At 47.7% G+C, this 281,704-nt stretch overlaps 21 protein-coding genes across 25 annotated transcripts in view; 13 read left to right on the forward strand and 8 right to left on the reverse strand.

Moving 5' to 3' along the window:
* CTF1 (cardiotrophin 1) overlaps positions 1–5,666 on the reverse strand; it is an 18,625-nt gene extending 12,959 nt beyond the window's left edge. Inside the window, exon 1 of the mRNA XM_048517039.1 lies at positions 5,555–5,666. Within this exon, the coding sequence (XP_048372996.1) occupies positions 5,555–5,570 (16 nt within the window). The 5' untranslated portion in view covers positions 5,571–5,666. The remainder of the gene's footprint in view (positions 1–5,554) is intronic.
* Positions 5,667–22,573: 16,907 nt separating this feature from the next.
* Positions 22,574–29,194, forward strand: BCL7C (BAF chromatin remodeling complex subunit BCL7C). The gene is made up of 6 exons (XM_048517038.1): positions 22,574–23,151; positions 25,417–25,495; positions 25,598–25,706; positions 26,401–26,562; positions 26,675–26,760; positions 28,722–29,194. Exons 1-6 carry the CDS (start codon positions 23,060–23,062, stop codon positions 28,857–28,859), a joined length of 666 nt encoding a protein of 221 aa, XP_048372995.1. The 5' UTR covers positions 22,574–23,059; the 3' UTR covers positions 28,860–29,194.
* Positions 29,195–41,425: 12,231 nt separating this feature from the next.
* LOC125444325 lies at positions 41,426–83,832 on the forward strand. The gene is made up of 18 exons (XM_048516752.1): positions 41,426–41,565; positions 42,743–42,842; positions 45,846–47,130; positions 50,048–50,174; positions 53,200–53,319; positions 54,644–56,178; positions 56,697–56,881; positions 63,153–63,376; positions 64,674–64,780; positions 66,024–66,137; positions 67,814–67,907; positions 68,615–68,912; positions 69,219–69,538; positions 69,719–69,989; positions 70,074–70,363; positions 70,464–71,882; positions 81,656–83,477; positions 83,529–83,832. Exons 3-18 carry the CDS (start codon positions 45,979–45,981, stop codon positions 83,830–83,832), a joined length of 8,382 nt encoding a protein of 2,793 aa, XP_048372709.1. The 5' UTR covers positions 41,426–41,565; positions 42,743–42,842; positions 45,846–45,978.
* A 6,953-nt stretch (positions 83,833–90,785) lies between these two features.
* On the forward strand, positions 90,786–102,709 carry MAPK7 (mitogen-activated protein kinase 7). Its single transcript, XM_048518119.1, has 5 exons — positions 90,786–90,846; positions 92,278–93,416; positions 95,748–96,664; positions 99,673–99,800; positions 101,818–102,709. Exons 2-5 carry the CDS (start codon positions 92,297–92,299, stop codon positions 101,969–101,971), a joined length of 2,319 nt encoding a protein of 772 aa, XP_048374076.1. The 5' UTR covers positions 90,786–90,846; positions 92,278–92,296; the 3' UTR covers positions 101,972–102,709.
* Positions 102,710–107,351: 4,642 nt separating this feature from the next.
* Positions 107,352–116,060, forward strand: LOC125445259 (zinc-binding protein A33-like). Its single transcript, XM_048518222.1, has 6 exons — positions 107,352–108,285; positions 111,201–111,296; positions 112,425–112,661; positions 113,403–113,425; positions 114,470–114,594; positions 115,118–116,060. The coding sequence occupies exons 1-6, from the start codon at positions 107,857–107,859 to the stop codon at positions 115,663–115,665; spliced, it is 1,458 nt and encodes a 485-aa protein (XP_048374179.1). The 5' UTR covers positions 107,352–107,856; the 3' UTR covers positions 115,666–116,060.
* A 1,165-nt stretch (positions 116,061–117,225) lies between these two features.
* LOC125445260 (olfactory receptor 5V1-like) lies at positions 117,226–118,486 on the reverse strand. Its single transcript, XM_048518223.1, has one exon. The coding sequence runs from the start codon at positions 118,457–118,459 to the stop codon at positions 117,500–117,502; it is 960 nt and encodes a 319-aa protein (XP_048374180.1). The 5' UTR covers positions 118,460–118,486; the 3' UTR covers positions 117,226–117,499.
* Positions 118,487–125,617: 7,131 nt separating this feature from the next.
* Positions 125,618–126,589, forward strand: LOC125444326 (olfactory receptor 5V1-like). The gene has a single exon (XM_048516753.1). It carries the CDS (start codon positions 125,624–125,626, stop codon positions 126,587–126,589), a length of 966 nt encoding a protein of 321 aa, XP_048372710.1. The 5' UTR covers positions 125,618–125,623.
* Positions 126,590–130,861: 4,272 nt separating this feature from the next.
* On the forward strand, positions 130,862–134,534 carry LOC125445342 (olfactory receptor 5V1-like). Its single transcript, XM_048518387.1, has 2 exons — positions 130,862–131,016; positions 133,444–134,534. Exon 2 carries the CDS (start codon positions 133,463–133,465, stop codon positions 134,420–134,422), a length of 960 nt encoding a protein of 319 aa, XP_048374344.1. The 5' UTR covers positions 130,862–131,016; positions 133,444–133,462; the 3' UTR covers positions 134,423–134,534.
* Positions 134,535–139,685: 5,151 nt separating this feature from the next.
* LOC125444327 (olfactory receptor 10P1-like) lies at positions 139,686–140,630 on the reverse strand. Its single transcript, XM_048516754.1, has one exon. The coding sequence runs from the start codon at positions 140,628–140,630 to the stop codon at positions 139,686–139,688; it is 945 nt and encodes a 314-aa protein (XP_048372711.1).
* An 8,026-nt stretch (positions 140,631–148,656) lies between these two features.
* SLC39A2 (solute carrier family 39 member 2) lies at positions 148,657–152,307 on the reverse strand. Its single transcript, XM_048518052.1, has 3 exons — positions 152,181–152,307; positions 151,037–151,087; positions 148,657–149,548 (listed from the first exon to the last, which is right to left on the reverse strand). The coding sequence occupies exons 1-3, from the start codon at positions 152,241–152,243 to the stop codon at positions 148,952–148,954; spliced, it is 711 nt and encodes a 236-aa protein (XP_048374009.1). The 5' UTR covers positions 152,244–152,307; the 3' UTR covers positions 148,657–148,951.
* Positions 152,308–168,048: 15,741 nt separating this feature from the next.
* LOC125445014 (ribonuclease-like) lies at positions 168,049–170,601 on the reverse strand. The gene is made up of 2 exons (XM_048517824.1): positions 170,364–170,601; positions 168,049–168,604 (listed from the first exon to the last, which is right to left on the reverse strand). Exon 2 carries the CDS (start codon positions 168,593–168,595, stop codon positions 168,155–168,157), a length of 441 nt encoding a protein of 146 aa, XP_048373781.1. The 5' UTR covers positions 168,596–168,604; positions 170,364–170,601; the 3' UTR covers positions 168,049–168,154.
* Positions 170,602–187,430: 16,829 nt separating this feature from the next.
* LOC125445192 (angiogenin-1-like) lies at positions 187,431–190,306 on the reverse strand. The gene is made up of 2 exons (XM_048518108.1): positions 190,084–190,306; positions 187,431–188,437 (listed from the first exon to the last, which is right to left on the reverse strand). The coding sequence occupies exon 2, from the start codon at positions 188,415–188,417 to the stop codon at positions 187,878–187,880; it is 540 nt and encodes a 179-aa protein (XP_048374065.1). The 5' UTR covers positions 188,418–188,437; positions 190,084–190,306; the 3' UTR covers positions 187,431–187,877.
* A 19,317-nt stretch (positions 190,307–209,623) lies between these two features.
* On the reverse strand, positions 209,624–210,379 carry LOC125445257 (ribonuclease-like). The gene has a single exon (XM_048518217.1). It carries the CDS (start codon positions 210,352–210,354, stop codon positions 209,923–209,925), a length of 432 nt encoding a protein of 143 aa, XP_048374174.1. The 5' UTR covers positions 210,355–210,379; the 3' UTR covers positions 209,624–209,922.
* A 5,768-nt stretch (positions 210,380–216,147) lies between these two features.
* On the forward strand, positions 216,148–219,717 carry LOC125445046 (angiogenin-like). Of its 2 annotated transcripts, none has more exons than XM_048517867.1 (2): positions 216,148–216,220; positions 218,889–219,717. In XM_048517867.1, the coding sequence occupies exon 2, from the start codon at positions 218,900–218,902 to the stop codon at positions 219,344–219,346; it is 447 nt and encodes a 148-aa protein (XP_048373824.1). In that variant the 5' UTR covers positions 216,148–216,220; positions 218,889–218,899; the 3' UTR covers positions 219,347–219,717. The 2 variants fall into 2 exon arrangements, with proteins under 2 accessions (XP_048373824.1, XP_048373825.1); XM_048517868.1 differs by having other exon boundaries at positions 216,170–216,220; positions 218,892–219,717.
* Positions 219,718–224,597: 4,880 nt separating this feature from the next.
* On the forward strand, positions 224,598–229,628 carry LOC125444966 (ribonuclease-like). Of its 2 annotated transcripts, XR_007246257.1 has the most exons (3): positions 224,598–224,673; positions 227,619–228,433; positions 228,580–229,628. XR_007246257.1 is itself a non-coding variant. In XM_048517757.1 (2 exons), exon 2 carries the CDS (start codon positions 227,630–227,632, stop codon positions 228,044–228,046), a length of 417 nt encoding a protein of 138 aa, XP_048373714.1. In that variant the 5' UTR covers positions 224,598–224,673; positions 227,619–227,629; the 3' UTR covers positions 228,047–228,446. The 2 variants fall into 2 exon arrangements, 1 of the variants encoding a protein (XP_048373714.1); XM_048517757.1 differs by lacking the exon at positions 228,580–229,628 and having other exon boundaries at positions 227,619–228,446.
* A 5,703-nt stretch (positions 229,629–235,331) lies between these two features.
* LOC125445348 (ribonuclease-like) lies at positions 235,332–238,798 on the reverse strand. The gene is made up of 2 exons (XM_048518396.1): positions 238,750–238,798; positions 235,332–236,042 (listed from the first exon to the last, which is right to left on the reverse strand). The coding sequence occupies exon 2, from the start codon at positions 236,029–236,031 to the stop codon at positions 235,594–235,596; it is 438 nt and encodes a 145-aa protein (XP_048374353.1). The 5' UTR covers positions 236,032–236,042; positions 238,750–238,798; the 3' UTR covers positions 235,332–235,593.
* Positions 238,799–241,181: 2,383 nt separating this feature from the next.
* Positions 241,182–244,248, forward strand: LOC125444329 (ribonuclease-like). Its single transcript, XM_048516756.1, has 2 exons — positions 241,182–241,218; positions 243,812–244,248. Exon 2 carries the CDS (start codon positions 243,823–243,825, stop codon positions 244,246–244,248), a length of 426 nt encoding a protein of 141 aa, XP_048372713.1. The 5' UTR covers positions 241,182–241,218; positions 243,812–243,822.
* Positions 244,249–247,688: 3,440 nt separating this feature from the next.
* Positions 247,689–249,753, forward strand: LOC125445337 (ribonuclease pancreatic-like). The gene is made up of 2 exons (XM_048518377.1): positions 247,689–247,790; positions 249,187–249,753. The coding sequence occupies exon 2, from the start codon at positions 249,198–249,200 to the stop codon at positions 249,621–249,623; it is 426 nt and encodes a 141-aa protein (XP_048374334.1). The 5' UTR covers positions 247,689–247,790; positions 249,187–249,197; the 3' UTR covers positions 249,624–249,753.
* Positions 249,754–254,972: 5,219 nt separating this feature from the next.
* LOC125445336 (ribonuclease pancreatic-like) lies at positions 254,973–262,789 on the forward strand. 3 transcript variants are annotated; one of them, XM_048518374.1, is made up of 3 exons: positions 254,973–255,074; positions 256,062–256,626; positions 256,867–257,174. In XM_048518374.1, the coding sequence occupies exon 2, from the start codon at positions 256,073–256,075 to the stop codon at positions 256,505–256,507; it is 435 nt and encodes a 144-aa protein (XP_048374331.1). In that variant the 5' UTR covers positions 254,973–255,074; positions 256,062–256,072; the 3' UTR covers positions 256,508–256,626; positions 256,867–257,174. The 3 variants fall into 3 exon arrangements, with proteins under 3 accessions (XP_048374331.1, XP_048374333.1, XP_048374332.1); XM_048518376.1 differs by lacking the exons at positions 256,062–256,626; positions 256,867–257,174 and adding an exon at positions 262,307–262,789 and having other exon boundaries at positions 255,040–255,074; XM_048518375.1 differs by lacking the exons at positions 256,062–256,626; positions 256,867–257,174 and adding an exon at positions 262,299–262,789 and having other exon boundaries at positions 255,052–255,074.
* Positions 262,790–266,407: 3,618 nt separating this feature from the next.
* Positions 266,408–269,656, forward strand: LOC125445335 (ribonuclease pancreatic-like). Its single transcript, XM_048518372.1, has 2 exons — positions 266,408–266,519; positions 268,900–269,656. The coding sequence occupies exon 2, from the start codon at positions 268,919–268,921 to the stop codon at positions 269,357–269,359; it is 441 nt and encodes a 146-aa protein (XP_048374329.1). The 5' UTR covers positions 266,408–266,519; positions 268,900–268,918; the 3' UTR covers positions 269,360–269,656.
* Positions 269,657–277,672: 8,016 nt separating this feature from the next.
* LOC125445177 (ribonuclease pancreatic-like) overlaps positions 277,673–281,704 on the forward strand; it is a 5,873-nt gene continuing 1,841 nt past the window's right edge. Inside the window, exon 1 of the mRNA XM_048518081.1 lies at positions 277,673–277,807. The gene's annotated coding sequence lies outside the window, so the exon portion shown is untranslated. The remainder of the gene's footprint in view (positions 277,808–281,704) is intronic.

The following is a 281,704-nucleotide window of genomic DNA, read 5'->3' on the forward strand; positions in this document are numbered from 1 at the left end:
ACCAGACCACGGCCACACAGCCTGGAAAGCCCAGAACAACCAACTGAGCCCGGTCGTGAAAGCCTTCGACGATACATTATTACATACTTGTTTGGTATCGACACTCAAGTATATGACTCAAGTGTTTCTCTTAATATTTGACAACGTTGTTGCATGGATTTACGTTACGTTGTGAAGCACCGTAAAGTCTAGTAAATATACGCCACGCAGTTGAGAGACGGAGCAGAAAAACATCCCTTGGGCCCAGCAGCTGGAATCACCTGGCATGAGGTTCCACCTTATCTCTGCATCTAGAAAGCCAGAGTATCAATGGCGCTATTCACAACCCATCCCCCAGTATCAGTTTACTGAGTCATGCCTCCAACTGCCTTTCTTATCGGACACACACCACCCATGGAGACCAAAGCGGCACTACATAATTTCCTCCAACCTCAACCCCCTAAACCTTCTGAGAATTTTCTCATCCACACCCTCTTCTGCTCATGAATAGTGATCATCTTCACGTACGCATTCTCCTCCCCACCCCCCCAATACAGCAATCCGTTTCAGAAAGGCTAAAGAGTCAGCGTGGTGTAGTGGTTAAAGGCAGCTGGGTTCTAAACGGGTTCGATTCCCCACTCCTCCACTTGAGCAGCGGAGGCTTATCTGGTGAACCAGATGTGTTTCCGCACTCCTCCATGCCAGCTGGGTGACCTTGGGCTAGTCACAGTTCTCTCCGGACTCTCTCAGCCCCACCTGCCTCACAAGGTGTCTGTTGTGGGGAAAGGAAGGGAAAGGAGCTTGTAAGACACTTTGAGCCTCCTTACAGGAGAGAAAGGTGGGGTATAAACCCAGACTCTTCTCCTTCTCTTCCAAAGGTGATAAGAGACCAGGCAAAAGGATCCAAGGATCTCAGGAGGGACTCCATATGCCTGCAAACTCTGCACGCACCTGTTCTCTGGCTGGCATGGTCACTGGATAGGTAGGTTGCGGTTGAGGGTACCCTTTCCTTCTGAAGAAGAGAAGAAGAGTTTGGATTTTTATCCCCCCTTTCTCTCCTGTAGGAGACTCAAAGGGGCTGACAATCTCCTTACCCTTCCCCCCTCACAACAAACACCCTGTGAGGTAGGTGGGGCTGAGAGAGCTCCGAGAAGCTGTGACTAGCCCAAGGTCACCCAGCTGGCATGTGTGGGTGAATTCTGAATTCCCCAGATAAGCCTCCACAGCTCAAGCGGCAGAGCTGGGAATCAAACCCGGTTCCTCCAGATCAGAGTGCACCTGCTCTTAGCCGCTACGCCACTCCTGCCCCTCCATAGGGGTGCAATTTTGAAGGAGGGCACGATTTTGTAGGGGAGGGTGCAATCTCAGTGCTTGCTCCGGGCATCATTTTCTGCAGGCGCCCCACTGGTTGCTAGGTCAGACCAGCCCCCCCTCGGTCACTGGGAACCTTGAGTGCAAAAATCCAGGAGCCACACTTGACTGCTCTCCCGGCAGGGAGCCGAATCCCCAAGAAGGGAGAGCGGTCCTTTTGATGGTGCCTTCTGAATCAATGATTAACTCAGGGCCCTGCAGGGAGGCAGCAGCGAAGACAATTTAGTAGTCATTGCCCTCCAGGAAAACACACACACACTAAAGGCTGCTGCAGAAACGCAGCCAGGTAAGAGGTGGGGAAGGAAATGGAATGGGTAGAACGCTCTTAACTCTTTGCTTCCAAGGTTGGAAGTGGAGGCACGGATTAGTCTAGAGCAGTGATGGCGAACCTTTTCGAGACCGAGTGCCCAAATTGCAACCCAAAACCCACTTATTTACCGCAGAGTGCCAACACGGCAATTTAACCGGAATACTGAGGTTTTAGTTCAGAAAAAACAGTTGGCTCTGAGGCGTGCGTTACTCAGGAGTAAGCTTGGTGGTAGTCGGTGGCTTTGCTTTGAAGCAACCATGCAACTCTTCGAGCGGGTGATTCACGACCCTAGGAGGGTTTACTCAGAAGCAAGCCCCATTGGCAGCAACTGAGCTTACTCCCAGGTAAAGGATTGCGCTTTAGTTCTTCGCATGAAAATCAGTGGGGTTTAACAGCGCTTAACAGGGTTACCTACACTGCTTCCCCAAAACTAGGTCTCAGGTTTAATGCTAATAATCGAGCCCAGCGGCCCAGGCCAGCCTAGATGTGTGGGGGGGGGGGGCGATTTCCCCCAACATGATGAACTCTGCTTGCATGTGCCCACAGAGAGGGCTCTGAGTGCCACCTCTGGCACCCGTGCCATAGGTTCGCCACCACTGGTCTAGAGAGGCGGTAAGAAAACAGAGCTCACCCTGGCGGGCAAAGAACGACTGGCTTGATCGCCTATGGCGAGTAAGGATCTTTGCCAGCCGATCCACCCCAGTGGTGGGATTCGGCTGGTTTGCACCACTTTGGCAGAACCAGCTGTTAAAATGGTGCTTTTAAACAACCTGTTGTTACATTATTGGAATCCCATCACTGTGCTACCCCCAAACTGTGCTATTTGTACTGGAAGCCTCCTATGCAGCTGCCTGACACTGAATCAAACGAAGGGTCCGTAATGGTCAGTATTGTCAAAGGCTTTCACAGCCGGAATCACTGGGGTGCTGTGTGGTTTCCGGGCTGTATGGCCATGTTCTAGCAGCATTCTCTCCTGACGTTTCGCCTGCATCTGTGGCTGGCATCTTCAGAGGATCCTCTGAAGATGCCAGCCACAGATGCAGGCGAAACGTCAGGAGAGAATGTTGCTAGAACGTGGCCATACAGCCCGGAAACCACACAGCACCCCAATGGTCACTATTATCTACTGCAGTGATGGCGAACCTCTGACACTCCACGATATTTTGGGTGATAGGCCAACATTTGCCAACCCCCAACAACCACTATACTCCCCGCCTGAGTCATTTCTGTATTTGATGTCTCTTTATAGAATACATAATGCCATAAGTTATTGGACTGTATTTTTTAAAAAAATAAATGAATATGTAAAGAACTGTTACTCTTTCGTTCAGGGGTTGACACACCAGAAAAGCCAAGTTGGACATTTTCTGAATTTTTGACATGCTGAGCCCAAAAGGTTTGCCATCTCTGGCCTACTCAGACAGACAAGTAACTCTTTCATATCACTAGATCAGCCATTCTCAACCAGGGTTCCGTGGTACCCTAGGGTGCCGTGAGCATGTCCCAGGGGTACTGCGGCAACACTACCGCCCCCCCCCCTCATTTTTGTGGTGTCTCCCACCACAAAAGGACATGGAGCTGGCCCATGGGGCAGGGCCTGCCACAAGGTCAGCAGCCACCACAACCCAGTGCTTCCCTTCACCTGGGAGGGGAAGGTGGGAGTATTAATGGCAAGCAGGGGCAATGGGAGGGGAAGGTGGAGGGTGGCGGCAGGGGTACCGTGAGATATGAAGAGTGAGGTCAAGAGTACCCTGACCTCGAAAAGGTTGGGAAACACTGCACTAGATCCTTTTTTAAACTGGAGACACCAGGATCCGAACCCAGGGCCCTTCTGCAGATGCTCTACCACTGAGCATCTCCTCTTGTATTTAACAAAGGGGAAGTCACTCCAAAGAACAGGACCCAGGTAGAGCCAGAATGAAAAACACTGATTTTTTAAAAAGACTGAGTATAGTTTTCAGTATGTTTCAAAGTCTTCAAGGCAACTAGAAGATAAGAAAAAGTTACTGGCAAAACACAGAGGCAGCTGAAGTTTTACATGTCATGGAAATAAATAACGTCCCATTAAGACTGTGTTAAAGGGGAGGTCTTTTTTCCCCACAGGTAGTTCGCAATCTATGCATACCAGGGCTAATTTTCTCCAGGGATACCTCTGGTGCCCTTAACGGTGACATTCCGGATTTAGATGTAGCTTCATAACCCCGCCCCCCAAATGCAAGGGAATATTTCACCTGTTCAGTTTCTGCTTGTCATGAAGAAGAAGAAGAGGAGGAGGAGGAGGAGGAAGAGGAGGAAGAGGAAGAGTTTGGATTTATATCCCCCCTTTCTCTCCTGCAGGAGACTCAAAGGGGCTTACAATCTCCTTGCCCTTCCCCCCTCACAACAAGCACCCTGTGAGGTGGGTGGGGCTAGAGAGAGGCTCGAGGAAGCTGTGTGACTAGCCCAAGGTCACCCAGCTGGCGTGTGTGGGAGTGCACAGGCTAATCTGAATTCTCCAGATAAGCCTCCACAGCTCAGGCGGCAGAGCGGAGAACTTTTGGACTATTAGGAGCAAGGGACACCAGCCTGCAGGTGGGATCTGGGGATACAGATCAATCCCAGACTTCAGAGATCAGTTATCCAGGAGAAAACGAATGCTTCCAAAGTAGACTTCATGGTATTTGCCATGTACTCCCAGCCCGGCTCTACCCCCAAATCCCCAGGAATTTTCCAATCTGGATCTGGCAACCTGACTGCCCTACCAGCAGGCCCTACAGCCAAAGTGGTACAAAAGGGGGCTGGGCCCCACTACTCATTTGTCAGGTCCCTCCAGTCAGCAGTAGGGTTGACGTGAAACACCCCCCCCCCCCAAGAGCCTTTCAAGTGAAAGTATGAATCCTATCCTAAAACTTCCAAATGCAAATTCTCTATGCAACCGGCTAGAACGGAATAAGCAGCTAGGAGGGTGGAAGTGTCCTAATTTTGAAAGTGTGTGGTGGTGGTGGTGGTGGGGAGTTCACAGACGTCTGAAACTTTTTTTTGCACTTCCTTAACTTTTGCAACCCTCGATCTATCGCGTTGCTTGTCAGATCCCGCTCACGCCACTCAGGCTCCTTCCGCACATGCAGAAGAATGCACTTTTCAAACTGCTTTCAGTGCTCTTTGAAGCTGTGCGGAATGGCAAAATCCACTTGCAAACAGTTGCGAAAGTGGTTTGGAAAAGCGCATTATTGTGCGTGTGCGGAAGGGGCCTCGGTTATGTTGCTTTAAACACAGTGGTTCTCAAGCTGTGGGTCGGGACCCCTTTGGGGGGTCGAACGACCCTTTCACAGGGGTCGCTCTCTGCATCAGCGTTCTCCATCTGTAAAACGGATAAATGTCAGGGTTGGGGGTCCCCACAACATGAGGAACCGTATTAAAGGGTGGCGGCATTAGGAAGGTTGAGAACCACTAGCTTTAAACCTTGCATTCGCCTCGAGTCTCCAGCACAAAACTGGTCAATAAATAATAAGGGCCAGATAAATAAATAATAAAGGCTGCTGGCCACCGCTGCACACATTGCACCCCCGCAACGAAAATGCCTCTGGCTAGTGGAGGCCAGAAGACAGCTGGCGGGAGCCCTGCCTGCAAGGTGCTGGCCCCCATTGGGCACCCGCCGCGCAGCAAAGTCCTCGACTCCGGGGGGCACCTCCGCAGCCCCTGGCAAGACCCCCCAACTCTGACCCCCGACCCCCGACAAAAAATCCCAGCTGCTCACCCACCAAACCGACATGCCCCAACATGCTGCGGAGGAGCAAAAGCTCGGCAAGGCGCTGGGCTCCCTAATTGCTTTGAGCCGGCGCTCGGCACGCTCCGCTTGCAGAGCCCGCCCCCCCCTAGCCCCCCTAGCCCCCCTAGTCTGGCAACTGCCCCTACCTGGCAGCACCTCCATTCTGCGCCCTCCCGCAGCTCGCCTCCACTTGTTGCGCGCACCTTGGCGCCGGCCCGGGTGCTTTATGGAGGGCCGCCGGTCCCCTCCCCCCGCCGAGGCCCGGCCCCCTCCCTCTCCTCCCTCCCCCCTCCCCTGTCCCGGGACCGTCGTGACCCGCGGATTCCAGCAGGCTGAGATCACCGGCCCAGCAGCCGCCTCCGTTCCGGGAACCAGGGCTTTCATCCCCTCCTCCTCCTCCTCCTCCTCCTCCGCGTAACTTGCGCCCTGATCCAAAGAGCCAAGACCGGCGGGGGGAGAGACCCCATCTTGAGGATGGGAGGGAGCCAGGGATTATTCCCCCCAATTGAGGCCCCCACTAAGGACCTCCTGCAGCTCCCAGAGGCCACGGTCCCCCCGCCCCTTACTAACTTTGCTATAGTCCAACTTTGTGGTTTTTTTTTTTTAAAGAAAAGATTTTATTCCCTTCTAATACTTGTGCATTTGTCCTCTTGTGCTATGCTTCCCTACTTTTTTTTTGGGGGGGGGGGTGTTTCCAGTTTCTTGGTGCTAGTCCATTCTTTTAGACATATACAAATAAGACATCCCCTGAGAATGAGAGGTAATAGAGATTTTGCTGAAGGGCTAAATATAAAGCATCCCCCGAAAGTAAGAGGTCGCAAAGTTTTTGTTTGGAAGCATGCCGTCGAACAGAGACACCAGAGCATGCAGCTGCATTGGAGAGAGGCTGAGGAAAAAGAAGACATCCCCCTGAAAATAAGACACAGCGCATCTTTGGGAGCAAAAGTTAATATGAGACGCAGTCGGTATTGATAATTTTAAAACGTTTTATCCTTTCATTTGTATTTGATGCATCATTTGTATTTGATGCACATGCAGAATAATGCCACTTATCAAGGCACTGCTTTCAGAAGGGGTGCTTTCATTTGACAGCTGGTCAGGCGGAATGGCTTAAAATCACACTTGCAGCAACAGTTGTGAAAGTGGTTTTGAAAACGCATTATTTTCTTAAAGCGTGTCACGGAAGAACTTCACTAGTGATAAAGATTGTTTGTTGGACTGAGGTGACGTCAAATTAAGGTGGCCAACTCTGGGTAGGGCAGATCCCACACCCTACGCGGCGGCCGCTTCCCAACCAGGAGGTAATTCCGGGGTGCCGAGAAAGGCTCCTGTTGCAGTCGAAGCCCGGACACCACCAAAAGCCCCTGATTCGGGTCGAAGCACGTCACGGCCGCACTTTCTCCAGTCGATGGAGCCCCTCCAAGCAGCTCAACAAATTTCCTCTGAAGGGATTGTGTAAATCTTATGTAAGGGCTCTCCAAAGGTCTTCGTCAGAAGTTCTTAAGTGACAAGATAACATCGCACCACTCCCTGTGTGTCCATGTTATGGCCTTCCCCAATAGCCTTCCATTCATTATCCTGACGGCTGTTTATTTTTGCTGCAAGCTTGCCGAGCCCAAACCAGTTTCCCTTCCAGAAACTCTTTTTCCTCAGAAGTAAGTAGAGTTCAGTGACCCTTCCCTGCCACGTAAATGATACGCATACAGTTACACTCTTGAGATCTTATCTATTTGGCAAAAAACAACCACCACCAACCAACCCCAACAGAGGGAAAATTTTAGTCACCGAGAGTCAAGAAGTTGGCATTAAAGTTGCCAGCCGCCTGGCGGGGGAAAAATGCTTTCTCTCTATAATAGAAGAAGAAGAAGAAGAAGAAGAAGAAGAAGAAGAAGAAGAAGAAGAAGAAGAAGAAGAAGAAGAAGAAGAAGAAGAAGAAGAAGAAGAAGAAGAAGAAGAAGAAGAAGAAGAAGAAGAAGAAGAGTTTGGATTTATATCCCCCCTTTCTCTCCTGCAGGAGACTCAAAGGGGCTGATAAACTCCTTGCCCTTCCCCCCTCACAACAAACACCCTGTGAGGTGGGTGGGACTGAGAGAGCTCCGAGAAGCTGTGACTAGCCCAAGGTCACCCAGCTGGTGTGTGTGGGAGTGCACAGGCTAATCTGAATTCCCCAGATAAGCCTCCACAGCTCAGGCGGTAGAGCTGGGATTCAAACCGGGTTCCTCCAGATTAGATACATGAGCTCTTCACCTCCTACGCCACTGCTGCTCCTAATAGAGGCTAAATGGAATATTATTTACCAGGTGGTGCTATTTACATCTATGCCACGAGAAAGCTGCAACTGCCGATTTCCACACATGGTTCAGAACACTGTACCCCTCCAGGTCTGTTGGCAACCCCAGAAAGATGTTTGCACTCCCAGCCCCTACAAAAGGCACCCGTGTTGAATTGTTGGGGATATGCAATTGATTGCATAATTGTATGTGCAATTGTATATGCGATGGATATTGCATAATTGATGGCATAAAAAGAAAGGTGATTTCAGTCAACGTTCTTCAACTGGCTTGCAGCCGTGGGTTATAATAAAGTCACCTTGGACTCAATTAAAGGCTGGAATGACTACAAAGGCTATTTAGACCACCGTCTGTCACTAAAAGCCATTCCTGACTGATGAGCAATCCTGTATAAGACAAAAGCTCAGCTATTCTTACACCAAGAAGAGAAAAAGCTGGATTAGACTAAAGGAAACACGTCTTCACTTAATTAACATGTGGGATTCATTACCAGAATGTTTTTATTAGTTTTTTTTATCCTATTGTTTGTTCACAGAGCGCAATGCCGACGATTCTTCCCTAGTCTTTTCATCCTCACGACAACCCTGTGAGATTATTTGTTTATCTTTTATGCATTTGGTTACTCCCTTTCCACCATTGCTTTCAGGGTGGTTTTCAATTCAAAGGAGATGCCTAAATATCTGATATGAGGAAAGACAACTGGGAAGAAAGCAAGCAATGTTAAGAAGAAGAGTAGAAGAATTTGGATTTATATCCCTCCTTTCTCTCCTGCAGGGGACTCAAAGGGGTTTACAATCTCCTTCCCCTCCCCACCCCCAACAACAAACACTCTGTGAGGTAGATGGGGCTGAGAGCTCCAAAGAACTGTGACTAGCCCAAGGTCACCCAGCTGACACATGTTGAAATACACAAGCTAATCTGGTTCACCTGATAAGCCTCCACAGCTCAGGCGGCAGAGCGGGGAATCAAACCCGGTTCCTCCAGATTAGATACACGAGCTGTTAACCTCCAGTTATAAAGTTATAACTTTATAACTGTTCCTCAGGCACCATCTCACAACGGATGGTTCTAAGAGGGGAAAAACAAAATGGCTGCCAAACCTAAGCCAACTAATTTACTCAGTCTCTTTTTATCCCGCCATTCCTTCAAGAACCTAAGGATGCTGCATCATTTCCCGCCCCTGCCATTTTATCCTCACAACGATGCATGTGACATTAAGAGGCGCTCAATAAATCAAGCAGTATGGTTGCTTTTATTTTAAATAGGACTGCAGTGAACTCATACATACGACCAGTGGTGGGATCCAAAAATTTTAGTAACAGGTTCCCATGATGGTGGGATTCAGGAGAATTAAAGCGTGAAGTGCGCCGAGTAGGGGCCAAATTCAGGGCATGGCGGAGGCGTGGCCAAACATTCAAGGCCCCAGGAGCATTAATAGACTCTCAACGTTACTGTAAAAAACTCTTACTGTAAAAAAAAAGTTCCTAATTTCCAGCTGGTATCTTTCTGTCCATAATTTAAACTCATTATAGCAAGTCCTATCGTCTCCTGCCAACAGAGACTTCTCCTCTAATTGACTGCCTGTCAAATACTTAATACTTTCAAATACTTAATTTTGTTTCTAGAAATCAAAAGAAGGACACTTTCCTTAAACAAGGAACTTGACCATATTTCTAAAACATGTTTTTAAAACAGCCCAACAGGGAGAATTATCCCGTTTTCTACCTTCGCTAACCAGCCACATAGGAAACAACCGGACTTGATGATTTTCGGACCTAATGGAATTTCTAACAGAAAAGCAGACCCAATTAGTAACCCCCTCTCGGCACACACAAATAATTACCGGTAGTAACCCACTCTCGGGAACTGGTGAGAACCTGCTGGATCCCACCTCTGCATGCGGCCAACAGTATGGAAATGGTATGGCAAATATGGTACAATTTTTAAAAAACTAATGGATGTGTGGGGCTTGGGAAACCTCTCTCTCTCTCTCTCTCTCTCTCTCTCTCACTCTCTTATCACGATGGTCCTGGAAACCTCTGGGTTATTTGACCTTGAAAGCACTGGGGGAGAGAAGGAGGTTCTCTTTATAGCATACTTGAAGAGGAGAAACCAAACAAGTGTGAGGGGTCACCCTGTTCAAAGATGCTGGCCTTCTATGTTGTGCATCAAACGGTGGCTGGCGGCTGCCTGTTTCTGTCAACATCTAGTTTTCTTTCACTTGTGGGGTTTTTTTAGTCCCTCAAGGCCAGTATTTGTCTACTCAGATTAGCAGTGACTCTCCAGACCGAGGCAGAGATTTTTGGCATCATCGGATGCCAGATACTTTTAACTGGAAATGCCACGGAACATGGCTCCTTCCACATGCCGTGGGTGCTTTCTGCATCGGGGTTTTCCATCCCCCAGCCAATTCCCAGCAAGCTTCCATGATTGGGGGGGGGAATGTATTTATTTATTTGTTTGTTTATATTTCTAGGCTACCATCCCAGCTGAAGCCGGGCTCACAAGGATTAAAACAGAAACATTAAAATTCAATAGCAAATACCATAATTCTAAAAACACATACCGTATATACTTGTGTATAAGTCGACCCGCGTATAAGTCGAGGCACCTAATTTTACCACAAAAAACTGGGAAAACTTATTGACTTGCGTATAAGTTGGGGGTGGGAAATGCAGCAGCTGCTGGTAAATTTCAAAAATAAAAAATAGATACCAATAAAATTACATTAATTGAGGCATCAGTAGGTTAAATGTTTTTGAATATTTATTTCAAAGAAAAACAGTAAACTGGCTCTGTAAGTGGAAAAGAGGGTCAACAAGAACAATATGGTCTCAACAATAACTTTAAAAGTACCTTAGCTTAATCATCAGCAACCAAGCTAAAACACAAGAGTTAAAATCCTTCAAAACTGGATTCCTTCTGATCATCTGTATGCCCAAATGTAATCCAACTTAGATTTTAAGAGGGATATTATCAGAAATGGAAAATTTACTATTAGCTTCCATTGTAAACAGTGGGGGATGGGGCACCCCCTTTGGGGGTCAACAATTTTGGATCCTCTGACCCAAACTTCACCAAACCTGACTGGTATCATAAAGAGACTCTCCTGATGATACCAGGCAGGTTTGGTGAAGTTTGGTTCAGAGGGTCCAAAGTTATGGACCCTCAAAAGAGTAGCCCCATCTACTATTAGCTCCCAATGAAAACAATGGGGAATGGGGGCACCTTTTTGGGGGGTCCATAACTTTGGACCCCCTAAACCAAACTTTACCAAACTTGGCTGGTATCATCAGGAGTGTCCTCTGAGGGTACCCTGAAATTTTGGTGCTGCTAGCATAAAAACCTCGCCCCCCTGCTGGCCGGCAAAGTAAAAACACACAATTTTTTAAAATGGCCTGCATATAAGTCGAGGGGAGCTTTTTCAGCATTAAAAATGTGCTGAAAAATTCGACTTATACATGAATATATACGGTATACGTCCCAAGATGGCTGTTTCAAGAGTCCCAGGTCCGAAGCCCAATAGTTTATACCATCCCATGCCCTGGTTTAATTCCCTTTACTATCATTTTTTTAGGGGGGAGGGCGTAGGAAAGATTCAAACCTGGATCTTCCAAATCCTCGTAGAACATTCTAGCTGCTGCACCCCCCTGGATTTCCATAATGAGGCCAACCAAGACAGTCACCTGGGATGGTAGATTTTGGGGGGTAGCAGAAAAGAGATCTATCAGTGGATCTGCAAAGTCGAATGGAGCACCCATGATTAGAAGCAGTGCTCTTCTGCCAGCAGTACGCTTATTAACTTCCCAAGGCAGACGGGTTGGCCATTATTGGAGAAAGAATACTAGTTTAGTAAGACTGTTGTGTATGTTGATTCAACGATCAGTTACTTGGCCAAGAGTTCTGTGTAACAGGGAAGTTTGCACACGCTGACATTCATGGATGTTATTGCAACATAGTGGGCTGAGTCAAGCCGTCTTTTTCATTCAAGATGGTGAATGAGAAAAAAAGAGCCATAAAACAATAAAATTCCTACGACAATCGATATATAACTGACTAATGTAAACATTTACAGTAAATCAGTTTGCTAAAAGGAAGTGCTTCTATCAAACAATACAGAAAGCGTCCTTGGGAAAAAATGCTGTTCATTTTTTTTAAAAAAGATAGATGCCTGAATTGGGCTGTCATGTTTGGTATCTGAGAAATCTTGTGGAGGTCCACCGAGTGTTGTGTATGTGTCTAACATACCTATGGTGTAATTCATGACATGGAGAGCACAGACTTTCCCCTCTCTCCCTCTTTGACGTAGTAGGGTTTATGAGATTGAGCATCGGGGCGTATTTACATGTAGATACATAGTCAAATCCACCCCTGCTGTATAAGGACAGAACAAAGTAAACCTCTGTTGAAAAACCTCCAAAGGAGACTCCACCACACTCCGAGGCAGTATTGAATAGCCCTTTACTGTCAGGAAGTTCTTCCTAATGTTTAGACGGAATCTCTTTTTCTGTACTTTGAATCCATTACTCTGTTCCCTGGTCTCTGAGGCAGCAGAAAACAAGCTTGCTCCCTCTTCAACATGAAATCCTTTCGAATATTTAAATATGGCTTTCATAACCTTCTTTTCTCCAGCTCCCTAAGTCTCTTCCCGTAGGGCATGGATTCCAGACCTTTGACCATTTTGCTCGCCTTCCTGTGGACCCGTTCCAGCTTGTCAATATCCTTCTTGAATTGCGGTGGCCAGAACTGGACCCAATATTCCAGGTGTGGTCTGAGCAATGCAGAATAGAATAGCCGTAGCGCGATTACTTCCCTCAATCTAGTCACTGTACTCCTAACGCAGCGCAGAATCGCTTTGACACAGCCTCATATGGCTCGTGGGCCTTGAATTCAAGGTGTTAGCTGCTTTGGAGGAACCGGGTTTGATTCCCCGCTCTGCCGCCTGAGCTGTGGAGGCTTATCTGGGGAATTCAGAGTAGCCTGTGCACTCCCACACACACCAGCTGGGTGACCTTGGGCTAGTCACAGCTTCTCGGAGCTCTCTCAGCCCCACCTACCTCACAGGGTGTTTGTTGTGAGGGGGGAAGGGCAAGGAGATTGTAAGCCCCTTTGAGTCTCCTACAGGAGAGAAAGGGGGGATATAAATCCAAACTCCTCCTCCTCCTCCTCCTTCTTCATCTTCCTTTTCCTTTTTCTTCTTTTTCTTCTTCTTCTTCTCCTTCTCCTTCTTCATTTTCCTCCTCCTCCTCCTCCTCCTCCTCCTCCTCCTCCTCCTTAATGAACTACGAGAATCCCCAGTGTCCTTGTCACATTTTACATTTATAAAACAGGTGTGGATTATCAGAGACTCTTGGCCCATGAAAGCGCAACAAATCTAAATTATACATTCCTGAGTATTTGCAGTCTTGCACAATCACATGAAGGGAACAGGTAGAAAAGAATTGTGGAACAGATGGACCCAGGAGTTTCTCATCCAATGTTGAAGAAGAAGAAGAGTTTGGATTTATACCCCACCTTTCTCTCCTGTAAGGAGACTCAAGCTCCTTTCTCTTCCTCTCCCCACACCTTGTGAGGTAGGAGGGGCTGAGAGAGTTCGGAGGGAACTGTGACTGGCCCAAGGTCACCCAGCAGGAATGTAGGAGTGTGGAAACACATCTGGTTCACCAGGTAAGCAGTGGTGGGATCCAAAAATTTTAGTAACAGGTCCCCATGCTGGTGGGAATCAAGCTTTGTAGTAAGCGCCAATGAGGCTAGGCAGGAGCTGCTTGAGAGTGTGGCTTGGGGCATTCAGTGGGGCATTCCTGGGTGGGGGGCTGTGGCTTGGACGGAGCCTTAGCCATCGCCTTGATCATAGGCGAGGAAAGCAGTGCTGCAGAGCACAGGCTGCCCCGCCACACTTGGGTGCACCTCCTGCTAGACTGCTTCAAGTTCTGCGTGCTACTGCTGAGAGGAGGGGCGTAACTAGGGCAAAAATCACGTGGCAAAATCCCCAATTAGTAACCCCCTCTCGGCACACACAAATAATTAGTAACCTACACTCGGGAACCTGTGAGAGCCTGCTGGATCCCACCTCTGCAGATAAGCCTCTGCCACTCAGCTAGAGGAGTGGGGGAATCAAACCTGGTTCTCTAGATTGGAATCCACCTGCTCTTTACCACTATGCCACGCTGGCTCACTGTCATAGGATGAGGTATGACGACAGTGACACCCCTCACCTTTTTCACTGCAGGGACGAGTCGTGATTAGGGAATTCATGGTCCCCAGCATCCTTCAGTGGTTTCTGCACAGCCCATATCAACAGGCACTTAAGGCAGATAAGATGCCAGAAACAGAAGAATTCAAGTCAGGCTGCTCGGAGATGCTGGGTTCTCAGAGTACAAAGAGGCAGCATTCCTTTCTAGTGCTCAAGATACTTCAGAGTTCAGATAACTGTCTCAGGAATCTTTAAGCAAGCTTGCAAGATGGTGGTGGGAAGCACTCCAAAGACACACCCAACTTACGGCATCCCCAAAGGGTTTTTTTTAAAGGCAGGAGATGTTCAGGAATGATTTACCATTGCTGGCCTCTGCATAGCAACCGCGGGCTTGGTTGGTGGTCTTCCATCCAAGAGCTAACTATGGCTGACCCTGCTGAGCTTCCCAGATCTGCTGGCCGAGGCTCACACAGGCCAGGCCAAGCTTGGAAAATCTCTTGGCAATATTTGGCTTTGCTGTTTTAATGACGGAAACAGAGGGCTGAGAAAGACTATGCTCAGTTGCAATTTCCTGGCTGAAATTAAGTGCTTGCACTGCCACTCACACGGTCAGGAGTTCGAGCCCCCTGTGGGTCAGATATCCTGGCAGCTGGCTCATGGTCAACTCGGCCATCCAGCCATCCATTCCTTGGTCGGTAAATGAGTACCTAGCACATAGCTAGGGGGTAAAGAATAGCCAAGGAAAGCAGAATATATAATATGAAATGGTTTACAAAATTATATTACAATAAGTTAATCTGCAAGAAAGTTGTATTACAAAATAAATTGTATACCTTTATTAAGGGAGAAATAAACATGGATTCAGTTACTTAACAGGGGAAGTCCAAAGCAATAAGTATTGGGCAGTTCCATCACAATAAAAGGGATAAAATCATGATTATGGGATATTGAAAGGGCCTAGATAAGAAAAGAAATTTATTTAAATTAAAATATGAAGGACATATAGCATTATGAAATACAAGGTATATTTGTAGGTTAAATATTAAAAATATGGAATGAAAAATAAGGTAGTATAGTATAGATATTTAAGTTTATTAAAGCTAAAGAATAAATTACCAAAGAATAGTGAAGGAACTGATTTGATTTAGATGTATTGAATTATGTGTTATTGTTATGGGTAGTTGGGGTAGGATAGATTATGTTTGGGTAACTGTAAATGTGGGTCATTTGTTACATGTTAATATTTGTTGATGTCTTATGTGTTTCAATGGTTTCATGTATGTTTTATGTTCAATGTGTTTTTTAAAGAAGGAAAATAATATTATGGGGGGAAAAAAGAATAGCCAAGGAAAGCAATGGCAAACTACCCCACAAGGCTTGCCTATGAAATCACTGCTGGCAGGGGTACCCCAGGGTCGAACACGACTGAAGGGGAAACGTTACTTTTACAATTGCAATTTCCTGACTGAAATTAAAAAAAACACCTGGAACCTGTGTATCTCACACTGTAGTCTAACTAACCATTATACAACACTGTCCATACTGAGGGCCAGTAAGTCAATCACTTTGGTTGGCACATTTGGGGGGACAGAGAAAACGATATCCATACATGGCCATGCATGTCAATTTCGGTATGGAACTTCTGCCAAACCTCAATCACTGTCAGTTTCCCTGATTGTAAACAGTACCCTTTATCCCAGGTGCTTAATCCCCTTGGATACTTAAGAGCTAGGGTGGTGTAGTGGTTAAGAGCAGGTAGATTCTAATCTGGAGAACTGGGTATGATTCCCCATTCCTCCACCTGAGTGGCAGAGGCTTATCTGGTGAACCAGATGTGTTTCCGCACTCCTATTGTGGGGTGACTTGGGGTTAGTCACAGTTCTTTAGAACTCTCTCAGCCCCACCTACTTCACCAGGTGTGGGGAGAGGAAGGTAAAGGCACTTGTAAGCCACCTTGAGTCACCTTGCAGGAGAGAAAGGTGGGATGTAAATCCAAACTCCTCCTCCTCCTCCTCCTCCTCCTTCTTTTTCTTCATCTCCTATGTCTCCTTCTCTTCTTCTTCTACTTCTTCTTTTTCTTCTTCTTCTTCGTCTCCTCCTCCCCCTCCTTCGTCTCCTTCGTCGCCTCCTCCTCCTCCTCCTCCTCCTCCTCCTCCTCCTCCTCCTCCTCCTTCTTCAAGTCCAAACATTTCTGGATAATAGTGTTTTTCTGGATCTGTTTCTAAAATGGTGGTGCTAAGCTACCTGTTCCCTGACCGAAATTACCCAGGTTAGCGCAATTTTGTTGGACCTTGGTTGCTAAGCAAGGCCTGTCCTGGCTAGTACTTGGATGGGAGACCATTGTGGAAGTTCAAGATCCCTACGCAAATCACCTCTGAACATCTCTTGAGAGGGTCATCATAAATTCGCTGCGATTTGAGGGTACTTTTCACACACAAACACCACATTCCTTTTCTTCCCAGTAGCTCAGCTGGGATGGGGGAGAGACGGCAGAGCATAGAGGGCCACGTAATTGTTGCCATTTTGGCCTCTATTTCAAGATTGGCTGCAGGTGAAGTTTCCACAGAGATGGTCTGCCCACATTCACTTCGTATTTCTCCTTTGAGTTTCATTAAAGTCCCCCTCCCCCAGTGGTGGGATTCAAATAATTTAACAACTGGTTGTTTACAAGCACCATTTTAAGAAGAAGAGTTTGGATTTATATCCCCCCTTTCTCTCCTGCAGGAGACTCAAAGGGGCTGACAATCTCCTTGCCCTTCCCCCCTCACAACAAACACCCTGCGAGGTAGGTGGGGCTGAGAGAGCTCCGAGAAGCTGTGACTAGCCCAAGGTCACCCAGCTGGCGTGTGTGGGAGTGCACAGGCTAACCTGAATTCCCCAGATAAGCCTCCACAGCTCAGGCGGCAGAGCTGGGAATCAAACCCGGTTCCTCCAGATTAGAGTACACGAGCTCTTAACCTCCTACGCCACTCCGGTTCTGCCGGAGTGCTGCGAAGCGGCTGAATCCCACCACTGCCCTCCCCCCAACAAAGTTACACAGCTCGCGCAAGTTGAGAAAAACATGGGGGCTGTGGGTCACATGGGGCCGAATCTCCTGTGGAAGCGGCCTTGGGCAAGAGTCTCTGGAAGCACGGGGGTGGTATCCACGGAATTGCCCTAAAAGGCCACGTTTGCGATGAGGGGTTGCCGCATTGCTTTGGTTCTTCAAATGCCCGCCATTTCTTTCATCGACTCCGATTACTGGGCCAGCTGCATCCCTTCTCGGAAAGAGAGGCCTCGGTCACACGGTGTAATCCATGCGCTGGTGAGGTCCGGGCGAGATTACTGTGTGGCGCACTGTAAGCATCCAGAAACTTCAAATGCTTCAAAACACACCCGCCGTCTTGCTAAGGGATGCCGACCGCCACAAACATTTACCACCCCGCTGTTAAAAGATCTCCTCTGCCTTCTTCCAATGTGTTTTCAGCTTCAAGGCAAAGTGATAAGGCAAGCAGTGAGCGGTCCCAGGGGGTAGCGCAAACCTGGCTTGGTTCTCTTTGAGGCGAGAGCACTGGTGACTTGGGGTGTGTACAGTGGTGGGATCCAAAAATTTTAGGAACAGGTAGTTCCATGATGTAGGTGGATTCCTCAAACAGGGGCGTGAGTTCAACGGGATAGCTGGGCGATGTAGTGATGCGGCTAATGGCCACTCATTCCCATGGGCATTTTAATAATTTCTCTGTGACTGTAAAAAACTCTTACTGTAAAAAAAAAGTTCCTAATTTCCAGCTGGTATCTTTCTGTCCATAATTTAAACTCATTATAGCAAGTCCTATCGTCTCCTGCCAACAGAAAGAACAAATCTCACTTCTTCCCTCTAAATTGGACTGCCTGTCAAATACTTCATACTTTCAAATACTTAATTTTGTTTCTAGAAATCAAAAGAAGGATACTTTCCTTAAACAAGGAACTTGACCATATTTCTAAAACGTGTTTTTAAAACAGCCCAACAGGGAGAATTATTCCGTTTTCTACCTTCGCTAACATAGGAAACAACAGGACTTTCTGATTTTTGGACCTAATGGGATTTCTAATGGAAAAGCAGACCCAATTAGTAACCCCCTCTCGGCACACACAAATAATTAGTAACCCACTCTCGGGAACTGATGAGAACCTGCTGGATCCCACCTCTGGGTGTGTAATATTTGCTGTGTTTACAAACATACAGTAAGGAACGCAGCAATATACAACAAACACCATGTGACATATATGGACTATAACAAGCTCTATTGTTGTATACAGAAAGGCAAAGCATATATTGTGATATAACTTTCAAAAAATTCTGTAATATAAGAAATTATGCTTATCAAACATGGAATGTCAAAGCGCTACATCCAACTAAGGAAGCTAAAAAAACAGATTCATAAATGTAATTACTCGTGAGAAGCACTGGTGGAAATCACTATTTACAGCGCTTCTCATGAGTAATTACATTTATGAAATCTGTTTTTTTCTTCCTTAGTTGGAAGTAGCACTTTGACATTCCATGTTTGATAAGCATAATTTCTTATTTGATGATGAGTGTAATTTGTTATTTTGTGGTATATATTGGAATAGATACCATATTTACTATTATGTATTTTTATTTCCGCAGTACAACAACCCTGCGAGGTTGACTTTTATAGTTGCTTCTAAGAACATAAATGACAGAATTTTTTGAAAGTTACATCACAATATATGCTTTGCCTTTCTATATACCACAATAGGGTTTACAAATATACAGCCAGACCAGCGCGGAAATCACAGACTCCTATAGTGGAACACACCCACCAACAGATGTCCAGAGAGGGATCGAGATTCCCCCCCACCCCAAAAGAAGCTTCAGCCAATTCATAACAGCCTCTGTCCCGTTCTTGGCTCTGGAATGTAAACTGTGGCATCCTCCCGCTCACGCAAGAGGCGTCACCAAGCTGTGAAGAGAGCTTAGACAGAGCTACTTCTCAACAATTAAAGACCCAATCAGGAAACGTGACTCTTCTTTCCTGTGGCCAGGGGTCCCGCAGACACCTTTGGCATTCTGACAACGGGTGGCTGACGCAACTGTAAAATGGCCAGCACAGGGAGAAGGAGAAGAAGAAGAGTCTGGATTTATACCCCACCTTTCTCTCCTGTAAGGAGACTCAAGGTGGCTTGCAAGCTCCTTTCCCTTCCTCTCCCCACAACAGACACCTTGTGAGGCAGCAGAATACTGAAGGGTGACCCAAAGGAGGAGGAGCCGACAGGTCCGGCTGAACGCATTCCACCCTGCTTAGATACGGTGGCTTGATACAGCTTGCCGCTCTGCTGGTTATTTTCCTTAAGGAAGCTGGCAGTCCGCTGGGGGTTTCCCCTTCCTGCAGTTGGTAAAAGACAATGAACAAAGGAGAGGGATTAGGAAAAAAACATCTTGGCTCCAGTGGGGAGGGGAAGGGGGACTTTGGGGTGGCTGCCAGAACGTCCCAGGAGCCAGGATTCTCACACGGCCTCTGATTAACTGCAGTGCTCTGGGCAAAGAAGCGAGGAAGAAGAAGAAGAAGAAGAAGAAGAAGAAGGAGAAGAAGGAGAAGAAGGAGAAGGAGAGGAAGAGGAAGAGGAAGAAGAGGAAGGAGAAGGAGGAGAAGGAGAAGAAGGAGGAGAAGGAGAAGGAGAAGAAGAAGGAGAAAAAGGAGAAGGAGAAGGAGAAGAAGGAGAAGGAGAAGGAGAAGGAGGAGAAGAAGAAGAAGGAGAAGAAGAAGGAGAAGAAGAAGGAGCAGAAGGAGAAGAAGAGGAGGAAGAAGGAGAAGAAGGAGAAGGAGAAGGAGAAGAAGAAGAAGGAGAAGGAGAAGGAGAAGAAGAAGAAGGAGAAGAAGGAGAAGAAGAGGAGGAGGAGGAGGAGGAGGAGGAGGAGTTTGGATTTATACCCCACCTTTCTCTCCTGTAAGGAGACTCAAGCAGTGGTGGGATCCAAAAATTTTAGTAACAGGTTCCCATGGTGGTGGGATTCAAACAGTGGCGCAGCGCCAATGGAGCTGGGCGGGGCACAACAGGGGCGTGGCCGGGCATTCCGGGGGCGGGGCATTGCTGGGCGGGGCTGTGGCAAGGACGCAGCCGCTGCGCCGGTCCTTGGGCGGGAAACCAACGCACGCAGGCTCAGGCTGCCACGAATGGCGGTGCACCTCCTGCTAGACTGCTTCAAGTTCTGCGCGCTACTGTTGAGGAGCGGAGGAGGAGCGTAACTAAGGCAAAAATCACGTGGCAAAATCACCCATTAGTCACCCCCTCTCGGCACACACCAATAATTAGTAACCTACTCTCGGGAACCTGTGAGAACCTGCTGGATCCCACCTCTGGACTCAAGGTGGCCTACAAGCTCCTTTCCCTTCCTGTCCTCACAACAGACACCTTGTGCGGTGGTGGGGCTGAGAGAGTTCTGAGAGAACTGCGAATGGCCCGAGGTTACCCAGCAGGGATGCAGGAGTGCAGAAACACCTCAGCCACTCAGGTGGAGGAGTGGGGAATCAAACCCGGTTCTCCAGATTAGAGGCCACCTGCTCTTAACCACTACACCACGCTGGTTTAGTGGCATAGAACAGCATTGAAGGGGGCTAACAGCCCCCTGACCCACTTTCTGTGCCTTCCGCATACTTTCCCCACCACCCAGTTTCACCATAAGAGCCCAATGAAGTTCCACTCGACAATCGAAGACACTCCCACAAGTAGGTGGAGCCTGACGTCAGGTCTGCCAGATTCTGGGTGCGACCCAAAAATTACAGTCCAACCTCTGAGATCAGACAGAGATCAGGTCCCTGAAGCCCCTGTCCTCCACTTCCAGATCTCCGAGAGCTTCCCAACGTGGATCTAGCAACCCTCGCCTCCTGTCACCTACAGGTGGCCAAGGGGAACCTAGTGGTAACCCCACCCGGATGCACAGGAGTCAACCAGGAAATCACAAGAGCTTCCTTACAAGATTTGTGTGCCCGTCATACACCTGCCACCTGTTCCTGGGATGGGCAAGCTGTAATCACAACAGCCTCTGGTCCCATCAGGTCATGGGCCCAGGACATTCCCAGGGCTTTCTGGTGCCCCCAAAAGCCTCTCTTACTCAAGCTGGTAAGTCCTGACTCATGCATGACGCCCCCAAGCCCCTCTGGCCAACTGAAGCAATGCTGACCCGAACAAATGACTCTGACTCACCCCGATGAACTGGAGCGCAGCGTGGGAACACGGCGGAGCTTTTCAGCTTCAATCCCCGCAAAGCTGCTTTTGACGCTTAATTGGGTCTGCCTCGTAAGCCTGAAAAAGGGGGCATTTGCAGAGAGGGGTGCATGGGAAAATGAAAGCTGCGGTTAAAACAAGCACTTGATTGTAAAATAGACAATTGCGTGTGTGTGCGGGGGGGTGGGTTCTGTCTTCCCTTGCTAACTTACTCTGCGGGTACCAGGTGAAGGGAGAGCTAGCGTGGTGCAGCGGTGAAGTGCATCAGACAAGGGACACCCCGGTTCAAATCCCCCACTGTGCCATGAATGAAGCTCGCTGGGCAACCTCGGGCCAGTCAGCCTCTCAGCCTAGCCTACTTCACAGGGCTGTTGTGAAGACACAATGGAGGACAGAGGAAGGGAGAGGCAGGGTACAAACGAGGTGAAAATAAATAAATAAATAAATAAAGGGGAAAGGGGTTTGCTCAGCCAGTCCCAGCTGACGCCTGAAAAAACATAGGTACAGAGGCGTCCCTCCCATTGGGCAAAGTGGGCAGTTGCCCAGGGCGCCGCCTTGTGGGGAGGCGCAAAAACTGCAGGTTCGTTTGTGGGATTTTTTATATAATGTGATGGTGACTTTGAAACGACCTGGTGGAAAAACCAATGTTCACGGTGGGGGAGGGTGGCTGCCCATTGGGGGGGGGGGGATCAAACTCAGGTTTCGCCCAGGGCTCCAGTTTGCCTAGGTACGCCACTGCATAGGTAGACTGTGATTCCTGAGATATACACCCTATCTGTCTGTCTGTCTGTCCACCAACTCTTTCTATCTGTCATCTATCATCTGTCTGTCTGTCCACCAACCATATCTGTCTGTCTGTCCACCAACCATATCTATCTATCTATCTATCTATCTATCTATCTATCTATCTATCTATCTATCTATCTATCTATTTTATTTATTTATTTCTCTTTCTTTCACTTCTTTCCTTCCTTCCTTCCGTCTATCTATCCCAACCAGACATTTCTTTCTTTCTTTCTTTCTTTCTTTCTTTCTTTCTTTCTTTCTTTCTTTCTTTCTTTCTTTCTTTCTTTCTTTCTTTCTCTCTCTCTCTCTTTCCTTCCTTCCTTCCTTCCTTCCTTCCTTCCTTCCTTCCTTCCTTCCTCTATCTATCTATCTATCTATCTATCTATCTATCTATCTATCTGTCTGTCTGTCTGCCTGCCTGCCTGCCTGCCTGCCTGCCTGCCTGCCTGCCTGCCTGCCTGTCTGTCTGTCTGTCTGTCTGTCTGTCTGTCTGTCTGTCTATCTATCTATCTATCTATCTATCTATCTATCTATCTACTCCCGTTCTTCTTTGACTCCATATTTCCCCCTCCGCCCCCTCCTGCATTTCCACCTGCCGACCGGCCCGCAGTCCAGTCCAGCCCCGGCCCTTTCCGCCGGCGGGTTCGATCCTGCGCTCGCCGCTTTCCGAGCTCTCCTGCGGGGCCAGCAGAGGGCGCTCCCGCAGCTCCAGATCTCAGAGAGAGAGAGGAAAAAAATGCAACAGCAGAGAAAGAACTATATTATTTTCTTCCGACTGTGAACCGCCTGGTCGTCGCTCCCCCCTTTTTGGCAAACGGAGGACAGGAAAAGCAGACAAAGAAGGAGGAAGCGCAGAAGAGGCGAAGGGAGGCGGCAGCCCGGGGCGCCGTCGGGGAGATCCGCAGCGCTCTTGAGCCGCAGCAGCAGCAGCAGCAGCGGGGACGGACTGATGGAGAGGCCGGCGGGGCCAGCTGGAGGAGCAGTGACCAGCCCTGCATCCCAGTAGGGTCGGGCCGGGCGAGGCGGGCAGGCCGGAGGACGAGGAGGAAGAGGCGATGGGCTAAAGGGGCGGCCGCCCCCGGGCCACAAGGCAGCTGAGCCGGAGCCGCCGCCGCGCGCGCCTCCTTCCAGCCGCGCTCCTCTCTCTCTCCCCCCAAAGTTGGTCCCAGATGTCGGGCCGGGCGGTGCGGGCCGAGACACGCAGCCGGGCCAAGGATGACATCAAGAAAGTGATGGCCGCCATCGAGCACGTCCGCAGATGGTGAGGCCCACCAGGGGCTCCGGGTAGTAGTCAAGCCGGCCTCCGGGAGCATTGCGCACCACGGGGATCCGGCGCGGTGCTGGTGGTGCTTGGGGGGGGGGGGGGGCACACGTGTGGTTCTGGGGAAGGAAGCGTCTTTTTTTTAGAGGGGTGAAGCCCAGACTTGCCAACCTCCCGGTGGGCCCTGGAGGTGCCCCCAATTGCAGGTGGTCTCCACACGGCAGAGGCCGCTTTGGAGGGAGGGGCACTGGAGGGGCTCGCCGCTCGGGTCCCTCCCCTCTCCAAACTCCGCCCTCCCCAGGCCCCACCCCCAAACATCCAGGAATTTCCCAGTCGTAGTTGGCAACGGTGCGTAGGCCAGAGGGCCCTGAATTGTCACCATTTCATCCTGGGAAGATTCTGACTCGAGCCACTGTGGATTTATGATTTCTCCCTCTCTTTCTTTTTGTGAAGTGTCATTTGGAAATGGAAAAATGGAATTAGAACTGGGAAAATTTGAGTCGCAGTTTTACCTGTCCGGTGACCCCCCCCTCCCCGGGGGGATTTGATGACCCTGGAACTTGTCCCTGGTTTCCTTTCCAGGGAGTGGCCTTCCAAACGCAGGGCTGCCTTCCTCTTCCTCTTTTAGGGCAGCCCCATTCAGGACTGTGGCTCAGTTGGGCAGAACGTCGGTTTTTTGCATGCGGCAGGTTCTCATTTATATATTTCTCATTTTAATGGGAACAATTTCATGGTCGGGTCTGCCTCAAATGGGAAACACTCAGGCAGTCATTTAAGTGCTAAGAGGTAGGTTCTGAAGCCCGGCTGTCTGGTCGACAAACCCAGTAGAGCCACTAGGGAGCACAGGCTATGATGCGTCTGTGTGTGGGTCGTAGGGGCATGCTGGAACCAGTCACAACCGGCGTGGTGCAGTGGTTAAGAGCAGTGGGCTCTTAACCAGGTTTGATTCCCCACTGTTCCACACGGATAGTTCAGTTCTGGGCGCCGCAATTCAACAAGGATATTGAAAAGCTGGAACGGGTCCAGAGGAGGGCAACCAAAATGTTGAAAGGTCTGGAAAACCATGCCCTACGAGGAGAGACTCAGGGAGCTGGGGATGTTTAATTTGGTGAAGAGAAGGTTAAAGGATGACATGATAGCCCTGTTCAGATATTTGAAGGGATGTCATGTTGGTGAGGGAGCAAACTTGTTTTCTGCTGCTCCAGAGACTAGGACAGTGGTGGCGAACCTATGGCACGGGTGCCAGAGGTGGCACTCAGAGCCCTCTCTGTGGGCACACACAAATAGAGTTCATCATGTGACAGGAGGAATCGCCCGCTCCCCCCCCCCCATCTAGGCTGGCCTGGGCCACTGAGCTTGATTATTTGCATTAAACCTAAGACCTAGTTTTGGGGAAGCAGTGTAGGTAACCCTGTTAAGTGCTGTTAAACCCCACTGATTTTCATGCGAAGGACTAAAGTGTGATCCTTTACCTGGGAGTAAGCTCGGTTGCTGACAATGTGGCTTGCTTCTGAGTAAACCCTCCTAGGGTCGTGATTCACCCGTTCGAAGAGTTACATGGTTGCTTCAAAGCAAAGCCACCGACTACCACCAAGCTTACTCCCAAGTAATGCACGCCTCAGAGCCAACCATTTTTTCTAAACTAAAACCTCAGTATTCAGGTTAAATTGCCGTGTTGGCACTTTACGATAAATAAGTGGGTTTTGGGTTGCAGTTTGGGCACTCGGTCTCGAAAAGGTTTGCCATCATTGGACTAGGACATGGGTTCAAGGGGAAGGAAAAGAGATTCCAGGAAAAACTTCCTGACCATCAAGGCTGTTCGACAGTGGAACGCACGACCTTGCAGTGTGGTGGAGTCTCCTTCTTGGGAGGTTTTTAAAGAGAGGCTGGATGGCCATCTGACAGGAGTGCTTTGATCGTGTGTTCCTGCATTGCAGGGGGTTGGACTTGATAGCCCTTGGGGTCTCTGCCAACTGTATGATTCTACGAGTGGCAGACTCTAACCTACAGAACCTGGCTTGATTTCACTCTCCTGCACTCCAAATGAAGCCTGCTGGGTGACCTTGGGCAAGTCCCAGTTCTCTCAGAACTCTCTCAGCTTGGTAACTGATGACATTTAAGAACGGGGAATCACGTACACTACCCTGAGGTCTAAAAATGGAACAGATCAATGCGTAATAGAAAGGTTCTCCGAGATGAAACAGGTTGGGAGGTTTGCGAAGAAAACCCCATTTCGTACGCTTTTCACTCTTCTCTTCCTCCTAGGGAAAAACGATGGGTTACTGTTGGAGACACTTCCTTGCGGATTTACAAGTGGGTACCAATCGTGGATCCCCGGGATGAGGTAAGGGGCGAAGCCTGTGGGCTCTTCTAAGCCCCCCCCCCCGCCCAGTGACCCCCTGTCCCATTTCTCTGCTCTTTCTCTTTCTGTCCACTCCCTTTACAGGAGAAAAGACGTCTGGCAAGCAATAGTGAGCAGCAGAGGACCAAAGAGAGGCGGAGCCGGTTCCCCAGTCCGCGGACCAACCCTGCCCTTCTCATGTTGGACCTCAATGGTATGTCTTGGAAGGGGCGGGACAGGAAGAGGAGGTGGGATTGGGAAGAAGGAGGAGAGAAAAAGAGTTTGGATTTATATCCCCCCCTTTCTGTCCTGCAAGGAGGCTCAAAGGGGCTGACAATCTCCTTTCCCTTCCCCCCTCCCCCACAACAGAAACCTTGTGAGGTAAGTGGGGCTGAGAGAGCTCCGAAGAACTGTGACTAGCCCAAGATCACCCAGCTGGCGCGTGTCGGAGTGCACAAGCTAGTCTAGTTCACCAGATAAGTCTCTACATCTCAAGTTGGCAGAGCAGGGAATCAAACCCGGTTCTCCAAATTAGAGTGCACCTGCTCTTAACCACACCACGCTGGCTCCTTGAGGTAGAGTTTGGATTTATACACCCCCTTTCTCTCCTGTAAGGAGTCTCAAAGGGGCTTGCAATCTCTTTTCCCTTCCCCCCCACAGCAAACACCCTGTGAGGTAGGTGGGGCTGAGAGAGCTCTGAAGAGCTGTGACTAGCCCAAGGTCACCCCAGCTGGTATGTGTTGGAGTGCACAAGCTAATCTAGTTCCCCAGATAAGCCTCCACAGCTCAAGTGGCAGAACGGGGAATCAAACCCGGTTCTCCAGATTAGAGTGCACCTGCTCTTAGCCACTACACCACTGCTGCTCCTCATCCACCGTGATGCTTATTTCCCTTCCTTGTTTCCCCAGATGAGAACAGCAACCAGAGCTCGCTTTCCGAGACCTCCATCGTGAAAGGGGGAGACAACAGCCCCAGCCCCACTCTGGACCGCAGCCGGACAGTCACTCCCACCCCTCTGGGAGAACTGAAGGCGGAAGACTCCCAGCCCCCCTTGCTGGGTCAGGAAGGAGGTAGGCGCAGTCGGAGGGGAGCAGGAGGGCAGCGGTGGCTAGTGGTATGGGCCCTAAGATTGTTCAAAAATGCCCGTCTACTTCAATACTCCCATTCCTGTCTTGGGCACAGATTCTGGGGTGCTGCTTTTGGAGGGAACAGATGAGCCCCCCATGCTTACGAAAGAAGGGACGGATGCCAAGATATCGGACACTCTGGTGAGTACATGGGATGGGGAGAAACACCGGAATAATCCTCATTTTACTGATTGGTAGACTTGTCTTAGGGTGACTGCATGGCAAACTTGGAGTTAGAGCCATATTTGTGGCTAATGGTTGAGGCCCATTTCCTGGGAGGCAGTCCTGTGTCACTGTGGTACCCAAAGGGATATGAGAACCCATTGGTTGGGGTCCCCCCACCCCCCAAAAGACTGCAGAACAGGGGCATAATGCCCATTGGGCAAGGTGGGCCGCTGCCCAGGGCATCACCTTGTGGGGGGCATCAAAATGCAGGGTTCGTTTTTGGGGAACCAAAATGCAGGGGTCGTTTTTGGGGAACCAAACTGCACCAAACTTGGGGGGGGGGGTCCCATCAGGACAGTTTCCAGATGATACCCTGAAATGTTGGTGCCGATACATCCAAAAATGCGCCCCCTGCAGGAACATCCCAGAAATTTGCCCAAGAATCTTTGTTCTGCATTGAGTTTTCTGTATTGCTGTCAATGGGGGTTGCAGGCTGGGGGGGCATATTTCTGAAGGCACAGTCTCAAAACTTTCAGGGTCTCATCAAGAGACTGCCCTGATGAGACCCCCCAGGTTTGGTGCAGTTTGGTTCAAGGGGGCCAAAGTTATGGACCTTCAAAACTGTAGCCCCCATCTCCTATTAGCTCCCATTGGAAACAATGGGGGACGGGGCACCCCCTTTGGGAGTCCATAACTTTGGACTCCTTGAACCAAACCTCACCAAACCTGGGGGGTAGCATAAGGGCAGTCTCCTGATGATATGCTGAAATTGTGGTGCTGATATGTCTAAAAATGCACCCCCTGCAGGCACCAATGTCCTGGTGCAAAAAAAAATTGGTCGTGGTGGAGTCCAACTCAGGTTTTGCCCGGGGCTACAGTTTGCCTCGTTACGCCCCTGCTGCAGAAATAACCAGCTCTTCACTTGGCATGGCAATTAACAGACATGAATTTATTATTATTATTTGCAAGCATGGTATTTAGTAGGGTTGAACCAGCAGGAAGGCAACGGCAAACCAGCTTGCTTTGTCTGAAGCCTTAAAAACTGCACGCTTAGGTGTCGAACTCAGGCCCTCCAGATATTCATGAACTACAATTCCCAGCAGCCCCTGCTAGCAGGGCCAATTGGTCCGGCTGGCATGGGCTGATGGGAATCGTAGTCCATGAACACCTGGAGGGCCCGAGTTTGACAGGTTTCCCACAAGTTGGCTGTTCACTTGACCACACACAGGGCTGAATTGAACGAAAAGTGCACGTAATTAAAAAAAACAAATTGGATTGGAATTTTACTAACGTTTTGGATTTGGGGCTGCTCCCAGCATTGGCTCCCGGTTGAATTCCGAATCATCTTCAAGGTGTGGGTGTTGACCTTTAAGGCCTCGTGCGGCCTGGGACCCTCGTACCTTCGGGACCGCATTGGCCTCCCATATATCCCTAAATCCTCGACCTTCTAAAGCCAGCAGAGGCCAATTTACTGGAGGTCCCCGGCCCCTCAATGATGCGGCTGGCCTCCACTCGAGCCAGGGCCTTCATGGCGCTGGCCCCTGCCTGGTGGAACACTCTCCCTCCAGCTGTCCGGGCCCTGCGGGACCTTGGGGATTTCCGCAGGGCCTGTAAGACTGAGTTGTTCCACCGGGCCTTTGGAGAGACCGGCCTCTGAGGGTGCCCCTGCCCCCTCCTCTTTACCCCCATGGGCCCTAATACCATCAGGACCCATTATTTCATTAGGAGGGTTTCGTAAGGGTGCGGGCGATGCTTTAAGATATGACTGTGGTTTTAATTATATGTATGTTTTTAGCTGATGTTTTATCTGATCACCGCCCTGAGCCCTTCGGGGATAGGGCGGTATACTAAATTTAATAAATAATAAAATAATAATAATAATAATAATTTGCGAAGGCTGGAATGGTGCCGCGTTTGATTCTTTCTTCACCTTCCAGAAGAAAGATGCAGAAGATGACTTTGGACCCACAACAGCCCCCGAGAAGCGGACGTCTGAGGCCGAAGAGGGGCCGTCGCTGAAACGCATCCGTGTCGAGCCCCCGGAGCCAGAGTCCGGCCATTCCTCTGAGGCCTGAACGCAGCCCTGCTCCAACCCTTTCCCATCTCCCTGGACAGTATGTGTATATGTGTGGAGGACGTTTTGGAAAAGAATGTGTTAAGTCGACATTAGTTGCCACTTGTGAACCATTACATTTCCCCTGTGCCCCGGTGCTCCCGGGTGGATGCTTATGACGGTTATAGCTAAAGAAACATGGCGGCGCCCACGGACACTCCAAGACAGCATGTTTGCTTGTGAATGGAAGCCATGTTTTTTTAAAAAAACACTGGCCATGCATGATTTAAAACACATGTGTCAAACTCGTGGCCCTCCAGTTGTTCATGAACCACAATTCCCATCAGCCCTTGCTAGTATGGCTAATGCTCATGTTGGGAGGGATTGATGGGAATTGTAGTTCATGAACATCTGGAGGGCCACGAGTTTGACACCTTTGATTTAAAAGGAAATGTGCAGATGGAAACAAAACAATGGCAGAAACTGTGTAGGGCCAATGTGGATGTGAGGAGAAGAAGAATTCCCTCCTGAGAATAGTGATCTTCCTTACTAGAGAGCCAGCGTGGTGTAGTGGTTAAGAGCAGGTGCACTCTAATCTGGAGAGCCGGGTTTGATTCCCCTCTCTGCCACTTGAGCTGTGGAGGCTTATCTGGTGAACCAGGTTAGCTTGTGCACTCCAACACAGGCCAGCTGGGTGACCTTGGGCTAGTCACAGCTCTTCGGAGCTCTCTCAGCCCCACCCACCTCACAGGGTGTTTGTTGTGGGGAGAGGAAGGGAAAGGAGATTGTCAGCCCCTTTGAGTCTCCTTACAGGAGGGAAAGGGAGGATATATAAATCCAAATTCTTCTTCTCTTATCCCTCTCGGCTGTCTTTAGAGCAGTGGTTCCCAAACTTATTTGGCCTACCGCCCCCTTTCCAGAAAAAATATTACTTAGCGCCCCCTGGAAATTAATTTTTTAAAATTTTTAATAGCAATTAAACAGAAAGATATATGTATTAATGTTTCTACCTGTGGCCATCATCGCCCCCCTGGATCGCTGCAGCACCCACTAGGGGGCAGTGGCGCCCACTTTGGGAATCACTGCTTTAGAGGAACCAAGAATTACACCGTGCTGGCGGGGTAGAATTGATAAGCACACGTGCCAAGAGGCAAAGCGCCACCAGGATGATTTAAAAAAAAATGTTTTAGGAAAATTACAGGGAATTAAAAGTGGAGGGGCATCCTGTCCTTGAAAGCAAAGCGGATCTTTCATACACCTCAATCCACACTTTACAAAATACGCCGATTGTATTTGTTTACATTTGCTTGCTTTTGTATAATATTATGGCTTCTGCGATTCGGAGGAAGAGAGGTTCGGACAATTTGGTTCAGAACCGTGAGAACCTTGAACTTGGTACTGCTTTTTTTTTTAATGTGCATTCACAGGACCACAACCCTCACACCTGTAGGCACACTAAGCAGGAAATGTGGTTTTTAATTGCTCAGGTGATGCAACTTTAATTTCAAGGCTACCTGCAAGTTACGCATCCTGTCTTCGGTTCGCTCCAGACGAACGGGGCTTCTTTTCAGCTAACTAAGCAACGAGCCCCTGTTTATATTCTCAAAAGTCGTCTCTGTGTTGTTGTCATGATTTTCAGGGCTGGACTGCATTTAAGTCAGGTTTCAAACGGGCTGGGATGGGAGAAGGAAGATCTGGGATTCCATTTCTGGCACAAGACTCGTTCATTGGAGTTGAGAGGCGGAGTTGAAGCTCGAGGGAAAGAATGGAGGGTGTGGTGGGCGAAGGGAATCCAGGGAGTCAGAGCTCGTGTAGCAAATGCGGGGTGCCGACAGCATTTGGGGAGCAGGGCCCGTTCCCCGTGACTTGTGGGGCCCAAGCTGGGCAGAGTCTGAGTCCTGTGTGTTGTAAATTCCATGGTGTGTACATACATATATTTTTCATTATAGAGTTTGCTACTAACGTGCTCGCCGAGTGTGTGTTTGTGTTTCACAGCTCCACACCGTACCCAAAATACGATCGGTTGCTCCCTGCAGGCATTTGGGAGTGGTTTTTATATTCTGTGCTGTTTCTTCCTTTAATAATAGGGAGATGGGGTACTTTCAGAACACAGCGTTCTCCTCGCTACTCTTAGATGCCACGAGTGATAATCGGAATGGATGTTGGCACCGAGAGAGACCGGTGCGGGCCCAGCGAACACACAACTTTGAACGTCTAATATGGGGCCAGTTTGTGCAGCTTCAAGGATGAGAGTTGGATTGATGGCTTGGGGCGGTTTCAGTCCGGGGTGTGTCTCCTAATTGGGATGGTTAATGGTGTATCTGAGCATTGAAGTTCTACAACAGGAAGAAAGGGAATCTTCCCAAATGGTTAGATTCCCAGGGACTGCGGACATGAGCAGGAAGAAGAAGAAAAGAAGAAGAAAAAGAAGAAGAATTTGGATTTATATCCCCTCTTTCTCTCCTGTAAGGAGACTCAAAGGGGCTGACAATCTCCTTTCCCTTCCCACCCCACACAATAAACACAGAGGTGGGATCCAGCAGGTTCTCACAGGTTCCCGAGTGTAGGTTGCTAATTATTTGTGTGTGCCGAGAGGGGGTTACTAATTGGTGATTTTGCCACGTGATTTTTGCCTTAGTTACGCCCCTCCTCTCAGCAGTAGCGCGCAGAACTTGAAGCAGTCTAGCAGGAGGTGCACCGGCGTGCGTGGCAGCCTGCGCCTGCGTGCATTCGTTTCCCGCCCAAGGACCGGCGCAGTGGCTGCGTCCTTGCCACAACCCCGCCCAGGAATGCCCCGCACCCGGAATGCCTGGCCACGCCCACGTCGTGCCCCGCCCCATTGGCGCTATGCCATAGTTTGAATCCCACCACCACGGGAACCTGTTACTAAAATTTTTGGATCCCATCACTGAATAAACACCCCGTGAGGTGGGCTGAGAGAGCTCTGAAGAATGGTGACTAGCCCAAAGTCACCCAGTTGGCGTGTGTTGAAGTGCACAAGCTAATCTGGTTCACCGGATAAGCCTCCACAGCTCAAGTGGAACTGTACCACAGCCGCCAGCGGTCGCATGCAGACAAGAAACTGGCTGTCGAGTCCATCCTTTTGCCTACTCTGATTGGTAGCTGCTCTCCTTTCGCATCACCCATTCGCTTTCAACTGGAAATGCTGGCAGTCGGCAGTGGGACTTCTGGTGGGCAAACTTAATGAGCTACCCCTATGCCACGCTCCCTTCCAAGAAGAATACCACAGCAAGGGAAGATCAGCACGGCACGCATGTGCCGTCAAGTCGCAGCTGACTTACGATGACCCTGCAGGACATCGATGTCAAACTCGCGGCCCTCCAGATGTTATGGACTACAGTTCCCATCATCCCCTGCTAGCATCACGCTGGCAGGGGATGATGGGAACTATGATCCATAATAGCTATCGGGAGAACGCGGGGTCTTATGCTGTAGAGATGTTCAGAGATGGTTTGCCATTGCCCGCCTCTGCTGGGCTGAGAGAGTTCTGAGAGAACTGCGACTGGCCGAGATTGCCCAAGCTCCGCGTGGAGGAGCGGGGAATCAAACCCGCTCGAGATTAGAGCCTGCTGTTTTGAAGCATTACGCTGCGCTGGCTCTTGCTGGCATGGCCCCAGAGAGTGAGAATTAAAAGGAACCTGATCCCACCCCCCCACCAGAAAGAACTCTTCTCTAACTGCCAGTTCCAACTGCAAGCAAAAGCGATGTTGTTGCCCTGCCAATGGCCAAAGGGATCAAGGCTGCTGGGTAGTTCTCCCACCTCCGTGCCGAGAAGATTTTCAGCAAGGCAAGGTAATTCAGGGGATGTATGTGCCTGTTAATATCTGACCACTTCCTGCTGCTGCCGCCGCCAAGTTTGCTCTCCCTCTTCCTCCTTCTCCTGCTTTCCCGTTCCTTTCTGCCCTGACGCGTCTTACATTCGAGCTCGCAGTCTTGGGTTTGGTTTCATTGTTCCTTCCAACCCTGGCCTTGATGTTTATGGGGCCGGCCCGAACAGCGGGGAGCAGAACGGGCCCACGTATAAACACGGGAGACGGTGGCAGCAGTCGGGAACTCTCCCAAGTGTTTAGAAAACACAAAAACAAGGTCAGGATCGGAATCGGTGATTTTAATTGAATGATTGGCTTGATGATCTATATATATGTAAACGCGAAATCCCACTCACTGACCGACTCATCAACAGAACTCAAAAACCACCGAAGCCACACACGGTGGCACACCGTTCATACCGTGCTCAGGTGCTCACTAAGAAAGTATTTCCCAAAAAATTCACTTCCATTCGATTTATTACGGTTACTGTTTTTAAGCTGCTCATCTTTGGCCATCTCTTAGCAAACATTCTAAAAAGACAAACAGCAGCTCAGTCCACAGACATGCTGCACAAACATTCTAAGGATGACAGTTAAACACTACCAGCTTCATGTCCTTCACCGTGGTGCGCCAACTGCACTCTAACACCACCCTCCACAACGCATGCGAACCTATCCCTTCTGCTGAAACTGGTACAGGGAGAAGAGATTAAGCATGAAAGTGCTACACACTGCATTAGAAAAGACAACTACAGGAAGCTGCTGCAACATGTCGCATAAAACCAACCCCTCAGTCCACAGACAGGCTGTGAGGAAACATGCTGCATGTCACCCCGAGTTCCACACAGGCTGCAAAAGAAGTATGCTGAATGTCACCCGAAGTTAACAGACAGGCTGAAAAGTACTCCTCCACCCATCCCTCCGTTAACAACGCTACAGCCAAATACTATCAAGGAAATAGATTGCAAACCACACTATCACAGCGGACTACTAAACTTGTTTGTGGGATTTTGCATATGGACAGCAGATTGATTGCTGTAGGACAAGTTTATTGCTCTTGGCCTCCGATCACCTGTGCTTGGTGTCATGCTCTGGAAGTGGCGGGATGAGTCCTCAGGAATGTGCTGCAGTGGTACAGTCAGCTCCTGCCCTTCAACCCTACCCTGAACCTCTTCACAGCCTTCTCACTCATCAGCATCAATGGCAGAACACTTCCTTTCTGCATCCGAAAATACAGCGGCTGCTTCAAATGGCGTCTTTTTTGGAGCCCACCAGGTGAAAAGCAATAACACACTGCATTAGAAAAAGACAACTACAGGAAGCTGCTGCAAGGAAATAATAAAAGAAACAAATCCATCAGTCTAGACAGGCTGTGAAATATGCTGCATGTCACCCCAAAGTTCTAAACAGGCTGTAAAAGTATGCTGAATGTCACCTCGAAATTCATAGAAGAGCCTGGGATGGGAAGTATCGTAAGCGTACAGTGCCTATAGTTATTTAATACCAGTATCTAGAGGGGAAATGTGGCCGGTGCAAAATCGATTTTCTGCTTTACCCCATATGGGTGGCTGCCTTCCCCCACCAAGACCAAACAATGTGTGTGTGTGGGGGGTTTGCACCAGGTTTTGGAAGTCAGTGTATGGATGGGGGGAGAAGGAGGAGTGGAAGGGGGGGAATGTTCCGCCCCCCCACATGACTAAATGGCCACAGCCCGGGGACATTTGACCCCGTATGTCCCCCTGGATGGTACGGTGCTGATTGATACCCTGAAGGAAAATGTGTGGGGAAGGAGAAGATGGAAGTGATGAAAAACCCACCTGTCACTCTTGGAAGAAGGGTGGGATAAAAATGTGGTTTAGTAGGAGTGGTGTCCTCCGCTCCTTCATGTGTCAAAAAGATGGACAGGCTGTACAGGATACCTGGATACCTTCCAGGATACCAAGGGTTGCCAACTCCCATTGGTGAAACTCCTGGATATTTGGGGTGACATCTGGAGACGACGGAGTGTGCCAAAGAATGTGATGGCATCAAGGTGGTCTCTAGTCTGGAAACCTAGATTGCCCCCAACTTGTCCTGCTCTGCCGCTGAAGCGCCAGAGAACCTTGGCTGCCGATCAAGGTGGAGAACTGGCATCTTCGTTGACCACGATTTCTCAGCAGCGGAGGGCCACACCCACCCAGGACATGCACCCTGACTGTTAGCAGCTTTCCAGGGTCTCGGGCAGAGGTCTGTCACATGACCTGATCCTTAGCTGGAAATGCCCGGGAGGGAATCTGGAACCTACCTGTTGACCTATGCCCTGTCGACATATGCCCAGAGCTGGGATCCAGCAGGTTCTCACCAGTTCCCGAGAGTGGGTTACTAATTATTTGTGTGTGCCGAGAGGGGGTTACTAATTGGGTCTGCTTTTCCGTTAGAAATTCCATTAGGTTCGAAAATCATAAAGTCCTGTTGTTTCCTATGTGGCTGGTTAGCGAAGGTAGAAAACGGGATAATTCTCCCTGTTGGGCTGTTTTAAAAACATGTTTTAGCAATACGGTAAAGTTCCTTGTTTAAGGAAAGTATCCTTCTTTTGATTTCTAGAAACAAAATATGAAGTATTTGAAAGTATTAAGTATTTGACAGGCAGTCAATTAGAGGAGAAGTAGTTGTTTCTGTTGGCAGTAGACGATAGGACTTGCTATAATGAGTTTAAATTATGGACAGAAAGATACCAGCTGTGAATTAGGAACTTTTTTTTTACAGTAAGAGTTTTTTACAGTAACAGAGAAATTATTAAAACCCCGCCCCCGGAATGCCCGGCCACGCCCCCGTCGTGCCCCGCCCAGCCCCATTGGCGCTACACCACTGTTTGAATCCTACCACCATGGGAACCTGTTACTAAAAATTTTGGATCCCACCACTGCATGTGCCCAATAACCTTCCTGTCGACCTATGCGCCTTTCGACCTATGCCCAAGAACCAGACTCAGGGTTACTGAAAACAGTTTATTGCATCAGGCAGGTACACTCCAGATCGAACATTCCAAGATTGAAACCAACAATCTGTGTGGAGTGGAGGCTAAGTATCTATCAGAATACATTAAGTATCTATCAGAATGTTTATGCTTACTGATGGTTGCCTGTTGTAGTCATATATGATGTAAGGCTGATTTTAGCCTCTGTTATACACACTGATTACAAGTTAGTAAATACTATTACCACATTCTTGCTAATACAAGCACTATGTAGAATACTTGTTTCGTTGTGTACGGTTGCTTACAGCTGGTGTATATTTCTGACATGTCTGATGTTTGCCTATCGTCTACATATTGAATATCAGCTGGTATATACTGTTAACGATATTTTGTTGCTCATATAAGCACTGTATAGAATATTTGTTAAAAGCACATTGTGCTAGTAAAAAACATTTTGATGTGATGTGAAATTAAATGTTTATGCAAACATAAACATTCATGCATACCCTGTTTCCCCCGAAAATAAGACATCCCCTGAAAATAAGACGCAGTAGAGGTTTTGCTGAAGTGCTAAATATAAAGCATCCCCCGAAAGTAAGATGTAGCAAAGTTTTTTTGTTTGGAAGCATGCCGATCCGAACAGAACACCAGAGCATGCAGCTGTGTTGGAAAAATAAGACATCCTGAAAATAAGACCTGGCAAATCTTTGGGAGCAAAAATTAATATAAGACACTGTCTTATTTTCGGGGAAACACGGTGTTGGATTCTAATAGACACTTAGACTTGACACAGATTTTTGTTTTGGAGCTGACATTCCTATATTAGGCAGCAGTCTGTATCTCCTGCTATGCACTCCCTTTCCCTAACGGTTTTTTCCCCCCCAAAATGAAAGTGTTTACACAGGCCTTGCAGCTCCTTCAAGGCCAGAACTGCGATAAGGACCAGGTGCTGTCCGGCTGGGGAGGAAAATCATTATTACAAGCTAAGCCTCCCTCACAAGCAGGGATTATTTGGGGCCATGTCTCTTGGACTCTGCTGGGTGAGCATGGAAGACCTTTGGGATAGGGTCTTGACGCAGGCAGATTCTCTGCCGCTGAGCCGGTTTTCAGCCTCCTCCAGAGGTGAGATCCAGCAGGTTCTCACCAGTTCCCGAGAGTGGGTTACTAATTATTTGTGTGTGCGAAGAGGGTGATAGTGGGTCTGCTTTTCCGTTAAATTCCATTAGGTCCAAAAAATCATAAAGTCCTGTTGTTTTCCTGTGGCTGGTTAGCGAAGGTAGAAAGCAGGATATGTAATTCTCCCTGTTGGGCTGTTTAAAAAAACATGTTTTAGAAATATGGTCCAAGTTCATGTTTAAGGAAAGTATCCTTCTTTTGATTTCTAGAAACAAAATTAAGTACTTGAAAATTATTAAGTATTTGACAGGCGATCAATTAGAATGGATTGTTCTGTTGGCAGTAGACGATAGGACTTGCTATAATGAGTTTAAATTGCGGACAGAAAGATACCAGCTGGAAATTAGGAACTTTTTTTTTACAGTAAGAGTTTTTTACAGTAACAGAGAAATTATTAATGCCCGCCCGGAATGCCCGGCCACGCCCCGTGTGCCCCGCCCCATTGGTGCTACGCCACTGTTTGAATCCCACCACCATGGGAACCTGTTACTAAAATTTTTGGATCCCACCACTGGCCTCCTCCATTATACCGACACAATGCAATTCCCTCTTTCCTTTGCCTTCTTCAGTACACCAATAGATATTCGCATACTCTAAGCACAACAACCCCGTGAGGTGGGCGAGACTAAGAGAAAACGTCCAACACAAGATTGGCCTATCTATCCGCATTGTGTGTGAGTGCAGATATGAACCGAGCTCTCCGCCCAGCACCCTAAACCCTACACCACACTAGAGTCCTTGTACACTACCCACTTCTCAGGGCAAGTCAGCAATCTTCCCAGTGGACTGCTACCTGGGTTTCGTTTTCTTGGGATGAGATTATTTGCACATACGCAAGCCGCACACAAGCAGAGGCCGCACGTGCAGAATAATGCACTTCCGATCCACTTTGCTAGCTGTGCGGAATAGCAAAATCCACTTGGAAACAATTGTGGAAGTATTTTGAAAGCGTGTTAATCTGCACGTGCGGAAGGGGCCGAAGAGGCACACCAGAGAATTGTGGTGTTCCCAGAGAATGCCTCTGTAGGACTTTCACCTGTGGCCAATCCCCCCCTCTCTGTGCTTCCCACCAAACTCCCAAGGGCCTTTGCTGCTGACTTCCAGCCCCCCTCCCTTGAGCTAGCAAGAGTCCACAATGAATAATAATGACGGCCATCAAACTGCAACTAACAGCAGACTCGGAGCCACGGGGTGGGTTTTTAAGGCCAGAGATTAACAGAGGTGGTTTGCCATCGTTTTCCTTGGCACAGCAATCCCAGACCTCTGGTGGTCTCTCATCCAAGTACTACCCAGAGCCGACCCTGCTTCGCCTCCAGGCCCTGATGGGTTCATCTTGTCCTAGGCTGGGCTATCAGCAGCAGTGGCGTAGGAGGTTAAGAGCTCGTGTATCTAATCTGGAGGAACCGGGTTTGATTCCCCGCTCTGCCGCCTGAGCTGTGGAGGCTTATCTGGGGAATTCAGATTAGCCTGTGCACTCCCACACACACCAGCTGGGTGACCTTGGGCTAGTCACAGCTTCTCGGAGCTCTCAGCCCCACCTACCTCACAGGGTGTTTGTTGTGAGGGGGGAAGGGCAAGGAGATTGCAAGCCCCTTGGAGTCTCCTGCAGGAGAGAAAGGGGGGATATAAATCCAAACTCTTCTTCTTCTTCTTCTGGTTCACAGATACTTCATTCAAAGACACAAGGAGAGCCATTAGAGCTCACTGTCCGAAACCCTACCCAGTCAGTTTGCCTAACAAAGGCATGATCAGCCAGAATCACTCACCCTCTTTGGCGCAAAGAGTTTCAGGACAGGGCCCTGGACTCTGCAAACAAGATTTCACACCTTGCACAATAGTGCAACTGGTTTTGTTATGCATAAACTCAAACCGGGAGCCCCTGCCGATTAATCCGGCCTGCGGGTTTACCTGGCAGTTCCATTCACACCTGACCTTTTTGCATAGTCCTCAAAGAAATGTCAAAGTGGGAACAGCCCAGTTTGGCCTGGGCTGGTCGGACTTTTGGAAAAACGCCCCCGTTCCCCCATTAGTGCTTGGAAAGGAAGCTACCAAAGATGACTAGGGCTGCCATGCCAGGGTGGTGTAGTGGTTAAGAGAAGGTGCGCTCTAATCTGGAGAACCAGGTTTGATTCCCCGCTCTGCCACTTAAGGTGTGGAGTGGAGGCTTATCTGGGGAACCAGATTGGCTTGTGCACTCCAACACATGCCAGCTGGGTGACCTTGGGCTAGTCACAGTTCTTCGGAGCTCTCTCCGCCCCACCCACCTCAGAGGGTGTTTGTTGGGAGGGGAGGGGAGGAGATTGTAAGCTCCTTTGAGTCTCCTTACAGGAGAGAAAGGGGGATATAAATCCAAAAACTCCTCCTCCTCCTCACTCTCCTCCTCACTCTCCTTGTCTCTTGTCTGCCCTGCAGGGTCACTGTAAGCCAGTTACAAATTGATGGCCCTTTTCTTCTTCTTCTTCTTCTTCTTCTTCTTCTTCTTCTTCTTCTTCTTCTTCTTCTTCTTCTTCTTCTTCTTCTTCTTCTTCTTCTTCTTCTTCTTCTTCTTCTTCTTCTTCTTCTTCTTCTTCTTCTTCTTCTTCTTCTTCTTCTTCTTCTTCTTCTTCTTCTTCTTCGACGCACCTTGTAAAGAAAAACAATAATGCATAACCCTATTTGGCCGTCTCCGCAAAATTGAACCGAAATTCAGCGACACCTAACAGACAGGCAACATTTATTTCAGCATTAAGAAGAGTTTGGATTTATATCCCCCTTTCTCTCCTGTAGGAGACTCAAAGGGGCTGACAATCTCCTTGCCCTTCCCCCCTCACAACAAACACCCTGTGAAGTGGGTGGGGCTGAGAGAGCTCCAAAGAACTGTGACTAGCCCAGGGGTCTGCAACCTGCGTCTCTCCAGATGTTCATGGACTACAATTCCCATCAGTCCCTGCCAGCAAGGCCAATAGGCCATGCTGGCAGGGGCTAGTGAGTCCATAACATCTGGAAGATACGAGTTAAGGCTGAACTAACAAATCATCGGCGCTGGTGTGTGTGGGAGTGCACAGGCTATCCTGAATTCCCCAGATAAGCCTCCACAGCTCAGTCGTTCTCGTGACCCACAAAACCTCTGCTAAAACAAATTATTAGTCTGTAAATTGTCACCAGGTTTGTGTTTGATTCATCAGAAAAATAATTACGCTGCTAATTCCTGTATTGTATTGTATTAATGCTTACCCCCTAGGAGGTGGAGCTGGGATGGATTTTTAGTTTGCTTTGATTGGAATTTTTTTTCATCCGTTTTATTATGATTTTGTGCAGATTTTGGCTTCTGGATGAACGAGAAGCATTGCTATTTTGAACAAAGTGCAAAACGGGAACAAAACACTTTCGTTATGAACCCAAACAGAAGCGGGCTAAAAACCACCCGACTGCACAGTTCGTTCAGGGCTCTGGATTTTAATGAACCAGTTCATTAAGGGGAACGATCCTGAGTTGGTCTACCCAGAAGCAAGACCCATCAGCCAACCATTCCTAGGAAAGGGTCTTTAAGGATTGCAGGTTAGGAGAGCAATCCTAAACAGGTCGATTCTGAACCCTTCCCGAGGCCACACAGCGGAGCTGATACTCACCCAAGAAAGTGAGCCAATTGCAGCGCAATAAACCAGGAAAGCGAGTGAGGTGCACTGTATTAAATCAATACAGGTGTACAGGAGCAATCCAGTGATATGTATTGTCGAAGGCTTTCACGGCCGGAATCACTGGGGTGCTGTGTGGTTTCCGGGCTGTATGGCCGTGTTCTAGCAGTGACGTTTCGCCTGCATCTGTGGCTGGCATCTTCAGAGGATCCTCTGAAGATGCCAGCCAGGCAAGCCTTTGTATCAGGAAAACAACTAGAACACGGCCATACAGCCCGGAAACCACACAGCTGCCCAATCCAGTGATAGTTCGGAAGGGTGGGAAACCCCATTCTTCCTTTACAGTGGGTCAACGGGGGTGCCCCAAACACCAGGGCCCAGGGAATGCTTCTCCCTAGGAAAACCTCTATCCAACGTGGAGGCTTCAAAGGGGTTTCCGCACATGCAGAATTAAAGCGCTTTCAATCCACTTCGCGGCTGGACTTTACTGTGCGGGACAGCAAAATCCACTTTCAAAATATTGTGAAAGTGGACTGAACGCGCATTATTCCGCATGTGCGGAAGGGGCTGTAATTGTCAATACTTGGATAAGTAATTATTAACAGTTAAAGGGGAGAAAAAGGAGGAACCCCCCCCCCCCCAAAAAAAAAATAATAATCTGTTGCCTAGTTAATCGGAGTGGGCACATTTTTAAATGAGCAATTTTTTGCTTCTTCTTTTTTTTTAATTGTCTAAAGGTTAAATATTTAAACCATTCCTCTAGGCGCTCTTACTTGGGAGCAAGCGCTATCGGGCTGGGCGGGACTTACTTCTGAGTAAGCGCCGCGCGTCCCCTCCCCCTTTTGCAAGCAGGCCGGGAAGGGAGGGGTTAATTCCTGTTTCTCTCTCTCTCTCTCTCTCTCTCCACCCCCCCCCCCCCATGTGCCAAGAGACGGAAGGGGAGGGCAAGCCAGTGGTTGGTCGGGAGGGGCTGGCAGCAGCGCGGGCTGTGCGCTCATTTCCGAGGGGGGGGGGCACACCAGATCTCCCATCCCCCGACCTGTGCGTGGAGGAGGGGGCGTGGGAAAGAGGGGAGCGCCCGCCACCGGGGCGGGGGTCGCAGCCAGGGACTCTGCCCAGCTTCCCTACAGAGACCACCACGCCGCCCGGCAGGTAGCAATACCGAGATCGCACCGGGGGCGGCTGGGGGGGTGGGGGAGGGGCAAAAGGCTCAAAGCAGTCGCAGGGAAGGAGGGAGGGTCGGCGGGGGTGCATGGGGGGCGAGGACCAAGAATGCCCCCCGCCCCATTTCCGTGCACGGAGACTGCTGGCTGGGGGAGGGGAGGGGGCAGGGACAAGAACTTGCTCCTTTTTTTGGGGGGGGGGGATGCTTTCTCCCCCTTCCTCCGAGAGAAGCGTGGGAAGAGCCCGGCGCCCCCCCCCCTCCCCTTTTGCAACGCCCCCTGGAAGGAGACCCCCCCCCCCGCGCATGCTGGACGGCGACGTCTTTGCAACGGGGAGTGGGACCCCCGGGGGTCCCGCCTTTGCCTTTCAGCCTGCCTCGACCCCCAGCGTCGCCGCCCCCTTTCCCCCCAGGATCAGCAACGGGAAACACCCACCGGCTCGGCCCCCTTTTTGAATTGGGAGGGGGGGATGCAAACCCAGGAGTCCTGCTGCTTAACGCCCCCTCCCCCCCCCCCAATACTCTGCTTTTCTCCCCAGCTGGAGAGGAATTTGGATTGCCATGTCCCTTCACCCCACCCGCCCACCCACCCAGCCCTCCCTCATTCCAGAGTGACTCCGATCTCTCTTGGAGTTGCAAGTCTCTTTATTCCCCCCCCCCCCAATTCAAGAGTGACTCCAATTCCCAGGCCCCTTCCGCACATGCAGAGTAATGCACCTTCAATCCACTTCCACAATTGTTTGCATGTGTATGTTGCTGTTCTGCACAGTCAAATCCAGCTTCAAAGTGCACTGAAGGTGGACCGAAGGAATAAATCATCTTCTTTACAGACCAGGTTGGCCCCCAAAGCAACTCCTGGTATGTGGGGCGGGCAGTGCCCTTCTTCCAGCCCTGGCAGCTGAGGACCTAGAGACCAGAGGCAGAAGAAACAACAGATGGTCGTGGGAACGGGCTGAGGGCGCACAGCACTCCCCCACGCTTTATTTTCCCACAGCAGAGGCAAGCATTTCTGGCTCCCTCCTTTTGTTTGACGGGGCCAATGGATTTATTCATACTCCTTATACGCTTGCCCTTATAATTTGATATTTGTTAAAAACCGTGTGTCGTTTTGCGGGTCGGTTGCCGTCAGTACGCAGGTGATGCACAGCTCTGTATATTCTTATCCAGGTCTTCTGGCGATGCCGTAGAGGCCCTCGATAGCCGGCCGGCTCCTGTGTGAACAGGCTAAAAGTGAACAGATTTGAAATGGAACGCGGAGGAGACGGAGGTAATGCCGATTGGGAAGGCGGGGATCTTAGGGCAGTGATGGCGAACCGTTTCGAGACCGAGTGCCCAAATTGCAACCCAAAACCCACTTATTTGTCGCAAAGGGCCCACACGGCAATTTAACCCGAATACTGAGGTTTCAGTTTAGAAAAAACGGTTGGCTCCGAGGCGTGCGTTACTCGGGAGTAAGCTTGGTGGTCGTCGGTGGCTTTGCTTTGAAGCAACCGTGCAATGTGAATCACGACCCTAGGAGGGTTTACTCAGAAGCAAGCCCCATTGCCAGCAACTGAGTTTACTTCCAGGTAAAGGATCGCGCTTTAGTTCTTTGCATGAAAATCGGTGGGGTTTAACAGCGCTTAACAGGGTTACCTACACTGCTTCCCCAAAACTAGGTCTTAGGTTTGATGATAATAATCGAGCCCAGGCCAGCCAAGATGTGTGTGTGGGGGGGGACTCTGTTTGCGTGTGCCCACAGAGAGGGCTCTGAGTGCCACCTCTGGCACCTGTGCCATAGGTTCGCCATCCCTGTCTTAGGGGATGTTTCGCTGCACTTTTTTTTGGGGAGGGGGGGGAGTTTAATTGACCCTTCCTGGCTCAGTTAAGAGCCTTGAAGTTACACTGTTAGATAAAAACGTAATAAATAAATAAAAAATACTGGAGCTAGCCTTAGGGCCAAAGAAGCAGAAGAAGAGTTTGGTTTTATGCCCCGCCTTTCTCTCCCGTAAGGTGACTCAGAGAAGGTTACAAACTCCTTTCCCCTTCCTCTCTCCACAACAGACACCTTGTGAGGTAGGTGGGGCTGAGAGAGTTCTGAAGAGAATTTCGCCGCAGCCAGGGTTTTCAAAGCCGATGGCTTTCTGCCCACGCCAACCTGCAAATGGGCAAGATCAATAGCAGCCTGTAGACATACTTTATTTATTTTATTAGATTTAATATGCCGCCCCTTCCCTTTCGGGCTCGGGGTGGCTTACAACCTGGCTTCCCACAAACTATGCAAAACTGAATTATTTTAAGAGGGTCTTTCTGCAGGGAAAACAGGGTTGCCCTGTACGAAATTGGTTTACAAACTTGCTTGGATAAATGGTTGGGACTTGTGGCCTGTATTGTGGTGTGTGGCTTACTGCGGGCAGGAACCTATTGTGTACTTTTGCGTGGCATAATGTGTCGTGTGAGTACTTAACGCTGTGCTTCAGTTCTTTCTGGTTCGTTCTAAGTGTCTGCAATCCTAAAGCATTGTTTACTGACTGTGGCCCCTTCTGCACACGCAAAATAATGTGTTTTCAAACCACTTTCACAACTGTTTGCAAGTGGATTTTGCTATTCCGCACAGCTTCAAAGAGCACTGAAAGCAGCTTGAAAGTGCATTATTCTGCATGTGCGGAATGAGCCTGTGCCATTTTGTTGATTTGTACTGACTCAAGAGGTATAACCTTCCTTGAGTCCTTCTGAGAAAGGTGGCTGATGAAATAAATAAATAAAGTGAAACAATCCATGTATACACCTGCCTTTTCCCAAGCATCCTAGGTTCTAGGGCAGGTGGTGACCCTATAAAAACAATTTAAACATTCTAATAAAACAAAATGTTGAAACAACTCATTTGAAACCAACGGCTAGAGTGTTGGGCTCTGGGAGTGTTTTCAGGTACGCCTTCCCATATGAAACTGATGTTCTACAGTCCTCCCCAGTGTGAGGATTTTGCCAGTTTTGCAGGTACGAACTGGCCCATAGTAAAAGGCCACAGGTGGTAGCTCTAAAGACGGAGAACAACTCTTAATAACTCAAAAGCCAGAATTTCTGGTAAAAACTGATAGCTGCTGTTGGCCTTGGTTCTATGTGGGGGCAGACCTGCAGTCTAGGATTTGGCTTCTCTACGGGGAAAATCATGAGCTGTGAAAGTTAGGAAAATCACTTGTTCAGACTGGTAGTGTCTATAAGGATGGTGGCAAATTGGTTTCTATGTCTGTGATGGCAGGAGAGCCAATGTGGTGTAGAGTTTAAAAGCAGTGGATTCAGTGGTGGGATCCAAACATTTTAGTAACAGGTTCCCATGGTGGTGGGATTCAAGCTGTGGCGTAGCGCCAATGGGGCTAGGCGAGGCATGATGGGGTGTGGCTGGGCATTCCGGGGTCAGGGCATTCCTGGGCGGGGCTGTGGCAAGGATGCAGCCGCTGCGCCAGTCCTTGGGCGGGAAACAAATGCACGCAGGCGCAGGCTGCTACACACGCCGGTGCACCTCTTGCTAGACTGCTTCAAGTTCTGCACGCTACTGTTGAGAGGAGGGGCGTAACTAAGGCAAAAATCATGTGGCAAAATCACCAATTAGTCACCCCCTCTGCACACACAAATAATTAGTAACCTACTCTCGGGAACCTGTGAGAACCTGCTGGATCCCACCTTTGAGTGGATTCTAATCTGGCAAACCAGGTTTGACTTCCAGTTCCTCCATATGAAGCCTGCTGGGTGATCTTGGGCTAGTTACAGTTCTTTCAGAACTCTCTCAATCCCACCTACATCACAGGGTGTCTGTTGTGGGGAGAGAAGAAGAAGATTTGGATTTATATATAGCCCACCTTTCCCTCCTGTAAGGAGACTCAAGGTGGCTTACAAGCTCCTTTCCCTTCCTCTGCACAACAGACACCTTGTGAGGCAGGTGGGGCTGAGAGAGCCCTGAAGAACTGTTGACTAGCCCAAGGTCACCTAGCTGGCCCGTAGGAGTGCGGAAACACATCTGGTTCACCAGATAAGCCTCCGCCACGCAGGTGGAGGAGTGGGGAATCAAACCCGGTTCTCCGGATTAGAATCCACCTGCTCTTAACCATTGCATCTCGCTGGAGGGATTTTATATGCCTCTTGAGACTCCTTATGGTTGAGATGAATGGTATAAATCCAAACTCTTCTTCTTTTCCCCCCACCAGGGTTTCCTTGCCTTTGGGTCTGTGAACATATTATCTGTATGTCAACGTGAAAAATAAAATAGATATCCTTTCTTTCATTCTTTCCTTAGTTTTCTGAGTCCAAAGGAACTACCGCTGTATTCGGTGCCCTCAGAAGACATTTATTCATGGGCCAAATGTACAGTGGACAGATGCTAACATAGGAGGAGATCCCTTCCTTTCTCTCTGGAAGGCAAACTTACCATGAGCACCAAACCTGAAGGGGCATCCACTTGGGTTCTCCGATTCCCTTCACCGTTGGAACCAGGGGTGCAAATCAGCGTCGCGATGGAGGAGAATTCCCCTCCCGTCGGGACCATCAAGGAAATCCTGAAGCGCTCCCGGTCTCGGAAGGACCGCATGGACCCGAACGAAATGGGCGTGAAGCCCCAGTGCTGGGAAGTCCGCCAGCAGGTGATCCTGCCCACTCCGGAGGAGCAGGAGCTGAGCGCCGCGGCAGAAGAAGACATCGCGGCGGAAGAAGACATCGAGACTTGCGTGGTCTCTTTTGAAAGCGAGCCCGAGCCCAAAGAAGAGAGAGGGACAAAGACGGAGGTGATGGTGGGGCCGAATTGTGTGATTACGATTGAGGAGGAAGAGGTTAACCTCGAAGAAGAGCTGGCCGCTACCCAGGTGGCCGGGCTGCAAGATGGCGTGGAGGCGTGTGTGATCTCCCCGCAAGGAGCGGCTGATAATGAGGGCAAAGAAGTCCAGACTGAGGTGATAGATGGGGGCAGTATCGAGGAGGAGGAGGTTACAAAGTCCCTTGAGAACCCCAAAGAAGAAAAAGCCATCCAGACAGACGACACACCGGAGGACAACCGTCAGTTCTGTAAAGCCTGTAAAAGGAAAACAGACGACTCTAGTGCAGAAGAGTCAATGCAGCCTGAGGTGATTTCGGAGAAGGGCAATGAGGCCAGTGTGGCTTCAACACACAAAGCGGTGAACTCTGAAGGAGAAGGAGTGACCCGGTGTGATGGAGAAACTCAAGAACCCTGCGAGAATCCAGAAGCCGAGGATGACAACGGGAAAGCTCAGGCGGCCATTTTGGGGGACGGCGGCATCGCCATGGAGACGGCACGGCAGGGCTTCCGGTGGTTCCGCTTACAAGAAGCCGAGGGGCCGCGGCAGGCTTACGGGCAGCTCCTGGACCTTTGTCGGCTCTGGCTGAAGCCGGAGAGCCGCTCCAAGGAGCAGATCTTGGAGCTGCTGGTCCTCGAACAGTTCTTGGCCATTTTGCCCCAAGAGATACAGACGTGGGTGTGGCAGCAGCACCCGGAATCCTGTGCCCAGGCCGTCGATCTGGTGGAGAACTTCCAGACGGGACTATCGCTGCTGGAGAGACATGGGAAAACGGTGAGATCCCATTGAGGGGGTGGGGGGCGGGGGTGGGCTAGCCACACGGCAGCACTGCAGGGTGGAAGTCAGTGTGACTTGTCATTACGCAGGAAGTTTTAGTGGGACTTGAGAAAATGGGTTAAAACGGGTCTGCAACCTGCGGCTCTCCAGATGTTCATGGACTACAAATCCCATCAGCCCCGGCCAGCGTGGCCAATTGGATTTGTAGTCTGTGAACATCTGGAGAGCCGCAGGTTGCAGACCCCTGGGTTAGAAGGAGCAGCAGTGGCGTAGGAGGTTAAGAGATCATGTATCTAATCTGGAGGAACCGGGTTTGATTCCCCGCTCTGCCGCCTGAGCTGTGGAGGCTTATCTGGGGAATTCAGATTAGCCTGTGCACTCCCACACACGCCAGCTGGGTGACCTTGGGCTAGTCACAGTTCTTCGGAGCTCTCTCAGCCCCACCTACCTCACAGAGTGTTTGTTGTGAGGGGGGAAGGGCAAGGAGATTGTAAGCCCCTTTGAGTCTCCTGCAGGAGAGAAAGGGGGAATATAAATCCAAACTCTTCTGAGGAGCAGCTCAAGGGTGAGAGTGAAGAGTCCAGAAGATACGAGCAGTTACCTGAGGAGAAGGTGTGGTGTATTGAGTCCCGTAGATCACCTGAGTTCTCAATAGCACCGAATTGTCTTCACGTTGTCATTTGTTGTTAACAAATAACAATATATGTTGAAGGCTTTCCAGGCTGGAATCTCTAGGATGTTGTGGGTTTTCCAGGTTGTATGGCCGTGTTCCAGTAGTATTTTCTCCCGACGTTTTGCCTGCATCTGTGGCTGGCATCTTCAGAGGAGCCCCTTAAGATGCCGTCAGAGAGAAAGGGGGCTAGTGTCAATTCCCCCGTTCCCCCTCTTGTGTCTTGCCACGTGCACCCAGGGGAATCCAGGAGGCTGTGACGCCAAAATTTCAGTGCCTGTGCTTGCTTTGATCAGAGGTAGTTCGTAATGGGTTCATTCCCAGGCAGACAGCACCTGCCCCTTATCGGGGCTCTGACCTTGGAGAAGCCTGGGAATGCGTTCGCTTTTGGGGAGGACCGTTAGAGGGAGGACCGTTAGAGGGAGGGGCTGCCTAGCGGGGGATATGAACCAGTGGTGGGATTCAAATAATTTAACAACCGGTTCCGGTGGTGGGATTAAGATAATTTAACAACTGGTTGTTTACAAGCACCATTTTAACAACTGGTTCTGCCAAAGTGGTGCGAACCGGCTGAATCCCACCACTGATATGAACTACTGCTTTGTGTGCAGTGGTCAGATCCGGCAAAAAATAAAAGCCTGTTCGTTTACTGTGATGCAATATAATATTTAGTCAATCCACTCTGATTATTTTTGTTTGTCTGCCATGACAGTGATCAATGAAGTAAATTGGTCCAGTAGGCTTAGCTACTGGGTTCATAGCACCCCTAGTGGTAAGGAACTGTCACTGCAGGATGGGGATTCCTTACAGGAGAGAAAGGCGTGGTATAAATCCAAACTCCTCTTCTTCTTCACAACCAATAAACCCACAACCAACTCAGGGTGATCCCAGGATCATAAAGTTTTCGACGGAAGAGAGGAACAGAGGTGGTTTGTGATTTCTTGCCTCTGAACCGGACTCCCATACTAGCACTATGGCTAAGTTAGCTTCCTTAGCGCTAACCATCTCACCTTAAGCTGAGCCGATCGATTAAAGAAGCCAGGATCCATAAAACAACTAGAAGCCAGAGTAGACATTCAGTCAAAAAATCTGAGGGTGCAGAAAGACTTTAATTAGGCACTGAAATTCTAGTAGGGTGGGTGCCAGGTGGACTTTAGCCCATACTAGGGTACAATCCTGCAGTATTCCAGTTGATAATGTCTCATTTTTCTTTAAAAAATTTTTTTTAATTGTATCATTTGAATATTCCATATATTTTCCCCTTTTCCCCCTCCCCCCTGTATTTTCTTCATAGTTTTATCAAACAGCAGTAAGTTCATTCTTTGTAATCTCTTCTCCCATATCTCCTCATTGACTCCAGCTTCTTTCATCCAGTCCGCATATATTGTCCATATCTTCAAAATTTCGCTGTTTATCTCGCCACAGTTTATTTTTTGTTAACGTCTCATTTTTCTCTGTCCGACCCTGCCCTGATGTAGCGACCCTCTGTAAGGTGGCCCAGGTTGGTCTGCAGTAGAAGAGCAAGATTTGAACCGAGTAAACATCTTCAGAGACCAAGAAGATTTTCGGGGTATAAACTTTTGAGAATCAGGACTCCTTTGCGACAACAGGAGTTTTTAACTCTTGAAAGCTCATGCCCTGAATATCTGTTTGGTCTTCAATGCCACAGGACTCTAACCTAGCTCTTTAGGGAACAGATGACTTCAAGGGAAGTAATTGAAAGTTGCCTTTTAAGCAGAGGTGGGATCCAGCAGGTTCTCACAGGTTCCCGAGAGTAGGTTACTAATTATTTGTGTGTGCCGAGAGGGGGTGACTAATTGGTGATTTTGCCACGTGGTTTTTGCCTTAGTTACGCCCCTCCTCTCAGCAGTAGCGTGCAGAACTTGAACAGTGTAGCAGGAGGTGCACCGGCGTGCGCAAGCAAGCTCTGCACCTCGCGGCATCTTCGCTTCTCGCCTTAAAGGATTCTGGCGCGAGCGGCCGGGCGCCCCTGCCACAGCCCCGCCTTCCAGCAGTGCCTTTCGCTACCAGGAATGCCTGGCCATGTCCCCGTCGTGCCCCGCCCAGCCCCATTGGCGCTACTCCACAGTTTGAATCCCACCACCATGGGAACCTGTTACTAAAATTTTGGGATCCCACCACTGCTTTTAAGCCTGCAGCTGTGTGTGTTGTTGGGGTGGGGGGTGGGGGGAGCACATCTTCCCAGCCAGGGGAGAGACTTCTGACCCACTTTCCTGGTTTCAGGCACTGGTAACCTTTGAAGAAGTGGCCGTGTATTTTTCGGAGGAAGAGTGGAGGCTCTTGGATGAAACCCAGAAGCAAATCTACCGGGAGGTGATGCTGGAGAACTATGGGAATGTCCGGTCGCTGGGTAAGGAGAGGCAGCTGGCGGTTCAGGAAAGGGGCTTGGGGAAGATCTCTGAATAATTTTGGTTTCTCTGGCGTCCGCTTATGGGAAGAAAGGGAGGAGCCATAACTTCTTGTGGGCGCAGCCGTAGCCTTTGTTGGTCGCTTTTCCTTCAAGTCTTGGCTTCATAGAAGTCTGTCCTGTGCAGTTCTGCCCTCTAAGACCAGCTGTTGCTCTTCCTTCATGAAGAATACGGCTGTGCATACTCCAAAACGGGGCAGGAAGGGTCACCTTGAGGTGGAAAGTCTCAGCTGGCAGCCCCTGAGTCTGTTGTCCTTGGTGAAGTACATCTGAGGGGATGCTGAGAAAGAGCATTTGGATTCTAGCTTCAAATGACATAGAAGTATAGAGTTGGAAGGGACCCCCAGGGCCATCAAGTCCAACCCCCTGCCATGCAGGAACACACAATCAACACACTCCCGACATATTCATCCTGCCTCTGCTGAAAAACCTCCAAAGAAGAAGAAGAGTTTGGATTTATATCCCCAGCTTTCACGCCTGCAGCTGTGTGGAGGGCTTGGTCATCTGGCTGGAATTCAGATTAGCCTCGCTACACTCCCACACACACCAGCTGAGAGTGACCTTAGGCTGAGTCAGCAGCTTTCCTCGGAGCTCTCTCAGCTCCAAGGTCACCCAGCTGGTGTTTGTTGTGAGGGGGGGGAAGGGGCAATTTGAGATTGTCAGCCCCTTTGGAGTCTCACTGCAGAAGGCGCAGAGAAGAGGGGGATATAAATCCACGAACTCTAACCTCCCACTTCTCTTCTGCTCAAAAGAAGGAGACTCCACCACTCTTCTCGGGGAGGCAGTGAATTCCACTGTCAATAGCCCTGACAGTCACAAAGTGCTTCCTGACGTTTAGGTGGAATCTCTTTTCCTGCACCTTGAATCCACTACTCCGTGTCCCAGTCTGAGGCAGCAGAAAACGAAGCTCGCCCCTCTTCAACATGACATCCCGTCAAATATCTGAACAGACTCCAGACTAAACATCCCTTGAGTCTCTCTTCGTAGGGCATGGATTCCAGACCTTTTTGCCATTTTGGTTGCCCTCCTCTGGTCCTGTTCTAGTTTGTCAACAGACTTCCTAAATTGCGGTCCCCGGAACTGAACGCAGCAGTCTAGGTGAGGTCTGACGAATGCGGAGTAGAGTGGTACAATTACTTCCCTCAATCTAATTGTAGTACTTTGAGGGAAAAGCTGGATTGATTTGCAGGCTCTTCCTCTGAATGGATCTCCCACATATTCCTTTTGCTTCTCATGTCTTTGAGCCAGTCTAGGCTCTAGGGCAGCGGTTCTCAACCTGTGGGTCGCGACCCCTTTGGGGGTGGAACGTCCCTTTCACAGTGGTCGCCTAAGACTATCTGCATCAGTGTTCTCCATCTGTAAAATTGATAAATGTTAGGGTTGGGGGTCACCACAACACGAGGAACTGTATTAAAGGGTCGCGGCATTAGGAGGGTTGAGAACCGCTGCTCTAGGGAATTCTCCCGTGTGGGCGTTGGGTTTTTCGGCTCTGAGCTTTCAGGTGCCTGCTGGAGCCCTCTAGTGGCGTTCCCTGGAACATACAAAACACTGTTTTAATAACACCTGTACACCTCCTAGGTCACCGTGATTTGAACATGCTATTTAAAACAGGAGCCAGGATGCCCTTGTTTACAGCTGTTACCTAGGAGTGAGCAAGTGCGGCTAGCTGGCCCTGTAGTAACCAGACCTTGAGTAGGGATTGACGTGGGCGTGAGAAGGAGTCTTAGAATGGCCGGGAGTAGGAAAGTGAGAGTACGGGCCCCCTTGGTGAGTGATTCCTAAAATAATTAGTTGATGGCAGCCACCAGTGGTGAGACAGAGTGGTGTAGTGGTTAAGAGCAGGTGCACTCTAATCTGGAGAACCGGGTTTGATTCCCTGCTCTGCCACTGGAGCTGTGGAGGCTTATCTGGGGAACCAGATTAGCTTGTGCGTTCCAACACATGCCCGCTGGGTGACCACGGGCTAGTCACAGTTCTTTGTAGCTCTCTCAGCCCCACCCACCTCACAGGGTGTTTGTTGTGGGGAGAGGAAGGGAAAGGAGGTTGTAAGCCCCTTTGAGTCTCCTTAAAGGGGGAATATAAATCCAAATTCTTCTTCTCTTATCCCTCTTGGCTGTCTTTAGAGGAACCAAGAATTACACCGTGCTGGCGGGGTAGAATTGATAAGTCACAGTTCTTTGTAGCTCTCTCAGCCCCACCCACCTCACAGGGTGTTTGTTGGAGGGGGGGAAGGGAAAGGAGATTGGAAGCCCCTTTGAGTCTCCTTACAGGAGAGAAGAGTGGAGTATAAATCCAAGCACTTCTTCTTCTTCAAATGAAAAAAAAAACACCAGGGAAAACCCCTCCTAGATGCTTTGGAGGGCTGTATGGAGTGGCACTTGAGGGTTGACAAAGCTGTCCCTTGACATTTGCGTCTATTTTGTTTTCATATAGAATATGTTAGGAGGACTCATTTTTTAAAAAACTGTACAATGGAGGCACCCAAGGCTAAAAGACAGGTTTTGGCAAGCACGGTGGAAACCGGAGGCTTGCAGAAAAATACGAAGACTTCTAAAAAATAGACCGTAAACAGCACCATCTGTCACTGGGCGATGTCTTCGGTTGCCAAGCCGTGTCAGATGCTGTGTGAAAACACGGGGGTTGCCAATTGCTCTCTAGTGGCACCTGAGGGTCTAGCCCCCCTTTGCACCCCCTCATTACTCCACTGAAGAAAGGTCAGTGCGAGGGAGCCAGAGTGAGAGGGAGGAAATGAGAAGCCAGCGGACAGATTTCCCCTCCTCCCATGAGTCATTGCAGGGGCGCCCCCCCCCCCCCCGCCCCCACAGTATTTGCAGCATGCGTGTGTTGAATGAGCAGCACAGGAGAGCTGTGCTTTGCGTGGCAGGCAGCTTCAGCTTTTGCAAAATGATAACCTCTGCTCAATCTTCTTCTCTCCTCTCCCTCCCACCCCGCCCCCCCCTGCTGGCAGGATTTCCCATCCAGAAACCTGAGCTGATCTCCAGAATGGAAAGTGGTGAGGACAAGGAGCCGTGTTTCCGCGACACGCCCAAATCCGAAGAAAAGGAGACTCCGAGAGAAGGCACCGCAGGTGAGACGCAGCCATTGGTGCGCAGGGAAGTCCTGGTGGCCCAGACAGAATGTCATGACGGGCCAGTACAGACATTGACCAAGACTCCAGCATCCTGAAGCGTTATGATGCTGTGCCCGTATGATGGAGGGGGAGCCGAGGGTTTTGTGTTCTGCTCTGAGAAAGATCTAGGTTTCATTGGATGCCTGATGGGGTTGGGGGAGGGCGCAGGGCAGGTATTGTTTCTGGGACTGAAACAAGCTTGTTTTCTGCTGCTCCAGAGACTGGGACCAGGAGTCGTGGGTTCGAGGTGAAGGAAAAGAGATTCCACCTGAACATCAGGAAAAACTTCCTGACAGTCAGGGCTGTTCGACAGTGGAATGCAGGACCTCGGGGTGTGGTGGAGTCTCCTCCTTTGGAGGCTTTTAAACAGAGGCTGGATGGCCACCTGTCAGGAGTGCTTGGATTGTGTGTTCCTGCATGGCAGGGGGTTGGACTTGATGGCCCTGGTGGTCTCTCCCAACTCTATGATTCTGTCCTGTGATTCTATGATCCTGACAGGCACAAGTCTTCCTTTTTTTTTTAAAAAAAAAAAAGAAAGAATAAAAAATAAAGTTTTGGTCCTTCATGACCTCTGAGTAGGATGCCCATTTTCACACTTATGATGAGACACCTCCACGGAATTCCCCTGATCTGTGGTCTGAAACTGAAGCCAGTAACGAAGAGGAAGTGCATTAGTGTGAGATCGTCCCGGCGGAAAAAATGTAAAAAAGAAAAAGAAGGCCTCATCTACATACAGAGAGTTCTGACCATAGAGTTGCTGGTGATTCCCTTCGGCGTGGCGTAGTGGATAAGAGCAGGTGCACTCTAATCTGGAGAACCGGGTTTGATTCCCCCCTCTGCCACTTGAGCTGTGGAGGCTTATCTGGGGAACTAGATTAGCTTGTGCACTCCAACACATGCCAACTGGGTGACCTTGGGCTAGTCACAGTTCTTTGGAGCTCTCTCAGCCCCACCCATGTTGTATGTTGTGAGGCGGGAAGGGAAAGGAGATTGTAAGCCACTTTGAATTTCCTTACAGGAGAGAAAGGGGGGATATAAATCCGACCTCCTTCTTTTCCTCCTCCTCCTCCTCCTCCTCTTCTTCTTCCTCTTCCTCGTCCTCCTCTTGCCTGGCCACTCTACAGCTGAAACAGGTTTGAGAGCAAAGTGGATAATATTTGGTGACAGAGGGAGATTTCACAGTGCCCACAGGTGTGTGTGAATGATACTGGAAAAGGAAAGATAATTATGCAACGGAGTTACCTGCCATAATTTTCCTTTTTCTCCATCTTCCCCTTTCCAGAAGATGCTGATCTTTCAAGTGAGTCAGACTGTGAGGAACTGGTAACGTGGAAGGCTGCTACCGCCCTGCCAGCTGCATCAGCTTCCACAAGCCCGCTAGGAAACTGGGAAACCACTATCAAAAACAGCCCTCCCAGCAAGGATGGGAACAGGCCCCGGTGGCACCGGGCTGAACCCCGCTTCGGATGCTCTGACTGCGGGAAGACGTTCCCGTGGCAGTCGGCCTTGGCGCGACACCAGCTCTCTCACTCCGGAGAGAAACCCTACCGCTGCACTGAGTGTCCGAAGAGCTTCGCGCAGCGCTCAAAGCTAGCCCGGCACCGGCGCCTCCACACGGGGGAACCCTCCTGCGAGTGTCCCGAATGCGGGAAGCGCTTCTGCGACCGCTACAAACTGGCTCGGCACCAGAAGATCCACTCCGGCGAGCGGCCCTTCCACTGCGAAGTGTGCGGCCGCGGCTTTTGCCTCAGTTCCAACCTGCGGCAGCACCAGCGGGTGCACACCGGCGAGCGGCCCCACGCCTGTTTGGAGTGCGGGAGGCGCTTCACCCGCCGGTCCAACCTGATCCAGCACCTCCGGGTACACCAGATGCAGTGGCATCAGCAAGGAGGCCACAGGACGGAGCTCCACGGGGGAGACGCTGAACTCGGGCAAGACTTTAACCTCTGCGAGGAGGAGTGGGAATATGAATGGATTGCAGACACACAGGACAAGGAACCGACGGGGGAGTTCTGCGCCGGGGGCAACGAGAAAGAGCCGAGCGCGGGACTCCTCGCTGGGGATCATCAAGGTGAGGAAATCCTGGAGTTCCGCGTGGGGGAGTATGAGCACGGGTGGAGCTCCGAAATCAACAACGGACACCACGAGAGCGAGTTCATCGAGCTCCAGCCGGGGAACCGGGAATTTCAGCAGGGTTTAGAGCTCCGGTCCACGGACCACGAGAACGAGATCGTAGAACTCCGCGTGGGGGACGGGGACGCCCACAGGTGGAACGAGCCGCTCGACGGCGAGGACGACGACGAGGACGACGACTGCCTGCTTGTCACTGCTGAAGGACCGCTCCATCCGGACAGCACGGGGAGCTGCCCCAGCGCCGACATGCTGTCCGTCAACCACAACCACCCGGCGGGAAGCGAGGTCCCTCAGTGCACCGATTGCGGCCGGAGGTTCACTCGGAACTCCAGCCTGATCCGGCACCAGCTGATCCACACCACCTTGCACCCGCACGCCTGCCGGGAGTGCTGCCGCTCCTTCACTCTGCCCAGCCTGCTTGCCCAGCACCAGCTCACCCACACCTCCGGTCAGCCCCACCCGTGTCCCAACTGCCCTAAAAGCTTCAGCCACCGATCCAAACTGCTGCGCCACCAGCGCATCCACACCGGCGAGCGCCCTTTCCAGTGCGAAGAATGCGGGAAAAGCTACAGGGACAGTTCCACCCTCCAGCGGCACCAGCGGGTCCACGGCAAACCTCAGGCCTTGGCCTTGGCCCCGCCGCAGGATCCCTTTCCCTCCTCCCCCGATCCCGTGGTGGTGATCGTTTGAGCTTCAGCCGAACTTGGCGGAAATTTCACTGTGAGAACCGAAAAATCGTGCAACTGGAATTACTTGATACGGATTATCTGCATGAGCAGGTTTCCTGGCGCATTGTCCGGACTGGGGTTTTTTAGGGGCCGGGGCCGTTCCTATTGCTGTTGTGGAAAAGTACCAATTTGGGACGATTTTGAGAAGGGATGCGAGAGGTGTTGGGACAGGGGGAGACGAAAGCGTCTGTTGGGAAGTTTGGAAGAGGCAGGGAACCCGGAACCCACGTGGGCCGCAGCTGTTAATGTTTTGGGTGCCGTTTGCACCCAAGTATTTATTCAGGTTCATCTCTGGACGTAGGATTGGGAGCTCTTTCAGAAGGGCTGGGGTAACTATTTGGGACAGTCCAAATTCCCGACAGTGGTGATCTGTGTTGTTCATGGTCCTTTGGCCGTCTAAACCTGTGTTTGCGGACAACCTGGCTGCCTAGATTGTCTGTGATCTTGCCTTTATTTTTCTTTTTTTTCCCCTAGCGAACAGGGGGACACCTGGCCAGAACTCTGGAGTGTCTCTTGGGCCCTATTTCCAGCGACGTTATGTTTCTTACAGAATTGTTGAATGGACAGATCAGCAAGGGATGGAGGGATCAGGTGCTGAGCCAGGAGGGGATCTCCCTTGAAATGTTTAATAAGCAAACAGAGACGAGGACAACACTTCTGTTAGTTGCCGCTGTATCCCTCAAGGCTAGTGGAGAAGAAGTTCTGTGCGTGCCTTGAGGGCCCCAAACAGCCAAAGGGATCCGCTTTCCAGAACGAAATCACTTTTACATCCTGTCTTGGTTAATTTGGAGCAATCTTTCCCCCGGAGGCTTAGGGTGGGATGCAGTGGTTTGTTTAGGGTGGCCTTCAGCATCGTGGTGACACCCATCAAGAGAAATTGTTTCTGGTCTGTACCACTTCAAACTGAAGTCGGGGGAGTTGTATGGTTGGGACTTCCCTCCTTAAACATTCCCTGCACTCGGAAAGCTAGAGAGAGAAGGTTAGGGTAGAACCTTTCTCTGGGGCTTCGCAGCTTGGATCCGAGGAACTAATTCATAGCACTCCGTTCCCGTTTCTTTACCTGCAGGGGACTGTTTTGTATGGGGGCAGATTCAGTTATGCCTTCTCTCCCACCATAGTTCATTTTAGAGCTATGCACAGTCTAGGAACGGGTTTACTGCCTCGTCTGCTCTTTGGGTAAGCTAGGCCTTAAAAGTTCTAGAGGTGATGGAGGATCTCCTCTTGGAGAAGAAGAGAGAGAGATTTCTCTTCTTTCGTTTAACTTTCCCCCCCTGCCCATCTTTAGGGCTCTCTTCACTTCTCAAATAGTTGACTCCACGTTCTCCCCATAGCGGCTCAGTCCAGAGTCCATGAACAGGAAGAAACGGTGGCCCTTCTGTCTCTCTCACGGTGGGCTTGGTCTATCCTGATCTTCTGCTGTCCTCCTCCGGGGTCGCACAGGGAAATGGGAACACGTCCTGGCTGTTACGAATGGACTCGGGGTGATTGTTTGTACGTATGGGAAATAAAATCTATTTTCTTTTTCCGTTTTCCGTGGCTTTCCACCCAGAATCCATTAGTGCTGGTTTCGAGCACTCAAACCTCCCATGGTTGAAGGGGGAAACCGTTGCGCCCTGTTTTTCTGTAGGGCTGTCCCTGCGTGCTGCCATCACGAAACGCAAAAATGTGTTCTTTTTGGCACCCTGACACCAGGAATAGATTCACCTGTTTGCTCGTCTGCCACTTATTAAAAGCACAGGGGGCCCATTGGGAAAAAAATGGCAGCTTGTGTGCACATAAAGACAACATAATAATAATTCAGGCCTTTATTGGCATTCCATATTACAATAAAACAATTGTCCATAAAAAAACAGATAAATACGTCAAACATATACACATAGTGATAGTCCCATGTGTAACGTTTGCAGTTCAGACTCTTATCAATAGTATAGTCCAAACGGACACATCAAAGGTGCCATTCCTACATACTTCTTTGCAGACCAGACAGAAGACTTATCGACAGAGCCTAGATATCATAATAACATACAATATTAAAAGTTTTACTATAAAACGCTGGAATTGTTGAGGTGACATCAGGTAAAAGGTAAAGGATAAAGACAACATGTACAGACCTGAAAATCAAGGAAGAGCATGTAAACATGACCCTGCCAGTCTAGCACTATGTATGAAATCAGATTTGATTCCCCACTCCTCCACCTGAGTGGCAGGGGCTTATCTGGTTAACCAGAAGTGTTTCCGCACTCCTACGTTCCTGCTGGGTGACCTTGGGCTAGTCACAGTTCTCTCAGGACTCTCTCAGCCCCACCTGCCTCACAAGGTGTCTGTTGTGGGGAGAGGAAGGGAAAGGAGCTTGTAAGCCACCTTGAGTCTCCTGCAGGAGAGAAAGGGGGGATATAAATCCAAACTCAATCCAAACTCAAAAAGGTGACTGGGATTAATGGGGCAGGAACAAACGGACGTGCTGCTCCCGCCCCACAACAGAAAACACCGTAGAAGTGAGTAAAGGCTGCCCCACTATGAACAGAGCAAGCTAACATGCCCCGAAACAAAGTTTGTGCAGCGAATGCTACTTGGGGTTGCGGTAAGCTTGCCGTGTATAATAGGCCTGCATTAATAAGCCGCAACAAGAATAGAGCAGTTGGCTATAAAAAATAAATATGGTGGGAACGTCTTTGGCACAAACAGCGACCTATAGGTTCTAAAAATCCCAGCAGCTTCAGAAGGTCAACTGGCAAAACAAATGATTTGTTTTGTTACTGCACAAAGGGCAATCTTGGTAGTTCTCTGGGTGGTCATTTTTTTTTAAACCAAAACTTTTATTAGATTTTCAAAAATGCACACAGAATAAAAACAACCCGGATAACAAATCAAAAATCATAACAAATATATATCAAAGAAAGAAAAGAGGAAAGAGAAAAAGGAAGATCAGTACACAGAGAGAAAGAAAGAGAAATAGAACAAAAGAAGACTATGAGAAAAAGGTTAAGAAATATGCATACATCAATCAGGACTTTGTCCATTCAAAATATATAAATAAACTAGCGGGGCCCAGCCACACGTTGCTGTGGCTTATTGTGGTGAAATGGAAAAGGAACAGTAGCAGCAAATCAATTGCAGAGGCCAGCAGTACGTGCTCAAAGCCGCAGAAACACGCACTTGAAAGCCTGATACTAAAAGCGTGCGATGTCATTGATGTGATGTGCCCGGTGATTCCTTGGGGGAGGGGAATGGAAAGGCACCCTCCCACACATCTATAGGGCTGGCTGGTCATGATTCGCTTTACCTGGGAAGTGGATTTGGTTGGTGGCTTAATGGGTGTCGCTTCTGAGGAAAACTCCTCTGAGAGGCGCTGACACGCAGGCCATTCAAAGTATGTCACAAGCGATTTGCTGTACCGAGCTTACTCCTAAGTAGTATGCTTGCCTGGTTTTCAGGGAATCTAGGGTGCTCTGGCCTCTCCCTCCCCGGCCCCTTGCATGTATCAGCCCCTCATCTCTCTTCTCCTCCCCTCACTTCTCTTCCCTTGCATGCCACCCCTCCCCCTCCTTCCCTTCCCTTTCCCTCCGCTAGGGTGGGTGGGTCATATCAAGATGCTGGGCCCCCTGCCTCCCCCCCCTTGCATGCAACCCCTCACTGTCTCCCCTCTCTCACTTCTTTTCCCTTGCATGCCTCCCCCTCCGTCCCTTTCCTCTCCCTCCTTCTCTTCCCTTGCATGCCACCCCTCCCTCTCCCTGGCCTTCTGAGTGAACATTCTAAGCAGCACGAACATTCTAAAAGTGACAGTTACACACAGGCAGCTGCATGTCCTTCACCAGGGAGCGCCAGGAAAAAGGCGTTTTACCTGGGCCAGGTGTGAAATTTCAGGTATGTGACCATCTAAAAACACTCTCGCCTGGCTGACTATAGTGGCTGGGAATTTTCAGAGGAATTGGCCCAGCAGTTACCAAGGTATACTGTCATCAACAAAAACACCGTTAGCTTTTTATATATATATACTAGCATGCCCGGCCACGCGTTGCTGTGGCTGAGTCTGGTGAAGTGAAAAAGGAAGAAAAGGGGAAGCGAACGGTTCAAACATGTGTCATTGCACAATGATTGCAAGGGAGGGGAGAGGCAAGGGGCCCCTCACTCCCCTCCCTCTCTCCCGTTCCCTTGCATGGCAACTCTGCAGGTCCCTCCCTAATGTTCCCCTTCTTCTGCTAGGATGGGTGGGCCATGTCCAGGTGGGCTGGTCCTGTCCCTTTCATTCCCTTCCCTTGCAGGCGAATTATCTAGCGTAAAACACGCTGGGAGGCATGAGCTATGTTGTGTTCAAATTTCAGAGCGTTTGGTCTAGCAAACCAAATCAAATCCAAAAACCTTTATTAGGCATGAAACCAGTGCCAAGAATTTCAAATACAGTAAAAAGATCATTATTGCTCAACTTGCAGTACACCGAGCAAAAACATAGCAACAGCTTCAGATATTTCCACACTAGAGCTATTTAGAAGCTTAGCCATTTTTGAGTCTAGCAAACCCCTGGACCCTCCCTCACCTTCCCCTTCCTCCGCTAGGGTGGGTGGGCCATGTGCAGATAGCCCGCCCTATCCTTTTCACTCCATAAGGCAGTGGTTTTCAAGGAAGGCTTGGTTGGTTCCCTTGTATCAGAGGGTGTTGCTTTGACGGCCAGCAGATGGCGCTGTTGCGGAACAGAACTGTGGTTCCAACTGTCACAAGTGTGGCATGTACACAATAACTGGCACAGTTGTGACATGTACACAACAGAAGGTGTGGAAACAGCATGAAAACCTGGCCGCACATGAATGCGACGTTGTGTGAAAATTTCAAAGCAATCGGTCCAGTAGTTTGGGAGATTACCTGTCATCAACAAAAACACTGTTAGCTTTTTATATCTATAGATAGATTAGTGGAACGTCAGACTTGTCTACTAATACCGTGTTTCCCTGAAAATAAGACAGTGTCTTATATTAATTTTTGCTCCCAAAGATGCGCTATGTCTTATTTTCAGGGGACGTCTTATTTTTCTGTGTTCTGTTCATCGGGCACGCTTCCAAACAAAAACTTTGCTACGTCTTACTTTTGGGGGATGCCTTATATTTCGCACTTCAGCAAAACCCCCACTATGTCTTATTTTCCGGGGATGTCTTATATTCGGGGAAACGGGGTCAGCCCATTATACAAGTCCCTTCTACATTCTTCGAAACCTCAATATCTCTTATTGACATATAATAACGTAACATAAATCAAATCCAGACTTCCTCTGTCAGGCATCTTTGAAGGCCGGTCTTCTTGCAAAGGTAAGTCTTGCAAAGGTAAATTGGGTAATGATGCCCAATTTGGCCATTTTTCAATTATTTGCATTTTCTCTTAATTTTTATTTTTATTTATTTATTTATACTTTAGGCTTCTATACCGCCCCGTCCCCGAAGGGCTCTGGGCGGTGTACAGCATATAATGGATACAATTTTTAAAACATCATAAATAGGCTAAAATTTATAAAAGCAGCGAAATTTGTACGTTAGTAAGTCTTGGAGTGGTTTACAGTTAAGGGCCTGATTCTAGGGACCAGGCCGGTGTAACAGGCCCCGTCGGCCAAACTCCAGTGATGTTTCCAGAGAGTAGGATGGTCTCTTGCGTATGGAACTGGCAGGTTATGTAGATCCCAGGCCAGAAACTTGGATGACTTTTGTGGCTCCCATTTTGCAAGGTAGAATTGCAGGCAGACGTCCTCTTTCTTCCGTCAAGCCGCAGACTCCCGGCAAGCAAGCTGCTTACTAGCGAAATTATACAATTAAGCCCTTGGAAGCGCCCGTGTGGGTTTGATTGCATAATTAGAAATTAATTTCTTCATTAGCCTGGGGAAACGGGATACTTGCTATAACTGTAACCACAAGGAATCTTCCGCACCTTCAAACAGCTCCTGAAGGAAACTCCAAGAATGGCTCTTTCTGTGAATGAAATCAAACACCCATGCCCATTACAGAGCAGAGGAGAAAGGACCCAGGAATCCCAATTTCCCTTTACCCCTGTGGGGTTGCTCTGTTGGTGTAGTGGTTAAGAGCAGGTAGATTCTAATCTGGAGAACCGGGTTCGATTCCCCACTCCTTCACCTGAGTGGCAGAGGCTTATCTGGGGAACCAGATGTGTTTCCGCACTTTTACATTCCTATTGGGTGACCAAGGGTCACACTTCTCTCAGAACTCTCTCAGCCCCACCTACCTCACAAGGTGTCTGTTGTGGAGAGAGGGGGGCAACTCTACCCGGGACAGAGCAAAGCATCACCTGTCGGATTCCTGCCTATCACCGTCATGTTAAACCATTAGAAGTTTAAAGCCAGAGGGAGCCTGTGTCTTGCCTTCTTGGAAGGGGCAGCAACATCTTAGTTTGCAGCCCATCCGGGTTCCCTGCACCCATCCTTTGAGAGGTCCTGCTTCGGTGTTTTTTTAACAAATACTCCCCCCATCCCCTTTAGGCTGGCCCCCTCCCCAAAATCTGCTTCTCCAAAAAGCCCCAGGAGTTCTGCCTCCCCCCCACCCTTAAACCCACTGCCTTCCGGAATTCTGCCTTGCATTTTCCCCTTCTCTCCCCCTTTTTAACCCCCCTGCACCCCATCCTTTGCACATGCAATGTTCCTCTTTGCACATGCAATGTTTCTCCAGCCCCATTTTTGCACATGCAATGTTCCCCTTTGCATGTTTCTAGCCCCATTCTTTGCACATGCAATGTTTCTGTACCCCTATCCTTTGCACATGCAATATTTCTCTAGCCCCATTTTTTGCACATGCGATGTTCCTCTACCCTCCTCCTCTGCACATGCGATGTTCCTCTGCCCCCATCCTTTGCACATGCAACGCCTCTCTTCGCAACATGCCATAGGTGAAATGGTTAAGCACCATAGAGAAGGCCTCTTCCCCCCTCTCTTGGCCGCAGCGGCGGAAGAGGGGGAACTTGGCACGGGAGGCAACTTCCTCCGCCTCCCTCCTTCCCAGTCACCCTGAGCCCCGGGGGCTGCGAGCAGGGACCGAAGGGCGCTCGCCGGGCGGAGGGAGCGGCTGGGGTGGGGGGGGGGGAGGTCGCCGCCCCCTCGGAGGGGGTCCCCCGGGTCCAGAGCTCCCCGGAAGCGCGCGCGCCTCGGCGCAGGGCCGGCCGGACTGGTAAATCCGGGGTGTTGGGCACGAGCTGGAAAATGGGTGCATTTCCTCGGCTGGGCTGGCTGCAAACAAAAGAATGGGGCGGGAGGTCCGGGAGGCTGCGCGCGCGCGGGCCAGATCTGGGGTTTTGCAAAACGGGGATTTGCACAAATAAATAAGATTCTTCCGCGGGCTGCTCAGGTGAGAAAGCGGCGGGGATATTTTTTTGCAGGGGGAAGATTGCAGAACACCCCCCCCCCCACACACGCACACACACCTAGGGGGCTTTGCAAAGGGGGAGTCCCCGTTCCAACTGAATCCAGGTTTGCTTGGTCGATTCTGAGTGGGGGAAAGAAGGTAGCATGTATCTAGGAAGTTTAGTAGCGAGGAATATGGGGGATGATCTTTGGTCTCTCCTGAAGCAGGCGTGCAAGAAAGGTGAGCGTGGGGCCTTGTCATGCGGGCAAAACCCCCACTGTGAAAACAGTGACCCTTTTTGTAGATGTCTGGCTGTGAGTCAGATGCATCCCATCCTTTCTCTTTAGTGCTTCTTGTCAGTTTCTTCTGCTTCCTACAAATCAGATCTTTTTAGGGTTGCCTTTAAAGAGTGATGTGCCGAATGTAATTGAAAGGGCTGCACAGGAAAAAAAGTTGTGGGGCTGAATGACGCCTGTGACTTAGTCTCCGTTCCCCAAACCCAAACAAAGCCAGGAGGAAGGTCATTTCATTTTGCCTTCACCTCACCCTTGCGTGTTGGCTTCATGGGTCGCCTTCATGGGTGAGCAGCAGTGGCGTAGGAGGTTAAGAGCTCGTGTATCTAATCTGGAGGAACCCGGTTTGATTCTCTGCTCTGCCGCCTGAGCTATGGAGGCTTATCTGGGGAATTCAGATTAGCCTGTGCACTCCCACACACGCCAGCTGGGTGACCTTGGGCTAGTCACAGCTTCTCGGAGCTCTCTCAGCCCCACCTACCTCACAGGGTGTTAGTTGTGAGGGGGGAAGGGCAAGGAGATTGTCAGCCCCTTTGAGTCTCCTGCAGGAGAGAAAGGGGGGATAGAAATCCAAACTCTTCTTCTTCTTGTCGAAATTTAGTTTGCAGCCTCCTCGGGACGGGGACTTTTTGGTGAGGGCCTTGAGAGGTTGTGGTTCAATTCTAAACACATTTCTACTCTTCTGAGTCCACGGAAGTCAATGGCTTAGGAAGAGGTAACTCTTTTTAGGGTCACCCTCTTATTGTAAGCATCTCAGGGCGACCCCCAAGCATTTAACATCGACCTACTTTTGGGTTCCTGAATAATTTGGAGGGGTCTTGCCTCTGCAGTTGATCACACCGCTAGCATCCAGAAGATTGTAGGTTCAATCCCCGACGTCCATCCTAGAAAGAGATCTTGGAAGAGATCCATTCTCCAGACGTTCACCACCATGGAAGTAATAATGCTAGGATGAGTAGACCCGTGTTAGATTCTCTCAGGCGACTTCATATGTTCCTTGTGGCGATCCACAACAACGAACCGCCGTCGTTTACATTCCGATTTAATATATTTTTATCTAACCCTTCCTCTAAGCTGCTTGGGGTGGTATATGCGATTCTTCTTCATTCATTCATTTCATTTATTCGGTTTATACCCCGCCCTCCCCCGAAGGGCTCAGGGCGGCTCAACGACAGACAAATCAAACAGCAAACAGCATCGATCATAACATATCAAAAGTGACCAACATTTCAAGAGATAATAGCAAAATAGCAATAACATCTTAATGACAAGAAGCGATATAGTAAACATCTCAAACCTGACAATTTGCTAAACCAATAACAGCAGCACTAAGAACAAATACACACCGATCCATACTAAATCCATACAATAGCAATAAATCAGCAATACGTTAACAGAGCATAAACATATCAAAATGGGCAATAGCAAAACATTAACAATAAATCAGTATCAATACATTTACAACAATACGTTAATATATCAATGCATAACACTAAATCAATGTACAACATTGAACTAAAACTACTGTAATTATGGCTTTTTAGCGTCTCTCCTTTTTAGTGTCACAACAACCCTGTGAAGTAGGATAAGACGTGAGAAAATGAGTTATTTGGCGAGCAGGGATTTGAAATTGGGTCTCCACATTGCAAATGCCTTAACAGACCAGGTGATCGGGAGCAACAGCCGCAGAAGGCCATTGCGTTCACATCCTACATGTGAGCTCCCAAAGGCACCTGGTGGGCCACTGCGAGTAGCAGAGAGCTGGACTAGATGGACCTTGGTCTGATCCAGCTGGCTTGTTCTTATGTTCTTATGTTCTTATGACTAGTCTGGAACTCTAAGGCCCCTTCCGCACACGCAAAATAATGCGTTTTCAAACCACTTTCACAACTGTTTGCAAGTGGATTTTGCCATTCCGCACAGCTTCAAAGAGCACTGAAAGCAGTTTGAAAGTGCATTATTCTGCATGTGCGGAATGAGCCTAAGTGGTGTGTCATGTTAAGCCGTCGTTGGGAGTTCTTCTGATATTTCTAATTCCCTCTGCGGGCTGCCTGCTTTCCCTAGGTCCTTTTGAGTAATTTTTGCCCCCTCCTTACAAATTGTGGCAGGGCTGACTGTGAGTGTGCGCGAGATCGTTGTTCTCTGTGCTAAGTGTGCGTACTTCTCTTCTGGCCACCCAGGAACTGGAGAGGACTTTGGAGCCATACCTGAATCTTTCAAATAGGTGGCGGCTGATAAAAATCAGTCGCAAAGGTTCGATTGAACGATTGCCTCTAGACAAAGACGGAAGTAGGGTCAGTTCGTTCAGTGCGTATCTTTGCTATGGTGCCATATACTTCTCAGGTTTCAGCTTGGTTTCTCACCAGTTTCCTCTGTGTATAGAAACCTCGGCCTGTTGGGGCTCTAGATGAAGTGTGCGAAAAGTCCCACGTTCATCCAGCTAGATAGACTTTTATAGAGCAGTTGTATTCAGTATAAGGTGGCTTCGTGTATGTGAATTTGGTCTGTAGCATTGCAGTACGACCTAGGTGTCAAACCCGCGGCCCTCCAGATGTCATGGACTACAGTTCCCATCATCCACTGCCAGCATGATGCTGGCAGGGGATGATGGGAACTGTAGTCCATAACATCTGGAGGGCCGCGAGTTTGACACCTGTGCAGTACAAGGAAACGGGTATAATTTCTAAGTGCTTTTTCAAAGGAAATTAAAAAAAAAACCAAGGCTCTGAGCACTCTTTTCTGCCAAATGTCTCACACCTCTCTTCTTGACTCCGCTTGGCCTGGGGCGAAGCCGGTTTGGGATTCTGAGTCAACAGTGCGAAAACCAGGGCTTAAGGCGGGTGGGGGTGGCCCAGAGTTCTTTAGCTGAAACCGGCAATTAGTTTTGACGAGAATAAAAAAGAAAGAAAGACAAAGGCGGAAGGGAGAGGGAAGACTGCAAAAATGGAACAGAGGTTGGTGTATGTGCGCACCGTTGAATAAAAGCTGTAGAAAAGGCATCAATAACATTTGCACCCTGGTGTGGGTGGTCCAAGCTAGCCCAGTCTCTGAAACTTAGCAGGGTTGGCGTTGGATAGCATTTGGATGGGGGACCAGCGAGGGTTGCTTTGCAAAACAACAGTGGCAAACCGCCTCTGTTCACCAGCGTGGTGCAGTGGTTAACAGCAGGTGGATTCTAATCTGGAGAACCGGATTTGATTCCCCACTCCTCCACCTGAGTGGCAGAGGCTTATCTGGTGAACCAGAGGTGTTTCTGCAGTCCTTCATTCCTGCTGGGTGATCTCGGGCTAGTCACAGTTCTCTCAGAACTCTCTCAGCTCCACTTGCCTCACAAGGTGTCTGTTGTGGGGAGTGGAAGGGAAAGGAGCTTGTAAGCCACCTTGAGTCTCCTTACAGGAGAGAAAGGTGGGGTATAAATCCAACCTCCTCCTCCTCCTCTTCTTCTTCGTTGTCTTCGTCTTCTTCCTCCTCTTCTTCTCCTCTTCTTCTGCTTCTGCTTCTTCCTCTTCTTCCTCTTCTTCCTCTTCTTCCTCCTCTTCTTCTCCTCTTCTTCTGCTTCTGCTTCTGCTTCTTCCTCTTCTTTCTCCTCCTCCTCCTCTTCTTCTTCTTCTTCTTCTTCTTCTTCTTCTCCTCCTCCTCCTTCTTCCTCCTCCTCTACTTCCTCTTCTTCCTCCTCTTCCTCCTCCTCCTCTTCTTCTGCTTCTGCTTCTTCCTCTTCTTCCTCCTTCTCCTCTTCTTCTCCTCCTCCTCCTCCTCCTTCTCCTCCTCCTTCGTCGTCGTCGTCGTATGGTTGGCCAGGTTGCTGTGTGGCGATTCTGATTTGCCTATCAGACAAATCAGCCCTCCTTTGGGAAAGTTGACATGGCACTCCTACTGATATTCTCAAAAAGCTTAACAAGAACTGGAGGGATAATTTCATCACCTCACCCTCAGAATGTTTCTTGTTTTCAGATGATGCTGCCCCTAAAAGTGGAATCCTGACACCTTCCATTGCATCCTGGGAATCCAGCAAGCCCGAATTGAGAAAGCCATGCAGGAGGACTCAGAAGCCAATTCTCCCCTGGGTACGTCTTGGATCTTTGCCTACTGTTGGTGCAAATCGAGGCGCTGGCTCGCAGCTGGGGGATTTGTTGGCTGATGGCAAAATTCAGTGGGAGAAGGATGAGAAGAAAGCTTGCAGATAGAGATCTGACATTGGGGGTGTTTGGGAAATGGTAGAAGAAACGTGAATGGAGTAAGGTGTGTGCAGATCATAGAATCATAAAGATGGAAGAGACCCCCAAGGGTCTCATGCAATGCAGGAACATATAATCAAAACACTCCTGACAGATGGCCATCCAGCCTCTCTTTAAAAACCTCCAAAGAAGGAGACTCCACCACACTCCCAGGCAGTGCATTCCACTGTCAAACAGCCCTGACAGTCAGGAAGTTTTTTCTAATGTTTAGGTGGAATCTCTTTTCCTTCCCCTTGAACCCATGACTCCTGGTCCTGGTCTCTGGAGCAGCAGAAAACAAGCTTTCTCCCTCACCAACATGACATCCCTTCAAATATCTAAACATGGATGCATGTGTATGGGCAAATGCTGGCTCCGAAAACTGGATCCAGCAAAAGATCTCCGTGGGGATTTGACGCCAGTTAGAGCGGACATTGATGAGGCAGGTAGATCCACGATTTCACTTGGCAGTTTTGTGTGGTTCAATCCTCAGCTCTGAAAAATGAAGTTCTTTAAGACTTCTTCTAATACTTTTCTGCTCTTTCTTCTCCCCACAGGTGTTGGAATAGTGATTGAGCCCTTCAAGCAGGGGACTGGGGTGTCCTGTCCTGAGCCCCACAGCCACGTTGACGAGGAGGACACATCAACCCTGCCACCAACGGCACCACCTCCGCCTCGTGGGAAAGGTGACCGCCCTTACGCCTGTGGCGAATGCGGCAAGGCTTTCAGCCAGTGGTCAAAACTGGTGCGCCATCGGCGTATCCACACCGAGGAGCGCCCGAACACGTGCACCCGACTGCAGCAAGTCCTTCAATGCCAGAGCTCACACCTGGTGCAGCACCGGCGGACGCACACGTAGGCGAGAAACCCTACGCTCTGCTTGGCGACTCGCGGCAAAGCCTTCTCATGGGAGCTTCCGAGGCCCTGGCCTTCCAGCACTGTAGCCGGACCCACACAGGCGAGAAACCATACGTGTGCCGGGAGTGCGGCAAAGGCCTTCTCGCAGAGCACCAACCTCATCAAACACCAACTTGCCAGCTTCACACGGGCGAAACCCTACCGCTGCCCCGCATGCCCCAAAAGCTTCTACCGCTCCTCGGATTTGATCCAGCACCAGATAACTCACACCGGCCGGCGCCCCTTCAAATGCGTATGAGTAAGCGGGAAGGGGTTCACCCAGAGCGCCAACCTCGTGAAACATCGCGAAGATCCACGCGGGGAGAAACCCTTCTTCCGCTGCAACGACTGCGGGGAAAACCTTCATCCAAAGTTCGGAGACTCATCCAGCACCAAGCGCACCCATTCAGGGGAAAAGCCTTATCAGTGCCAAGAATGCGACAAACGCTTCGGACACGGCAGCGCCACCTTGGTCAAGCACCAGCGGCTCCACATGGGGGGGTCGAAAGCCGCATCGGTGCGCTCGAAACTCGCGGCAAAGACCTTTGAGGCTCGAAGCTTTCGGCGCTGGAGCGCCACCGGCGGTGTCTAGCGAGTCAGCCTGCCGATGCGCCTCGCGTGTGAATCGCGGCCAGAGCTTCTCCCTGGCCTCTAATCTGACCCTTCGCACTCCCGGGCATCCACCGGGGTGAGAAGCCCATTACCGCTTCGCCGACTCGCGGCAAAAGTGCTTCGGCATGAGCTCCACCCTCATCCGCCACCAGCGGATCCACACGGGGGAGAGGCCCTACGCTTCTGCCCCGATTGCGGGAAGGCCTTCGTCCGAAGCTTCGCGACCTCACCCACGGCACCGGAGGACCCATTGACGGGGGAGCGGCCCTACCACTGCGAGGAGTGTGGCCGCGCTTCTCTCAGAGTTCCAACCTCATCACCCACCAGCGCATCCCACATGGAGGAGCGGCCCCATCGTCTGCCACGGCTGCGGCCGGGCGGCTTTGCCCAAGAAGGACGAAAAGCTGCAGCGCCACCAGGAAAGTGAAGAGGATGGGAAATGCACCAACAAAGAAGAGGTCAAAGAGCCAGAAGACCATGCAAGTGGAAAGAACTGTGAGGACTTAGCCCGGAGCCGCCGGTACTACCCAAAGAGAGCAGCGTGATCTTGTCCCGTGTGTGTCGGCTGGACTGTAACGACGCTGTCGCCCTGCCGCCGCCTCAGAAGAGCCACGTGGCTCCATCTTTTGTGACATATGTGGGCATGGCTTCCGAGCAGCGCAGCACTCACGCGGCACAGAGAAAGCCAAGCACCTCTTTCATATGCACCCGAATGTGGGAAGAACTTATGAGGGCGCCCGGTGCCTTGACCTGCCACCGGGAAAGTCACACTTCGTGGATATCGCGGCGTTTCGCGGGCAAAACTGGCGAGGACAGCTTGGCGCCTGGAACAGCCGCGAGGGAAACCCACCCCTTGCCCATCTGCGGCGTACCTGCGCGGGAGAGTTTTGGGCACAGGGAAGCTTTCGTTGCACGAGGAGGAGGGGAAGTGTAAGGAGCGCACGAAGCTCTTGTTGGACCGAGAATCCACCAAGGCGCTCGCGCGTCTGGACGGCGAGGAGGGTTTTGGAGTCGAGGCTGGCCTCGCACGACACACAGGGCACAGGGGACGCGGCAAGGAGGATCATACAGGCCTGGCGGATAAGAAGCAGGGCCCCAAAAGACTTCACCCTTGCTCTGAGTGTGGGCAGGCCTTCTGCAGCAGCTCGGCGCTTACCCGCCACCGGATCGCCCACGTGCAGGAGCTGTACAAGCGCCCTGAATCGGGGCAGAGCTTCAGGGATACCTCAGCTTTTGTTCGGCACCAGAAGGGACACATCCGCCGGAAGCGGTACCGATGCGTGAAGCGTGGCCAGGGCTCTTTGGATGCCGCCGTCCTCATGCTCCACCAGAAAAGCCGCACGGAGGACAAAGCGCGTGGATGTGTCGAATCTGAACAGTCGTGCGGTTCGGACTCCGACCATCGGACTTCTGAGGAAGGGTCTCCTGGTGTTGCATCTCTTGGAGAGGAGCATTCTAGAGAAGAGGTGCTCTCTGGCTCACGTCAGAGCAACCCAACGGAGGGTGAGCCATTCAGGAAGCCTTTGGGTCTTGGCCGGCACCAGAGGACCTGCTCCAACGACAAAGTTCTCAGCATCCCCGCAGAAGAGAACTCTTCCTCTCGTGGGCTTTATTTCCGGGAGAGCTCAGATTCGGCTTCCTGTAAGCCAATCCGGGTTCAAGAAAAGCTTGGCCATGGTTGCCGGGGTGACGGTTGCTGGGGTGGCGTCGAGAGCTCAGCGGAGCCCCAGAGGAGGACCCGTGTTGCAGATAAGCCTGCTCTGGTTTCCACGGAAATGGCAGCCCTCATCCGGCTTCCGAGCACCAAACCGTACAAGTGCCACGACTGCAAGCAGAGCTTCGTGGACGCCGCCGGCTTGTCCAGGCACCAGAGTGGCCACTTGAAGGACAAGCATCTGAAATGTCTGGAGTGTGCCGTGGGCTTCCCAAACAGACTTGCTTTGATCCAGCACCAGATGGAACACACTGCCGAGAAACTCGAGGGGGTGCAACAACACCAGCCGAAAAACCGTTGCGGTAAGGAGGGAGACCGTGGGAACCCCCTAGAATTTGGGGAGAGCTTCACAGAGATTTCAGCTGTCCTTTTACAGAGGGGAACAGCAGTCTCTGAAAGGGGCGCGTCCCAACGGCTCAAGGACCGCGGAGTGGATGGGAAACAAAACTCAGGCAACATTTCGGAGTCAACAGAGCCTCCCTATTTTCACCTGGACTTGAGGAAAGCTTCCGGCAGTGGCGGCGAGCGGCCCCACCACCGTGCCCAACACGACAGGGGCAAATACGTAGCACACCCCAAACATGGGAAAATATCCAGGAACAGTTCGATCTTGCTCCGGCACCTGCAGAACCACACGGCGGAGAAACCTTGATTCGCGGAGGAACTGTGACGTGTGTCATTGGAGGGTCTAGCGTAAGGGTCCCCGACCGGTGTGTTGTAGGCTTATCTGGTAAACCAGATTTGTTTCCACAATCCTACATTCCTGCTGGGTGACCTTCGGCTAGTCACAGTTCTCTCAGAACTCTCTCAGCCCCACCTACCTCACAAGGTGTCTGTGGTGGGGAGAGAAAGGGAAAGGAGCTTGTCAGCCACCTTGAGTCTCCTTACAGGAGAGAAAGGTGGGGTATAAATCTAAACTCTCCTTCTAAGTACCTCCAGACGTTCATGGACTGCAATTCCCATTAGCTCCACCAATTGGCCACACTGGCAGGTGTTGATGGGAATTGTAGTCCATAGTTGGAGGGCCATAGGTTGGAGACCCCTATAGTCTAATGCAACAGACTCTCTCTCCCTTGGATGCTCTAAGGGGTGGGGGGCAAAAGGACCTAATGGAGGGTCATGCCGTGGCCCAAGGGTTGGGACTTGCCTTGGAAAAGGTATTAGTGACATTATTATTATTATTAGGATGGGATGCGCACTTGAAGAGGATTAGGATATGTGTGAAGTTGTAGAGAACAATGCAGGATGAGAGACACATACATTTGTTTTTACCAGCAAAACAGGGAGTGTGTCCATATCATGAAACCGAGCCTGGGAGAGCCAAGCTTGTCTGCCTATCCCAATATGCACTTTTTGTGTTGTTTATCATTTCCTAGGTTTTATTACACACGCACGCACGCACGCACGCACACTCTCTCTCTCTCTCTCTCTCTGTCTGTCTGTCTGTCTGTCTGTCTCTGTCTCTCTCTCTCTCTGTGTTCTCAGCTCTCTGAGTCTTTAGGTTCAGATAACAAGAACCGAATGCCAGTGTGGAGGTTTTGTCAAGAATACACGTCACTGTCAGTGGAGAGCAACTGCTTATTTTTGGGAGGATGGGGGAGGTAATTGTGAACATGACTGGGAAAAGTGTGTGTGTGGGGGGGTGGGGGGGGTGGGGCTCAGTCTTCCAAACTTTCTCTTCCCTTTCCCGTCCCACTGGATTCCCCATGCGTTTTCTCGAAAAGTTACAAGTGTACGTCTTTGTGGGAAAATGTAGGATTGGAATTATTTCTCTGATGGAATTTCTCTCCTCCTCTGCACAATGGCTGTCTTCTGTACTTCTGGTCACGTGACCTCAGCTGAACGTCACTTCCCACTATTGACCAATCAATATCAATCACACTCAGGAAATTTTGATGGTAGCTATCATTCGTTGAACAGTAGCGCTCTCTTTCTTTCTTTCTTTCTTTCTTTCTTTCTTTCTTTCTTTCTTTCTTTCTTTCTTTCTTTCTTTCTTTCTTTCTTTCTTTCTTTCTTTCTTTCTTTCTTTCTTTCTTTCTTTCTTTCTTTCTTTCTTTCTTTCTTTCTTTCTTTCTTTCTTTCTTTCTCTTTCTCTTTCTCTCTCTCGCTCTCTTTCTTTCTTTCTCTCTTTCTTTCTTTCTCTTTCTTTCTCTTTCTTTCTCTTTCTCTCTTTCTCTCTTTCTCTCTCTTTCTCTCTTTCTTTCTTTCTTTCTTTCTTTCTTTCTTTCTTTCTTTCTTTCTTTCTTTCTTTCTTTCTTTCTTTCTTTCTTTCTTTCTTTCTTTCTTTCTTTCTTTCTCTTTCTCTCTCTCTTTCTCTCTCTCTCTCTTTCTCTCTTTCTGTCTCTCTTTCTGTCTCTCTGTCTCTCTTTCTGTCTCTCTGTCTCTCTTTCTGTCTCTCTGTCTTTCTTTCTGTCTCTGTCTTTCTTTCTGTCTCTCTTTCTTTCTGTCTCTCTTTCTGTCTCTCTGTCTCTGTCTCTTTCTCTCTCTCTCTCTCTCTCTCTCTCTCTCTCTCTCTCTCTTTCTTTCTTTCTTTCTTTCTTTCTTTCTTTCTTTCTTTCTTTCTTTCTTTCTTTCTTTCTTTCTTTCTTTGCCATGGTGTGGTTCTGGAGTTATTGAGAGCCAGCCTGGTGTAATGGTCAAGAGCAGGTGAATTCTAATCTGGAGAACCGGGTTTGATTCCCCACTCCTCCACTTGAGTGACAAAGCCTTATCTGGTGAACCAGATGTGTTTCCACACTCCTACATTCCTGCTGAGTGACCTTGGGCTACACAAAGTTCTCTCTGAATCTCTGAATTCTCTCAGCCCCACTTACCTCACAAGGTGTCTGTTGTGGGGAGAGGAAGGGAAAGGAGCTTGTAAGCCGCCTTGAGTCTCCTTACAGGAGAGAAAGGTGGGGTATAAATCCAAACTCTTTTTCTTCATCTGAGGGGGACAACATGAACGAATCCAAAATATTCTGCGCAGCTTGCCTTCCGCTTCTCAGATTTTTCCTTCTTGAAGTCGAAAGACGACGGTAGGAAGTGAAGTTAGAAGAAATCCCCCCCCCCCAATCCAGATTTGCCACAGCTCTGGTCAGCATTTGGCCTGGGGTTGTCAATTGACCTGGGGGAAAAAATGCTCCTCCCCCGGAAATGTAGTGAGATGTTGACTAAAAACAAACAAACTAAACTTTCTCACATTATGAGAAGACAGGTTATTGGAAACGACAATAATGCCAAGAAAAGTTGAAGGCGTCAGGAAAGAGGAAGATGCACCATGAGATGGATTGACTCTGTAAAAGAGCCTGTGAGTCAAAAGCTACTTGATAGCACTTCACACTTCACACATGCAGTGAAAGACCAGGGCCTACGTCTACCTCACCATTTCAAGCTGGACCGTACCGTCCTCTTTGAAATGACTGTCGAACGCTTTTCCCATATAACAAGTACTGTAGAGCTGTTCCGTCCTAATCCTCAAAGGCCGCAAAATAAACCATTTTGCCAGTGGAACTCCCTGACACAGGAGCAGATGGTAACTCGGTAGCATTTAGATAATTTTTTTTATTACACAGAAAACCTTAGGATGATCTTCATAGCTGAATTCTCATGCATTTCTTTTCATATGAGATTTTTTTAAAATGGATATCCCGTCCCCAGACGTCTTTGGTTTCAGACGCCTTCCAGTGCCAGCATCTACCTCAGATTCATCTGGACCGTGCTGTGATCCTTGAAAACAAACGAGCTACCCGTGGAACTCCCTGCCACTTAGCAAGCAGGGTAAGATGGAGAGCTTTGTGGGATGTAGTCCGAGATCAGCTAGATTTAGGACTGATAGTTGCCGAGCAAATAGTGTTTTTCAGCTGACTTGGTTCACCTATGCTATCTGCCGTCCAACAGGGTGCAAAGAAACCCAATGATGTATATTCATGTGTGAACCAGCCTGCAAAGACTGCTCCTTCACATCCTTCTGTGCCGTCCGACTGTTTCCACAACGCACTGGTGTTGGGTTGCAAACACCCTCCGGCCAGCCTGCCCAGCCAATGGGGCGTGCCTGTTTGACCAGAGTACCAGAGACGATGCTGGAACACCCCAGGGATTTTGTATCTGCAAGAGAAATCTTGTTCCCTTCCTTCGGTTCTGGTGCATCGTCTTGCCTAGAGTTTTAGCTTTGTTTTGGAGCTGAGCTGGTACTGGGCTTGGTCTATGGCCGTGGTGGCGAACCTTTGGCCCTCCAGATGTTATGGACTACAATTCCCATCCCCCCCTCTTTTTTAATATCAAATTTAAAATCAATCACATGGCAGATTATTTGAGTTTACTTCAGGAGCCCAAGCATAGATGGATAATCACTGGGGCTGGTGTAACTCCTTCCCTTGCTCTGTGCGACAAGGAAGGTTCCGAAAAATCGACCTGCAAGAGCGGAAATGTCCTCATTGTACCACAGCGATTCAAACCATGGAACATATATTGCTCGACTGCCCCAAATACGAGGGATCTAGGACCAGACTTTTTGCTCTTTGTCCTGTAATCTTTAATGAATACTCTACTGTGGGGAAGATCACGTTTTTACTAAACAATTCCGCCTCCGAGATTTTAACTTCTGTAGCTAGGTTCCTTATAGAAACTTTGAAATGATTACCTGCGATGGTTCTCATGTATGAGATACTTGTTTGGACAATACACACACAAAATATTCCCATCAGCCCCTGCCAGCAAAGGCCAATTGGCCATGCTGGTAGAGGCTGATGGGAATTGTAGTCTATAACATCTGGAGTGCCAAAGGTTCGCCACCACTGATGGTCAGTTCAGACCCGGTGCCATCATTTGAAGCAGCGCTGAGACCTCTTCTACACAGGCAGAACAATGCCCTTTCAGTCCGCTTTGCAGCTGGGCGGAATAGCAAAATGCACTTGTAAACAGTTGTGAAAGTGGATTGGGAGTGCATTATTCTGCACGTGCGTAAGGGACCTGAGTGCTGCAGGGTTCATAGCGAGACGGCGTGCAGCTTTTGATTCTGTTTGTGGAGTTGCCAACATCCAGGGGAGAGCTGGAGATCTCCCAGAGTTACAGCTGATCTCTACAGAGGTCAGTTCCTCTAGAGAAAATGGCTGCTTCAGAGAGTAGACTATGATACTAATTCTTGTTGAAATACCTCCACAATCCCTGGCCTACTTAGGCTCCATCCTTTACATCTCTGGGAATTTCCCAGTCTGGTGCGGACAACCCTGGTAGTGTCTGGCATGTGTGCTGGTTCCATAGAAAAAAAATCAGACTGTGCCCTGGAATCTTACGTGGGTGTCAAGGAATCCTTTCTTAACGAAGAATCAGAAATAGTTCAGCTGGTCCTAACTTGGATGGGGCCCCACCAATCTCATTGCCATTTTATTTCAACCATTTGTGTGTGTATGGGTCCCACCCCCAATTTTGAAAGCACCCTTTCCCCATAACTCAGGGCTAGCATCTCTGTGTCCTTGACTACCCCTCCCTCGCCATCTGAGACTGGCACTTGAAAATTTCTCCCGTAACATCCCAATGGGAATAACGGAAAGGCCTCTCTCCATTATTTATGTCTGTGACTTTCTGGACGGGTGGGCTTTGTGGTGGGGGTAGCAAAATGTCATATTACCTCTTCCTTGTCCTCCAACGATTTCTGATTTATTGGGTTCGGTGGTGTGGTTTGCCACTGAACGTTCTCTGTAATTTTAGGAATGTATCAAGCCGGAGTCGAATACAAATACAGAACTGGGTTTATTTCAAAGTGCTCTGTGTCGGTGTCCTCTTTTAAAAAAACGACAATGAAAGAAGAATGCCTACTGAGACTGCCTTCTGAGATCTCCAGGACATTTCACAGGTTGCTAGGCAACCGCAACAAAGCAAAGCCATGGCATGGCATGGGAAGAAGGCTGGACTTGGAGGCGAAAGCAATCCCTCTGATTGTAGGAGAACCCTGTTCACAAGTTACAGCGAACACACATACAACTGTGTGCAGTGTACACTTGATTTTTGTTTATACACTTGTTGAGTAATGCACCATTCAATGCACAGATTGTCCCCATATACTTGTCCATTTTATTTTATTGGTTACTTGGCACCCTTACAGAACCATTGTGGTGTAGTAGTTAGAATTGCAGACTAAGGTGTGGGTGGTGGTGGGATCCAAAAATTTTTGTAACAGGTTCCCATGGTGGTGGGATTCAAATTGTGGCGTAGCGCCAATGGGGCTGGGCGGGGCACGACGGAGGCGTGGCGGGGCATTCCTGGGCGGGGCTGTGGCAAGGATGCAGCCGCTGTGCCGGTCCTTGGGCGGGAAACGAATGCACACAGGCGCAGGCTGCCTCGCACGCCGGTGCACCTCCTGCTAGACTGCTTCAAGTTCTGCGCGCTACTGCTGAGAGGAGGGGCGTAACTAAGGCAAAAATCACGGGGCAAAATCACCAATTAGTCACCCCCTCTCGGCACACACAAATAATTAGTAACCTACTCTCGGGAACCTGTGAGAACCTGCTGGATCCCACCTCTGGGTATGGGAGTCAAACTACAGAGACGCGGCAGGAGAGGGCGGCTCATTGGAGGGGTGCCCCATGATGTCATTTCTGGCCACCTGACCATGTGAGGTCAGCACATTGAGCGGTGCTTTAGAATTGCAGTCCCTGGAATGGAGAATCAATCTCTTACAGCAAGGCCCTGTATTTTGCTGCACCTGGGTTGGAAAGCAAGGCGGTAGCCAAAGGGGATGGCCAGCAGCTCTGGCCGAAGTCCGGAGTTGTCTTGGATTTACAGTTGATCTTCAGATTACAGAGATCAGTCCAGCTGGAGGAAGACGGCAGCATCGGAGGGTGAACTCTGTGGTATCCCATCCCTGTTGACTTTCTTTCCCTCCCCAAACAAGTTGTCTGTGTGCAACCAGTTCAATCATATGCAATTGTTTGTGGGATGTACAGTTCCACAGATGCAGGTACTGAAAGGGATTCAAATAATTCAACAACTGGTTCCGGTGGTGGGGTTCAAATAATTTAACAACTGGTTGTTTGCAAGCATCATTTAACAACCGTTTCTGCTGAAGTGGTGCAAACCGGCTGAATCCCACCACCGGCATACCCTTTACTAATGGTTGGGTGGGGGCCAAGCTGGTACGGTTGAGGGCAGAATATTGGATAAAAGGGGTGGGCAGAGAAAGAAGAGCAGGATTCAGTTCTGTCTGCTGTGAGTTTCACTGAGTTGATTTTCTCAATCTCTCAGGAAGAAGAAGAAGAGTTTGGATTTATATCCCCCCTTTCTCTCCTCTAGGAGACTCAAAGGGGCTGACAATCTCCTTGCCCTTCCCCCCTCACAACAAACACCCTGTGAGGTAGGTGGGGCTGAGAGAGCTCCAAGAAGCTGTGACTAGCCCAAGGTGACCCAGCTGGCGTGTGTGGGAGTGCACAGGCTAATCTGAATTCCCCAGATAAGCCTCCACAGCTCAGGTGGCAGAGCTGGGAATCAAACCCGGTTCCTCCAGATTAGATACACGAGCTCTTAAAGCCCCCATCCGCACATGCAGAATAATGCACGTTCAATCCACTTTCGGTGCACTTTGCGGCTGGATTTTACTGTGCTGAATAGCAATGTGTCCACTTGCAAACAAGTGTGAAAGTGGATTGAAAGTGCATTATTCTGCATATGCGGAATGGGCCTTAAGTTTGCCAGCTCCGTCTTGCAAGACACCTGGAGATTTGGGAGGAGGAGGAGGTAAGGATTTACCCCAGCAAGGTATAAAACCAGAGCATCCGCCCTCCAGAGCAGCTGCTATTTCTAGAGGAACTGATTGATGCTGTCTGCAGATCAGCTGGAATTCCCAGAGATTTCCAGGATTTACCTGGAGTTAGGTGGCTAACCTTCAGGTAGCGGCTGGAGATCTGGGATTGCAATTGATCTCCAGGTGACAGAGATCGGCTCCTTTGGAAGGTGGACTCTATGGCATTAATACACCCACCGAAGCCCCGCCCTCCCCAAGCCCCGCCCTCCCCAGGCCCCACCCCCAAGTACCCAGGAATTTCTCAACCTGGAGGTTTCAGCAACCTTTTGTGTGCAGGGTGATATGTTGTGCGAGCTCCTTGGAGAAACGGATCACGTGATTTAAAATAAATACGTATAACAAACGAGGAAAGCAATTTGTTTTTTGCGAAGAGGAAATGTTCAGCAAAGACTACAACTCCCAGAATACCCGCGGAAGGTCTTATTTTCCCATGTTTCCTTGCAAAGGAAACTGACGCCCAAGAAGAGGCTGGTTCTGTCCGTGTCTTTTTGCATGCTGGTGTGATTTGGGGGCTTATACTTTGGTATGGTTTCCTTTAAAAAATATTTATATATACATTTATTTTTGGCATGCTATTCCCCCCTCCCCCAGCCTATATATCCCCCCTTTGCCTTTAATCCAGGAGATGCATTGGATCTGAAACCTGATAGGTAAGTACTGTCGTAGGAGTCTTAACAGTTGCGTGTCTGTGATTCCTTTTTTAACTAAAGGGTTAACTTGTGTGTGTTGCGAGGGGGGGGGGATTGTGTTGATTAATATGGACGGGCTCTTGCTGCTACTCAGACTACGGTTATTGAACATACGCACACATTTTATTCATTTTAAAGCTTCCCTGCAATATTAACGGGAAGGAAATAACCAGGCTGCTAAAATAACTTTGGGGGAGGGATGAGTTATCCCAGAGCGTCCCAGTTTTGGATGCTTCCGCACAGCCCGCTTGCTGACCTGGAGAACTGATATCTGTTTAGCTATCACGAAATGTCTGGCTGTCATAAAATAGTCTGATGCAAAAATTAAGCATTTCGCAGAGTGGCGCTGCAGGGTTTGCTTTCTGTAGGAGCAGCAGTGGCGTAGGAGGTTAAGAGCTCGTGTATCTAATCTGGAGGAACCGGGTTTGATTCTCCACTCTGCCGCCGCCTGAGGAGTGGAGGCTTATCTGGGGAATTCAGATTAGCCTGTGCACTCCCACACACGCCAGCTGGGTGACCTTGGGCTAGTCACAGTTTCTCAAGCTCTCTCAGCCCCACCCACCTCACAGGGTGTTTGTTGTGAGCGGGGAAGGGCAAGGAGATTGTAAACCCCTTTGAGTCTCCTGCAGGAGAGAAAAGGGGGATATAAATCCAAACTCCTCCTCCTCCTCCTCCTCCGCCGCCTCCTCCTCCTTCTCCTTCTTCTCCTTCTTCTTCTCCTCCTTCTCCTTCTTCTCCTTCTTCTCCTTCTCCTTCTCCTCCTCCTCCTCCTTCTTCTCCTTCTTCTTCTCCTTCTCCTCCTTCTCCTCCTTCTTCTCCTTCTCCTTCTCCTTCTTCTCCTTCTTCTTCTCCTTCTTCTCCTTCTTCTTCTTCTAGGGTGAGAACATGCTGGAGACTTAGGATGCCTTTCTAACATTTGCAGAACTGGAGCCCGGGGATGCCATAATGCAGGGGTGTCCAACTCTGGCCATCCAGATGTTCATGGACCATGATTCTTAGCACCTGTCCACATACATCTGGAGGGCTGGAGTTGGACACCCCGCCTTCAAGACTAATGCAGTTTATTCCAGCGTAAGTGTTTGTGTGCTGGAATAAATCTTGTTTTCCTTTAAGGTCCCACTGTGTTACTTTAAGGTTCCACTGGACTCCAGTCTTGTTTTGCTGTTATAGACTAACATGGCCCACAAGGAAGCTCAGAAGCAGGGCGTGAAGGTGGGGCGTGGCCGGCCCAAGAGGCCCCAGTGTGCTTGATGACAGAGAAGGAATTTGAAGCCAGACTCACTAAGTGCTGCATTCTACTAGCTCACTATGCTGCTGCAGCATGGTGTAGTGGTTAAGAGCAGGTGGATTCTAATCTGGAGAACCGGGTTTGATTCCCCACTCCTCCACCTGAGTGGCAGAGGCTTAGCTGGTGAACCAGGTGTGTTTCCGCACTCCTACATTCCTGTTGGGTGACCTTGGGCTAGTCACAGTTCTCTCAGGACTCTCTCAGCCCCACCTGCCTCACAAGGTGTCTGTTGTGGGGAGAGGAAGGGAAAGGAGCTTGTCAGCCACCTTGAGTCTCCTTACAGGAGAGAAAGGTGGGGTATAAATCCAAACTCTTCTTCTTGTACCACTAGGGCCCCTTCCGCACACGCAAAATAATGTGTTTTCAAACCACTTTCACAACTGTTTGCAAGTGGATTTTGCCATTCCGCACATATTCAAAGAGCACTGAAAGCAGTTTGAAAGTGCATTATTCTGCATGTGCGGAATGAGCCTTCGAAAGAATGTTCTGTTGAGGAATGAACCATTTCCCCCGTACGGCCAGAAGGCTTTTTGCTGATTTAGTTCTTCCAGGCGGGAATCTTTATTTTTCAGCTTGCGTTTTCTTTCTTCTACAGGAGAAGTTGGGTCTAGGACTGAGAATGAGGAATGGATCGACGTCAGCAACGGCTTCAAGGGGCGCGCCACCTCCGAGCGGAGGAAGGTGGTTTGTCTCCCGAAGAGGAACGCCCGTGTGAGAACAGCTACACAAAATGGGAGGGCGGACGCTGGATGGAAGGATGTGTGAAAGCTGGAGAGGAACTAGATTGGGAGGAGGCTTCGGACAGCAGCTCGGTGGTCTTTATCGAGGATGGGCAGGGAGAGGTGGGCAGTATTGGATGCTCATCTGATCTAGAGGACTTTGGGGAGAACTCGGCCCACGTGGAGACCCCCATCGCTGGGACACTCCATGTGGAAGGACCAGAGGTTGTCTTTTATCCAGGGGGTCCTTTGACAGATGGTGGGTTTGTCCCCGAGGAATGTGAGGAGCTTGCTTATCGAGGCGAAGGCTGCGTTCGGGCTGAACTGGTCCGTTTTCCGGAAGGATCCGCGGAGAGGGAGGAGTCTGAGGAGGAAGAAGCCGAGGACGTCAGTTGCGAGAGCGAAAGGCGATTTGAGAAAACGCCGGCCGGGGCTGAGGGCGAATTGTCCTTTTCCCCAGAGAGATTTAATGGGGACGGATCTGAGGAGATCCCTTGTTGGGAAGAAACTCTCCTGGATAAGGCAGCTGCTGGGGGAGAGCCTGAGGTAATCGTCTGCCAAGATGAATCTCCTCTGAGGGGCGGATCCAGTGGGGAGGAGCCCGACGCAACCCACTCCCAGCAAGCCTCTCTTTCAGGGAACGGATCTGACGAGGAGGCAATGGTGGCGTGGGCCGTCCCTGTGGAGGAGCTGGTTGCCAAGCAACGGCCGCTGAAGCCACGCCACATCTGCAGCGAATGCGGCCGTAGCTTGGCCAGCCACTCAGCCCTGGTCCGCCACTGCCTCATCCACACCGGGGAGCTCCCGTATGCTTGCACAGAGTGCGGGCGCTGCTTCCGACAGTCCTCTGCCCTCGTCCGCCACCTTCGGGCCCACCGGGGCGAGCGCCCCTACGTCTGCGGCGAGTGCGGCAAAGCCTTCGGGGTCAGGTCGGCCCTGGTCCGCCACCAGCGGGCCCTGCATTCGAGCGAGAAGCCCTACGTCTGCGGCGAGTGCGGGAAGGCTTACGCAGACCTGTCCATCTTGAGCAAGCACCAGCTCATTCACGTCAACGGGCGGCCGTTTTCTTGCCCTGACTGCGGCCAGTCGTTCGGGCACCGCACCACCTTGACGCAGCACCGGCGCATCCACACGGAGGAGCGGCCCTACCGCTGCGCGGAATGCGGCCAGACCTTCCGGCAGAATTCGGCCCTGGCGAACCACCGCCAGGTCCACTCCGGGAACCGCCCCTTTTCTTGCCAATACTGCAGCAAAACCTTTACGGGCCGGCCGACTCTCGTCCAGCACCTCCGGACTCACACGGGGGAAAAGCCATACAGTTGCCCAGACTGTGGCCGCTGTTTCAGCACCAGCTCCAACCTCCTGCAGCACCGGCGGAACCACCTTGGCGAACGTCCCTTCGCCTGCTCCTTGTGCGGCCGCCGGTTTGCCCGCCGTCCCGACCTGGCTCGGCATTACGTCACCCATGCCGAAGGGAGCGTCCGGCCTCACCGCTGCGGGGAATGCGGCCGGCGTTTTGTGGAATTGGCGGAGCTGGAGCAACACCGAGCCACGCACCGTGGGGAGCGGCCCTATGTCTGCAGCTACTGCGGCAAGTCCTTTACCGAGGCGGCCACGTTGGCTCGACACCGCCGCTCCCACCTCCCGACGGCCCAGCAGGCTTACAAGTGTGAACTGTGTGGGCAGACCTTTGGCCAGAGTTCTGATCTTCTTGGCCTCCACGGGCGGTAGTTCACAGTGGGGAGGCACGCCCCTACGCTTGTGCTGACTGTGGCAAGGCCGCCGGGCGCGAGCTCCCAACCTTGTCAAGGCGTCACCGGGCGGTGTGCACACCCACTTCTGAAGCCCGTACGTCTGCGGGGACTGTGGAAGGAGCTATACCCAAAGCACCCACCTGATGGAGCAATTCAGCTGACAGCACATTCTGGCGAGCGGCGAGACGAAAGTGTGGCGACTGTGGTCGTTCCTTCGGCAAGAAGGGGCACCTGGACTCCCACCGGCGTGTGCTCCACCTCTTGCCGGAAGCCCACGACCGTGTGGACGAGTCGCTGGTGGAATGTCCCGATTCAGGAAGTTTGCTGAACCAATGAAGGACTCTGGCGGTGCTCAGTGTGTGCGTGCGTGAGAGAGGAGAGCATGTATGTCAGTGAGCCTGGCCTAATTTGAGCATGACTTAAGGAAGCTGAGCAACACAGCTTGGCTGAAGCCCCTCAGTGTCCCCTCGCAGGTTTTTAGCCTAACACCCAGATTAACTTAGAGGGTGACTGAAGAAGACAAACAGGTTTTGGAGTGGAATCTTGAACTGGGAAGAAATGGGCATTAAAATGTCAAATGAAGATTCAGTCTGAAACAGCAAGTGTAAAGTGATTTATGATGTGGCAAAAAAATCCTAACTTCACATATCCACTGGGATGGGATTCCTGTGCTTGCTCACATGACAGGTCAAGAAAGGGATCTGGGGGTGGGAGCAGATGGCTCATAGGAGCAGCAGTGGCGTAGGAGGTTAAGAGCTTGTGTATCTAATCTGGAGGAACCGGGTTTTATTCCCAGCTCTGAGATGGGTGGAGGCTTATCTGGGGAATCCAGATTAGCCTCGTACACTCCCACACACGCCAGCTGGGTGACCTTGGGCTAGTCACAGCTTCTCGGAGCTCTCTCAGCCCCACCTACCTGACAGGGTGTTTGTTGTGAGGGGGGAAGGGCAAGGGGATTGTCAGCCCCTTTGAGTCTCCTGCAGGAGAGAAAGGGGGGATATAAATCCAAACTCCTCCTCCTACTCCTCCTCCTCCTCTTCTTCATCTTCTTCTTCTTCTTTGATGAAAATGTCAGCTCAGCGTGCAGCCACTGTAAAAAAAAGAAAAGCTAATTCAAAAATGGCCACAATTAGACAAGGAGCAGAGAATAAAACTGCCATCATACTATACAAATCCATGGTAAAACCACCTTTGGAATACTGTGTATAATTCTGGTCACCACACCCTAAAAAAAGATATTGCAGAACTTGAGAAGGTGAAGAAAAGCGCAGCAGAAATGATCAGGGGGCTACAGCAAGCTGTATGGAGCAGTTAAGGAGCTCAGGGCTATAGAAAAACGGTGGGGAAAGGGAGACACGACAGAGGTCTATAAAATTATACATGGCGTGGAAAGAGTGGATAGGAAAAAGCTTTTTTCTCTCTTTCGTAATACTACCTTGTTTCCCTGAATGTAAGACATCCCCTGAAAACAAGACGTAGTAGAGGTTTTGCTGAAGTGCAAAATATAAGGCATCCCCTGAAAGTAAGATGTAGCAAAGTTTTTGTTTGGAAGCATGCCTGACGAACAGAACACAGAAAAATTAGACACCCCCCGAAAATAAGACAGAGCGCATCTTTGGGAGCAAAAATTAATATAAGACACTGTCTTATTTTTGGGGAAACACGGTAGAACATGGGATCATCTGCTGAAGCAAATGGTGAGAGATTCAAAAGGTAGAAACTGAGGTATATCTCCACATGACTGTGGAACTCCCTGCCCCAGGATATGGTGGCTGCCAACTTGGAAGGCTTTAAGAGGGAAGTGGATATGTTCTTGGAGGATAGGGCTGTCCATGGCTACCAAAAGAAAAGTTTGGATTTATAACCCATCTTCCTGTCCTGTAAGGAGACTCAAGATGGCTTACAAGCTCCTTTCCCCTTCTCTCCCCACAACAGACATCTTGTTAGGTAGGTGGGGGTGAGAGAGTTCTGAGAGAGCAATGACTAGCCCAAGGTCATCCAGCAGGCTTCATGTGCAGGAGCAGGGAAACAAATCCAGCTGACCAGATAAGAGTCTGCCACTCATGCGGAGGAGTGGGTAATCAAACCCGGTTCTCTGCATTAGAGTCCACCTGCTCTTAACCACTGCAGTCATCGGCTCTAAACACTGGTTGAGCAGCAAGCCCTGGTTCAGAATGTTTACAGCGTCCTTGGAATTAGGCAGAACAGAAAGGTAGAGCTGGGAATCATCTGCATATCCTACCTAATTTGCAGCTGAGTCACTTGTCAATCTTTACGTTAAAATGTGTTTGAGAGGAATTAAGCTTGAGAGGTTCATTTTAAAAGAATGTGGTTGTTTAAGGAACGTCAGACTCACTGCCAATCCCAAGAGACAAGAGAACAACTGTGAATACAGTTGCCAACCTCCAGGTGGGGCCTGGAGATCTCCTTGAGTTACCACTTATTGCCAGATGCTTTGGAGAGTAGACTCTATGGCAGTCATGGGGAACCTATGGCACTCCAGATGTTCATGGACTACAATTCCCATCAGTCCCTACAAGCATGGCCAATTGGCCCTGCTGGCAGGGGCTGATGGTAATTGTAGTCCATGAACATCTGTAGTGCCATAGGTTCGCCACCACGGCTCTATGGCATTGTACCCCACTGATGTTCCCACCAACCCCCCTGTCATCTCCAGCTCCATTTTCCAAAACCACGAATTTCCCAACCGGGAGTTGGCAACCCTCAATCTCTGGGCAAACTTCGGAGTGTCACTCACCTTTGCAGCAGAATTTATTTTTAAGCGCGGGGGTTGGTGACAGATTTATTTATTTTATTGGGTCTCGGGTTCCAACCGCAGACAATACAAATAAAATCAAATATAAATAATCAATACAATCAATACCATAAAATCAACAACGAAAACTAGAAGTCCTGGCAGTTTTTCTTCCCTTTTGGATCTTCTAACAGGACTCTGGCAACTTCAACTCGTGCGTCGCAGGCAGAAGTTCAACCCGGCAACCAGCGCTTGTCCACGCTCCACCTGTCGAATTCCCGGAGCTTCCCTGCTCTGTGATTGCTGACAAGCCCAGCCTCCCCTCTCTCTAATTGGCCGCCTGTCCTCCGTCTGCGTCCTCTGATTGGTTCCTTGGACTCGAGCGAGGCGGGGCTTGACCGAAAGGAGGAAGAAAGCGGAAAAGAAGAAAAGGAGCCGCCGCTTTACTACTATCGCGGCTGTCGCCCCGCCCTCGCGCGTTCTGATTGGGCGAGGAGGGTTCGAAGACGTGACATCCGGGCACTTCCTAGGGGTGGCTGGGCGGAGCGAGGCGGGCAGGCGGAGGAGGCAGGCGGAGGGGCGGACCTGAAAGGGAACCGCCCTGGGCGAGCCAAGCGTCCCATTTGTGCAGGTGAGATCTGCTTCTCCAGCTCACCCCATTGGGAGGGGAGGGAAATAGATCCCAGACTGGGGGGTGGGGGTGCGGGCCAGCTCTTTCCTTTCCTTTGCCAATTGAAAGCCCCCCTTCTTCTACAGTGTAGCTTTCCCCAGCTTGAAATACAGGCACTAACCCCCCTCCCCCAATGGTGGTCTCTGGTCCTTCTGCTGCCCTGTTATCCCCCCCAGATTTCCATCTGTTCCTCAAGATGCTCTTGGCTGAACCCAAGACCAGCCCTTCTGCATCTCAAGAGTTCTTCACTTAGCCCATGGAAGGTGGCCCCTCACTCTCATCTCTCCCCCCCCCCCGCATTGTACCCTAGTTGATGTAGGGCAGCCCATCTTGCCCCCTCTCCTCAACTGTCCATCATCGCCTCTGATTGGGGGGGGGGGGGCGCAGAGCATTTCCCTATTTGTGCCATCTGCACTTGGTGTCTAGTTAAGGGGGTGTGGTGATGAATTGGAATATTCCCCCCCCCCTCCTTTGTACCTCCATTTTCTTCTACCAGCTTTGCCCTGGCGTGTCCATCTTAGACGTTCCTTGGTTTGGCAGGTTCTCCAGCCCTTTCCAATGGTTTCTCCCTGATTTAACATCTGTTAGGAAGGGTTAGGAAGGGGAAAGGGGACCCGTCATCTGGTTGTGACCCACCTAACTTGGGGGGGGGGAGGGCGAAGGGGGAGGGAGGGGTTACAACTTACCTTTTAATTTGAACAACTTACCTCTCAATTTAAAGAAACACACACATAACATTATAAAAGATTACACCTCGTTTGACACTTGAAGGACTGCACCATTGTATTGTCGAAGGCTTTCACGGCCAGAATCACTAGGGTGCTGTGTGGTTTCGGGGGCTGTATGGCCGTGTTCTAGCAGTATTCTCTCCTGACGTTTCGCCTGCCTCTGTGGCTGGCATCTTCAGAGGATCTGATAGTAGGAAAGGAAAGCAAGTGGAGTATATATACCAGGTGCAGCCAGTTTCTTACAATCTGGGTCTTCACTGGATTCCTTCACAGAAACAGGTAGCCATGCAAAGGGACAAACTGGGATAAAACAGGCCCAGATTGTAAGAAACCGGCTGTAACCAGGTATGTATACTCCACTTGCTTCCCTGCTATCAGATCCTCTGAAGATGCCAGCCACAGATGCAGGCGAAACGTCAGGAGAGAATGCTGCTAGAACACGGCCAGACAGCCCGGAAACCACACAGCACCCCAGACTGCACCATTGTATTGGCCGAAGGCTTTCCGGTAGAATCACTAGGGTGCTGTGTGGTTTTACCGGGCTGCTATGGCGTGTTCACAACGGTATTCTATGGCGTTTAAGCCTGCACTCTGTGGCTGGCATCTTCCAGAAAAGTTTGATAGTAGGAAAGGAAAGCAAGTGGAGTATATATACCAGGTGCAGCCAGTTTCTTACAATCTGGGTCTTCACTGGATTCCTTCACAGAAACGGTGGTCGAGGATAAACTGGGATAAAACAGGCCCAGATTGTAGAAACCGACTGTAACCAGCGCTCCACTTAGCTTCCTATCAGATCTGGCGATGCAACCAGCGTCACTAAATTTCTGTGTTGTCAGTAACATAATGCACCATTCTTGCTCAGTAAATGGGGTGTTGGTCTGAACTGGCAGAGGTTTTCCTTACGTCTGGGGCGGTCTTCCTCCTTTCTTGTGCCTGTGAGGGGCCTGGCGTTTCCTATTCCACCCCCCATGAAATAGGACAGCCTGTTCCTTTTAGGGTCCTGCCTGATGAGGACCAAACGGAGAAAAACAGTTGATCTGCTAACACACAGGTGTCAAACTCGTGGCCCTCCAGATGTTATGGACTACAGTTCCCATCATCCCCTGCCAGCATCATGCTGGCAGGGGATGATAATAGTCCTGGGAACTTTATCGACACCCTACTCTTCCTGTGCAGTCAACACCTTTAATACATTAGGCGTGGTTCGGTGACGTGTGTCTTGTTCCGTTACAGCCAGGAACGATGGCGGAGCCCCCCATAGAAGACGAGGGCGATGAGGCTGCTCAGGGCCAAACGAAGCAGGAACAGGCCCATCAGGCGGCCCTGGCAGCCAAGAACCTGGCCATCTTGAAGGCCCGCTCCTTCGACGTCACCTTTGAGGTGGGGGACGAATCTGCGAAGTCCATCCCGAGACCATCACGACGCACGGGAGCCTGTGGCGATGCCGGTGGAGCTCTCTCTGCTTCGCCTGCAAGGATTCAGGTGTGTGAAGGTGGAGCGGGGGCGAATGAAAGTTGGGATTTCTGCCTACCATTAGGGAAAGAGGTGGCTTCTGGGGGACCGTCGCTGAGGACTAGAAGCATGCTCTGGTGGGATTTCCCCTCCAAAATACCAGATGGTGTTGGTGTGGAAAACCAGAACTGGGGAGGCTGTGTTTGGGTCCTCCCTTTGCCACAGGGGTCGCTGGGTGACTTTGGGCCAGTCAGTCTCTTGCAACCTGTCCTACCTCATGAGATTGTTGTGAGAATATATTACAGGATGGATAACTGTGGCTGGAATAATCAAGACAATAGCCCGGTCTTCATCTTAGTTTTCTAGTTGGCTGAGTTGGGGAGGAAACGGCCTGATACCACAGAACACTGAGAGGGATGACAAGGGAGGACTTAGTTTCCTTTTTGAACAAAACTTAAACCCCTTATTTGCTTATTTTTATTTACACCATCTATGCTTCACCTTATTCAAAGTGTCTTGTGTCGTTCACAACAGTTCTCTGAAGTAGGCAGGCTGAATTTGTGGCTGGTCCAAGCGAGCCAATCAGCAAGCTTCTATTACTATTATTATTATTATTATTGTAGATTTCACAGCTGCCAGATCTTTAGCTGGTTGTTGGCCTTCATTACAATTCGAGCCTCACCCAGAGGCCTAGGAAGTTGTAATGTATCGGCGTAGTATTCGTGTGGATCCCAGCAGGGCTGCCTTCTGAATTTGACAGATGTTAATTTTGTCAATTCGAAGATGTTTTAAGTGCTGCCCTAGTGTTTATTATTATTGTTGTTGTTGTTGTTGTTGTTGTTGTTGATTTCACCGCTGCCAGATCTTTAGCTGGTTGTTGGCCTTCATTACAATTTGAGCTTCACACAGAAGCCTAGGAAGTTGTAATGTATCGGCATAGTATTCGTGCGGATCCCAGCAGGGCTGCCTTCTGAATTTGACAGATGTTAATTTTGTCAATTTGAAGATGTTTCAAGTGCTGCCCTAGTGTTGTTGTTGTTGTTATTATTTATTATTATTATTATTATTATTGTTATTGTTATTATTATTATTATTATTTCAATTTATAAACTACCCTTCCCCGCAGGGCTCTGGGCGGTGAACAACAATAATAAATAGTACAACAAACCATCATCAAAACATAACAACATATTATAACAATATAAAACTGCCTAAGACTTCTAGGGCAGAGTGGGAATTCAACGCTGGATTTCCCAGATTCTAGACCATCACTCTGAACACTGCTGTCCACTCTGCTGCTTAATTTGTCAACAGGGCTGGTGTGTGAACACCAAAGGACTGCCAGAAGCTTGGTGAGGTGATGAGGTTAAGTTGGTGACTTTCTCTCCATAGCTTCTTGACCTACTTTGCCAGGCTTTCTGTTGTGAAGATAAGAATTAGTAGGCAGTGCCTGGAAAGTAGGAAAGTGGTTAAGAGTCGGCACACACATCTCACACACTCTCAGATGAAATGTGCTTCCAACCTGTGTCCCCTTGTCTTTCTCCCTCAGCAGGCCAGCAGGTGGCGATCAAGAGTCGAAATCCCCAGTGCCTTCGATGGGTCTTGGTGATGAACGCGAAGCGCACTTTGTGAAGGAGCTGAAGATCCTGAAACATTTCAAGCACGACAACATCATCGCCATCAAGGACATCCACTGGAAGCCTCTCCGTGCCTTACGCCCGTGAAGTTCAGATCTGTGTGTAAGTGCCTCTTTTCCCTTGCCTAATGGGAAACCCTCGCGACCGGGACCCAACGATTCTGTGTAGAGGGTAGGTGCTTTCTTAGTGCGATGCTGCATCCCTTCTTGAAGTTGTCCCCAGGTGTTATCTTCTCTAACCCTGCCTGTAGAAAAATAGCTTGCCAGGGTTAAGGCTGTGGAAAAACTCTCCTCTCCGAGTGCTAGTTTTTTTTTTGCAGTCTGAGACTGAGAAGCAGCAGGGCCTTGAAATCTGAAATCATGCAGTCCAGAAAGAGCTATATCACGTAATTGATGCCCCAGTTGAAGTGGGCTTGAGTGGCCATGTAGTTCCTTGAAAGTTCACCACTATCTTTAAGAGTGCAATGTCAACGTTAGCCCAAATAAACTCAAAAATACACACGTTGCACTCTGGCTGTGTCCAATCTTATATATTGATCTTACATATAATTAAACAACTTAACACTTCTATTTGTATTTACATTTCCTTATTTCTCTGACCAAGTTCTTAAGTTCTGCAGAACCTACAGAATTGGAATATGGACTATATGGAACTGAAGCTTTGTTTCTGAACAAAGAATTGAATGGACTAAGTGATTATTTATGTTTAGTTATAAGAGTTGGAAGACTTATGCTGTATCTTTAAGTTCTGCAGAACCTACAGAATTGGAATATGGACTATATGGAACTAAAGCTTTGTTTCTGAACAAAGAATTGAATGGACTAAGTGATTATTTATGTTTAGTTATAAGAGTTGGAAGACTTATGCTGTATCTTTAAGTTCTGCAGAACCTACAGAATTGGAATATGGACTATATGGAACTAAAGCTTTGTTTCTGAACAAAGAATTGAATGGACTAAGTGATTATTTATGTTTAGTTATAAGAGTTGGAAGACTTATGCTGTATCTTTAAGTTCTGCAGAACCTACAGAATTGGAATATGGACTATATGGAACTAAAGCTTTGTTTCTGAACAAAGAATTGAATGGACTAAGTGATTATTTATGTTTAGTTATAAGAGTTGGAAGACTTATGCTGTATCTTTAAGAACTTTGTCAGAGAAATAAGGAAATGTAAATACAAATAGAAGTGTTAAGTTGTTTAATTATATGTAAAATCAATATATAAGATTGGACACAGCCAGAGTGCAACGTGTGTATTTTTGAGTTTATTTGTTCCTTGAAAGTTGCCTTCTTCTGTCTTGGAGTCTGGCACTCTTTCAAAGCTCTGTAAGCTCTTGACAGACCTGTAGATGCCTCAGATGCTTCCAGATCCTTTTCACTGGAGATGCCAAGGCCAGAACTCGAGACCTTCTGAACGCCAAGGAGATGTTCTGCCACTGAGTCACAGCCCTTTCCCCCTTCTGTCCTTGACCTCTTTCCAAACGCTCTACCGTGTTGTTCTCCCTTTGACAAAGCAAATGTCCCGGCAGGTACGTTGTGCTGGACCTGATGGAGAGCGACCTGCACCAGATCATCCACTCCTCTCAGCCCCTCACCCTGGAACACGTACGCTACTTCCTCTACCAGCTTCTCCGGGGGCTCAAGTACATCCACTCGGCCAACGTCATCCACCGGGACCTCAAGCCCAGCAACCTCCTGATCAACGAGAACTGCGAGCTGAAGATCGGCGACTTCGGCATGGCCCGGGGCCTCTGCACCAAACCCGACGAGTACAAGTACTTCATGACGGAGTACGTGGCCACCCGCTGGTACCGCGCCCCCGAACTGATGCTCTCCTTGCACGAGTACACGCAGGCCATCGACATGTGGTCGGTGGGTTGCATTTTTGCCGAGATGCTCGGGCGGAAGCAGCTGTTCCCTGGGAAGAATTACATCCACCAGCTGCAGCTGATCATCACGGTCTTGGGGACTCCCCCCGCCAAGGTGGTGCACTCCATCGGGGCGGACCGGGTGCGGGCGTACGTCCAGAGCCTGCCGTCGCGCCAGCCGGTGCCGTGGGAGAGCCTCTACCAGCAGGCCGACCGCAAAGCCTTGTCGATGCTCTCCAAGATGCTGCGCTTCGACCCCCGGGAGCGCATCTCGGTGGTGGAAGCGCTGAGCCACCCCTTCCTTGCCAAGTACCACGACCCCGACGACGAGCCCGACTGCGTGCCGGCCTTCGACTTCGATTTCGACAAGCAGGTGCTGACCAAGGAGCGGATCAAGGAAGCCATCGTGGCCGAAATCAACGATTTCCACGACCGGCGGGAGGGCATCCGGCGCCAGATCAGCTTCAAGCCTGCTCTGCGGCCGGCGGTGGTCGGGGGCTGCGTGACGGCCTCCGAGCAAGGCCTGCTCCTCCGCTGCCAGGATGTGGACATGCCCAGCGCCGGCTCCCCTCGGCCCAGAGACAGCGACTACGCCATGGCGTCTCCCACCCTCTACCCGCTTCCGGAGACCATTGACCTGATCTCTCCCCTTGTCGCCGAGGCAGTGGCCCAGCCTGAGGTGAAGGCCGAAGCGGAGCCTCCCGCCGCGCCGCCCAAACGGGAGGGAGCCATCTCGGATGACACCAAGGCTGCCCTCAAGGCCGTCATCTTAAAGTCGGCCCTCCGGAATAAGAACAAAGGTGAGGTGGAAAAGTCTGGCTGAGGGAGGGGGTTTCTGGCAGGGAGGGGGTTTCTGGCAGATTGTGGGGCTGTGTTTTGACCCAGGGGCTTCCTTGATGAATGGGCCTGAGACTTTTAAGGAAACAACCACTGAATGGAAAACTCCTGGTGTCCTTTTACCGCTGTGCTATAGAGAGTGTCTTAACCTCCTGCATCTGTGTATGGTTCTCCAGTTGCACAGTGGCAGATAGGAAGGCGCTCCAAAGGGTGATCACTACTGCACAGAGGATTATCGGCTGCCCTCTCCCCTCCTTGGAAGAACTCTATAATTCCCGAAGCCTAAAGAAAGCCCAAAATATTCTGAGAGACCCGTCTCATCCAGCACACTCTCTTTTCGAACTGTTACCATCTGGCAGACGATACAGGCCTATCAAAACTAGGACAAAGAGGCTTAGAGACAGCTTCTACTCTAGAGCTGTGGCTATGCTGAACTCCGTGGCTTCGTGTTGATGTGTTTGGGGCTGTGTAGGGATGGGTGGAGGAAGGGGAAAGTGAGGATGGGGTATGAGTCTGAAATTGTGTGCGTCGAGGAATGCTGCTGTAAATTTTGTTGTGCGTGCACAATGACAATGAAATGCTTATGCCTGGTGTGGGTATCGGCAATGGGATGCTCCCGGGCTGCGTTTCCGCACTACGTACGGTGCTACACTCTGTTCCACCAAAAGATGATAGTACTGACAGTTGAGGTGCAGCGGCTGAGAAAATTGTATGCTTCCACGTTAAGAGTACAAGAATTATCATTCGTTTTTACACGCTGCTTTTGTCAAAACCGTTCTTTGGGGCGTTATTGAACACGGTACTTTGATCTAAGAGCATTTATCGTTCGCTAGACGACTTTCAAACAGATGCGGGGTGGGTGGGAAGCAGGGCTAGGTCGGCACTAGGACCCGGGCGGAGCATTCTGCGGAACAGGCCCGGCATGCTTTGTTCTGCCCTGGAGAAATATACAACTCTGCTGTCATCTTTCTGTGGAACAGAATGTAGCTCATTAGTCCTTACAGCTGTTCTGAGAAGACTTTGTAGACTTTATGTAACAGGCTGAATAGCCCCTGAAACACCAGACAAAGCACTGGTCAGAGTTTAGTGTTCCTTCCCTGCTGGTGGAGCAGTTTCTTCCACCTGCATTTGCATTCAGAAATCCCCTTGAACCAATGAATCTACTATTCATTGGTTCAAGCTCTTAGCAGTGGCGTAGGAGGCTAAGAGCTCGTGTATCTAATCTGGAGGAACCGGGTTTGATTCCCCGCTCTGCCGCCTGAGCTGTGGAGGCTGATCTGGGGAATTCAGATTAGCCTGTGCACTCCCACACTCGCCGGCTGGGTGACCTTGGGCTAGTCACAGCTTCTCGGAGCTCTCTCAGGCCCACCCACCTCACAGGGTGTTTGTTGTGAGGGGGGAAGGGCAAGGAGATTGTCAGCCCCTTTGAGTCTCCTGCAGGAGAGAAGGGGGGGATATAAATCCAAACTCTTCTTCTTATTATTTATTGTCGAAGGCTTTCACAGCCGGAATCACTGGGGTGCTGTGTGGTTCCCGGGCTGTACGGCCGTGTTCTAGCAGCATTCTCTCCTGACGTTTCGCCTGCATTTGTGGCTGGCGTCCTCAGAGGATCGTCAGGAGAGAATGCTGCTAGTACACGGCCATACAGCCCAGAAACCACACAACATCCCAGAATCTACTATTCTTTCCTTCCCCTTGAATGTATCCAGAGAAAATCTGGCTCTCTGTTGCCCTATATATTTGATCTCCTGAGTTTAAACACATTGAGCGACAGGGCGGCAGAACGAACTAGCGTTTGCCTTGTAGGGACTGTCTCTCCCTATATCGCCCTGCTAGGCCCCTCCGCTCCTCGGAGGCGGACCTTCTGGTGATCCCTGGCCCCAAAGTGGTCCGGCTGGCCTCCACAAGGGCTAGGGCTTTTACGGCCCTGGCTCCTACCTGGTGGAACAGGCTCCCAAGTGAGATCAGGGCCCTGCGGGACATACAGAGTTTCCGCAGGGCCTGTAAAACAGACCTGTTCCGCCAGGCATTTAACCAGCCGGGATAACACCACACTCCTGTGATAAATATCTGGCCTCCAGTGGGTGCAAGAATGGAGAAGGGGAAACAATTTTAATCGCCATCTGAATTTTTATAATTTATATATGGTTTTAACTGGGATGAATGTGAAATGGATTTTAACTGTTTTTATATAATTGATGGACACCTCCCTGAGCCCTTCGGGGAAGGGCGGTATAGAAGTTTAATAAAATAAATAATAAACAAATAAATAAATAAAGCTGCGTGTTCCACAGATACCCCATCCTCCGTCCCTGAGACGCCTGACATCCGGAGGCCGGTGACGGCGAAGGAGCGTCAGCGCGAGCGAGAGGAGAAACGCAAGCGCCGTCACGAGCGAGCCAAGGAGCGTGAGAAGCAGAAGAAGGAGAAGGAGAAGGAACGCAAGGACATGCTCACCGAGAACGACCGGAACCTTCTGGAGAGGTGGACCAAGATGGTCGACCGCACCCAGAACAAGTTGGCCCAGAATGGATCCGCGGTCCTGCCGCAGGCGACCGCCGCCGGCCATATCCTATCTCAAGTTCCTCCTGCCAACTCTTTGCCGCCTCAAGTGCCTCCTGCCAGCCACATTCCGCCCAGCTCTTCCGCCAATCCCTCGGCACCCACCGACTTCCTCACCTTCTCGGACAAGGGGGTGCCTGCCTTGAGACCCAAGCTCACTCTGGTCCCTGTGGGGGCAGAACTAGCCCCCGTTCAAGGGGCGAATGCCAACCTGGTCCACTTTTTCCCCGCCCAGCCCACCCCGTTCCTGGTCACCTCCGCGGCCTGCCCGAAAGCCACTCCGTCCAAACCGGAGTGTGTGCTAAGTGTCAAATACGGACCTGGGCAGATATTTCAGGCTCCGTACGGGGTGACGGCCCTCAATGCCTGGAGCGCCGTCCCCCAGCCTGAGAACTGGGCCGTGACCGGCCAGGTGCCGGTGAGTCAGCCGGAGATAGCGCCCCCTAGTGAAGCACTGCCGGAGCCGACTGTGAATTACGGAGCGAGAACGGGTGTGGATGACGCCATATTTCTGACGGAGGCGGGCAAAACAGAGGTGCCGTCACAGCCCAACCAACCCCAAATGGCCTCAGAGCTGCCTTCAGGGACCACTGTGCCTTTGGAGCCTCCTGATATCAATATGGTGACTCAACAGCTGTCGAAATCCCAGGTAATTTATTTGTTCATGCGTATCCTTACTACATTTCTGACCCACCTTTCTTCCCTCCCGAGGGCCACCCAAGTGGCTGGCGGTTTAAAACCTACGGTTTAAAACCTTTTATGTTCTTATCTAAATAGCAATTATTCATCCATTCATTATTCTTTAATATGATAGTGTTGAAATGTCCATGGCTTGTGTACTAGAACCAGGGGGCATCCATTGAAAATGCTGGGGGGAAGAATTAGGACTAATAAAAGGAAACACTTCTTCACGCAACGTGTGATCGGTGTTTGGAATATGCTGCCACAGGAGGTGGTGGTGGCCACTAACCTGGATAACTTTAAAAGGGGCTTGGACAGATTTATGGAGGAGAAGTCGATTTATGGCTACCAATCTTGATCCTCTTTGATCTGAGATTGCAAATGCCTTAGCAGACCAGGTGCTCGGGAGCAACAGCTGCAGAAGGCCCTTGCTTTCACATCCTGCATGCGAGCTCCCAAAGGCACCTGGTGGGCCACTGTTGTTGATTTTGCCATGTAGAACATAAGAACATAAGAAGAGTAGCAGAGAGCTGGACTAGATGGACTCTGGTCTGATCCAGCAGGCTAGTTCTTATGTTCTTATGTTCTACATGGCAAAATCAACAACACAAGCCTTTATTGGCATATAAAACAAGACAACATTTGAAAACAAAACAAGGTTAAGAAATGCAGTTAAAATTACTAATTTCCAATATAAAATTTGCAACAGTTTCACAAAAGAGCACATCAGAGCTGTTCAGGAGATTGGGTATCTTGTAACACTCATGCCACTGAGAACATTGCAAGAAAATGGAATTCATGTATTTCATGCGTATCTTATTGTATTTAGGGCATAGAAACAAAGAATGGTCAAGTGTTTCAACCGTAGTCATATCCCATGAACAAACTCTTTTAGAACGTTCCATATTCTTAAATCTTCCCTCCAGCAGAGCTGATGGCAGCACATTACATCTTGCAGAAGCCAAGGCTCTCCTCTGGGTGGGATTAATCAGCAGACGAAGATATGCTGCCATAATTCCACGCTCGCATGGGATTAATAATGTAGTTGGAGAACAGGTTGTCTTGGCAGCACGAGTCAAATTATGAAAATCAAGATCCAAGATACATGGCAAAATCACAGTTTGAGCCCGTTGAAATCGGCCCTTTCTTCACTCCTCTCCCAAACACACATAATTAAAACAAATCAAGAGCAGAGTTTAAATACGGACAAAGAAATAAAAAATAGCAATTAAAAACATTGGTCGGGAAGGAAGGATTGTTGAGTAAATTCCAAGTGAAACAAAGAAATCGGCACTTGTTGACGGAAGACAGCAGCAGAGAGGTTGGCGAATGTTCACAGAGGTTTACAGGGAATTCCAGAGGTTTTGGTACTATGACTGAGAAAATGCTCTTCTTAAAAAAAAAATTGAAATTAATTTTTATAACAAAACTAACAAAACATACAAAAGTGATCGAGTCATTCTACGTTACTTAAACAACATAGATAAAGACGACAAATAACACTTGAATTTCTGCCCGTCACCCGCTGCAGAAGTTATCCATATCATAGTAACTTCCTATTAATATTAAAACCCAGAAAGCTTTAGAAGAAGAAGAAGAGTTTGGATTTATATCCCCCCTTTCTCTCCTGTAGGAGACTCAAAGGGGCTTACAATCTCCTTGCCCTTCCCCCCCTCACAACAAACACCCTGTGAGGTAGGTGGGGCTGAGAGAGCTCCAAAGAACTGTGACTAGCCCAAAGTCACCCAGCTGGCTATGTTGGGAGTGTACAGGCTAATCTGAATTCCCCAGATAAGCCTCCACAGCTCAGGTGGCAGAGCGGGGAATCAAACCCGGTTCCTCCAGATTAGAATACACCTGCTCTTAACCACTACGCCACTGCTGCTCCTTTAAAACCTTAGTCAATGCTTTAACCCAAATTCCATTTCTAGAAAAGACAAGGCAAATACAGAGGTATCTACACAGAGGTGCCGTCTACTTGACTTATCTTATCTACTTGACTTACCAGTATATACTCGTGTATAAGTCGACCCGCATATAAGTCGAGGCACCTAATTTTACCACAAAAAACTGGGAAAACGTATTGACTCGCGTATAAGTCGAGGGTGGGAAATGCAGCAGCTGCTGGTAAATTTCAAAAATAAAAATAGATGCCAATAAAATTACATCAATTGAGGCAGCAGTTTGTTAAATGTTTTTGAATATTTATTTCAAAGAAAAACAGTAAACTGGCTCTGTAAGTGGAAAAGAGGGTCAACAAGAACAATATGGTCTCAACAATAACTTTAAAAGTACAAAAACCTTAGCTCAACCAGCAACCAAGCTAAAACACAAGAGTTAAAATCCTTCAAAACTGGATTCCTCATCATCATCTGTATGTCCAAATGTAACCCAACTTAGATTTTAAGAGGGATGTTATCAGAAATAGAAAATCTACTATTAGCTTCCATTGTAAACAATGGGGGATGGGGTCCTCTTTGGGGGTCAATAACTTTGGATCCCCTGACCCAAACTTCACCAAACATGGCTGGTATCATAAAAAGACTCTCCTGATGAGACCAGCCAGGTTTGGTGAAGTTTGGCTCAGAGGGTCCAAAGTTATGGACCCTCAAAATGGTAGCCCCATCTACTAATAGCTCCCATTGAAAACAATGGGGAATGGGGGCACCTCCTTTGGGGGTCCATAACTTTGGACCCCCTGAACCAAACTTTACCAAACTTGGCTGGTACCATCAGGAGTGTCTTCTGATGGTACCCTGACATTTTGGTGCCACTAGAATAAAAACTGCGCCCCCTGCTGGCCGGCAAAGTAAAAAAACACACAAAAATTTAATGACCCACATATAAGTCGAGGGGAGCTTTTTCAGCATTAAAAATGTGCTGAAAAATTCGACTTATACATGAGTATATACGGTACTTCCAAAGTGGAAAAGTTATCTTTGACTGACGAATGGTCTCGTGTTTTCTGGATTCCAGGTGGACGACATTTTGCCCCCTGTCTTCTCTGGCACCCCGAAAGGCAGCGGCGCTGGCTACGGAGTCGGCTTCGACCTGGAAGAGTTTCTGAATCAGTCGTTCGACATGGTTGGAGAAAACCGGGAGAGGTAAGAGAGAACTCCTTCTGGACTTAGTAGGCAATACAGGTTGGTGGAGTTTTGAATGGAGGAAGTTCAGTCTCAGATGTACTTGCCTTTATTTGAAACTTACCATGTTTACAGTCTGGGCCCTGTGGCTGTTATCCGGCAATATGTGGCAGAGAAGAAGAAGAAGAAGAAGAGTTTGGGCTTATATCCCCCCTTTCTCTCCTTGTAGGAGGCTCAAAGGGGCTGACAATCTCCTTGCCCTTCCCCCCTCACAACAAACACCCTGTGAGGTAGGTGGGGCTGAGAGAGCTCCGAGAAGCTGTGACCAGCCCAAGGTCACCCAGCTGGCGTGTGTGGGAGTGCACAGGCCAATCTGAATTCCCCAGATCAGCCTCCACAGCTCAGGCGGCAGAGCTGGGAATCAAACCCGGTTCCTCCAGATTAGATACACGAGCTCTTAACCTCCTACGCCACTGCGTGTTGTGGGCCAGGTGAAGGGAGTGCTGCCATTGGCTTATGGCGCTGTGATGTCACAGAAGTGTATGGCATCATCTCCTTATCTCATTAATAGGTCTGGTTGCAGTTCTCAAGAGATGATGTATGAGTGTTATTACACCACCACAAATGTGGACATGCGTTCAGACTGATGTGGGTAATTAGTTTGCTTTTGCAGGGAGTCGAGAACCAAGATCTTTTATATAAAGAATAGCACGTTTCAGCAGGGGAAGGATGATTTAAAAGTGTAAAAAAACCTTCGTCGATATGCCTCCACTAGAGGGTACCGGTGTTCTTGGGAGAAGAAAAATCCAAATTTTGTCTAACTCTCAGAGAGCAAACAGAACGATATGCTCAATTTTGATAAGTGATTGATTATCTTCAAAGAAGAGGTCCCGTCCAAGTACCTATACGGACGAAGACATAGGACCGAGTGAAGAAGACATCGTTTAGTCACCTTGACTATGTTGTAGGGTGATGTGATATGTGTAGTATTGTAAGAGTCTAGGCTCTGATGTTGTTTGCACTTTTCACTGGTTACACTTTATGTATTGCACTTTATATGTGGGCTTAGCGCAATTGATAAAGCAGCCGTTGATGCAGCGTGTTTGTTGTTTGTGGAGTTGTTAACGTTGCATCCATTGAGAAATTGATACATTGTATATGAGGGCTGTGTTTCGACCCAGGGGCTTCCTTGATAAATGGACCTGGTGTGGGTATTGGCAATGGGATGCTGCCGGGCTACATTTCCCCGCTACGTATGGTACTACACTCTGGCACCCCTAAAGGCAGCGGCGAAGAACAAAACTCTTTGCCTCCACTAGAGGGTGCCAGTGTTCTTGGGAGAAGAAAAATCCAAATTTTGTGTAACTCTCAGAGAGCAAACAGAACGATATGCTCAATTTTGTAGCATTGAGCAGACATCCTAATCAAAAACCAGTCAGTTGGCTTAGTGCTGCATCAAATTGGGGAGCAAAGGTATGGTATTCAGGCTTTGTTAAAAGCAAGCTGGTGCGTCCAACTGCCTTTCCTTTAGGGTTCCTCCTTGCTAAAGAGGCAAACTTTGAACCCCCGCACAGAGGTGGGATCCAGCAGGTTCTCACAGGTTCCCAAGAGTAGGCTACTAATTATTTGTGTGTGCCGAGAGGGGGTGACTAATTGGTGATTTTGCCATGTGATTTTTGCTTTAGTTACGCCCCTCCTCTCAGCAGTAGCGTGCAGAACTTGAAGCAGTCTAGCAGGAGGTGAACCGGCGTGCGTGGCAGCCTGCGCCTGCGTGCACTCGTTTCCCGCCCAAGGACCAGTGCAGCGGCTGCGTCCTTGCCACAGCCCCGCCCAGGAATGCCCCGCCCCCAGAATGCCCGACCATGCCCTGTCGTGCCCCGCCCAGCCCCATTGGCGCTACGCTACAGTTTGAATCCCACCACCATGGGAACCTGTTACTAAAATTTTTGGATCCCACCACTGCCCCCGCAACATGCTAGTGTATTTTTCCATGGTTCACTGGGTCAGTTTCACCCTCTTTCTCTCTCTCTCTCTCCAGTCAAGGTGACTCTGCTCCGCTCTCGGCCTCCCTTCTCGCCGACTGGCTGGAAGTCCATCGCATGAACCCGGCCGACATGGAGTCCCTCCAACAGGAACTGCAGCTGGGCTCTCCCATGATCCTCTCCGACATTCCCGACCTTCAGGACGCATGAAACGTCTGCCTTCTCCCTCTCTCTCTCTAACTTGGTCGGCCGCCCCCAAAGGCCACGCCCACTTGTCTGTCTGTTGACCTTCCTGTGTACTCTGGCTGGGAGCTTCACCACTGTGCCTGCTGTCTTATATCTAAAAGGAAGACCCAGGTCAGGCCTGGTGATTGTTTTGGGCTGGAGGCCTTAAAACAAAGTTTGAGAGGCCCTCTCTACCACTGGGTAATCCCGGGTCTGTGGGTTGTGGGAAACGGAATCTGCGCCGCTCACTAGTCACCACTGTCATGACGCTAGGGGGCTTCTTCTCACGCTCACTGTGGGACGGGCGTCCGTTGACTCCTTCCGGACCCTCACTGTGTTTCCTCACCCGCGTGGCCTGAAGCATGAACATTACTTGGACATGGAAAAGCGCATGCGTTGCCTTGACCCTTGACCTCACTTTGTCTGAGTAGGTTAGAGAATCGAACTCCTGAAAGCCGTTTGCCATTTTTTTGTGGGGAGGGTTTGTGTGACTGTTCTTCCGGGAAGCATTTGCAGCTCCCCCCCCCCCGCCTCCCCCAGTTCATGATGACCTCCTCGTAAATAGCGGGGGCCTGCCCAGACGAACAACACATGTTGACTTGAACAAACACTGAGAGATTTGTTGGGGAGTGGAGGGTGTTCAGATCTTTCTGTTACTTCAAATTGAGCCCCACCCACCCACCCAAATAATGCTTTTGAGTGCTGGTTGGTCGATTGTTACATTTCTCTAGAACAGGGGTCTTCAACCTGCGGCTCTCCAGATGTTCATGGACTACAAATCCCATCGGCCCCTGCCAGAATAGCCAATTGGCCATGCTGGCAAGGCGCTGATGGGAATTGTAGTCCATGAACATCTGGAGAGCCGCAGGTTGAAGACCCCTGCTCTAGAAGAAGGCGAGTTGGATATTTTGCACATATCTTGGGGGCATGCTGTCGACACTAGGGGGCGCCCCTGGTGCTGGGATATGTCTCAAACCCACCTCTGAAGAGCCGGAGGTCAGATCTGAAACTGGTTGACTGTTTTTGTTGTGTAGGGGTGTTTTTTTTTTTGTCTTTGTACAACTCCTTCCAGCTTTGGGTGCTGCTGTTGGTAGGGGTTAGACCGTATGGTGGATTTCCCCCAAAGTGATGCTGTGTTACGATGGTTTTGCCATTAAACTTTTTATTAAAATGGTGATTTATATGTAAAAAAAGCCCAGAGCTGTTCTCTCTTTCTGTATCAGGTCTCCCAACGTTGGCTACGTGTTGTGGGGTGAGGGCAAGGGAGTCAGATAAGGCTCAAATAAAGGGATTATCTGCTTTAAATTTGTTCATTCCTGCAAGCAGTTCTTAACAGGGTCCGATTTCCCCAAGTTATGGTTTAGATCCGGGGGGGGGGGGGGGTTGTTATCATGCCATGATAAATCACATGAACTATAACAGTGATGGCGAACCTTTTTGAGACCGAGTGCCCAAATTGCAACCCAAACCCCACTTATTTATTGCAAAGTGCCAACTCGGCAATTTAACCTGAATGCTGAGGTTTCAGTTTAGAAAAAACTGGTTGGCTCCCTCTTCCTCCGCCCCACACGTTCGAGCAGGGGCCAGCCTGCTCTAGCCTCCAGCAAGTCCTGCATGCACCACTCTGTGCCTCTCCAGCATCTCTGCCTCCTCTGCGCCCCTCCCCCCCAGGTAGCAGCCACCCGGAGCACAGGCACCAGGCCTGCCAGCCGAGTCCTCCCTGCTCACCGCAGTGGGCACACATCGTGTTCAGTGACCCAGGCCAACCTAGATGTGTATGTGTGTGTGGGGGATTTTCCGCCCCCCACATGATGAACTCTGTGTGCGTTCTGGCATCCGTGCCATAGGTTCGCCATCACTGAACTATAAGAACTGTAACAGGCTACACAGTAAGTAAACAGATGATGAAACCTGAGAATCAGTACTGCAAATACTACATCTGTAATTTAATAAATGCACACAGCGGTGAAAAGCCGCACGGTAAGTTCAACATATATTTCATGAAAATACAATTTCATGCGAGTAGACGAATAGCAACATTCAAAGTCCAAAGTGTTATGTCCAAGATGGACATGTTTTCTAAGAACTCCCATAAAGTTATAATTTCAGGTCTGTGCTTGGGGGGGGAGATGCAACATTTTTCTGGTTCAAAAATGAAAACTTGCCTTATAAGCTGGTTGGACCACTGGCCCAGGGGCCAGTAGTGGTCTTTCCCAGTCTCTATGAAGAAGAGTTTGTTTTTATACTTTTCTCTACCTTTTAAGGAGTCTCCAAGAGACTTACAATTGCCTTCCCTTCCTCTGCCCACAACAGAGACCTTGTGAGGTAGGTGGGGCTGAGAGAGTTCAGAGAAATCTGATTGGCCCAAGGTCATTCAGTTGGCTGCAGGCGGAGGAGTGGAGAATCAAACCTGATTCTCAAGATTAGAGTCTGCCACTCAGCCACCAAACTACACTGGCTCTCTATGTAAGATCTGCATTTGTGGTTTTTCCCACTGCCCCCACCATGGCAAAGGATGGGGTGAGAAATGGGAAGGAGTGACTTGGAGCTGACTTTTGATTCCCTTGATGGCCACTGCGGTTGTATTTTTCAAGCAACTTTGGGTTGCCATGGATACTCAAAAGTTCCAACAAACTTTGTATTTTACTGTTAGCATATGCACACATGTTGCTGTTCAAACTTCAGTTTTGTATCCCAAACAAATTTTTCTGTAAATATGGACTTCTCCTAGCCAGGACTGGCCCCGTTGTTTGGTTTTACCTATCTGCAAGGTAACCAGATATACAAATACCAAAGCACTGACGTATCTACTGCTATCAAATCTTACGGTCTGGTCCTTGATAGGTGATTCTCTTTGTTCCTTTCGTTAGCATGTTAGCAGAAGTTATTTTTGTGCGGGTGTCAAAAGATCTTTTAAACAACGTTACACAACGAAATCCAGGGTGTGGCAGCATTACACAACTGACGCTGTGCAGACGGAGGTGAAGGGAGGGCTTGTAGCTCAAACGTGACACAGAGTTTTCTAGATCTTTCTACTGCATTGAGTGTGGAGGACGAGCGAATTTGCAGACCCGCAGAAACCCGCTGTCCATGACATGCACTGACCTGCGTTGGACCCATTTCCTGTGTGGGTGACTCACCCCCTGAGTCAACAACATTAATTCCTAGAGGGGCCAGGTAAATGGGATTTTGAAATTGGTGCAAGATAGGAAGTCCAGCCCACTGTTTCACAACAAAAGCCCAACTTAATTAGGGGAGATGCCGCTTTTAAGGATGAGTCATAAGTCAGAAACCTCCCCCACCCCCACCCCGTAAAACCTTTGCCCAGAATTTATTAAAACAATTGAGAGGTCGAAAAATAGAGGGAAAGGCTAATGCCGTTTCTCACTTTCAGTAGAGTTCTTATGCTATAATTCACCAGCCTTGACTCCCATCCCAGAAATCAGGCCAGATTTTAAACTGTGAAGCTACTGTTTCAACAACAACAACAACAAAGAACCTTTATTGGCATAACAACATTATATACACAGATCCACTTAACCAAGTAGAGGGAAACTAAAATAAATGTACAGGTAGAGAAGGCTGATGTTCAGGATTTGCTCCTAAAGCGCTGTTTTATATACAAATCCAAAAATTTGGTGACTGCATCATTTGCATCACTACTGGGGCTGTCCAACAGAAAGGCAATCTTTTGCAAGTCAGATGCATACTCTTTTTTGAGTAGCAGGGGTGACAAGTATTTGACTCTGGGTACTGTGTAAAGTGGACAATAAAGTAAAATATGGTCTATAGAGTCAACACAATTCCCGTTGCATATGCATAGCCTTTGACGGTAAGGGGTTTTAGTGAATCTCCCTGTTGATACGACTGATGGAAGGGCATTGCAACGGGCCAAAATAATTGCTCTACGGAGCCTGGGCATGGTTATCTGGTGCAGGTATTGAGCTACTGTTTCTCTTTGGCAGATTCTAATCAAAATATTTACACTCCTTATCACCTGGCGAACGTTGGCTTTCAGTTGCCTCCTCTTGTGGCAATTCTTCATTGACAAGATGACTGTCACCACTGGGGACAACTCTAGGTCAGCTACGCCTTACAGAACTTTCAAAAACCCTGGACCTATGGGGAAGAAAATCCTAGTTTGGACAAACCGAGGTGGATCAACCCATCTCCCAAATAGCCTACCTCCAACCTAAGGAGTTTTCCGCCAACCTAAGTGGCCGTTCCACCAATAGAGAAGCTACTCAAGTTGGAACACAGCTTTGAACTTGAGCCAAAGAACGTCCGGGATATAAATATATGAAAAAATATATCAATGAACAGACTTTTCTCAGTGGAGGGGTGCGATAGGTATAAGATCCACCCAACAATAGATTTCCTGCCCTTCCCCCCCCCTCTAGCCCTACTGTGGTCCTCCTTGATCTGAGATTGCAAAGGCCTTAGCAGACCAGGTGCTCAGGAGAAGCAGCAGCAGCAGCAGCAGCAGGAGGTAATTGCTTTCACATCCTGCATGTGAGCTCCCAAAGGCACCTGGTGGGCCACTGCGAGTAGCAGAGTGCTGGACTAGATCGACTCTGGCCTGATCCAGCTGGCTCTTCCTTATGTTCTTATGTGGTGCAGTGGTTAAGGTGTTGGACTAGAATCTGGCAAACGCAGTTTCAAATTCCCACCCTACCATGGAACCTTGCTGAGTGATGTTGAACTAGTCATCCCCTCTCAGCCTCGACCCTGGCAACCATTTGGATAGGAGGCCTCCAAGAAATACCTCCGGCATGATGCGGAGGAAGACAATGGCCTCTGACTCTCTCTTGCCTGCTAGATGACTTCGCATTCTCAGATTGCTTTTTTTCTTGTTGCTCCAGATCAGAAGATTGTGGTTCCAGATCATAGCCGGGGAGAGAGTCAAAGGAAGGTTATGCAACGTCCCCTTATCACCAGCAGCAACTCCTTCCCATTTAGCACAAGGGAGAGAGCCCTTGGATCCTGTAGCCCGTAGGTGTCAAACTCGCGACCCTCCAGATGTTATGGACTACAGTTCCCATTATCCCCTGCCAGCAGGGGATTCTTCTGTTAGACCTTATCAATCATAACTGGTTTGGAGCTCTTGAACAGCAAATTGCCTCTACCTGTGTTCAGGTGATGTGGTCATCTGGGAGGTGGCCGTCATCACGTGCTTATGATGGCATAAGTGATACATGCAAACATTCGTAAGAGAGAGGTGGGCTTTTATTTTATGTATTCCAGATTTATATCCCGCCCTATCCCTGCAGGGCAGGGGCGTTGTGGGAAATAAAAGAGACCCAGACATCAGAACGATTGACCGGAGCCCCAGACTGACGTTTGCAGCCTAACTCGGAGAGTGTCTTCATCTGTAGTCTGACAAATTCCAGCAGCTGTGTTGAGACTTGTGCTGTCTGGGCAGGGCTGACCGAAAACAAGTGTGGGAGAGGATTGCAGAAGGAGAGACGGGAGGACGGCGGAAATTCCTACAGAGTAGAACAGAAGCTGGAGAGAAGTGGATCGGCGGTCGAGCGAGCAAATGGCATAACTGCTACGAAGGCTTAGGAACAAAAAGACACGGGCAAAGTAGAAGGATAAAAAACCTGAATAGTACTGGAGCTGTCGTTCTGAGTAGCTAGAACTTAGCAGCAAGGTGCGAAGTGACCCAAGAAGTAGAATTGTGCAGAGAGAAAGCGGCACAAACTAGGAGCAGAGATACAGAACTTGAACAGGAGGGGAAACGCAGACCATTATGGAATGCTGAATACAACGGGAACTGCAAAATTGAAAGGGTAAGAGAGAAGCATCAAACATAACCAGACTGAGAGAAGATTTGAAGCCCTCCTGTTGCTCTCTCTTCTTTTTCCTCCATGGCGGTCCCAATTGGAGTGGAGGACTTGGCACAAGACCTGAGCTGCTCCATCTGCTTGGAGCTCTTTTCCGATCCCGTCATCCTGGAGTGTGGGCACAACTTCTGCCAGGCCTGCATCACACGCTACTGGGAAGAAATCCCCGCCGACGGCGGGGAAGACGCGCCCCTGCCCACCTGCCCGGAGTGCCGCTGCGAGATACCCGGGGGCAAGTTCACGGCTAACAGGGTGCTGGGGCAGCTGGCGCAGAAGGCGATGGAGTCCCTCTCGGCCCACAACAGCGACGAAGACGCTGAACTGGAAAAGGACGAGGAAGTGGAAGGAGACCTAATCTTCTGTCTAGAAGACGGCTGTCTGGCAAGGGTCTTGCAACCGGAACACTGGGGGCACCAGTGTCTTCCTCCGGATGAGGCTGTAGAGCACTATAAGGTCAGTAGGGGTCAGTGTCTTATACTGGGCTTGATGGTTAATTCACTTGGTCAGGTCATTGTTAGTGCTGGGCGTAGTGCTGTAAATGGACGCTAGAGGGCACCCTTCTGCCTGCGGGGATAAGGGCAGGATATAAATTCAATAAAATAAAATAATAAAATAAATAAATTGACTTCAATGTATTATTGAAGACTTTCACGGGTGGATTCAACTGGTTGTGGTGGGTTTTCCAGGCTGTGTGGCCGTGGTCTGGTAGATCTTGTTCCTAAAGTTTTGCCTGCATCTGTGACTGGCATCTTCAGAGGTGTATCACAGAGGGAAGTCTGTGACACACTGCATCCAGTGTATCACAGAGGGAAGTCTGACTTCCCTCTGTGATACACCTCTGAAGATGCCAGCCACAGATGCAGGCGAAATGTTAGGAACAAGATCTACCAGACCACGGCCACGCGGCCTGGAAAACCCACCACAACAAATTGACATCAGTTTTTCTACTACAATTGGAAGAGAGAGCTCTGAGTCCCAGGAAGCTTGTAGCCTGCCCCTGAATTTAAATAATGCATCTCAGCAAAGCAGAAGTGTATCAAGGGGACACATTGGCTCCCGGGTGTAACACCTCCTCTGGGTGGCCCCCCGAGCAGGGGGTGGGGTTTGGTGGCATGCGGCTGGGGCATCACGTGGGCGCCCTTCCATAGGTCATACGCCTGTGCAGCAAAGTCAGCAGAGTTGTTAAAAGCTTGCATTAAAGAAAAAAGTAACAGCAAATCCAAGTCATGCTGATATGCCTTGGAAAATAGTGGATAATTGGTTTTATTTATTTATTTATTTATTTATTTATTTTTATTATTATTATTATTATTATTATTATTATTATTACTAACTTACTAACTTACTAACTTACTAACTTACTAACTTAACTTAACTTAACTTAATAAACCGCCCCATCCCTGAAGGGCTCACAGTGTGTCACAGACTTCCCTCTGTGATACACCTCTGAAGATGCCAGCCACAGATGCAGGCGAATGCAGTTGCTTGTATGTTGCTATTTCAACTGACCATGAAACCCTTCAGCAAAACACGGAGAACAAAAACACTTTGTCTCCATTAGAGGATACAGGATGTGATTCTCTGCTCCCCAGTTAAAAAGTGGGCGAACCGTATCTGTGAACTGTATTGCTATTGCGTAGTTGTTTGGGATGACGACAGTTTGTAGAGTTGCGAATGCTCAGGTGGGGCCTCGAGTTTTGCAATTCCAACTTGCTCTCCAGCCTGCAGCAATCGGTTCGCCTGGAGAAAACGGCAGCTTTCGGAGGGCAGACTAGAGGTGGGATCCAGCAGGTCCTCACCAGTTCCTGAGAGTGGGTCACCAATTATTTGTGTGTGCCGAGAGGGGGTTACTAATTGGGTCTGCTTTTCCGTTAGAAATTCCATTAGGTCCAAAAATCATAAAGTCCTGTTGTTTCCTATGTGGCTGGTTAGCGAAGGTAGAAAACGGGATACTTCTCCCTGTCGGGCTGTTTTAAAAACATGTTTTAGAAATATGGGAAAGTTCCTTGTTTAAGGAAAGTATCCTTCTTTTGGTTTCTAGAAACCAAATTTGAAAGTTTTTGAAAGTTTTAAGTATTTGACAGGCAGTCAATTAGAGGAGAAGTAGTTGTTTCTGTTGGCAGTAGACGATAGGACTTGCTATAATGAGTTTAAATTATGGACAGAAAGATACCAGCTGGAAATTAGGAGCTTTTTTTTTACAGTAAGAGTTTTTTACAGTAACAGAGAAATTATTAATGCCCGGCCACGCCCCCGTCGTGCCCGGCCACGCCCCATTGGTGCTACGCCACTGCTTGAATCCCACCACCATGGGAACCTGTTATTAAATTTTTTGGATCCCACCACTGGGGCAGACTGCAAGGCATGCCACATCTTTTGGGTGAACTCCCCCCTTTCCACAGGCCCTGCCTTCAAATCTCCAGGACTTTCTCAGGCCAGAGTTGGTAACCTAAATTTGAGTGGGAAAGAACTTGGAATTTAGTAAACATTGCCCTCCCGATTCAGGTTAAAGCTGCGTTCGACAGAAGGCAGCTTATAATAGAAATGAGCAAGCTGGGCTTCTAGAAATTTACCAAGGAAGAAGGGTGAATTCAGACCTGATGTTGGATCCGTCCGGCTCTTTCACTTGGAATTGCTCAGCTTTTCTTCTGACAACCCTGATTCCACATGGCTTTTGGCCATGCAGTTCTCATGATGGCCATCGCAGACTTTTGGCCAGAGTGGTTCCTTGTTTCTCTTTCACTAGCAATACCCCCCTCCCCATGAATTCAACCCAAGTCTAGTTTTGTTTGGTTGGGGGTTTTTTTTGCTGCTAAGGTCACCAAGCCGCCCTGAGTCCTCTAGGAGATTTGGCGGGGTAAAAGTGCAACAAATAAATAAATCTAGATGGTCCAACCTAGCCTGATATTGTTAGATCTCAGAAGCCAAGAAGGTTTGGCCCTGGACAGTATTTGGAGGGGAGACTGCCATGTAATTACAAGATCGTTACGCAGAGGCGTGTAATTATGAGATCGTTATGGCAAACCACATCTGTTGATCTCTTGCCTCGTAAACCCTACTGCCATAAGTTGGCTGCAACTTGACAGCTCTTCACACACACACACACACACACACACACCCACGAGTCATCATCTTTTGCGCTATTCAGAGACCGCTCGCATCCCATTTGCCTACTAGAAAGTCACTGAGATGATGGGGTCTTTGTTGACCAATGTAAATCACTTGATTCTACCACTTGAGACCCCGGCAGCACGGACCTAGGAAGAGCCTGCGGGATCTGGCAGAAAGGTCAGCAGCTTCTTTTCCCGCGGCGGCCATCCAGACGTCTCTCAATCCTGCCTCTCTGTGTTGTTTGATTTTCCATCCAGGAGATCTTGACGGCGTCTCAAGCGCAGCTGGAGTCCAGAGCCCAGGCGGCAAAGTCGTTGCAGGAGACGAGTGCCCAGAAAGTCGCCGAAATCACGGTGAGTCCAGCCCTCTTGTCTATGTGTCTGTCTTAGTGGGGGGCTTCCTCCAGCTCTTTCATTAGACACGCATGCATTCCACTAGGGGTGCTGACCTCTTGGTGGGATCTGGAAACCCCTAGAATTACAAATGGTCAGGTTGCGAGGGAGGGAGGGAGGAGGGCTTTTAGTGCTTGGAGCAGCAGTGGCGTAGGAGGTTAAGAGCTCGTGTATCTAATCTGGGGAATTCAGATTAGTCTGTACACTCCCACACACGCCAGCTGGGTGACCTTGGGCTAGTCACAGCTTCTCGGAGCTCTCTCAGCCCCACCTACCTCGCAGGGTGTTTGTTGTGAGGGGGGAAGGGCAAGGAGATTGTCAGCCCCTTTGAGTCTCCTGCAGGAGAGAAAGGGGGGATATAAATCCAAACTCCTCCTCCTCCTCCTCCTCCTCCTCCTCCTCCTCCTCCTCCTCCTCCTCCTCCGCCCCCTCCTCCTCCTCCTCCTCCTCCTCTTCTTCTTCTTCTTCTTCTTCTTCTTCTTCTTCTTCTTCTTCTTCTTCTTCTTCTTCTTCTTCTTCTTCTTCTTCTTCTTCTTCTTCTTCTTCTTCTTCTTCTTCTTCTTCTTCTTCTTCTTCTTCTTCTTGCCCTGGTGCTGTTCTCTGTAGATATGCTGCTAGAACCGAGTAAAGCTTTAAGTTAATTATGCAGCCCAATATTCCATTTATGTTTAGCTAAATTTGAACCCATATTGTTAAAGCGAGACAGATAAATATTTGCTAGCAGCAGAGGCGTATCTAGGGAAAATGTAGTCCGGTGCAAAATCTGAGTTTCCCCCCACCCCCAATGGGTGGTCGCCCTCCCCCACCACATTTTTTTGCACCAGATCATCTCAAAGTCACCATCACAGGGGGAAGGAGGAAGGGTGTGGGGGCGATTTTCTGCCCCCCCCACATGACTAAATGGTTGCAGCCCGGGGACATTTGTCCCCGTATGTTCCCCTGGGAGGTACGCCCCTGGCAAGCGGAAGAGAAAGATACAACCTGAGGCAGATGATCGCTCTCTGCTCTAATGCGGCTATCAAAAAAACTGAACAAGTTCTACCCGGGCATCAGGCCCCTCATCCCTGCTCTTCTCGGTCTCTTCCTAAGGCCCAGCGGCTCCGACTGGAGCAGCATCTCTCAGCCCAGTTCTTTGAGCTCCACCAGTGGCTCCAGGAGAAGGAGGCGGCCATGAGGAGGGAGCTTCGGCAGGAGGAGGAACTACTTCTCAGCGAGCTGGAAACCAACCAGCGCAACGGGCAGGAGCAAATCCGCGTGGCAGAGGAGCATGTGGCGAAGATCCAAGCTCAGCTGAAGGAGCAGCAAGACCCTGAGATGTTCCTGAAGGTTGGTGCACCTCTCAACGAATCTTTGCAGGCCCTTTCAGTTTGTGGCGCTGAGTTCTGGTTCGTAGGATGTCTCAGAAGGCCTTCGGTCTCCAGGCATTTCAGTTTCTGACCCCAGAGGACTTTTAAGTTCTGGAGATTCTCCCAGAGGTGGGATCCAGCAGGTTCTCACAGGTTCCCGAGAGTAGGTTACTAATTATCTGTGTGTGCCGAGAGGGGGTGACTAATTGGTGATTTTGCCACGTGGTTTTTGCCTTAGTTACGCCCCTCCTCTTAGCAGTAGCGCGCAGAACTTGAAGCAGTCTAGCAGGAGGTGCACTGGCGTGCGTGGCAGCCTGCGCCTGCGTGCATTCGTTGCCCGCCCGAGGACTGGTGCAGTGGCTGCGTCCTTGCTACAGCCCCGCCCAGGAATGCCGCGCCCCCGGAATGCCCGGCCACGCCCCCATCGTGCCCCGCCCAGCCCCATTGGCGCTACGCAACAGTTTGAATCCCACCACCATGGGAACCTGTTACTAAAATGTTTGGATCCCATCATCAAGCTATACCATTGCCATCTTCACTCCCAGCTGCACCAATAGGCAGTTGAAAACAGGCAGTAGGCAGGTCTCCAGCTTTGGTTGAAATAGGATCAATTTCACACCCCCCCCCCCCGATTTTTAACCAGCTTCCCTATAGGCTGTGATAGCAAATCATGCTTAACAGCTGGCGTTGCTCTGCTAATTCTTCTTCTTTCTTTCTGCAGAACATCAAAGCTTTTGTGGAGAAGTGAGTAGACCTCTTTCCCCCCTTTGTTTCTCTCTCCCCCATCTGTCTTCTTCAAGAACCTCTTAGGGTTTCAGTGGTGTGAAAAGACCTGGGGGGGGGGGAATGAGTTGTGGGTTGGAGTGCCAGGAGAGGGGACCAGGGGAACGAAATCCTGGCACTGGTTTCCTGTGGGGCTGGGGAATTCATGTGATTCATCATGGCATGAAGATTGGATTGAGGTCTGGGTGATGTAAAAAGGGGAGGTCCAATTGAGAACCATCTCTAGGGACCCTTGATGGTTCTTTGGCTGGTGGCAAGTTAACGGCAAGTGTCGAGAAGGCGTGCCATGGCGTACGTTCTCCCATTGAGCCGTAACTCCCTTCACCTATTAATTTTGCTGTGATAATTTTTGCCCACCGACCAGAGCCTCATTCCTTAACACAATTTACCCATGATAACTTTTTTTCTGACCAATTCCTCCTCCTCCTCCTCCTCCGGCTTTTAAAAAAAGTCTTAATTAATTTAGGACCTTGCTGCACATGGAAATATCATTTGCAAACCCATCTTCAATGTCTTAAGGGCTACAAAAGCGTAATGGGTTTGTAGTACTCAGTGGTGTACCAGGGGTAAATGGTGCCCGGAGACAAATTGTCTCCAGGACGCCCCCAAGGCTCTGCTGCCCACCACCCCAGCTCTGCCCTGTGATGCCCCCAGGCTCCACCCCCCACTCCTCGACCAACCCATGTCACCATGGACATGAACACGGGCAAGGTTTAGGGTGCTTGGAGTCAGCAGGAAGTTCTGCTGCCTTGTCATTTTTGCGTGCCTCGGGGGGGTCGAGGCGTGTGAAAATGACAAGACAGCAGGACTTCCTGGTCACGTGGGGGGGCCGATTTTGTGCCCCCCACGTGACCAGAAGAGTGGCGCCCTGGAACAAGGGGTACCCCTTGTCCCTAGGCAGATACGCCACTGGTAGTACTTCCACCTCTGGCTACTAGGGCGTGATGAAAATTGGTTTCTTCCGCCAAATTCATTCCAAATCTGGTGTTTCCTGCAACCTTTTAGGTATTGTCTCAGTGGAGAGAAAAAGCCCGTGATGCCAGTGGTCTTCCGGGATTTCAGCCTGGGCCAATTTAAAGGCCCCATTCAGTACACGGTGTGGAGAGAAATGCTCCCGGCTTTGAGACCTGGTAAGTACTGGTATAGTCAGAATTTACTGGTGCCTCAGTATGATGGCGAAGAAGAACTGGTTTGAGTACCAGTTTGAGATTAGTTTGAGACAGACAGACAGACAGACAGACAGACAGACAGACAGACAGACAGACAGACAGACAGACAGACAGACAGACAGACAGACAGACAGACAGACAGACAGACAGACAGACGCCTGTTTATTGGCATTATAAATTACAGTATTTAAAAAAGAACAATTTATCCATTAAACTGAACCTGTTAAGTATGTTAATAATACTTTGAATAACCACATACAAACCCCTATATATATAACTTGATGAGAGATAAATTAACCATGACTATTTTGTAAAAAAACCCAAAAAACGCATGGCCAGGTAATTCTTCAGAAAGCTCGCAACATTTCCATAAATAAGGTCAGATTAGTTTGTGTATTTAGTATAGACAGGTAGTGTCTTTTCTTTTTGGGTTTTCAAGAAATAGCCGAGGCAGGTAATCTCTATGGCTGTCTTATCCCTCCAGCTCCGTGCCGGATAACATTGGATCCTGCCACTAACCATCCTAACCTCGTACTCTCCAAGGACCATGGCAGTGTACATTTGGTTGACAACCCCGAGGAGGAGGTCCCAGATGGACCGGAGAGGTTCAGCAAGTCGGTATGCGTTCTGGGCGCTCAGGGCTTCACGTCGGGGCGTCATTACTGGGAAGTCGAAGTGGGCGACAAAACCAGCTGGGACGTTGGCGTGGCCAAGGAATCGGTCAACAGGAAGGAAGCCAAAGTCACCGTCAAGCCCAGCAATGGATTCTGGGCCATCTGGCTGCGGAACGGCAGTGAATACAAAGCTCTTGACTCTCCCTCTAAACCGCTGGCCCTCAAGGACAAACCTCAGAAGGTGGGGGTCTACCTGGATTATGAAGGGGGACAGGTCTCCTTCTACAACGCTGATACCATGGCTCACATCTTCACCTTTTCTGATGCTTTCTCTGAGCGCCTCTACCCCATGTTCAGCCCTGGGTTCAATAAGGATGGGCTGAACGCCGAACCTCTCCGCCTTCTGTCCTCAATATGATAGCCAGGACTGTGTGTAGGGTTCACTGATAGAAAGGTTGCTTGAGTTGGACGTGAGAACAGTCTGGGAATTCTGATTTTTGTCATGGTGTTGAAGCCAATTAGTTATGGACTGGATTGGCCCTTGGAAGAGAGACTGTTTGGAGCTACCAAGGTGGCTATCAATAAAGATACGAAACAGGAGAACACCAAGATACCTGTCCTATTTTCCTGAATGTCACCACCTCCAATATGGATTAAAGACATTGACTGTTGCCGTATATTTGAGTGAGATCAATTGGCAATTTTAATTTCTGTTAAAGGGTTTAGTATGTCTCTTTTGTATCTGTGGAGGGTTGCACCCTTGTTGGATAATATATTCACATGTTTTGGCATACATACAACTGTGTCACTTGAGTGTAGTGTTTTGGGGAGATTTTCCTTTGGGTTTCTTTGCTTTAGACACACTACATTTTTTCCTTTGGTTTTTGTGTCAGTAAAGATGTACATAATAAAATCGCAGCTAAAAATAATTAAAACCAGCAAAAACACACCATAAAAACAAAACCAGAGCTGAAATGCATACACAGACATAAAAAAAATAAAGGCAGAAGGGATCACAAATAAATGCCAAATGAAATGAAGAAGTCTTTACCCCCTTGGCATAGGCATATGTAGGAAAAATGTAGCCTGGTACAAAAATCTGAGTTTTCTGCACCCCCCCCCTCGCCCCACAAATGGGTGGTCGGCCTCCCCCACCACAACCAAACAATGTTTTTTTGCACCAGGTCATCTCAGAGTCACCATCACATTATATAGAACCTGGCGGAGGGTGTAGGAGGGATGTGGGGGCGATTTTCTGCCCACCATGTGAGTTGTTCCGCCGGGCCTTTGGAGAGACCAGCCGCTGAAATGGTGCCCCAGCCAGCCTGTCATCTAGGCTACCATCTAATGTGGCTCGCCACCCCCCCCCCCCGCTTTTCCCTGGGAGAATTTTAATGAAAAACGGGGCTGGTTGGACGCCTCCCTATTAATACTACTACCAGTATTGTGTTACCGCTGTTTTAAAGATTTTAATAATTTATTTATTATGTTTTAAGTTGCTGTACACCGCCCAGAGCCCCTAGGGGATGGGGCGGTATAAAAGTTTAAACAATAAATAAAAATAAATAAAATAAAAAGGCCGCAGCCCGGGGACATTTGCCCCCATATGGTCTAAACTGGGCTGATGATATGAATTGGTAGCCATTTCCTTCATTTTTGTTAGTTTACCGGGCGCAGCACAGTTTCATCACACGAAAAAAACCAAAGACATCCTTGAACAAAGTTTATTTAAAAAATGTATTCAACATTTCCACCTGAGTCACAAGGTAATATACGTGGTGACCTTCTCCCCCCCCATCCATGATCGTCACAGCAACCCTGTGAGGTAGGCTAGTCTAAGAGATAGTAACTGGCTCAAAATTACCCAACAAGCGTCCTGGATACTCGCTAATCGGCTCGCTAATCGCTATACTGCTTTTATGTCTCATTGTACACCGCCCAGAGCCTTTCGGGGGTTGGGCAGTCTATTAAGCCGAATAAATAATAAAATAATAATAATAATAATTAAACCCCTCCTTTACTCTTAAACAACACCCAAATAAGATGAGATTGAATAGAAAGGGAGGGGGGAGAAAATACAGTTTACTGTATAATTTCTCTTATGTTTCAAGTACTAGAGAGTGAAGAGTCAAAGCGTTCATGGAAACAGTAGGTATTAACATGAGATTTTCTCATTTCTAAAGAATGCAGAATATTGTGTTTTCTTGACCCAGTATTGGATTACCTCAGTGCACTAATTTAATCTTTTTTCGTCAGTGGAAAAAACCTCTAGCTCTCTCTCCGCTTCTCTTGCCCCATCCCACAATCGCCCTCTTTAATGCCCCTTTCACTTCTTTGTTCCTAAGGCTGTAGATCAAGGGGTTCAACATAGGGGTAAGCACCCCATACAGCATGCTCACCAGCCTATCCTGGTCTGGGTGGTGGCTAGAAGAAGGGCGTATGTAGGTGAAGATGGTGGTCCCATAGAAGAGGCACACCACCATCAGGTGAGAGGCACAGGTAGAGAAGGCTTTGCGCTTCCCCTCGGCAGAACGGATTCTGAGGATGGCGGAGATGATGTAGACGTAGGAGACCAACGTGACCAGGAAAGCCCCCACCCCAAAAATGCCCCCAACAATCAGAACCACCATCTCAGCCAAGTAGGTGGAAGCACAAGAAAGGGCCAGAACGGGTGGAATGTCGCAATAATATTGATTGACTCTATTGGATTTGCAATAAGGTAGGGTGAAGGTCAGTACCGTGTGGAGCAAAGAGTTGAGGAAGCCCGTGATCCAGGTGCCAGCGACCATCTGAAGACAGGCCTTCTTGCTCATGATGACTGTGTATCGCAAGGGGTCACATACAGCCACGTAGCGGTCATAAGCCATGACAGCCAAGAGGAAGACCTCAGTCCCCGCCAGGGCTACTAGGAAGTAGAGCTGCAGAGCGCAGCCAACAAAGGAAATTATATTATTCTCTGACAAGAGGCTCTCCAGCATCTTAGGCACCGTGGCTGTGGGGCAGAAGATGTCCAGCAAGGAGAGGTTGGTGAGGAAAAAATACATGGGGTTGTGCAAATGGGAGTCTGCTCCTATGGCAAGAAGGATGGTACCATTTCCCATGACGGTGATCAAATAAATGAACAAAAAGGCAGCGAACAAGGAGAAGCGGACAGCTGGGAGGTCGGAGAGTCCCATTAGGATGAATTCTCTCACCGTTGTGCTGTTCTCCATTTCTCTGTTCAGAGCAGAACTAACCTGCAAGAGGTACAGAGCCGTGGATCAGCTTTCAAAGGAATGGAGGATCCATTCATAGACTGAAATAGAGATCTTTTGCAAATAACATTTGTGATTTACCGGTACTATCATTCCATAATCCCATCCGCACTTTTACTTTGAGCTTTCTCATTGGCTCCAGGAACCAACTTTTTCCATGGTTCATGAAACACAGACCCACACATCCTAAATAATATTGTGCCCTCTGATTAACAGCCAAATTCCCTTCTAATTAATGTCTAGAATGAGAATTTTAAGGTACGGATACCGCCCGTACCTTAAAATAGGTGAATTGCACACGACCCAAATATAACATCTTCAGGGAAGAACTTCACCCAGGTCTCCAATCGCTTCCTGAATGCGTAAACAGCACATGTGCGAATGGAAAATGGGTTCAAGTCAGCTGAACCATATTATTTACTTACTTTGCTGTTTATCCCAATTTACACTGAAAATGGGTGCTGGTCCTCAATACCAGTGAATATGGTCACCAAAAAAAAAGCTCTGCTTTTGGCTAAGATTCACTGCACCCCTCAGTTTTGATCTCTTCAACAGGAGGAAGCCGGAAAGAACTGGTCTGCCATTCATGTTATTTGTACAAGGCATAGAGCTCATTTTTAGAATGTAAGTTCAGCCTTGTCTGAATAGCACTTTGTACAGCAGTGAATTCAGTCCTACTGAACAATCTTTTGTTCTATGATGAATCTTTATTAATCAAGTCATATAATCGCAACATCCAAAGGTAGACAAAGTCACAATACCTTAGAATAAAAATAAAAGACTTCCAATTTCTTCTGCCCCCCCCAAAAGAGTTGATTTTAAAGTTTTCCACTTGATACTTAATGATAACCAAACAAAATATCAAACCTTAATTGCTAACCTTGAACAGACACACACCTTTCCTTAATATAGCTGAATCCTTACTCTTCTACTCCTTAAAATCACAAGTCATCAGTTCAGGATTTTTTCCATCTTACACAAATGGTCCATCAAGGTTTTCCAATTTGTCAGTACATTTAGATAGATTCTTTTCTCTAATCAAGGAAATGAATTTTGCCTCCTCTGCCAATTCCAACAGCTTCAGTAACCAAACTCTGCCAGTTCATAAATATGAGTTTTTCTATTATTGCACATACGGTATTTGCATAGACACAAACAAAATTCAATATCCCCCCCAAAAAAACTGCCTGCCAAAAGATGCACCTGTGAACATTCTGCCATTCATGTTATTCGTACAAGGCCGAATATTCGTACAAGGTCCTACCGGTAGTGTAGCCACATCCTTAATCTTCTACTCCTTAAAATCACAAGTCATCAGTTCGGGAGTTTTTCCATCTTACACAAATAGTGTTTCCATCAAGGGTTTCCAATTTGTCAGTACAGTTTGACGGATTCTTTTCTCTAATCAAAGAAGTGATTTTTGCCTCCTCCGCCAATTCCAACAGCTTCAGCAACCAAACTTTACCAGTAAATATAGATGAGTCGTTCCACTATTGCACACATGGTATTCACATAGCTAATATCATAGATACAAACACAATTCAATTTTTTCCCCCAAAACTGCCTGCCCGTGAGTCCCAAAAGACGCACCTCTGAACATTCTTGAGGCATGATATTGTCTACCTAAGGTGCCGCGGGTGTTTATTTTTAATCTATGGGATCTTTGAGTGGAAACTGTCTGCAGGAGCAGATTTTCCAATCAACTCACAAAGCTGGGTGAGAGTCCATTCTCATATTTCTATAATTCTGGGCATCCTGTCCAGAACATCCCGTGTACCTCTTCCATCCTCCATATTCCTGCAGCTTTTCATGAATCCTGCTTGTTCCGTAACTCTCAGCCATGGTGGATCTGTTTCAAAGAACCAGTAATACTCACTAAAGATGAAGGGCTTGTGTCTATTCCTCCATATGTAGACTAACAAGCATTCTTCTCACTTAGGAGACCTGTCACCTATAAGAGTATGTGTTGGAAGAACAAGGGAATTGCCGGGCTCAGAGCCACTCAGTGGTCCCTATAAACCACTTCTGCTTTTTCCATGATTAACGCTGAAGTGCAGTATGTGAATTGCCTGAAAATTGTCTGCACCTGATAGAGTTTATAAATCCCAGAATGCAAACCGTGGAGACTATCGGAGCACAAGGAGATAACTCATTAACCATCACTGATCTAAAAAGAATAACACAGGACCACACATCCCCCCCCCCTCCTAAATGGGTCCCAAAGGGAGAGTTAAAAGTAATGATGCTTTTGGCAATTCCAGGCCTCTCTGTGCCAGGAAGCTGGCCTCTGATAACCTCTTCAGGACAAAAGAAGAAGAGAAGAGTTTGGATTTATGTTCCCCCTTTCTCTCCTGTAGGAAACTCAAAGGGGCTTACAATCTCCTTGCCCTTCCCCCCTCACAACAAACACCCTGTGAGGTAGGTGGGGCTGAGAGAGCTCCGAGAAGCTGTGACTAGCCCAAGGTCACCCAGCTGGCGTGTGTGGGAGTCTACAGGCTAATCTGAATTCCCCAGATAAGCCTCCACAGCTCAGGCAGCAGAGCTGGGAATCAAACCCGGTACCTCCAGATTAGATACACGAGCTCTTAACCTCCTACGCCACTGCTGCTGCCAATAATGGGAGATGATGACACCATCTTCAAACTAATGGATCTGAAGTCCTCAGACCCTCTGTAGGAGTCATTTATGTCAAGATTATGTCTTCAGCCTAGGCCGAATTTTCAGTCAAGATGCCCCATGGTAGATCCAGGTAGTATGTCTGCCACAGTGGTTTTTGCCTTGCTGTCGATTCTTCCCTGCTACCTGGTTCTTCGTGGGATTCAAGGCAGGGCTGGCGCATTATGCCCCAAATATTTCTTCACGAGCCCGGTGCTTCTCCATTTGCACCGTGAGCTCACCCCCTTCACTCCCACTATTTTAGTTTTTTAAAACTTTGAACACAAAACAGATGCTGGGAATTGGTGCCCTCGGGCGCCCCTCCTGACTAAAATCCTTGAATGTGTTACCGCGCTGCCTGGGTAACTTTTATTTCCCCAGATCCGCCAGCTCTCAGCAGCGCAGAGGAACAGAAACAGGACCCGACACAGCGAGAATATTGAAAATAATAATGAGTTTATTGAGATGCTGACCTACGTGTCAGCACCTCCACACCACGGCAACTGTGCTGCCTAGCAGCTCTACAGCAACTTTTATACATAGTCTCCCATCCGGGAAATCCGGGAGGGTACAGGGCAACCTACAACCATTCATTCACAAATACATGGGAACCAATCATTCATCTACAAATACATAGGAACCAATTAGAGTCCAGAGGGCAGTCCCTTCTCGAATTTCGCGGCAGAAGCAGGGCGAGGCGATGACGTAGGTACAGGCGGGAAAAACACAAAAGAGTCCTTTGGGTGCTTGGGACCGGGAAACGAAACCTAACGACGACAGCACCCTTATCTGCCTGCTGGTGGGATTAAGGCAGATGGAGGCACTTCTTCCGGGGTTCCTTTTGTCGACGTCCATTCAGGGTTTTTACAAATGAAAGGGACATGCCCAGGTGGAGCAGGGGTGGATTCCTGCCTTGAGCAAAGGAGGTTCCATGCAGACACAAATACAAAACACAACAGTAATTCCTACATTCTACCTAATACAACTTGTTCCTATCTAACTTATAAAGAAATCAAACATAATTTCACCTTTATTTAAAAACAAGATCAGAAATGGAATAAATCATTTCTGACTCCGCTATCAAATGTGCGATGGAATCGCCATCCCCCTCCCATCTGAAATCGAAATCTAAAATCCTTGCGTGTGCGAGAGAATCACTGCCCTCCTGTTTGCGGCGCCTGCACAGGCCGCTTCTCTGCCCAAAATTTCTCCCTCCTTTCTAAAAACCAAGGTTTAGGACAGACAGACAGAAGAATCGTGTGTGGTTTGAAGAAGTTTCTTTGCCTTATAGAACTGGGTGGTTCAAACTGGCTTAGATTCCTTCCATAAGACTAGATAAATTCATGGAGGGTAGGTCTACTGATGGCTATCTATGAAACACCCATGAAACACCCATGTTGCAAGGCAGTGTACTTCTGAACACCAGCTGTTGGGGGAGGACAGGAAATGACTCACGGCTCCAAGACAGAACACATTATTTGGATACAGGAAGTCCCCTATACAGTCTGTTATATCTCCACTGAAGGAACTACAGTTCGAAGAAACTTGGAAATGCTATGGGAAAAGATCCCTATTCTCTGTTAATTAACACATCAGGGGCCCCTTCCGCACACGCAAAATAATCCGTTTTCAAACCACTTTCACAACGGTTTGCAAGTGGATTTTGCTATTCCGCACAGCTTCAAAGAGCACTGAAAGCAGTTTGAAAGTGCATTATTCTACATGTGCGGAATGAGCCAGGGAGAAGGTTAGACTTGAGACTTTCTTGAAACCAGCTAGATTTCTTTATGGAAGGGTTCTGTTCTTTGATTCAGTCACATGATCTTGCTCATACGATCTGTTTTGGTCCAGCCCCCGTACAGGTTTACCATTTAAGTCAAGTAGGCTAAAGACATACTCGAGACATAAATTACTCCTACAGAGGGTCTGAGGACTTTAGATTCATTCGTTTGAAGATGGTGTCATCATCTCCCATTATTGTCCTGAAGAGGTTATCAGAGGCCAGCTTCCTGGCACAGAAATACTTGGAATTGGCACCATCCTCATTTCTTTTAACTCTCCCTTTGGGGCCCATTTAGGAGGGGGGAAATGTGTGGTCCTTATTCTTTTTATATCAGTGATTGCTAATGAGTTATCTCATTGTGCTTTGATAGTCTCCACGGTTTGCATTCTGGGATTTATAAGTGCAGATAATTTTCAGGCAATTCACATACCGCTCTTCAGTGTTCATCATGGAAAATGCAGAAGAGGCTATGTTCCTGCAACCTGGGGCAGCTGGATTCTATTTTGCATATCCTTCTCCACTGCCCATTATATCAGGAATTAAGATCCAGCTTATTAATGCAGGTCATTGATCTTATCGAGGCCCACCCAGAGCCAGATAAAGTAACTATTCTTTTAAACTGTAATGATTTCAATGGTTGTCTTGCAGTGGCCAAGTTCCTGGCCGAGGTCTGTAAACTGAATTCTTGATCAATGTGATGTTATCTTTACCATTTTAACTGTATTTTAAATTGGTCTGTTTTGTATGCCAGTAAAGGCTATCGAATCGAAATACAGAAGTGGTTTATAGGGACAACTAGGGTGACTCCGTCAGGGGCTGGCAATTCCTTTGTGCTTCCAACAAACACTCTTACAGGAGACAGGTTTACGAGATGAGAAGAATGCTTGTTAGTCTACATTTGGAGGAATAGACACAAGCCCTTCATCTTTAGCGAGTTTTACTGGTTCTTTGAAACAGATCCACTATGACTGAGACTTACGGAACAAGCAGGATTCCTAAAAAGCAGGAGGAATATGGGAATGGAAGAGGTACTCAGAATGTTCTGGGCAGGATACTCAGAATAATAGAAACATGTGGATGGACTCTCACCCAGCTTTGTGAGTTGATTGGAAATCTGCTCCTGCAGACAGTTTCCACTAAGAGCTCACATGGATTAAAAATAAGCACCCACGGCACCTTAGGTAGACAATATCATGCCTCAAGAATGTTCAGAGGTGCATCTTTTGGGACTCACGGGCAGGCAGTTTGGGGAAAAAAATTGAATTGTGTTTGTATCTATGATATTAGCTATGTGAATACCATGTGTGCAATAGTGGAAAGACTCATCTAAATCTACCGGTAAATTTTGGTTGCTGTAGCTGTTGGAATTGGCGGAGGAGGCAAAAATCACTTCTTTGATTAGAGAAAAGAATCCGTCAAGCTGTACTGACAAATTGGGAACCCTTCATGGAAACACTATTTGTGTAAGATGGAAAAAGTCCTGAACTGATGACTTGTGATTTTAAGGAGTAGAAGATTAAGGATGTGGCTACACTACCAGTAGGACCTTGTACGAATATTCGGCCTTGTACGAATAACATGAATGGCAGAGCTGTTCCAAACGGCTGCGTATGCATTCCGGCTTCCCGCTGCTGAAGAGATCAAAGCAAGGAGGTGCAGGGAATTTTAGTCCAAAGCAGGGCTTTTTTTTTTGGGGTGGCCATATTCACTGGTACTGAGGACCAGCACCCATTTTCAGTGTAAAGTGGGATAAACAGCAAAGTAAGTAAATAAATATGGTTCAGCTGACTTGAAACCATTTTCCTTTTTTCCACTTGCATGTGTGTTGTTTACGTGTTCAAAAAGCGACTGGAGACCTGTGTGAAGTTCTTCCAGTTCTTTTTTTAAAAATATATGTTTATTTCAACCACAGTGATACAATACCTTAAAATTCCGTTTCATTTGTATATCAACAGTTATTACAGTATATATCAACTTTCAGAGAAAATTAATATTAACAATAGAACAGTGTGCCAAGCGCCAAAGGATAAAGAAATAGAAAATAAGAAAATAAGAAAAGAGAACAAGGAAAAAGAGGGAGAAAAAAAGAAAAGAAAGACCCCAGGAGAGGGGGGGGGGACTTCCAATTTAAGAGAGATCCCTTATTAGGGGTTGTATTATTACCTTAATAAATATAGCACTTGCTATTTTTTTCCATATATTCATAAGTTAATTGATATTTAACATTGAAGGTACAATAATAATTTGTTTGTTCCATATCTAATTTGTACAAAATCATTTAAAGGTCGCCAAGTTTCTAATATCTTTTCTATATTTCTTTTTTTTAATATAAAGTTCCTCCAGTTCTTCTCCAAAACATTATATAAGTGCCATGTGGAATCCACTTATTTAATGTTTCTGGACCTTCTCATTCCAGACATTAATTGGAAGGGATTTTTTGTTGGCTGTTAGTCACAGGGCACAGTATTGTTTAGGTTGTGTGCGTCTTTGTTTCATGCACCGTGGAAAAAGGTGGTTCCTGAAGCCCATGAGATAGCTCAAAGTAAAAGTGGGGATGGGATTGGGGAATGGTAGTAAATCACAAATGTTGTGTGTAGAAGGTCCATACATAGATCCTCCATCTCTATGAAAACTGATCCATGACTGTGTACCTCTTGCAGGTCAGCTCTGCTCTGAACAAAGAAATGGAGAACAGCACAACAGTGGCAGAATTTATCCTGATGGGAGTCTCCGACCTCCCAGCTGTCCGCTTCTCCTTGTTCGCTGCCTTTTTGTTCATTTATTTGATCACCGTCATGGGAAATGGTACCATCCTTCTGGCCGTAGGAGCGGACTCCCATTTGCACAACCCCATGTATTTTTTCCTCACCAACCTCTCCTTGTTGGACATCTTCTATCCCACAGCCACGGTGCCTAAGATGCTGGAGAGCCTCTTGTCGGAGAATAATATAATTTCCTTTGTTGGCTGCATTCTGCAGGTCTATTTCCTAGTAGCCCTGGCGGGGACTGAGGTCTTCCTTCTGGCTGTCATGGCTTATGACCGTTACGTGGCTGTATGTGACCCCTTGCGATACACAGTCATCATGAGCAAGAAGGCCTGTCTTCAGATGGTTGCTGGCACCTGGATCACGGGCTTCCTCAACTCTTTGCTCCACACGGTGCTGACCTTCACCCTACCTTATTGCAAATCCAATCGAGTCAATCAATATTATTGTGACATTCCACCCATTCTGGCCCTTTCTTGTGGTTCCACCTACTTGGCGGAGATGGTTGTTCTGATTGTTGGGGGCATTTTTGGCGTGGGGTCTTCCCTGGTCACGTTGGTCTCCTATGTCTACATCATCTCCTCCATCCTCAGAATCCGTTCTGCCGAGGGCAAGCGCAAAGCCTTCTCTACCTGTGCCTCTCACCTGATGGTGGTGTGCCTCTTCTATGGGACCGGCATCTTTACTTACATACGCCCTTCTTCTAGCCACCACCCAGACCAGGATAGGCTGGTGAGCATGCTGTATGGTGTGATCACCCCTATGTTGAACCCCTTGATCTACAGCCTTCGGAACAAAGAAGTGAAAGGGGCGTTAAAGAGGGCGATTGTGGGATGGGGCAAGAGAATACTGATTCAAGAAAACACAATATTCTGCATTCCTTAGAAATGAGAAAATCTCATGTTAATACCTGCTGTTTCCATGAACACTTTGACTCTTGCTCTCTAAGCCGAAACTTAAGAGAAATTATACAGTAAATTGCATTTTCTTTCATCCCTTTCTACTCAACCTCATCTTATTTGGTTGTTGCTTATGATTAAAGGAGAGGTGTAATGCTGTATAGTGGTTAGAGAGCCGAATTCAGGAGCATCCAGGAAGCTGGTTGGGTAATTTTGAGCCAGTTATGATCTCCTGGATTATCATACCTTACAGGCTTGTTGTGAGGATCATTGGAAGGGGGGGGGGAGTGAAGGTCACCATGTATATCACCTTGTGACTGTGGTGGAAATGTTGAATCATTCTTTTAAAATAAACTTTGTTCAAGGATCTCCTTGGGTTTTTCCATGTCATAAAACGCCTGGTAAACTTACAGAAGTGAAGGAAATGGATACAAATTGATGTCATAAGCACCGTTTAGATTCTTTTGTGGTGGTAATTTTGTGGTGGACTTAAGGAGAAATTCTTTGGCTCATTCCGCACACGCAAAATAATGCACTTTCAAGCTGCTTTCACAACTGTTTTTGCCATTCCGCACAGCTTCAAAGAGCCCTGAAAGCAGCTTGAAAGTGCATTATTTTGCGTGTGCGGAATGAGCCTTTGTTTCATTTTGACATTCTGTGGATTTGACATTCATGGTGGGGTACATTTGGTCGACAACCCCGAAGAGGAGGTCATAGATGGACTGGAGAGGTTCAGCAAGTGTGTGTATGCATTCTGGGCACTGGGAAAGAAAAGTGATATTGAAATGATACAGAACACCAAAACAACTAGCATATATGATTAAAGGACTCAGTCCTAAATGCTGGCACTGCGGAGATCAGGAGGCATATTATAGCCATATGTGGACGGAATGTATAGAAGTGAAAATTTTTTGGACAACCGTAATGTTATATATCGAGAAACTGGTGAAGATTAATATTGGGATAAATAATGATTTAATGTTCATGGGTGTAATGGAGGATAGAAGGGTAGATAAAAAACATAGCTATATGTATAAACAATGATCAAAGCAGCACATGCAACAATAGCTTTAGGCTGGAAAGAAAAGAAAAAATGGACAATCCAGAAATGGTTGGAATATATCTGGGAACAAGTGACACTGGACATTTTCAAAATAATAACAAAGAATAAACTGTGGCAAGATAAACAGAGCGAAATCTTGAAGGTATGGACCATTTATGCGGATTGGATGAAAGAAGCTGGAGTCAATGAGGAGATATGGGAGAAGAGATTACAAAGAATGAACTTACTGCTGTTTGTTTGATAAAACTATGAAGAAAATATAGGGGGAGGGGAAAAAGGGGAAAATGTATTGTTTGAAAACGAATGAAGAAGTGAATTGATATAAAATGGAATATTCAAATGATACAATAAAAAATTTTTTTTAAAAGGAATTGGTCAACAGAAAGGAAGCCAAAGTCACCATCAAGCCCAGCAATGGATTCTGGGCCATCTGGTTGCGGAATGGCAGTGAGTACAAGGCTCTTGACTCTCCATCTAAATGGCTGGCCCTCAAGGACAAACCTCAGAAGGTGGGAGTCTACCTGGATTATGAAGGGGGACAGGTCTCCTTCTACAACGCTGATACCATGGCTCACATCTTCACCTTTTCTGATGCTTTCTCTGAGCCAGTGGCGTAGCTAGGGAAAATGGAGCCCGGGACAAAATCTGAGTTTTGCGCCCCCCCCCCCAATATGGGCAGCAGGGACTCCCCCACCATGACCAAACAGCATTATTTTGCACCAGGTCATCTCAAAGTCACCATCACATTATAGAACATGCCCCAACACACAAATCTGAACACACCCAGGGCTCCCTAGTTTAAACAACATTGAAAGTGATGCTATTTTTTTTGAAGGGGGGAATCCACCCTGAAACAGCATCGCTTTTAATGTTGTTTAAACTAGAGAGCCCAGATTCTCCTTTTAAATCCACCTTAAAGAGAGACTCCGGGCTCTCTAGTTTAAACAACATTGATAGTGATGCTATTTCAAAATATATTTCCCACCCACCCACCCCCCAAACAGCATCATTGTCAATGTTGGTTGTTGTGGGTTTTCTGGGCTGCATGGCTGTGGTCTGGTAGATTTTGTTCCTAATGTTTCACCTGCATCTGTGGCTGGTATCTTCAGAGGTATATCACAGAGAGAAGTCTGTTATACACTGTGTCCAGACTTCTCTTATAACAGACTTCTCTCTGTGATACACCTCTGAAGATGCCAGCCACAGATGCAGGTGAAACGTTAGGAACAAGATCCACCAGACCACGGCCACACAGCCTGTAAAACCCACAACAACCAGTTGAATCTGGTTGTGAAAGCCTTCAACAATATTTTCAATGTTTTTTTTAATCTAGGGAGCCCAGATTCTCCCTTTAAATCCACTCCAAAGGGGGGGGGGATTTAAAGAGAGAACCCAGGGAAAATTTGAGGGTGCCTGTGAGAGCAATGTTTAACCTAACAGTACCAAAATTTTAGACTATCTCTAGGAGACTATCCTGATTATACCACCCAAGTTTAGTGAAGTTTGGTTCAGGGGGTCCAAAGTTATGGACCTTCAAAAGGGTAGCCCCATCTACCATTAGCTCCCATTGGCTTAGCTGGCTTAGATTCCTTTTATAAAACATTAGATAAATTCATTTGGGGTGGGGGTGGGGGGTAGGTCTACAGATGGCTCTATGAAACACCCACGTTCCAAGGCAGTATACCTCTGAAGACCAGCTGTTGAGGGAGGACAGGAAATGACTCAAGGCTCCAAGACAGAACACATTATTTGGATATGGGAAGTCCCATATACATTCCGTTACATCTCCACTGAAGGAACTAGAGGTTGAAAGAATCTTGAAAGAAAAGAAAGAATCTTGAAGGAAAAGATCTCTATTCTCTGTTAATTAACACATCAGGGAGAAGGTTAGACTTGAGACTTTTTTGAAACCAGCTAGATTTCTTCATGGAAGGATTCTGTTCTTTATTCAGTCACACGATCCTGCACATGCGATCTGTTTTGGTTCAGCCAAACATACAGGTACACCATTTTAGTCAACTGGGCTGAAGACATAATCTTGACATAAATGACATAAATGATAGAGCAGTGATGGTGAACCTTTTCGAGACCGAGTGCCCAAATTGCAACCCAAAACCCACTTATTTATCACAAAATGCCAACACAGCAATTTAACCTGAATACTGAGGTTTTAGTTTAGAAAAAACAGTTGGCTCTGAGGTGCGCGTTACTCGGGAGTAAGCTTGGTGGTAGTCAGTGGCTTTGCTTTGAAGCAACCGTGCAACTCTTTGAACGGGTGAATCATGACCCTAGGAGGGTTTACTCAGAAGCAGGCCCCAATGCAAGCAACTGAGCTTACTCTCAGGTAAAGGATCGCGCTTTAGTTCTTCCCATGAAAATCAGTGGGGTTTAACAGTGCTTCCCCCACCCCATGACGGACTCTGTGTGCGCGTGCCCACAGAGCGGGCTCTGAGTGCCACCTCTGGCACCCATGCCATAGGTTTGCCACCAGAGGTTCTCACAGGTTCCTGAGAGTAGGTTACTAATTATTTGTGTGTGCTGAGAGCGGGTTACTAATTGGGGATTTTGCCACGTGATTTTTGCCTTCGTTATGCCCCTCCTGTCAGCAGTAGCGCACAGAACTCTAAGCAGTCTAGCAGGAGGTGCACCAGCATGCGTGGCAGCCTGCGCCTGCGTGCATTCGTTTCCCGCCCAAGGACCGGTGCAGTGGCTGCGTCCTTGCCACAGCCCCGCCCAGGAATGCCCCGCCCCGGAATACTCGGCCACGTCCCCGTCACGCCCCTGCAGACAGTTTGAATCCCACCACCATGGGAACCTGTTACTAAAATTTTTGGATCCCACCACTGTTCGCCCCCACTGCTATAGAGGGTCTGGGGACTTTAGATCCATTAGTTTGAAGATGGTGTCATCATCTCCCATTATTGTCCTGAAGAGGTTATCAGAGGCCAGCTTCCTGGCACAGAAATACTTGGAATTGGCACCATCCTCATTTCTTTTAACTCTCCCTTTGGGGCCCATTTAGGAGGGGGAAAATGTGTGGTCCTGACTATTCTTTTCAGATCAGTGATTGTTACTGAGTTATCTCATTGTGCTCCGATAGCCTCCACAGTTTGCATTCTGGGATTTATAAGCTCTATCAGGTGCGGACAATTTTCAGGCAGTTCACATACCACACTTCAGAGTTCATCGTGGAAAATGCAGAAGTGGTTTATAGGGACCACCGGGTGGCTCTGGCCCCGGCAATTCTTTTGCGCTTCCAACAAACACTCTTACAGATGACAGGTCTCCTAGATGAGAAGAATGCTTGCTAGTCTACATTTGGAGGAATAGACACAAGCCCTTCATCTTGAGTGAGTATTACTGGTTCTTTGAAACAGATCCACAGTGACGTCTAATGACTGAGAGTTACGGAACAAGCAGGATTCATGAAAAGCAGCAGGAATATGGAGAATGGAAGAGGTACACAGAATGTTTTGGACAGGATGCTCAGAATTATAGAAATATGTGGATGGACCCAGCTTTGTGAGTTGATTGGAAAATCTGCTCCTGCAGACAATTTCCACTCAAAGATCACATAGATTAAAAATAAACACCCCCAACACCTTAGGTAGACAATATCATGCCTCAGGAATGTTCATCGGCATATCTTTTGGGACTCTTGGGCAGGCAGTTTGGGGGAAAAAATTGTGTATCTATGATATCAGCTATGTGAATACCATGTGTGCAATAGTGGAAAAACTCATCTATATCTACCTGTAAAGTTTGGTTACTGAAGCTGTTGGCATTGACAGAGGAGGCAATAATTCACTTCTTTGATTAGAGAAAAGAATCCGTCAAACAAATGTGCATCTTTTGGAACTCATGGACAGGCAGTTTGAGGGGGAAATTGAATTTTGTTTGTATCTATGCAAATACCATATGTGCAATAATCGAAAAACTCATCTGTATCTACCGGTAAAGTTTGATTACTGAAGCGGCTGCAATTGGCAAAGGTCTCAAAATTCACTTCTTGGATTAGAGAAAAGAATCTATCTAAATGTACTGACAAAGTGGAAACTCTTGATGGACTATTTGTGTAAGATGGAAAAAGTCCTGAACGGATGACTTGTGATTTTAAGGAGTGGAAGATTAATTTAGCTGTATCAGGAAAAGGTGTGAATCTTATCAAGTTTAACAGTTAAGATTTGATATTGTGTTTGGTTATCATTAAGAATCAAGTGGTAAGCTTTACAATCAACTCTATTTGGGGGGCAGAAGAAATTGGAGGTCTTTTATGTTCATTTTTATGTAATTTGATGTAGGATGTTGGGATTATATGTCTTGATTAATGAAGATTAATCATAGAACAAAACATTGTTCCGTAGGGCTGAATTCATTGCTGTACAAAGTGTTATTCGGACAAAGCCAAGCTTAAATTCGAAAAATAAGCATAAGCATAAGCATTTTTATTGTCATTGTGCACGCACAACGAAATTTACAGCAGCATTCCTCGATGCACACAATTTCAGACTCATACATCATCCTCACTTTCCCCTTCCTCCACCCATCCCTACACAGCCCCAAATACATCAATATGAAGCAGCGGAGTTTAGCATAGCCACAGCTCTAGAGTAGAAGCTGTCTCTAAGCCTCTTTGTCCTAGTTCTGAGGGCCCTGAACTCGATGCTCATTTTTAAAGTTTAAGCTCGGCCTTGTATGAATAACGCGAATGACAGAGCAGTTCCAGATGACTACGTATGCTTTTCTGGCTTCCTGACGCTGAAGAGAACAAAGCAAGGGTGCCTTCCGCACATGCAAAATAATGCGTTTTCAAACCACTTTCACAACAGTTTGCAAGTGGATTTTGCCATTCTGCACAGCTTCAAAGAGCACGGAAAGCAGTTTGAAAGTGCATTATTCTGCATGTGTGGAAGGAGCCAAGGAGGTGCAGGGAATCTTAGCCAAAAGCAGGCCTTTTTTGGGTGGCCATATTCACCGGTACTGAGGACCAGCACCCATTTTCAGTGTAAAGTGGGATAAACAGCAAAGTAAATAATATGGTTCAGCTGACTTGAACCCATGTTCCATTCGCACGTGTGCCGTTTACGCGTTCAGCAAGCGACTGGAGACCTGGGTGAAGTTCTTCCCCCAATGCTGCATGTAACATCCTGAAGAGGCTATATTTGGGCTGTGGGAATTCACCTATTTAAGGCACGGAAGGTATCCAGACCTTCTAATTCTAGACATAATTTGGAAGGGGATTTTTGTGGGTTCATCACAGGGCACAATATTGTTTTAGGCTGTGTGCATCTGTGTTTCATGCACTGTGGAAAAAGGTGGTTCCTGAAGCCCATGAGATAGCTCAAAGTTAAGGTGACCAGATTGTCACCTTTTTAAACCAGGACGGGGGGCGGCATGGGGGGCTGCCGCACTGCCTTCTGGGGCACTCCCCTGTTTCCCACCTTGTGACAGGGCAGGAAATCGGGGAGCGCCCCAAAAAGCAGTGTGCTCCTGCGGCCGCGGGCATGGGAACAGGGCGGGAAAAGGGGAGTGCCACAGAAGGCAAAATCGGGACAGTTAAAAAACCCCACGGGACACGGGACAGATTGGTTTAAGGCAGGACTGTCCCGCCAAAAGCGGGACATCTGGTCACCTTACTCAAAGTAAAAGTGGGGATAGGATTGGGGAATGGTAGTAAATCACAAATGTTGTATATAGAACGTCTCTATTTCAGTCCATACATAGATCCTCCATTCCTTTGAAAGCTGATCCACGGCTCTGTACCTCTTGCAGGTTAGTTCTGCTCTGAACAGAGAAATGGAGAACAGCACAACGGAGACAGAATTCATCCTAATGGGACTCTCCGACCTCCCAGCTGTCCGCTTCTCCTTGTTCGCTGCCTTTTTGTTCATTTATTTGATCACCGTCATGGGAAATGGTACCATCCTTCTTGCCATAGGAGCGGACTCCCATTTGCACAACCCCATGTATTTTTTCCTCACCAACCTCTCCTTGCTGGACATCTTCTGCCCCACAGCCACGGTGCCTAAGATGCTGGAGAGCCTCTTGTCAGAGAATAATTTAATTTCCTTTGTTGGTTGTGCTCTGCAGCTCTTCTTCCTAGTAGCCCTGGCGGGGACTGAGGGATTGCTCTTGACTGTCATGGGTTATGACCGTTACGTGGCTATATGCGACCCCTTGCGATACACAGTCATCATGAGCAAGAAGGCCTGTCTTCAGATGGTCGCTGGCACCTGGATCACGGGCTTCCTCAACTCTTTGCTCCACACGGTGCTGACCTTCACGCTACCTTATTGCAAATCCAATAGAGTCAATCAATATTATTGCGACATTCCACCCGTTCTGGCCCTTTCTTGTGGTTCCACCTACTTGGCTGAGATGGTCGTTCTGATTGTTGGGGGCTTTTTTGGGGTGGGGTCTTTCCTGGTCACGTTGGTCTCCTACGTCTACATCATCTCCGCCATCCTCAGAATCCGTTCTGCCGAGGGGAAGCGCAAAGCCTTCTCTACCTGCGCCTCTCACCTGATGGTGGTGTGCCTCTTCTATGGGACCACCATCTTCACCTACGTACGCCCCTCTTCCAGCCACCATCCAGACCAGGATAGGCTGGTGAGCATGCTGTATGGGGTGATCACCCCTATGTTGAACCCCTTGATCTACAGCTTTAGGAACAAAGAAGTGAAAGAGGCGTTAAAGAGGGCGATTATGGGATGGGGCAAGAGAAGCGGAGAGAGAGCTAGAGGTTTTTTCTACTGAAGAAAAAAGGTTAAATTAAAGCACTGAGGTTGCTTTGGGAGTGATTAGAGAGTCGAATTCAGGAGTATCCAGGAAACTTGTTGGGTAATTTTGAGCCAGTTATTATCTCTTAGCCTACCTCACAGGGCTGTTGTGATGATCATGGAGGGAGGGAGAATGTCACTATGTACATCATCTTATGACTTTGGTGGAAATGTTGGATAATTTTTTTAATAAACTTTGTTCAAGGATCTCTCTGGATTTTTTTTCCGTGTTATGAAACTGTGCCGCGCCCCGTGAACTTACACAAATGAAGGAAATGGATACCAACTCATATCATCAGTACAGTTGAGATTCTTTTGTGGTGGCAATTCTGGATTTAGGCTGAAATTCTTTGCATAATTTTGACCTTGTATGGATTTTTCTTTGAAGAATAGCGTAATGTGTAAACACTGAACAAAGTATAAATGATGGCTATATGGGTTGCAAATAGTCAGAGCTATTTGGTAGCTAAGCAAGATTGCACAGGTGGTTGATGCCCGGGGGATTGTGTGACAACAGCCACAGGGAATAGATCAGTGATGGCGAACCTTTTCGAGACCGAGTGCCCAAATTGCAACCCAAAACCCACTTATTTATCGCAAAGTGCCAACACGGCAATTTAACCTGAATACTGAGATTGTAGTTTAGAAAAAACAGTTGGCTCCGAGGCTCGCGTTACTCGGGAGTAAACTTGGTGAAGCAACCGTGCAACACTTCAAATGGGTGAATCATGACCCTAGGAGGGTTTACTCAGAAGCAAGCCTCATTGCCAGCAACTGAGCTTACTCCCAGGTAAAGGATCGTGCCCAGGCCAGCCTAGATGTGTGTGTGTGTGTGGGGTGTGTGATTTTTCGCCCCCCCACATGATGAACTGTGCCCGCGTGCCCGCAGAAAGGGCTCTGAGTGCCACCTCTGGCACCCGTGCCATAGGTTCACCACCACTGGAATAGATGTTTAATTGGTTGATTGAGCTCATTTATAATTGGTCATTTTGATTGGAACGCAAGACAAATTTCAAAAACTGAAGATCCCTAAGACCATAAAAACGATAAAGAACAAGGATGCAATTTGGATTCTAATATGGACCATGTGTTTTCTTTTAAGAAATTGCAAAGAGCATATGTAACCCCCATGCCCAGAATGGGTTGAACCAGTAAGGGGGTGGAGACTCAGAGCAGCAGAAAGGCTGCAGAGCTCTTTGGAGGAGACAAGGCTACCAGACTCGGACCTTGGTTGTATAAGCCCTTGACACCTTGTTAAGGGTTTCTTTTTGTGGTTGTAATGGGTGAGAGTTCTCCTGGAAACCTTCATCATGTTGCATCCTGTTCATCAAGCCCTTGGAGTCTTCAGGAGCCAACCCACTTGCAAAGAAGAATTGGACTTGGCAGTATCAGTAGACTGTAACTAGAAGGACTTGAAATGCAACCTGAACAGGACCTTGAATTGTAATGTTAAATGTTGATGTTAATGTTACTTGTAAAGAGAAGTAAACTGTTTTGTTTAAATTTGGTTCTTTGCAACTCCTTCCAAGTGCTGCCCCACAGAACCCACAAGCTGAGGTTACACATACAGAGACTGTCGGGTGGCGGTGGAGATAAATGCTGGGACGCATCCTGTACACCCGCAGCTCCTTTGAGGAAGGGCAAGAGAACAATGCAGTGGATAAATTATAAACATGAAAATGATTGAAATTTTTGGAAGAAAATGATTGAAATTTTTTTTGAAAGAAAATTTTGACACACACACACAAACCCATCATGGGAAGAACTGAGATGATGATTCTGCATTTCCTTTGCACGGAGGTGCTGCCTCACTCACATCACAACTTGATCACCCAGTGTTGTGTGGATCGGAGGCAGCCAGCCAGGAAAAAGAGTGCAAGCAGAGCGGGGAGGTATTTGCGACAGTCAGGGGCGTAACGAGGCAGCCCTGGGCAAACTGTAGCCCTGGGCAAAACCTGAGTTGGATGCCCCCCCCCAATGGGCGGCCACTCCACCACGACCAGATTTTTTTTGCACCAGGACATTGGTGCCTGCAAGGGGTGCATTTTTAGACATATCAGCACCAATATCTCAGCGTATCATCAGGAGACTGTCCTTATGCTACTCCCCAAGTTTGGTGAGGTTTGGTTCAAGGAGTCCAAAGTTATGGACTCCCAAAGGGGGTGCCCCTATCCCCCATTGTTTCCAATGGGAGCTAATAGGAGATGGGGGCTACAGTTTTGAGGGTCCATAACTTTGGCCCCCCTGAATCAAACTGCACCAAACCTGGGGAGTATCACTAGGGCAGTCTCCTTATGAGACCCTGAAAGTTTTGAGACGGTGCCTTCAGAAATGCCCCCCCCCCCCCCCCGTCCTGCAAACCCCACGGACAGCAATACAGAAAACTCAATGCAGAACAAAGATTCTTGGGCAAATTTCTAGGATGTTCCTGCAGGGGGCGCATTTTTGGATGTATCAGCACACAGCTCCCTGAACCAAACCTCACCAAACTTGGGGGGTAGCATAAGGACAGTCTCCTGATGATACGCTGAAATTTTGGCGCTGCTAGCCTAAAAACCGCGCCCCCTGCAGGCCAAAAATGGAAAACCACTAAAATACCCAAAACCGAACCCAGCATTTTGATGCCCCCCACAAGGTGATGCCCTGGGCAGCTGCCCACCTTGCCCAATGGGCATTACGCCACTCTTGGGGTCTCACCCCTGTGTCAAAGACCTTGGCCTCATTCAACAAGCACACAATCATGTGTGGACCGGTCTTCTCCGGATTGAAATCAACATTATTCCAGTCTGGGACGCGCTTGTAGTTCATGCCCTTGGCCACCGGAGAGCAGCAGCAGCGTCCCCAGCGGCTCCCCTGCCCAAAGGGGCTCGGACACTCCACAACCTCGACGTGCGGCCTCGTGCGAAGGTGTCACTTGCTCTTAACCACTAGTCCACGCTGGCATGTACAGGTCTGTTAGTAGCCTCTAACAGACCTGTACATGTTTCATGCCTTTCTCTTTTTCCCTCAGAGCAAAAAAAAAAATAATGATCAGAACTTACAGGGCTTATTTGGAATTTGGTTTATAGTGCTTTTATAATAATTATATAATAGAGATTGGCGCCTACCAACTTTTCTGCTAGTGAAAGAGGGTAGAAGGGCTCAATTTGATCACTTTTTGGCCCAGGGATCCTGGCACTCAAATAAAATCTATTGACAAGTCATACCAACTCATTCATTTTTAACTGATGTGAGATTCTTGGACTGAGGACATTGAAAATAGATGGGCATTATTTTGCAGGCAGATCTCAAAAAGTAGAGTAAATATAGAGGTCTACCCCCATTTCAAAAAATTGAGAGCCCCTGGAGAGGTGGTGGGGTGGGAAAAGGATGGGGTAGGGAGGGAAAGGAGTTTGTAAGCCCCTTTGAGTCTCTTTGCAGGAGAGAAAGGGGGGGGATATAAATCCAAACTCTTCTTCTTTTTCTAGACTCCAAAGCAGCCGTTTTCTCCAGAAGAACTGATCAGGGTCATCAGGTATATTTATATATAGATTCCTGTTTGCAGAGTGACGAGCAGAATGTAGTTTTGTGCGTCACTTTATAATAAGAACAATTGTCTTGGTAAAGACCAGCCTTTTTACCTCAGAAATCATAAACAAAAGAGTTTTACTTATACTGAGAGAGAAATTCAGACTATATGTATATATGCACACACATACAGTAACACTTATACATCAATACATTCACAATTCATCGTTTGGTTACAATGTGGTTTCCACAACTAGTATCATTTACAATATTTCAGTCAGATGGCTTTGCATGGCTTTGGTTTACAGGGCTTTGGTTAACATCTTTCCTCAGCAGAGACAGAGAGCAACTGTTTCCAACTGTCACTTTTAGAATGTTTGCTGAGCTCTCCCAGAATTCCCTGCTGCTGCTGCTGCATGCAAGGCTGTCAAATCCAGCATGGAGATCAGTTGTAATCATGGGAGATCTCCAGGCACCACCTGGAAGTTGGTGACCCTCAGGTTACTTCTATGGAGCCTATCCCTGATTTGCTAATAGCAACCCCCTATGTCATAGGTGTCAAACTCGCGGCCCTCCAGATGTTATGGACTACAGTTCCCATAATTGCTGGCAGGGGATGATGGGAACTGTAGTCCATAACATCTGGAGGGAAGTGAGTTTGAAATCTATGCCCAAAGGTGAGGGTGTCAAATATGTGGCCCAAGAGCCGGCGTTGGTCCATTGAAAGGGCTTATCAGGCCACTGAGCCAGCTGAAGCAGCTCCGCCTCATTCCTGATCTGGCTTGCCCAGAGTTGGAGTTACTTCAGCTGGTCCATGGGCCCGATAAGCTCTCTCAAGGGGTCAGATCTGACCCCCCCCGTGCCACCCTCAGCAGGCTTGCCAGTCCAGGTACCCATCCCGCTCTCAATCTGGCATGGCGAGCCACCTTCCCCAGACCCGTCCTGAGCAAGTCACATGGATATCATATTTGGCCCTTGTAACAAATCCATCCAACTACCAGGCAGCTGCGTAACTACAAGGGGACTGGGGGTGCGCGTTGCACCGGGCGTGCGTCGGGGAGTCAGGTTTGTTTTTTGTGTTTTTTAGTATTTTTCAGTTTTTGGCCTTCGGGGGGCACAGTTTTTAGGCTAGCAGCACCAAAATTTCAGGGAGTTTTCGGGGGACTCTCCTGATGATGCCACCCATTTTTGGTTCAGGGTTTGGTTCAGGGGGTCCAAAGGTATTGGCTCCCAAAAAGGGTGTCCCATCCCCCATTGTTTCCAATGAGAGCTAATAGAAGATGGGGGCTACACCTTTGAGAATCCATAACTTTGGACCCCCTGAACCAAACTTCACCAAACCTGGCTGGTATCATCAGGATAGTCTCCTAAAGATACTCTGCAATTTTGATGCTGCTAGCCTTAAAACTGTGTCACCTGCAGGTCTTAAACTGAAAAAAACACTAAAAAAATACAAAAAACACAAACGAACATTAGGGGAGGAGGGGCAGCAAAACTCAGATTTTGCACCGGGCTCCATTTTCCCTAGCTACACCTCTGCTACCAGGTCCTACAGTTTTCAAGGCAAGAAGTGAACATCTCCAGTTAAAAGAACGAGGCGGTAAGTAATGTGAAAGACTTGGGGTGCTACAGAGGTGCTGCCTGTCTGAGAAGAGAACGTGACCCTTACTAGACCGCTGGTCTGGTTCAGCGAGTTCATGCGTAGGCTCACCCATCCGCCTGTTTGTCTCTCGTTATTGTCTAAGCAAGCCTTTCCTCCTTCCTACCACTTTCATGAAAGCAGCTTTTATCTCTTTATTCCTGAGGCTGTAGATGATCGGATTCAAAGCTGGAATCGCCACTGTGTAGAGGAGGGAAAGGATCCTGTCGCTGTCCAGGGAGTAGATCGACTTCGGTCGAATGTAGGTAAACGTGACAGTCCCGTAAAAGAGAGAAACGACCATGAGATGCGAGGAGCAGGTCGAGAAGCCTTTGCGCCAGTTCTCGGCTCCAGGCATCGTGAGGATGGCGGCTATGATGAGGACGTAGGACAGCAGGATGAGCAGAAATGGTACCGTGATGAAGATCACTGTGACGGTGGCGACCGCTACCTCGTTCTTGAAGGTGTCTGCAGTGGCTAATCTCAGAACGGGCAGAAGATCGCAGAAGAAATGGCTGATTCTGTTAGGCCCGCAGAAAGGAAGAGTGAATATTGAAATGGACTGACCGAAAGCCACTAAAATACCAACGGCCCACGAGATGACGGCTAATTGAACACATCCCCTGGGATCCATGATGCAAGAATACTGCAGGGGCTTGCATATGGCGACGTAGCGGTCATAGGCCATGACGGACAGAAGGCAACACTCGGTGATGCCGAAAAGAATGAAAAAGTACATCTGAACCCCACAACCCACCAAGGATATAGTTTGATGCTCCGACAGTAAATGCTCGAGTGTCTTAGGGACAATGGTAAAAGTGTAGCCCAGTTCTAAAATGGACAAAGTCCGCAGAAAGAAGTACATGGGGGTGTGAAGGGCTGGATCCGTGGAAGCAAGGATCACGATCAGGCTGTTCCCAATTAATGAGGTCAAGTAGAATATTAATATTAGCAAAAAAAGAGGGACTCGCGTAGCCTGGAAATCGGAAAACCCTAAGAAGATTATCTCAGTCACGCAAGATTGGTTGTCTTTCTTCATTTGATCACCCAGATGGATTCCTGGAGAGACTGGAAGCAAAGGGTTGAAGTTTAGTTAGTCCTTTTAACACTTGTCTAGATAATGGTTTTTTTATTGCCAAATTCTGTCGTGAGTAAACTCAGCTGAATTAAGTGGGACTTGCCCAGTGGTGGAATTCAAACACTTTAACAACTGGTTCCAGTGTTGGGATTCAAATAATGTAACAACTGGGGTGCTGTGTGGTTTCCGGGCTGTATGGCCGTGTTCTAGCAGCATTCTCTCCTGACGTTTCGCCTGCATCTGTGGCTGGCATATCTGAAGATGCCAGCCACAGATGCAGGCGAAACGTCAGGAGAGAATGCTGCTAGAACACGGCCATACAGCCCGGAAACCACACAGCACCCCAGTGATTCCAGCCATGAAAACCTTCGACCGTACAATGTAACAACTGGTTTTAATAATGTAATAATGTATAACCAATTATAATCAATTAATTAATTAATACTGTATAATCAATTAATAATCAAATAATGTAACAACCGTTTTAACAACCGGTTCTGCCAAAGTGGTGCAAACCAGCTGAATCCCACCACTGGACTTACCCACTCATAAGTAAGCGCATAACTGCAACCTTCATATTAAGGAATTATGGTTTGTGTGACTGCAGAGCTGTCTGGAAGAATATGGCAACTGACTTTGAATCTGTACACATTTATCAGAACTTCCCCCCTCCTGTTAGATGTCTAAACATGTATGTTGTTGTAAGATCTGCATAGCTGTTGAATATGAAGTGCCATCCATTGATTTGTTCACATTATTAATATTTCAAGTATGTTATCCATAACAAGTAAAAAACCCTGTAGTAAATAGGTAGTATGCAACTTGGTGGCATTGAACCCATGCACAATCATTCCAACATGTTCTCGTTCCCACTCCCCTCACGCCACACTGCCAATCCTTTTGGGAGGAGACCGAGATAAAATAAGGTGTTCAGTAGATCTACCTTTTCTCCATCATGTTTGCATTTTGCCATCTTCTCCACACTGTGATCCTATCACTTCCTTGTTCTTCCTTTCGGTACAGACACAACCAAATAACCCCCCTTTTATTGTTTTTAACTTCTCTAGTAAGTCTGAGCTCATTTTGTGTGTTCGCTTTTCTGACTTTCTCTCTACGCATCCTAGTGGTTTGAATTCCTCTTTGGTGACCCCCCCCTTTCCATTTATTGTACAAGTTCCTTTTTAAATCTTAGCTCAGTTGAAAGTTCTTTGGACATCCATCCTGGTTTCTTTCATTTTCCCTCTTCGTTGCAACGGTTCAAAATTAAGAACTAGCCTGCTGGATCAGACCAGAGTCCATCTAGTCCAGCACTCTGCTACTCGCAGTGGCCCACCAGGTGCCTTTGGGAGCTCACATACAGGCTGTGAAAGCAATGGCCTTCTGCTGCTCCTGCTCCTGAGCACCTGGTCTGCTAAGGCATTTGCAATCTGAGATCAAGGAGGATCAAGATTGGTAGCCATAAATTGACTTCTCCGCCATAAATCTGTCCAAGCCCTTTTTAAAGCTATCCAGGTTAGTGGCCATCACCACCTCCTGTGGCAGCATATTCCAAACACCAATCACACATTGCGTGAAGAAGTGTTTCCTTTTATTAGTCCTAATTCTTCCCCTCAGCATTTTCAATGAATTCCCTCTGGTTCTAGTATTGTGAGAAAGAGAGAAAAATGTCTCTCTGTCAACATTTTCTACCCCATGCATAATTGTATAGACTTCAATCATATCCCCCCTCAGACGTCTCCTCTCCAAACTAAAGAGTCCCAAACGCTGCAGCCTCTCCTCATAAGGAAGGTGCTCTAATCCTTCAATCATCCTTGTTGCCCTTCTCTGTACTTTTTCTATCTCTTAGATATCTGTTTTGAGATGTGGCGACCAGAACTGAACACAGTACTCCAAGTGCGGTCGCACCACTGCTTGATATAAGGGCATGACAATCCTTGCAGTTTTATTATCAACTCCTTTCCTAATGATCCCCAGCATAGAGTTTGCCTTTTTCACAGCTGCCATGCATTGAGTTGACATTCCCATGGAACTATCAACTAAGTCGCCCAAATCCCTTTCCTGGTCTGTGACTGATAGCACTGACCCTTGTAGCGTGTATGTGAAGTTTGGATTTTTTGCCCCTATGTGCATCACTTTGCATTTTGCTACATTGAACTGCATTGAACCTTCAATATGTCTCACCAGAGCTGAGTTTATTCTGGGTAATCATATGCTATAGGACAGTGGTGGCAAACCTATGGCACGGGTGCCAGAGGTGGCACTCAGAGCCCTCTCTGTGGGCACACACAAACAGAGTGCCCCCACACACATCTAGGCTGGCCTGGGCATGATCCTTTACCTGGGAGTAAGCTTGGTTGCTGGCAATGGGGCTTGCTTCTGAGTAAACCCTCCTAGGATCGTGATTCACCCATTTGAAGCATTGCACGGTTGCTTCACTAAGCTTACACTGAGTAACGTGTGCCTTGGAGCCAAACGTTTTTTCCAAACTAAAACCTCAGTATTCAGGTTAAATTGCCGTGTTGGCACTGCAATAAATAAGTGGGTTTTGGGTTGCAATTTGGGCACTCGGTCTTGAAAAGGTTTGCCATCACTGCTATAGGAGGAGGGTGGGCTAGTTTGGTGGATTATGCTGGACTATGGAAGGATAACGTATGATCTAAATTTCTGCACCCTCCAATCAAAATAGGTCAAAGTACCCTCCAAATGCTGAAACAAAAAAGCCGAATTTCTACTTCAAGATAAGCTAACTTCAAAATAAGTTAACAAATAACCCCACCATTTCGCAAGCAAGCAGGAAAGCAACCAGCCGCATCCTTAGCTAGTTTAGGATAAACTGAGAGCTTATCAGTCTGATAACTTTTCAACAGACCACAACGGTCCACCAAATAAAAATGGGAATGTCTCTAACACTCATGTGAAAATCCAAGCACTGGCAATGCTTCTGGTATGGATATCAATATATTTGCTCCTACCTTTCTCCTGACAATTCTTTGTCTGTAAACATCAGGTTTTTAAGCAGGGACAGGAAGAGAGTTTTTTAAAAGTCCACCGGATCGGGAATTCCAAAGAGACAAGGTGGCTGTTTTTAATTCTTCTCCAAAGTCGTATGGGAGAGCCATTCATAATTGTAACGGGGTTTGATAACTGGATGGTTGGGGAGAATCACTCCAAAGATTCCCGAGAGGAAAGAAAATCCACACTGTTGCTATTTTCTACCTCCTGAACAATCTTCCTGATGAGCTGATGATTGTTTGCCAGTACCTGCCTCTGCGTGGGCTAGGGGAGTTATGGGAGAACTGTGACTAGCCCAAGGTTGCCCAACAGGCTTCATGTTGAGGAGTGAAGAATTGAACCTGGCCCTCCAGATTAGACTGTGCTGCTCTTAACCACCACTCCTTCCATACACCTCCCCCCGCAAAGGCTCTTTGCTCAGGTGGTAACAACTTACTGGTGGTCCCTGCCCCGAAAAATATCTGCCTGTTCTCAACAGGGGCCAGAACTTTCTTGGCCCTGGCCCCAGTCTGGTGGGCACCTCTGTCACGTGAGACCCAGGCCCTGTGCAACATTACAGTTTTGCAGGGCCTGCTAGACAGAGCTGTTTCACCAGGCCTGTGGTTGAAAATAGCAGTGGTGTCCAACTGGCTGGCCAGCTTCCCCTTCCTCTCTCTCCTTTTCTGTATGTCTTTTTATTGGTTCTTTGTTTTGCATAATTAGTTCATTTCCTCACTGATTGGTTATTATCAGTAACTAAGTCACCAGGATTATTATCAGTAATTAAGGTACTAGGTATTGCAACTGTTAATTTTAGTAGTGTGGCTTGGTTGCTGTACAAGAAGAAGAGTTGGATTTATATCCCCCCCTTTCCTGTAAGGAGACTCAAAGAGTCTTACAATCTCCTTTCCCTTCCCCCCCTCCCCCAACAAATACCCTGTGGAGTGGGTGGGACTGAGAGAGCTCTGAAGAACTGTGACTAGCCTGAGGTCACCCAGCTGGCGTGTGTTGGCAGTGCACAAGCTAATCTGGTTCACCAGATAGTCCTCCACAGCTCAAGTTGCAGACCAGGGAATCAAACCCGGTTCTCCAGATTAAAATGCACTACTCCAGATTAAAATGCACCTACTACACCATGCTGTAATCTGTCCTGAGCTCGCCTTGCATGGAAAGTCAGCCTGTAAATCCAATAGATTTAATATATATATCATGGTGTCGTGTAAAAGTGGAATCCCATTTTTACAACCTGTTTTCCTTACCAGGGCATCTATTTCTTAGTAGGGTTTTGGCCAATTGCATTTGTGTTGCTATTTCTCCAGTAATGCCATTTGCTCATTGTTTCAATTAATGTGTTTTTCACCCGACAGCACACTGCATCATAGCTTTTGTAGTCTTACGGGTGTATAAAGAGTTGTTTCTGTAAAGAATCGTTTCAATAGTCATACTTCAAAGAAACAGTTACATTCTGGGACTGTAACATTCCACAGTTGTGGAAGAAGGAGAAGAAGTTGAAATAATGTCAACCGAGGCTGAATTCTAGCCCCATTACTGAATTTTGTGTTTTTTCTGCATTCCTGGCACACATACAGTCTTGTGTATAAATAGCATATACAAGCAACATGGCTGTGTATGGTTTTTCACTGGCAGGCTCCAACTGTGCAGCTGATTGGCACTACCAACGTATCCTCCAATAGTTCATGACATGTAGGCCACATGTAGGCCACACTGATTTAGTTCTGATTTAGCAGAAGTTGCTCCTGGTCTCAGACTTAAAATGTTGATGTTTTCAGTGTTTCCTATGGCTTACAATGTCCTTGTCCATGGCTGTGACATCACTGCAATCCAGCCAATGGCAGTGAAAGACAACATGACCCTTGTATCCCCTTTAACTCATTTTGATAGCAGCCATTTCTGTCTGATGGCTCTTGTTCCTTATTAGCTGTGAACATACAAGTGAGTCATAATAAACGACAAGATAAAACTGTGCGTAAAAAGTTTAATTCCTCTTATCATTTTATGCTTGTTATCCATAGCAACACTTTCCAAGAAGTGGAAAGTTTTCACAATTAGTTGCAGGGAGGGGTGCTTCGTAACAGTTAATGAGATCCAAGTCTGTTGAGGCCGGTTACTGAATTATTCCTTGCCTGCAAATCATTTCCCTAGTAAAATGATGTTCGTGTTACAATAACGAGGTCCAAAGTGATCAATTGAGTGCGCTCCTTGTGGAGAGAACCAAAAGCTCTGATTAAGCTCTGGAGGAATTAGATCAGTGGCGCTCTAGAGGAATGAAATCAAGAGCTGCAACAAATTTTGTTGTCAAGCTAATGGGTTCTTTGGAGATCTATTAGCAGAGGCACACTTGGGCAACATAGCTCCCGGCTAGAGATCCCACGCGGCAGCAACGAGAAAGGAAATGTCAACCCTTAAGGACGGACAAGAGAAATAAATTCTGTGTCAATCAACAATGCAATGTGGTTGTGTGTGTTTGGAGAGAGGGCAATCCTCACACAGAATTTCAGTTCTCATGACTTCCAATTAATTTGGAAATTCCACCTTTTAAGGACAGTAACATTTGCTTGAGAACTATGGTGAACAGAATCTGAACAAGAGGGTAGGTATCTCCCCTGTATTGTCAAGGTCTCTAAAACACAGTCAGGAGAGATAGACATGGTAAAATAAAATTTAAATTGTGGATTTTTCTTTAAAAAACCTCTAGCTCTCTTTATCAATGTTCCTGTTGAGTACTTTACAGTCAGCCTTTTGACCATAGAAAGCAATCCGTTCATTCATTGGAGCTGTCCTTGGTGCTGAAGGGGATGTATAATTGTGCAACATTAGACCCAGCACAAAACCTATATCTCCACCACAAAATTAAACACATATTGACAGATCAAACCCCTACTTGTCAGGAAGTGGAAGGAGGACCAAAGAATGGATAAGGAAACATATGGGGAAAAAAGGATAATGGAATACAATTAATGACACCTGTCCAGAATCTGGCCACATTTACCAAAAGCCAGCATGGTATAGTGGTTAAGGTGTTGGACCAGGACCTATGATGTGCCCATCTTCCACACATATGTCTGACGATGCTTAGCAGAAATCAGAACTTTTGATTTGCCAAAGTTCATTGTTAGTGAATTGGCTTGACAATATTGATAAAATGCCCTCAGGTATCAGATCAGGCCAATTTGGGTGCTAGAGAGTATCACAGTGTCATCTGCATATAGGAGTGGGATGACTCCCTAACTCTGGCGGATGTTCATTGACTTCTCCGACACATTGGACCAGGTCCCTTAAAAGGAGGTTGAAAAGGGGAGGTGCTATACACATGTCCCCCCTCAACCTCCTCTTTTCCAGAGTGGACATTCCCAAGTCCCTTAGCCTTTCCTTGTAGGGCTTGGTCTCAGGGTTCTTCTCAGTGTCTTCTGTATATGCTCCATTCTGCTGTTCTTGAAATGAAGAAGAAGAAGAGTTTGGATTTATATCCCCCCTTTCTCTCCTGCAGGAGACTCAAAGGGGCTTACAATCTCCTTGCCCTTCCCCCCTCACAGCAAACACCCTGTGAGGTAGGTGGGGCTGAGAGAGCTCCAAGAAGCTGTGACTAGCCCAAGGTCACCCAGCTGGCATGTGTGGGAGTGCATAGGCTAATCTGAATTCCCCAGATAAGCCTCCACAGCTCAGGCGGCAGAGCTGGGAATCTAACCCGGTTCCTCCAGATTAGATACACGAGCTCTTAACCTCCTATGCCACTGCTGCTCCTGGGGCCTTCAAAACTACACAATGAGGCCTTCAAAACTACACAAAGTACTCCAGGTGTGACCTTATCAATGGGGAGTACAGCAGGACTGTGACACCTTGTGATTTGGACGTTGCGCCCTTGTTGATGCCCCCCAAGTGCATTAGCCTCTTTTGCCCCTGTAGCTTCCTTTATCAATGTTCCTGTTGAGTACTTTAGAGTCAGCCTTTTGACCATAGAAAGCAATCCATTCACTGGAGCTGTCCTAGGTGCTGAAGGAGATGTGAAGGGGCTGAAGGGGATCACACTTGGTGCTGAAGGGGATCACACTGGCTGATCATATTTAGTCCACCTGTACCGCCAAGATCTTGTTCACCCGCACTGCTACCCAGAAGTGTATTCCCCAACCAGTACTCAGGCTTCTCATTTTTGCGACCCAGATGCAGAACTCTGCATTTATTCTGGTCGAATTTTATCCTGTTGATATCCACCCATTCTTCCAATGGGTCGAATTCTATATCTTATGGAGGATTTGCTACTCTTCCCAATTGGATGCCATCTACACATTTAAGGAACGGGTCCCTCCACCCCTTCAGCCAGATCATTAGTAAAAATGCTAAAGAAGTACCGGGCACAGAACCAAACCTTGAGGCCCTCCGCCGAACACTTCCCACCCATAAAATGAAATGCCACTGACAGCCACTCTGACGGGGACGCAGAGGCCGGGTCCATGTTTTCACTCACACATTGAACTTCTGCATCTTCTCTTCATTCTTCCTACCATTAGCCAATCCCGTACTGGACCCAGAGTTCCTTTCAAACAGACCTGTCAGAACATGTGTTTAGATGAGCAAACTCTAAATGACAGCTGGACCCTCCTTCTAGCAGGTGCCGTGTGCAAAATTAGGACTGAGTGCACAACATGTACCGTGTGCAACACCTGATAAGGCGAGGGCACCTGATTGGTACCACTTTCGTATATAGTTAGCACAGACAGCAGAGTGATGTGTGGCTGAAAACACCTGTGGTCTGGCGAAGCACTTTGTCAGTAGATAGCAATAAATAGAACTGCCCTGGTGACTGTGTGTCTGTCAGTTCTTGTCTACATTGCATCCTGCAAGGTGGTCTACTCCGAGTAAATCCGCTGCTTCAACAGGTCATGGGCCCAGATTCTGCCTTTACTCGTGAGTAACTGTTTGTGTTGCTGCGTCTTTTGCTGGCTTGCCTTTTGAGCAGCTAACAGAGCATAATTATATGACCTGGTCTCTCTATTTTATACGCACTCTCACAAAGACTTCTTAGGAAACATAGTTGGTGATACAGGTATCTCGGTCCAGTCTGCTGCCAATGGTGCTGATGGATTAAATGGTTTGTTATAGACTTCCATGAACTCAGGGGAAGGTGGTACTGGTTAACATAGCATATTGTCTCTTGGTTCACTACTTTCCCTTGGAATCCTTAGTCTTCCCCTGAATTTTTGATTCTTAGGTTATCTGACAGGCGCAGTTTTCCCTCCAAGAAACAGTGGTGAGTTCCTAGCTCAACAGATCTTTCATGCCCAAATGGCGATGATGGCCATGATGGAGAAACCAAAGCCAATGAAGAGGAATTTGACGAGAGAACTTTCGTGTGAGCGCAGCTCATAGGGCAGGATCTCCAGGAAAGTGACGTAAAGGAATGTCCCAGCTGCCACCCCTTCCAGCACCGCCTGAGCCAGGCCGGTGCCATCGCCATCCGAAAGCGACACCCCGATGCCAATAGCGATGCCGGCGGGGGACATGAGGGCAAAGACCACCAGGTACAGAAGCCTCCAGCGGGCTTTGGTGCCGCTCTGCACCAGCTTCAAGGCCAGGCTGAAGGCCACAATGCCCTTGTGGATCAGCACGGCCAGGCAGAGCTGCACAGCGCCCGTCTCCTCCTTCTGCACGCCGATGGCGAGCCCCTCGAAGACGGAGTGGAAAGAGAGCGAAAGGAAGAGCACGAAAGCTCGGAAGGAGCTGTGCGACTCGGGCACGCCTTTGGGGTCGTCGTGGGCTTCGGCGTCGCCGTGCGAATGGACAGCCCGAGGGCAGCAGAACAGCACCACGCTCTCGATGAAAAACACCAGGAAGAAGCCGGAGCAGATGATGAGTTCTCCGAAGGGGTATCCCTGCCGTGGAGGGTGATAAAGAGAAAAGGGGACATACAGTAAGATGTAGGGATGCTGTTGTGTTCCACAGGTGCTAGTCCACACTCCGGGTCTATGATCAAAACACCCTGCCATTTTATCCTTTCCTAATTCAAAAAACAACCTCTGCATCTTCAGAGGTGTTTCTCAAACAACATCAACCTGCATTTCAGAATCTGTTCACCATCCGGTATCTATGTGAATGCTAATAAAACTTCAAAGCCTGTATTCGTTTATATGTACAGGTAATTAAACGTAGAAGAGCCACAAATGTTAAAAAGGCTTTCCACAGGCTTCAACAGTTGCAAAATATCTACAGCATATTTCCTCGTAGCTTACAGAATGCAATCCTGATGCAACATACAGTGTTGCCAGGGGCTGCGTACTAGCACTTGATGTACATCGCAGGATAGTTTGCGCTATAAAATAGGTGTAATGTTGTCTTACTAGATTTTATAGTGATGCAATAGCTATAGTCTTTTATCTGTCAGTTTCATTGTTCCCTTATGCCAGTGGTGGCGAACCTATGGCGACCCGGGTGTAGAGGGTGGCACTCAGGAGCCCTCTCTCTGTGGGCACTTTCGGCACAGAGTTCATCGTAATCAATGGGAGGGGGTGGAAAATCACCCCCCCACACACACACGCATCTAGGCTGGCCTGGGTATGATCCTTTACCTGGGAGTAAGCTCGGTTGCTGGCAATGGGGCTTGCTTCTGAGTAAACCCTCCTAGGATCATGATTCACCCATTTGAAGTGTTGCACGGTTGCTTCACTAGGCTTACTCCTGAGTAACGTGTGCCTCAGAGCCAACCGTTTTTCTAAACTAAAACCTCAGTATTCAGGTTAAATTGCCATGTTGGCACTTTGCAATAAATAAGTGGGTTTGGGGTTGCAATTTGGGCACTCAGTCTCGAAAAGGTTCGCCATCACTGCCTTATGCCTTGTTTTGTTTTTAATATTTACGCTCTTATCCCATCCCCTTTATGTTCCCGTACCTTTTTGGGTTCCCAATTTCCTTCTGCCAGTAGATTCTTTCAGATACATATTTATAGCATCAACGTATTTTATCCTTTTAATTGTGACTGTCTTATCTATCTTGTGCTGGGTTTTGATAATAATGTTGATTGCTATCTATGGCAATCTTGTGGCTGCACCAGAGGGCGGCGCATGACAGAAACCACAGGATTTCTTGCCAGTCGCGGAGCCCTGTTTGTCTGCAGCTTTTTCATTCTCAGGCTTCACCACAAATGAATTTCTGAGGTGAATGTCAGCTCCATATGGGGGGGCGGGGAGTAAATACATCTCAGTGAAGACAAATATATACAAAAGCGAACACCAACATGGGAGTGTAGAAGTATATGCTGGCAATGGTAGATTTCCCTTCATACATGTTCTCTTTACAAACAAATACATTTTGCAGACATCTAATATGTCTGGGACAGGGCAAATTCCAAAGCAAAAAGCACTCACCTCGGAATCATCGCTTCCAGAAGTTGCGTTCTGCTTCAAGTCAAGAGCTCCCTGTTTTCAAAAACATCAAGAATGGTTACACTTTGGGGTTAGGAGAAGGACACATGCAATCGTCAGCGAGGTGTAGTGGTTAGGAAGTTGTGGGCAAGTCACTTTGCCAGCTCAATTTACCTCATGTGGTTGCTCCGAGGGTAAAACAGCAGACCGGAGGAGAAGAGTTTGGATTTATAACCCGCTTTTCTTTCCTGTAAGGAGACTCAAGGTGGCTTACAAGCCCAGCAGTGGCGTAGGAGGTTAAGAGCTCATGTATCTAATCTGGAGGAACCAGGTTTGATTCCCAGCTCTGCCGCCGGAGCTGTGGAGGCTTATCTGGGGAATTCAGATTAGCCTGTACACTCTTACACACACCAGCTGGGCGACCTTGGGCTAGTCACAGCTTCTCGGAGCTCTCTCAGCCCCACCTACCTCACAGGGTGTTTGTTGTGAGGGGGGAAGGGCAAGGAGATTGTCAGCCCCTTTGAGTCTCCTGCAGGAGACAAAGGGGGGATATAAATCCAAACTCTTCTTCTTCTTCTTTTCCCTTCCTCTCTCCACAACAGACACCTGGTGAAGTAGGTGGGGCTGAGAGAGTTCTGGGAGAACTGTGACTAGCCCAAGGTCACCCAGCAGGAATGTAGGAGTGCAGAAACACATCTGGTTCACCAGACAAGCCTCTGCCACTCAGGTGGAGGAGTGGGGAATCAAACCCGGTTCTCCAGATTAGAATCCACCTGCTCTTTACTACTACATCACGCTGGCTGTTATAAGCTGTTTTGATTCTTCACAGGAGAGAAAAACACGGTGTACACATCTAAACGAAGAAATAGCTCCCAGCGAGATGCCAAAACAAAATTTAATTCCATTTCAAACCAGTTTGGCAAGTTCCGTAAATTGAAACCAGGACTCTGAAAAATGTAATTTGTTTCGCATGATGCTGGTGAAATTCATTTTTTAGAGTGATTGCTTGGTTTGAAAGCAATTGTATGTTTCCCCCGCCTAAATTCTAGCCTCGGCCCATCCAAATTCAATCCAGCATCATGTGCAAATGCAGAAAGGTGAAACAAAATGGGAACATGTTAGATTTAGCCAGAATCACGTCACTCACCTGTTGATTCCACTGTTCTATTTCCTCTTTGATGTCGCCCAGTGCGTCGGCCACCATGTGCATAATGCAAGCCCCGAGGAACACCCCAGCTGCAAAACATCCTATAAAGCTAAGGATGCGCCGATGCTTCCCTAAAAGGAGAAGGAGCAAGTGACAGGGAGGGTCCAATTTTACAGGTAAGCAGGTGAAACGGGAGTGTTGTTCTAAGACAGCGGTGGCGAACCTATGGCACTGGTGCCAGAGGTGGCACTCAGAGCCCTTTCTGTGGGCACGCAATGGACCAGGGAATTACAGTCCGAGAGAAAATGAATTTGCAGCCAGAATCTAAAAGCCCTCAGCCAAGCGGCTGATTCCAAGGAGTTTTGACCTAACTCCAGACAAAGGGCTGCATAGGGCACGCAATTTGGGGATTAGCTCCCATTGGAAACAATGGGGGATGGGGCACCCCCTTTGGGAGTCCATAACTTTGGACTCCTTGAACCAAACCTCACCAAACTTGGGGGGTAGCATAAGGACAGTCTCCTGATGATACACTGAAATTTTGGTGCTGATATGTCTATAAATGCACCCCCTGCATGCACCAATATCCTGGTGCAAAAAGAAATTTGGTTGTGGTGGAGTGGCCGCCCATGGGCGGGGGGGGGGGGGCATCCAACTCAGATTTTGCCCAGGGCTACAGTTTGCCTCGTTACGCCCCTGGCACGCGTGCACAGAGTTCCTCATGTGGGGGGGGGGTGGAAAATCACCCCCCCACACACACACACACTTAGGCTGGCGTAGGCATGATCCTTTACCTGGGAGTAAGCTCAGTCGCTGGCAATGGGGCTTGCTTCTGAGTAAACCCTTCTAGGGTCGTGATTCACCCATTCAAAGCGTTGCACGGTTGTTTCACCAAGCTTACTCCTGAGTAACATGGGCCTCAGAGCCAACTGTTTCTTCTAAACTAAAACCTCAGCATTCGGGTTAAATTGCCGTGTTGGCACTTTGCGATAAATAAGTGGGTTTGGGGTTGCAATTTGGGCACTCAGTCTCGAAAAGGTTCGCCATTGCTGTTCTAAGAACTAACTATTTATTATTTATTTTTATTTACTTATTTCTAGATTTTTTATCCCGCCCTTCCCCAAGGGGCTCAGAGCACCAACAACATCATAAAAAATCACAATTAAAACATAATAAATATTAAAACAGTTTTATAATAGATTATTAAAAGTACCTAATTCCAGACGGCGACTTATTAACACCCAACATGTCCTCTGTCCCCCAGGAAGCCAAAAAAAAAGATGTTATCCCAGCTGGCCATCGGGAAAAGCCATGTGGAACAGCTCCATTGTACAGGCCCTGTGGAAACTACTCAAGTCTCGCAGGGCCCTAATCTCAGTTGGGAGCATATTCCACCAGGTAGGGGCCAGGATAGAACATGCATATTAGCATATAAAATTGTATTTGCATTTGTCTCCTATGCAAGTACTGGGTCATCACAGACCCATGGGGTAATGTCACATCTTTCTGTTTACTAGGCAGACTGTGTTTATGGGGTGCCATTGCTTCCCCTCCCCCTCATCTACACTTTACCTCCAACTGGGTACACATTTTTACTGACCTCAGAAGGATGGAAGGTGAGTCAACTTGGGCCTGGTGACCTGAACATACAGGCACCTAATAAACTACCAAGGCCAAGAAATAAGCTTCACGTGTGAAATGGTGACCTCTATTTCAGCACCATGGACAGAGTTCAAGAGTTGCATGGTTGCTTCCAAAGCAAAGCCACAACTACCACCAAGCTTACCTCCTGGTAATGCATGCTTGTGAGCCAACCTTTTCTAAACTAAAACCCTTTTCAGCATTCAGGGTTAAATTGCCGCTATAATTCCTATGTATAAAAAAAAAGGGTTTTGGGATGCAGTTTGGGCACTCGTCTCAAAAGGTTCATCACTGGCCTAAGGTGAACAGCCCGAAGGTGGAAATCCTAAGTTCATGGGCTTTGACTCACCCACAAGGGCAAATGACCAGGGCCAAGGTAATGCAGGAGGCCGCAGGTGGATCTTGGTGGGAACGTATTGCCTCGTTCCTGAAAACGGGATACACCAGGAGTGCTGCAAGAGGAAGGGGGAAACAGACATGAGGCACCTGGCTGGCAGGAAGGCCCTGCTGCGCTTCTCCCTGGCAAGAGGCCCAGAGGACATGGGATGGTTGGGAGAGGGCGGACGGTTGCTGCTCTACACGCTTGCTTCTGGCTTCCCTACACACAGCATCACTCATCACTGATGCAGGCAGGAGTCACCACGGGAGGATGGCATCTAGATGGCAGAGAGAGCCGCAGAGAAGGGGACAGCTCTGACCATTCCCTCAGAATACCAGCACTTTGAATTGTGCCTAGAAACAATTTTAGAGTTGTCACAGACAGGCCAGTGATCCAGCAGGATGACCAAACACTTCCCAAAGGCTCACCCACACTGAGTGCATTACAGTAACTAATCTAGCTGTAACTTGTAAGTGTAGCACCACTCTCCTTACCCCGGAGGACACAAAGCTAAGAAAACACATTACATTTAGTTAGCAAAATGAGAGAAGAGCCTAGTCACTGTTCCCATTCATTCTTGCACAATTCCTTGGTAAATCACTGTAACTCCCTTGCAAGCACTCACCATCTCCCTTGGGTAAGAACACCATTCCAACAACCATGCACAGAGGATGGACGTTAAACTGCAGCTCCGAGCTCTCCCAAGCGATGCCCTAATGACATACACCCCATCCAGGCTCCCAAGACCAGGATCACGGCCAGGCCCAAGGTCTGCGAGGCGGCCACCAGGTAGGTGAAGCCCCCTGAGAGGGGCGCGGGGACAGCCAAGTCCTCCATGCTACACACAGGTGTTGCTGGAAAGAGCAAAGATCTGGAGCTGCCAAAGAAGAAGAAAAAAGCTGTCAAGGGAGGGGGGTCAGAACAGAGCGCGACCGGGCCTAGAAGGGGATGCCTCCTCTGGAAGTCCTGAGAGCATCAGGGAGTAGTTTGGTGGACGTGTCCCTTACTGGGTCTAGTGTAGTTATTGACCCTAGAGTAGAATCTGCTCAGATGTTCAGAATCCATCTCTATCAGTTCTCACCTGGCATGGCCAATTGGCCATGCTGACAGAGGCTGATGGAATTCAGGTTCCTGAACATCTGGAGAGCCGAGAGTTCCCACCCTGCCCTAGACCAATTGGCGCTGGTAGGGGCTGATGGGAATTGTAGTCCATAAATATCTGGTGCCAGAGGTTCACCACCACCGTTCTAGACGCAAGACAGGGAAAAATAAACTGGTGGGTTTCAGATGTGGTTCACAGTTTATCATCCCCCCCCCTTCGGCCAGCATCATGCTGGCAGGGGATGATAGGAACTGTAGTCCATAACATCTGAGGGCCACGAAGTTTGACACCTATGAGAGGCAAGTGATTCACACTATAATATGGCTCAGGGTACCCTGACCTCTGCCAGATTTTATTCTAGTAGAAGCGCTGGAGATTCAGAGGTGACGCCACTACTGTGACATGAGACATACCCACGATCAATCAGTTCACTGGGAATTGGGTGGGTCGGGGTGGTGATGGTGCTCCCAACCGTTAGCAAAGTGGGATCTTGTTTCAAACCAGCCTGGATTTGGGTGGGGAAATTTCCCCCTGCTTCCTGTCTCTTTGCTGTCTTGCTAGGATCAGCCTACTGTCCTCAACACAGAAGCTTACGAATGCTTGTGTAGAGCTGGACTGAGCTCTGAGTCTCTGTGGACCCTGGCTGAACACCCTGGCATAAGGATATTTAAGAACAAGCTGAATTGGGTGAAAGGACGGGCTCCACAGAGGGGAATATAAAATAAGCAGGGGTTTTCATGCCAAGAAAATAAGCTTTGCTTTGGGACTCAGATGCTTCTACGCCTGCTCCACCCTCTAATTCCGCTTGGTGCAATTTCAGGTGATTCAAAAAGCACAGCTGTTCCTCAGTCCCTCGGGCATGAAAGCAATTGGCTTACACAAAAAAATGGACTTTAGGTTAGATACCACAGGTGCCAGCCTATGGTACTCCAGGTGTTCATGGTTTCCACTCTCACCTCGTGCCTGCCAGTTGGCCAAGCTGGCAGGGCCTGATGTGGGGAACTTTGTAGTCCATGAACATCTGGTGCACCATAGGTTGGCTACCCCTAGATCTGTGGGCCCCTCCCTACAGCAGCTCTGGCATGCATTTACTGGTCTGAGAATCTGGGGCTAAGGATTTGGAAACAGTGCAAAAATTATTTTGGGAAGCAAAACGAATTACATACCAACCATGTTTGTGCTTTTCAAGTCTAAAACTCAGGTACCAGGAGCACCAGTCAGAAACACCAAACTAGTTTCAACTCCTACAACAGGTGACCTTAATTGGCCTGACTCACAGCTACTCTACACACGGGTCGCCACATCGCAGTTTATTTCACTTGGGGTCAGCTAGAGGGGCAGGCACTGGATCCTTATGCACAACCTGCACACATTTATTTGTACCCCAGAGTACAGCTTTATTAGATCATAACAGCTAATTGTAATAAGACAATTGGTTTAGTCTGTTCCATTTCTGCAAGTGTCCGGGCTGTGTGCAGCCCTGGGCACCGCTGCCTCTGGAAAAGGGACACGGAGAACTGGAAGCCGGACAGGCCGCCTGGTTGCCAGGAGACCACCCTCCCATCATCACAGGTGGGTTGCTGTTCTTCCTACACACCCAATCCACTGCAGCAAACAGCGGGCAGAGATTTTACCCAAATCCAGGTAGGGACCCTACCATGTCTTCGTTGCATTTGTCGCCCCTCTCCCCACACCTCCAGTCAGGGTCCAAAAGGGCTAATGCCTCTGAACGGGATGGATCGAGTGGGTCAGTCAAAACTCTCCCGCTACAGACACTTGGTCTTGGCTTCCAATCGACTTTGAGAGGTCTTTCACTATGCAGGGTTTCCACTCAGTGGTTTTCCAGAGGTTCATGGACTATACCTATCAGCCCTGCCACCATGGCCAAAGACCCAAAAAGCCGGGCGGAAGTGTAGTCCATGAACATCTGGAGAGCCGCTGGTCAGGTGACCCCTGCATTGGGGCAACATCGACCAGGAGAGGAAGGGGCAAGAGAGACCAGACTGATAATTGCCTAAATCCCTCTCTGGAGAATGCCACCATCCCTGCCAAGAAGGCACATTTAACGCTGGAAATACACACGGCTCAAAAGCTTTTACTGCAAACCTGGTAAACAATCTGAGGACAAAGGTATATTTTAAAAACTGTATGATGAAGCAGAACAGATCAGGCAAATGCTTTTTCCAAACTACCTGGATTGTAGATTTTGAGCTACAGAAGGTGGAGAGGGTGCGAGGGGGCCGCACCTGCAGCTCGCGCTACCAGAAGATTTGAAAGCTACCCTGAGCACCTGGCATGTTTTAGTGCAGAAAAACTAAGAAACAGGCATCCAGAAAGGGGAATCAGAATGTCCGCCCCCCTGCAAGGAAAGGGGAGCAGCCACAGAGCCGGGGAGGTTCCTGGGGAGCAGCCAGCTGGAGGAGCCAGCGGCTGGTTCCCCACGCGGGTCTGGGAAATACCTCCTGAAGGGACTAGGCCATGACTACACTCCCCGCTGTCTCCCGTGAGCCAGGAAAAGTGGGGACAAGGAACTGCTTCAGCTGGATTTGCTATTTATGCCCCCTCATCCTCTTCAACGAAGACCCAAAGCATCCTTCTCCTCTCCTCCATTCCACTCTCACAACAACCCCAAGCGGGTAAATTAGGTGGAGCTGGTGTAATTCAGCTCCAGGGCCACCACCTCAGAACTTCCAGAGCACAGTGGCGATTTCCACACAGGCCCCCAGGTGAAAGCTGAAGCTCGAACCACTACACCACACCATGGGGAAGTTGGGGCTACCAGGGTAGAAAGCCACTGGGCCTCTTGCTCGGTCGCCGGTTTTGTAAACCAGGGAGTGGGGCGCGAGGTGGACTTTGAAAACTGCGGCAGTGCCTACAGGCTAGCGCGTGCCGGTGGCGACAGGAGGGATGGGGTGGGCTTGCCCTGGAGACCCCCCCACTACATGGAAATCCCCCCCCCGACGGTGGTCCCCTGAGTCCCCTGGCGGCAGGAGAGCCTCTTGGGAGGGGCCTCAGGAACGGCTGCAGACGAACGCGCGGGAGGGGAGCCCTTCAGACCTGCGGCCCCTGCCTGGCACCCTATAGGCAGAGGCTCGGAAGCTGCCCCCTCGGAGCTGCCCAGCCGCGTGCTGCGCAGAGACCCGGTGCTCCCTCGGCGGCGGGTGGTGTGGGGCGGGGCGCGGCAGACGCCCCCCGGACCCGAGACCTCCGAGCGGGAGATCCCCGGGCGCCCCCCGGCCCTCCTGCAGGAGCTCTGCCCCTGGCCGGCAACCCACCCTGAGGGCCGGAAGCCTGTGGAGTCCCCTGCAAGTGGCGCTGCCCCCTCCTGCCGCCAGCATGGCCAATTAGCCATGCTGGCAGGGGCTGATGGGAATTGTAGTCCATGAACATCTGGAGAGCCGCAGGTTGCAGACCCCTGGTCTGATGTGTATCACATTAGCATAATCTTCTATATTCCAACATATCTTATCTTTTCATTGGTTGAATTTTTAATCTATTGTATGCTGGTCTATGACTGTAATAAAGATTGACTGACTGGTGAGGGGGCTCATGGTGTGGGGAGGAAGGATACTGATGCTTGGGCCTCCAAAAATCCGCATTGGTTGCTGGGGATGTGGATCTCAGAAGCTATCCTTGGAATAGAGTCCACCAATTGGCTCTGCAGAGAAAAGCAACAGCAAACCACCTCTCCAGCGTGGTGTCGTGGTTAAGAGCAGGTGGATTCTAATCTGGAGAACCGGGTTTGATTCCCCACTCCTCCACCTGAGTGGCAGAGGCTTACCTGGTGAACCAGATGTGTTTCCGCACTCCTACATCCCTGCTGGGTGACCTTGGGCTAGTCACAGTTCTCTCAGACCTCTCTCAGCCCCACCTACCTACATATTGATAGCTGGCTGTGTGGATTATAGGACTTTCTGTAGATCTCTATATTATTCAAGGCCAGAGGTGGGATCCAGCAGATTCTCACCAGTTCCTGAGAGTGGGTTACTAATTATTTGTGTGTGCCGAGCGGGGGTTACTAATTGGGTCTGCTTTTCCATTAGAAATTCCATTCGGTCCAAAAATCATAAAGTCCTGTTGTTTCCTATGTGGCTGGTTAGCGAAGGTAGAAAATGGGATAATTCTCCCTGTTGGGCTGTTTTAAAAACATGTTTTAGAAATATGGTAAAGTTCCTTGTTTCAGGAAAGTATCCTTCTTTTGATTTCTAGAAACAAAATTAAGTATTTGAAAGTATTTATTTGACAGGCAGTCAATTAGAGGAGAAGTAGTTGTTTCTGTTGGGATTAGACTATAAGACTTGCTGTAATGAGTTTAAATTATGGACAGAAAGATACCAGCTGGAAATTAGGAACTTTTTTTTTTACAGTAAGAGTTTTTTACAGTAACAGAGAAATTATTAATGCCCCGCCCCCGGAATGCCTGGCCACGCCCCCATTGTGCCCCGCCCAGCCCCATTGGCACTACGCCACAGTTTGAATCCCACCACCATGGGAACCTGTTACTAAAATTTTTGGATCCCACCACTGTTCAAGGCTGATGGGTGAGACAAATCAACAAAGCATCGAACTATCACAGTAAAACAGTCCAGATTCCAGTGTGAACCTGACAAGAGAAGGTTAGCGTCACCATCTGGTTTACCTGACTCTGCTGCTGGAGACGGATGTCCAAGTACTGTCGTCAATTTGGTCCAGGAAGCTGGAGAACACCAGGTTTCCTCCCAGTATATATACAGAGAGAGCGCACACTGGCAAGGGAGAACCCAAGCCAAATTCAATAGGATGTGGAAATCGCAGGGACAAAAAGCCCCACCTGTACCAGGAACAGGATCCTCTTCCACCTGGGGGTTGCGATGCGTTTTCCCTGGCAGGGATCTCAGCGGCTGTGTGACAGGCGGCACTTTCCCAGGTGAGGCTTTTTGCCCTTTTTTGCATGCTGTCCAAGAACCTGGCCGAGGTGGCGGTCATCCGCCTATTACAAAATACACAGGCTGAGTCTCAAGATTTCCCACACATTCTCCCGGGAGTTGCAGGCTTTCCTCAGTTCCTGCGCATGTGTTTGATTTGGATTGCAGCTGTGGCGCATGCGGAGAAGGGCGTCCAGCCTTCTCCGACGCACCGTTGTCCTGGACTGAAGGCTGGCCTGGCGCAGAAGCCCAAAGGTAGGGTTGCCAACTTCCAGGTAGGGCCTGAAGGTTCCCCGGACTTACAGCTCATCTCCAGATGACAGAGATCAGTTCACAGGGAGAAAATGTTTCCTTTGCTGAATGGACTGTGTGGCAAATCCACATAACTACTGTGCAAAGCCAACCACTGTTACCGCCAGGAAAATGAACATATTTTCCTGAAGTCAGGTTGCCTGGCTACACTGGCTCCATGCCCGGACACGGAGACTTGTGTGGTTCAGAAGCCTCCATAAGGTTCACAGAGAATGTATATGTCTGTTTGTGCCAATGCTATATGATTTCCCTTGTGTTTGTGTCATTCTAGGACAGTGGTGGCGAACCTTTGGCACTCCAGATGTTATGGACTACAATTCCCATCAGCCCCTGCCATGCATGCCAATTGGCCATGCTGGCAGGGGCTGATGGGAATTGTAGTCCATAACATCTGGAGTGCCAAAGGTTCGCCACCACGGTTCTAGGATGTAATAAAAGCCCCTCTTAGTTGAGTTTGTGTCTGCAGTTTAGAATTTTAGTTTAACAAGGTTCTTCAGGTAGCTTAAGGTTCTATTAGTTTTAAGTAAGCCCCGCCAATAGGTGTATGTCAAGTCTTGCCTATAAGCATAAGTATGTGTGTTTATCCTTTAAGGTTTTTTCTTAGGTTTAAGTTTAGAAATGTTGTTTTTGAAATTTGTGTCTGATGGCCAAAGCAGTGGCCAGAAAGGTTGATATTAAGGGACAAGGAAGTTAGTCCTGGAATTCAGTTTGCACCAACACTCAGGTAATCCCATCTTCACCAACAAAAGGGCCTTTTGACTAACAAAGGATGTCACCCTGTTTTGCTATTGGACTGTTTGAAGTTTTACTCTCAGGATCCAGAAGCTCATTGGACTGTTCACATCCTTACTTTCAGGATCCAAGAATTCATTGGGTCATTTAAACTTGTCTCTGTCTAACAGTCCCAAGGAACCACCTCAGGCAAGAAGGTGCAAGCTTTTCTTCTGGGATTTGATCTCATCAGCATGTGCAAAGGGACTGTTTTCTCCCTTTGGCGTTCTCGGATATTTTCCCTGTATTAGATGGAAGGAGACCGCCCCCTTCCTGGCTTTTGCACTATGGGGGTGGGACTGCCCTACACCCCCTTTCTGGGTTACTGGGGAAATGTATAAAAGGGGCTGATGTGCATCCATGTCGGGGTCCTTTTGCTGAGCTGTGCCAAGAAATCACTTGCCAATAAAGAACCTCCCTGCTTTCGAAGAAACTCTGGTCTCCTGCGCCTCATTAAGTTGCTGAGCTGAAATCACTTATTGTTACCTGGCAAACCGCGGTGACACCACCACCAGAATTTCCAGACAGTACATCCTGGAATTGAAAAGATGCCATGATCTAAACCAGGGGTCTGCAATCTGTGGCTCTCCAGATGTTCATGGACTACAAATCCCATCAGCCCCTGCCAGCATGGTGCTGGCAGGGGCTGATGGGATTTGTACTCCATGAATATCTGGAGAGTTGCAGGTTGCGGACCCCTGACCTAAATGATACACTCACCATAGAAAATTTTCTCTGTTCGCACAATGTAGGTGTTCGGCTGTAAAGATCGCTACGTGTTCTTGTTTTGAGTTGGTACTTTTGTCATTTCAAGAACCCGCCGCCACGTTTCTGCCCTTGTTTGACGTGATGCTCTTAGTCTGCGGCATTTCGAACGACTGCGTTATCCTTAAGGTAAAGGAGCCTTTTAGAACGCTCGGGCTGTTGCGTTCTGATTTCAAACCGCCCGAAGGAATAGAGACCATCTAGCCATCTGGGTTTTTATGGTTTTCCTTCAAAGTGCTAACCGGGTATAGTGTCTACAACTTATTTTAATAGCTAAGAAATGGCTCATGGGTTATGAAATTGCTAGAGCTTCAGGCTGGTGGACGAATCCTAGCAATTTGTTTTTTAAAAAAACCTTGCAGCAGTAGTGTTCACCTTTTTTCACTTTTTCACTTGGCAACATGTTTTCCCAAAATTGGACCCCCATATTAGCAAACCCATGACACAATTTTTTTCATGTCTCTCCAAACGGTCTGGCACATACCCCTGGTGGTACATGTACCCCAGGTTGAGAACCACTGCTTTTCAACATGCGATGTATATTAATATTGGTAGAGACCAATGCTCCCATCCATTATTTACTTTGGACCATTGTGTCCCCAGCCAAGAACAGATTAAGTGTGTGTATGTGTGTTTTCATATAAATTAGATCAGGTTGATATTTTGCCAGCCCCCCCTCCCCCTTTACTTTGGCGGCAACATACTAATACAGATATTCCTTCACAACTACAGAGAACTCGTGTAGTGTGTTGGTCAGTGTGAGATAAGCAATAAGGCCAATAATGCAAAAATAGATAAAAACAACTTTTATTTCTCAGTTAAAATTCCCTGTGCGTTTCACCCAAGAATCTGTCAGCTGCAGTGATTTTTCAAAGAAGGCCAGTAGTTTGACCTTATTTTTTTTAATCTGTAACTTTTGTGCCCCTTTTATTTCTCCTTCCATTGATCCCTGTGCCAGACTAAAGGGGCTTTCTGCACTGACAGAGTTGTACTGGTTTCTATCTAGGTTCACCTCAGTGTATCCGCACTGCAACTGAGCTCAACGTTGTTTTGTTGTTATGAACTGCACCTTTCTGCTGGAACAAGGTCGATACCGCTTCGAAGCTTCGAAGTGCGGACACATCGAAACGACACCTCATCCGTTCAACCAATCAGGAGCCGCTTTTGTGGCATGTGCAGAACGGGAGAGTCGTGGCGGGCATGTAACTGTAAACTGTAAAAACTGTAAAAAAAAAGAACGCCCCCGTTTCCCATGGTAACACAAGCTCCAATCATGATCGAGGAGCGAAACAGGCACCAAGATGATCCCGCCCACTTAGCTCGGTTCCAGGGGGCCAAGTAAGTTGCTGTGCGGACAGCCTGGAATCGCTCCCCACTGAAGGGAACCGAGTCGACCTTAGCTCCCTTCTGTAGTGCGGAAAGCCCCTAAGGCAGGGAAGAGCCAGGTCAAATCCATACTCAGCCACAAAGCTGATCAGGGGAATCCTAATCTAGTCAGCCTCTTGACCTAAACTACCTCCCAGGACTGTTGTGAGGACAAAAATGGAGACGCACGTAGGCCACACTGATTTTATTTGGAAGAGCGGTGAAATATAAATGCTGTAGCTATGACTCCTGTTCTGTAAAAGCAGAAATTGCCAGATTTCGCTAGTGACCCTCATTCCTGATGTTACTGAGGGAATAAACTCCATGCCTGATCCCAGATAGTGACCTGTCATGAGAAAACATTGTCTCTGAGGTCAGTTTCCATTGTGTTGGTCAATATTAACCATTGATAAGGGGACAGAAACCCAGGGCTGATAGGACTGTCGGGTGAATTCAAGGTGACTGTATCCTCAGCCTCCGCTTATTTCAACTCATCCTAGTTTGTTACCGAAGAGAGAGAGTTGAAAGAAGCCTGCTGACTGAGGAGAGAAAGCATTTCACCATATTCCGATGTACCCAAGTGAAATGAATCTCTGTGGCTGAGCTGAGATCTGAATTGGGGACCTCTCAGTGCTCCCTGACTTAGCAGACGCGCGTTGTTTGCCCAGAACAGATACATGAAGCGGCTGAATAATGAGTCAAAGTCATACTTGTCTACTCAAGCGTTCAGGGTCTCAGGGGGAGGACTTCCACATCACCTGTCAACTTATTCTATTCACTGGAGATGCCATAGATTGAACCTGGCACCTTCTGCGTGCCAAGAAGATATTCTACGGCCCCTTCCGCACATGCAAAATAATGCGTTTTCAAACCACTTTCAAAACTGTTTGCAAGTGGATTTTGCCATTCCGCACAGCTTCAAAGAGCACTGAAAGCAGTTTGAAAGTGCATTATTCTGCATGTGCGGAATGAGCCTACCACTAACCCATAGCCCTTCCCCAGAGCAGGGTGGAGGGAGAGCCAAAGGCTTCATGGGAAAGAGGAAAGTCCTGCCGGGTGTTTCTAAGCTCCCTGGTTTGCCTACGGAAAGTCTAAAGTTCAGTCCTGTTGAGCTGCCCCTGGTAATGAATCGATTGAGTAATTTACCTCCCTGTTCCATCTCCACTTCTCTCTTTTTGTTCTTTTTTTTGGTAAGTGACTTTGTTTCATGAACAACACTAAGTTTAAGTTTAACAGATTTCGTTAGACAACGCCACCTTAATTAGAAGACGCAGAGGGACTTCGTAGATGAGAGAGAGGGAAGTCGCTGTCTCTCTTTTCGAAGACGGGTGTAAGAAACGATTTGTTGTGTTTTTGAATCTTTGGTGCATTTTGAGTGGGGATTTTTGTAATTTGATTTTAATCGTGAACTTTAATAAAAAAATAAATTTAAATGGAAAAAAAAGATCTCAGGTAATGTTAACAAGGGAGGCCTACCATCTTGGGGTCCAGCAGCCCTATAAAATAAAATTATATACTAGACCAAATGATTATGATGATGATGAAGAAGAAGAAGAAGAAGAGTTTTGGATTTATATCCCCCCTTTCTCTCCTGCAGGAGACTCAAAGGAGCTTACAATCTCCTTGCCCTTCTGCCCTCACAACAAACACCCTGTGAGGTAGATGGGGCTAAGAGAGCTCCGAGAAGCTGTGACTAGCCCAAGGTCACCCAGCTGGCGTGTGTGGGAGTGCACAGGCTAATCTGAATTCCCCAGATAAGCCTCCACAGCTCAAGAGGCAGAGCAGGGAATCAAACCCGGTTCCTCCAGATTAGATACACGAGCTCTTAACCTCCTACGCCATGAAGATAAAAGTTGGTTTCCTATTACTATGGCTGAAACACAGGTGGGAAGGCAGCCAGAATGTTATATTGATTTGGAACATAAAAAATAAGATATTTGCAGTTTAAAAAAAACATGGAATAATACCACATATCCATTCTGGTATATGTAAGAAGATTTAATTATACAAAGCTGCAAAGATCGGTTGTTCAGGTCTCAGGCAGATACATTTTATTCCCAGGTCGGCACCTTCTCTTCATTCTGCAGGTCTGCACCATTTCGGGATGGAATGTTTCATACATTAGTCGATTATTTTGACAGATTTTTTTTTAATTGCTCCAGGTGAATCGGACGCCATATTTGCCTTGAGTAAACCTTGCGAAAATGTTAATTGTTTTTGAATAGATGCAAGAGGTAGGCATTGTTAGAAGAGGCATTCCACTTCCTCATCCACACTTTCTCAGCCCCTTTCGAACATGCAGAATAATGCACTGTTAAACAACACAGATGTCATGCTCTTGGAAAAAGTAGCAAAATTTCTTTTACAAGTGACCGAACTTTCTAAGTAATGTATACTGCTATATAGTCTTCCTGTCTGCGCTTTGAATGTACTCTTGATTTGTATTTCAAAAATGTCTGGCAATGCTCTAGAACCTATTTTTAAATGCCAAATAAAGGTTGTTGTTGTTGTAATAATGCACTTTCAATCCACTTTCACAGTTGTTTGCAAGCGGATTTTGCTATTCCGCACAGTTAAACCCAGTCGCAAAGTGCATTGAAAGTGGATTGGAAGTGCATTATTCTACATGTGCAGAAGGGGCCATAAGAGTTGCTCATCTCTTGGTGGGGATTAGAGCTATCCTGCAATAAAAAACTGATCCCCAGATAACAGAGATGGATTCCTCTAGAAAATAGCGGATTTGGAGGGTGGGTTCTACGGCATCGCTTCTTTTACAGAGATCCATCCCAGGTCCAAATCCTGGCTTTCCCTGACTCCCGCCTCAAAATTATGGGTTTCCCAGACCAGAGTTGGCAACTCTGCCCACCCAAGAAGGGATGCCTCTTCTAAAACATGTGTATGCCGTTCACCAGTGACTCATCTTGAATCGAATCATAGATGCATTCAAGGAAATGTGGTCCAAAAGGTATAATATCCTGGGATTTAGTTTTATCTACAGCTTTCCACTTTATCAGAGCTTGACAGAATGAGGAGGGAGATCAAACTGGGCCCAGTTCCATGAGAAAGACCATCTTTTATCCAATTTCTTTGTAAAAAGTTTGTGCTAACTGGATGCATCATACTCTGCCACTAGGGGCCACCCTCTGACGTGAAAAGCATGGGCACTGATATGAGATTCCGGCAAAGATACCAACACCACAAACTTGTACTTTATGGTGACGGCCACTAACCTGGACAGCTTTAAAAGGGGCTTGGGCAGATTTATGGAGGAGAAGTCGATCTATGGCTACCAACCTGGATCCTCCTTGATCTGAGATTGCAATTGCCTTAGCAGACCAGGTGCTCGGGAGCAGCAGCAGAAGGCCATTGCTTTCACATCCTGCACGTGAGCTCCCAAAGGCACCTGGTGGGCCACTGCAAGTAGCAGAGTGCTGGACTAGATGGACTCTCGTCTGATCCAGCAGGCCTGTTCTTATGTTCTTAAGTTCTTGGTTTGATTTGGCTTTGGTATGAAACCACCAATCTGACTAAAATTATGCATTAAAACTTAATAAGGACCATCTTCACCATAAGCGATTTGTTCTCTTTCTGAGTATCCTAAAACTTAAAGTGCTAGATGGACTCTGGTCGGATCCAGCAGGCTCTTTCTTATGTTCTTATATCCCTTTAAGTATAATGTCTTCCCCTGAAGAATCAGGAGGATGGTAATTTGGAGAAAGTGCGAAGCATTAAGGACCCTCGTCCTCTTCCTTCCCAGAGCTACAGTTCCCAGACAGCAGAAAAACAGCGATTACTTATACCACTTTTAAGTTTATATTGTGAGCAAACGTTTAGAGTGCTGAAAGATTGTTATAATGTCTGATGCATATCATCAGTGCAAATCATAAAAACATCAGTTTAATGAGGAAAACTGGGAGGGGCAGGCAGCAGAAGAGAGGAGAGAAGAAGAAGAAGAAGAAGAAGAAGAAGAAGAAGAAGAAGAAGAAGAAGAAGAAGAAGAAGAAGAAGAAGAAGAAGAAGAAGAAGAAGAAGAAGAAGAAGAAGAAGAAGAAGAGTGAGTAGTAGTAGTAGTAGTTTGGATTTATATCCTCCCTTTCTCTACTTGCCCTTCCCCCTCACAACAAACACCCTGTGAGGTAGGTGGGGCTGAGAGAGCTCCCAAGAACCGTGACTAGCCCAAGGTCACCCAGCTGGCACGTGTGGGAGTTAGATCTATAGCAACGGAGGAAGAAGGAGAAGGAGAAGGAGAAGGAGAAGGAGAAGGAGAAGGAGAAGGAGAAGGAGAAGGAGAAGGAGAAGAAGAAGAAGAAGAAGAAGAAGAAGAAGAAGAAGAAGAAGAAGAAGAAGAAGAAGAAGAAGAAGAAGAAGAAGAAGAAGAAGAAGAAGAAGAAGAAGAAGAAGAAGAAGAAGAAGAAGAAGAAGGGGAGTAGGAGGAGGAGTTTGGATTTATATCCCCCCTTTCCTGTAGGAGACTCAAAGGGGCTTACAATCTCCTTGCCCTTCCCCCCTCACAACAAACACCCTGTGAGGTAGGTGGGGCTGAGAGAGCCCAAGGTCACCCAGCTGGCACGTGTGGGAGTTAGAGCTATAGCAATGGCATATTCTAATCAAGATACAAAAATGAACCAATGGGCAGGGGATTCTTTAATCTTTCTGGGGTCTAAAATGGCTGCATGTTACCTGCAACGGACTGCACAGGTAAAGACCGCGAACGCTGTCTCCGATGCTCAGCAAGCTAAACAGTGCCTTTGAAGTGAACCGGCATATTGTTGATGCAGGCCACACGGATATTCTGGGTGCTGAGTCTGCCTCTGTAGTTACAGGGGGGCCTCTGGGAACCCCCAGAGATGCGGCAGGAGGTGATCTCAAAGGAGATGTTGCTGTCGTAGTAATTCTCGCTGGAGTAGACGCCTCCGTGGGTGCAGACGGCGTCCACGTCCTCGGGGTTCCCGTGAACGAAGGTGTTGGACGGCTTGCAGGTATCGCCGGCCATCTTTCTCCTCTGCATCATGAGGTTGCAATAGCGCCGGGGGTCCAAATCAGGGCTGGTCTTTGGGAAGTCGACGTGCTGTCGCTGAAACTTCTGGTGACGGGTTTCCCTCTGGGTGAAGGCGGGCAAGGGTCCCAGTAAGGCCAACAGGAGTAGCAGGATTGGCCCGATTGATGTTGGAGCCATGGCGTCCACCTAAGGGAGGAAGGAGTTAAAAACCGCTTGTAAAGTAATTAGCCTCCCCCAAAATATGTAAATGCATATGTTTATACTAGGCTAGAAGATGATGTTCCTGGCTCATTCCGCACATGCAGAAGAATGCACTTTCAAACTGCTTTCGATGCTCTTTGAAGCTGTGCGGAATGGCAAAATCCACTCGCAAACAGTTGTGAAAGTGGTTTGAAAACGCATTATTTTGCGTGTGCGGAAGGGGCCCCTGACTGTGAACCACACACAGCCTCCCCCAGTTTCTTGGCTGTGCTGGCAAGGTTAACGGCTATTCACAAACCGGGCATGGGGAAGGAAATGACAACCATGGAACGTCAACAAACGGTACAACTGCTGTAATGAAAGCAAACGGTCTCTTTACTTACAAGAGCAGAACTACAGAACTGGGATGAAGGAATGGAGGAAGATGTGTTGCTGGGTTACTCAAGTTTGGAAGGGAATTGCCGAGAGGATGAAGAAGGGGGAAACGGAACTAAGGAGTGGCCCTTTCCACACAAACCTTTTAAAAAACATTTTGAGGCAGGAAAGAAAACGTTGCCTTCATGGAGTCCGGCGTCGTTTTCACCCCCCCCAAACATTTTCTTTGCAGCCTCAACACATTTGAAATGAATCCCCCTTTTAAAGCGATTCTCCAGTTGAAACGTTTTGAAAACGTCTTCAGTTTCGGTGCAGTCTATTTACTACCCCGTTTCCCCGAATATAAGGCATCCCCGAAAAATAAGACATAGTAGGGGATTTGCTGAAGTGCGAAATATAAGGCATCCCCTGAAAGTAAGACGTAGCAAAGTTTTCGTTTGGAAGCGTGCCCGACGAACAGAACACAGAAAAATAAGACATCCCCCTGAAAATAAGACATAGCGCATCTTGGGGAGCAAAAATTAATATAAGACACTGTCTTATATTCGGGGAAACACGGTACGTTTCCCACTTTTCTCTGCTTCCCGGAGTGGGGAGAGGAACATACAGAAAGCAGTGGGGAGCTGAGGGTGTGGATTCTTTTTCCTCCACCCAGACTGTTTCTCTGTCCCTCACCCTGTTGGCAGCGCGAGATCGGTGAACTTATTTAGGACATTTTAAACCCCTTCTTCCTGCAAAGAGCTCTGGGCAGCTCTCTCCTCCATTTTGTCTTTGCAGCCAGCTTGCAAAGTATAGATCAGGGTGAATCCCAGTGTTTTCCAGATAAACAGGGAATCCATTTATCAGCTTCGTCAGCATGGCCAATTGGCCATGCTGCAGGGCTGATGGGAATTGTAGTTCCTGAACATCTGAGAGCCACAGGTTCCTACCCCCCTGGCTAGAATTTCAGGGTAGGGAACCTCGCTGACTCTCCAGATGTTCGAGACTTACAATTCCCATCGGCCCCCCTGTCCGGCATGGTGATTGGCCATGCTGCGGGGCTGATGAAACCGATCATCCAGCAAGGATGGGAGTGGGGAAACTTCACCTGACATTCGTCCCGTCAGATCCTGCTCTAATCACGACACCACGCTGGTCTTCCGCCCTCTGTTTCTGAAATGCAAATCTTATTACATCAGCCTCAGTTTCTCCTTTGCTGAGGTTTCATAAGAACATAAGAACATAAGAACGAGCCTGCTGGATCAGACCAGAGTCCATCTAGTCCAGCATTCTGCTACTCGCAGTGGCCCACCAGGTGCCTTTGGGAGCTCAATAATTCCTCAATAAGTTTCCTCAATAATTAATCCACTCCCCCTCCCCAGCAACTCACCTGAAGTCTTGGGTCAAGTCCCTGGACTTTTGACAGCTTCCTTCTGGCTGTGTAAAGCAAACTCTCCGGTTGCTTTTCTTCCTCGGTTTTGTACACTCTACGAAACAGGGAGATGAGGCTCTATCAAGTCATCAAGAATATGCAATGTATTTTGCAATCTGGGCTCCCACGGACGATGGGAGGCTCCATTGAAAAAGGGGCAGGGAGCAGAAAGCGAGCAAACAACTTTTAGAGGATTTGCTGGCCCTGGGATGCTTGGCACAAAGGCAACTTGGATCAGCTCTTGAAATGTTTTTCTCTTGTTTGGCAGCGTTCGCAGAAGTAACATTGCTGCAGCCTTTGGAGTGGAATTTGGCAGGGCGCCCGCCTCCCCGCTGCTGGGACAAACAGGGCCCAAAGCGATCCTTTGCAGAGGAAAAAAAAAAAGAAATGAAGTCAAGCAGACTTTTGTTTTGCGTTTCTTAACATGGAAATAGAACATCTGGCATTGCTGGGGAAACAGAGTGTCATAAGTTGCAGCGACCCTGTTTGCCACCCTAGTGAGAAGGGCTGGTGGGGTGGTGGAGGGTTCATTGTTGCTTTTTTTTGTTTTTAAAGTGTGAACAACTTTTACAGCATTTCTGAGCCAAACACAAACCGGCTGGCTCTCCGCAGTGGCGTAGGAGGTTAAGAGCTCGTGTATCTAATCTGGAGGAACTGGGTTTGATTCCCCGCTCTGCCGCCTGAGCTGTGGAGGCTGATCTGGGGAATTCAGATTAGCCTGGGCACTCCCACACACGCCAGCTGGGTGACCTTGGGCTAGTCACAGCTTCTCGGAGCTCTCCCAGCCCCACCCACCTCACAGGGTGTTAGTTGTGAGGGGGGAAGGGCAAGGAGATTGTCAGCCCCTTCGAGTCTCCTGCAGGAGAGAAAGGGAGGGATATAAATCCAAACTCCTCCTCCTCCTCTTCTTCTTCTTCCTCTTCCAGCCTTTAAACTGAGACTGTCATGGCACCAGCTGAGTTTCACCTTCCCTTTAGTGTCTGGAAACTGTCTTGACAGTTTTGCTGTACTTTACTCATTGTACTTTAATTTTAGAGTTTTGCTGTACTTTACTCATTGATAACAACAGCAAACTGGGAGAAACTGGGATCAGGTTGGAAAAAGTCTTGGAAATTTGAGTACAGAGTCTAGCGAGGGTCGGGTTTGGGGGAGGGGAGAGAATTCGGCAAGAGACCACCTTCCAAAGCAGCCATTTTTTTCCCGGGGGGGGCTTCTTTCTGTCATCTGGTGAACAGCTGTAATTCTGAGGGACCTCCCACCCCTGCCTTTTCCCCCGCCCCCAGCTGAGCATGTGCTCCTGATTTCATTTCTTGTTATGTTCTATGATCAATTATTTTGGTCTGGCACTTAATTATATTCTATTATCAATTATTTTGGTCTGACGCTTTCAGTAACAGCCAGCGGAGTGCTTAGAGCAGGGGTCTTCAAGCTATGGCCCTCCAGATGTTCAGGAACTACAATTCCCATCAGCCCTGCCACTTGGCCATGCTGGCAAAGGCTGACAGGAATTGTAGTCCATGAACATCTGGAGGGCCATAGTTTGAAGATCTCTGGCTTTGAGGATAACCTTTGGCCCCTTCTGAACCTACTTCACAAGGTTGTTGTGAAAGTAAAAATGGAGGAAAGCTATATTGGCTAATCTGAAATCCTTGGAGGTGTAGGTGTCCAGAAAGGACTGGGGGAGGAAAGGCAGGAGAAGGAAAGGGAAGGGGCTGCAGGCAGTGCCGGGGTGGCAAAGAAGCAAAGCGAGAGGGAGAGAGGGGATGGGAAAATTAAATCCTCCACCCACCCACTCTGTGAGTCCTCACAGGTCCACCACCAATATAAAAACAAGATTTATGCGATATTTGGCATGAACAATCTACTAGGGTAACGGTTACCCTTTGGCAGTGTTTCCGAGCAAACTACACATCCGAGAATCCCCCCCACCTGAGAATCCCCCATCTGAAAACCCCCCTGCCGGATAATTCCCCCTTCACCCGATAATCTCCAACCTCCCTGCACAGTGTTTGAAACCTGGGTTTAAGGGGGAAAAGTTGCTAATTTAGCAACTTTCGTTTAACCCGTGTTGTGCCAAATAGAACAGGCTACAAGCATGGGGGAAGTGGGCAAGTTCTGTGGGTAAATCCCACCCGAAGGCTTTTAAAAAGGTCCACAACCGGTCGTATTTGGCCCATGCAGAATCAGCTGGTGAAGGAACATACGATACAAAGTCCTCACAGTGAACTCTGGAATGTGTGAATTGCCCCGCCAGGATTCCTGTTCAGACATAGACATTTCCAAGCTGGGAGCGTTGAAGCATTTAGGCCAAGGGTTTCAGACTATACAAGAGACACAACGTCATGCTTAAAGAAGTTTTATTTGAGAGAAGGCAGGAAAGCACAAAACCTCCTTGCAGGAGAAGATCACACAAAACTTGGTACTTGGTCAACAACCTCGCTGAGATGTTTAAAAAGCTGGATCAGGTGGAGTACTGATTTTGCGCAGGTTGGATCTCACTGAAACAATATTGGGCTTTTATGGGCACAACCACCAGGTTATTAATTTAGCCCCTTCTGAGGCTAAATTCTGGACCGTTCTGAGACAAGATATGAAGATGGGGCGCTTGTGTGTAGGTGTGCGTGTGTGTGCGAGGAAATGCATGAATGCTCTCCAAGGAAGGCCAGCAGAGATTAATGATCAGCCGTTCGTGAAGAGACTGTGCAAAAAGCTGGCAGACCAAACTCCAGGAAGACAGAGGGACAGATTACAGAGGAGGACCTCGAAATGGAAAGATATTTGGAAAACACGTGATTGAGTTGGAACGCAGGGAACAATTTTATCCCCCCTAGAGAGCTGGTTCCGGATAAGGGAAGAAAGACAATTCCAGACCTAAATTCCCCATGTTGGTATTGATGTCCTCCAAATTAAGGGAGGAATACCTCACAATCTTAACGCTTTTTTACCAATTCCAACCACGTCAATGGGCTTCCCTTTTGCACAGCGGATAACAACAAAATCGAAGATGTGAAAAGCAACATAGTTATCGCTGTTTTCCTCCGAACTTGTACGATCCAATTGGCACGAAATGATTTGAACTTTGGAAGGGCTAGACCATTCCTTCTTTGTTGATGGTTTCCCATCCTTATCCTTGCAGTACTTTGAAAGCCTTTCGCCCGAGACGATGATGAATACATTCCACCTTCTGTTATCCAGGCCTCTCTCCCTCATGAGGTTGTTGCAGTACTCACGATCGTTGCCCTCTGGAGCTGGAGAGACATGCTCCCGTTTGAAGGTCTCAAAATCATCCTTCGCTTCTGTCTCCATGACCACCGCGGCCAACACCAAAAGCAGGAGTATTGAATGGAGCCCCCGGGTGTTCATGATTTGCTGGGTCAGCTTTTCTGTGGGCAAGAGAAAGGAGGAGGGGAGAAAAAGACTATATTGATCACGTTTTCTGATTATCTCACTTTGTGTCGGTTCTTCCTCCGAGGATTCCCACATGGGCTCGTCACATGCCTCACGTTTGTCGTGCAAGGTAGGCTTGGATGAGAGGACGGTTTCAAGCATCCCAATAGCCTACAATCCCACAGCCTGGACATTAATGTCTATAGACTTTCCTCGGCCTTCAATGTGCCCAGTGAATTAAACCCATGTAGCAAGAGAAATGGGAGACCACAACCGTTGAGGATTCAGTTTTCCATCCAATGCAGAATGCACTGATTTGCTTAGCGCTTTCATATTGAAGTGGGGATAATTAGGAAGAGAAGAGGAAGCGTTTGAATTTATACCCCACTTTTCTCAAGAAGAAGAAGAAGAAGAAGAAGAAGAGGAGGAGGAGGAGGAGGAGGAGGAGTAGTTTGGATTTATATCCCCCCTTTCTCTCCTGCAGGAGACTCAAAGGGGCTGACAATCTCCTTGCCCTTCCCCCCTCACAACAAACACCCTGTGAGGTAGGTGGGGCTGAGAGAGCTCTGAGAAGCTGTGACTAGCCCAAGGTCACTCAGCTGGCGTGTGTGGGAGTGCACAGGCTAATCTGAAGAGACTTAAAGCAGCTTACATTTACTCCTTCCCTTCCTTTCCCTACAGCAGACACTTTGTGAGGTAGGTGGGTCTGTGAGAGTTCTGAGAAAACTGTGACTCGTCCAAGGTCACCCGACAGGCTTCGTGTGCAGGAGCGGGGAAACAAACCCAGTTCTCCAGATTAGTCTGCCACTCACCAGTGGGGAATGAAACCTGGTTCTCCAGATTAGAGTCCACCACCTTTAACCACTGAACCATGCTGCCAGGCAGTTATTAGGAAAGGGATTGAAAATGAAACAGCCAGTTGCCCTTCTATAAATCTGTGGTCCAGCTTCATTTGGAACTGCATATTTAACTCTGGTTGCTCTATCTCCAAAAAGACATTGTAGATGGAAACCAAGATAATGAAGGGGTTTTCGATGGCTTCCCTTCCAAGCATGATGTGACATCACTTCCAGTTTTTCCAAGAACTGACATCGTGTGGAACATTATGCTGGTGCCCCCTACATCTTCATGCCCCAAGCTCTTGATGGGGACCTGGCACAGCCTTGCGACCTTAGCTGCATTTTGTGGTTAAGAAGAAAATACACTTTGCCCATTGGTGGGATCCAAAAATTTTAGTAACAGGTTCCCATGGTGGTGGGATTCAAACTGTGGCGTAGCGCCAATGGGGCTGGGTGGGGCACGACAGGGGCATGGCTGGGCATTCTGGGGCGGGGCATTCCTGGGCGGGGCTGTGGCAAGGACGCAGCTGCTGCGACGGTCCTTGGGCGGGAAACGAATGCATGCAGGCGCAGGCTGCCACGCACGCCGGTGCACCTCCTGCTAGACTGCTTCAAGTTCTGCGCGCTACTGCTGAGAGGAGGGGCGTAACTAAGGCAAAAATCACTTGGCAAAATCACCCATTAGTCACCCCCTCTCGGCACACACAAATAATTAGTAACCTACTCTCGGGAACCTGTGAGAACCTGCTGGATCCCACCTCTGACTTTGCCCATGAAAGGAAGGCAGAAAGGATCCCTTTCAAAAAAATTTTAACCTCTTCTCCATGAATCAGCTCAGCTACCCTCTCCACATCATCCCTATGATTGGGAAAAAATTATCCCGCCTTACTACAATAGGGTCCCTGATAGACTGGAGAGAGAAACAGTCCTATTGATAAAGGCTTAGTAGAATGCTAGTGGCTAGTAGGTTATGTTATTTAGCTCCATGCCATAAAAAGCTTCAGTTGTCTGTTTCCTCATTTTAGGACTATTTATCCCCAGGCTCGCTGGCAACCCCAGACCACAATGTGGCTTCCTCTTACCAGACAGAAAGCAGATTTGTCCTGTGACGAAGTGATCCTCTCCAAATGTGTTTCCGGCTCTCTTGCGCTGCTTTCAGTCTCCTTCAACCACAGGTGCCTTATATCCAGGTGAAGCAAGAACACATCTTCCTTAGGATGGCCTGGAAATTTGTGCAAGGAACGCCCAGCAGCCAAATTTCCCCGCAGGTGTTGGCAGGTTTCCAACACCTGGAAATACAAGAAAAAAGTTTAATATTAGGACTCTGAATTCTCTGACTCTGCTCTCTGTTCATTCCGGGACTTCTGGGAACATTTCTATGGACGTCCTATATTTTGGATTAAAGCAATGTTGGGCTAAACTGGTGCTGAGTTTCCTCACACATGCACAGAAATTTCCTAAATATGAAGGGGGGGGGGTAATATTGAAAGTTTTTCTGTCAGATTTAACTGTTTAAAAAAAAAGAATGCTAAGATTTTTAGGTGACAAATGGAGAAAGAGTGAGTATTTTGAAGGCCCCAATTTGTGATGTTTGGGAGATATTTATTCTGAAACAAGATGGCCGGAACCACCCTAGAGAACTGTGGTTCCAACTGTCACAGGTGTGGCATGTACACAATAACGGGCACAGTTGTGACATGTACACAACAGGAGGTGTGGAAACAGTATGGAAACCTGGCCGCACGCAAATGCGACGTTGTGTGAAAATTTCAAAGCAATCGGTCCAGTAGTTTGGGAGATTACCTGTCAGCAGAAAAATGCACTGATGGATTTTTATATATATAGATGAGGCTCGAGGAGTCTAGTCTAGATTATGATTTGTTTTAAGGCAGAGCTGATGGATGAACGCCTCAGAAAGAAGCCGATAAGTCCTTGAGGAAGAAGCCTGGAGAATTAGCAGGAAGACCCTTAATTTGGTGACTGGAGGGCTGCAAAGTGGAAACAAAAGATTATGTTATTGCCTTGACAGTTGTATGAAGTAACCCCTAATTAACATAGATGGTTCTGTTGTTTGGTTGTAGTGAGGGAGGGCAGCCGTCCATATGGGGGGACGACCAGATTTTGCTCCAGGCTCCATTTTCCTTAGATACGCCTCTGGATCGAAGGGTCCAGATGGACCAGTTTTCTCAGTGATGCCTGGCAGTGTTCCCATAAATTATCGAGACTGGATGGTAATTGGCTAGCAGGAATCTACCCAAAACTTCCTTGTCGTAAACTGGGAAATGCATAATAATACCGTGAATTCAAATGTCCTTCCCGGCTGTTTCAAATTACATTTTTTCATCTATAAAATGCTACTACTTAGCTTCTCTATCTCTAAGTGACAAACAAGATGGTCTGATCAGGGCAGGTTTTACAGGAAAAGTGTCAAGTGAGTTCAAAGAGGCTTATTTTTACATCTACTGTTAGATCTCATAGGGGTGTGCACGTGTAAAGTCCACACCGACAACCCGCATTCCATCACAGCAACATAATGGTTCCTGCACAATGTGTGTGTGTGCCGATTATAAATCCAGGTTTCTGCAGAGATCTCAGACTAAGGAGGTCACCTACGTTTACAAACACGATGCAAGTGTTCCAAGACAGAAGGAGCACGTCAGTTTGCACAATAACAGTGATTTGCTAGGAATATTAGAATCACTGGACACAGAGGAGGGTTCAGATATAGAATGTCAAAAGTTGCTGTCAGGCTACCGGAAGCATGATAGTGTACAGAACGTCTATCCATCGCCCTTGAAGACTTCTTGCAAGCACAGTTGTCGTTCGTTTGGAAATTCCTTCAAGGTTCCCAGTGCTTGTACTCCAGGCCTCAACCCATATATTCCATATTCTTTTTTCAGATAAGAGTCTGCCACTCATGTGGAGTACTGGGGAATCAAACCCAGTTCTCCAGATCAGAGTCCACTGCTCTTAACCACTACACCTCGCTAGCTGTTGAATCAAATCAAATACAAATACAAAACCTTTAATGGCATATAAAGAGTGGTAAAATACAGATTATGTTAAAACCAATTGACTAAAAAATTACACTGTGCTAGTTCTTTAATTTTGATCCAAGTGCCTTTGTTAAAAACCTGGCTACTCCTTCAGTAGTGTGGGGATGATGGTCACTAAGCAGGTGTGAAACTATTTCCCCTTTGTCTGATCTCACTGAAAATTCTCTTCAAGATGGCCTCGAGAAAAAAGCAAACCGATAGACTGCCAAATCTTTGCAATGAAGGAGCACGTGTTCAGTTGTTTCGGGTAGGCCCGCTGCACAGGAACAAGTCCTGTTTTCCTGTGGGATGCCATGATATCTGCCTCTTGTTTGGGCAGTCGGTAACACACATTTAGCCGGTGAAAGCAAGCATAAAATATCTGCGGAGATGTGGATTGATTAAATTACTCATATATTTAGCCATAAAACCCGGCAATGGTGGTGAAATGCCATAAAATGTGGGAGAACAAGTTCTGCAGGCTCCAGCTGTGAGAAGCTGCCCTTCAATGTCAAGAGTAATGCTGTTTCAAAACTCTAAAAGCCTGTCTTCGGCCCATCAGTAGGAGTTGGTCAAAAGATACACCTATGTTGTTTATTTGCTTGATAATTTTGGTGTGCCAGGTGGAGTGGAAGTGGTCGCTTAACAGAAAATATGTGAGACTGCTGTCTCGAGAGGGTTCTATAATGAAGGCTGGCCAGTATTTAAAACAAAGAGAGCCAAAACCCGAAAAAAAATTGTCTTGGCTCCGGTTTCTAAAACAAAGAACTTGATACGCGACTGAGTTTGGAAGACCCCACAAAACTAATGCAAGAAACAAAGATTGAATAATACTCTCTAATTTCTCAGCGGTTTTTGCTCCCCCAGATTGGAGCTCCGGGTGAAGTAATTGTGGGTGTAGTTTTAACTGAAAAACTTCCATTGCAGGAAAAAATTGACCTCTGGTAGGAAAAAAAATCTGGATATTGCCAACACTTTGATTTTACTTGTATTGAGAGTCTGGTGGATAAGTGAGAGGTCCAGGTTAAGGAATGATGGATATGATTCCTAACATATCAGTATGAATGGACCTGTTCAATCAATGTATCATATTATTTTCCACGCAAGGAGTTTTTTTTGAATTCGAAAAGATCAGCACTTTGGATTTGTTGTAATTAATTGACAGGGCACTGTTTGTGCAGTAATGCCGCAAAGCGTTTGAAGTATCTCTTTGCAGGCCCACCTTGGACCGAGACAGTAAATATCACAGTACCGCTCTGCATAGAGAAGTGCAATAAGTGGGTCTTTGTCCCAAAATGGGTGTTGGACTTTCAGTCTGAGATAAGCAAATGAGGAGCAAGGTCGTTTAAATAAAGATTGAACAGGAGAGGAGCAAGAATACAACCCTTCTGCTTGACTCCCTTTGTTAGAAACTATAGGTGAAGTTAGGCGGCCCGCATCGATCACAACGGTAACTTGACAGGTAGTTGAGGAATAATAACTGGCTTAATAAGAAACAGTAATCTCTGGTCTATTCCCTAACATACAGTCAATTTTTCCCACAGCTGATTCCTGGGGATAGAGTCGAATGCGCATTTCAAATCGAAAGTCAAGTAAGGAGTTTCCCCACCCTTGTGGCAATATTCGGCCAAATGGCTTTAAAACCAGACAATGGTCAAGGGTGGATTTTACCTGTGGCATATCCTATCTGTTCCGGGCCTAGCACTGAAGAGGACTAGGCAGTGAGACGATTTCATAAGGTACCCTATGAAGCTTACTAGCCACTGAAAGCAAAGCTTAAGGGCTTATAGCAGATGGATTTGATGGATCACTTCTTTATGTAGAGGTACAAATGATAGCTTCCAGTCCAATGCTTAGGGATACAGCCACCGTTGTTAATTTTGGCAAACAGGGTAGCCAAAATAGGGGCCCAGAACTCCTCGAATCTTCTAAAGAGTTCAGGGTGGCAGGCCATCAGGGCCTGGCGCCCTTTGTTTTAGGGTCAGATATAAGGGTGATCACCCCTCGGCCGCAGCTGACAGGGAGGCCATTCAGGTAAATGCTTTTGTTGCTCCAGTTGCACATGGAGCAATCCAAAAGTTCTGGATTGCAGAAAAATGGCTGTAAAATGTGTCCTCCATGCTTCCACTGAAATCCGAGAACTGGATGGCTGCATAGGGCCTACCGGCACTTGAATTCAATTATTGTCTCTGGAGTTAAAGGCTTTGATGGAGATTGTTCCAAATCTTTGTAAGATGTAATTTCTTTTTGGTCTTTAAAAGATCATGATAGGACTTTCTAGCTAGCGAGGGTAATCTCTTGATAGCTTACATCTCTAAGTTCACAATGATGAAATAACTTCCGGAGTTGGGACTTGCTGCTCATACATTCTCTGTCAAACCAGGTGGAGGGATTCACTGAATGTGAAAATTTATTATGTGATTGATTACTGGATCCCTTGAATGGTTAGATAGGAAACCAGTTCATTATAGATTTGACAAACCTCCTCTGCTGTCCTTGCAGCAAGTTAACTGTTGAAGAAAGTTAGCCATCCCATCATCAGAAATAGAATGAGCTGCATGTTTAGTTCAGTTTCTTGTGTCCAGCGAAGCCGAACATGACAGGAAGACCCTTCTTCCTGAGCTTCGATTTGCTTTGAAGGATTTTGTTTATTAGTCTAAGAAGAAGGGGAGAGTGCTCACTCTCCGCTCGAGCCATAATTGCGATCAATGTGGTTTGTTAGTTCAGGCTTATATTATTACATTAATCAATCACACTCACCCCACGTGCAGATCTAAACGTGAACTTTCCAGGGTAATCAAAGGGAGTGAAGACCATTTAAAATTAATTCTATTTGGTTGATAGGCAAAGGTCTATCAAATGGGGAGCTGCTTGGATTTATGGTGTGCGTGATCGCTGGACAACCTGCATTGGAGATATATGGTGTCAGATTGAATTTCATCCAAATTTAAGCCACATCTCTTTGACTTAGGGCTGAATCACATTTTCTCCGAACCTGGCGTTTAGATCACCAGCAAATGACCTTAATGGGTGTCAGGAGAGGACGTTCTTGCTCTGCCGTAAGTATGCATTGATGGAATCGCGGACCTCACACAGTCTCTTCTACAAGAATGCTTGCCCCTTCAAGTGGGTGGCAAACAAACATTTACATTTCAGTGTACTTCTTGTACTGAGCTATGAAATCACAATAGGGCTTTAAATATGGGCACGAAGTTTAGTGCTACTGCATTGATTTCATGCGTTGAGAGAGACTAGGATACGGGGCACTGCTGCCTCACTCTGGCTTTTAACCTGAATGCTGAAATTGGAGAAGGAGGCATAACCTGCAAGATGAATGTCGCTACTGGTCCAAGTCTCTTGTAATGAGATAATATTAAAACTGGCTGTGAAATTCCCCATTAAATCAGAATCCCCTATGTGGCGTAAGCACCACCCCTGATATGTTCCAGGAAAGTATCGATAGTGGTGACACATTTCTACATTGTAATTGCACCGGGCCCAGTGGTGCGGATCTCAGACTGAGAGTACTGTACACATCCATTAGATGAAATTCTGTTAACTGTAGAGTTCTATGTCTGGGTGTGTGACTGATATGGGTAATCTGGAAATTGTTCCTGCCATGTTGAGACAAGTTATTCGGGATGATGTCATAGTGGTGGACTTGAGCTGTTGATTTAATGAAGTTTCTTTGACCAAGTGCAGGTGCAGAGGAGGCTGAAATATCAACTATATTCATCTCCTGACTGGAATTTTGGAGTCAAGTTCCCTCCTGGACAGCTTGAGTCCTTTATCTCTAGCATTGCCAATTCAGGATTGGGAAATTCCATGAGATTTGGGGATAGAGTCTGGGGAAGAAGAAGAAGAAGAAGAAGAAGAAGAAGAAGAAGCAGCAGCAGCAGCAGCAGCAGCAGCAGCAGCAGCAGCAGCAGCAGCAGCAGCAGCAGCAGCAGCAGCAGCAGCAGCAGCGCCTTGGATTTATATCCCCCCTTTCTCTCCTGCAGGAGACTCAAAGGGGCTTACAATCTCCTTGCCCTTCCCCCCTCACAACAAACACCCTGTGAGGTAGGTAGAGAGCTCCGAGAAGCTGTGACTAGCCCAAGGTCACCCAGCTGGCGTGTGTGGGAGTGTACAGGCTAATCTGAATTCCCCAGAGAAGCCTCCACAGCTCAGGCGGCAGAGCTGGGAATCAAACCCGGTTCCTCCAGATTAGATACATGAGCTCTTAACCTCCTAGGTTTGGGGAGAGGAAAGCCCTCCTGCACTCCGCAGCAACTCTTCTTGCAACTTCGCAAGATCACCTCTAATTCAAATTAATAGTATCCCCAAATACTGCGTGTGGATGTGAAAGTTGGACAAGGAGGAAAGCCAACAAGTAGTTTCCTTTGAAATGTGGTTTTGCAGGAGAGTTTTACAGGTACCATGGATAGCTCAAAAGACAAATAAGCGGGTTCTAGATCGAATCAATCCTGAACTGTCCCTAGAAGCTAAAATGACTAAACTGGGGGCTATTGTGGTTTGGCCGCATTGTGAGACGACAAGGGAAAAAACAGCAATGCCAGCAAAGTCAAAAGCGGCAGGGCAAGAGGAAGACAAGAGATGGATTGACTCTAAACTGCGGCCCTTTGTTTGCAAGAGTAAAGCTGTTAACAATAGGATGGGGGGGGGCATTGATTCATAGGGACACCATGATTCCGAGGGGACTTGACCCCTTTCTGCTCTTTAGCCCATCCTTAGAGATGTGGATGTGAAGGGGAGCATTACAAGTCCTGATCCCTCTGGCCCCAGGAGCCCAGAGGACTTTGGCAGCTCTCCCACACATTCTCTGCTTGGTGACCCTGCCCTTTCCCCCAGTGAACTGGGTTGTAGCCAGTGGTGAGATCCAAAAATTTTAGTAACAGGTTCCCATGGTGGTGGGATTCAAACTGTGGTGTAGCGCCAGTGGGGCTGGGCGGGGCATGACGGGGGCGTGGCCGGGCATTCCGGTGCGGGGCATTCCTGGGTGGGAAACGAATGCACGCAGGCGCAGGCTGCCACACGCGCCGGTGCACCTCCTGCTAGACTGCTTCAAGTTCTGCGCACTACTGCTGAGAGGAGGGGCATAACTGAGGCAAAAATCACGTGGCAAAATCACCCATTAGTAACCCCCTCTTGGCACACACAAATAATTAGTAACCTACTCTCGGGAACCTGTGAGAACCTGCTGGATCCCACCTCTGGTTGTAGCAAATCTGTGCATCTGGCACTCAGCATTGGCATTGGCGTTCAAAACAGAGGTCCCCAACCTTTTGGAGCCTGCGAGTTCATGTCAGTGAATACCTTATATTGTCATTATTAAAATTCAACGTGTGCAACTACTGTGTAAAACATGACTTGAAATTTGTCCCTGTCCTTTCCCTCCCTCCCTCCCTCCCTCCCTCCCTCCTGGTTCTGTGTTGTGTTTCCAATGCTGGGGGGCAATTGGGGTTGCTGGATATAAACCCATAAAACGTTTTCACAACAGTAATAAAACATTTTGAAAGGATTTTAAGTGATGTGAGACTTAAAACGTGTGCAGCTGCTGCGGACCTAGTGTCATCCATGGCGACACTGGGCCTCTCCTTAATAAATTCTGGCCCCACCCATGAAGCCGGTCACAGGCTAGATTTGGTCTTCGGGATGGGGATCGATATGGTCGTATCCTCCGTAGATAGAGTGCCATGGTCCCGAATTCATTTATGCCCTGAGGTAGTTCGGGTGGACTTTCGCCAACACTCCCGCCTAAGCCGGATGTATTGATTTATGCCCTCCCGCAGAGACTTATATGGATCCACTTTGGTTTCCCACAGAGTCGCTCTGCAGGATCCCCTGCCCTCTGCCGCAATAATTCGCATGGAGAAGGAGCAGGGTGGATGACTGGCACTCCCGAAGGCTTCGATGCCATCGCGAGGTTGTTGTTCTCCGGCACCCTCTTAAGCGTCCACCTATGCTTTCCGGTCTTCGTGGTATCACGGAGGAGCTCCGCCATTACATGAAACGGCAACTCCGTAGGACGGCTTCGTGGATGCGGTGTGGAGGAAATCTAAGTAGACGGGGAGCCGCTGCGAACGCATCTTTATAGGACGCTTTATGAAAGTTTTATGAGATATAAGCATGTACGAAGGGAGGCTAAGAGAACTTTCTTCTCTCCTCTCTCGCATCTGCCAAGGCCTCAGCGCCCAGCACAATTCGTTGCCAGATGAATTCGGTCGTCCCTGACCTCCTTTATCGGGCCAGGTTCCTGTAAATCATCAATTGTTAGCTATTAGCTGTAAGGCATTTATGAGCTTTTGCAGACAAATAAAATCTACCGTCGACTCCGCCAGTGATCTTCTCCCTCCAGCTTTGACCTTCAAAGCAATATGAGTGAACTGTGAGGCTCCCTTTGCCGATCTCTCCGGCCCTTGTTTGGCCCCAGTTCTCCTTAAGTGCTCTCCTCGAGGTCAGCTGAAGCTGACAGGACCCTGGCTGCAACAGTTAGACCCAGTCAACTACCACTTCGCCCTCTGGATCCGTACAGCCTTCCTCCACTGGCGTATTAGTAAGAACCTGCTGGCCAGTGGAGCTACTTCGACTCCCATCTTGTTGAATATCATCGTAGCCATGTGCTCTAACCTTGAGTGCAAGGAGTTTTTCCGGATGGAGCTTGAAGGCGGAGGAAGTGGTCCCCCCACTCTTGGAAAGACCATCATTAGATCCAGGGGATCTGGCCAGCACTACTTCACCCACGCCTCGCCAATCTTTTGTTGTTTCTGGGGAAGCTGGGGTAATTGAGAGAGTGGGTGTTGGAGCAGCTTCAGGCGCTTCCTGGATGACCACATCGCCTTTGACCCCTTCCAGTCCGGGTTTTCCGTGGTGCTGGGCACGGAGACGGAGACAGTTGCCTACCGCTTCGCCTGTGCGTCACAGATACGCCTCCGTGATGCAGCTCGACCAAGCAGGATCGGGCGCTTCGCCTGGTTTTGCTAGAATCTCTCTTTACCGCTAGCGCTTGATATATGGTCGTATCACGTGCCTTTTGACTCCACCGCCTGGCCGCTTTCCGGGATACGGGGCACTGGTCCTTCAATGGATTGCCTGGATTTCTCCGGAGACCGTTGCCAGCAAGTGTGGTGCGGGACTTCAAAGCCTCCTGGGAGGCCTGCCTGCTTCAATAGCAGGGTGCCTCAGGGAGCTTGCTATCCCCGGGCTATTATTTAACATCTATATGCGACTACACTTGCTCAGCTGGTAACGGAGCTTTGGGCTGATCTGTCACCAGGCATCGCTTCGGATGACCAATTTGCAGCCTCATTCTTGTTGATGGAGGGGAGCTTGTCACGCCCCCTGCAGCCTCTACAGCATTGTTTGGAGTAAGGCGGCTCGCTGGCTGGTTATTGCAGCAGAGCAGGCGGTGGAGACTGAATCCATGTCATCAAGACGCTGAGATCCTTTGGCTTGGTTTCACGCAGGGGAGGCTGGGGATTTCCAGCCGCCGGAGGTGGGAGCAGGGAACCATTCTTGGCGGCCGTCCCTCAATGTCTGCAGTCTGGGGGTCCACCTGGATTCGATCTCTTTCTAACGTGGAGACCCAGGTGGCCCCTTTGTTACCCGGACTGGCGCTTTTTTCCCGATCTCCTAACAGGCCTCCCGGGCGGGCTTGGCCCTCTTCCTCTCTCCAGGCAGAGACCTGGCCACTTGTGATACATGCAACGGGGTCAAATTTCCAGGCTTGACTATTGTAACTTCCTCGGCTTCTACGCTGGCCTTCCCTTGCGCTCTGATCTCGAGAACTGGAAACTGGGTCCAACATGCAGTGGCATCGCCTGCTCACAGGAGCAACTTCGGTGATCATCATATATCCAACCTGTGTTGCGCCAGTTGCATTGGCTCCCCAGTGGAATTCCGAATCATCTTCAAGGTGTGGGGTTTTAACTCTTCTAAGGCCTTACGCGAGCCTGGGATACCCTTCTGTGATCTGAGAGGACCGCATTACCCCATATGTTTCTACTCGGCCTCTCACCGTTCAGCAGAAACGGCCAATTTGTTGGATGGTTCCTGCCCCTCGATGAGATGCGGTTGGTTTCTCTACACGGGTCAGGACCTTCTGACGGGCTCCTGGCCCCAGCCTGGTAGGGAACACTCTTCCTCCAGCTGTCTGGAGCTCCCCAAGCTGGATCTTTTAAATGAATTTCGCAGGGCACTGTGGGCTAAGACCGAAGTTGTTCCTACTGGCCTTTGGAATGTCCAGTCCGAGCTGGGAGTGGCCTTCCCCTTGCCCTCGCTTCCTCCTCCTGCTTTTTTTTTTGCACACACATACCATCTGGATGCACTTTTACCATCTTATTATCCTTCCTAGAGAGAGGAGCCTCTGGCCCCTCCCTACTTCTCTAACTTTACTGGGATGATCTTAATCTCTCTGAATGGGATTAGGGGCACCTTTTGTTGTGCTATTCAACGGCTGTTTTTAAGTAGCTTTTAATGGATTTTAGTAATTTATTGTTGTTATCGATTTAATTAATTGTATATGTGAATTTTGTACACCGCCCAGAGCCCCCAGGGGATAGGGTGGTCTATAAATCGAAACAATAAATAAATAAATAAATAAATAAATAAATAAATAAATAAATAAATAAATAAACACTTTAAAGTGTTGTAACTGTTGATAAACTTTTTGAAAGTATTTTGAAAATGTTGTCCACATTTTTTATTTCCGCTGTGTGGCATGGACCATTGTTGTGTTCAGATTTGTGAGCTGGGGCATGTTTTATAATGTGATGGGGACTTTGAGGTGACCTGGTGCAAAAAATCGTCCTTTGGTCGTGGTGGAGGAGTGCAGCCGCCTAGTGGTGGAATCCAAAAATTTTAGTAACAGGTTCCCATGGTGGTGGGATTCAAACAGTGGTGTAGCGCCAATGGGGCTGGGTGGGGCATGATGGGGGCGGGTCGGGCATTCCGGGGCGGGGCATTAATAATTTCTCTGTTACTGTAAAAAACTCTTACTGTAAAAAAAAAGTTCCTAATTTCCAGCTGGTATCTTTCTGTCCATAATTTAAACTCATTCTAGCAAGTCCTATCGTCTACTGCCAACAGAAACAACTACTTCTCCTCTAATTGACTGCCTGTCAAATACTTAATACTTTCAAATACTTAATTTTGTTTCTAGAAATCAAAAGAAGGATACTTTCCTCTTAAACAAGGAACTTTTGCACCATATTTCTTGAAACATGTTTTTAAAACAGCCTCCAACAGGGAGAATTATCTCCCTGCTTTCTACCTTCGCTTAACCAGCCAGTTATAGGGAAACAACAACAGGACTTTTAGTATGATTTTTTTTTGGGACCTAATGGAATTTTTAACGGAAAAGCAGACCCAATTAGTAACCCCCTCTCGGCACACACAAATAATTAGTAACCCCCTCTCGGGAATTGGTGAGAACCTGCTGGATCCCACCTCTGCAGCTGCCCATTTGGGGGGCGGGAGGGGGGCATGGAAAACTCTGATTTTCCCCAGGCTCCATTTCCCCCAGCTACGCCTCTGAGACAGTCCCATATCGAAAATGAACTTGTGCTCATGGAGATGTGTACAAATGGTGCTTATCTAAGCTGTCTGTGGTTTTTTGTCCAAAGTTACCTCTGAACCATAGCAGAAGAACCCTAATTCATGGCAGAAACCTGAGATAAGATAGACATGTTTTCCTTCACCACCAATAGCATCAGACTATTCAAGAGACACAACGTCATGCTTAAAGAAGTTTTATTTGAGGGAAGGCAGAAAAGCATAAAACCTCTTTGCAGGATAAGATCACACAAAACTTGGTACTTTGTCAACAACCTAGCTAAGATGTTTAAAAGGCTGGATCAGGTGGAGTACTGATTTTCCGCAGGTTGGATCTCACTGAAACAATATTGGGCTTTTATGGGAACAGCCACCAGGTTATTAATATAGCCCTTTTCAACGAAGGACCGTTCTGAGACAAGGTATGAAGATGGGGCGCTTGTGTGTAGGTGTGTGTGTGTGTGCAAGGAAATGCATGAATGCTCTCCGAGGAAGGCCAGCAGAGATTAATGATAAGCCATTCGTGAAGAGACTGTGCAAAAAGCTGACAGACCAAACTCCAGGAAGACGGAGGGAGAGATTACAGAGGAGGACCTCGAAATGAAAAGATATCTGGAAAACACGTGATTGAGTTGGAATGCTGGGAACAAGGAGCCATTTTATCCCCCCAAGAGAGCTGGTTCTGGATAAGGGAAGAAAGACAATTCCAGATCTAAATCCCCCATATTGGCATTGATGTCCTCCAAATTAAGGGAGGAATACCTTAACTCTTGTCTACCAATTCCATCCACATCAATGGGCTTCCCTTTTCTGCACCGAATACCAAGATGTTCGTGCAAGAGAAAAGTGGCATAGTTATTAGTGTTTTCCTCAGAACTTGTGCGACGCAACTTGCACAAAGTGAGTGCAAATGAAGAAGCGCTAGACCACTCCTTCTTTGTTGATGGTTTCCCATCCTTATCCCTGCAGAACTTCCAAAGCTGGACGTCTGAGGCGTTGATGAATATATTCCACCTTTTGTTATCCAAACCTCTCTCCATCATGAGGTTGTTGCAGTAGTCACGATCTTTGACCTTTGGAGCTGGATAATTGACATGCTCCCATTTGAAGGTCTCCAAATCATCTGCTGCTTCCATCTCCACTACCATCCCAGCCAACATCAAAAGAAGGAGCATTGAATGGAGCCCCGTGGCACTCATGATTTGCTGGGCCGGCTTGTCTGCGGTCAAGAGAAAGGAGGAGGGGAGAAAAAGACCAAAGATCACGTTTTCTGATTATCTCACTTTGTGTCGGTTCTTCCTCTGAGGATTCCCACATGGGCTCGGCACATGCCTCTCATTTGTCTTGCAAGGTAGGCTCGGATGAGTGGCCAGTTTCAACTATCCCTGAAGCCTACAATCCCACAGTCTGTACTGTAATTCCTATACCCTTTCTCTGCCTTAAACATCCCCAGTGAATAAAACACTCATAGCAAGAAAAATGGAAACCACAACTACTGAAGATTCAGTCTTCCATCAAATGCAGAATGCGTTGATTTGCTTAGAGCTTTCATATTGAAGTGGGGATCATTAGGAAGAAAAGAAGAGTTCGAATTTATACCCCACTTTTCTCAACCATAAGATACTCAAAGCAGCTTACATTTACTCCCTCCCTCCCTTTCCCTACAGCAGACACTTTGTGAGGTAGGTGGGTCTGTGAGAGTTCTGAGAAAACTGTGACTATTCCAAGGTCACCCGACAGGCTTTGTGTGGAGGAGCGGGGAAACAAATCCAGTTCTCCAATTAGTCTGCCACTCACCAGTGGGGAATGAAACCTGGTTCTCCAGATTAGAGTCCACCACCTTTAACCACTGAACCATGCTGCCAGGCAGTTGTTAGGAAAGGGATTGAAAATGAAACAGCCAGTTGCCCTTGTATAAATATGTGGTGCAGCTTCATTCGGAATTGTGTATTTAACTCTGGTCGCTCTGTCTCCAAAAAGACATTGTAGATGGAAACCAAGATAATGAAGGGGTGAGAGCACTTTTCCTATGATAATTGACTAAAATACTTTTCCTTTGAGGGAAGGCTGAAGAGTCTTGGGCCCCTTCCGCACATGCAGAACAATGCACTTTCAATCCACTTTCAACGCACTTTAAAGCTGGATTTTACTGGCCCCTTCCGCACAAGCAGAACAATGCACTTTCAGTCCACTTTCAACGTACTTGGAAGCTGGGTTTCACTGTGCAGAATAGCAAAATCCACTTTTAAACAATCATGAAAGTGGATTAAATGTGAATTATTCTGCATGTGCGGAAGGGACTGTGGTCTTCAGTTCAGACAAGAGGCAAGTATGACGGAACAACCACCAGCATCATGTATGGTGTTACGTCATTTCCGGGGGAAGCCCAGAAGTGACAATATTTTGTTCTAGGAATCACTGGAAACTCTGTGATTTTCGATGGCTTCCTAGCATGCTGTGACATCACTTCCAGTTTTTCCAAGAAGTGACATCATGCGGGACATTATGCTGGTGCCCCCTACATCTTCATGCCCAAAACTCTTGTTGGGGACCCGGCACAACCTTGCAACCTTAGCTGCATTTTGTGGTTAAGAAGAAAATACACTTTGCCCATGAAAGGAAGGCAGAAAGGATGCCTTTCGAAAATGTCACCTTCTCTCCATTAATCAGCTCAGCTACCCTCTCCACATCATCCCTATGATTGGGACAAAATTATCCCGCCTTACTACAATAGGGTCCCCAATAGCTTGGAGAGAGAAAAAGTCCCATTGATAAAGGCTTAGTAACCTTCAGTGTTTCCACGTTTTCGGACTATTTTCCCTAGGCTCACTGTCAACCCCAGACCACAGTGTGGCTTCCTCTTACCGGACAGAAGGTTGATGAAGTGATCCGCTCCAAATGTATTTCCGGCTCTCTTGTGCTGGCTTTCAGTCTCCTTCAGCCACAGGTGCCTTATATCCAGGTGAAACAAGAACACATCTTCCTTAGGATGGCTGGAAATTTGTGCAAGGAACGCCCAGCAGCCAAATTTCCCCGCAGATGATGGCAAGTTTCCATATGAGATACCTGGAAATACGGGAGAAAAAAATTCATATTAGGACTCTGGATTCTCTGGCACTGCTCTCTGTTGCTGAGTGCATTCCGGGACTTTTGGGAAATTTCTATGGACCTCATATGTGGAAGTAGCCACGTACCCAGCGTCATTATGTTTCAAAGGGTCAGAAATTTGCCCTTCCCAGATTGTACAACTGGTCAGCTTAAATATTACCACAGAACCCGGAGTCCCTTCAGCCACTTGAGTTAATGCAGCGTACCATTGACTGGGACAAAGAACTCAGTAGAGCAGGGGTGGGCAACTATTTTTTCCATGGGGCAGCATAAGAAACAGAAAATATTGTGGAGGGGCGGGCCAAAAGGCAGGGTGGCGAGGCGCTTTTGAAAGCCCCGCAGAAGCCAAGGCAACCGGCTTCTGCGGGGCTTTCAAAGACGCCTCGCTCCCCAGCACGGCAGGGGGGGCCAGTCAGGGTCATCCCGCAGGCCGTATAATGCCCAGGTCTGCAGTAGAGATAAAGCAGAAAAGGTGAAACAGGTGCTACCTGTGCAGGTATCAGTCAGAGGGCTAAAATTCCAAAGCAGGGGTTCAGTGTTGCAAGCAGCAAATCATCTAAAGGACAAAAGACAGTGTTGTGTAGTGGTTTAACTGAAGCTAATGCCTGAGTTCAAATTGCCACTCTGCCATGAACACATTTACTGGGCAGACTATGTTTACCGTGTGGTTTGCAATTGCCTTCCCCAGTTGTTTACACTTTACCCCCAGAAAATAGTGCTCATTCTACTGACCTTAGAAGGATGGAAGGCGGAGTTAGCCGTGAGCCAGCAGCCCAAATCCGACTTCTGTTGGGATCGAACTCAGGTCGTAGGCAGAGCTTTGACTGCAGTAGTGCAGTCTATCACTCTACCACGGGGCTGCTTTGCAATTAAGAACATAAGAACATAAGAACAAGCCAGCTGGATCAGACCAGAGTCCATCTAGTCCAGCTCTCTGCTACTCACATGGCCCACCAGGTGCCTTTGGGAGCTCACATGCAGGAGGTGAAAGCAATGGCCTTCTGCTGCTGCTGCTGCTGCTCCCGTGAGGCACCCTGGTCTGCCCTATAAGGCATTTTGCAACCCTCAGATCAAAAGAGGATCAAGATTGTCATAAATCGACTTCTCCTCCATAAATCTGTCCAAGCCCTTTTAAAGCTATCCAGGTTAGTGGCCATCACCACCTCCTGTGGCAGCATATTCCAAAACACCTAAATCACATCGCTAAGTGAAAGAAGTGTTTCCTTTTATTAGTCCTAATTCTTCCCCCCAGCATTTTCAATGAATGCCCCCTGGTTCTAGTATTGTGTGTGAGAGAGAAAAACTTCTCTCTGTCAACATTTTCTACCCCATGCATAATTTTATAGACTTCCATCATATCCCCCCTCAGACATCTCCTCTCCAAACTAAAGAGTCCCAAACGCTGCAGCCTCTCCTCATAAGGAAGGTGCTCCAGTCCCTCAGTCATCCTCGTTGCCCTTCTCTGCACTTTTTCTATTGTTAATTGATTGATTTATTTGTTACTTGTTAATTGATATTTTGATATAAATATAATCAAGTATTTACAGTCAAGCAGAACAACTTTCAAATGCATCTGATTAATTTCTACCTACCTATTTTTAAACATCATTTTGGTGTCGAACTGATGGGACCCGGGCCAAATGAATTTTCTCCTCTAGAGACCGAAGTGGACGAATATAACATTCTCAAGCCGTTATACTAATTTCATGAGGTAAATGTTTTACCAAATGCCTCTGAAAAAGACAAGGAACCACTCTGGCTGGGATAGGGTTTAGGCTGAAGAATCTTTAAGGCCAGAGCAGTTAGAAATCTGGAAAATAAAGCTAGAGGTGAAATGGCTAAAATAGTTGAGAAAAAATGATAGAGGTGGTAATATTAGCTCAGGATAAGAGACAATGAAAAATGGAATTATCTATCTATCTATCTATCTATCTATCTATCTATCTATCTATCTATCTATCTATCTATCTATCTATCTATCTATCTATCTATCTATCTATCTATCTATCTATCTATCTATCTATCTATCTATCTATCTATCTATCTATCTATCTATCTATCTATCTATCTATCTATCTATCTATCTATCTATCTATCTATCTATCTATCTATCTATCTATTGGGTTTATAAACCGCCCTCCCCCGAAGGGCTCAGGGCGGTGTACACATGTAATAGAGCACAATCAGATTAAAATACAATAAATATATATAAGTTAAGATGGCTCTAATAAAAATAAACCCTACCCCATTAAAATACAACTTATAAATTAATATAATATTAATGTCAACTAAGGTGGCGCCTACTATCAATTCCCTCTAAAACCATATATTGGAAGGGAAGGGCGGTAGGGCCACATGATGTTATCGCAGCAAAGGAGGAAGGAGAAAGGAGGGGGGGCTATCAACGGCTAGACTCCCCGAAGGCCCGGTGGAACAATTCCGTCTTGCAGGCCCTGCGGAACTCAGCAAGGTCCCGCAGGGGCCGGACAGTTGATGGAAGAGCGTTCCACCAGGCGGGGGCCAGAGCTGTGAAGGTTCTGGCCCAGGTGGAGGCTAGCCGTATCATGGAGGGGCCAGGGATCATCAGCAAGTTGGCCTCTGCTGATCGCAGAGACCTATTCGGGACATATGGGGTAAGATGGTCCCGCAGGTACGGAGGTCCCAAGCCGCGCAAGGCCTTAAAGGTTAGCACCAACACCTTGAAAATGATTCGGTATTCAATGGGTAGCCAGTGCAAGCGGCAAAGTACAGGTGTAATGTGTTCTCTTATGGCACCCCCTGCAAGCATACGAGCCGCTGCATTCTGGACCATTTTCAATCTCCGAATCAGACGCAAGGGAAGGCCCGCGTAGAGCGAGTTGCAATAGTCTAGCCTGGAGGTGACCATTGTATGGACCACTGTGGCCAAGTCGGTTTGGGAGAGGAAGGGGGCCAGCCGCCGGGCCTGGCGAAGATGGTAAAACACGACCCGGGTAATATGGGCCACCTGGGTCTCCATTGAAAGAGACGAATCCAGGTGGACCCCCAGGTCGCGGACAGAGGGGATTGGTGTCAATATAGCCCCCTCCCACTCCGGCGGCTGAAAATCCCCCACCCCCCCTCACGTTTCAGCCAGAGGATCTCCGTCTTCGATGGATTCAGCTTCAATCTGCTCTGTTTCAACCACCCAGCCACGGCCTCCAAGCAGTGCTGGAGAGCCGCAGGGGCGGCGGCCGCTCCCCCCTCCATCAACAGAATGAGCTGGGTGTCATCAGCATATTGGTGACACGTCAGCCCAAAGCTCCACACCAACTGAGCAAGGGATCGCATATAGATGCTAAATAATAGCGGGGACAGCAGCGCTCCCTGAGGCACACCACAATGAAGTGAGCACCTCCGGGATGCTTGGTCCCCACACCACACTTGCTGCGTCCAGTCCCGGAGAAACGAGACAATCCATTCAAGGACAGTGCCTCGCACCCCGGAAGCGGCCAGGCGGTGGGAGGGAAAGGAAAAGAGAGGGAAGCTCAAAGAACTCGTGGATTACAGCTCCAAAATCTGTGGATGGACAAATTTTGGATTAAAGCACTGTTGGGCTAAACTGGTGAGGAGTGTGATGTTTGGGAGATATTTGTCCTGGAATGAGACTAGAGAAGTCTAGTCTAGATTATGATTTCTTTAAAGGAAGAGCTAATGGCTGAATGTATCAGAATGAAGCTGAGAAGTCTTGAAGAAGAAGCCTGAAGAATTAGCAGGAAGACTCCTAATTTGGTGGCTGGAAACAGAAGAATGTGTTATTGCTGTGACAGTTTTATAAAGTAACCCCTAATTAATATAGATGGTTTATGAATGAAAAATGGTTGCAGAAGCTGCTGAGGTGACGGACTCATTTTTCCCCCTCAGCAAATGAGAAAAAAAAATTGCTGGGTCTATCCAGGGGCTGTTAAAAATATGTTAAAAATATGTCACAGAAATCGCAGCAGAGTTGAGCAGCAGGAACAAAGTTTGTCCAGTACCTGTATGGATAAAAATATGAGTGTTATGAGCAGGTGAAAAAATACATTAATTAAATGCATGGAAATAGGTAAGCATGGGGCGTGTCAGATAAGGATGCAGGTTCTGAAGGAACTCCAATTAACCAGAGTTAATACCCTGAACAGTTTCAGGAAAACAAATCAGATCGAAGGGTCCAGCTGGACCAGTTTTCTCAGTGATGCGTGGCAGTGTTCCCATAAATGATCGAGACTGGATGGTAATTGGCTAGCAGGAATCTACCCAAAGTCGTAAACTGGGAAATGTGTCATAATACTGTTCATGCAAATATCCTTCCTTGCTGTTTCATCTATAGAATGTTATTACTTAGCTTCTCTATCTCTAAGTGACAAACAAGATGGTCTGACCAGGGCGGGTTTTACAGGAAAAGTATCAAGTGTTTTTACATCTGCTGTTAGATCCTGTACAAGGATAGGGGTGTGCACATGTGAAGTCCACACCGACCCTCATTCCATCACAGCAACACTAATGGTTCCTGCACAACATGTCTGTGTGCCGATTGTAAACCCCAGTTTCTGCAGAGATCTCAGACCAAGGAGGTCACTTATGTTTACAAACATGATACAAGTGTTCCAACACATGTCAGTTTGCACAATAACAGCAATTTGCTAGGAATATTAGATACAAAGGAGGGTTTGGATATAGAGTGTCAAAAGTTGCTGTCAGGTTTCCGAAAGTGTGATGGTATATAGCACCTCTGTCCGTCTCCCTTGAGGACTTCTTGCAAGCACAGTTGTGGTCTATTTGGAAATTCCTTCAAGGTTGCCAGTGCTTCTACTCCAACCCATATATTCCATGTTTGTCTCCTGACAAAAAAAGCCAAATTAGCCAGACGGCATTGTGGCAGCCATTTTAGTCACTTCTCTCGTGGTGTCTCTGAGGCGGTCAGACAAACGGACTCATTGCTTTTCTTGCTTCGCTTTTCTTCTTCCCATAATTCATAACACAATAGACATCTCGTCCGAAACTCAGGCCTCACAACCACCATACACCATGTTACCCAGGGAGTCAAAGGAACCACATGAAGGTCCCACAGCCCCTTATTGACTGCCTCTTCGTTCCCAAACATGTTTTTTTCAAGCTGAGGAGTGCCTTGGGAGCTGGGCGAAAGCAGTTATTTGCTCTATAATTATCCACTTCATTATGATTGACCGGTGTTCTTATGAGCATCTCATGGCAAACAAGAGTTACCTCACAACCTACAGGGCAAAAGTGTCCCTCTTCGCCTTGACAGCATGCATTTTGCCAGACTATCCAGCACCTTGTCTTTCGTGGGGGAGTTTCTGCACTGCCACTGCTTGCTGCGTTGGAAACCTCATCATTTGTAGATGAACAGCAGGCACTGTAGGCATAATTGGGAGATGACGATGTTTCGACTCCTTTTCCTCCTCCTCCTGCTTCTGCTGCTACCTCATGTTTCCAGCAAGTCCTTGGACACTGCATGCACATCCCAGTCAAAACCTCAACATAACCATGCAAGTTCCGATAAAATTATCATTGGAGGTTTTGTTTCCTTTTTCTTTAGCTGGGCAGAAATTCTGAACTTCACCACACAGCCAAATGTCCCACTAGATGTGTAAGTAGGCCATTATTTCTCTAAGGATTGCATAGTAATTGAGATCTAATTTCAGTAAATTAAGTCCACACCATCTCGTAGGTGCAAAGTAAGTGTTTCCACGTGGCTCTCACACCACACTTTGCAGGGGGAAATCTTATCTTATTCTAGAGACAAGTTCTGCCAAACTCTGCTTTTAAGCTTATGGGATACTCAGAAAGAGAACAAATTGCTTATGGTGAAGATAGTCCTTGTTAAGTTTTAATGCACAATTTTAGTCAGATTGGCGGTTTCATACCAAAGCCAAATCAAACCAAGAACTTAAGAACATAAGAACAAGCCTGCTGGATCAGACCAGAGTCTATCTAGTCCAGCTCTCTGCTACTCGCAGTGGCCCACCAGGTGCCTTTGGGAGCTCACCTGCAGGATGTGAAAGCAATGGCCTGCTGCTGCTGCTGCTCCCGAGCACCTGGTCTGCTAAGGCATTTGCAATCTCAGATCAAGGAGGATCAAGATTGGTAGCCATAGTAAACCAAAGATGGGCTTACTGTATGCTTCTCTGATAATTGGATATCCCTGTCTGTCCTCTTGAGATGTCAAAAAAGCAAAAAAAAAAGCATTTTATTGTCATTGTGCACGCACAACGAAATTTACAGCAGCATTCCTCGATGCACACAATTTCAGACTCATACCCCATCCTCACTTTCCCCTTCCTCCACCCATCCCTACACAGCCCCAAACACATCAACACGAAGCCACGGAGTTTAGCATAGCCACAGCTCTAGAGTAGAAGCTGTCTCTAAGCCTCTTTGTCCTAGTTTTGATAGACCTGTATCGTCTGCCGGATGGTAACAGTTCAAAAAGAGAGTGTGCTGGATGAGACGGGTCTCTCAGAATATTTTGGGCTTTTTTTAGGCTTCGGGAATGATAGAGTCACTCTAATGAATTTTGCTAATTATAGAGTCACTTTTTTTGCTAATTTTGCCAATTATAGAGTCACTCTAATGAATTTTGCTGGTCAGAATTTCCACATCTCCCTATCAACCAGCAAGATTGAAAGGCCTCGGTGCTAACTCACTTTTTACAAGGTGTAGAGTCTTAATTGTAAAAAGTGTGCCACCCTCTGTCCGTGGGATGGGTTTTTACAAGGAGGCTTGTTAGTGCTTTCATCGTAGGGTTAGCAACTCCAAATTGGGAAATTCCTGGAATTTGAAGGAGTTGCATGCTGAAAGGAAAGTCTAGGGAGGGATTTTACCTTGAAACTATGTAATGCCTTATGGTCTGAAGCCGGGTACAGCTGAACTTCTTGGAAGGAAAATGGGATTAAAATGTGCACCAAGATTGTTTCAAATGATGTCAGCAGCATTTTATTGTTGGAAAATGAGTGGAAATTCAGTTAGGTTAGCTCTTAAGGAATCAATGTAACCCTTTGATGATTACTTCTTTAATCACGGAATATCTGTATCTCATATATAAACAAAGAAGTACAAGAAAGGTTTCACCGTGGCACTATATCAACTGAGGTTGCGTTCCCTAAAACTGCTAATATGTGGGAATTAAATGCACTTATTCACTTACTTTGATCTATCATGTTCATCCCTTCTTCCATTATGAAATTCATTGTGCTTTCTCTGAAGATGTAAGAATCCATGCAATTCTCGTTGCAGTATACGCGCCAAAAACCTCCAACACATCCTTGCCTTTCATTTTGCGATTCATGAGGTCAACAAAAATCCCAGCCTCTTGCCCAACAAAACTCTGGGATTGGGGATCTATCACAACGATTTCCTTGAAATAAAGTCATATTGGAACACTCTGAGCCTGCTGTCTGGAAGACAGCGGTTTCTCCCCAACTACAATTGTGACAAAGAAAAGAGAGGAATGGTCATGATTGGTGGTTCCAACTCCCTAATCTCCACTGAGATGGCGAAGATCTCAACAATCTACAAGATCCCACAGGTATGAGTGTTCATGAAGATGGGAAAGGTGGTCATACAGTTATGTTTTCACTGCAGATATCTTTCTAATACAACTGAAGGAGAAGTCCTGAAAATTTAGGCCTCAGCGAAGCAGTGTTGTGTAGTGGTTAAGAGCGGTGACTCTAATCTAGAGAGTTTGATTCCCTACTCCTCCACATGAGTGGCAGACTCTTATCTGATGAACCTGATTCGTTTCCTCGCTCCTACACTTCTGGGTGACCTTTGGCTAGTCACAGCTCTCTCTGAACTCGCTCAGCCCCACCTACCTCACAAGACATTTGCAAGCCACTATGAGACTTCTTACAGGAGAGAAAGGCAGGATATAAATCCAAACTCTTCTTCCTCTTAAATCATCAGTGAACCAAAGTTAATCAAAGTATATGGCTCATTCCGCACACGCAAAATAATGCACTTTCAAGCTGCTTTCACAACTGTTTTTGCCATTCCGCACAGCTTCAAAGAGCCCTGAAAGCAGCTTGAAAGTGCATTATTCTAAAAGTGCAGCGAATGAGCCTAGTTGTTTTTCTCGACCCCCCTAACACTAGCAAGTGACTAAACCGTACATCTGAAGATAGCTCTATGAAAGCAAGCAACTTAGACAGTCCCCATATCTAAGCATGAACCTTGTGCTTTTATGGAGATGTGTATATAACTTGTGCTTATCTAAACTGTCTGTGGTTCTTTGTCCAAAGTTATATCTGAACCAGAGCAGGACGACCCTAGCTCAAGGCAGAAACCTGAGAAAAGATACAGACATGTTCTCCTTTGTGCTGATAAAGAGAAAAACTAATCTTTGCCAAAACTGAGGAAGCTAACCTTTGCCAAGTAGGAGCATTAGCAACAATTTTGCCTAGATTTCTTTGTAGCTGTTTATTTAAAAAATACCTTGGCATGTCTGTTTATTCTGAGAGCAAATGTCTCATACTTCTGTGGTGAGATTGTGTAGCTCTCTCCTTTTGTATACAACAATTAAAAAATATTCTCTGTGTACCCTCTTGGGTCAAGTTTCCATCTGGGGAGCCCAGTCTCACAGTAGGTCAGACTTCCCATTAATCTTGGTGTAGCAAGTAAGGTTGCTGGCCGGAGCCCTCCAGGGTAAAGGATTCTGGGTAAAGGACACAAGACCTAAGCACACATTGGTAAGAGATTTGCTCTTACTCTAATAGGTCTTTCCTTCTCCGGTGCCTGGGTTCTGGGGAAAGAGTAAGCACTGTGGGGTAGGGAGGTTAACATTTGCATTCAATCTGAGGAACTGGGTTTGACTCCCCGGGCCTGACCGCTTGAGCTTCTGTGGAGGCTTCATCTGGGGAATTCAGATTAGCCTGTGCACTCCCACACACGCCTAGCTGGCTAAGTAACCTCGGCTAAATACAGCTTCTTGAGCTCTCTTCAGCCCCACCTGTTCTGGGCTACAGGGTGTTTGCTTTTTTTTTAGGGGAAGGCGCGGCAAGGAGCTTGTCAGTCTCTTTGAGTCTCCCCTGCAGGAGAGAAAGGGGGATATAAATCCAAACTCCTGGAAAAGGGGGGCTGCTGCCAGCTTGGTGGACCCTAGACCCTTCAGCAAGTCAGACTTCCATCACCTTCCATAACATGTCACTTTCGCGAGGACTCTCTATTCAGAGTCATGTTTCTAGACTATGCTGCTTTTATTTTAAAATGCACCTGTTTCTCGTGAAATTGGATGGAATTGTTCCTAATGATCATAACGAATATGAGCGCCAAGCACATTCCTCATCTAAACGGCCTACGATGGAAGAGCACGGTCCATTGTTTTCTTTAGTAGCTTTCATTATTGCAGTCTTGATGTTTCTGCAAGAAATTTGCATGAGTTTAACTCGTTTATGTAAATGGATTCAATATTGAAAATATTGCAAAATGTTTTTAGGGTGTGTGGCACTAGGCAGGCTAAAAATGGCGGCCTTTGCTGGCAGATCCGCCCTGGCTCCAAACTTGGCCGTCAGGTCCTGCCAGTCTTGTTTATTATTGCCTGAGCATAATATGCTGAGAAATTCCAAGCCCCAACACCCTTCCCGATGCCCCATAAGCCACTGTTTTTCCGGTATTTTGGGATTATATTCAGCATCCCAAATACATCTGGGGATTTGTCGGAATACCGGAAAAATGGCCCTGAAAAGTCCCGGAAATATTCAGGATTTACTGGGCAAGATTGGGAGCCAATGTTTGTTGATTCCTTGGGACTTTTTTCTTTCCTCCTTCCCACCTTTGTTTCTATGTCTCAGGGTCAGTCAGTCAAGTATTTATTGTTTGAGCCATTGGCTATAACAATACAGAGATACATGCAGTTAAACAATAAACAGCAACTAGGCCCTTCCACGACATCGAAAAATAATGCTGCTGTAAAACCACTCGCCTTTCACTGTTTGCAAGTGGATTTTTGGCCATTCAAGCACAGCTTCAAAGTGAGTACCGAAAGCAGTTTGAAAGTGCATTATTTTGCATGTGCGGAATGAGCCCTAGTTAAAACAATAATAATTTAAATTAAAAAACAATAACTTAGTTTTACATTAAAATATAAATTATTTGTATTCGCAATCTCTAGATTAAAATGCCCTCAACATACTTCTTAATGGCCAGATGTTTCTTGTGGTAGCTTCTTCAACTAGTCTAAATTAATTTCCAGTACTTTTGGAACATCAGTTCAAACAGCGCTTTTAAATACTTTGCTCGTGAATTTCTAGCTTGTGGCAAAGAGAGCCATCTTGGGCAAGAAACATAGGAATCAACACGATCAGATAAGAAAATCAGTTTCTCATCATCGCATGTAAAAAAGCTGTCCTAGGTAGGATTTCATTCCAAAAAACCTTTTCCCTTATTTCTGAATATATAAAGGACGAGAGAGTATGTAATGAAAGCATCCCCAGGCCTCGTTTTCCAAGCAGATGTACAAAAGCGCTTGAGAAAAAATAGTACTCGCGGTGTATCTACCACTTCAAGCACTGCTGAAGCTGCAATTGATTGAAATCTAATAGAAGTATAAGCTTTCATTCTTAGGTTTCTTGTTAGTGCAGTGGCCGATATGTAGCTCTAATATGATCTCTCTTTTAAATAGCTTCTATACCATGGAGCAGTTTTTGTCTGACTATTAGTTGTCTGTCTATCTCTTGGCATCTTCTCTCTGGTATAATTCCAGTCTCGGAGTTCAGCATTGGATGTTGAAACTCTTTTAATAAATCATCTTCGTGGAATATGTAAAAAATTTAGGATTTCGAATTTTTTTCAAAAAAGCGTAGAGCTGCTTCTTTATTTTTTGTCATCAGGAGAGTGAAAGACTGATGACTATGTCTCAGGGTGGAGGTCTTCACTGAGTTGGCAAGGCTGCCTGTGTGGTTCTCTGGTTTGATTGTGGTTCTCTTTGGTGTGGCATATTAGCTTATGTTCTAGTGGGATTACTGGGTTCTGCAAAGGTTCTGTTGAGCTTGTTTGGTTGGGTTTTTTTATGGGAGAGATTTGACCAGCAATTGATCCTTGCAGGCATGGCTTTTGCCCTGGTACCAACGTAGAAGATTTTGGGGGGGCTTTGGCTTATCCTTAGGAAATAATGAAGGATGGTTGAGGGCACCCTATTTAGGGGGCCAAAAAACTGGACACCTTGGTCCAATCTTCTTGGAATGTGGTGGTTATTTAAAGGAGAGTAACCTGTACCTCCACTGCAGTTTTGCTGCCTGTACTTATGGAGAAACAAATTCTGTGAACAGAACAATTAAATTTTGATTAGAAGAAAACAGAGGTCAAGCCTGCAAGACGTCTTCAGGTACCTTGCACGCCGCAAGAATTCTGCCGTACGGGAGGTGGAGGCCGCTCGCGATGTAAAGATAGCCCCAGGAAGAGGCCGGGCGGACGGCAGGCAGCCCGCGATGGAGTCGCTTTCTGTCTTTCGTCTTTCATTTATCCTGCCTGTTGGTTGTTGAAATTACTATCACGCCGCCCTCCGGACCTCCAGGGTCGAAGAGGACCTGGCATAGCCTTCAATACGGCCAGCAGGCCTCACGACGGGACAAGGTGAGGGGACAGAGAAGAAATCAGCGCGGTTCTCGGGCGGCAAGCTGTTTGCAATCACCGTACTGAACACGCTGGTTATGGGAAAAAAAAACAACCCTTTAAAGGGTTGTTTTTTAGGCAGCCTGACGTCACTCTGGGGAGGGGAGTGTCGCTCAGGTCGACGCTAAGCTGCTTAGCAGCAGTGCCGCCTTGCAGCGTATCGGTTCCCTGGGAACGGGCGCTTTTACTCGCTCCCAGGGCTTTGGCAAAACGGGCCGCGGCGAAATGGCCTAAGAGAATTATGAAACTTAAACATATGTTTGTACAGTGTTTGTATGTATGGGTATGTTGATATTACTGGTTGCAGCAGATTCTTTGGTCAGGCTTTTATTCAAAGCAGCGATACCAACTTTCCTGAACCTTGAACGAATGTTTAATGCATATTTTCTAAATAAAATTAAAAAAAAATGTTTTCGATTCGAATTCACCTGACAGGGGCTCAAAGTTAATGGATCCTCCCACTCCAGTTACACTGAGTGATAAAACTCAGTTCCCTCATTTTTTCCGGATGGCTCCAAATGAAAATCTCCAACAAGATGGGATTGTTCAGCTGTTGAAGCACTTTGGATGGAATTGGGTTGGTCCTTCGCCCTTGTCAGATGATCTATACCGGAGAGGCGCTCTTCAACCTCCTGAGACCAAAACTGCTCCATAGCAATATTTGCCTCGCTCTGATACACTTGATTCCAATCATGTTGAAACACGAAGAAATACAAGTCATGGTGGACTTAGAGGCTGCACTGAAGAATCTCAGGTTGAATAACATCAAGGTGGTCATTGCCCACGGGAACATGCAATTCACGCTGGCGTTGTTAGGATTTCTATGGTATTCGGAAAATTACATTCAGACAACCGAGAGAGTTTGGATCACAACCGCTCAAGTGGACGTCACGTATAATACTAACAAAGATACATTCGCAGCAAAGTCCCTGAATGGCAGAAGCCATTCTTGCCCTAATACCAAAGGTGCCGGGCGTTTCACAGCTTTCTTGAGGGCACAGATCTCACACATTCTGAAGTTTATGGCATCCATTGTATATGGTGTTCTCTTTTTGACTGCTGCTTCCCTGCGTATTGCTCTTGTCGTTATACTAACGGAATCTGCACAGGAAAGGAGAGTCTGAGGACTCTCCCTAAAACTCAGTTTGAAATGAGAATATCCCATCAGAGCTACGGCATCTACAATGCTGTTTACGCTATAGCGCATGCTCTCCAAGCCCTGTATTCAGTGCGAGGTCCGCGAAAAGCAAAAAGGGACGGGGACAGATGGACTCTTCTCGACACTCAGCCGTGGCAAGTATGTCACAAGCCCACCTTGTTGAAAAACTCAGTCGTTGTGGTCACAAATCAGTATCAATGTCCGTTAAAGTCTGCGTTGCCCAGTTGCTTTTATACAAATATCAGCCACACGTCCCGAAGGTTAGGATTAAGGGTTAGGGTTAGGATTAAGATGTTGAAACGATACAATATATTTTGATATTTATTTCTTTAAAAAAACCCACAAATATAGATTTTTAACTAAATTTAGATCAGTCCCTAAGGAGCAATAAATCAGGGTAAGTCAATTTAGTGCTCTCCAGGATGTTCATGAACTATAATTCCTTCAGTCCCTTCAAACATGGAGCATTGGCTATACTGGCAAGCATTCCGATGTAAACTGTAGTTCATAAACATCTGGAGGGCCGCGGAGTTTGACACCCGCACATGGACTTGAGCCTTCAATCATTAGGTATGGCTGGAAATGCACCCTCAAGAATTGTAACTGTTTGAGACTGCTTGAAATTGACCTCCGTGACCTCTACAAAATATTTTCTTCAGACGGAACTTTTGTATCTTTGGTTCCATGATTATGTTGGGAGAGGTCATCTCTGAGCTCTGGCATTACAAATCGCTAGGCCGTTTATCTGTCATCAACCCCAACACTGCGATGTCCAAAAAGCATTCCACTTCAGATATCCATCGAAATATCATAGGGACTGAATGTTGGAATTGGGTAAGAAAGAAAAAAATAGGCATTCTTGAAGGCTTATAGTCGTTTAAAACCTTTGCTTCCAAAACACCATTCTGACTCAGCCTCTGACTGAATTTATTTATTCATTTATAAATATTTATATCCTACATTTCCATAAATCTCAGGTTGACTTACAGAGTCGAAATATTTCCAAAAAAGGACATTGAAAAGAGCAAAACGTCAGATCAACGCTATCACCAGGATGCAAACATAAATTGTAATCAAATAACAGGAGATGTTTATCAAGTATCAAGAAACAAACCCCACAAGAAAGACTCTTCTCTCTTTGAAAACAGAGAGCCTCAGTTCAGCCGTCAGCAAAAGGCACTGTTCATTTCACTAAGAAATATTTATGCTCCTTAGGATTACTTCAGCGTAGGAGACACAAGTAAGGGACCCACAGAGAAAGTCTCACCCTCTTTCAAGTGACTCTCATTTCTTTCTTCTCCAATTTAGCTTCACCCTTTTCTAAGAAACACCCGATTTAACAACACTGTCGGGGAAGAAATCTTTTGCACATGAAAAATGGGGAACCTTGGGTCATGGCTATTATGATATCATGAACTCTTGTCACGCCCCTCTAAGTAAACTTCTACAAGAGCTGCAGGTAAGTCGGAAGGGATGGACTCCCAAAAGTCCTAAGTGGGCAAAAAAAACTCCACCCCTTGACGCAAGTGCCATTGTGTGGAATCCCAGGTTTCAGCAAGTAAGAAACCATTTTCATGTACGGGGGAATGGTGTTGCTAGAAGACGTAAGGAGTACTGTTGGGGTGCTGCTTACTACAATATTGTTTATCCTCATCATGGGAAAACAAAGTATTCCTGCCCACTGAGAATTCCTTTGTTTTGTTTCAGTCCAACAGATGTGTGAAAGGCAGGGTCCTCACCCAAATCTTTGCCCTGCTCTTCTGAGCAGGGGAGCAAACACTGGGAGTGTGTGTGTGTGTGGGAGTTTGGGGAATTTCTTTGAATTGTGCAGGGAGATAACCCCTGCACAAATTTCACAGATAACCCTCTTGCACCCTTAAATCCATAGATAAGAAGAAGAAGAAGAAGAAGCAGTTTGGATTTCCTCATCCCCCCTTTCTCTCCCCTGCAGGAGACTCAAAAGGGCTGATTAATCTTCCTTTGCCCTTCCCCTCACAACAAACACCCTTGTGAGGGTGGGTGGGGCTGCTGAGAGAGTCTCAAGAAGCTGTGACTCAGCCCAAAGGTCCCACCCAGCTGGCGTGTGTGGGAGTGCACAGGCTAATCTGAATTCCCCAGATAAGCCTCCACAGCTCAGGCGGCAGAGCTGGGAATCAAACCCGGTTCCTCCAGATTAGATACACGAGCTCTTAACCTCCTACGCCACTGCTGCTCCTAACCCTGCAGGTCCCTTCCAATTCCATGATTCTATAAGATTATCTTCTCAGTTCACAGGAAAATAGAAATTTGAACTCAGTCACATACCTCAACCACAGTAGACCAGAATTCTAGATCACAAGAATTTAGGCTTCAGCTAAAAGTCAAAAGTAAAGTACTTGATTTTAGGCTTCAGCTAAAAGTCAAAAGTAAAGTACTTGATTGAGATTGGTTTCAAGACAAGGTAGGCAGAAAACATGATTAGCATAACAAGATCAGTTACCCACAATCAAGAGTTTCTCATCTCAGTTTTTTTACACATTTGGGAAATAAACGCTGGAGTAACATTGAAGTAGTATAGAGGAGAGGAATTCCGTGTTCATTTACGCTCTGAAATTCAGGTCTTTAGGATACAGTTTCATGTATTTCACTCCTGTTTTCTTTTTTCTTTTCAGCAAAAGGAATTTCTCTTTCATTTCTCTTTCATTTCACTTGGTTAAAAAAATAAGCATACGTCATGCTGTTGTTTTGTATTACATACAACAGGGTAGTCCTGTGGTACGGGAAGGTCTGGGAAGACACTGCCACCTTTTAAGTTTGTTTTCTCAGCAACGGAGCTCTGACCACTCGCAAGTAACAACCGGGAGGCAATTTGTCTGCTCATCCCTTCTAAATTTCAAAGTTCAACTTCCCTCCAACAACACATTTTAGAAAAACAAGTCTGTTTCCATCAGTTCATACTTCTCCTTGCTTTTATTTTATCCTCATAAAATCAGGGGTGTATCTGCCAGAGGGACATGGGGTGTCACACGCCATTTAATTATGTGTGAGGGGGGCACGAGGCCCAGGCAGTGCTCACTGGCTCTGGGAGGTAGACCTGGGCGCCTTGCTGGCTCTGGGCGGTAGACCTGGGTGCCAGGGGTGGGATTCAGATCCCCCCCGGGATCCATTTTTCTCAGATACGCCTCTGCATAAAATCCTAGTGGGGTATGTTAGGTTCAGAATGTAGAGTAAGGAGGTTAGATGAGAAGATATGAACTCAAGAAGCAAAGACATGATCAGGTGCTTGGGAGCAGCAGCAGCAGCAGAAGACCATTGCTTTCATATCTTGCATGTGAGCTCCCAAAGGCACCTGGTGGACCACTGCGAGTAGCAGAGTGCTGGACTAGGTGGACTCTGGTCTGGTCCAGCAGGCTCTCTCTTACGTTCTTAAGGCCAATCACCCTTAACTTGCACAGAATAGATATGAGCCAAAATTAGAAACTCTTGGTGAGTTCTCAGGCAAAAGGGGCAGAGAGTCAAAGAGCCCAGGACTGAGGAGAGAGCATCCCATTCCTTCATCAACATCTTTCTTTGTGGTCTTAGGGAATCCTCCAGGCCAGGTGTGTCAACAGCTGCCTACCTGGGCAAAGCAAGATTGTGAAGGAAGGGAAGGAGGCCTGCTGCTACGGTTGTGCTCGGTGCCCCAAAGGCAGCATTTCAGACCAGAGAGGTAAGTAGAAGAGAACACAGTTATATGTGAATTGACAACATTGACAGATTCAAAGGCAGCCCTGCTGGGATCCTCGCATGAAATACTGCACCCTCGAGTACACATTATTTTGGTCCTAAGCCTCTGGGTGAGGCTCAAGTTATAATGAAAGGCCAACAATAACCAGCTAAAGAACTGGCAGCTGTGATAAAATTAAATCATAATAATATCTTCAAATTGACAAAATCAACATTTGTCAGATTCAAAAGCCTGCTGGGGTCTGCACAAATATTACATAGATAGGGTGCTGTGTGGTTTCCAGGCTGTATGGCCGTGTTCTAGCAGCATTCTCTCCTGATGTTTCATCTGCATCTGTGGCTGGCATCTTCAGAGGATCCTCTGCAGGCAAAACGTCAGGAGAGAATGCTGCTAGAACACGGCCATACAGCCCAGAAACCACACAGCACCCCAGTGATTCCAGCCGTGAAAGCCTTCGACAATACATTACATAGTTACATTGCAACATTCTAGGCCTCTAAGTGAGGCTCAAGTGGTAACGAAAGGCCAACCACCAGCTAAAAAACTGGCAGCTGTGACAGCAAACAAAATCAAAACAACAATAATACAAATAAATAAGGAATTCTAGAGGATATCAGAATTCTAGAGGATATCAGAATTCTAGAGGATATCAGATTCTCTAGATCCTTCAGATCCTCTGAAGATGCCAGCCACAGATGCAGGCGAAATGTCAGGAGAGAAATTTCGCTAGAACACGCCACATAAGTCTTGAAACCACACAGCACCCCAATTCTAGAGGATATTTCCTTGCTTTGGAATAATTGGTTCCTTGTCCTTTCGTTTTAGATGCTGAACAATGTGACAAGTGCCCAGAAGACCAATACCCGAACCAGAAACAGGCTCAATGCATCCCCAAAATAATCTCCTACTTATCCTACGCAGAACCCTTGGGAGCAGTTCCCGGGTAATTTTGGCCCTTTTTCTTTCGGTGATCTCGACTGGGGTCTTGGGGAGTTTCATCCTGCACTGGGACACGCCCATTGTCAAAGCCAACAACCGAAGCATCACCTGTATGCTCCTCACCTCTCTGCTGTTGGGCTTTCTCTGCTGCTTCCTGTTCATTGGGGAACCCGGGAAGGTGACCTGCCTTCTCCAGCAAACACTGTTTGGCATCACCTTCTCGTTCTCTGTTTCGTGTGTGCTGGGCAAAACCATCACCGTGGTGGTGGCTTTCATGGCCACCAAGCCAGGAAACAAGATGGCTAGATGGATTGGGAAAAGATTGGGAGTGTCAGGCGTAATTCTCTCTTCTCTCATTCAAGTGGGCATTTGTACCGTGTGGTTGTCAACCTGTCCCCCTTTCCCAGAGAAGGACATGCATTCCCAGGTGGCTGTCATCACAGTGAAATGTAATGAAGGCTCAGAGCTAATGTTCTACCTTGTCCTGGGCTACATGGGCTTTCTGGCTACCATCAGCTTCATTGTGGCATTCTTTGCGAGATGATTGCCCAGTAGTTTTAGTGAAGCCAAGCTGATCACCTTCAGCATGCTAGTTTTCTGCACAGTGTGGTTGTCCTTTGTCCCTGCCTACCTGAGCACCAGTGGGAAAGACATGGTAGCCGTGGAGATCTTCTCCATCTTAGCCTCCAACGCCGGCTTACTGGGGTGTATCTTCCTCCCCAAATGCTACATTATTATACTGAGACCTGAACTGAACACCAGGGAGCAGCTAGTAAAGAAAACTAAAAAGGTTAAAAATGGTCACTGAAGTATTTGGATCAAACCAGCTTACTCCGAATCTAATCAGTCTCATGGAAATAGAAGAAGAAGAGTTGGAATTATATCCCCCCTTTCTCTCCTGCAGGAGACTCAAAGGGGCTCACAATCTCCTTGCCCTTCCCCCCTCACAACAAACACCCTGTGAGGTAGGTGGGGCTGAGAGAGCTCCAAAGAACTGTGACTAGCCCAAGTTCACCCAGCTGGCACGTGTTGGAGAGCACAGGCTAATCTGAATTCCCCAGATAAGCCTCCACAGCTCAGGCGGCAGAGCTGGGAATCAAACCCGGTTCCTCCAGATTAGAATGCACCTGCTCTTAACCTACTACGCCACTGCTGTCCTCTGATATAGAGGACAACCATTTGTATATCTATGAGCTAAGTTTGTGCAGTTTAAAAAAATCGATATTTTTTGAATCCAGCTATCAGGGTTTTCAGGTTTCAGATACGGTTTTGGCATTTTGGTTTCCATTTACTAACCAGGGCCAACCTGGCTCAGTTTCCAAGATTTGACAAGGTCAGGATACCCTGGGCTATCTCCATCAGGCCTAGCTGCTTTACTCAGGTGGATTCTGCACAATATATTTATAACCAGTTCCATTTATAAAAAGGGGAAACGAATTCATTTATAACAATTGCCACTTCATTATAGAAGAAGAAGAGTTTGGATTTATATCCCCCCCTTTCTCTCCTGCAGGAGACTCAAAGGGGCTTACAACCTCCTTGCCCTTCCCCCCTCACAACAAACACCCTGTGAGGTGGGTGGGGCTGAGAGAGCTCCGAGAAGCTGGGACTAGCCCAAGGTCACCCAGCTGGTGTGTGTGGGAGTGTACAGGCTAATCTGAATTCCCCAGATAAGCCTCCACAGCTCAGGTGGCAGAGTTGGGGATCAAACCCGGTTCCTCCAGATTAGATACACGAGCTCTTAACCTCCTACGCCACTGCTACACTGTGCAGTGTAGAATCCACTTCAGACCACCATAACTATCCTCTGAAACTATCTTTATGGAGAACACCAGGGGGCAGATTAGGGTGAGGAAATAAACACAAAGTTAATGATAACAAATGGTTTTATTGTATAGTGTGGGACAGCACGGAAGCGGGAATAGGATGAGAAGCAACGACACCTTTGAAAAGGACCTAGCACCGTGTACAGAGGATGCCAGGAGATATCAGAAGCTGTTTATCAGAAGCCTTATATTGAAAGGTGCAGATAATACTTCACACAGCGTTACAGCCAGCTTTGGGCGTGAGAGATGCAGCGCCACGGAGCACCTAGCTGAAGAAGCACTGCCGAAGAAATGAGATCCCTCCGAAGGGAGCTGCCGCCTTTCCTGAGGTGGGGGTGGGGCTACACGTGGGAGATGAAGTGGACAGGCAGGCCTTTGTCGCAGGTGACCCGGATCCTCTTGATTGCGGTCTTCCCCTTGTACCGGCACCACAACTTGCGCAGGCGTCTCTTTATCTTGCAGATGGTGAGGGGGAACATGGTTTTGCTGGTCACGTTGCCCTGCAGGACCCGCCCTCTCGAAGTGCAGACCAGTGACTTCAGCAGCGCTTCGCTGGTGTGGATGAACGTGTTGCCCCGCTGGCATCTCAGCCCTTTGCGACGCATCATCTGGTAGCAGTAGTTGTTGCTGTTGCCGAAGTCTGATTTGGGGTTGTCCAGGTGCCTTTTCAGGAAGCCTTGGTACGCCGAGCCTTCGCAGTGCTGCACCAGACAGGCCACTGTTACGAGGAGCAGGAGGCTGAGAATCCAGCCATGGGGGCCTTTGGGAGACATCACGGGACCCTTGTAATTCGTGGTCTTTGTCTGCAAAGGAGAGATTAGGGTGAGAGAGGGAGAATCAGCCTCGCCCTGAACAGCCACCAAAGGCACCATGTGGTAGGGGCCTTAGGGGTTTCCAACCTAAGGTTTCCAAGTTCTCATGAAGATATATCTGGAAATACAACTGATCTCCTGTCTACAGAGATAGTTCTCCTGGATAAAAAGGGCTGCTTTGGAGTGTGGGCTCCATTTATTATAGCTGGTTGTGGTTTCTTCACTTCGTAAACCCCAGCCGCCCTAGGCTCCAACCCCAGATTTCCATGAAATTCCAAATTCAGAGATGCCAACCCATATGGTAATACGGTATCCATCCATCCATCCATCCATCCATCCATCCATCCATCCATCCATCCATCCATCCATCCATCCATCCATCCATCCATCCATCCATCCATCCATCCATCCATCCATCCATCCATCCACCCACCCACCCACCCACCCACCCACCTATCTATCTATCTATCTATCTATCTATCTATCTATCTATCTATCTATCTATCTATCTATCTATCTATCTATCTATCTATCTATCTATCTATCTATCTATCTATCTATCTATCTATCTATCTATCTATCTATCTATCTATCTATCATCTATCTATCATCTATCTATCTATCTATCTATCTATCTATCTATCTATCTATCTATCTATCTATCTATCTATCTATCTATCTATCTATCTATCTATCTATCTATCTATCTATCTATCTATCTATCTATCTATCTATCTATCATGTGATATGAAATTGAGAGGGATCTAAATTAGTAAATTACTCAAAAGTAGAGGAACCAATATTGTTCTGGCTTTAAAAGAGGACCAGGCAAATTTGTGGAGTATCTCAACTGACATTAGGTGGAATAGCTGGATGGAACCTCCGTTTCCAGGGGTTGTATGCCCTGGAATGTGGGGATAAACTGCAAGATGTGGGGATAAACTGCAAGAGGGCCCCCAACCTGGTGAAATGCTCTGTCTGGTGAGACTCGGACCTTGCAGGACTTAATGCAATTCCTGTGGGGCCTGTAAGTTAGAGCTGTTCCACCAGGGATATGGTAGAGGCAGCTACAGTTTCCTGTCATTCAACCGGCCTCCCTCTCCCTTTCCCCTCCTTTCTCTGTGTTTGTATTCTTTTCCTTCCAGATGTTTTATGGTTCAGGATTTTACTATGTTTAAGTGACTGCCATCTGAGATTTTCATTGTAATCTATATTTTTATGGTTTATAATATGTTGGAAGCCGCCCTGAGCCCTTGAGGGGAAGGGTGGCATTTAAGCTAAACAAAACAAATAAATAAAATCATTAAATTACTACTTTGTGGTAGTTCCACGGACCGCGTTGAACTTGACAAAAACCTTAACCTGACCCTGGGCAGAGGGGTTCTGTCAGAAAGAGGGGCCATTTGACTCCTTGCACACCTCCCTAACCCTCATCCCCTATGGATGCCATCTTCAAGGTGGGTCTGGGAGTTCCCCCCAAGTTACTACTGGTTTCCAGACATCAGTTTCCCTAGAGTTGCAGTGTGGAAAGAAACCTTTGGCACTCCAGGTGTTATGAACTACAATTCCCATCAGCCCCTGCTATCAGCCAATTGGCCATGCTGGCAGGGGCTGATGGGAATTGTAGTCCATAACATCTGGAGTGCCAAAGGTTCGCCACCACTGCCCTAGAGCATAGGTGTCAAACTCATGCCCTCCAGATGTTATGGACTACAGTTCCCGTCATCCCCTGCCAGCATGATGCTGGCAGTGGATGATGGGAACTGTAGTCCATAACATCTGGAGGGCTGCAAGTTTGACACCTGTGCCCTAGAGAAAACTCTATGACAGTAGCTCCCGCTGAGGTCCCTTCCCACCCAGGCTCCAGGAATTCCCCAGACAGGAGTTGGCAGCCATCATGCTAGAATACCTGCCCCCCCTCTCCTGCATCCACCCCTGCTGCTCCTTCGCCAGTCATGAATGCATGAAGCTGCTTCATGCAGAGTCACATGCCTGATCCATCTTCCTCACAGTGTCTACAATGACTGGACATGTCCTATTACCCCTTCAGTACTGAGACTCCAGGCTATCATGAACACAAGTGATCCAGTTGCCAACTTTAGGTCAGGAAATTCCTGGATACTTGAAGGTGGAGCCAGGGGGGAGGGAAGGGATTTCACTGAGTTATAATGCACATGGATCCCCCCCACCACACCCAAAGCAGCCATTTTTCTCCAGGGGAAATAATATCTATATTCTAGATATCTCCAGGCTTTACCTGGAGATTGGCAACCCTATGGTATCCTAGTTGTTTCTTCCCAGCCCCACCCAAATCCTGTGTGACTCTTTGCTGCCTCCCATACTGTATAAATCTATATATCTACTGTACAGACATTCGCACTCAGTTCCCTGCTGGTGCAACCCCTTTGGAAATGGGACACGCTTGAGCCGAAACTCACCCACCCTGGCTCTTAATTTTTCTTCTAAGAAAAAGGAGACTGCTAGGAGGATCCTTGTTGATCGACCTTCATCTTCCCGGGTTCCTGTTATATAAGGCTGGCCAGCGCTTCGTGGTGATGAGGCTTGGGGGGGGGGGTTGTCGGAAGAAGTTTCAGCCCTCTAAGTTCCCTCTTTAGTAATCCAGCATGTAGCAACTTTCTGGTAGAGCGTTGCCAGGTTGAAGTGTGGCACAGGGTGGGCTGACTAACATCTAGCGAAAGAAGAACGTTCAGCGCTTGATCTGAAAGAGAGGGTTGCCAACTCAGAATGGATAATTCCCAGAGATTTGAGAGTGGAACTTGGGAGGGGGGAAATCTGGGGAGGAGTTTCACCTGGAATCTATGGTATTCCATGGAGTCCACCTTCCCAAGATGCCATTCCTGTTTACCCAGGCCTTTAGTGGTTGAATCCCCAGGATCCTGTCACTGATGCCAGCCGCAGGGTGGGGATTTTTAATGGGGTTTTAACTGATTTTAGGTATTGTTTTAGCTATGTTTTTCTTCTGATTTTAACTTTGTGTTTTAACGGGGGGCCTTTCCCTACTTACCTTAAGCCCCGCGCTACTCTTCTCAAGTAGCGCGGGGTCCCCAGTCACCTCTATGACAGGAGGTGGCGACAAGCCGCCCAGCCATACGGCTACGCTGCCACTGTCAGCGCTCAGCTGCATCCCTGGCGCTTGAGAAAACGGGCGCCTTTGATGACCCTACCCGAAGCGATGTCAGGGATGCCGCGGTAATTGAGAGCAGCGCGCAGCACAGGGGGGATCATGGAGAGTGGGGAAACGCCCGGGGTTTCATCCCCATTTGTTGGCTGCCCTGAGACTATGGTATAGGGCAGGATGTAAATTGCAGAAATAAAAATAAATAAATAAATGTTCTCCAAGGGAACTCTTTAGTCTGAAGATCTAGGAGATCCCAAGTCTCTTTTGGAGGTTGGGAGTCCTACTTAAATATCAGGGCCAAGACTTCCCTTAGACACAAGCCCTCAGAACCTGAAATGAGATCTGTATGCTTTATTTTGGTTGTGCAGAAAGGGTCACTGAGACTTTTTAACTGGATCTGCTATCACCGTGCTTGTACACCCAAGGTGATGGAATATTTACCTGAAAGGAACACAAGACAACACATATTTTCACATGGGTGCTGGCAAGAAAAAGAGGGGGCCACCTTAAACTGGCATATAAGTTACAATTCTATATAGTATTTTTTTAATACAATCTTGGCAAAGCAAAACTTTTCGTGAGGGGGGGGTCATTCCGCGACATTCAGGGTCATCCTCCTCTTTACGAGTTAAAGACAAATTCTTTTGTTTTGGCAAAATAGCACAAGAAGTAGTGACATGAAGCTAATCTGAGGCTCTTAAAGGCAGAATGCTGTTCTTGGCGAGTCATCTGGCTGTGGGGTCCCCAAAATATCAAGGTTGTAGCTGGAAACTTCCCCCAGAGGTTGTGTTACAATCCCTGTGGGCTAATTCTTTCATTTTCCTGACCATCCTCTTGAGCAAATCCTCTGAGCTGCTCTTGCAACTTTCTCTTGTTATGTATCCAAACCACCAACTGACTCTGGTTGGGACACACAAATAGTTTGGAAAATTAGGCATTACAACAGGTGTAGTTCCTCTTCTGTTAGACCTTCGGCCAACTGCTTTTGAGGTTTAGGCTCCAATGGCATCAGATCAAGAAGGTCCTTAATTTCTTCTAGCATCAACAGCCCCCGAAGCTCTTATGCTTGAAAAATAGCTCACAAAGGCAATCTCAGAGCTTGGTTTAGAGGGCTTTTGAAGCAGGCCTTCTTGTTGAAGCTAACCAGGGCTCTGCCTAGAAAGTTGTTGGGGAATTCCCGCCCTCATTTACTGCCAACTTCAGTGAGGGATCTCCTGGAAGCCCGAGGGCATCTGCCTTCAGATCCATGAGGGAAGAAAGATGGACAATAAATGAATATAAATAGTGTAAGAGAGCAGAGTTGGGCAAGGCTACGAGCCGCTGTGGGAAAGAATTCATTGGGGTACTTGATAAAAGGACAGATATATTGGTGGTGCTGAACAGAAGCATCTGAAAGATTGATTATGTGGTACCAGCACACCTCGAGGGAGAGAAAACTGTAAACCACGGGCCCCCACAAAACATTACATTTATGAATCAGTGATATGGACTAGAGCGGAAATCTCAGTTCCCCCCTTGCCATGGAAGCTGGCTGGGTGACCTTGTGCAAGTCACACACCTACCTCACCTACCTATCCAAACAGCAGCTTAGAAGCTCCTTTCCCTTCCTCTCCCCACAACAGACACCTTGTGAGGTGGGTGGAGAGAGTTCTGAGAGAACTGTGACTAGCCCAGGGGTCTACAACCTGCAGCTCTCCAGATGTTCTTGGACTACAAATCCCATCAGCCCCTGCCAGCATGGTCATGGGAATTGTAGTCCATGAACACCTGATGGGAATTGTAGTCCATGAACACCTGGAGAGTCATAGTTGCAGACCCCTGGACTAGTGCAAGGTCACCCAGCAGGAATGTAGGAGTGCAGGAAACACATCTGGTTCACCAGATAAGCCTCCACCATTCAGGTGGAGGAGTGGGGAATCAAACCCAGTTCTTCAGATTAGAATCCACCTGCTCTGAACTACTACACCATGCGGGGAGTTGTGGAGAAACAAGCAAGGCAGTGGCCGGTGGGCAAAATGGTGAATCAGCTCAGCTCGGGACACTTGGCAGCAGGGTAATATGGTGAGGACAGAAAACCACGGGGAAACCCCACTGCGACGAAGAGATCTATGGGGGTAACCACTGCATGCATAATAGGTCTACCCTATCCAACTGGCCTTCCCTCTTGCTGTCTCCTTAAGGGTCTTTTTCTCTTCCTTTTTGTACACCAAACCTTTCCTTTTCCAACACTTTGGGTCAATTTCCAGTTGCTTGGACCTTCTGTCATCGAGGAATATATGCAGCTCCGTTTGCCTCGCTAAATGATCAAATGAAACGGCTTCCTTTTGGTTTGGGTTTTTAATCAAGAGAATAACTTCCAATAAAGGGCATGCTGTTTCCAGGGTACGATTGCAAAATTCCAAATAAATATACACAGCACGCATATTTGTATAAGAAAAAGGAGGGTCGTATTTTTGAAGTGGGTGTTTCAAATCTGCATGGGTTGAAAGGGCAGAAAGGAATCTGGAAAGCTGAAATGGACTTTATATTAAAACCAATTTGAAAACAATCTGTAGGTTTCTGCCTGGCAACTAGTGAGGCGTGTTTTTGCAAACTTTTCATTGGCTCAAAAAGCATAGCTCAAGAAGCAAAAGAAAACTTCAACATCCAGATCTGACGATATCTAACTGTTTCTTGGCACTAGAAAAGGTGGGTTTCTCTTGATCCCTTTATTATTGTTGCTTTGTTATTGCTCCTTTGTTATTGTTGCTTTTCCTGGCTATCTGGGAGAGATTTTTTCTTCTTTCTTCTATTCTCCTTTGTGATTATTTTTCAGTAACAGAGGAAACAACCTTTTCCTTTCCTGACACACCCAGTTGACTTTCTGTCCCAACAGTAACCAAAACAGATTGACTGCCTCAATGCAAGATCATATAAACGTTAGACTTTCAGGGAGTTTCCAGGCAGAAAGGAGAGACAAACAGCGTAAATAAAACCCAGATGGCACCTCTTTGCCATGTTAGCAGAAGTGCAGAGTAGGGAGTTGAAGATTTGCAGAAAGTTGTGGAGACGTTTCAAGGCACAATGCTGGATTTATCACTTCCTCGTCGTTATGGCGGGACTATGATAAAGGGATAGCTGCAGGGACCAGTCCATAATTTGTAACCTTAAGACCTCTTTTCAAGATCCCAGACTTCCTGTATAGCACCAAGAACACAGTGTTCTTTGACTTAAAGGCAAACCAGATGAGTAACAGGGAACAGATTTCCAGCATGTTTCTTTTTTAAATTACTGAATAGCTTCACAGAAAGAGAATTCAAACTGGCTCTGAGATGGCCTGCCTACCTACCTACCTAGAAGAAGAAGAGTTTGGATTTATATCCCCCCTTTCTCTCCTGCAGGAGACTCAAAGGGGCTCACAATCTCCTTGCCCTTCCCCCCTCACAACAAACACCCTGTGAGGTAGGTGGGGCTGAGAGAGCTCCGGAGAACTGTGACTAGCCCAAGGTCACCCAGCTGGCATGTGTGGGAGTGTACAGGCTAATCTGAATTCCCCAGATAAGCCTCCACAACTCAGGCAGCAGAACTGGGAATCAAACCCTGTTCCTCCAGATTAGATGCACGAGCTCTTAACCTCCTACGCCCCTGCTGCTCCTTCCTTCCTTCCTTCCTTCCTTCCTTCCTTCCTTCCTTCCTTCCTTCCTTCCTTCCTTCCTTCCTTCCTTCCTTCCTTCCTTCCTTCCTTCCTTCCTTCCTCCCTCCCTCCCTACCTACCTACCTACCTACCTACGTACTTATGTAGCAGTTGAGAAAATGGTATGCTTCCACATTAGAAAACAGCCCTGAACAAATATGAGAATTGCCATTCATTTTTACACGCTCCCTTTGTCAAAACCATTATTTTGTGCATTATTGAACATGCTACTTTGACACAAGAGCACTTATTGTTCATTGAAGGACTATCGTCAAACTTTCCAGTGGATGTGGTTGGGGGAGGGAGCAGGGCCTTAGGACCCGGGCGGAGCATTCTACCACAAAGAAGGTCCGGCATTTTGAGTTCCGTGGCAGAGGAATCTACGAACATCTTTTTTTTTTAATGAGACAGGATATATCTACCTATCATTTACTTCGTTTATACCCTGCCTTTCTCCCCAGTGGAAATCCAAAGCAGTTTGTGTCGCTCCTCCATTTTATACACACAACTGCAACCCCTGTGATGTAGGTTTCGGTGGAGAGTGTGTGTCTGGCTCCAAATCACACAGCAAGCTTCCATGAAGTAGTGGGGATTTGAACTTAGGTCTCATTGACAGGGATGGAGTGAGGGAGAACTGTGCCTGGGGCCCCCGCCCTGCCACACCCCCACTCACCCTGCCCTAGAACCCCCCACACACAGTGGTGGGATCCAAAACTTTTAGTAACAGGTTCCTATGGTGGTGGGATTTAAACAGTGGCGTAGCGCCAATGGGACTGGGTGGGGCACAACGGGGCCGTGACCGGGCATTCCGGGCAAGCATTGCTGGGTGGGCTGTGACAGACTCCAGCCGCTGCTCGTCCTTGTGGAAAACGAATGCACGCAGGCGCAGGCTGCCACGCATGCCGGTGCACCTCCTGCTAGACTGCTTCAAGTTCTGCGCGCTACTGCTGAGAGGAGGGGCGTAACTAAGGCAAAAATCACGTGGCAAAATCACCCATTAGTAACCCCCTCTCAGCACACACAAATAATTAGTAACCTACTCTCGGGAACCTGTGAGAACCTGCTGAATCCCACCTCTGCCCTGGTGCGTCGTTCACCTTCCCCCTTGATGCTATGTCACTGCTCATAGACCTTAGTCTAGTATCCTAGATGCTATACCACACTGGTTATTATCTCTCCCACCACAACTGATTGGACCTTGCACCCCATACTCACCCCCCCTCCCCACACACTGATATTTAGCCATAAAAAAGCATGCTCAGTTTGCACGTCTTCCATGAGTATTGCAGGCCCTCTTCTGTTGGTGACATAGAAGAAGAACAGGAGTAGTTAGTAGTAGTTTGGATTTATATCCCCCCTTTCTCTCCTGTCAGAGACTCAAGGGGGCTGACAATCTCCTTTCTCTTCCCCCGCCCCCCACAACAAACACCCTTTGAGGTGGGTGGGACTGAAAGAGCTCCAAAGAACTGTGACTAGTCCAAGATCACCCAGCTGGTATGTGTTGGAGCACACAGGCTAATCTGGTTCCCCAGTTAAGCCTCCGCAGCTCAAGTGGCAGAGCGGAGAATCAAACCCAGTTCTCCAGATTAGAGAGCACCTGCTCTTAACCACTGCGCCACTGCTACTCCTTAATAGAGGTATTATAGAGGTATTAACGCCCTGCTCTTTGTGCTTTCCTGTTAGCAGAGGACAGGATGAGGCCGTCAGAAGGCGCCTGCTGCTTCCTGCTGCTGTTGCTGGTGGCCGAATTGCTGCCCGGATCATCCGGCGGCAACAATCCCCGCTACGAGAAATTCCTGAGCCAGCACCGGGACGACCCCAGGAGCAGCTTCCACGGGCGCTACTGTGACAGCCTGATGCGCAGCCGGGGCCTCACCAAGCCCGAGTGCAAGGAAGTGAACACCTTTATCCACGGGTCCAAAAGGCAGATCCGGGCAGTGTGCGACCAAGAGGGGGTTCCCGACGGGGAGCTGCGGCGCAGCCTGCGACCCTTCCGGGTTACGACCTGCACCCACAGGGGTGGCTCAGTCCGCCCGCCCTGCGAGTACAAAGAGAACACCTCGCCCAGGTACATCGTCATTGGCTGTGAAAACGGCTGGCCTGTCCACTATGATGAGAGCCAAATCGTGACCACGGTCTGAAGCCGAGGAGAAGCAACGTGAGGCTGAAGCTGGTGGTGCTCCCTCCTTGAGTCAGTCAACGTCGCCGGGTTTATTTCGAGCCTTTCTTGGTATCTATGGATGCTTTTCCTCACTGAGGTTCCTTGTAAGCCTTCCTCTTATCTTGTTTTGCTATCGGAACCTGTTAGCTGTCTTTCACACTTGTGAGGAGAAGGCTGTGTAACCTGTAGAAATCATAAACATAATAAAACGAGCCCAGTAGCAGCTTGGCGGCTAGCAAGGTTGACACCTTTCGAGAATCAATGCTCCATTTGTTGGATATCTGATGGAGTTTTGACCAGTGGTGGGATCCAAAAATTTTAGTAACAGGTTCCCATGGTGGTGGGATTCAAACTGTGGCGTAGCGCCAATGGGGCGGGGCGGGGCACAACGGGGGCGTGCCAGGGCATTCCTGGGTGGGACTGTGGCAAGGACGCAGCCGCTGCGCCGGTCCTTGGGCGGGAAACGAATGCACGCAGGCGCAGGCTGCCACGCACGCCAGTGCACCTCCTGCTAGACTGCTTCAAGTTCTGCACGCTACTGCTGAGAGGAGGGGCGCAACTAAGGCAAAAATCACGTGGCAAAATCACCAATTAGTCACCCCCTCTCGGCACACACAAATAATTAGTAACCTACTCTCGGGAACCTGTGAGAACCTGCTGGATCCCACCTCTGGTTTTGACTGTCAAAAATTCGTACCACGAGAATCTTGTTTGTTTCTAGGGTGCTACGGGGCTCCCATCTAGTTGTTCTAAAGAGAATCTCATTCTAAGGAGAATCTGAGGAGAATCCCTCAGTACTCGTTTTCCACAAATGATAGTGGTTTTTTTTTTGGGGGGGGGGGGTTGAGTTCCGTGCAGACCTCTCCATTATAACGTTTTCCCCACACTCCTTAACTCCTTAAAATTTGGCATGTGTGAAATCACTCCAACATTAATAATAGTTTTGTAGCATTGGCAACTCCAGGTTGGGAGATTCTTGGTGATCTAGGAAGCCATACCTGGGGCACGGAGGGTTGGGGAGGAACATATTATGCCATAATATCCACTCTCCATTTTCTCCATGTCTCTGATCTTTGTAATCTGGAAGTGAGGAACTCTGGGAGATCTCCAAGCCTGACCTGGAGGTTGGCAACCATCATTTTCAAATTGTCCTCAGTGCAGAGCTGAGTGACAGTTGACCACAAATACAGAATTCAGAAAAACAACTAGGAGCAATATAGAACCAGGCAGAGGTGGGATCCAGCAGGTTCTCACCAGTTCCCGAGAGTGGGTTACTAATTATTTGTGTGTGCGGAGAGGGGGTTACTAATTGGGTCCGCTTTCCCATCTCCACGCCCTCGCCTCCCCGAGAGGCATCCTGCCTTTGAACGTGAAGGTTCCCTATAGCAATTGCAACTAATAATGCAACTCCCTGAACTGGGTTAATCCCTTTCAGGTACTGCAATTCATTGATTCTCAGCCTTTCGTGCCTTTTATCTCACCAGTCTCTATCAAAGAACCTGTGTGTTTCACCATTGCTGTGTTCAGATTTGTGAGTTGGGGCATTTTCTATAATGTGATGATGATTTAGAAATGACCTGGTGCAAAAAAATTTGGGGGGGTCGTGGTGGGGTGGCTGCCCATGGGGGGGGGGCATCCAACTCAGGTTTTGCCCAGGGCTCAGGTTTGCCTAGGTACGCCTCTGCCCCCTTTGCTGAGGAGGGGCTGGCGAGGGAACCTGTTACTAAAATTTTTGGATCCCACCACTGGCACCAGCCCAATTCTCAAATGTGCAACAGCACCCCCCAACTCGTAGGAACGGTTATATAGCCATTACACTACATGGATTTTTCCAAGCCAAGGGATATCAAAATAACAATTGAGTGCATATAATCCTTGTCAATGAAATGTGTCAATTTTCATTCAAATACTTAATTCCGTGATTTGTAACTGTTTTGTATGGCTCGGTCACTTTCTTACGTGCTTTCTTGATTTCACTAAATTCAATCAGCAAGGTTTGTTTTGTGTCGTTCTCTTAATAGCGCTGCTCTAGTTTTCTATTTTAATCGACTTTTCGTTGACTTTTTAAATTGCCGATAAACGTTCACTTGTAGCAGAAGTGAAATTTGAACTCGAGGGTTCCAGGTGTTCAATCGCCTATCCAACACAGCCACTCTCTGGAGATGGGAAAAGAGACTCCACTCAGCCTGGATTGAGGGATTTTTATTTTATGTCCCCAATTCTTGTTGAGATTGAAAAAAAAAACCCAATTCGAAAGTACGTTGCTACATCTTCCAAGGTACAAGGCCGTTAGATTTCAAAAAAGGTCCTGAGCTGTTTCTCCACAGGGTCCCGGGATAACTGACAGGAAACCAGCCTTTGCTCAAGTTGAAGGGATGGTGGAAGGGGTGAAGACATCTCCTAATTTCTGAGAAAGGCTTCAAAAAGTGGGCAACGGAAGCTGAGTCTTGTGGTTTGTATCACTGGGATGAAGGGGTGATTTAAAACAATATGGAGCCACCAACAGCCTCGTGAAGTGTCAGGGCACACAAACAGCCCTGCAGAAGAATTTGCCTAAAGCCTTGCGGAAGAATTCGCACTCTGTCTCCAAGCAGAGCCCCTGTGGTGTTGTAGTCGCCGCTTTGAGGTATCTGCCACGTCCCCGCTCAGCGTGAAGGCCACTGGGTAGGGCTCAAGACTGCAACCACAGCTTGTCAACCAATAGAGGTGACCATAGCCCAGTGGGGGCGAACCTATGGCACGGGTGCCAGAGGTGGCACTCAGAGCCCTCTCTGTGGGCACGCACAAACAGAGTCCCCCCCCCTCCCCGCATCTAGGCTGGCCTGGGCTGCTGGGCTCGATTATTAGCATTAAAACAAATTTTGGGGAAGCAGTGTAGGTAACCCTGTTAAGTGCTGCTAAACCCCACGGATTTTCATGTGAAGAACTTAAGCGTGATCCTTTACCTGGGAGTAAGCTCGGCTGCTGGTAATGGGGCCTGCTTCTGAGTAAACCCTCCTAGGGTCGTGATTCACCCGTTAGAAGAGTTGCACGGTTGCTTCAAAGCAAAGCCACCAACTACCACCAAGCTTACTCCCGAGTAACGCACGCCTCGGAGCCAACCATTTTTTCTAAATGAAAACCTCAGTGTTCAGGTTAAATTGCCGTGTTGGCATTTTGTGATAAATAAGTGGGTTTTGGGTTGCAATTTGGGCACTCGGTCTCGAAAAGGTTCGCCATCATTGCCATAGCCTGAGCTGAGCGAAAGGGAACTCCATCCTCTCTAGAATACATGTAGGTCCCAGCCAGGATTTTCCCCCCAAAGACATCCTTTAATATTTGCAAAAAGCAGTTTCCATTGAATGGATGAGAAATGGTTGGCTACATATTATGGAAGTTTCTGGTTGATCGAAGAAAGACCAGCCACAGGAGGGGGTGGTCTCCCAAATTGGTCGCCAAACTACGACCCCCTGACTACTGCGCCCAGCTTGGGGAGGGTTGCCCTGTTTACAGGCACTATCCAGAGGATCCTGAGGTGGTCCTGAAAGACCAAATGTCCCTCTTCGGTCACCTTGGCTGTGAGTGTGGCAGGTTGCTGAGGAGAGGAAGATGGCTACTCATTGCAAGCAAGTACAAATTTATCATCAGGAGCAAAAGTGGCATAGTGGTTAAGAGCAGGTGCATTCTAATCTGGAGGAACAGGGTTTGATTCCCCGCTCTGCCGCTTGAGCTGTGGAGGCTTATCTGGGGAATTCAGATTAGCCTGTGCAGTCCCACACACACCAGCTGGGTGACGTTGGGCTAGTCACAGCTTCTTGGAGCTCTCTCAGCCCCACCCACCTCACAGGGTGTTTGTTGTGAGGGGGGAAGGGCAAGGAGATTGTAAGCCCCTTTGAGTCTCCTACAGGAGAGAAAGGGGGGATATAAATTCATCCTCCTCCTCCTCCTCCTCCTCCTCCTCCTCCTCCTCCTCCTCTTCTTCTTCTTCTTCTTCTTCTTCTTCTTCTTCTTCTTCTTCTTCTTCTTCTTCTTCTTCTTCTTCTTCTTCTTCTTCCTCTTCTTCTATCAATGAATGAAAACACTCATTGTAAACTGAACACACATACCCTCCCTGCTTACAGATTAACTTTTATTAGATGCAGCTAGGGTTAGGGTTAGATCTTTTGCCCACTGTTGATTCAAAAAACCCAAATGGATTTCCTCAGGCGGTGTAACAAATTAAGGAATATAGGACCATTTGAAAGGTTAACAAATAAGATTAGATTTATTCAGAGGGAGGAAAAGAAAGATGCCTTTAAGATGATTTGGAAAAAGTTTTATGATTTGTTTAATGGAACTTTGAGAGCATAGCTTGTTAAAGAGTTTTCTTTAACAGTCTCAGGGGCTTAGATGAAAATTCTGAATAAGGTAATAAATAGTCATATCAGATGACGGATGGACAGACAGAAAGACAGACAGACAGATAGATTTTGCATCTTATTTGGCCATCTTGGCCATCTTAGAGGGAAGTACATAGACACACCTTTTCTTCTTCTCCCTATTTTTGCTTGGTGAGGTTTTTTTTCATTATCATAACTTGATGGTGTCATCTTTTATATTGGACATGAGGTTACTATACGGTTCTTTTCTTTGTTTTGTTCAGTGGTTACATTTTGTTTCTATATGTGTATAATAATTTGTAAAACAACAAATAATCTGTAAAAGTTTCTAAACATGGAGCTAGTCTTTCTCATTGAGTGGCACCAAGAAATCACAGACACAACTTGTGAGGAATCCTGGACCAGGGAATGAAATCTGGCCACAGCCTGATGAAATGGGGCTACGACAATTCAAACCGGACCTGGTCAAGTCACCTGCCAATAGCCATGGTGGATCTTGTCCAGCCGCGTTCCCCATCATCACCTGAACAAGACCCTGAAGCTGAAACACATCCAGGTCAAGATACCTTTGTGAGTTCGGTCCCAACCTCTCACAAGCAAGTTCTTCATTCTTGTCCTGGACTCCCTCCCAGTTAAGAGGTTTGGGGCAAGATACCATTTCTCAACTTAACTTTTTTTGAAGTGCAGGAAGTAAATGTCTGTTATTTCAGGGGATCAAGTAGCCATCGGAGAAAATCTCTGTGGAAACCTTCATCCCCCCAATTGCGCCATTCTTTCGCATTCCCGATGTGGCAAGTAGCTGAATGTTCCTCCTTTTTCGACCCTGCCCCTGAACCGACGGAGATCTATATAACAACTCAGAGGGCAGGTAGAGGGAGAGCCCTTGGTGTGCAAAACCCATCCTTCAGCATCTGCAGGTGTTCATTGAATCAGGCAAGACCAACTGTGGGTAAGTCAGAGGAGCCAACGATCTGGGCTTGAATTCTCCTATATGAAACTGCTTCAAGAAGAGACCCTAATTTCAGAGATCGGGGGTGGGTGGGTACCAGGGGCAGGGTCTTTGCAGTGGTGGCACAAACACTTCTACCAACACTTCTGAATGGTTGGTAGACCAGTCCTCTGGATAGCTGGTTACCCATGAGTGAAAGTAATGGTAGACCTGGCCACTAGAGAGCTGGTTCCAAGACCTGTCCATTGGGGGGTGCAATTTCAGGGCTTGCCCTTGGGGCTGTTTTCTGTAGATATGCACCTGTGGGAAGGGAGAGGCCTCAGCATGGTATAATGTCGTAGAGTTCACCATCCAAAGCTGCAGTTTTCTGTAGGGCAGCTGTTCTCTGTAGTCTGGAGAGCAGGTGCAAATCCAGCCAGTTGTATTACCTGGAAGCTGGCAAACTTACACTGGATTGTACCACTTTGTGCTGCAAGTGGAGGTGGAGGCTTTCAATGGAAACCCCCATGCATGTAGCAGAATAGCACCTCCAAAGAAAAGAGGTAGGTTAAGCTCTGCCTAGCCCTGTGCCTGGAGCTTTTTAATGTTAGGGGTTATTCAGGAAATAAGGCAACATGCCTACACCCTCCACTTGCAATTTCTGGGATGTTCCTGAAGGGGGTGCATTTTTTGATGTATCAACACCAAAATGTCAGGGCATCATCTGGAAACTGTCCTGTTGGGACACCCCCCCCCAAGTTTGCTGCAGTTTGGTTTAGGGGGTCCAAAGTTATGGACCCTCAAAGGCGGTGCCCCATCTTTGCTAAGGAGATGGGGGCTACCCTTTTGAGGGTCCATAGCTTTGGCCCCCCTGAACCAAACTGCACCAAACCTTGGGGGTGCCATCATGACCGTCTCCAGATGGTACCCTGAAATGTTGGTGCTGATATGTCCAAGAATGCCCTCCCTGCAAGAACATCCCGAAATTTGCCCAAGAATCTTTGTTCTGCATTGAGTTTTCTGCATTGCTGTCAATGGGGGTTGCAGGCTGGGGGGGGGGACATTTCTGAAGGCACAGTCTCAAAGCTTTCGGGGTCTCATAAGGAGACTGCCCTGATGATACCCCCCAGGTTTGGTGCAGTTTGGTTCAGGGGAGCCAAAGTTATGGACCCTCAAAACTGTAGCCCCCATCTTCTATTAGCTCCCATTGGAAACAATGGGGGTAGGGGCACCCCCTTTTGGAGTCCATAACTTTGGACTCCCCGAACCAAACCTCACCAAACTTGGGGGGCAGCATAAGGACGGTCTCCTGATGATACGCTGAAAACTGCGCCCCCTGCAGGCCAAAAATGGAAAACCACTAAAAATACCCAAAAACGAACCCAGCATTTTGATGCCCACCACAAGGTGATGCCCTGGGCAGCTGCCCACCTTGCCCAATGGGCATTATGCCAGTGTGGGTGACCTTGGATTAGTCACACACTCTCAGCCTAACCTACCCCAAAGGGTTGTTTTGAATATGAACTGGAGAACAGGAGAATGATATAAGCAGCCTTGGGTACCCGCTGGGAAGAAAAAACAGGGTATCAATTAAAAAAAAGAAAAGAAAGAAAAATTAAAAGAATAAATATGAATAGTAAATAAATACTAGTGTTGTGCAGGGGGTTAAGAATGCTGGACTTGTATCTGGAACCCATGGGTTCGAGTCCCAATGCAAGCCAAGGCGGCTGACTGGTTGACCTTGGGTCACTCACAATATCTCAGCCTGGCCCACTCCACAGGGTTGTTGTGAGGACGAGATATGCTGCGTTAGGCCCCCATTGGGAGTAAAGGCAGGGTATGAATGACTGATATAAAATAATGATCAATGGTGGTTTCTGCACAGCACAGTTATAAGGCATGTAATACGTTATTAATGCCCCCGTTTTCCCCTGTTTGCCTTTGTACTGGAGATTTCACCCCTGCAGGAAGTGAGTGTGTAACCTCAGCTTGTGGGGTCTGTGGGGCAGAACTTGGAATGAGTTTGCAACAACAAATTTTAAAAACAAGATGGTTTACTTTCTTAACATATAACATCAACATTTAACATCACACTTCAAGGTCCTGTTCAGGTTGCATTTTCAAGTCCTTATATTTACAGTCTACTGATACTGCCAAGTCCAATTCTTCTTTGCAAGTGGGTTGGCTCCTGAAGACTCCAAGGGCTTGGTGAACAGGATTCCACATGATGAAGGCTTCCAGGAGAACTCTCACCCATTACAACCCCAAAAAGAAACCCTGAAACAATAAACTCCAACATTTACAACAAAGCAAAAATAAACAACTACCTTCCCACTAGTTCCCAACAACATTGCAGTTACCTTAACAAGGTGTTAAGGGCTTATACAACCAAGGTCCGAGTCTGGTAGCCTTGTCTCCAAATTATGAGCTCTGCAGCCTTCTGCTGCTTTGAGTCTCCACCCCTTTCTGGGTCAACCCATTCTGAGCATGGGAGTTACAAGTGCAAACAGCAGAGGTGTAACTCCAAGGGGACTGGGGTGGGTGGGTGCGCAACACACCGGGCATGCACCCCTGTGGGGGTTTGGTTAGGGCTTTCCGGGGGCCTGGCAGGGGCATTCTGGAGCCATGGCAAGGGTGTTCTGGGGCGGGACGGGGGCGGAGGGCACACCAGTGTACTGGGCACTTCCCCCCCCTTGCTACGACTCAGGCAAACAGTACTGGTTGCTGCAGCTCCTTTGGTTTCTCCAAAAAGATTGCTAGTTTAGCGATTTTTGTAAAACCCGGATTGAGGGAAATACAACCGGCTGGACCCATTTGGGGGAAGAGCCCTGTGTGAAATTCTTCCCCGAAACGGGATAAACAGCTTCCTCAGCCCATTATATTTCGGCTGTGCAGAAACCCCCACTGTCACCCTTAAGTTGAGAAGCAGCCCTCATGTTTCCTTTCTTCTTCTGGGGGTCTCCCAGGTCACGCCAGGATGACTCCGAAAATCTCCTTCTGGTTACTGCTCCGTTTGGCCGTCCTTCTGGCCGCTTTTCTGCTGCAGTCCAGTGAAGGGTCGAGATACCGGCATTTCCAACGGCAGCACGTTGATCATCCTCGGACCGGAGCCGCCAACGACAACGCCTACTGCAATCTCATGATGCGGCGGAGAGGCTTGACGAGAGGCCGCTGCAAACCCACCAACACCTTCATCCATAGCAGTCTCAACACCATTCGAAGTGTCTGCCAAGGGAGACGGAATCTGTGCGACAGCCGTCAGAGTTTCTCTATGACGGTTTGCCGCAACAGAGGTCGTTATCCCAGATGCAATTATGTTGGCCGGCGACACAACAGGAGAATGCGTCTGGGCTGCAGAAACGGGGTGCCTGTTCACTTCGACAGAATGCTGTAGGCCGCAGCCGCCCACGCTGCACCCGCAGGAAGCCAGAAACCGAAGGAAATCTTGCAGCGGCCGTGACCTAGCTCTGCTTTGCTTAATGCTTTCTCAACGATGGATCTCTGGGGCATTTCCATAGTGCACATTTAAACTCACTTCGCACGTCTTCTTTCTCCCCCGAGAATCCCAGGACTTGTCGCTGCATAGAACGGAGCTTACAGATCGCTCATGTAGAAAACGGAGATCATAGGATGCTCAGTGTTGTCATCAAATGAGAAATCCCAGGATTCTCAGGGGGGGGGGACTGAAATGGATGAGGGACTGGTATAAAATCCCCTGTGTCGATATTGAGTTGATGGAATGAATGACCTGTTATCTCAGTAGAAATAGCGCTTTTCAAGGGTATCAGTTATTATAGGCCTAATCAGTGGTGGCGAACCTTTGGCACTCCAGGTGTTATGGACTACAATTCCCATCAGCCCCTGCCAATTGGCCATGCTGGCAGGGGCTGATGGGAATTGCAGTCCATAACATCCGGAGTGCCAAAGGTTCGCCACCACGGGCCTAGTACATACACTCCATTGAAGTACTGTCCACTTTACAGTGAGTTGCTACCAGTGGTGTCTTTTCCTCTATTTTTCTCCCAACAGCCCCAGGCGTCAGAAGCCTGAATGTGTTAACAGGGTTTGGTTCAGAGCTGGGCTTATCGCTGTTTCCCATAGTTTTGAGCAGCGGAAATGTTCGTAAACATTCTACAACACCTCATCAGCTAAGCAAGTTCAGTCCACCGAAGCTAGAATTCTCACAACCAAGAGCAGTAGAGCAGTGGTGGGATTCAAATAATTTAACAACCGGTTGTTTACAAGCACCGTTTTAACAACCGGCTCTGCCAAAGTGGTGCGAACCGGCTGAATTCCACCGCTGCAAGAGAGGCTTCAAACACCGCAGGGCATATTTGACTCAAGAGTCATCTTACACTGAGGTTATCTAATAGCAAAGTGGTCAAAAGTGTCGGGCACTTAAAAAAAACCCACAGTGCCCTGTTCTTTGTTACTTTCCATGCACTATTTACGTCTCTGCAGTCATTCCTGTGTCCCAACCATAAGAGATGCCAACCTCCAGCTGGGACCTGGAGATCATCCAGAATTCCAGCTGTTCTCCAGACAAGAGATCAGTCCCTCTGGAGAACATGGCCGTTGGAGGGTGGGTTCTAGGACATTATACTCCTCAGAGCTCCTTCTGCTCCCCAAACTCTGCCTTCCCGAGGCACCACCAACAAATCTCTGGGAATCTCCCAACCGTGGAGTTGGCAGCCCCACATGGAATGCCCGTTGACCCAAACAAGGCTTTGCCTTGAAAATATAAGTAACCGCAGGCCTCCTGACGTTGTTTCCTCCTGTCCTCTGGGATTCATTAGGAGCATTATAAACCATCTCCTCCGCTCACCCTACAGATGAGCCCGGAACGCTCCCCTCCCTTCCCCATTCCTCTCCCAGTAATATGGAGGGAACACTGTGTCACCAGGATGAAGAGCGTTTGCTGCTGCCTCGCTTTGTTTTGCTTTACCCAATAAATCCTTGCAGCAAATGAAAAAAAACCTAGTGTTTGTGTCTTCTTGTGTGTGTGGGACCTAATCCACTGAGATGTGCTGGGTTTACCGCTCCTTCCTAGAAGGGTCATAGCCAGAGGGGGGATCCAGCAGGTTCTCACAAGTTCCCGTGATAGGTTACTAATTATTTGTGTGTGCCGAGAGGGGGTGACCAATGGGTGATTTTGCCACGTGGTTTTTGCCTTAGTTACGCCCCTCCTCTCAGCAGTAGCGCGCAGAACTTGAAGCAGTCTAGCAGGAGGTGCACCGGTGTGCGTGGCAGCCTGCGCCTGCGTGCATTTGTTTCCCACCCAAGGACCGGTGCAACGGCGGCTGCGTCCTTGCCACAGCCCCGCCCCCGGAATGCCCAACCATGCCCCCATCATGCCCCGCCCAGCCCCATTGGCGCTACGCCACAGTTTGAATCCCACCACCATGGGAACCTGTTACTAAAAATTTTGGATCCCACCACTGGTCATAGCCAGCCTCCGTTGCTTGGTGGGGCTGCCAGATCTTCAGCAGAAAGGGACAGAGAGTGGTCTTAGTGGGGGGGCTGATGTCCAGGGCTTCTCTGAAGAAGAGGGGGGATGTGTGGAGAAGGACCGAGCTCTGGTCCTCGGTCTGCTTGGTGGGACTTCCAGATCTCCTAGTTGCTGAGTAAGACTTCAAAAAGTGGGCAACAGAAGCTGAATCTTGTGGTTTTTATTACTAGGATGAAGGGGTGATTATAAAATAGGGGGACGCCAACAGCCTCATGAAGTATCGGGGGCCAGTGCCCACAAACAGCCCTGGAGAAGAATTTGCCTAAAACCCTGCAGAAGAATTTGCACTCTGTCTCCACGCAGGGGCCTTGTGGTGTGGTGGTTCCCACTTTGAAGTATCTGCCACGTCCCTGCTCGGTATGAGGGTCACTGGGTAAGGCTCAAGGCTGCAACCATAGCTTGTTGACCAATAGAGGTGACCATAGCCTGAGCTAAGCGAAAGGGCACTCCGTCCTCTCTAGAATACCTGTAGGACCCAGCCAGGAATTTCCCCAGAGATGTCCTTGAAAGTTTACAAAAAGCAATTTGCATTTAATGGATGAGAAGTAGTTGTCTGCATATGGAACATAGGAACATAAGAACAAGCCAGCTGGATCAGACCAGAGTCCATCTAGTCCAGCTCTCTGCTACTCACAGTGGCCCACCAGGTGCCTTTGGGAGCTCACCTGCAGGATGTGAGCACTTAATGGTCTTCTCTTTGAAACATTGCTCTCGAGCACTACCTGGACCTGTTAAGGCATTTGTTACAATCTCTCAGATCCAAAAAGAAGTTCAAGATTGGTAGCCATAGAATGCGACTTCTCACTCCCCGCTAAAATCTGTCCAGAAGCCCTTTTTAAAGCTATCCCAGGTTAGTGGCCCATCACCACCTCCTGCTGGCAGCATATTCCAAACACCAATCCTGCGTTAGCATTGAAGAGGAGTGTTTCGGCTTTTGTGAGTCCTAATTCTTCCCCAGCATTTTCAATGAATGCCCCCTGGTTCTAGTATTGTGAGAAAGAGAGAAAAATTTCTCTCTGTCAACATTTTCTACCCCATGCATAATTTTATAGACTTCAATCATATCCCCCCTCAGACGTCTCCTCTCCAAACTAAAGCGTCCCAAACGCTGCAGCCTCTCCTCATAGGGAAGGTGCTCCAGTCCCTCAATCATCCTCGTTGCCCTTCTCTGCACTTTTCCTATCTCTTCAATATCCTTTTTGAGATGTGGCGACCAGAACTGAACACAGGACTCCAAGTTTTTGGTTAATCAAAGAAGTTTCTGGTTGATCAAAGAAAGACCAGCCACAGGGGGCAGTCTCCCAAACTCGTCACAAAACTATAGTCCCCCGTGCTCAGCTCAGGCGGCGCTGTTTACAGGTACTATCCAGAGAATGCTGAGGTGGTCCTGAAAACCAAATATCCCTCTTCGGTCACCTTGACTGTGAGTGTAACAGGTTGTTAAGGAGAGGTAGATGGAGATAGCTGGCTACTCATTACAAGCATGTAAAACTGTGATTATCTATGAAAACATTGTAAGCAGAAAACCCATCACTTAGTTGCAGATAGTTGGCCTTTTGCCCAATGTTTTCATAGATTTCCTCAGATAGGTGGCGAGCAGTGGCGTAGCGCCCAGGGGTGGGGCGTGATACACCAGGCATTTGCCGGTGCGTGGGCGTGCCGTGGGCATGGTGTGAGCGGGTGGGGGAATGGCAAGGGCACGGGGCGAATTCACGCCCTGGGTGCAGTTCCCCCTCGCTTCGCCCCGGTGGTGTCATAAATTAAGGAACATAGGAGAAGTTGAAAGGTTAGCAAATAAGATTAGATTTATTCAAAGGGAGAAAAAGAAAGATGTCTTTAAGATGCTTTGGCCATCTTAAGGGAAAACACACAGACACACCTTTTCTTCTTCTTCTTCTTCTTCTTCTTCTTCTTCTTCTTCTTCTTCTTCTTCTTCTTCTTCTTCTTCTTCTTCTTCTTCTTCTCCTTCTCCTTCTCCTTCTTCTTCTTCTTCTCCTTCTCCTTCTCCTTCTCCTTCTCCTTCTCCTTCTCCTTCTCCTTCTCCTTCTCCTTCCCATTTTTGTTTAGCGAGGTTTTTCTCTTTCTCCTCAAGAATAGGGGACATAAAATAAAAACAGGCTGAGTAAAGTCTCTTTTCCCATCTCCTACAGTGTTTGTGTTGGATAGGAGACTGAATACCTGGAACGCTGCAGTTCAAATTTTACTTCTGCTACAAGCAAACAGCAATTTTAAAAATCTATGAAATGTCAATGAAAATCAAAACTAGAGCAGCACTATTAGGAGAACATCATGAAACAAACCTTGCTGATTGTATTTGGTGAAATGTAAGAAAGCACTTACGAAAGAAATTGAGCCATACAAAACAAGAAAAAATTAGAATCACGGAATTACGTATTTAAATGAAAAGGCGACACTTTTCATAGAGAAGGATTATGTGCACTCAGTTGTTATTTTTATATCCTCTGATGTCCTCTCTCTTGCCTGCCATTGGTGCCTTACTCGGCAATGGTGAGATGTAGCCAGTGGTGGGATCCAAAAATTTTAGAAACAGGTTCCCATGGTGGTGGGATTCAAACAGTAGCATAGCGCCAATGGGGCTGGGCAGGGCACGATGGGGGCATAGCTGGGCATTCCGGGGGCAGGGCATTAATAATTTCTCTGTTTCTGTAAAAAACTTTTACTGTAAAAAAAAGTTCCTAATTTCCAGCTGGTATCTTTCTGTCCATAATTTAAACTCATTATAGCAAGTCCTATCGTCTACTGCCAACAGAAACAACTACTTCTCCTCTAATTGACTGCCTGTCAAATACTTAATACTTTCAAATACTTAATTTTGTTTCTAGAAATCAAAAGAAATATACTTTCTTTAAACACGGAACTTTACCATATTTCTAAAACATGTTTTTGAAACAGCCCAACAGGGAGAATTATCCCGTTTTCTACCTTCGCTAACCAGCCACATAGGAAACAACAGGACTTTATGATTTTTGGACCTAATGGGATTTCTAACGGAAAAGCAGACCCAATTAGTAACCCCCTCTCGGCACACACAAATAATTAGTAACCCACTCTCGGGAACTGGTGAGAACCTGCTGGATCCCACCTCTGGATGTAGCCAACCCTTAGCTTACAGGCCTGGGGCAGTGGCTGGTTTCCTGTCTCTTTTCCCCTTTTCCTGAGTGGAGAAATCGCTGAGGAATTTGCTTTGCAAGACCCAAAAGCCCTGCCCCATTTGCAGTGGCACAATGAATTAGGCCTACGGACCCAAGACTGGCATTTTCAAATCCACATAATTCTGAGTGCACAAAAGACGTAGACCTGAGCCCATCAGACTGAGGACCAGAGCTCTGTCCTTCTCCGCACATCCCCCCCCCTCTTCTTCAGAGAAGCCCTGGACATCAGCCCCCCCCCCCCACTAAGACCATGCTCTGTCCCTTTCTACTGAAGATCTGGCAGCCCCACCAAGCAACGGAGGCTGGCTATGACCCTTCTTGGAAGGAGTGGAACCCCAAGCACATATCGGTGGATTAGAAATTAGGTGCCACACACACAAGAAAACACAAACACTAGTTTTTTTCATTTGCTGCAAGGATTTATTGGGTAAAGCAAAATAAAGCGAGGCACTAGCAAACACTCTTCATCCTGATGACACAATGTTCCCTCCATATTACTGGGAGATGAATGGGGAAGGGAGGGGAATCTGTTGGGCAGTGATGGCGAACCTTTTTGAGACCGAGTGCCCAAATTGCAACCCAAAACCCACTTATTTATTACAAAGTGCCAACACGGCAATTTAACCTAAATACTGAGGTTTTCGTTTAGAAAAAGCGGTTGGCTCAGAGGTGTGCGTTACTCGGGAGTAAGCTTGGTGGTAGTCAGTGGCTTTGCTTTGAAGCATCCGTGCAACTCTTCCAATGGGTGGATCATGAGCCTAAGAGGGTTTAATCAGAAGCAAGCCCCATGGCCAGCAACCAAGCTTACTCCCAGGTAAAGGATCATGCTTCAGTTCTTCGCATGAAAATCAGTGAGGTTTAACAGTGCTTAACAGGGTTACCTACACTGCTTCCCCAAACTATGTCTTAGGTTTAATGCTAATAATTGACGCCAGCGGTCCAGGCCAGCCTAGATGTGTGTGTATGGGGGGAGTGCGACTCTGTTTGCTCGTGCCCACAGAGAGGGCACCCGTGCCATAGGTTTGCCACCACTGCTGTAGGGTGACTAGAGGAGAAGGGTTGTAACGCTTGTAAGGAACCCCAGAGGACAGGAGAAAACAACATCAGGAGGCTTGCGGTTACTTATATCTTTAAGGCAAAGCCTTGTTTGGGTCAATGGGCATTCCATGTGGGGCTGCCAACTCCAGGTTGGGAGATTCCCGGAGATTTGTTGGTGGTGCCTCAGGAAGGCAGGGTTTGGGAAGCAGAAGGAGCTCTGAAGGATATAACGTCCTAGAATCCACCCTCCAAGCTACCATGTTCTCCAGGGGGACTGATCACTTGCCTGGAGAACAGCTGGGATTCTGGATGATCTCCAGGTCCCAGCTGGAGGTTGGCATCTCCTATGGGTGGGACACAGGCATGACTGCAGAGACGTAAATAGTGCATGGCAATTAACGAAGAACTGGGCACTATGATTTTTTCAAAAGTGCCCAACACTTTTGACCACTCTGCTGTTAGTTAAGCTCAGCGGAAGATGACTCTTGAGGCAAATATGCCCTGCGGTGTTTGAAGCCCCTATTGCTCTTGGTTGTGAGAATTGTAGCTTCGGTGGACTGAAATTGAAGAAGAAGAAGAAGAAGAGTTTGGATTTATATCCCCCCTTTCTCTCCTGCAAGGAGACTCAAAGGGGCTTACAATCTCCTTGCCCTTCCCCCCTCACAACAAACACCCTGTGAGGTAGGTGGGGCTGAGAGAGCTCCGAGAAGCTGTGACTAGCCCAAGGTCACCCAGCTGGCATGTGTGGGAGTGCATAGGCTAATCTGAATTCCCCAGATAAGCCTCCACAGCTCAAGCGGCAGAGCGGGGAATCAAACCCGGTTCCTCCAGATTAGAGACACGAGCTCTTAACCTCCTACGCCACTGCTGCTGTCAACTGAATATTGACACAGGTGATTTTATACCAGTCCCTCAACCATTTCAGTCCCCCCACCCCACCCCGGAATCCTGGAATTTCTCATTTGAAGACAGCACTGAGCATTCTTTAAGCTCCGTTTTATACATGAGCGATCTATAAGCTCCATTCTATACAGCGACAAGTCCTGGGATTCTCGGGGGGAGAAAGAAGACCTGCTAAGTGAGTTTAAATGTGCTCTATGGAAATGCCCCAGAGATCCATTGTTGAGAAAGCATTAAGCGAAGCAGAGCTAGGTCGTGGCCGCTGCAGGATTTCCTTCGGTTTCTGGCTTCCTGCGGGTGCATCGTGTGGGCGGCTGCGGCCTACCGGAGTCCAGCGAGGTGAACAGGCATCCTGTTTACACAGGACACCCTAACTCTCCGGTTCTGTCGCCGGCCACGATAATTGCAATTAGGATAACGACCTCTACTGCGGCAGAGGGTGACACGATAACGCCGTCTGCTGTCATACCGATCCCGAGTGCGAGGCACCTTGGTCCCTCCCCCTCGGCAGATATGCTGAATGCTGCCGGGACTGCTATGGATGAAGGTGTTGGTGCGTTTGCAGGTGCGTCTCATCATGCCTCTCCGCTGCATCATGAGATTGCAGTAGGCGTTGGCGTTGGCTGCCTGGGTCTGAGGATGATCAATGTGCTTCCGTGCGAAATCCCGGTATCTGGCCCCTTCGCTGGACTGCAGCAGAAGAACAGCCAGAAGGACGGCCAAACGGAGCAGCAGCCAGGAGGAGATTTTCGGAGACATCCTGGTGGGACCTGGGAGACCCCCAGAAGAAGACAGGAAACATGAGGGTTGCTTCTCAAGCTTAAGGGTGACAATGGGGGTTTCTACACAGCTGAAATATAATGGGCTGAGGAAGCTGGTTATCCCGTTTCGGGGAAGAATTTCACACAGGGCTCTTCCTTCAAAGAATTTCACACAGGGCTCTTCCAGCCAGTTGTATTTCTCTACCGAAAATAGCCCCGAGGGCAAGCCCTGAAATTGCACCCCCCCCCCCATGGGCAGGTCTTCCCCATCTTGGAACCAGCTCTCCAGTGGCCAGGTCTACCATTATTTTCACTCACAGGTAACCAGCTCTCCAGAGGACTGGTCTACCCACCATTAAGAAGTATTGGTAGATTAGGTTTTCGTGTAGGCCAGGTCTACCCATTACTTTCAAAGGCAGGTAACCAGCTTTCTGGTGGCCTGGTCTACCCACTTTTATTATCATCATCATCATCATCATCATCATCATCATCATCATCATCATCATCATCATCATCATTATCATTCTCAATATTGATGATTATCATTATCATTCTCATTCTCAATATTGATGATGATGATGATGATGATGATGATGATGATGATGATGATTATCATTATCATTATCATTATCATTATCATCATCATCATTATCATCATCATCAAACCCTAACCCTAATAATAATAATAATTATCATCATCATCATCATCATCATCATTATCATTCTCAATATTGATGATGATGATGATGATGATAATGATGATAATGATGATGATGATAATGATAATGATAATGATAATAACAACAACAACAACAACAACAACAACAACAACAACAACAATAATAATAATAATAATAATAATAATAATAATAATAATAATAATAATAATAATAATAATAATAATAATAATAATAATAATAATAATAAATAAAAAGGGTAGACCGCCCACCCCCCGAAGGGCTCTGGGCGGTGTACAACAAAATCACAACTAAAACAATGTGCACAATAAATAAGTGGTAAATAGTTAAAATACATAACTCAGAATAAGCAGCATTCTAAAACCCAGTAAAACAATATTAATAATACTAATGATGGCTCCCAGTCCCAAGGCCGGGAGGGGACAGACAGTCTACCCATTGTGTCTTAATGGCAGGTAGATCAGCCCTCTGAGTGACACAGCAGCCTGGGCGCCCCTGGGAAAGTTGTGCCCAGGGCTCACACCTGACTTGCCCCACCCTAAATACGCCACTGTCCTCCCTGGGCTCCACACTCAAAATCCCCAGGAATTCCCCAACCATTCTATTACCCCCACTTTCCCGCCATGTGGCTCTGAAACAGCACAGCTGCATTTTCAGAGCACTCAAAACTTTATTTCCCTTTCAAACATATCGTGTCAGTTCCCAATTCTGTCCGTTGCTTTCTCTTAGGGGTTTCTGGGTCTCTTTCCCCCATAACAAGAATACCTGAAAGGACAACCCATCCTTTCCTTCATGTCTGCTGTGTTCATGGGCAGGAATCCTCACAGGGAATCTTTGGAGCTCTTCCACCCTCTGTTGATCCTCACCTGAGAATGAGTGGGCGCCCCTTGAAAACAGTCAGCTGGTACTTTCCACATCTTAACATGAGAGTTGCTGGCACCTGAACAGCCATTTTGTCCTCTTCAGGACACAGTATAGTTTTTGGTCTCCCCAAATATGCTGCATATTGTCAGAGATCAGCTCTGAAGTGAGTTAATTACACAATCCTCTGAAGTGTTGAGCCAGTGAAGGCTGATTCTACACTTTGTTTATCACGACAACGCCCCACTGAATTTGACTTACTCTGAGGTAAAGATCGTATCCTTATAAAGTGATACCTGGCACATTTATCCAGGCTGTCAATCCCACTGAATTTAATGAGATTTACTTCTAGCTACATGGACGAAGGACTGCTGTGGCGTAGGAGGTTAAGAGCTCGTGTATCTAATCTGGAGGAACCGGGTTTGATTCCCAGCTCTGCCGCCTGAGCTGTGGAGGCTTATCTGGGGAATTCAGATTAGCCTGTACACTCCCACGCACGCCAGCTGGGTGACCTTGGGCTAGTCACAGCTTCTCGGAGCTCTCTCAGCCCCACCTACCTCACAGGGTGTTTGTTGTGAGGGGGGAAGGGCAAGGAGATTATCAGCCCCTTTGAGTCTCCTGCAGGAGAGAAAGGGGGGATATAAATCCAAACTCCTCCTCCTCCTCCTCCTCTTCTTCTTCTTCTGGCATACAGTGGAATCCCAAGCACATTTATTGAGAGGAATATTCTTTTTTGTTCTTTTTCCCTGCAGCCAGAGTGGTGGACTCTAATCTGGAGACCCAGTTTTGTTTCCCCACTCCTCCACATGAAGCCTGCTGGGTGACCTTGGGCCAGTCACAGTTCTCTCAGAACTCTCTCAGGCCCACCTGCCTCACAGGGTATCGGTTGTGGGGAGGGAAAGGGAAGGTGATTGTAAGCTGTTTTAAGACTCCTTAAAGGTAGAGAATCACAGGGTATGTGACCCAACTCTTGTTCGTCTCGTCAAAATAAAGTCTAGATCTGATAGAAGTGGTAAAGGTTGCTTCATGGTTTTGTGCCACCACTGCAAAGACCCTGCCTCTGGTATCCGCCGCCCCCTGATCTCTGAAATTAGGAACTCTTGAAGCGATTTCATACAGGAGAATTTAAGCCCAGATCATAGGCTCCTCTAACTTACCCACGGTTGGTCTTGCCTGATTTGATGAACACCTGAAGATGCTGAAGGATGGATTTTGCACTCCCAGGGCTCTTTCTCAACCTGCCCTCTGAGATTATATAGATTTCTGTCGGTTCAGGGGCAGGGTCAAAAAAGGAGGAACGTTCAGCCACTTGCCACATCAGGAATGTGAAAGAATGGCGCAAGGGGGGGATGAAGGTTTCCACAGATATTTTCTCTGGTGGCTTCTTGGATCCCCGAAATAACAGACATTTACTTCCCGCACTTCAAAAAAGCTAAGTTGAGAAATGGTATCTTGCCCAAAACCTCTTAACCGGGAGGGAGTCCAGGACAAGAAAGAAGAACTTGCTTGTGAGAGGTCGGGACCAGTGATGGGATTCAAATAGTTTAACAACCGGTTCCGTTATGGGATTCAAATAATTTAACTGGTTTGTCGAAGGCTTTCATGGCCGGGATCACTGGGGTGCTGTGTGGTTTCTGGGCTGTATGGCCGTGTTCTAGCAGCATTCTCTCCTGACGTTTCGCCTGCATCTGTGGCTGGCATCTCTGAAGGTCCTCTGATCCTCTGAAGATCCTCTGAAGATGCCAGCCACAGATGCAGGCGAAACGTCAGGAGAGAATGCTGCTAGAACACGGCCATACAGCCCGGAAACCACACAGCACCCCAATTTAACTGGTTGTTTACAAGCACCATTTTAACAACCGGTTCCGCCGAAGCAGTGCGAACCGGCTGAATCCCGCCACTGGTTGGAACCAAACTCACAAAGGTATCTTGGCCTGGATGTGTTTCAGCTTCAGGATCTTGCTCAGGTGACGATGGGGAACGTGGCCGGACAAGATCAGCTACGGCAGGTGGCAGGTGACTTGACCAGGTCTGGTACGAATTGCAGTAGCCCTATTTTCTTTCGGGAGGCTGTGGCCAGATTCCCTTCCCTGGTCCAGGTTTCCCTGGCTCACATGTATTATTGTGCCTGTGGTTTCTTAGTGTCACTCAGTGCGAAACTCTCTGGCCCCTTCTGCACACGCAAAATAATGCATTTTCAAACCACTTTCACAACTGTTTGCAAGTGGATTTTGCTATTCCGCACAGCTTTAAAGAGCACTGAAAGCAGTTTGAAAGTGCATTATTCTGCATGTGCGGAATGAGCCTCTGTTTAGAAACCTTCACCTTCTCCAGGGTTGTTCGTGTGCACTGGCCCCCGATACTTCATGAAGCTGTTGGCGTCCCCCTATTTTATAATCACCCCTTCATCCCAGTGATAAAAACTATAAGGCTCCTTCCGCACATGCAGAATAATGCACTCTCAAACTGCTTTCAGTGCTCTTTGAAGCTGTGCGGAATGGCAAAATCCACTTGCAAACAGTTGTGAAAGTGGTTTGAAAACGCATTTTGCGTGTGCGGAAGGGGCCTAAGACTCAACTTCTGTTGCCCGCTTTTTGATGTCTTACTCAGAAATTAGGAGATGTCCTCACCCCTTCACCATCCGTGCCTTGAGCAAAGGCTGGTTTCCTGTCAGTTATCCCGGGACCCCGTGGAGAAACAGCTCAGGGCCTTTTGCAAACTCTAACAGATTTGTGCCTTGGAAGATGCAGCAACAGTGTAGCAACGAACCTTTGAATTGGGTTTTTGCAATCTCAAGAATAGGGGACATGAAATAAAAAAACCTTCAATCCAGGCTGAGTAGAGTCTCTTTTCCCATCTCCTAAAGCAGCGGTGGCGAACCTATGGCACGGGTGCCAGAGGTGGCACTCCGAGCCCTTTCTGTGGGCACACGTGCACAGAGTTCATCATGTGGGGGGGGATGGAAAATCACCCCCACACACACACATTTAGGCTAGCCTGTGGACGATCCTTTACCTGGGAGTAAGCTCGGTTGCTGGCAATGGGGCTTGCTTCTGAGTAAACCCTCCTAGGGTCGTGATTCACTCATTCGAAGCATTGCATGGTTGCTTCACCAAGCTTACTCCTGAGTAACATGCGCCTCGGAGCCAACCATTTTTACCTCAGTATTCAGGTTAAATTGCCGTGTTGGCACTTTGCGATAAATAAGTGGGTTTTGGGTTGCAATTTGGGCACTCGGGTTTGCCATCACTGTCCTAAAGAGAGGGGCTGGGTTGGATAGGAGTTCGAACGCCTGGAATACTCAAGTTCAAATTTTACTTCTGCTAAAAGCGAAAATTTATCAGCAATTTAAAAAGTCGACGAAAAGTCAACGAAAATCCTAAACTGGAGCAACATATTAAGAGAACAACACGAAACAAACCTTGCTGGTCGTATCCCCCCTTGCGCCATTCTTTCACATTCCTGATGTGGTAAATGGCTGAATGTTCCTCCTTTTTCAACCCTGCCCCTTAACCGACAGAGATCTATATATAACTCAGAGGGCAGGTTGAGGGAGAGACTTGAGCGGGCAAAACCCATCCCTCAGAATCTGCAAGAGTCCATCGCTCAGGCAAGACCAACCGTGGGTAAGTCAGAGGAGCCCGTGATCTGGGCTTGAATTCTCCTGTATGAAAATGCTCCAAAAAGAGTCCCTAATTTCAGAGATCAGGGGGGTGGGTACCAGAGGCAGGGTCTTTGCAGTGGTGGCACAAAACCACGAAACAACCTTTACCACTTCTCTGAAATCTAGACTTTATTCTGACAAGACAAAGAAGAGTTGGGTTACATAAGAACATAAGAACAAGCCAGCTGGATCAGACCAGAGTCCATCTAGTCCAGCTCTCTGCTACTCGCAGTGGCCCACCAGGTGCCTTTGGGAGCTCACAGGCAGGATGTGAAAGCAATGGCCTTAAGAACATAAGAACTAGCCTGCTGGATCAGACCAGAGTCCATCTAGTCCAGCTCTCTGCTACTCGCAGTGGCCCACCAGGTGCCTTTGGAAGTTCACATGCAGGATGTGAAAGCAATGGCATACATACCCTGCCATTCTCTACCTTTAAGGAGTCTCCAAGTAGCTTACAATCACCTTCCCTTTCCCTCCCCACAACAGATACCCTGTGAGGTAGGTGGGGCTTAGAGAGTTCTGAGAGAACTGTGACTGGTCCAAGGTCACCCAGCAGGCTTCATGTGGAGGAGAGGAGAAACAAACCTTGGACTCCGGCTTGGAGTCTCCAGATTAGAGAATGCTAGCGTTGCCAGGTGCAGGCTGGGAAATTCCTGGAGATGTTGAGGGTGGAGCCTAGTGAGGACTGAGTTTGATAAGGCAGTGGCGTATTTAGGGTGGGGCAAGTCAGGTGTGAGCCCTGGGCACGACTTGCCTAGCGGCGCCCAGGCTGCGCTGCCACTCAGAGGGCTGATCTACCTGCCACTGAGACACAATGGGTAGAATGTTCACCAATTCTGCTTCATTGGGTTGACCAGCCCTCCAGAGAGCTGGTTACCTGCTTTTGAAAGTGATGGGTTGACCTGACCTACATGAAGACCTGGTCTACCAACACTTCTGAATGGTGGGTAGACGTCCTCTGGAGAGCTGGTTACCCATGAGTGAAAGTAATGGTAGACCTGGCCACTAGAGAGCTGGTTCCAGGATGGGGAAGACAACAACAACAAGCCTTTATTGGCATACAAAACAGGACAAAATTTCAAAGTAAAACAAGATTAAAAAACACAGTTAAAATTACTAATTTCCAGTATAAAATTTGCAACAGTCAAAAGAGCACATCAGAGCTGTTCAGGAGGTTGGGTATCTTGTAACACTCTTGCCCCTGAGAACATTGCAAGAAAATAGAATTCATATATTTCATGCGTATCTTATCATATTTAGGGCATAAAAACAGAGAATGGTCAAGTGTTTCAACTGTAACCAGATCACAAGAACAAACCCTTTTAGGACGTTCCATATTCTTAAATCTTCCCTCCAGGAGAGCTGATGGCAGCACGTTACATCTTGCAGTAGCCAAAGCTCTCCTCTGGGTGGGATTAATCAGCAGCCGAAGATATGTTGCCATAATTCCACGCTCGCATGGGATTAATAAGATAGTCGGGGAGCAGGTTGTCTTGGCTGCAAGAGTCAAATAATGAAAATCAAGATCCAAGAGCCTATTCTTAACTAGTCTGAAGGCTGCCACCTTTGTGAGCATAAGGAGTGATTCCAAAGGGAAACCAATAGCTTCAACCTTTTGAAGATGGAGAAGACCTGTTCATTGGGTGTGTGTATGTGTGTGTGTGCGCAATTTCAGGGCTTGCCCTCGGTGCTATTTTCTGTAGCTATGCATCTGTGGGAAGGGAGAGACCTCAGCGTGGTATGACGTCATAGAGTCCACCATCCAAACCAACAGTTTTCTCCAGGGGAGCTCATCTCTGTAGTCTGGAGAGTAGGGGCAAATACAGCCAATTGTAATTCCCGGAAGCTGGCATGGGATAGGACCACTTTGTGCTGCAAGCAGTGGCGTACCACCCATTGGGCAAACTAGACGTGGGATCCCCGGGTGCCCACCAGGTGCAAGTGGAATCCTAATTATTTGTGTGTCCAAGTGGAAGTACTAGTGGGCCTGGTTTTCCATTAGAAATCCCATTAGATTTAAAAATCATAAAAGTCCTGCTCTTTCCTATCAGTGGCTGGTTGGCAAAGAAAGGTGGGACAAGCAAGGAGTTTCCTGCCATCATGGAGGCCGTTTAAAAACATGTTTTAGAAATATGGTAATGTTCCTTGTTTAAGGAAAGTATCCGCCCCGATGCCCAGAGCAACCCAATCCCCGGAGGATTTGACCAGAGCAACTTCAGTATCTGACAGACGTGCAATCAGAGCAACCCCCAAGTTGTTTCTGTTGGCAGTAGAGCGATGGGCTACCCTCTGCCTATTTGGGGGGGAGTGCCGGCATCAAGCCCCCCAGGTTTTGCCCACCCAGCGCCATTGGATTCGCCACTGTTTGAGTGCATGCCACTGGCTGCAAGTGGAACCTGTTAGAAGCTTTTTGGATCCACCGCACAATGGAAACCTTCATGCATGTAGCAAAACAGCACCTCTGAAGAAAAGAAATAGTTTTAAGACCTTCTTAGTCACCCTTAAACTTGAGAGGCAGCCCTCATGTTTCCTTTCTTCTTCCGGTGGTCTCCCAGGCGCCGCTAGGATGTCTCCGAAAATCTCCTTCCATCTGGCCGTCCTTCTGGGAGCGGTTCTACTGCAGTCCGGCGAAGGAACCAGATACCGGGATTTCGCAAACAGCCACATCGAACCTCTGGGACCCAGGAACGAAAAACTCAGCGCCTACTGCTACCGCATGATGCGGGAGAGAGGCCTGAGCAGACGCACGTGCAAACCCTCCAACGCCTTCATCCACAGTAGTGCCAACAGTATTCAGCTAATCTGCCGTGGGGCAGGGACCCGGGTGCACCCCTGGCGGAATATGTACGACAGCAGGCAGAGTTTCCGTGTCACCACCTGCCACAGTAGAGGCCGTTTCCCTAGATGCCATTATCAAGGTGAGCAACGGAACGGGAGAGTTCGTGTGGGCTGCAGAAACGGGGCGCCTGTTCAGTTCTACAGACTCCGGTAGGGCGTAGCCATGAACGACGCCAGAAACTGCAGGAAGCCAAAAACCGAATTAGGCTGTTGTGTGCAGCGGTTATAGTTTATTGTAGTTTTAGTACCGTGTTTCCCCGAAAATAAGACAGTGTCTTATATTAATTTTTGCTCCCAAAGATGCGCTATGTCTTATTTTCAGGGGATGTCTTATATTTCTGTGTTCTGTTCGTCGGGCATGCTTCCAAACAAAAACTTTGCTATGTCTTACTTTTGGGGGATGCCTTATATTTCGCACTTCAGCAAAACCTCTACGACGTCTTATTTTCCGGGGATGTCTTATATTCGGGGAAACTGGGTATTTATCAAGGTTGTAGCTTTTGTTTCATTGTAAATGTTATCGAGTTAAGTATTACTGTTAATGTTATGGAATTATGTAGTGATAACGTTAATGTTACGTAGTATGTATTGGTACATTGGAAACGTATGTTGTGAATGTACTGATATATCACTATTTGGTATGGATATATTGATGTTCTGATATGCTGGTGACTATGCTGTTAATATACTGGTTTTGCTGATAATGTATTTGGTAGTCTAGATCTAGTTTGTTGTACGTTGTTATGTATTAATATAGTGCTGTTGTTATTATTATTAGTATATTGTTAGGTTTGTAGTGTTGGCACCATCTTTATTTTAGTCTTATGTATTTACTAGTCATAATGTTATAATGTATTTTATTTACTTGTGTTGGTACCGCCCTGAGCCAAGTTAGTGCTAGAATAGAAAGTTGTTCTTTGTTTTCTTCCATGTAAACTCTCCCTAATAGTTAGTAAATCTCTTTTATAAAAACCAGCAACTCTGCCTTAGGCTCCTTCCGCACATGCAGAATAATGCACTTTCAAACTGCTTTCAGTGCTCTTTGAAGCTGTGCGGAATGGCAAAATCCACTTGCAAACAGTTGTGAAACTGGTTTGAAAACGCATTATTTGGCGTGTGCGGAAGGGGCCTTAGTCTCCTTTTTGCTACTCTGCTAAGTATATTAAGTTAAACAGTCCAACATGTTATGTTCTTATGTTCTTAACAATCCCTGCCTTCCTAAGGCACCACCTCCAAATTTCTGGGAATCTCGCAACCTGGAGTTGGCAGCCCCACTTGGAGTGCCCATTGATCCCAACAATTTTAAGTATTTGCCTAAAAAATAACTAGCCTCAAGCCTCCTGATGTTGTTTTCTCCTGCCCTCTGGTGTTCGTTACAACCCTTCTCCACCGCTCACCCAAGAGCAGTGGTGGCGAACCTATGGCACAGGTGCCAGAGGTGGCACTCAGAGCCCTCTCTGTGGGCACATGCAAACAGAGTCCCCCCCCTCCCCGCATCTAGGCTGGCCTGGGCTGCTGGGCTCGATTATTAGCATTAAACCTAAGACCTAGGCTCCTTCCGCACATGCCGAATAATGCACTTTCAAACTGCTTTCAGTACTCTTTAAAGCTGTGCGGAATAGCAAAATCCACTTGCAAACAGTTGTGAAAGTGGTTTGAAAACGCATTATTTTGCGTGTGCGGAAGGGGCTCTAGTTTTGGGGAAGCAGTGTAGGTAACCCTGTTAACCGCTTTTAAACCCCACTGATTTTCATGCGAAGAACTAAAACGCAATTCTTTACCTGGGAGTATGCTCGGTTGCTGGCAATGGGGTTTGCTTCTGAGTAAACCATCCTAGGGTCGTGATTCACCCGTTGGAAGAGTTGCACGGTTGCTTCAAAGCAAAGCCACTGACTACCACCAAGCTTACGCCTGAGTAACGCATGCCTCAGAGAGCCAACTGTTTTTTCTAAACTGAAACCTCAGTATTCAGGTTAAATTGCCGTGTGGGCACTTTGCGATAAATAAGTGGGTTTGGGTTGCAATTTGGGCACTCGGTCTCGAAAAGGTTAGCCATCTGTGCCTTAGAGATTCCCCTCCCTTCCTCATTCATCTCCCAGGAACACGAAGGGAACACTGTGTCAGGATGAAAAGTGTTTGCTAGTGCCTTGCTTTATTTTGCTTTATCCAATAAATCCTTGCAGCAAATGCAAAAACGAGTGTTTGTGTTTTCTTGTGTGTGTGGCACCTAATTTCTAATCCACCGAGATGTGCTGGTCTTTCCGTTCCTTCCGAGAAGGGTCGTAGCCAGCCTCCGTTGCTTGGTGGGGTTGCCAGATCTTCAGCAGAAAGGGACAGAGAGTGGTCTCAGAGGGGGGCTGATGTCCAGGGCTTCTCTGAAGAGGGGGATGTGTGGAGCTCTGGTCTTCAGGCTGATGGGCTCAGTTCTACGTCCTTTCAACTCTAAGAACTATGAGCATTGCAAAATGCCAAATGTAGGTTTGTAGGCCCGATTGTGCCCCTGGGAACATGGAGGGAACAGGGCTTTTGGGTCTCACAAAGCAAATCCCTCAGCGATTTCTCTACTCTGACAGGGGGGGAAAGACAGGAAACCAGCCGCTGCCCCAGGCCTGTCAGCTAAGGGGTGTAGAACATGTCACAATTGCTGAGTAAGATGCCAAAGCCAGGCAAGAGAGAGGACATTGCACAATCTGGATGGTAGAGAAGGCAGAGAACCCCTCAAGTGGCAACTGCACCCACAACCATTTTATTTATTTATTTATTTATAATTGGTTTTATATACCGCCCCTCCCCCGAAGGGCTCTGGGCGGTGAACAACACAATAAAACAATAGTTACAATAAAACCCCATTAAAACAGCAATCAATAATGGTATATTGGCATCCAATCGTAAAAACAGAACTTCATAGATCCACCCTGGAAAATAAAACAGAGAAGCGGAGAACCCAGAATGTAAGGGAAAGGAGGGGGAAAGGGGAGGGGGCATCAGCGGCCGGCCCCTCCAAACGCCCGGTGGAACAATTCGGTCTTACAGGCCCTGCGGAACTCTCCAAGATCCCGCAGGGCCCGGAGAGTTGGTGGTAGCGTGTTCCACCAGGCAGGGGCCAGGGCTGTAAAAGCCCTGGCCCAGGTAGAGGCCAGCCGCATCATTGAGGGGCCAGGGACCACCAGTAAATTGGCCTCTAACGAACGTAGAGGCCGTGTAGGGACATATGGGGTAAGACGGTCCCGAAGGTACGAAGGTGAGAATAAGTACCCAACCTGAGGTACCATGAGAATAAGCCCCCCACCTGAGCTCAACCCCAAATGTTGTGATCCAGGAAGAGGTCTTTGCAGAGTTAAGATGGCGGGCATCCACCTCAGCTGACTGCTGTAGGAAAGTCCAGCACTCTTAAGGTGAACACAACAGCTGCTGGGGAAACACAGAATGAACACAATTCTGGGGAAACATTTCAACAAACACATTTCAACAAACACACTTCAACAAACACATTTCAGTGGAAATCTGCAAAAAAAATTAAACACAAAAAAGCATCCTGTATGTTGAAACCACCTGACACTTCCTCTTTTTTTTTAAATCCTGCCCCTGCACCATCTGAGATCTATATAATACTTCAGAGTCCAGGCTGAGGGAGAGACTGGGACGGGCAAGATCCATCCCTCAGCATCTCCAGCGCTCACACAGGTCGAAACTTGGGTAAGTCTGAGAAGGCCGTGACCTGGCTTTCATCTCTTCTCCCACACGAAGCTGTGCCAGTCAGTAACTTTGAAGAATGGTTCTGTAGACATGCAGGAGGCAAACTCTTGCAACCCAACCAGGCAACAAATGCCAGCATTGAAAGCAACAGTGGCATAGTGGTTAAGAGCAGGTGCACTCTAATATGGAGAAACAGGTTTGATTACCCCGCTCTGCCAATTCAGCTTATCTGGAGGCTTATCTGGGGAACTAGATAACTTATCTGGGGAGGCTTATCTGGGGAACTAGATTAGCCTGTGCAATCCAAAACGCGCCAGCTGGGTGACCTTGGGCTAGTCACAGTTCTTCGGAACTCTCTCAGCCCCATTCACCTCACAGGGTGTTTGTTGTGGGGGGAGGGGGGGGAGATTGTAATCTCTGAGTCTCCTAAAGGAGAGAAAGGGGGTATAGGGCAGTATACTAAATTTAAATAATAATAATAATAATAATAATGATAATAATGATAATAATGATAATGATAATGATAATGATTATGATAATGATAATGATAATGATAATGATTATTATTATTATTATTATTATTATTATTATTATTATTATTATTATTATTATTATTAATCCACATTCTTCTTCTTCATCATCTTCATTGTTCCAGAGTGGCCACTAGAACCCGTGCTCAGCCAAGGACTAAGGGAGGATAAGAGAGTTCAAAAGACCCCATTTGTGTGTGTGTTTGTGTGTGTGTGTGTGTGTGTGTGTGTGACAGAGAGAGAGAGAGAGAGAGAGAGAGAGAGAGATATTCGTTGCCATGAACACACAACAGATATGGAGGAAGAGTTCAAAATCCTTTCAGTTCTTATTAGGGGGGAAAGAGATCCAGAAAACCCCAACAGAAAAGAAAGTAAAAGAAAGACTCAGGAACTACAATCTAGACATATTGGGTGTGAAAAAGTATTTTTTTGTAAGTCTGAATCTTCAGGTTTCCACACATTCTGTTTCAGAGGAGTTCTGCACATTATGATGAATTGGGAGGGGGGCTGGAATGCTGGACTGGACCACTTTATGTTGCAGGTGGGGGGTATCTGTGGAAACAAATGGGAAAAGCTACAGCGCATGCCGTCAAGTTGGTTTGGCTCCTGTGGGAAAGACGTAGCCTAGCCTTGCATCGTCCTGTCCAAGGGGCTTTTTCCTATTTGAGGAGAATATTTCAAAACAATCACATAGGCACACCCCACCTTCATTCTGAAGTGGTACAGTCTGGCATGCCTGTATCTTCTCCCTCTGGAGCCAAAGCATTGTCCTTTACAGATAATAAATGCAAAAAATAAATCAACAAATAATGTCACCATAAAGAGAAGCGATAGTTTTCACATTTCCTTCTTCCGTTTTCTCCCAGACCCTCCCAGGATGTTTCTGAAAATCTCCTCCTGGCTGCCGCTCTGCTATTTTGCTGTCCTTCTGGTGGCTTTCCTGGGACAGTCCAGTGATGGGGCCACCTACGCGGATTTCGCACAGAGGCACATCGATTACCCCCGAACCCCAGCCTCCAACCCCAACGCCTACTGCAATCACATGATGGCGCGGAGAGGCATGACCAACGGCAGCTGCAAAGCGAAAAACACCTTCATCCATGACGATCCCAGCAACGTTCAGAATATCTGCAGCGGGAAAGAGTCTGGGAAGCTTTGTGACAGCAATCAAAGCTTCTTCCTCACTTTCTGCAGCAATAGAGGTCGTTATCCTAACTGTAATTATGTCGGCACACAAATGACCAAGAGAGTTCAAGTGGGCTGTGTCGGCGACCTGCCTGTTCACTTCCAAACTGACCTGTAGGCCGAAGCAAGCTGAAGGAAATATTGCGGCAGTGATGACCTAGCTCTGCTTTCCTTAATGCTTTCTCAATGACGGATCTCTGGGACATCTCTGTAGTGCACCTTAACCTCGTTTAGCAGGTCTTCCTTCTCCCCCCGAGAAACCCAGGACTTGTGACAGAAGAAGAAGAAGAAGAAGAAGAAGAAGAAGAAGAAGAAGAAGAAGAAGAAGAAGAAGAAGAAGAAGAAGAAGAAGAAGAAGAAGAAGAAGAAGAAGAAGAAGAAGAGGAGGAGTTTGGATTTATATCCTCCCTTTCTCTCCTGCAGGAGACTCCAAGGGGCTTACAATCTCCTTGCCCTTCCCCCCTCACAACACAAATCTGTGAGGTAGGTGGGGCTGAGAGAGCTCTGAGAAGCTGTGACTAGCCCAAGGTCACCCAGCTGGCGTGTGTGGGAGTGCACAGGCTAATCTGAATTCCCCAGATAAGCCTCCACAGCAGAGCTGGGAATCAAACCCGGTTCCTCCAGATTAGATACACGAGCTCTTAACCTCCTATGCCACTGCTGCTCCTCCAAAGAAAGGGTTACACGTGTGAACCAGGCCTTTAATAACTGACACCTTTGAAAAGCTCTATTAAGCTCACCCTTTGCTTTTTCCCCTGTGATAGCTCATTCATTCAATCAAACCCGGTTCCTCCAGATTAGATACACGAGCTCTTAACCTCCTACGCCACTGCTGCTCCACTGACAGGGCTTATAGATCGCTCGTGTAGGATGCTGAGTACTGTCAGCAAACTAGAAGTCCCAGGATTCTTGGGGGGGGGGGGGCGGGCGGGCGGGGGGGGGGCGGGGAAGCTATAACAGTTGAGGGCGTGGAATAAAATCATCTGTGTGGACAGAGGCTGGAAAACCTGGTTCACAAGCACCCATTCAGCAGGGGATGGAACGAGTGAGCTGCTATCACAGGGGAAAGGACAAAGGGTGAGCTTAATCGAGCTTTTCAAGGGTGTCAGTTGTTAAAGGCCTGATTCACACGTGTAAATGCATCTCTTGGGGTTTCTCTTCCCCTCCTGACTGTCTCTGCCCCTCTGACTAGGAGGAGACCGCAAGGACGGACTGTACTCCCTTGAAAAGAATTGTGCCTGAGGTTCAAGGCTGGGGGTGTCCCATCTGTGAACTCGCCCTTAAAACTGATCACTTAATGCTGCTCCTGTTTTTTCTTTTTCATATCATAGACCGCATGTGGAGACCTGAATTCAAGCCCACGAGCAACTTAAAGACCCATAAATTCCCCCAGCATGTGAATACCCTCTTTGTGTATACCACAGACGACATATCACCCTTGATCTGTGTTTCTAGTGTTCTCTTTCTCGTACACATATAGTCTATGCCAGGGGTCCCCAAACTACGGCCCGGGGGCCAAATGTGGCCCCTGAAGGCATTTATCCGGCCCGCCAGGCATGGCAGCGATGGCTCCATTCATGTGCAGTGGGGGCTCGAGGGAGAGGAGGAACCGGCCCCAACGGCCATTGATTGCAGTTACATGATGGCACCCCCAAATCTCCATGCATTTTCTGACCCAGAATTGGAAACCTTACATGTGGCAACGCCTGCTCCGCCCTTCCCTCTCGGCTACTCCATGTGTTGCTCTCAGGCTTTCTGTTCCGCCTCACTCCCATTGGCATCAGCCAGGCTGGTGAATCGCTCGCTGGCTGCTAGGGAGGAAAGAACCCAGGAAGATACCTGATCCTGGGTTAGATGGAATGCTTCATTGGGAAAGTTCTGCTTTTTTTTTTAACAGGGGAAGGTATTCCACAGCCTCCCCAACAATATTTGGAGCCCACCCTGTACTTGACATACTTTGGTCACTGTTCTAAAAATAGACCATGACAGAAAGGCTGAAAGGTGAAATCAAACATTTTACAATCATTTGTACATAGGAATTTGTTCATAGTTTTTTTTAGTCCGGCCCTCCAACAGTCTGAGGGACAGTGAACTGGCCCCCTGTTTAAAAAGTTTGGGGACCCCTGGTCTATGCTAACGGTACTGTGAAATTGATGTACTTTTGTTCTGTTGTACTGGCCATTAACTGTAAATAAATGATTGATTGATTGAAGTCAAAGCTCATGTTGTTTGATATCTGGGGTGTCTTGCTGGTTTTTAAAAAGCTTCTGAATTTGAATCAAATTCTGCTTGTACAGACCAACACAGCTACCCTGAAATGTGATCTATTTGATTCACAGGTTTTTACATTTGAATGACGTCATTTTTTACCACTCAGCACTCAACATGTTGCACACATACAAACACACATAAATGCTTCTCTCTCACCCCGCCCTTTCATATGTTCTCCCACATACAGACATCTAACCATATTCCTGCTGCTTTTTAATCCTCGCACGTCATTCAAATACTACCCTCTTTCATGCGCCACCAGCCACTCCTGTAGTTCACAAACCCGAATGACATAAAATCCACTTTACACTCCGTTGTCTGCAGATTGGGCCTCCTCTTCTCTTTGGCTCCCAACAATCCCGAGGCGTCCGAAGCCTGTGTGTGCTGACAGGCTTTGGGCGGAAGCTGGGCTTATCATTTCCCCCCATAGTTCTGAGGAGTTGAAATGTCCCTGAACATTCTATAGCACCTCATCCACTAAGCAGTTTCACTCCACTGAGACTAGAATTTGCACAACCAAGAACAAAAGAAACTTCATACACTGCAGGGCATATTTAGTCCAAGCGGTATCTAATCTGGAGTTGGCAACCCCACTGGCAGTGTCAATTGAGCCCAACAAGATTTTCCCTTGTATAGGTAGCCGCAAGCCTCCTGATCTTGGGGTGCTGTGCGGTTTCCGGGCTGTATGGCCGTGTTCTAGCAGCCATACAGCCCGGAAACCACACAGCACCCCAGTGATTCCGGCCGTGAAAGCCTTCGACAATACATCTTCCTGATCTTGTTTTCTCCTGCCCTCTGGTGTTCATTACAAGTGTGATAGCCCTTCTCCTCAGCACACCTTACAGATCAGCTTGGAACGGCTCCCTTCATTCCTCATTCATCTCCCAGCAATACAGAGGGAACGTTGTGTCAGGATTCTGGGCGGAAGAACCAAAAACTCCCATTCTTTGGTCTAACTGTACATTCTTTGGTCTAACTATGCATTATGAAATAGAGGCAGTAAGTTTGTAAAAAGGTTTTAGTAGGTATTAATAAAATAGAATAGGTAGGCATTACATTATATAGAATTCAAGGTTAAGATGGCTCAGTTAGAAATAGTAAGAATTAATTGGTTCTTGCTAAAGAAGTTTAGAATATACCCTGTTTCCCCTAATATAAGACATCCCCCAAAAATAAGACATAGTAGAGGTTTTGCTGAAGTGCTAAATATAAGGCATCCCCCGAAAGTAAGACATAGCAAAGTTTTTATTTGGAAGCATGCCTGACGAACAGAATACAGAAATATAAGACATCCCCTGAAAATAAGACATAGAGTATCTTTGGGAGCAAAAATTAATATAAGACACTGTCTTATATTCGGGGAAACACGGTATGTACTTTGGTTCATAAACTCTGGATCACTCAAACTTAGAAAGAGGCCTCAGTTGCACCCTGCCCTGCAAATGTGCAGACAGGAAAATAAGGAAAAAGGATAAAAATTAAGTTAAGGGAATTTCAAGTGTCAGACAAACCTCCGCACAAATCTCTCGCTTAGTAACTTACACCAGACTTACACCACTGTAGATACAGGAAAGAAATATAACAAACAGGTAACAAATACCAGGAGGCCTTGATAATTAAACAAGGCCGAAAGCCAAATGTAGAATTCTATGTCTGAACTCAAATAGAGGGAAAGAAATGTTATGCAGGACATTCAGAAACGCAGAAAACAATTGTTAGATTTAAGAAGACATTTAGAAAGATAGTTCCATGGGAATGTCAACTCAATGCATGGCAGCTGTGAAAAAGGCAAACTCTATGCTGGGGATAATTAGGAAAGGAATTGAGAATAAAACTGCAAAGATTGTCATGCCCTTACATAAAGCAGTGGTGCGACCGCACTTGGAGTACTGTGTTCAGTTTCGGTCGCCACATCTCAAAAAGGATATTGAAGGGATAGAAAAAGTGCAGAGAAGGGCAACGAGGATTATTGAGGGACTGGAGCACCTTCCTTATGAGGAAAGGCTGCAGCGTTTGGGACTCCTTAGTTTGGAGAGGAGACGTCTGAGGGGGGATATGATTGAAGTCTATAAAATTATGCATAGGGTAGAAAATGTTGACAGGGAGAAATTTTTCTCTCTTTCTCACAATACCAGAACCAGGGGGCATCCATTGAAAATGCTGGGGGGAAGAATTAGGACTAATAAAAGGAAACACTTCTTACGCAACGTGTGATTGGTGTTTGGAATATGCTGCCATAGGAGGTGGTGATGGCCACTAACCTAGATAGCTTTAAAAGGGGCTTGGACAGATTTATGGAGGAGAAGTCGATTCATGGCTACCAATCTTGATCCTCTTTGATCTGAGATTGCAAATGCCTTAACAGTCCAGGTGCTCGGGAGCAACAGCCGCAGAAGGCCATTGCTTTCACATCCTGCTTGTGAGCTCCCAGTGGCACCTGGTGGGCCACTGCGAGTAGCAGAGTGCTGGACTAGATGGACTCTGGTCTGGTCCAGCTGGCTTGTTCTTATGTTCTTAACCACCAGATGGCCTAGAAGATGAGCATTATTTTTTGTTATTCCAACTAGCCATAAAATAGAAACATTCAGGATTGCAGAGATAAGGATGGCCAGGAAGTTCGAAGTGTGAAAATTCCATGGTGCCATCAAGTCTCACAGAGAAACCCTGATGGGATTGAGTGACACATATTTTCCTTTTGTAATGTGTAAATTTTGCCTTTGATGTACTTATGACCCAACCCCTGAAAACTGTATAAAGACCCTGGATTTTGCTCTGTTCGTTGGTTCCTTCCCAAAGCTGAAAGAACCCTAGTCAGTTTCAATGAAATGATTTATTTTAATTATTATTAATTTTATTGCTATTCTAAAGAATCAAAACATTTTTTCAATGTACACAATAGACAGATTACATATTATATTATATTTCTCTTGACACGGGGCAAGAAACTGCAGCTGAGACAGGAGTCCAGAGCTCTTGGCTTCTCCGCCCCCCCCCCCTCCAATCCCGCTGTCCTCCATATTGACTTTTAAGAGTTCTGGAAGTTCAGGGTTCAAAGAACACATTTCTGCGGAACACATTTCAATCAAAACATTTCTGTGGAAACCCACAAAAAACCCCAACATTGTTTGTTTCACATCCTGTATGTAGAAACCATCGGACTCTTCCTCTTTCTTTTTTGATCCTGCCCTTGCCCCACCTGAGATACATATAATACTTCAGAGTCCAGGCTGAGAGAGAGACTTGGATGGGCAAGATTCATCCCTCAGCATCTCCAGGGCTCAGGCAGGACGAAACTTGGGTAAGTCTGAGAAGGCCATGAACTGGCTTTCATCTCTTGTCCCACACGAACCAGCTTTGCAGAATGGTTCTGCAGAATGAATGCCAACATTGAGAGCAGCAGGGGCATAGTGGTTAAGAGCAAGTGCACTCTAATCTGGAGAACTGGGTTTGATTCCCCGCTTTGCCACTTGAGCTGTGGAGGCTGCCTTTGGTGCCTTACTCAGCAATTGTGAGATGTTCCCACCTTTTATCTTCCAGGCATGGGGCAGCAGCTGCCCCCGGTCAGAGTAGAGCAGTGGTGGCGAACCTTTGGCACTCCAGATGTTATGGACTACAATTCCCATCAGCCCTTGCCAGCATGACCAATTGGCCATGCTGGCAGGGGCTGATGGGAATTGTAGTCCATAACATCTGGAGTGCCAAAGGTTCGCCACCACGGGAGTGGAGAAATCACTTAACCAGCCGCTGCCCCAGGCCTGTCAGCTAAGGGGTGGGGAACATGTCACAATTGCTGAGTAAGATGCCAAAGCCAGGCACGAGAGAGGACATTGCCCAATCTGGATGGTAGAGAAGGCATTCTGAATTTTCATGCTTCCATATGTTCTGTTTCAGAGGTGTTTTGCCCATTATGCAGAATTGGGTGGGGTTTTGGAATGCTGGACTGTACCACTTTATGTTGCAGGTGGGGGTATCTGTGGAAAAGAATGGGAAAAGCTACAGCGCGTGCCGTCAAGTAGCACAGCTGTGGGAAAGATGTCGCCTAGCCATGCATCATCCTTTACAAGGAGCTTTTTCCTATTTGAGGAGAATATTTCAAAAAAAAAAATCACATAGGCACACCCCACCTTCCTTCTGAAGTGGTACAGTCCCGCATGCCTGTATCTTCTCCCACAGGAGCCAAAGGATTGTCCTTTACAGATCATAAATGCAAAAAATAAATCAACAAATAATGACACAGTAAAGGGAAGCGATAGTTTTCACACTTCCTTCTTCTCTTTTCTCCCAGACCCTTCCAGGATGTTTTCGAAAACCTCCTCCTGGCTGCTGCTCTGCTATTTTGCTGTCCTTCTGGTGGCTTTCCTGGGACAGCCCAGTGATGGGGCCAACTACGCGGATTTCGCACGTAAGCACATCGGTTATCCGAAAACCGCAGCTGACAACCCCAACGCCTACTGCAAAGTCATGATGAAGGACAGAGGCATGACCGACGGCAGCTGCAAAGCGAACAATACCTTCATCCATGACGAGCCCAGCAACATTCAGAATATCTGCAGCGGGGGAGGTACCAGGTGGTCTGGGAATCTCTATGACAGCAGACAAAGTTTCCCTCTCACTTTCTGCCGCAATAGAGGTCGTTATCCTAAGTGCAATTACATCGGCACGGAAATGACCAAGAGAGTCCGTGTGGGCTGTGTGAAGGGGTTGCCTGTTCACTTCCAAACCGACCTGTAGGCCGAAGCAAGCCGAAGGAAATATTTCAGCAGCGACGACCTAGCTCTGCTTTGCTTAATGCTTTCTCAACGACGGATCTCTGGGACATCTCTGTAGTGCACCTTAACCTCGTTTAGCAGGTCTTAAGAACATAAGAACATAAGAACTAGCCTGCTGGATCAAACCAGAGTCCATCTAGTCCAGCACTCTGCTACTCGCAGTGGCCCACCAGGTGCCTTTGGGAGCTCACATGCAGGAGGTGAAAGCAATGGCCTTCTGCTGCTGCTGCTGCTCCTGAGCACCTGGTCTGCTAAGGCATTTGCAATCTGAGATCAAGGAGGATCAAGATTGGTAGCCATAGATCGACTTCTCCTCCATAGGTCTTCCTTCTCCCCCCGAGAAACCCAGGACTTGTCCTTGCATAGGACAGGGCTTATAGATCGCTCATGTAGGATGCTGAGCGCAATCATCAAACTAGAAATCCCAGGATTCTTTGGATGGGGGAGCTATAACAGTGGAGGGAGTAGAATAAAATCGTCTGTGTGGACAGAGGCTGGAAAACCTGGTTCACAGATACGCTTCCAGCTGTTGATCGAATGAATGAGCTGCTATCGCAGGGGAAAGGCCAACGGGTGAGCTTAATAGAGCTTTTCATGTGTGTCAGTTATTAAAGGCCTGGATGTTCACACCTGTTAGTGCATCTCTTGGGGTTTCTTTTCCCTTCTTGACTTTCCCCAGCCTTGTGAATGGGAGACCAGCGGAACTGACTGCACTCCCTTGAAAAGAATTGTGCTTGCAGTGATATCGGAGTTGAAGACTGGAGGGTCTCATCTGCGAACTCACCTCTAAAACAGATCACTCGATGCTGCTTTTGTTTTTCTATTTTATATCACAGTTTACATGTGGAGACCTGAATCTGAGTCCATTAGCCACTTAGGCCTTTTCCACACATGCAGGATAATGCGCTTTCAATCCCCTTCCAATGCACTTTGCAGCTGGATTTGACTGTGCGGAATAGCAAAATCCGCTTGCAAACAATTGTGAAAGCGGACTGAAAGTGTATTATTCTGCATGTGCGGAAGGGGCCTTAAAGAACCATAAATTTTCCCACCATGTAAGATTTCACAAGTCAAAGGTCACTTTGTTCGATACCTGGGGAGTTTTTCTGGTTTTTAAAAAGCTGCTGAAGTTGAATCAAGTGCTCCTTGCACAGACTAACTCAGCTACCCTGAAATGTGATCTATTTGATTCACAGGTTTTTGGATTTGAATGGCCTCATTTTTACCATTCAGCACTCAACATTATGCACACATACAAACAAACATAGATGCTTCTCACTCACCCCTTTCATATGTTCTCCCACACTAAGGCCCTTTCCCCACTTACCTTAAGCCCCGCGCTACTCTCCTAAAGTAGCGCGGGGTCCAGCTGCACTCCCCACTTCAGGGGCGGCGAGAACGCAGCCGCCCCGACGCTGCCTCTCTCACGCCCCCTCAGCGTGCGTAATTCCTGGCGCCTTTTCAAATGGCGCCTTTTGATGACCCCGCGTCGTGGGGAAGCCGGGGCGCGCACCAGGAATTGCGCGTGCTGGTAATTGCGCGCAGCAACCCTCCGACAAAGGTAAGTGGGGAAAGGGCCATAGACATCTAAGCATATTCCTGCTGCTTCTTAATTCTCGCACATCATTCAAATACTACTCTGTTTCATGTGCAACCAGCCACTCTTGTAGTTCATAAACTCGACTGACTCGAAATCCACTTTACAGTCAGTTGTCTACCGATCGGGCCTCCTCCCAACAACCCGAGGCGTCCGAAGCCTGTGTGTGCTGCCAGACTTTAAGTGGAACTGGGCTTATAGTTTTTTCCCCATATTTTGGAGCAGCTGAGATGTTCCCAAACATTCTATAGCACCTCATGAGCTAAGCAGTTTCAGCCCACTGAAGCTAGAATTTGCACAACCAAGAGGAAATGAAGCTTCAAACACTGCAAGACATATTTAGCCCAAGAGTTGTCCACCTGGAGTTGGCAACCCCACTGGGAGTGCCCATTGATCCAAACAAGACTTTGCCTTAGAAAAATAACTCGCCTCAAGCCTCCTGATGTTGTTTGCTCCTGCCCTCTGGTGTTCATTACAAGCGTTACAACCCTTCTCCTCCGCTCTCCCTAGAGATTCCCCTCCCTTCTCCATTCATTTCCCAGGAACACGGAGGGAACGCTGTGTCAGGATGAAGAGCGATTGCTGTTGCCTTGCTTTATTTTGCTTTACCCAATAAATCCTTGCAGCAAAAAGAAAAACGAGTGTTTGTGTTTTCTTGTGTGTGTGGCACCTAATTTCTAATCCACCGAGATGGGCTGGTCTTTCCGCTCCTTCCGAGAAGGGTCATAGCCAGCCTCTGTTGCTTGGTCAGGCTGCCAGATCTTCAGCAGAAAGGGACAGAGAGTGGTCTTAGAGGGGGGCTGATGTCCGGGGCTTCTCTGAAGAAGTGGGGGATGTGGGGAGAAGGACAGAGCTCTGGTCTTCAGGCTGATGGGCTCCGTTCTATGTCTTTTGCGCACTCAGAATTATGTGGATTGCAAAATGCCCACCGTGGGTTCGTAGGCCTGATTCATTGCGCCGCTTAAAAGGGACGGGGCTTTTGGGCCTCGCAAAGCAAATCCCAAAGCGATTTCTGGACCCTGACAGGATAAAGGGGACAGGAAACCAGTTGTGGCCTGAGGCCTGTCAGCTAAAGGGTGGGAACACTCAGAATTGCTGAGTAAGATACCAAAGTCAGGCAAGAGAGAGAGGACATCTCACAATCTGTATGGTAGAGAAGGCAGAGAACCTCTCAGGCTTATGGGCTTGGGAACAGCTCCCACAACCATGAGAATAAGCCCCCAACCTGAGCTCAATCCCAAAGGTCAGGAAGTCTGCAAAGAGCTCTTTTCAGTGTAAGATGGCGGACATCCACCTCTGTTGACTGCTATAGGAAAGCCCAGAGCTCTTAAGGTGAACACAACATTTGCTGAAGTTAGAGAGGCCTGCCTTTGAACCCCTGCCCAAGATCTCTCTCCATGTTTCCCTCAGGTGTTCCACCTCCATATTTATTTCCCCAGGCATCCACATTTCTCTTGACACCTGGCAAGAACCAACAGCTGAGACAGGAGTCCAAAGCTCTTGGCTTCTCCCTCCCCACCCCCTCCAATCCCCCTGTGTATTGGCTTTTAAAAGTTCAAGGAAGTTCAGGGTTCAAAGACAGAAATGAACACTTTTCTGTGAGAAGCAAACCCACACTGTTTGTTTCGCTTCCTGTATATAGAAACCACCTGACTCTTCCTCTTTTTCTTGATCTTGTCCCTGACCCACCTGAGATCTATATAATACTTCAGGGTCCAGGCTGAGGGAGAGACTGGTACGGGCAAGATCCATCCCTCAGCATCTCCAGACTTGGACGGGCAAGATCCATCCCTCAGCATCTCCAGACAGGGCGAAACTTGGGTAAGTCAGAGAAGGCCGTCACCTGGCTTTCATCAAGAACTTTGCAGAATGGTTCTGTAGACATGCAGTAAGGAAACACTTGCCACCTAACCAGGCAACAAATGCCAACATCTTCATCAGCAGTGGCGTAGGAGGCTAAGAGCTCGTGTAGCTAATCTGGAGGAACCAGGTTTGATTCCCAGCTCTGCCGCCTGAGCTGTGGAGGCTTATCTGGGGAATTCAGATTAGCCTGTGCACTCCCACACACACCAGCTGGGTGACCTTGGGCTAATCACACCTTCTCGGAGCTCTCTCAGCCCCACCTACCTCACAGGGTGTTTGTTGTGAGGGGGGAAGGGCAAGGAGATTGAAAGCCCCTTTGAGTCTCCTAGGGGGGATATAAATCCAAACTCTTCTTCTTCTATGATTCTCCTAGGCCAGGGGTAGGGAACCTGCGGCTCTCCAGATGTTCAGGAACTACAATTCCCATCAGCCTCTGTCAGCATGGCCAATTGGCCATGCTGGTAGGGGCTGATGGGAATTGTAGTTCCTGAACATCTGGAGAGCCACAGGTTCCCTACCCCTGTCCTAGGCAGTTAGTTTTCTCCCTAGAAGTCTTCTGTATGTGTGAAACAGCATTGACTCCCCCGACAGTGGCTGAGTGGTCAGAAAATAAGAGAACGCATTGCACACCAGCTGTTCAACCTATTTTAATATGTGAATAGCGGCCGACTGGTGCCAAGGGGCCGGACAGCGGGAGGAGCAAGATGAGTTGCCCGGATGGCACAGCTGTGGTGAGGTGGCAGGTAGACAGGGATGGTGCCCCCTTTCAAATGGCGCCCAGGGCACATGCCATACCTGCCATACTTTAGATGCATCACTGGCTGTCACCTACAATGGCTGGATAGTGCTCCATGACGTACAAACAAGTCCCTTGTTATCATGTACAAAATGGCTGGCGGCTTTCCAGAGTGGCCACCAGAACCCATGCTCAGTGAGGGATTAAGAGAGGATAAGGAAGAAGAAGAAGAAGAAGAAGAAGAAGAAGAAGAAGAAGAAGAAGAAGAAGAAGAAGAAGAAGAAGAAGAAGAAGAAGAAGAAGAAGAAGAAGAAGAAGAAGAAGAAGAAGAAGAAGAAGAAGAAGAAGAAGAAGAAGAAGAGGAGGAGGAGGAGGAGGAGGAGGAGGAGGAGGAGTTTGGATTTCTATCCCCCCTTTCTCTCCTGCAGGAGACTCAAAGGGGCTTACAATCTCCTTGCCCTTCCCCCCTCACAACAAACACCCTGTGAGGTAGGTGGGGCTGAGAGAGCTCTGAGAAGCTGTGACTAGCCCAAGGTCACCCAGCTGGTGTGTGTGGGAGTGCACAGGCTAATCTGAATTCCCCAGATAAGCCTCCACAGCTCAGGCGGCAGAGCTGGGAATCAAACCCGGTTCCTCCAGATTAGATACACGAGCTCTTAACCTCCTGTGCCACTGCTGCTCCTACGCCACTGAAGCTCAAAAGACCCTCGGGGGCGGGGGAGGGGATTCATTGCCATGAACGCACAACAGATATGGAGGAAGAATTCAAAATCCCTCCAGATCTTTTTATTAGGGGGTGGGGGAAGAGATCCAGAAAACCCCAACAGAAAAGAAAGGAAAAGAAAGGCTTAGGAACTGCAAACCCAGAAATATTTGGAGTGAAAAAGTATGTTTTAATAAGTCTGAACATTCCTGCTTCCACACGTTCTGTTTCAGAGGTGTTCTGCACATGCTGGTGAATTGGGGTTTGGGTTGGAATGCTGGACTGTACCACTTTATGTTGCAGGTGGGGGCATCTATGGAAAATAATAGAAAAGGCTGCAGGACATGCCGTCAAGTAGCGCAGCTGTGGGAAAGATGTCGCCTAGCCATGCATCATCCTGTCCAAGGGGCTTTTTCCTATTTGAGGAGAATATTTTTAAAAATCACATATGCACACCCCAGCTTCATTCTGAAGTGGTACAGTCTGGCATGCCTGTATCTTCTGTCTCAGGAGCCAAAGGCTTGTCCTTTGTACCCTGTTTCCCCTAATATAAGACACCCCCGAAAAATAAGACATAGTAGAGGTTTTGCTGAAGTACGAAATATAAGGCATCCCCCAAAAGTAAGACATAGCAAAGTTTTTGTTTGGAAGCATGCGCGACGAACAGAACACAGGAAAAATAAGACATCCCCTGAAAATAAGACACAGCGCATCTTTGGGAGCAAAAATTAATATAAGACACTGTCTTATATTCGGGGAAACACGGTAGATAATAAATGCAAAAAAACCCATCAACAAATAATGTCATCGTAAAGAGAAAGCGACAGTTTTCACATTTCCTTCTTCTTCCATAGTCTCCAAGACCCCACCAGGATGTCTCTGAAAATCTCTTCTTTGCTGTTGCTCTGCTCTTTTGCTGTCCTTCTGGTGGCTTTCCTGGGACAGTCCAGCGATGGGGCCACCTACGCGGATTTCGCACGGCAGCACATAGAACCTTCAGGACCCGGGAACAGCAACCCGAACGCCTACTGCAACCGCATGATGAGGCAGAGAGGCATGACCACAGGAGCCTGCAAAACCTACAACACCTTCATCCATAGCGATCCCGACAGCATTCAGAATATCTGCTGCAGGCACTGGATCTGTACCTCCGGCAATTTTTACAACAGCAGACAGCGCTTCCGTGTCACCGCCTGCTTCAATATCGGTCTTTATCCTAATTGCAATTATGTCGGCACACGAATGACCAAGAAAATTTGTGTGGCCTGTGTAAACGGGCTGCCTGTTCACTTTGAGAAATTCCTGTAGGCTGAAGCAACTTGCGACACGCTGCCAGGAAGCCGGAAGCCGAATGAAATATTGCAGCGACGCCGACCTAGCTCCGCTTTGCTTAATGCTTTCTCAGCGATGGATCTCTGGGACATACCTGTAGTGCATCTGAAACTCATTTAGATGGTCTTCCTTCTCCTGCGAGTATCACCAGGACTTGTCGCTGTATAGGGTGGAGTTTGTTGATCACTCACGTAGGATACTCAGTCAGTGCTGTCAACAAACTAGAAATCTCAGGATTCTTGGAGTGGAGGTGGGGGAAGCTATAACAGTTGAGGGAGTGGAATAAAATCACCTGTGTGGACAGAGGCAGAAAAGCCTGGTTCACAAGCATATATTCAGTGGTTGATGGAACGAATCGCCATATCTCAAAAAGGATATCGAAGAGATAGAAAAAGTGCAGAGAAGGGCAACAAGGATGATTGAGGGACTGGAGCACCTTCCTTACGAGGAGAGGCTGCAGCGTTTGGGACTCTTTAGTTTGGAGAGGAGACGTCTGAGGGGGGATGTGATTGAAGTCTATAAAATTATGCATGGGGTAGAAAATGTGGACAGAGAGAAATTTTTCTCTCTTTCTCACAATACTAGAACCAGGGGGCATCCATTGAAAATGCTGGGGGGGGGGGGAGAGAATTAGGACTAATAAAAGGAAACACTTCTTCATGCAACATGTGATTGGTGTTTGGAATATGCTGCCACAGGAGGTGGTGATGGCCACTAACCTGGATAGCTTTAAAAGGGGCTTGGATAGATTTATGAAGGAGAAGTCCATCTATGGCTACCAATCTTGATCCTCCTTGATCTGAGATTGCAAAGGCCTTAGCAGACCAGGTGCTCAGGAGCAGCAGCCGCAGAAGGCCATTGCTTTCACCTCCTGCATGTGATCTCCCAAAGGCACCTGGTGGGCCACTGCGAGTAGCAGAGTGCTGGACTAGATGGACTCTGGTCTGTTCCAGCTGGCTAGTTCTTATGTTCTTATGAATGAGCTGCTATCACTGCGCAAAGGGTGAGCCTAATAGAGCTTTTCAAAGGTGTTGGTTATTAAAGGCCTGGTTCACTCATGTAAGTGCATCTCTTTGGATTTCTCTTCCCTTCGTGACTGTCTCTACCCCTCTGACTGGGAGGAGATCATGAGAACTGACTGCACTCCCTTGAAAAGAATTGAGCAGGAGGTGATATCGGAGTTTGAGGCCGGGGTGTCTCATCTACAAACTCACCGTTAAAACTGATGATTCGATGCTGCTTCTGTTTTTCTGCTTTATATCCCACAGTACATGTGGAGACTTGAATTCGAGTCCACTAGCAACTCAGAGACCCATAAATTTTCCCACCATGTGAGATTTCATAAGTCAAAGCTCATTTTGTTCGATATCTGGAGAGTTTTTCTGGTTTTTAAAAAGCGGCTGAACTTGAATCAGGACCCACTTCTACAGACCAACACAGCTACCCTGAAATCTGATCTATTTGATTCACAGGTTTTTACATTTGAATGATTTCATTCTTACCACTCAGTCCACTGAAGCTAGAATTCGCACAACCAAGAGCAATAGAGGCTTCCGACACTGCAGGTCATATTTAGCCCAGGAGGTATCCAACTTGCAGTTGGCAAGCCCACTGGGAGTGCCCATGGATCCAAACAAGACTTTGCCTTAACTATATAAGTAGCCGCAAGCCTCCTGATGTTGTTTTCTGTGGCCCTCTGGTGGAGTGAGCGGGAAACTGCACCCGGGGCGTGCATTTGCCCTGCTCCTTGCCACACACCCCTCCTGCCACGCCCATGCCACGCCCAAGCACGAGCCCGGAGCATCGCGCCCCACCTGGCCCCTTGGGCCCCATGCCACTGGTTACAACCCTACAGATGAGCCAGTAAGTCTTCCCACCCTTCCTCATTCATCCCCCAGCAATGCGGAGGGAACATTGTGTCAGGATGGAGAGCAATTGCTTCTGCCTCGCTTTATTTTGCTTTACCGCTTACCCAATAAATCCTTGCAGCAAAAAGAAAAAAGGAGTGTTTGTGTTTTCTTGTGTGTGTGTCACTTAACTTCTAATCCACCGAGATGCGCTGGGCTTACCGCTCCTTCCGAGAAGGGTCATAGCCAGCCTCAAAAAGAATATTAAAGAGAAAAAGTGCAGAGAAGGGCAACGAGGATGATTGGAGCACCTTCCTTACGAGGAGAGGCTGCAGCGTTTGGGACTCTTTAGTTTGGAGAGGAGATGGCTGAGGGGGGATATGATTGAAGTCTATAAAATTATGCATGGGGTAGAAAATGTTGACAGAGAGAAATTTTTCTCTCTTTCTCACAATACCAGAACCAGGGGGCATCCATTGAAAATGCTGGGGGGAAGAATTAGGACTAATAAAAGGAAACACTTCTTCACGCAACGTGTGATTGGTGTTTGGAATATGCTGCCACAGGAGGTGGTGATGGCCACTAACCTGGATAGCTTTAAAAGGGGCTTGGACAGATTTATGGAGGAGAAGTCGATCTATGGCTACCAATCTTGATCCTCTTTGATCTGAGATTGCAAAGGCCTTAGCAGACCAGGTGCTCGGGAGCAGCAACAGCCGCAGAAGGCCATTGCTTTCACATCCTGCCTGTGAGCTCCCAAAGGAACCTGGTGGGCCACTGCGAGTAGCAGAGAGCTGGACTAGATGGACTCTGGTCTGATCCAGCTGGCTTGTTCTTATGTTCTTATGTTCTATGTTCTCCCTTGCTTGGTGGGGCTTCCAGATCTTCAGCAGAAAGGGACAGAGAGTGGTCTTAGAGGGGGGTTGATGTCCAGGGCTTCTCTGAAGAAGAGGGGGGATGTGTGGAGAAGGACAGAGCTCTGGTCTTCAGGCTGACGGGCTCAGGTCTATGTCTTTTGCACACTCAGAATGATGGGAATTGCAAAATGCCAACCGTGGGTTCGTAGACCTAATTGTGTCACTGCAGGAGGGACAGGCATTTTGAGTCTCACAAAGCAATCTCTCAGTGAATTCTCCACTCTGACGGGGGAAAGGGACAGGAAACCAGCCGCTGCCCCAGGCCTGTCAGCTAAGGGGTGGGACCATCTCACAATTGCTGAGTAAGACACCAAATCTGTATGTGAGAGAATCTGTATGGTAGAGAAGGCGGAGAACCCCCTCACGTGTAAAGGCACTAGCACCCACAACCATGAGAATAAGCCCCCAACGAGCTCATTCCCAAATATTGTGAGCCAGGAAGTCTTCAAAGAGCTCTTTGGCGGGCATCCACCTCAGTTGACTGGTGTAGGAAAGTCCAGCACTCTTAAGGAGAACACAACAGCTGCTTAAGTTGGAGATGCTGGCCTTTGAACCCCTGCCCAAGATCTCACTCCTGGTTTCTCTCAGGTGTTCCACCTCCACATTTATTTCCCCAGGCGTTCGGCCCATGCGTCCACATTTCTCTTGACACCTGGCAAGGACCAACAGGAGTCCAGAGCTCTTGGCTTCTCCCCCACCCCACTCCAATTCCTCTGTCATCTATCCTGGCTTTGAAAAGTTCAAGGAAGTTCAGGATTCAAAGAAATAAATTAATCCATTTCCATGGAAACACCCCAAAAATCACTTTTTGTTTCGCATCTTGTATAAAGAAACCATCTGATTCTTCCTCTTTTTTTTGATCCTGCCCCTGCACCAAATGAGATCTATATAATACTTCAGAGTCCAGGCTGAGGGAGAGACTTGGACGGGCAAGATCCATCCCTCAGCGTCTCCAGGGCTCAGGCAGGACGAAACTTGGGTAAGTCAGAGAAGGCCGTGACCTGGCTTTCATCTCTTCTCCCACACGAATCCGTGCCAGTCAGTAACTTTGCAGAATGGTTCTGTAGACATGCAGGAGGCAAACTCTTGTAGCCAGTGGTGGGATTCAAATAATTTAACAACTGGTTCCGGTGGTGGGATTCACATAATTTAACAACTGATCGTATACAAGCACCATTTTAACAACCGGTTCTGCCGAAGTGGCGCCAATTTGCTGAATCCCCTGCTTGTAGCCGGACCAGGCAACAAATGCCAACATCTTCATAGTTCCCAATATGTCATCGAAAGTTAGATTCTTGCTAATCAAAAAGCGTCTTGGAGGAACTTGGAATGTATCGTCTTTCTTCATGGAGCCTGAGGGCTGTTTGCCATTGTGGCTTATACCGGTTGATAGAGATCTCTGCGACCACCCCCATAGTGGTGTAGGGTGTAGGGCAGTGATGACGAACCTTTTCGAGGCCGAGTGCCCAAATTGCAACCCAAAACACACTTATTTATCACAAAGTGCCAACATGGCAATTTAACCTGAATACTGAGGTTTTAGTTTAGAAAAAAACGGTTGGCTCTGAGACGTGCGTTACTGAGGAGTAAGCTTGGCGGTAGTCGGTGGCTTTGCTTTGAAGCAACCGTGCAACTCTTCAAACAGGTGACTCACGACCCTAGGAGGGTATACACAGAAGCAAGCCCCATTGCCAGCAACCGAGCTTACTCCCAGGTAAAGGATCGCGCTTAAGTTCTTCGCATGAAAATCAGTGGGGTTTAACAGCACTTAACAGGGTTACCTACACTGCTTCCCCAAAACTAGGTCTTAGGTTTAATGCTAATAATCGAGCCCAGCGGCCTAAGCCAGCCTAGATGTGTGTGCGTGGGGGGGGGCAATTTCCCCCCCACATGATGAACTCTGTTTGCGTGTGCCCACAGAGAGGGCTCTGAGTGCCACCTCTGGCACCCGTGCCATAGGTTCGCCACCACTGGTGTAGGGTGAAACCCCCAATGCTCTGGTGCCCACGAGTGTACTTTTGACTCTCATATAAATGGTGGATTCCCCTTCACAACAATAAATCAAGCCACTCTGTCCATTACCAGGTTGAGGTAATGAAACCACAGTGCTGGATTCTGAAAACCAGATGTTTGGCAGGACAATATAGCTCAGAGACTGTGACATACAACGGTCTTCAGTGTATGGCCATATTTGTGATGTACAACGGTCTTCACTGTCCAAAGTTGGTCACATTTGAGAGTCAACAAGTTTTCTTTTGATGCCTAGTGTCAGATATCCCATTTTTCCTATCTGACTTGTGTTGAATTTGATCTTTAGTATTTGCTTACAGAGATCCTGAGACAGCTGAAGTTAGGTTGTGTCTCCCCTGAGATGGTAAAGTTGGGCCCGGACTGTACCATTTCACATGGCAGGTGGGGGCTTACATGTTCAAATGGTTGTAAACAGAAAACTGGACGGGAAGGGGAAAGCTTGCAGGATTTGTAATTGGTTGACTGGCCGAACACAAAGAGTGCTCATCGATGGCTCATTTTCATCCTGGAGAGAAGTGAGTAGTGGGGTGCCACAGGGCTCTGTCCTGGGCCCAGTGCTATTCAATATTTTTATCAATGACTTAAATAATTAAATAGAGGGCACACTGATCAAATTTGCAGATGATATCAAATTAGGAGGGGTAGCTAATACCACAGAGGACAGGGGGAGGATTCAAAATGCTCTGGGCAGAATAGAGAGCTTGGCCAAAACAATTTCAACAGAGATAAATGTAAGGGAGAGTTTGAAATCCAGTTCATCGACTGTCGTAAGATCAAGAATCCAGTTCCAGTTCTTTTTGTTAGGGGAAAAAGAGATCCAGAAAACCACAACAGAAAAGAAAGGAAAAGAAAGACTCAGAAACTACAACCCAGAAATATTTGTAGTGAAAAAGTATTTTTTATAATCTAAATATTCCTGTTTCCACAAGTTCTGTTTCAAAGGTGTTCTGTACATTACAGAGAAAGGTGTGTGTGTATTGCAACGCTGGACTGTACCACTTTATGTTGCAGGTGGGGGTATCTATGGAAAAAAATGGAAAAGGCTATAGAGCATGCCATCAAGTAGCACAGCTGTGGGAAGGATATAGCCTAGCCCTGAATCATCCTGCCCAAGGGTGTTTTTTCCTATTTGAGGAGAATATTTTTAAAAATCATATATGCACACCTCACCTTCATTCTAAAGTGGTACAGTCTGGCATGCCGGTATCTTCTCCCTCAGGACTGAAAGGACTGTCCCTGACAGATAATAAATGCAAAAAAATAAATCAACAAATAATGTCGCCGTGAGGAGAAAGCGACAGTTTTCACATTTCCTTCTTCTTTTGTAGTCTCCCAGACCCCACCAGGATGTCTCTGAAAATCTCTTCCTGGCTGCTGCTTTGTTATTTTGCTGTCCTTCTGGTGGCTTTTCTGGGACAGCGCAGTGATGGGGCCACCTACGAGGATTTTGCACGGCAGCACATCGATTATCCCGAAACCGCAGCCGGCGACCCCAACGCCTACTGCAATCTCATGATGAGGCGGAGACAAATGACCACACACAGCTGCAAAGCCCTCAACACCTTCATCCATGGCGATCCCGACAGCATTCAGAATATCTGCCCTTCGAAAAGAACTTTGTGCTCTTCGAATTTTTACAACAGCATCTTGTCTTTCCGTCTCACTCTCTGCAGCAATAGAGGTCGGTTTCCCAATTGCGATTATACTGGCACTCGAAAGACCAGCAGAGTTCGAGTGGCCTGTGTGAACGGGTGGCCTGTTCATTTCGCAACCGACCTCGACCTGTAGGCCACACCGCCAGGAAGCTAGAAACCGAATGAAATATTACAGCGGCGGTGACCTAGCTCTGCTTTGCTAAATGCTTTCTCAGCTTTGGATCCCTGGGCCATATCTCGAGTGCATCTGAAACTCTTTTAGCGGGTCTTTCTTCTCCCCCGAGAATCCCAGGACGTTATTGTATGGGCTTGGTAACAGCACCCGTGATGGGATTTGGCAAGTGCCAGTAACACAATCCAGTAATGAAGGAGTTAATTGTTGCATGCTAATACCTATTGGTTGGGTGGGCTACATGCAGGTCTGCACGTAGGCTTTAGATCAGAGGTGGGATCCAGCAGGTTCTCACCGGTTCCCGAGACTGGGTTACTAATTATTTGTGTGTGCCGAGAGGGGGTTACTAATTGGGTCCGCTTTTCCATCTCCACGCCCTCGCCTCCCCGAGAGGCATCCTGCCTTTGAACGTGAAGGTTCCATATAGCAATTGCGACTAATAATGTAACTCCCTGAACTGGGTTAATCCCTTTCAGGTACCGCAATTCATTGATTCTCAGCCTTTCGTACCTTTTATCTCACCAGTCTCTATCAAAGAACCTGTGTGTTTCACCATTGCTGTGTTCAGATTTGTGAGTTGGGGCATTTTCTATAATGTGATGATGATTTAGAAATGGTGCAAAAAAATTTTGGGGGGTCATGGTGGGGTGGCTGCCCATGGGGGGGCATCCAACTCAGGTTTTGCCCAGGGCTCAGGTTTGCCTAGGTACGCCTCTGCCCCCTTTGCTGAGGGGGGGCTGGCGAGGGAACCTGTTACTAAAAATTTTGGATCCCACCACTGCTTTAGATATATCTTCTTTGTGTTGCACTCTGCACGTGTTCAGTTCAGTTCACTCTATCCATAGCTTAGTAGCCATGTAATAGTCTAAGCAGCAAGCTGGCTGTTGGTGCTAGCTAGTAAGAAAGATGTTTATTGTTTTTCTTCCAAGTTTCCCTTCCCTGTAGTAAGTAAACTTTATTTCAGTAAAGCAACTGGTCTCTGCCTCATTATTGCATTAACTCTGCTAATTAAGTATTTGTCCACCCAACAACCCGCAACCATGAGAATAAGCCCCCAACCTGAGTTCAACCCCAAAAGCTATTGTGAGTCAGGAAACCTTCAAGGAGCTCTTTTCAGAGTAAGATGGTGGGCACCCACCTCAGTGGACTGCTATACGAAAGCTAGATGAACACAATAGCTGCTGAAGTTAGAGAGGCCTGCCTTTGAACCCCTGCCCAAGATCTCGCTCCTCAGGTGTTCCACCTCCACATTCATTTCCCCAGGCATTCGACACATGCGTCCACATTTCTCTTGACACCTGGCGAGAACCAACACCTGAGACAGGAATCCAGAGCTCTCGGCTTCTCCCACCACCCCACTCTGGTCCCTCTGTCCTCTATACTGGCTTTCAAAAGTTCAAGGAAGTTCAGGGTTCAAAGAAAGAAAGGAATACATTTCTGTGGAAACACGCAAACAAGCACTGTTTGTTTCGCATCCTGTATGTAGAAACCAGCTGACTCTTCCTTATTTTTTCTATTCTTTCCCTGCCCCAACTGAGATCTACATAATAATTTTGCTGAGACAAGCTTTTGAACTGTTGATGACATGCTGTGCAATGAATTAGGTCCTTAAATATATATTTATATCATCAGTTGCTTGTTTCACCACAGACTTTCCTCCAGCAGTGGTGTAGCAGCAGTGGTGTAGGAGGTGAAGAGCTCGTGTATCTAATCTGGAGGAACCGGGTTTGATTCCCAGCTCTGCCGCCTGAGCTGTGGAGGCTTATCTAGGGAATTCAGATTAGCCTGTACACTCCCACACACGCCAGCTGGGTGACCTTGGGCTAGTCACAGCTTCTGGGAGTTCTCTCAGCCCCACCTACCTCACAGGGTGTTTGTTGTGAGGGGGGAAGGGCAAGGAGATTGTAAGCCCCTTTGAGTCTCCTGCAGGAGAGAAAGGGGGGGAATATAAATCCAAACTCCTCCTCCTCCTCCTCCTCCTCCTCTTCTTCTTCTTCTTCTTCTTCTTCTTCTTCTTCTTCTTCTTCTTCTTCTTCTTCTTCTTCTTCTTCTTCTTCTTCTTCTTCTTCTTCTTCTTCTTCTTCTTCTTCTTCTTCTTCTTCTTCTTCCATTTGGACCAGTGGTGGGATCCATAAATTGTAGTAATAGGTTCCCATGGTGGTGGGATTCAAACAGTGGCATAGCGCCAATGGGGCTGGGCGGGGCATTCCAGGGGCGGGGCATTAATAATTTCTCTGTTACTGTAAAAAAACTCTCACTGTTAAAAAAAGTTCCTAATTTCCAGCTGGTATCTTTCTGTCCATAATTTAAACCCATTATAGCAAGTCCTATCGTCTCCTGCCAACAGAAACAACTACTTCTCCTCTAATTGACTGTCTGTCAAATACTTAATACTTTCAAATACCTAATTTTGTTTCTAGAAATCAAAAGAAGGAGACTTTCCTTAAACAAGGAACTTTGCCATATTTCTAAAACATGTCTTTAAAACAGCCCAACAGGGAGAATTATCCCGTTTTCTACCTTCGCTAACCAGCCACATAGGAAACAACAGGACTTTATGATTTTTGGACCTAATGGAATTTCTAACAGAAAAGCAGACCCAATTAGTAACCCCCTCTCGGCACACACAAATAATTAGTAACCCACTCTCGGGAACTGGTGAGAACCTGCTGGATCCCACCTCTGATTTGGACCCTGCAGCTGAGAACTCAAGAGCATTCGGGTGCAGATCAGTTGCAACTGAAAGACCAATAAATTTTCCCACCCTGTAAGTCAAAGTCAAAGCTCATGTTGTTCGATATCTGGGAAGATTTGCTGTTTTTTAAAAAAAGCTACTGAACTTGAACCAGGTCCTACTTGGACAGGCTAACGCAGGTTGAGAGTTAGGAAGTCTCCAAAGAGCTCTTTTCAGAGCAAGATGGCGGGCATCCAACTCTGTTGACTGCTATAGGAAAGCCCAGAGCTCTTCAGGTGAACACAACAGCTGCTTAAGTTAGAGCGACCTGGCTTTGTTTTAAATTTCTGGGCGTTATGATTAAAGAGGACTTGACCTGGGGCGTACAGACTGCCGTGGTGGTTAAGAAAGCCCAGCAAAGACTGTACTTTCTGAGACTTTTAAGGAAGCAACAACTAGATGGAAAACTTCTGGTGTCCTTTTACCGCTGTGCTATAGAGAGTGTCCTAACCTACTGCATCTGTGTATGGTTCTCCAGTTGCACAGTGGCGAATAGGAAGGCGCTCCAAAGGGTGATCACTACTGCACAAAGGATTATCGGCTGCCCTCTTCCCTCCTTGGAAGAAATCTATAATTCCCGAAGCCTAAATAAAGCCCAAAATATTCTGAGGGACCCGTCTCATCCAGCACACTCTCTTTTTGAACTGTTACCATCTGGCAGACGATACAGGGCCCTCAGAACTAGGACAAAGAGGCTTAGAGACAGCTTCTACTCTAGAGCTGTGGCTATGCTAAACTCCGCTGCTTCATATTGATGTATTTGGGGCTGTGTAGGGATGGGTGGAGGAAGGGGAAAGTGAGGATGATGTATGAGTCTGAAATTGTGTGCATCGAGGAATGCTGCTGTAAATTTCGTTGTGCGTGCACAATGACAATAAAATGCTTATGCTTATGCTTTGAAGCCCTGTCCAAGATCTCGCTCCTTGCTTCCCTCAGACATTTCATCTCTACGTTCATTCCCACAGATATTCTGCCCACCCTTCCACATTTCTCTTGAAATTTCCCTACATGACATCTGGCAAGAGACGGAACTCTCGGATTCTTCCCCACCGCCGTGCTCTGGCAATCCCCCTGTCCTCCATGTTGCTTCTTTAAGCGCGAGATGATATTCAGGGGCCAAAAGAAATAGTTCAGCAATTTTCTGTGGAAACACACACAAACAAGCAGCATTTCTTTTGTGCTCTACACATGGCAACTGGCTGAATGTTCCTCCTTTTCTTTTTGAGGAAATGAAATATGCAAGCTGTTTTGCAAGCGAAAGGGTGACATTGTTTGGTCATTTACGTGGTTTAACAGTTCAAGTTTGTTTTGTTCCCTTCCTCACATTTAGTGCGCAGTGTGTGAAAAGTAGCTTGTTTCAGTTGACAAGGCAAATGCTGCTCCAGAAATTTGCTTGCGTGTCAACCCACACTAACCCCAATAATAAAGCTGATTCTTGCAAATACAGATATGGTGTGTTTTTGTGTGTATGTGAAAAAGACCTAACTTCTAATCCAAGAGAAGAAGAAGGGTTTGGATTTATATCCTGCCCTTCTCTCCTGTGAGGAGACTCCAAGGGGCTTACAAACTCCTTTCCCTTCCTCTCCCCACAACAGACCCTTTGTGAGGCAGGTGGGGCTGAGAGAGTTCTGAGAGAACTGTGACTGGCCCAAGGTCACCCAGCAGGCTTCATGTGTAGGAGTGGGAAACAAGGCAAATGCTGCTCCAGAAATGCGCCTGCATGTCAACCCACGCTAACCCCAGTAATAAAGTTGATTCTTGCAAATATAGATATGGTGTGTTTTTGTGTGTATGTGAAAAAGACCTAATTTCTAATCAGAGAGAAGAAGGAGGGTTTGGATTTATATCCTGTCTTCCTCTCCTGTAAGGAGACTCAAGGTGGCTTACAAGCTCCTTTCCCTTCCTCTCCCCACAACAGACACATTGTGAGGCAGGTGGGGCTGAGAGAGTTCCAAGAGAACTGTGATTTGTCCAAGGTCCACAGGATGAGCCAAAGATAGTATCTAGCTTACGGAAAGGAAAAAAAGAATCTGTTTGACTCTAGTGTGAAGTTAAAAACTATTGTTAATGACAATAACTAAAGCATTCATACAACAGACCCACAACTCGTGTGAAGTTAAAAACTATTGTTAATGGCAATAACTAAAGCATTCATACAACAGACCCACAATCAACAATAAAGTATACCTATTATAGATAACACCAACAAAGCAATGAATAATACAAATACAGTGGATCCAAAAGACAATACTAAGATATCAAGTCTCTGCAATAAAGGTGCAGCTTTTGAAGAGATCCGCTAGTGGTATAGAGGCGAAGGATACCAAGTGTCTGATGCCAGTAAGTATTCAACTTCAGCAGATGAGCTTCATGTGCTCATAGGTCCAAAGTCCCCCAGCAGGCTTCATGTGGCGGAGCGGGGAAACAAATCCAGTTCACCAGATCAGAGTCTGGTGCTTTTGTGGAGGAGTGGGGAATCAAACTCGCTGGGCTGCACAACGAAGCAACAGGCCACCAACTAGCTCTGAGGCTGGAAACAGACTAGAGAACAGGATAAGATGAGCACATCCAGTGACCGATAAGTGGTTTGTAGCCTAAAAGATCAGGGCTGTCTTAACTTGCTGGGCATAACCCTCGAGCACAGGGGCCCCATCATGTTAATCTACGTAGCAAGCAAAACAAAGCAAGACAGTTGCTGCCCTCCCATCCTGTTTGGGAAGCTGCCAAAGGCAACAGGCTGCCCACTTCAAGATATGAGAGACTGAATCTTTAATCTGTATTATCCAGTTGTCAGATTGCTTGTAGTAGTTGGACATCTGCCATGATGGTATAAAAGGGCCATCTTATGAAGCAGACTGGCCCCTTCCGCACATGCAGAATAATGCACTTTCAATATAACAAGAGCATGGCTGAATACATTCAAGTATTGGATCAAATTATGTTTTAACTCTGATGTGCGCAGTTTAATATACACTTTCTTGGCATGAAGACCTATTTGCCTCGAATGGGTATCCAACTTCTCAAATCAAAAAATTTACTCAATAGGTTTTATTACTGGAAGATCTCTGTATGCTGACACCCAGAGATTTTCCAAACCTTGAAAAGTAGACTTCTAGAACAGGAATATCATATCTTGTTGGGGCAAACAAATAAATCATGCTCTAAGCCTCTCACAATGAATAATATCGGAACAGGGCACATAGCCAAAATATCTTGAATTATTAACTGAACCCCCTAACAGAGATGGATTATCACACAAGCGGGCCAGATCCAATACCTTCCCATGCGGCCATTACAAAGGAGTCGTTACTTTATCCGGTCCCTCTCCAGGATCGAGGGTTTGTCCACACCTGTAAAAAATCAAAGTGGAGACTCTTGCTCACATTATTCTTGACTGTGTCCGAGATATGTGGGCATTAGAGAATTTCTCTCCCAGAGCTGGCCTCTTTAGACAAATCTGAAAGTGACTCTACGAGCTGTTCTTGTTGTGGAGCTTCTGTTAAACAACACAGAATGTCTAAATGCTCTTGGAAAAAAGCCTTAGCAAAATGTCTTTTACAAGTGACAGAACTTTCTAAGTAGTAATGCTACTACCGCTATATAGTCTCCTGCCTCCCCTGTCTGGCGCTTTGAATGTACTCTTGGATTTGTATTTCCAAAAATGTCCTGGCAATGCTCCGGTAGAACTGGGGGGTAGGGAACCTGCGGCTCAAGAGCAGCGATCGCGCTCTTCTTGCCCGCTTACTTTCTTGACGTCTTACATGGAGCCGAGTCACTGGTAGTTTCATCCAGCACTTGCTACGCCCTGCTGCTAATCGCAGTGTCTGCCATTGGCCCTCTTCCCCTTCGCCGCCCACGTTGGAGCCGTGGGCGTGGCGCTTCCGGTTCCCGCGCCAGCAAAGGCAAACGCCCGGCTTCATCCTTGCGCCTTACCCACAGGCAGCAGGGCAGAAGCCCCAGTTCACCGTACGCTGACCCAGCTGGGCAAGCGCCATGGAGTTTTCCCCTCTCACCCGCGCCTGTTCGAAATAGGCTGGCGCTTTCCCCGTGGGTCGGGCAAGGCCGAGGAGCCGCTGGCCCCATCCTTGCCGCCCTGCAGGCATGGCAAGAGTGAGGAATTGCATCCATCGCTTCTCCAGGAATGAGAGGAGGAGTAAAAGGTAAAAGGCAACCCCATATACCATTGTTATCTTTATTTTATTAAATGTCAAAAATTATTTTATGACGCAAACAGTATTTTTCTTTTTCCCGTGGGAAAGCGAAGTCCAAAATGGCTCTTTGAGTGTTAAAGGTTCCCTACCCCTGCTCTAGAACCTATTTTTAAATGCCAAATAAAGGTTGTTGAAAAAGTAGGCACTTTCAATACACTTTCACAATTGTTTGCAAGCGGATTTAGCGGCTCCTTCCGCTTGCGGTGGCAAATCCAGCGGGCAAGAAGTGCATTGAAGCGATGGAGCAAGCGCGTTATTCTGACTGCGTACCCGCGGAAGGGACGAGAGAGATCTTTCTTCTACCAGGAAAGGTGGAAAACTTTATCAGAAAAGCTTATCAGATCACTCTGAAGATGCCAGCCACAGATGCAGGCGAAACGTCAGGAGAGAATGCTGCTAGAACACGGCCATACAGCCCGGAAACCACACAGCACCCAAGTGATTCCGGCCGTGAAAGCCTTCGACAATACTTATCAGAAAACGTTGGGTGCCTTTCAGGAGAGAGATAGCCTGCTCCACCATTGGATCAGGTGTCCAGAAATGGGTGCAGTAAAAAGCAGAAAATCATACTCGGTGCAGATGTGATCTTATCTAACTACATCAAGAAAGCTTAACAAAGGGTGCTTATTCCCTTATTCATCTCTGATTGCAGGGCTGGGTGAATAAAGACACTCCTTCCTACTTTAAAGGTAATGCTCTACCTCACATAAATTTTCCAGGTGTATGATGGGAATGCATGGAAGCTTCAGAGAAGGAGCACTGGACGTGTGGCTTCATTCTGCAGCGTAGAGAATCTGAACTGGTACGGCCAGCGGATCCAATAGGCATGTTTGGTACATCAAGAAGTTGCCTTCTTCGGAGTCATACCCTTGGATTTTCAAGGTCAGTACCGCCTCCTCAGACCAAATCTCAAGAAAAAGTCTTTCTCACCCCCTACTCCTTGTTCCTTTTCTAACAGGAGACGGCCGGAATGTGAACCTGAAAGTCCCGCTAGCACATGCATGAGGAATTATTTATTTAGGGAACCCTTCTTGATCTTACGACAGTCGATGAATAAACGTGCTCGCTTTTTATTCATGTTAAGTTTCTTCTGTGACACATAACAGTCCATTTTGCAGCTCGCTATAAAAAAAAATCCTAATATTAGTGCCTATTTGTGTCTTTTGGGAATGCAACGAGTTTTAAAGTTGCCAGCTTTGGCATTTTTCAGGTTTCGTCCCACACTTCAAGGTCTCTAATATAAGACTGATATCTTCTTTCCGGGGACTTGGGGGCCCAGGATCCCAACCAGACAGACAATTTCGCAAGCCGCATTTGCCGAGGGGAGCTTTTGAACTGTTGCTAACATGCTGTGGAATGAATTAGGTCTTTGAGTATATATTTTTGTGATCGGTCGTTTGTTTCCCCACAGACTTTCCTCCATTTGGACCCTGCAGCTGAGAACTCAAGAGCGTTCGGGTGCAGGTCAGTTGCAAAAAACGAAATTGGAAGAAACTGCTTATATTGGGGGAATAGAGAGTTGTTGAGAGGCAGCGTGGTGCGGTGGTTAAGAGTGGTGGACTCTAAACTGGAGAACCGGGTTTGATTCCCCACTCCTCCGCAGGAGGGGCGGTCTCTTATCCAGTGAACTGGATTTGTTTCCCCGCTCCTACACATGAAGCCTGCTGGGTGACCTTGGGCCAGTCACAGTTCTCTCAGAACTCTCTCAGCCCCACCTGCCTCACAAAGGGTCTGTTGTGGGGAGAGGAAGGGAAAGGAGTTTGTAAGCCCCTTGGAGTCTCCTCACAGGAGAGAAGGGCAGGATATAAATCCAAACCCTTCTTCTTCTCTTGGATTAGAAGTTAGGTCTTTTTCACATACACACAAAAACACACCATATCTGTATTTGCAAGAATTAGCTTTATTATTGGGGTTAGTATGTGTTGACATGCAAGCACATTTCTGGAGCGACATTTGCTTTTCAGCCGAGACAGGCGACTTTCCACGCTCTGGGCACTAAATGTGAGGAAACCAGCGAAACAAACTTGAACTGTTAAACGATATAAACAATCAAACGATGTCACCCTTTCGCTTGCGAAACAGCTCGCATATTTCATTTTCTCCACACACAAAAAGAGGAACATTCAGTCAATTGCCATGTACGGAGCACAAAAGAAACGATGCTTTTTGTGTGTGTGTGTGTTTCCACAGAAAATTGCTCAATTATTTCTTTTGGCCCCTGAATACCTTCTTGCACTTTAAGAAGCAACAGGACAGACTCCACATGGTCTCGTTGTGTATGGGAGTGATTTTAGCAGGGCTGGAGACTTTACAGAAATGAGAGGTATATAAATCCAAACTCTTCTTCTTCAACAACTCTCCCTAAACCAGAGAGAATTATCCGAGGCCCCTTCTGTACACGCAAAATAATGCGTTTTAAAACCACTTTCACAACTGTTTGCAAGTGGATTTTACCATTCCGCACAGCTTCAAAGAGCACTGAAAGCAGTTTGAAAGTGCATTATTCTGCATGTGCGGAACGAGAAAGGCAGCTAGCTGGAGAGAGAAAAAGTTTTCCTTGAAGAGTTACCAAAGTTGTCTTTGCAAGGTTAACTCTTTCGCTTTCTCCATCAGAACTCTCCTTGTGGGTTATAGTAAATTGATCATATGATGAATGAATAGCATAGGGAGTGTTACCTTTTTTAAAACCAGAGACTCCCATGGTATTCACCTGGAGTCTTAGATATGTATTTTTGAGTCTCGATAGACAGAAACATAAAGGGTTACAAATCAGCCACCCCTGTTTTTCAAGTCTAACGTTAAAAAAAAATTCAACCAAGCTGGAGAAGAATACAAAAAGTAAATATTAAGCACCACGGAGACACAGGCTGTACTTAAGAATTTTTCCTCCTGGGGGTGATCCAGTAGTTTCAGAGTGACATGGCAGATTGCAAAATTGTCACAGGGACAAAGAATCCCCCTTCTTTTCAAAGGTCTTTGGGGAACAACAACAAACAACAAAGAACCTTTACTGGCATAACAATATTATATACACAAGTTCACTTCACCAAAGAGAGGGAAACTAAAAGCCAATGTGCAGAAAGAACGATGTTCAGGATTTTGCTCCTAGGTAGCTGTTTCATATATACAAAATCCAAGATTTGTGACGCATCGTTTGCGTCTCTACTGGGGCTGTCCAACAGAAAGGTAATCTTTTGCGAGTCAGATGCATGCTCTTTTTTGAGCAGCCAGGATGACAAGTATTTGACTCTGGGCACAGCGTAAAGTGGACAGTAAAGTAAAATATGATCTATGGAGTCTACACCACAGGTGTCAAACTCGCGGCCCTCCAGATGTTATGGACTACAGTTCCCATCATCCCCTGCCAGCATGGTGCTGGCAGGGGATGATAAACTATGGTCCTGGAAGAACATCTCGAGTTTTCTTTGACACCCGTATTCTACAGTTCCTGTTGCATATGCATAGCCTTTGGTGGTAAGGGGTTTTAGCAAATCTCCCTGTTGATACAACTGATGGAAGGGCATTGCAAGAGGTGGGTCTTTGGGGAGTTGATTTTTCTTTCATTTTCGTTTATTTTCTTTCTGCAAATTCCTGGATATATCCACATGGGTTATGTTGGGGTAAGTGCTCCTCGGAGATTTCATCCCTGATTCCGTGAAGCTGGCAGTTAGCAGGCTTGCGGGTGGCTAGGAACACAGCAGAAGCCCTTACTGCCGACCGTGCAGGTGTGTGATGATGGTTCTAATGGCAGAGACTTACACAAAAGAAAGTCGAGGAGTCAGTTGTAGTTTCTAATCTAAAAGGAGTATTTATTAGTGAACTCCATTCTGAATAGAAAGGTAGGTAGGTAGAGTCACTATGCTATCCTAATCTAGCTGGATGGGGATGAATCACGAGGAGCATCCATCCTCTTTCTAGGCATGGTGGGAACAAGAAGAGAGAAGGGTCGAGGAAGAAGCGGGAAGGAAGGAAGTCCCTGAAATTATCAGTCTAACATCAAAGGGATAGAACCAGCATGATAGAGTAAAGGTGTCAAACTCCTAGGTCCCTCATCTAACCACTAGCTCTCTAGTAAAACCCCTCTGTAGAGGTATGAGGCCGAAACAGCGTAAAGTCCTTCACTTCCAACAGGTTATATACGATCTGAGCGTTTCCATAGCCCCCATAGCCCGCTCCGTAGCAGCATGTTAAATCAAGCAGTTCTTGTGACAGAACGGCATTTCCACGCGCAGAACAATGATTTCTGGCAGACCCGAACTTTATCCTATATGCGAGAGGTTGCCAACTCCAGGTTGGGAGATTCCAGGAGAATTTGAGGTGGAGTCTGGGATCTGGGGAACAGAAGGACTTCGGTGAGGTATAATGATAGGATGGAGCCGGGCATCAATGAATGGGACTAAGGAGCTCACACCTGCCTGTGCGGAGGGCGGGAAGCTGTCTTCACCTCTGATATGTTAATGGATCTTTCTTGCTCTTCCGTTTTCCTTTGAGCCTTGCAACTATAGCTAAACTAGATGCAACCCTGGTGCCGACCCTCCAGGAGGACACGATCACTGCGCTGTCCTTGAGAGGCTCGACTCCCAAACATCCTTCTTTCCACTGTAACATTCTCACAGCCCGTGGGAACCAGGGAGGGGGGTTTTCTGGCGGGAAAACGACAGGGATGAATGCAACCGTTTTACCACACCCCTCCTGAACTGGCGTAATGTCAGGTCTTCGACTGGAGTCAATAAACAGGCTCTGGATACTTGATCAGAAGTCTTTATTGAATGCCGCTAGAACTGAGCCTTAGCCACTGCACCATATTTCCCAGATCATAGGACATCCCCCCTGAAAATAAGACATAGGTAGGAGGTGCCTTTGCCGGCTCGTAAAGTCTGAAATATAAAGGCATCCCTAAAAGTAAGAGACGTGAGCAATGGATTTTTGCTTTGGAAGCACACCCTGACGCAATAACAGGAAACACAGAAAAAAAAATAAGACATCTCCTGAGAAAATAAGACATAGCGCATCTTTGGGAGCAAAAGAATTAATGATAAGACACCTGTCTTATTTTAGGCTTTCTGCGGTACTAGAAAAAAGGATCAGCAGGTTTTGTAATCAGTGTATAGAGCCTGGAGAGAGGGTTGAAGGAGGAGCGTATGAGGGGTAGCGTCCCCATGTCACCAAACGTGGTTGCAGGTGCCCGGGATATCGGATCCCATGAGGTCCCTCCAAGCAGTACCTGTTAAATAACCCTGATCTATATGTCCAGCACCAAGCAGTGCAGTTTTAAAAATTTTGACGCATCAGTGAATAATTATATCGCAGACAAATTCATATTTTACCTTGTTCCTCGATAATGAATTTGGTTCCTCAGCT

The sequence above is a fragment of the Sphaerodactylus townsendi genome, linkage group LG15 (assembly GCF_021028975.2).
Source record: "Sphaerodactylus townsendi isolate TG3544 linkage group LG15, MPM_Stown_v2.3, whole genome shotgun sequence".
NCBI classification, from domain to species: Eukaryota; Metazoa; Chordata; class Lepidosauria; order Squamata; family Sphaerodactylidae; genus Sphaerodactylus; species Sphaerodactylus townsendi.

Coding starts and splice junctions, on each gene's coding strand:
- LOC125445192 (XM_048518108.1), bottom strand. CDS start 188,417: ATGAGTGCCACGGGGCTCCATTCAATGCTCCTTCTTTTGATGTTGGCT.
- LOC125445342 (XM_048518387.1), top strand. CDS start 133,463: ATGGAGAACAGCACAACGGAGACAGAATTCATCCTAATGGGACTCTCC.
- LOC125445046 (XM_048517867.1), top strand. CDS start 218,900: ATGAGGCCGTCAGAAGGCGCCTGCTGCTTCCTGCTGCTGTTGCTGGTG.
- LOC125444966 (XM_048517757.1), top strand. CDS start 227,630: ATGACTCCGAAAATCTCCTTCTGGTTACTGCTCCGTTTGGCCGTCCTT.
- MAPK7 (XM_048518119.1), top strand. CDS start 92,297: ATGGAGAGCGACCTGCACCAGATCATCCACTCCTCTCAGCCCCTCACC. Junction 93,417..95,747: donor CCTCCGGAATAAGAACAAAG/GTGAGGTGGAAA, acceptor CGTGTTCCACAG/ATACCCCATCCTCCGTCCCT. Junction 99,801..101,817: donor GTTGGAGAAAACCGGGAGAG/GTAAGAGAGAAC, acceptor CTCTCTCTCCAG/TCAAGGTGACTCTGCTCCGC.
- LOC125444325 (XM_048516752.1), top strand. CDS start 45,979: ATGAGCACCAAACCTGAAGGGGCATCCACTTGGGTTCTCCGATTCCCT. Junction 64,781..66,023: donor AGACGTTCACCACCATGGAA/GTAATAATGCTA, acceptor CTGGCCACCCAG/GAACTGGAGAGGACTTTGGA. Junction 68,913..69,218: donor CAGCACCGGCGGACGCACAC/GTAGGCGAGAAA, acceptor CGTATGAGTAAG/CGGGAAGGGGTTCACCCAGA.
- LOC125445257 (XM_048518217.1), bottom strand. CDS start 210,354: ATGTCTCCCAAAGGCCCCCATGGCTGGATTCTCAGCCTCCTGCTCCTC.
- LOC125445336 (XM_048518374.1), top strand. CDS start 256,073: ATGTTTTCGAAAACCTCCTCCTGGCTGCTGCTCTGCTATTTTGCTGTC.
- LOC125445259 (XM_048518222.1), top strand. CDS start 107,857: ATGGCGGTCCCAATTGGAGTGGAGGACTTGGCACAAGACCTGAGCTGC. Junction 111,297..112,424: donor AGAAAGTCGCCGAAATCACG/GTGAGTCCAGCC, acceptor TCTCTTCCTAAG/GCCCAGCGGCTCCGACTGGA. Junction 112,662..113,402: donor ACCCTGAGATGTTCCTGAAG/GTTGGTGCACCT, acceptor TTCTTTCTGCAG/AACATCAAAGCTTTTGTGGA.
- LOC125445337 (XM_048518377.1), top strand. CDS start 249,198: ATGTTTCTGAAAATCTCCTCCTGGCTGCCGCTCTGCTATTTTGCTGTC.
- LOC125445260 (XM_048518223.1), bottom strand. CDS start 118,459: ATGGAGAACAGCACAACGGTGAGAGAATTCATCCTAATGGGACTCTCC.
- LOC125444329 (XM_048516756.1), top strand. CDS start 243,823: ATGTCTCCGAAAATCTCCTTCCATCTGGCCGTCCTTCTGGGAGCGGTT.
- LOC125445348 (XM_048518396.1), bottom strand. CDS start 236,031: ATGTCTCCGAAAATCTCCTCCTGGCTGCTGCTCCGTTTGGCCGTCCTT.
- LOC125444326 (XM_048516753.1), top strand. CDS start 125,624: ATGGAGAACAGCACAACAGTGGCAGAATTTATCCTGATGGGAGTCTCC.
- BCL7C (XM_048517038.1), top strand. CDS start 23,060: ATGTCGGGCCGGGCGGTGCGGGCCGAGACACGCAGCCGGGCCAAGGAT. Junction 25,707..26,400: donor TCTCATGTTGGACCTCAATG/GTATGTCTTGGA, acceptor TTGTTTCCCCAG/ATGAGAACAGCAACCAGAGC. Junction 26,563..26,674: donor CTTGCTGGGTCAGGAAGGAG/GTAGGCGCAGTC, acceptor TCTTGGGCACAG/ATTCTGGGGTGCTGCTTTTG.
- LOC125445014 (XM_048517824.1), bottom strand. CDS start 168,595: ATGGCTCCAACATCAATCGGGCCAATCCTGCTACTCCTGTTGGCCTTA.
- LOC125445335 (XM_048518372.1), top strand. CDS start 268,919: ATGTCTCTGAAAATCTCTTCCTGGCTGCTGCTTTGTTATTTTGCTGTC.
- LOC125444327 (XM_048516754.1), bottom strand. CDS start 140,630: ATGAAGAAAGACAACCAATCTTGCGTGACTGAGATAATCTTCTTAGGG.
- SLC39A2 (XM_048518052.1), bottom strand. CDS start 152,243: ATGCACATGGTGGCCGACGCACTGGGCGACATCAAAGAGGAAATAGAA. Junction 151,088..152,180: donor TAGAACAGTGGAATCAACAG/GTGAGTGACGTG, acceptor TTTTGAAAACAG/GGAGCTCTTGACTTGAAGCA. Junction 149,549..151,036: donor CTGGAAGCGATGATTCCGAG/GTGAGTGCTTTT, acceptor CCTCCACGGCAG/GGATACCCCTTCGGAGAACT.